The sequence below is a fragment of the Tiliqua scincoides genome, chromosome 3 (genome assembly GCF_035046505.1).
Source record: "Tiliqua scincoides isolate rTilSci1 chromosome 3, rTilSci1.hap2, whole genome shotgun sequence".
NCBI classification, from domain to species: Eukaryota; Metazoa; Chordata; class Lepidosauria; order Squamata; family Scincidae; genus Tiliqua; species Tiliqua scincoides.
Genome location: NC_089823.1, coordinates 87,824,998 through 88,106,599, shown reverse-complemented (window position 1 = coordinate 88,106,599; position 281,602 = coordinate 87,824,998). Strand labels below are relative to the sequence as shown.

At 43.2% G+C, this 281,602-nt stretch overlaps 1 protein-coding gene and 2 pseudogenes across 1 annotated transcript; all 3 read right to left on the bottom strand.

Moving 5' to 3' along the window:
• Positions 1-7,808: 7,808 nt before the first annotated feature.
• On the bottom strand, positions 7,809-7,928 carry LOC136646977 (5S ribosomal RNA; annotated as a pseudogene).
• Positions 7,929-54,278: 46,350 nt separating this feature from the next.
• On the bottom strand, positions 54,279-227,818 carry OCA2 (OCA2 melanosomal transmembrane protein). The gene is made up of 23 exons (XM_066621921.1): positions 227,556-227,818; positions 215,774-215,872; positions 210,261-210,446; positions 202,554-202,611; positions 200,008-200,080; positions 192,464-192,621; positions 190,354-190,436; positions 189,130-189,283; positions 170,978-171,049; positions 169,487-169,552; positions 165,488-165,544; positions 163,763-163,887; positions 159,770-159,908; positions 149,111-149,243; positions 138,818-138,965; positions 133,913-133,970; positions 132,840-132,948; positions 118,447-118,574; positions 105,828-105,887; positions 104,652-104,756; positions 101,775-101,868; positions 88,573-88,666; positions 54,279-54,363 (listed from the first exon to the last, which is right to left on the bottom strand). Exons 1-23 carry the CDS (start codon positions 227,816-227,818, stop codon positions 54,279-54,281), a joined length of 2,547 nt encoding a protein of 848 aa, XP_066478018.1.
• On the bottom strand, positions 62,902-63,016 carry LOC136647173 (5S ribosomal RNA; annotated as a pseudogene).
• Positions 227,819-281,602: the final 53,784 nt, after the last annotated feature.

The window sequence follows — 281,602 nt, the reverse complement described above, 5'->3', positions numbered from 1 at the left end:
AGAATATACATAGGAGTTTGTTAAAGAGTACAGGTCTGTCACATTTCCCCAAATGCAGTCACATACCATGGCAGCATCAAGTCTAACACATTAAAAATAAAATATTGAAATGAATGGGGACCCACATGAAATTGGTTCGCGACCCACCTAGTGGGTCCCAACCCACAGTTTGAGAAACACTGGTCTAGTCCTTCATCAGACTTGATGATTAGTCTAGTCCAGGGGTGCCCAAACCCTGGCCCTGGGGCCACTTGCAGCCTTCGAGGCCTCTCAATGCAGCCCTCAGGGAGCTCCCAGTCTCCAATGAGCCTCTGGCCCACCAGAGATTTGTTGGAGCCCACACTGGCCCGATGCAACTGCTCTCAGTGTGAGGGCGACTGTTTGACCTCTCGGTGAGCTGTGGGATGAGGGGTCCCTCCACTGCTTGCTGTTTCACATCTGTGATGCAGTAGCGGCAGCAAAGGAAAGGCCAGCCTTGCTTTGTGCAAGGCTTTTTATAGGCCTTGAGCTATTGCAAGAACTTCATTCATTCATATAAGTTCATCTTTAATATATTCATTTATGTAAACACATGTAAATTTATTCAAATTTGAAATCTAAATTCTTTTTTCCCCCCTGCCCCTGACACAGTATCAGAGAGACAATGTGGCCCTCCTGCCAAAAACTTTGGACACCCCTGGTCTAGTCAGTGTCTTCTCTCATTCACGCTCCTCCCACACCCTTTGTTCTCTCAGTTACCAGCACTCTAAAAGAAGGGGCAAGTAAGAGAAGGGGGCCTTAAAAACCTGCAAGCCAAACAGGCACTGACTGATGAAATACGACTGCAATTGGGTTAATTCAATATTAACAGTATTTTTAAGACGGGGGGGTGGTGGTGGTAAGAAGCAATGAGGAATGCTTTTCTAACCAGCAATGACCATACACATGAAGCACTGCATAATAAAAATATACGCAACAAAACATCATTGCTAGGCATTGAATAACATCACAAAAAGAAGGCAGAAAAATTTCATTTCTGTCATAGCAAGAAGGAAGGCTGCAATCCGTAGTGAGGTATAATTTTGACATCAGTCATGGGGCCCCAACACACTGTTTTGAAACTAAAAAAACCCTTCCATTGAAAGCCCATAGAAGTTTTTTTATTCTTCTAAAAATAGTGCACCCAAAAGTGAGATCAAAACAGCAACAGGGGAACAAAATTTTCCTCCTCAGCCACTGTTTCACAGCATTTTACATCCCCTCCCTTCTTTCTATTTGTAAAAAGAAATTATCCCTGCATCTGACCATCTTGCACAATTATGTTTTTTTCTTTTATTTTTGTTTAATTTATCGTTTGGCTTGCAAACAATAAAAATTACTCCTAATATGTTTTCATTACATTAGAAGAAAACGCTGTTCTAAAAATAAGATGAAATGTGATAAACAAGCTGTAGTTCGGGGCTAGCATGCCAGGTTTTTAAAAGCTTTTGGCAAACGGACTGAACTTTTGGCGTTTATGATAATTCATGATAATATCCCATCAATATCAAATAAGTGTGTGTGGATATTATGCAAAGCAAGCAGCCAAGCAGGGAAGGTTTTCAACATCCGCTTGCCAACTTTTTTGTACCCAGGACGTTAAGTGAATTATTCAAAGCACTCACACTCCAGTGAGGAGCATTGGTCTCTTTTATTAGCATTTTCATTCCACCTAAATTGATATTCCACACAGCTTTTCTATTGCTCTGCCCCATCATTTATTTTCTTTGCTTTATTCAATATATCAAAGCTAATTTTCATTTACACACTTCACCCTTGTGCAAAGCTCAAGGGCTGTTTATTAGAAGCAGGCAAGTTCTCCCCTCCCCCTGGACCTGCATGTATGCTCACACAGGATTGCCTCAGAAAACAAGCTCACTGCTTCCAATAACTTCATAAAGAATTTGGCTTATTTTCTGACAGTCGTGCTGCATTCTGTGTGTGTTTGTGGGGGGGGGTCATTTGTCCCCTACCCAGGGGTAAGCCTCTATGGTGCTCCGACCCACCTCCCCCACTGACTTACCTTAGTCAGCAGGCCTTCTTCTGGCCATTGAACAGTGTGGAGCCACATTGGCTTGCCATTGTGCTCCCTGCCATTGGAACACATTGGCCTGCCATAGTGCTCCCTGCCATTGGAACATTAGTTCTGGGGGTGAGGTGGGGGATTAAGATTGTACCCTGAGTCAATCAAACACTCAGTCAAACAATCAAACAAACCATATACCCTCCTTCCAACCTTCCAAATCCTACCTTCTTACTTTTCAGCAAATCAGCTATCTGAAGCAGCTGCAGTAGTGCCAGCAGACTGTGGCCATGGTAAGAGGGATGGTGTGATATCTTATATCATTCTCCTTCCTGGAATGCTCAATTCAAGGACACAAAACCTAGGAGCCCTTAGAACTGTGCTTCTCAAACTGTGGGTCGGGACCCATTAGGTGGGTCATGAGCCAATTTCTGGTGGGTCCCCATTCATTTCAATATTTTATTCTTAATATATTAGACTTGATGCTACCATGGTATATGATTGCATCTGGGGAAATGTTTCAGACCTGTACTTTTAACAAGTTACTATGTATATGCTTTTAACAATGATAGTCAATGGGACTTACTCATGGGTAAGTGTGGGTAGGATCGCATCCTAGGACTGTCAAAAAATTTTCTGCTTGATGATGTCACATCCGGTCATGACATCACTTCCGGTGAGTCCTGACAGATTCTCATTCTAAAAAGTGGGTCCTGGAGCAAAATGTGTGAGAACCCACTGCCTTGGAAAATATTTTTTTTCATAGGTCTACTAGAAGGCAAAGAAGAATTCAAGTCAAGATGGGGAACAATTCAAGGTTAAGAGGATCTGAAGTCTGACACCGAGCATTTTCTTGATCCTAGAAGATCCTTAGAAGTAGAGAGTGCAAATCTCTTCAGTAAATAATAAATATAACATACCTTTCAAAAAAGAAAAAGAAAAAAAGGCTTACCCCCAAATCAGATCAGCATCATCCCTATTCTTTTTGCTTTAGTTAAATAAGTTTTGAACATATACTAAATGATTAATTCCTTTAAACTAAGTAGGCTAGAATGATGACTAGTGCTAGGAATGGAACAAATGGCAGCTGGCAAAGTCCCAAAGAGTGTCAGTTGGATCCATCTGACAGGGCTACTAGTTAGGCTTTTGTGACTATTGTTGCTCTCTGTATTTATATGGGAAGAGATACGCAAAGGTCACAAGGGGATTGGTCAATATCTGATAGATTGGTTAATTTCTAAACATACTGTCTGAACTAATTGGTTAACAGTTAATAACCAATTGGCTTTATGTATTATGAATGGTGGCAAGAGCTGATTGAGTTAAGATAGTGGTTCTCAAACTTAAGAGGCCTGAGAGACCACTGCCTCATTTATAAATGCCAAGGGGCTATAATGGTGGTTAGGCAGCAGTACTCTCTCCAGTAGCAGCTGGTTTAACCCTTGATGCACATAACCTAATCTGTCTGATCTGCCCTGTCGGTTTTGCAAACCTCCAAAAATTGGGCCATGACTCACTGGTGGGAGGTGGACCCAGTTTGAGAACAGCTAGATTAAGAGATCAAAACCTAACAGTATTTAAAATTATGCATAGCCTGTTTAGGGGGTTCCCTGCATATGTCAAACTGCTGTGTGGAGTTTATATCTGGGAGTGCACACCAGTGGCATCACTTGGTTTTGCGTCAACCAGTGCGGGAGACCAGTGTGTCACCCTGATGGCCGCTGCTGTGAGCTTGCGTGAATAAAAGGCCCCCTCGCCCCCTCCTGACATGTCACCTGGTAAGGATCACACTCCCTGCACCAGTGACGCCACTGGTGCACACTCCAATAAATTGTTGAAGACCTCGCTGGTGTTGTCTTTCTTGCAGTCAGGCAATGGACAGGAGACAACTTTGATCCCCTGCTGACACTATTTCTATTCTTTCAGTAAGGTGGTTGTAAAATGTTTATGGAGTGTTACAGAAACTCCATGCGTTATCATCACTTGCTTGTTTGGCATTTAAACATCATTTCCCAAATTATATACATACTTGCACAGATATATTCATTAATTAAAGGGTTAAAAATGTAATCTGGAAATATTTTTGCCTTTCATCTATTTGTCCATAAAGGTAGCGCTAGCAATCCCATATGAACAATGTGCTTGCATATTAATGTAGAGTTATAATTTGCCTGAAGAGAAGCTAATGAATAATTCTAAAAATAGTCTCTACATTAAAGCTCCTTTCTCAGAGAAGAATCACATCCCTTCACATACACAACATAATGTTACCACGTCAACACAAAATGAGCTTTTTTATATGCCCCATTAACATAGAAACCCGAGTAGAGCTCATCACACATTCAGAGGACAGATCAGGGTGCTAACAAGAGACTTTTACTACACATCTCCTTCATCTACTTTTTTTGAATGAAAAGACTAACAGCGCAACCCTACATACGTCTACTAAGATGTAAGCACTATTAAATTTATGGCACTTACTCCCAGGTAAGTACATATAGAATTGCAGCCTAAGAAGCATTTTATCCAATTCAAACTGTAGTGTAGACCTGTTCTGACCACATGTCACCATGATGTCTTTGCCACAGTTTGGACCTCACTTCTTCTAATATACGAGGCTGGTTGAAACCCAAGCTAAAGGCAGAGTGAAATGTTCCCTTTTGCAGGCAAAGCAAAAAAAAAAAAATTTCCCAGACAGATATACAATCATTTTCCTTTCCATTCTAAACAATGGCGCATAAGTAACTATCTGCAAAGTCCCATTGCTAATTACAGAAACCCAAAATCTAATTACTGTCCATTTGATTTTGCCTAAAAATATTCAATTCACAGAGCTCAGAGGAAAGCAAGAGCACATCATCAAAGCAATTTCTAATCTAGGGAACAGCAGCAGTAGCAATGGAGGTGGCAGTTGGTGTTCTATATATTTTGCCATTCCATGTTACCATTTGCAGGGCTGCTGGGAATATTAATCGCTCATGAAGTCGCTACCACAAACATGCTAAGTCTAATTTGAAAAAGTATAGCTAGGCAGCCCAATGAGAAGCATTCTGAGTGGTATAGGATACAACAAATGGCTTCATATGCCAGTACAGTGGGTCCTGGGTATTCATGGGGATCCATTGCAGAACCCCTTCCCTTCGCAAACCAAATTCTGTGGATAATAGAATCTATGGGGGCCAGGCAGAAAAACTGGAAGTGCCTTTCAGAAGTCCTACCAGAAGCAATTGGAAGGTACTTCCGGTCACATCCAAGAGGTCTCCAAGACCCTCCAGTCATGGGCTCAGCACCAACATTGAAGAAAATCCATGGATGATGAGCCAATGGATAAAGAGAGACCAACTGTATAACAACAGTTCCACCAGTGAAACTATAGGCCTGCTGGCAGAGATGCCCCACAGTCATCGCCCCAGTTTCACTAGTGGGCATGTCATGGATGCTGGTGCAATGCTATGCCAATCTATCTTAACCACCAGTGCTACCACAGCAGACACAAACCCCAAAACTAGGTGGAGACAGGGGTGGGATGGGGGTTGGATGCAGAGAAACCAATGTACACCATATCCTAAACTCAAACATACCTCAAACATCAGCACAACCCTGCCCAACATCAGAGCTGGCATTGGAGCACAATAGCCTACAGCAAACAATGAAGAAGGGAACACACCCAAAATCTTAATTTTTACCATTGTCCATCCTGTCCACTCTCCCAAGGCAGAGCATAGGATATAGACTACACTCTGCAGGCAATTGCAGTGCACCAAACCCAGTAATAAAGCTTCTGCCAAGAAGACTCAGACACAGATGGAAGGGTGCATGATATGGGGAAAAATTCCCAGACCCCCTTCGTGCTGGATGGGCTTAGAATAGATCATGAAGGCTGTCACTCAGACATTGTTCTGCAAAGCAGAAAAACTCAGGCTATTTGCGCATAGAACTGCACTGCTAGCATATCTGTGGTAATGATTATGGGTTCCAAAATAAACATGTTCAGTCTCCATAGAAAAAGCCACTAGCCATCAGTTTGAAAAATGACTCCTGCTTTCTCTGAGTTAGAACTAGTCTACCAAATCATATGTGGTACAGCCCTTCCTAAAATGTATCATTCCAGGTAGAGCACTGAATGTTTGAATGATTCCTCTATATTAAAAAAAAAAAACCATGGAAAACTAAAATACTATAATGACAGAGTGTAGTTTAGCTATCTCCTTGATCATCTACCACCAAATTAGAACAAACAAGAGCAGAGAAGTGGTAGCAGAGTGGGCTACTCAACCCTTTCTCTTCCAGCTATTTTAGCTGTGTTCCCCCCATACAGAATATTCCTTAAATGGAAAGTTCCCAAGCAGTCTCCCAATCACATAACTTACAAGGAAATACCAGTTTCAATAGCACATTTACATCACGTGTCTTCAGAATATCCAATTTGTCTCATTTGATCTTATTCATTATGTCTAGGTTGCATTCCCACCAGGAAATCTATATCTCCTGGGGAGCTACACAACACACACACACACACACACACACACACACACACACACACACACACACACACACAGAACAATTAAAAAAAATGAGCACATAAAAGTGCTGAAGAGCCGGAAAAGTTATTCCAAACAGCCTATGGAACTCCAGTAAACAAAGCACACACTGGGAAAAGACAAATGGACTTATACCTGTGGTTTGCTGTGAGATTAATCACCATGAAATGCTATGGAGAAGAACAGGGACCAACTGGGTACTCATATCAGAGACAATTCATTTAAAGACAATCGATAATATGCTGTACCCACATCCACAACTTGATTCACTGGAAAGAGACAGCTGTTTTTCATTCTTTGAATGAAGCTAGTGTCAAGGCAAGGGCCTCCAGAGCTTATTATTAAATTGACATTTGTAAATGTCAAGCATTTGTTTCATATATGGGCAACCACATGCAGAACTTATCCATTGAAGAAGAAGAAAAGAATAGCACAAAAGGAAGAAAGCAGAGTAAGATATTTACAATGGCTCATGAAATGGCAGGTCCAAGTTCCAGCCTTCAGTCTTTGAGGCATGGCTAAACCAGTGCTTCCCCCAGGTCTCTAGGTAGTCGAGTTCTAAGGGAAGCATAAACTGTATCCTCCATTATTGGGCCAGCTATAAGCCTGTGGTGTTATATCTCATTCACTTCTATTAATCTTACCTTTGAGTGTTTATTTCTAAGTAAATTATTCAGAGTGTAATTAGGTGCAATCACATGTACAGAAGTAAATCTAACTGAGCACAGTGGAATTTGTTTCTGAGTCAACACGCGCAGGATTGCACCATTAGTGTCTTCACAAGTGCTAGAAAGAATGTTGTCAGTCTTAATGTCTGAATTAGGATCCAGCCACTTAAACAGACTTGTTGGAAGGTCTAACAGGTTTCCTGTACAGGTGTCAAAAGTTAAGAAATCTTAACAAGAGTTTAGCACTACATATGTTGCTACTTTTTACTTCAAAGCCAACATTTATTGATCAACTAAAAAACCTTCCTTAATAAACACATTCAAGTCTTGTCTAGAAACTGGGAGGGAATTCAGTACAGTCTGAGCCCGAATGAGACCTATCGTGCCAGTTGTTGATATAAAATTTATAATTTTATAAAATGTTATAATTTTAATGTTTTTATTTGATGTTTTATTTCTATGTTGTACACTGCTTTGAATATCAGACAAGCAGTATATACTATAAACAAACAAATAATGGTTGGTTGGCAACCTTCAGTCTCGAAAGACTATGGTATAAGCCTACAGCACCTGGTATTCCCAGGCGGTCTCCCATCCAAGTACTAACCAGGCCTGACCCTGCTTAGCTTCCAAGTTCAGATAAGATCAGGCATGTGCAGGGTAACAGTTGCTGTATAAACAAATAATATATCAGTGCTAAACACAAGGTGTGGAACTTGATTCCATGACAATTAATGGTGACTAAGAGTAAGAACCTGTAATAGAAACTGGAACTGTAAAATGACTGTATGCATTGAGTTCATAGACTCAGAGTTGGAAGGTGCCCACAAAGTCATCTAGTCCAACCCCCTGCCTGTAGTAGCAAATCCTCCTAGAGCAGGGGTGTCAAACCCGTTACATACAGAGGGACGAAGTTAGCATTCAGGGCGCCTGCTGAGGCCCAGAAGTGACGTCATTAACCAGAAAGTGACATTAAGCAGCTGATGGTCAGAAATCAGCACTTTGTTCTCATTAACTGCAAATGACAGAAGAGAAAATACACAAATCTTGATCATATTTCAAGATATGGGAAAGCTCAATTATCATGTGGGCTGCTGTTTCAGCAGTAACACCTCAGCACTGCTCAGCAACTGAGAGCCTGAGGGCCAGATAAAAAGCTTCTGGGAGCCACATTCGGCCCCCGGGCCTTATGTTTGACGCTCCTGTCCTAGAGCATCTTGAGCAGGTGACTGTCAAGTCTCTGGTAAAATCCACGAACTCCTTTGGCAATCTGATCCACTGCTCAACCACCCTTATCATCAAGACATCAGGAAATTCTTACATCTCACCTTCCTGTAGGCTAGCTGATCGTCTATGGCAGGGGTGCTCAATAGGTGGATCACGATCTACCAGTAGATCACGAGGCAAAATGAGTAGATCGCGGAGTGCCGACCCCCCCCTTCAGGTGCCTCTGGGAGGAAACGCCTGGAGTAAGGCCCATTGTACTCAATGGGGCTTACTCCCAGGTAAGTGTGGCTAGGATTGCAGCCTCACAGCCTAATCCTAGGCATGTCTACTCAGGAGTAAGTCCTGTTATACTCAGTGGGGCTCAAGGTACACCAACATACATTGTACACATAAATGTTATATGTTATGATGGCGCGAACATTGTAAAAAAAAAACTCTGGTAGATCTCCGGGCCTTGCTGGGTTTCAAAGTAGCTCTCGAGCCAAAAAAGTGTGAGCACCCCTGGTCTATGGTTCTCCTTGAACCCATGCCAGCTATTTTACTGGCCTAAGTCTAAGGAGAAGAAGGGACTGGGGCAGGTTGGAAAATTGGGGATAGGGTCTGGCATGCATTTTTGCCACTACTTAGAGAAGGGTGGAATCCAAATATGATAAATTAAATGAAACTTCAGGAATGACACCACCAACAAAATCCTCAAGATTTCGCCAAATGGCATAATAGGAAAAGACACCAGAGAATTGGGCACAGCCCTAGAAAATAGGTTTTTTAAAACTTAAATAGGGTAGCATCAGAGATGGCCCTTGCCCATCAGAAGGACACTTGGTCAAGTTGACCTCTGAACTGTGCAACTAGTAGCATCCTACATACAATCAGGGAGGGGAAGGTGCCATAGGACTTTGCCCTTGGACCTTCAGAAACCTGGCTCCAGCTCTGTTTCTCATATCAACAGCTGACTCAGCCTGGTAGTGAATTATTCAGCAAACTCACCACTGGCTCTCACTATGTACTACTTGGAAGAAACTCCATGACACTCCTCTCCATATTACCTGCGCTGTCCACCTTATGGCTGCCTTTATTTTCCACATTATGGCTGCGAGGTTTGTGGCTTAGCAAGCTCACAGTTAGGAGTTGCCTGGCCTGAAGACATATGTACACAAATATACAGTTGTTGCTAAGTAGGATGAACTTTGATATGTCTTGTTTCGGCTTCCAAAATATTTATTCCAGTATCTACTAAAGGAAAAAGAAAAAGCTACTCGGAAGGATATTCTAGGGTTCAGGGAGTGCCAGCTGCCTTCCTTATCATCAGTGATAAGTATGTTGCTTTGGACGAAGGGGAATTGGGAAATGGAGGGGAAAGCCTCTGGGCACAATCCTATGCATGTCTACTCAGATGTAAGTCCTATTGTGTTTGATGGAACTTGCTCCCAGGAAAGTGTGGATAGGATTGCAGCCTCTGTTTCCTACCACAGATTACATATGCCATCACCCACCAGCAATGCCATTTACATTGGTCAAATAAGTCAACCCCTAAATATAATTCTAGGGTCTACTACTTCATGAGTACAGGTTGAGTCTCATTATTTATGAGGGTTCCATTCCCAGAACTCAGGTGGATGGCGAAAATAGCACTAAAGCAAATCCATCTAAAAAGTCCCTTTGCTCAGGTGATTTAAAAACAGCCTTGCTGACCTTTGTGATGTTAAGACAGAGTCATTAGGCAGACAATCCATCAATCAGTCTCTCTCCAGGTGAGCCAGCAACCCCTCCCTTCATGCAGAGCAAAGTGATCTTTTTTTTCACATGGGTGTCCTTTAATTTAAAGGGCCCTTCTCATCACAAGATAGAAAAATCTGTGAATAATTAGGTTATACCTGCAATCCCTTGCATGACTCTCTCTACAATAGTAAGAAAAGCTGTTTTAAAAGTGTGATTTGTTTTGTTTTGATTTGGGATGGATTTTTTCCCCCTTCTCCAGGGATCATCACATTCCTTCTCATTTGCAGTGGCCATTCATGTTGAGTCAAAAAAAATCTGTGTATAACAAGGTTGCACCTGTATATGAAACATCAAAATATTTAATTATTACATTATTTATATACTACTTTTCTCAAAGACTCAAGGAGACTTACATAGGTAGCATGACTATAAACCCCATTTTTCAATGGGGTTTTTACATTGTGAAGAAAGCTCATAGAACCCTCCATTTCTCCAAATATGTTCCCTTTGTAGTGCGGTTGTTGTTCTGGCTGCACAGCTGCAATGCACTGTCCAAGCTTCCACAGGTGGCAACAAATCATGCCTGAGACTGGTTATCAAGATACTGTCCATTTCTTGCCAGCAGACTCCTCCTGACTCCTTCACAATCCTCCATGAAGATCTGTCAGTAGTTTCCTGTCACCCATCCAAGGCGAGACCAAAGATGATCCTGTTTAGCTTCATCAGGCAGGCGGCACTTCAACCTCCAGGCCACACCTTCTGCCGTAATCAAATATATGACTTTTGGCAAACTCTAGAAGGCATGCTGTCAAATACTTTAAAAGCAATAGTGATCAGTCAATAAATGTAACACAATTCTGCAGGCATTCTCCTGAATATCAGTTTCTTAATATATAAAATATTTCTACAAATATACAAAAAAAAAAAAATGTCTACACTTTGTTCTACTGCACACAACACCATTATGAGAAAACAAGTGAAAGTCCACAAAGCAAAACGGAAGATGGAAAGAAATGAGATCCCTCCCATTTGCTGCTGCCTCCCTGGAAGTACAAGGCTGAAATCTTGAACTTGTGAATTTTTTTACCACTGTTGGGAAGGCTATGATAGAGGTGGATCTTATAATTGAGTTGAAATGGTCACTTGCTAAGATGTTTCAACAAAATGAGATGGTTATAAAAACTATGCTGCTTAAACAATAATATTTTCTATTTTTGTGTTCATTGTATAAGTGAAGTGTTCTCTTATTAAGTATTAATTAATCAATAAATAATATGCTTGTCATATTTGTAATAAAATATGTAAAAATCACTGCAGGAAATTCTAGGACAAATAACAGCCAGCATCCTAATCTCACATATAACATATAAACTCACTTTACTTGGAGTTTCCTTATCTGAATGGTTTTGTATTCAAAGTCCGAATTATGACCCCTGGTTTATCGGTATGATTAAATTCCCCTTATGCTTTGCCAGTTTGAACATTCTTATTGCAGAAAATTTTTATTGAGTTCCACAGTCCGACATCCCAGTGAAGCAGAGAAAATCACCTTGCAACCTCTATTAAATGCTAAGATTGGAATATAGTATGTTCTATTTTATTCTGGGAATCTCAAGTGAGAATCATAGTTAAATGTTTACAGATTCCAAGATGTATATTAAGTAGGGCTGTCAACCTATTAAGGTCGTTTTAGGCGGCAATCCTATACAAATGTATCTGGGAGTAAGCCCTGCTGAACTCAGAGGGACTTACTTCTGAGTAGATATAGATAGAAGTGCACCATTAAGTTGTCTAATCATCAGCCTGTTAAATCAATTAATACATGAATCAATCCATGAATGAATTACATTTAAATAAGTATCCTTCTTACCAAATCTTCAGTTCAGTTGGCTTTTGGGCTGCTGAAAGAAATATTTGATAGCTGAATTAAAGCTAATACACACCCTATTCCCACTCACTGGTAAATGGAAAACTCACCCATCATATTTTCTCATTTGTACTATTTATAGGTATATTCAGATTCAGAATCAAGTTAGCATAAAAACAAACAAGCTTCATCCCTACAAATTAAAACTGGTCCCCACTGATTAATTAACTAAATCTTTATTAATTACTCCACCAATTAATCTGAGTTAAGCATGGAGTCCCATAAGGAACAATTCAAGTGTTTTCTTTCACATACCCTATCTAGGGCTAAGTGCTACTTTTGTTCTACTCAGTGGTCCTTCTAAGAAGTAGAGCTAGTAAAGGCTTAGAATGAAATGAGGGGGGAGCCCCTTTTGTTCACAGGACACAAACTGATTTTTCCCCTCTGCTATCTAAGATATGCCTTCAAGGAGCAATCTTCTCAAGTAAGTAAATTTATACTGTATCATGCACTCAGTTGTGAATAGCCAAAATTTAAAAAGCACTTTCAGTCATAGCCACTTATACAGTATCTGTGGGCTCAGCACCCATGGATTCCATTATCCATGGATGCTGGGCCCACATCTCAGAGGTGCCCAGGGCAACCGGAAACCACAGGTCTTCTCCAGCCTTAGAACACCTCTCCAACACAACTGCAAACCACTTCTGATTCAAGGATGTGACTTCCAGTTCTGAGATCAAAATTACTGAAGGACTGTCTCTTCCCATACAAATCTGCTTACCTACTCTGTTCTGAATCTAAGGTCTTTCTCCATTTTCTACTTCCTTCTCAAACTTGTATGAAGGAATGCATGACTGAGGGCCCAATCCAATCCAATTTTCCAGTACCGGTGCAGCTGAGCCAATAGGGCACGCATTGCATCCTGTGGTGCGGAGGTAGTCAGAGGCATCCTTAAGGCTGCGGTTTGCAAACTCTCAGGAAGTTTGAGGACCGCAGTAAGTCCTTGCAGGGGAGGGGAGGGAAAGGGCAGCTACAGGGACTGGGATGCACTCACCAGTTCCTGCAGCACCTTCCTGCAGTGCGGGGAACCCTCCACGAGCATCTGCGAGCAGGTTTTGCGGAGGTGGAGCGCGATTGCTCCACTTTCACTTTTAGAAGACTGGGGAGCCCTGCAGACACTCACGTAGGGCTCCCTGCAGCCCAAGAAGGCTGCTGCAGGAACTGGTGAGTGCATCCCAGTCCCTGCAGCCCCCCTTAGCGACGCAATCCTGGGGATCACGTTGCTGCCTTTCTCCTGCCCTGCCCCTTAAGATAACTTTTCTCTATCTGATTTTTCAGCGGGTGGCAGGCGGGACTGTGGGTGAGTGGGAGGCAAACAGGAGGTGGGGCCAGAACCCAGCAGTTATACTGGATCCTAGCTCCATTCCTGGGCAGCATGGAACGGCTTCAGGCTGCTCCGTTCTGCCTGGATCTGCACTACCTCTTTAGGTGGTGCAGATCTGAGTAGACCCATTGGGGCCACTGTGACTCTCCCCCAGGCTAAGGGGAATTTTTTCCCCTTGCCCTGGGCCGAGCCTCAGCCAGCCCCAAACTTGCAAGTTAGGCCCAAATTCTAACCAACTTTCCAGCACTGGCATAGCTATGCCAATGAGACGTGAACTGCATCCCGCAATTGGGTAGCACTCACGGATGCCTCCTTAAAGTAAGGGAATGTTTGTTCCCTTACCTTGGGGTTGCATTGCCCTTATGTTGGTGCTGGAAAGTGGGTTAGGATTGCACCCTTAGTCTTTTAAAAAAAATTGTTATTGTTTAATTGGTTTTAATTATGATTTTCTATTTTTCCCTTGTTGATTTGATTGCTGTCTGGTTTGATGTGATGTGAACTGCCTTGATGACCTATGTGGAGGTGGAAAGGCAAAATAAAAATCTGCAAATAGAAAAATAAGCAGATCCTCCTTCCCTGTGCAGGTGTGTGTGTCCACTTATTGGTGTGAAACCCTTCAGAACTGTCAGTAGGAACATCCAGGCATCTCTCACTTGAGCATGGAGGTCTTGGGCTGGTGGGGATACCAAAATGGAAAGAATAACTCAGGACCACTGGAGCAAACAAAACTATCTTGGTTTTTATTCGTGGGAGAGGAGAAAAAGTGTAAAATTGTTTTTCCTGTATGAGTATCTACTTTCTTTTTTTTTAAATGTAGCTATGACCAAAACAACAACCACCCATGAGTAGCTTACAACAGTAGCTTAGAGTTTTAATAAGAACAATCCCATTAAAGAAGCTGGCCTTTTCAACATTGCCCCTGAAAACGGAGACAACAAATCAACTATCAATTTGCTCACTGTTCATTATCCTATATTTCATAACCGATAATCACAGGGGTTCAGGAAATGTAAAAGAAAGAGAATCTATAACCCTAGATTTTGGAAGACAGAATTCTAAGTGGGTTGGATGGATTAATGAGCCTAATCTTTTTCCCCCTATAAGATATAGGCAGACAGGGACAGCAATTTATGGGGGTGATAATAATGCTGTTTATGGAGTTGCAATTATGTAGCTAAATTAGTTTCACTGTTGTTGTCATTTTGGTCCTGCAAAATGGCCTGGCAAGAGCTGTGCCAGCAAATAAATGCTTAGGAGACATGCTAATTGCTGTTCCAAATATTGCAAGAATGGCACAGCAGCACTGTTAGCAGATGCCACCGTTTCGGAAGAGGGTATCAGAATGCGTTAAACACTTTTCTGGACCAACCGTCCAAACTTCAGAGGTCATCAGGCAATACTGAGCAGCACAAAAGAGAATCTTCATTCACAGTCAGTCATGATAATTAGCAAGTTTTGTGCATGAAACCTGCCCATTTTCCTGGCTGTCTGCTTTTTATTCTCTTCTGCGTATATACATATGTCAGCTTAGGCTGCTTTCAGGAGTAAGAAATGCTACACCTGCCAGAATCTCCTTTCCTAAGCAATTGCTATAGGTACGGTACTATTGTGCTCCATGAAATTTGTTGCACAGTAATATTCCAAAATTATACAAAAAGTTTAGTTCTTGGATCTGAGTCACTGGGTCTGTTATCACAGGGAAGCTAGGAGATGCCATCACAGGGAGGCCACAGAGAGGCAAGAGCGACCTCATAAAGGGGGGGGCCTCTTTCTGTGGCTTCTGCCCAAATGATCCTGGCCATAGTTTGATGGGCCAGATGGTGTGGCTTTTGCTCCCATCTCTCCAGATGCTGGGAGGATGTTCCACGGGTTGGCTACCTCGGGAACTGGAGCTTTCTTCCCTTTCTGCCACTTGTCTGTCCTTTCACTGATCTTTCAATCCCCCTTTAGTCATTTCCCTTCTTTCCTCCTTCCTCCACCTCTGCTTCTCCCGTGCATCTTCCTCTTTCCCTTCACCCACACCTCATTCCCCCCTCCCCTCTGCTCTCCTCTCTCAACTTGAATCTTTCTCACCTAGCTACCCATCTTCCTGAGTAGCTTTTAAAGGCAGCTGTCTGCCCCCCCTGCTCCATCTGCAGCTTAGCTGAGGCTGAGCATCCTGCCTACAGAGCCAGGGGATGGCATCATCACCAGAGCTGTCTTTGACATGCTGCCCAACAATGCTGGCCATGCTTGACTCCCAACTCAGTCGTGGGGAGCTGAGCTATACTACACATGATTCCACCACATTTTGCATGTATTTACAAGAACAAAACCAAAAAGCACACATACACAAGGCCACATTATGCTTTGTTGTAACATGTCAATGGGTCTTAGCATCATTTGATAAAAGTCACTGAAGCTGATATGAATGTGGGCTTATAGGAGCCAAGTACCCCATCACTGCTTACTATAATGCACAGATAGCTATGGGGCAATCTAGTTTGGCTGTGTGGTGAAGACAATATTGGCATAAACCAACACGTCTGCACTATGGAATTCCCTCCCCTTTGAATTGAAGACAGCTTCCTCATTATTAACGTTCTGGTGGGGCCTGAAGTCTTTTTTATTCAGGAAAGCCTTCAAGGCCTTATAAGGACTGCTTCTATATATTATGTCTTTTACTGTGTGCTTTTAATCTGCTGCTGCTATGTATTTTATCTTGTTTTAATTGTTTTTAATTGTTTCTTATTTTTAATGTTTATTTGTATTTCACTTTGTATTTTCAATTTGATTGTTATCTGCCATGGGTGCCCATTGGGGAGAAAGGCGGAATACAAATCTAATAAATAAATAAATGGAACCCATATGGAGAAAAGTTGAACAGCTTTCCAAGTGACTACATGCATATCATGATAAGTGAGCCCAGGGCAATGGCTGTGTAAGGAAGTGTCTCCTTCCCCAGGAGAACAAGAACATAAGAAGAGTGCCGCTGGATCAGGCCAAGGGCTCATCTAGTCCAGCTTCCTGTATCTCAGAGTGGCCCACCAAATGCCCAGGGAGCACACAAGACAACAGACACAACCTGTGCCCTGGTGCCCTACCCCAATCAGAGGCAGCCTGCCTCTAAAACCAAGAGCTTGCACATACCTACTATGACTTGTAAAATGAACTTTTCCTCCAGAAATTTGTCCAATTCTCTCTTAAAGGCATCCAGGCAAGATGCCATCACTACATCCTGTGGTAAGGAGTTCCACAAACTAATTACACGCTGGGTAAAGAAATATTTTCTTCTGTCTGTCCTAACTCTCCCAACACTCAACTTTCATGGATATCCCCTGGTTCTGGTGTTATGTGAGAGGGAAAAGAGTGTCTCTCTATCCACTCTGTCCATTCCCTGCATGATTTTGTATGTCTCAATCATGTCCTCCCACAGGCGCCTCTTTTCTAGACTGAAGAGGCCCAAACGTTGTAGCCTTTCCTCATAAAATATCCATGTAATTTAAGTCCTAACACCCTCAAAACAGAAACCAACCTTTTCCTGGATCCTCAATTTTCTTATCGAGTTTAAGCTGGAAAATACATTTCAGTCTGACTAGCCCAAGCTGTTCTAGCACATATTGAAGCTCAAATAGGATGAACTGAAAATCTTAAGGCTTTGTTATATCAAACCAATACACGACATAATCCTTTCTGGCAAACAAAATGTGGCCACCTTTTGAAATATGAATTTCTGTCAACAGAAGAGACCTGTTTGGAAAAGCTCCACACAACTCACAACACAAATCTCTCTGAGCACAGAAGCACTTTCCGTTGCCACGGCAATCTTTTTCCGTTAAAAGTGGCTTTGCTTTCAGAAGATGCCTGCTAATGCTCTTTTTAATAGCCTGAGCATCTATACTATTTGAAAAGTAGTGGAAGAAAGCTATTTCTGTGATGTCTCTGATGTCTCTTCTGGAAGAAAGCAGACCCTACGTATCAAGAAGGCATTTTGTCTTTTCCTTTCTTGCCAGTAGAAGCCAAGGGCAACAGTCCCTCATGTACATATTTAGAGCATTCACAGAAGTCAAGCAGGCCATGCATTCTCATGGAATTCTGCCACAGTTTTTGTGGATGATGGACACCGATCAAATCATCTCCTAATGAAAGGATGGTCCAGAATGACTTTATCCTACAAAAGACTCTACATCAGTATATGACCAGAAAGAAACACAATAAATGGTCTGGCCATAGATTCCCCGGTGTACATTTCTCATCCCACCCATCCTTGGTGTGTCGGAGATTTGTGCTGCTGGTGCTGCATCATGCACTCTCCTCCCAGCCACCCAGAATTTCCATTACCTAGGAAGGCAACTAGCCTCTTCCTTGTCCTCTTTCCTTGCCCTTCCTCATGCTTCCCTCCTCAAGTCTGGATAAACCATGGCTCGGTGCTCACTGAGCAGCCTCACCAAAGCCATCATTACCTCCCCCACTGGAAAGGTCCTCAGCTTTTATGCCTCACATCCCATTCCTCCCTTTCTCCTCCACTTGAACTCAACTCTTTCCCCTGAATCTCCTCCATGAACCTGTGGTTTTTAGCAATCTAAACCGGTGTTTTTGAATCAGTGTTATAGGTACCACTGGTGGTACTTGAGGTGGTGTATGGTGGTACTCATGGGACTCCCAAACACCTGCTACTTGGGAACAAGACCAGTGACACAATACAACAAACAATAGTAAGAGCCTTGGCTTGGTGAGCAGAGCTCCAAAGCATGCTTTTCACATGCTCAAAAAAGCCCTCCCATCCACCCTGAACCTTTTACTAGTGTTTGTCACGTCATATCTGGCCTCCCAACCCAGAAGTAACTGGCAATGATATCATCAGCAGTTGATGACTGGTACCAAAAGTAACACTTTTGGTGGTACTACCAATAGATGGACAATAAGAAGTGGTACATCAAAGGACAAACATTGAGAAATGCTGATCTAGACTTATGGCTTCTGCATTGCTCTATGCCCAGAACAACAAAGCTGATAAAGGAGAGGTATACTTGGCCTTATTTTACCTTCAAACAATCTGTGGTCCATTGATGAGTTGGTCTAATATTTTTCCTTCCATTTGACTATCATCCTCTGTTTCCTTCAGTCCTCTCTGCAATCTGGGTGCCATGCTCACCAGTATGGGGTGGGAGCTCAGAATCTCTCTTTTAGACTCCCTTTGCTATAAACCTTTTAAATGGAGGGGGGCGTCGGAGATTCTCAGCTGTGCAGATGCAGGGAGTGGGAACTCTGTTGTTTTTTTATCTTTTTATTTTGTTTTCAAGTTCCTGGCATGCTGTTTTCCCTTCCACTACCTTATCAGGTCGTTGGAATGTCTTCTGAACTCTTTTGAACTCATTGCGTCCAATTTTGCCTGTTTACAAGGATTTAAGGAGCATTTTTCGTCTCTTCTTGCCAGCTGGAAAGTTCTTATCTGACGCCATATTGAACTGTGAGTGGGTGCCTCCTGGATAATATTTAGTATTTCTTTTTGCTCGATGGGGAAGAAAAGGATACTCTCTCCGGGGAATCCTGACGCTGGTGTGCTTATACCCAATTCTAAACAATTGAGGCTGGAGGCCTATTTCCTTCCCTCTCAATCCTCACTCCCTGCAGCTCGCTCACTGAGCCCATCCCCCACCTCTCCTGGAGTTGCTTGTTTGGAGTCCAGTGCCTCCTCCAGCATGCGCCAGGAGAGTCAACAATACATTCCTTTGCCTGGTGATGGAGCTTTTGATGATGGTGCCCTCCTGAAACATGGAATTCCAGACTTGATTTCGAAGCACTCGCTTTTGATGGCCAAGACTGTAGGCCAAATATTTATCCAGTTAGATCATGCTATTGATCTCTTAAAGGGACTCTACCAAACTGTTTCCACAATGTACTCCATCCACTCCAACAGTCTTGTTGACCCCAAGTCTGGTGCTCCCCAGCCCTTCTCTAATTTCTCTGCGGAGGCTCCTCACATTCCTACTTCTTCCAAAGTTACCTCCCAGCTCATTTACGAACCTAAATGCGCTGTGATTACAGTATTCTCCTATCAAGGAAGGATTCCTGATTGGTCCCGGACTAAGTTGGCCAAGAGCCACCTGGCCACCTTACTGAAGGTACCTTCATCTTCTATCAACCTCCTAAGGACCGAGAGACTGACATCTTCCTTGTATTCGGATCGCCTTCTGTTATATTTCAATTCCGGTTACATCCCAGGGCTGCTGTTTTCACGCGCCAGAAGTCTGGAAGGGGCTAGTATTTTCTCCCATAGATATTTTAGGAACGCTGCCATTGTGTGCCATTGTGAGCCTTCTCCCATCTAAAGCCACCTTGCAAGATTCCTCCCCGGAGCACTCCCTTCTGCTCGACCTTGCCTCTGCCCCGTTGGCTGTTTCCATTAACCCTGTTGCTTCGATCTTCAACTGGATCCTCCAGACTGCTCGGCTAGCTTACTTCTCAACTTTGGCTCCCCCACTGTGAAGCCTTGCGCCGATTCTGCGACCTCCAGTCGCCCTTTGAGGACTTCACCTGATTGTGGCATCCCAACTGCTCCACCTGCTTCCAGCAAGAGCATTTCTCCTTCCCTCCCCTTTGTTTCCCGACCGAGTATTCCCTTATCTCCTACCTGTATTGTGGACAGGCGCTCCCAAGGTGGTCCTTTTTTCCTCATCGACGCTTCAGCTCAACTTGAACCCCCCCTGAATCATGACTTCTCAGGTCCTAACTCCGTTGAGGGAAGATTGCCCATTCATATGGAGCCCTCTCCATAGCTCCCAGTTCATACTCACCCATCTACCTCTGTCAACTGTTCTCCCTTATTGTCAACTGGATCCTCTATAAGAGTGCCCTCCACCACAACGGGAAGCATCCTATCTGGCCCCACTAAGGGCCCAATTTCGGCCAACTCTATTCGCTGACTATTGGATGCCCCCCAGACTGCTCCGGTCCTGACCTCTGCCCTCAAGCCGGTATCCTGGAACATTGCAGGATGGGAGAAAAAGAAATCTGACCATGACTTTACCAGCTTCTCGGCCCGTTTTGACATTATTTTCTTGCAAAAGACTTGGTCTTTGTCCCCGCCATTCCTCCCTGGGTTTATTTTCTACCACCTCCCAGCTTTTAAATGTAAGCACTTGGGTCACCCTCATGCAGGTCTTTGTTGCTTGTTAAGCCCTTCTGCCCGGTTTTCCTTATCCCCCCTTCCCTCTCAATCTCGCCTCTTGCAAGCCTTTCTATTCCAATGTAACGAGCTTAAGATTATAATGGTCAATATGTATATTCCGCCCTCTGTTCCTTCCCCTCATGTTTATTGAGTGAGGCTAAGATCCTTGTCGGGAAATGTTTGACCTCTATGCCCTCTGCTCTCCCCATGATCATGGGTGACCTTAACACCAGATTAGGACCAAACAACTCCGCATTGGCCCATTCTATGAACTGGGACCTGGATGATCCTCCTTGGTTCCATGGCCCTAGGTCCTCTAAAGATCTTGTCATTAATAGTTATGCCCCCTTCCTTGTAGATTTTTGCTCGGAGCTCAATTTAGTAATGGTTCTATTGAAAGAGACATCCCAAGCCAATTTACTCATTTTGCTCCTAGGGGGTCCAGCGTCTTTGATTATGTTCTTGCCTCCCTGGCCCGTCTTTCCCTGACTTCCTTGTTAGTTCCTGTTTGGACAGTGACCACTTGCCCATCCAATTATCCCTAGCCCTCCCCCTTTCCATGTCTTTGCCTGAGGAACCTGTCTCACAGCCTCCACCCCATATTAGATGGTCTGCTAGGACGGAGGAGGTTTATCGTCGCTGGACCAAATTGGATGAGCCTAATAATCTAAGCCATTTGCTGGCAGAGACTGACTCGCCTTCTACTGCCATCCTAACTTATGATTCTCTCACCAACTCTCTAACCCAACATCTTGGAGCTTCCCTTCCCCCTCACCCTGATAATTGTGTCCCTTCCTGGTTTGACTCAGAGTGTTGGTTGGCTAAGGCTCGAGTCAGGCAGTCTTTCCTCTTAGTGCACAGTAACCCTTCCCCTGATGCTCTAAGGTCTTATTTTCATTCCAGGAAATGCTGCCAGATTCTTTTGGAGGAAAAAAAACCACGTTTTTGCCCAGCATAAATGGCTCCAGCTTCAAGAAGCAATTTTATCCAATGATCACAAATCTTTCTGGCCCCTGGTCACCCACTCTAACTCATTCTGGGAATGTACCTTCCCTTATTTCCCCGCCCGTCTGGGTAGTCCATTTTTCAGAAATCTTCTCTGCTACTGATCCCCAGGAATCTTTAACCCTCACTCCACCAACTCTCCCAGAATGGCCTCCCATTACTCCAGATGAGGTAGTGGGGCTGATTAACATCATGAAACCCGGGAAAGCTCCTGGTCCTGACGACATTCTGAGTGAAATCTTAATTAGTAACACTCTTTGGTGGTTGGAACCTTTTTCTAACTTTTTTACCCTAATTAATCATTCTGGTCTTTTCCCCGCTTCTTGGCTTTCTTCAACCCTAGTCCCTAAGAACGGTGACCCTGCCCATCCAAGGAATTATCGCCCAATTAGCCTCCTTTATTGGGAAGCTTTACGCCAAATATTTACTTACCAGGTTATCATCTTGGGTTCTTACTAAAGGTCTCCTGGGCAGAGAACAAATTGGGTTCCGTCCCGGTGCTTCCACCATTGATTATGCATTTCTGCTCTCTTATCTGGCCGAGAAGTACTCTGTCCGTCATGGCGCTAAACTCTTCGCGGCCTTTATAGATCTTTGCGGAGCCTTTGATTCCATCAACAGAGCCATGTTGTGGACTAAACTGGCCAGCTTTGGAATAGATCCCCGCCTACTTTTTCTAATCCGCCAGCTCCATTCATTTAATTTCTGTAGGGTTTGGCTGGATGGTTGGGGTACTACTTCGGACAAAATTTCCATCGACAAAGGAGTACGCCAAGGCTGCATACTTGCCCCTCTCCTCTTTAATCTTTTTTGGCAGATCTCCCCCCCTCACCTCTCCAGTGGTCAGAATTCCGCTCCCTGTCTCAATGGTGTTCCTATCCCTATTCTCCTTTATGCAGATGACGCAGTCCTATTATCTGTTACAAGATCAGGCCTCCACCACCTGCTGTCTTCCCTTCTCGATTATTGTTTATCCAATGATTTGACAATTAATTCGGAGAAAACTAAAATTTTAGTTTTCGCCAAATCCTGGGCCCCATCCCCCTGGAAGATAGGCTCCCTTTCCTTCCAGCAAGTTCAAACCTTTAAATATTTAGGGATCATTTTCCACTTTCGTCACACCTGGCACTCTCATAGGAAATCTATTATTTCCTTATCATCATTGCACTTAAACGTGATTGCTCGCTTTCATTACTCCAGCGGCAATCAGTATATTCCTGCTGCTCGCCATATATATAAAACCAAAATTCTTTCCCAATTATTGTATGGTGTCCCTATTTGGATAGAAGCTGTGAATCAGGATCTCGACAAAGTTGCTGCCTCTTTCCTTAGGCAAATTCTGGGAGTCCCCAGTTTAATCAGAATATCCTCCCTTGCACTTGTGTTAGGGAGCCACCTCCCTTCCACTATTGCGTGGTCCCTTACTTTTAAATTTTGGCTTCGATTACACTTAAACATCCACTCTGAGTCCCTTCTGGTAGACTTACTAAAGGATTCTTACCTTTCTAAGTGGTTCCATCTTATCGACCTCAAGCTTTCATCACTGAGTTTGTCCCCCGAACACCTTGCCAATATCAATCTCCATAGGGCCCATTCAATTATTAAAGTCAAACTTTGGGAACTTGAATCTACTCAGCTTTTTTCTAATCTCAACCCTACCTGTTCTCCTCAGTTTTTTGGTCTTCTCCCTTCACGTGGTGGTTTTCTTAATTATTTCAGTATGTTGACTGATCCTATTAAGAGGAGAGCGTTTATGTTAGCAAGATTTAACATTTTTCCTTCAGCCGTTCACTCCGGTAGATTTTCCAAGATTCCATATGATTGCAGACTATGCCCTTTTTGCTCTCTCGAGCCGGACACAGTGGCTCACATCCTATTTCGCTGTCCTGCTCACCATTCCCTCCGAGACTCACTCCTGATCCCTACCATATCTTCTTTTTCTGGCTCTTCTGCTGATCCTCTATCTGTCCTATTGAGTGACAGTTCTGCGGCTATCACTAATGTTGTAGCAGATTATCTTTCCGCTGTTTCTAAGTTAAAATTCCCCTCCTGATTTATATAGTCTTTTATTCTCTGCCTGTTTTTTTTTAATCTTTACAGTCATTCGCCGGCTTTGTTACTGTTTGTGTCGTTGACTGTTTCTTTTAATGCCAATAAAGGTTTCAGACTTGAACCTTTTAAATGATCTAGCAATCTAGATCTAGCTGAGGAATAGACAGCTCAGGTCTCTTAAGGCATTATTTGCTTGAACTGGAGCAGCAACCACCTCTCCAGGACAAACCCTTCTAAAGAGGGATTGCTATATCATAGTGTTTCCCAAACTGTGGGTCAGGACCCACCAGTGGATCATGAAAGATTTTTGAAACATTTTTTTAAAAAAACTTTGCAAGCACCCTTGCCTGGTTTGCAGAAGAAAATTGTTTGCTGGAATGCTAACCTGGGGTATGAGGTAATCTTCATACACCCAAATTGGCCCAGAAGTCCATAACTGCACATCTTGCTCTCCACTTCAGCCTTCTGGGTACCCTGGAAAGGTTTGGGGGAACAGTCCTTGAACTCCATTTCTAGGGAGGGTCTAGCTAATGTCTGCACTGTTGTATCAGTAAAGCCATTTCTGCCCAACACTGCATATACACAACAGGGACCAAATGTGTACACCTGGGGGCTGGCGTATATGCAATGTTGGTTAGAAACGGCTTAGGGCCCAAACCTGAACAGTGCGCGCCAGCTTACTGCTGGTGGTAGCCTAGCGGTATTACTGGGCTACCGCCAGGTGGGGAAGAAGGGTGGGGAGGAGGCGTTCTGGCGAGGGGGGAGGAAGGAAGAGGGGCAGGTGGAGGTGTGCTGGGGAGAGGCAGTGGGGGGGAGGGAGGCGGGACTGGTGGAGCAAAGCTCCACTGGGTCCAGAGCCTCAGTATCTAGCTCACTGCCCAACACAGAGGCTCTTGATTCACCACCAACCTTTGGGTTCGCAGTGAATCGAGTAGCGCCATTGCAGGGCTACTGTCTTTACCTGTGGTAATGAAAGTCCCCTTCTCCCAAGGACCCGTTGGTGGTTGCCTGGAGCATGTAAGATGTGGCGGCAGTGATTTTCGGTGACGCTGCAGCCCTGTGCACCGGGCAACTCAGGATTGGGCTGTTAATCTGCCTAGCAACTGAATTATTTACTGCATTTTTCTTTTCATTTCCCTTTCCCCCTTTTATATATTTAACCCCACAATAAATATTACTGCATTGCACCCATATTGTTGTCCACCTCATCCCTGGTTAAATTCCAAGTTCCACTGTGGTGTGTCATGAGTCAGCTGCACAAGGTACTTCCACACATTTTTGTCATCTGTGTGTACATGTTATTACACATGCCTTACTGCATTTAGGTAACACTATTATGAGGCAACCTGTTATGGAATTCTCTTTGCTTTGAAAGTATAAAAAGCATAAAAGAAGGAAAATATTTTAAATGGAGCAATTGACACTCAGAAAAGCATTTGCAAAGGTATGTCAGTTTTTTTCAGTTCTGTGCCTAATTTGGTTTGTGTAGAGTTGCCATTAGATACGGTGTCAAAGTTCTCAATGTTGTCTTGTTTATTAAATTAATTATACCTTTAGTATATTTACATCTAGATTTTGCCCACGCAACTTGACTTCCATCACCCATTCTTCAAATGTGCTTGATTTTATTCTGCAGCCTAAGTGTGAATTCAGGTTCCATAATTTGTATTTTAAAATGCAATGTCCAGATCAGTTGTTTTTAATTTCTGCATTAGTAGCTTCCCGTCTGTCCCTACCACGTACTCCCCATGGTATCCTGTTTCTTAGCTGGTAGTAATTATGGATTAAGGTGTTTGATTTAAGCACAGGAAAAGAAGGCAAATAAAATATCAAAAGGATTAGCTAGAAAAGTGCAGGAGTACAAACTTTCAGAAATGAGTCTCAAAGGGCACCTGTTCTTTGCTATCCATAGATGAAAAAAAATTCCACTTTAATAAGTTGTTACATACTGTAAAGGAGAGACAAAGGAAAATGTCAAATCTACATAACAGAACATTGCTTTCTCAGTTATAGGCCTGATGGAGCTATTAATTTGAACACCAGTATAATGCTGTAAGATAGATAGTTTTACTGAAGTCGCATTAAAAATGGTAGCTTTCCAGGCATCTTTAGTGCTTAGATTAGTTTTAAAATGTGCATGGGTTAATTAACAAACTAACTATAGCACGTAACTACACAACACTGCCGTTTCCAATAGGGTTCCCCACTCTGCAGTACCGATTATGAAGTGTTAGCTGCAGTCTGCCACCACCAGATGGATGCAGGTTTGAACGCTGGTACTTAAGCTACAGGCACTGCCAGGGTTTGGATCGTTCTGATGTTATCCAAGAGGATTATGAGACAAACACAAGTGTAAAGCTTCTCTTCTGCATCGCACAGGCAAAGATGATGTATGTTTAGAGGGGGACCAGCTGTCACTGAACTAATTTGGCCTGTATTTTTGTTTGAGCGTATGCAGCCTCACAGAAGAAGTGCCTTGTCTTTTGAGATGAAAGCAATTTGATGCCTCTGCATCTTGTTTCCAAAGGAAATCCACCCTCTCCTCCTGCTTTCTTTTTCTGGTGTACCTGATTGAGAGATACCCAAAGACACAAACACACACACACCCGCAATAGAACATACACCATGTTGCATATAACCATGTCCAAGAGTAGACGACTTCTTCCATTTCTTCAGCCTGTAATACCTTCCAAGACAACCTGTTAGCTTGTTAATGTCAAGGTAATGTAGTTTTTATTCTGAGAACTCAAGAAGACATGCCCTTTAAACTATGAGAGCAAGAAGGGCATTTTGGTTTTGGCAAATCTCAGATGGTTTGGTACTGGAATTGGGATATACAGAAATGCCCGAATATATCTTATTCATTTGGCTTCCATTGAACATTTTCAGATGCTTCTCCTTAGGAGGAATTCTGAAATACGTTTCACATCTTTTTCTTTCAAAAAAAAAAAAAAATCCAGTCCCCAAAGGCAGGGCAGAGAACTGCCCATCACTTCAGAAGGATGACACATTTTCACCTCTCCAAAGATTTAACAGCCCAAACCTAATGACACCTACTGTGCCATGATGCAGCTGCACCAAAACAGCCACCACATTATCCAGCGCAAGCAATGAGACTGCCCATGAACCCTCTGAAGTAAAAAGACATTTGTCCCCTTGCCCTGGGGAAAGCCCAACAGCAAAATCACTGATGCAGGCATATGCAACCTTGTGTTGGTAGACTGGGCCCAGGAGGGGAGGGGAGGATCCAGTGGGAGCCTCTGCCACCATCCCTGCTCCCTTCTGAGTGCGGTCCACCCACCCCCACCCCATTTTGCCCCCTTCCTGCTCTCCCTCTACCCTGGAATTTCCTCTGCACCGTTCAGCATTGCACTTACCCAGAGCACTTGGTGCCTACTTCCACTTTTCACTGGCTCTAGAGGCCATCACTTGCCCACGCTGGCCTCTGCTGGTGCATGCCTCTGCACCTGCCTTCTGGCACTTTTGCAATAGCCATTGCCAGGGAAGTGTGCCAGAGGCTGGTGCTGTGACCCTAGTGGATTGGTCCATAAGACTCAGTTTTCTGTTCTTAAATATGGGCTGGTTCAGATATCACACAATTCAATTCTGGCTGTGTGCAACTTCCTCTAACCTTGAGGAGGCAAGCTTCCTCCATCCCTACTATGTACGATGGGAAGAATAATGCTACTTTTGACAGTGGCTTAGAAGACACATATATTGGCCATGATGTATGAACCACTGATCCTGGCTTATTCTAACCACAGTTTCTTAATAAAACAGGATCTGAATCCAAGGGGGAGGGCGGGCAGGCAGGGAGCGGGGCTGGGATCTGGCAGTTATGCCAGATCCTAACCCCCGTTTCCAAGGAGGGAGGTTTGAAGCTACTCCTCCCTCCTCGGACTTATGCCACCTCAGGAGGTCCAAGGAACAGTGGCGTCGCTAGGGGTGTGCGGGCCGCACCGGGTGACGCGCATAGGGAGGATGACGCACACTGGGGGGTGTGTGACATGCTAAAATCGCGGTGGTTAGGAGTAATCCCATCATATTATATACCGTTGGATGCGAAATTTCGAGCAGAATGCAATGAAAAAAGCCAGAGTGAAATATCTCCTTTCTATCAAAGATTATGGTCAAAAAACAGAACAAAAAATGCATGGATCCCTATGGAAAGTGAAAGTGAGCTGTATCATACGTTTACTCGTGAGTAGGTGAACTTGCCTTAGTCCATCAGAAAGTGCAGGCTGAGAGGAATCCAACGACATCAGAATGGTCCTGATCCAATGAATGCAGCCCCCAAAAACACCTGAGAAGGAAGTCCCTCCCTCCAAGCAGATGAATGTATTGAGCCCTATGGAAAGTCAAACTAAGCCTCATGGTTGCGGTTACTTACGACTAAGCAAACATGCCTTGGCTGGAGTGGAAGATCAGGTGAAGGAGAGTGCAAGGCTACCAGAATGGTCCTGATCCTATGCACCTGCAGCTAAACAAGTGCTCCAGAAGGCAGTTCCCCCCCCCCACACACACACACACTAAAAAGGATCAAAACAGAGGCATCAGTTGATAAGATGAACCTTTTTGAGACTTGCAAAGCCAGGTGGATCCTGACAGTGATCTGCTTTAAAAAGAAGTTATTAAATTGAACTGGGCACTGGGTAGGGCTGAAAACCTTATTGGTTTTGGAAGGGGGGTGTTATTGCAGGCAGGCTACAGAGGAAATTCACTTGGTGGACCAGGGCTGGCTTCTGCTTATTTAATTATTTGTTTTACTTTAATTATTTTAATTTTCCTGATGATGTCACTTCCACCATGACATCACTTCTGGTGGGTCTTGGACAGATTGTCATTCTAAAAAGTGGGTCCCAGTGCTAAAAGTTTGAGAACTGCTGCAATAAGTTGTTAGTAAGTTGACACCCGGGGGGGGGGGTGACACCACTAGTGACCAAAATCACTAACATCACAGTTTGGAGGAATAATACCAGCATGTGATATACCAATCAATGTGTAATGTCATGCAGAATGTGTTCTATCTTTGTTCTATCAAAAGGTACAGCCAAAAAACCAATGGGGGCAGAGTGATGGTACACCACCACAACCACCACCTGGGGTGTTGCCCCGCCCACTGCACGGGGGGTGACGCACTGGCATCCCGCACTGGGTGACACGAACCCTAGTGACGCCACTGCCAAGGAGACCCATAGGGGCCAGGGCGCCTTACCCAGGGGTAAAGGGAAAAGTTTCCCCTTGCCTCTGGTTGAGCCGATTCTGGCCCCTATCCTAGGCTGGATATAGCGCAAGCCTCTTAGCTTGCCTGTTCCAGCGCAGGATAGGATTGCGCCCTTAGTCATCTGAGGAAAAAATACAGTAAAGTCTAGTATCACACATACTGACAAATTAACAGCACAATCCTAGACATTTCTACTCCCATTGCATCCAGTGGGACTTATTCCCAGATAAGTGTGTATAGGATTGAAGTCCACATCATGAGAACTCATAGGCTAACAGAAAGGGGTGACTGAAGGTCTATTGTGCCACAGAAAGTAAAGGTCTCCAGAAAGGAAACTGTCTTGTACTTTTCACCGCGCATGAAAGAAAATGGATGCACTTAAACCTTTGGAGTGTTCAGACTTATTGTTTCTAGTTCTGCTGTCAAAAATTTCTTTTATACATTAGGATTTAAAATAGTAATGAGACAAGTACAAAAAATGAATATCTTCCCAGAATAGCTCAGAAGTCTGTCCTTTTTAAAAAATCTGAATCTTCCTTTTCTACATGTTTTAAAGCCACTAAAATACATTCTTTTCTTTCTCTTTGTACTCCCAATCAATGTGAAAGTTGCAGAAATTTCTCATTTTTAAGGGCTTTCTTTCTACAGTAACTCATAAAATAGCTGCACTAAAGGAATGTTGATGTGCCTAGTCTTTCTCTGCTCTCCTGGAAAATTAAGGTAGGATGAAACAGCCATTTCCAAGCAGCAAAAAAAAACAACAAAAAAAAACCTGCTAGAGAAAGATGGAAAATAGTTCATTTATAGGAGTGTTGATGAGGGAGAAGGGTGAACATGAAGGAATGGCGAGGTATCCAAATTTGCGGATGACATAAATGTATTCCAGACTGCAGAGTCCAAAACAGACTGTGAAAAGTTCTAGACAGAGCGCTCCAGTGGTACATAAGATTCAATTATAATAAGCAAACAGGTCTGTGACTTACACAGTCAGTGGTTCTGAAGCAGTTGTAAGTGCAGGTTGCCTGGCAAGGTTTTATATGTAGCCTTAATACATGGTGTGGGTTTACACATGCAGTGATACTGGATGCATGAAGAAAGCATGACCCAAGCCGGTTCTTGTAGCATTTCAATTGCTGTGATGGCCAGATCCCACAGCACAAAGGCCACAACAACATCAAAGCCATCACCTGCTCAAGCTGGCTGGCTTAAGAGAAGGTTTGTTGGTTTCCTGAGAAAATTCCTTGAGCTGCCAAACCTTGCTTGCTCAGCAGATTTGAACCTGTAAACAAAAGCCACATCCTAGTAAGTATTTGAGGAGTGCGACTTTAGTTTGAACCATTTTACAGGAGGCCTGAGATCAGCCCTAGATCTCCAGTCATACCAACTCTACCATTAGTCGAGCTACTCAAACCACTGGGGTGACCAGGGTGGGCTGTTCTTGGGTAGTGCAGGTTAGGAAGGTTTGTCCAGTGGGAGGTGCACTCACTGCAAGTTAGTGAAGAGATTTCATGGATGGCTAAAGGGCTCACTAGTTCAGGCTTCAGCCATGCTCTTTCACCACTGCAGTAACGTCAGTATTTCTCCCATTGCTTTCTCTCCTTTCCCTAATTCTTCTCTCCCCCCTCCCCTTCCTCTACTGCAAAAACCCTGGTTTTCCAGGCCCAACTGGGTAATACTCCTGATTACCCTATGTTCTATACCACCTCTCCCCATAAGAACATAAGAACAGCCCTGCTGGATCAGGCCATAGGCCCATCTAGTCCAGCTTCCTGTATCTCACAGCGGCCCCACCAAATGCCCCAGGGAGCACACCAGATAACAAGAGACTTGCATCCTGGTGCCCTCCCTTGCATCTGACATAGCCCATTTCTAAAATCAGGAGATTGCACATACACATCATGGCTTGTAAACCGTAATGGATTTTTCCTCCAGAAACTTGTCCAATCCCCTTTTAAAGGCATCCAGGCCAGATGCCATCACCACATCCTGTGACAAGGAGTTCCACAGACCAACCACACGCTGAGCAAAGAAATATTTTCTTTTGTCTATCCTAACTCTCCCAACACTCAATTTTAGTGGATGTCCCCTGGTTCTGGTGTTATGTAAGAGTGTAAAGAGCATCTCTCTATCCACTATGTCCATCCCCTGCATAATTTTCTATGTCTCAATCATGTCCCCCCTGAGGCGCCTCTTTTCTAGGCTGAAGAGGCCTAGATGGAAGGCCTCTTCAGTGTTGAAAGGCCGTAGCCTTTCCTCTTAAGGAAGGTGCCCCAGCCCAGTAATCATCTTAGTCGCTCTCTTTTGCACCTTTTCCATTTCCACTATGTCTTTTTTGAGCTGCTGCGACCAGAACTGAACACAATACTCCAAGTGTGACCTTACCATAGATATGTACAACGGTATTATAATATTAGCCGTTTTGTTCTCAATACCTTTTCTAATGATCCCAAGCATAGAACTGGCCTTCTTTACTGACACCACACATTGAGTTGACACTTTCATCGACCTGTCCACCACCATCCCAAGATCTCTCTCCTGATCTGTCACAGACAGCTCAGAACCCATCAGCCTGTATGTAAAGTTTTGATTTTTTTGCCCCAATGTGCATGACTTTACACTTACTGACATTGAAACACACCTGCCATTTTGCTACCCATTCTGCCAGTCTGGAGAGATCCTTCTGGAGCTCCTCACAGTCACGTCTGGTCTTCACCACTCTGAAAAGTTTGGTGTTATCTGCAAACTTTGCCACCTCACTACTCATCCCTGTCTCCAGGTCATTTATGAAGAGGTTGAAAAGCACCGGTCCCAGGACAGATCCATTGACACCCACTCTCTGTTTCCTGGCCTTCAACCAGGTCTCAATCCAGGAGAGGACCTGCCCTCTAATTCCCTGACTGTGGAGTTTTTTCAGTAGCCTTTGGTGAGGGACCATGTCGAACGCCTTCTGAAAGTCCAGATATATAATGTCTACAGGTTCTCCCGCATCCACATGCCTGTTGACCTTTTTGAAGAATTCTATAAGGTTCGTGAGGCAAGACTTACCCTTACAGAAGCCATGCTGACTCTCCCTCAGCAAGGCCTGTTCGTCTATGTTCCCCTCTTGCTTGTACCATTGGTGTTGATGTAGAGAAGTGTAGATTGTCTACAGACAATCTACAGCTTTGAGTCAAGGTGGAAACACTCAAGGAGAAATAGCTAGTAGCACGCTGTCTCCCCAAAGAAAGGTGCTTGCACTAAAGAAGAGAGGAGTGATAATAATTGGAACCTGCTGCAGAATTTGCATGTTATCTTGAATTGACCTTGATTCAATAAATGTGGCTCGGTTTAAATCTGATCAGTGCCTTATGTGCTTATTGGGGGCATACTGTAGTTGCCCAATCCTGTCCCCTGCCGGTTTACACTATGCAGCTGTGCTACCAGACAGCATACTACATGCAATGGTGACATAAGTTAAAAAAAACAAATTAAACTTAGCTCTCCATAGGCCGCCTGGCCATCACCAATGGGTCCCCTCAGACCTGAGCCAGTTCTTTTGCTGGCTCTTTAAGTCTGAGGAGAGTCAGGGGCAAGTTCGGGCCAAGAAGGGGGCTTAGGATCTTGGCATGCACTGCTGCCACCAAATCCTCCCCTTCCCATCCTCCACCCTAACTGCTCCAGTGGACATCTGGGATCTGCTGGTAGGCACGCAGAGCCTCCAGCCATTTATGCTGGTGCCTCTGGAGCACATGGTGGCAGAGCAACTTTCGTGTCTCCTAAGTAGGACTTTTGGCAGTGAAATTTGCAATCTGCTGCCATAGGTCCTGCATTAGATCCGGCTATGGATGGCGTTGGAAATGTCATTAAGAGTTATAGTGGGCTTGAACATTGCCCTGAGCTTCCTGGAGAAAGGAGGGGTTAACTAGCAACTTCTCTAGGGATGATTTCAATGGTTTTAAAGCTGCAGGTGTTAAACTGGAATTCCCATGTGCATACTGCTTGATTTTGCCAACTTTGATAAAGATAAATGGAGATATAGTAACATTTTGTTTCCCAATACAGAACTTTCAGGAGTTATTTGATTTTTTTTTTTTAAAGTTCCATCAGTGTAGAAGAGAGGAGAAAAATTAAAGCAGAATCTATAAATCATTCTTAATTGCACAGAGTCCCTGGGACATATATTTAATATGCGCAGTGTTGTCCTTAATTATCCAAACTGGATTTTTAAAAATAAACCAATTTTGTTAAATCTTTTTTTTTTCACTTCAGCAATTTCATTCTGTAAGCACAAATTGGCTTTTCCTGTGTTTCGGGATGAAAATTAACACACTAATGAAGGAGTTTCACCACAATGCCTTTTAAAAACAATTTTTATTAACATAGGAAGGATTTTATAAAGAATCGTGATGCAGTTTGCCAACAAAACAGAGTGCCAAAAATAAACTAGAGTGTCAACTGAAGGTTGATTGAAAATCTAATTAAATCAACCTTCTACGCTCAATAATTCAGATCTTAAAAATGTATTTTTAATGACAAGTATCAAGGAATACCACTGTAGATTTCTGCCATCATGTAGATTCTTAAATGTCGAAGTATTTGGAATATCAGAATGCTATTCCAACAGCGCTATTTCCAAGAATACATGTTTTGTCTACTTTTTTTTGCCAAAAACAAAAACAGCATACCAGAACAAAAGAAGCACCAACAGCCAACAATATAACAGACCACTCATCATTTAAAGGCTAAGTGGGATAAAATGTACTGCTCCCCCTTCAGAGGGTATTTGTCCTACACTGCAATAATTATGGAACAGAAACAATGAGGAGTACTTGATTGCAATCCTGTTAATTTATGCACAAGAAAGTACAATTAAAGAATCATTCTACTCTCCACCAGAAGGGAGTTTCATAAAGTGGGTGCCACAAACAAGAAGGCCCTTATGAGTCTACAACAGGTCTCCCTAGATGTTCTCCCAGGATGGAAGAAGGCAGAGACCAGGGCGGGGAGGGAATGTGTCAAGGCCAGGAAGGGGGCAGTATAGGGAGGAGCAACTCCACCAATATCCTATCGTCACTTCCTGGTCTGTTGATCCACCTTCCTGCGTCCTCAAAATCACTGGTGCTGTTCCAAGTAGACCCATCATAGTAACAGTCTTGCTCCTAGGCAAGGGAACAAACATTACTGTCTCCTACTGGAGATACTAAGGATTGAATGTGGAGCTTTCTGCATACAGATTACGTTCTCTGCCACCAAGCTATTCTGCATCTTAAGTGTTCCTTCAACACCCAGCAACATATATGGCTATGTATTAATCTATGCTCAGATTCCAGACTGGGCTTTTCTCTTACCTGTTGTGACAGATCCACTCCACTTACTGCTTTTAGAAGGCTATGGACCAGTTTGGCTGAAACTGAGGAAGTCAGTGTTGTGGCTTGTTGGTTTCATTAAGGCTCCCCAATCTTTTCTCCCATAGTTCAAGCACTCATATCAACAGACAGTATTTGTCCTACATTGCAATAATTGTGGAGCAGAAACAATGAAGAGCACTAGCTGTATTTGATATGCCTCTGTTCTCAGATGGCAGTCCTGTGAATTTATGCACAGGAAAGTTCAATCATAATAAATGGGACTTTTATGCCCTTGGAATAATGAACAGCACTGCAGGGCAAATGAGCCAAGGAGATGTCAAAAAATACTGTCAGAGACTTTTTAACTTCATGGCAACAGCAAGTCCCATTCAGTAATTAATTCTGTCAGTCAAGCAGAGAATATACATTGACCCAAACAAAGATTTCCCAGATGATGTTTGATTTCTTTCTAGAGCAAAATATGAACACAGAAAGTTGCCTTATACTGATCAGACCAGGGATAGTGCAGGCGATTGTACCACCCAGTACTGCCCTGACCTTACATCTTTACCTTCCTCCATTGCACAGTGTGGGACTTCTTGGTTTATTTAACCCATTTTTGCCCTGTCCACAGATGTATACATTTGGTTCCTGTTGCATATATGCAACATTGGGCAGAAATGGCTTAAAGCAATCATGTAAAGAAAGAGTGGGATCTCTTTCAATAAACCAGGAAGACGCATACTTCCTGGTCTGAGAAAAGAACTCTGTATTGGAGGAGGATAAGAAATCAGAACAATGTAGCTTGCGTCCACAGGGAGCTGGAGGGGAGATAGCAGTAGCAGACTTGGGGTGATACACTCCTCCCACCACTTGCTTTGCATCATTCGTTGCATGGCTAGGTTAGGCCTGAGCAAAACTATTGGTTCATGTAACTCAGAATTCTCTAGCAGTTGCTCCAAGGTCTGAGGGTATCAGGCAGAGTTTTTCCTAATCATACCTGGAGGTGCTAGCTGAATTCTGGGGCGACCCTGGGAGGAGCCATTTGACCCCAGAGGTGGGTCTTTCAAGCCTCAAACTAGCACTGGAGACTGGGAAATGGCACTGTTTGACCATGCAAAGGTAAGAAAAACAATTTTGGCACTTTTTGTTATTTTTAAAATGCTTTTAAAGTGGACCCTGGTATCTGTGGTAGACTGCAGAATTTGCAGATTTTGGTATCTGCAGGGGATTCTGGAATGGAGCCCCCTTAAATACAGAGCTCACACTGTATATATAAAGTGTGTGTGTGAATTATCTCTATAGATTGTGTGTGTGTGTGTGTGTGTGTGTGTGTGTGTGTGTACTCAGTAGGAACAAATTATTTCTACAGTTCACAAGTGGTGTTACTGTTTGCAATGCCCTTATAGTTACAAATCCATTCTAAAGTTATCAAACTGCACAACTTGAACATAAGAGCAGCCCCACTGGATCAGGCCATAGGCCCATCTAGTCCAGCTTCCTGTATCTCACAGTGGCCCCACCAAATGCCCCAGGGAGCACACCAGATAACAAGAGACTTGCATCCTGGTGCCCTCCCTTGCATCTGACATAGCCCATTTCTAAAATCAGGAGACTGCACATACACATCATGGCTTGTAACCCGTAATGGATTTTTCCTCCAGAAACTTGTCCAATCCCCTTTTAAAGGCATCCAGGCCAGATGCCATCACCACATCCTGTGACAAGGAGTTCCACAGACCAACCACACGCTGAGCAAAGAAATATTTTCCTTTGTCTGTCCTAACTCTCCCAACACTCAATTTTATGATACAATTTTATGACACATAACACTCTGGTGTTATGTGAGAGTGTAAAGAGCATCTCTCTATCCACTTTATCCTTCCCATGCATAATTTTGTATGTCTCAATCTTGTCCCCCCTCAGGCGTCTCTTTTCTAGGCTGAAGAGGCCCAAACGCCGTAGCCCTTCCTCATAACGAAGGTGCCCCAGCCCCGCAATCATCTTAGTCGCTCTCTTTTGCACTTTTTTCATTTCCACTATGTCCTTTTTGAGATGTGGCAACCAGAACCGGACACAATACTCTGCTAATGCTTGAGCATCTTTAGCCCCATGTAAATTGCTTGAGGCTTGAAAAGATTCCAAACCTCACAGAGGTAACTTTTAACCATGTTTAAAATTGCTTTTATGGCATGTCCACTTTGCAACCCAACTTCAACACAGGTATTTCTATATGCTAATGGGAGCAGCTGTAAGGAATATGCTTCAGGCTTTTTCTAGGAATGTAAGATAGATAATGAAATAGATAATGAAAATAGATAGATAATGAATAGCTATTTCATAGATAGATAATGAAAATCTATTTAGCTAATGGATAGATTATGAATATCTATTTCAGTCATTCTTCACACTCATTCCCACTAGACTCATTCCCACTAGACTTAGTTTTTTTTTTTTTTTACATAAACTGGATTTTTTTTTCTTTTTAATGCTTGTAAAACTCATGGGAGGTAAATGCTCTATAACACAAGGTCAACTTCAAGTTGCACATTATCAGAGCCCTTGTACAGAAGATGTGCACCACACAAAACTAATGAATTAAATTCAACACATAGTCAAGGTGGCAAGCAGGTTATAAGAGTTATCCAGCCATTTGCACACCGAGGTGGAACCTAGAAGCAAGAAGGAGATCTTGCCAGGAAGAGAATAGGGCCCCAAAGTGCAAACAAAATTCAGCCAGCACACTTAAAATTACTTTGTGTTTGCACCATTTGTGGGTCGGTGGAATTTGATGAATGGCATCTGCTCTCTTCTTGTAACAACCCAACTGAGTCATGCAGAAATTCCAGAGATTTTAACCTCTGAACATAACCTGTCTCTAAAAGTAGCAGGAAGTTATGAATCTCAGCCCTGCTTATCCAAAATGGGCCAACTTTAAGCCAGTTGGAGCAATTGCTCCCAACTGGGCCAGGTACCTAAGAATCTCCCCATGCTCAGATAATCCATTCTTGCATGCAGTTTTATATTTTAAAAAAGCTTAGATCAGTTTGGTCCATTAACTCACATGCACTTTTTAAGCGCACATTTGGATTGCTTTCTATTCTATCATAAAGATATAAAGTCTTTAATCAATTTTATTTATATCTCTAAGATTCTACAGACCTTGGTTGTGAACCTGGCCCCTGCAAAAATTGTTTCCAATTAGACCCTGCAGCTCTTTTCAGATTACATTCAGATCCAAAGGTGTGAATCTTCTTGAAATTCTTTTTTCTTTTGATCATGTACCTCAGCTCTGAAGTGTGATCTCAAACAAGACAGAGCTTCTAAGTCACTATAACAGTGGTTCTCAAACTGGGGCGTTGTGAAGCCCCAGCCTGAGAGCCCTGGACTCTGCCCTCTTAAGGGGTGGGGAGGGGGGAGGCAGAGACGCAATCCCCCGGATCACACCTCTAATCAGGGCACAGGGGCATGCTTCCACTCACCCCTGCTTGCAGCAGCCTCCTGGGGATCAGAGGAGTCTGATACCAACCTCAGCAAGGACTCTCCACACAGCGCAGACCCCTGCAGAACGCAATTGTGACCACTTCTGGTTTTGCGATAGCGATTTTTTTTGCTGGGCATTGAGTTGCCACCTTCCCCCTACCCCTGCTGCCTTCCTCCCGTCTGCACAAGGACTTAGAGGTCCTTGTGGTCTGCACCACGTATCCGCGGCGCGAACCACAGTTGCAGACATGCCGTAAGGCACGTTTGCAGGGCTCACCCTGGCTCAGCTCCAGCCGGTGCTGAGCCAGCTTGCGGCAGACGCCCAGGTTCTGCAGCTCAGCGGTCTCCATGACTGCCAGGCTGCGGAACGGGAGTTGGAGGCGTGGTCGGGGGCATGGGGGAGGCGTTCCAGGGAGGGGGAGGCATGGCCAGGGGCGTGGGGGAGACGCGTTGGGGGCGGGGGAAAGGCAGATCCATGGAGCCAAGCTCCACAGGATCCAGGGCGCTTGGGCAGGGCTGATCACCCTACACGAGCCCCTTCACTTTAGCGGCGACCAAACAGTCGGCGCTAAAGTGCGTAGCCCCATTGCAGGGCTGCTTCCCTTACTCGGGGGAAGGGGACGAACACTCCCTTCTCCTGAGGAGCCTCCCATGGTAGGTGCTGGATCCCGCAGGAGCCCTCCGTGGAGCCACCGGCTCCCGCAGCTCTGCGCAGCTCAGGATTGGACTGTTACAGGCTCCCAAACTCTACCAGAGAGTTTGGGAACCACTACACTAGAAGATGAACTTAGTAGCAAAAGAGTTACCTAGCTCTCATATGGGGGATATTCTGGGGGTTAATGAGGCACACTGATGTGGAATCCCTTGGCATAGTTCAGTATTATATGAATGATAATGAGTAAATAGTAGTAAATGGTAAATAGCATTGTGGATTGTCTCACCTAAATCCTCAGCTGTGAAATTCTGCAGGAAATGTTCAAGGGTGTAAACAACTGAAAGCATAATTTGTATTAGGGATCATTGGAATGCAGGGAGGCAATGGAGCAACTGCTCTAAAAGAGAATGTGATGCAAATTCAAATCTCAAGATGCAGCAAGCAAGCTTCCTGAGAGGCAGTGATTACTCTGAAGTAGCTGCACTGAGGTAAACAGAACTGACAGGACAAACACACTTCATCAGATCAAGAATATTCATAAAGACTTACTCATCTAACTTTATTTATGTGCCATCGATGCCATTTCCAGCACCATTTTAAAAAGAACGAGTATGTAAATCACTGTCGTTCTGGAGTTAATATTTATTTCCTCTCAATTACTGAATATTTGTATACAAATACTGTACTATGAAAACATGTGGTACATTTTTAATAACCCCAGGGCACAATCCTATCCAACTTTCCAGCTCTGATGCAGCCACAGTGCAGCCCCGAGGTAAGGGAACAAATGTTCCCTTACCCTGAGAAGGCTTCAGTAACTGTCCTCCTCCCTCTACCGCAGGATGCAGCACATGCCCTATTAGCATAGCTGCATCTGTGCTGAGGATTGGGCCCCAAATCTCAGAATTCAGGGGGACACCTATATTTCATATCTCCACATTTCAATATATCCATATTTCAACATTAATTGGGAGATACCTGAAGAAGAATTTCATTTCTTAACTAAAAAAAAGTGTTCTGCGAGAGGCAGTACAGACTTAGTGTTAATGACTCAGTTCTAATGATTTCAGTGTGAGCCATTTTTCTTTTCTCAATTTTTGTTTCAAGTATACTGACATTCTCATCCCAACCAAACCACCACCATATCTCTTATAATGACAACTAACTCTAAAATCAGCTCTCCCGTTGTCTCTTTTAAGAACAGGAAAATCCTGGGAATTTGTGATCATTCTGTTTAATTTTATAACATTTTCAAACTCCACTGTGGTCAGTTTTGAAATCAGAGGAAGTCACTGACACATATAACTCATACAATTACATTGTTAAGGCCAAATAAAGGTACAACTCGCCTTAAATTCTACCAGTCAATGTCCTGGCTGAATCAGGATGCAATTTACTTCTGTACTGGCAAACAGCATAGGAGATTGCTCTTCAGGTTGGATTTTCCCCTAAAAGATAAACAGAGGAGAGTGTAAACAAATCCATGCATATGATTTTCCAAGCTAAACAGCATCATATCATATTACTGGCTTTGTCTGTTGATGCGGGTAAGGTGTTTGATAGACTGGAGTGGCATTTTTTCTAACTCCTGTTGTTGAACATGGAGCTAATTTATTACAAAGCATTACTTCTCTATCTTCAGATCTTTCTCAGGTTCCATAATTGGTATAACGATATACCACCTGGTATTCACTAAGGGAACAAATGAAACACATTACCCACAATCTCCTCTGCTTCGATAGTGGCACGATTAGCAAAAACTATCAGAAAAAACATAATGGAATTGCAGCAAATCATGAATACACAATTGGACCGCGTTTACTGGCAGCATTATAAGACATCAAAGAATACAGGTTTTACTACAAATTATTAAAAATCTGAAGTAATGCCAATCATTATTTAATGAACATTTAGTACCACCTGAAACTTTTATTTCAATCTGACAGCTTTATACAACTCAGTACAACTTTAACAGCCCAATCCTATCTGCTGACTTCTGCCAATGGAATGTACCTTCCATCAGCAGAAGCACCAGGTGTCTTGCCAGATTCCTGGTCCAAGCCTTCACTTAGAGAATTATGCCCACTTTAAGCTAATTAGCTCCCCTTCTTTCCCCAACAACGACCCTAGTTCTGCACTACTGGACCCCACCACCAAGGTAGATCAACCTGCAGAGGTCCTCCTTCCTCCTCTCTCATACCAGCAGCTTCTCCAGCCACTGCAGCAACTCCTTGATCCTCAGAAGGTCTCTGGCATGGCACCTCCGCTCACCAATTTCCAGTGTCTCCAGTGGTCTCTGTTCCAGCAGTCTTCAAAGTCCATTCACTCATCTGTCCTTTAGTCAATTAGTCCCAGCAGTTCCAGTAGTCCATCAACCATTAGTTCCTCAGTCCATTAATTAATCAGTTCAGTTCAGCAACCAATTTGCTTGGTTTCAACTGCAGCAGTTAGCACGCATCAGGAGAAAATGTTGATCAACTTCATCCCTTATCTGGACATAGCATGCTCTGTACGTATCTGTTTGCAGGGTTTTTCAGGGTTTCTGCTTGCATTTTTCAGGGTTATTTTTACTCCTTCCTGCAATGCACACAGAAATCAGCATCACTTTTCTTTAAAGAGGGGGACTTGAGTGGGCAGGAAATGATGGCAGAACTTGTCACCTTCCCATCCCAGCACTGAGAACATAATCACCTTCGTTTATTGCCCCACTTCCTCTCCCCCAGTTCTGCTAAACTCATTCCATTTAGTTTCATTGAGAAACCAGCAGTTTCCATTTAGTTTCAACATCTATGAATAAAAAGGTTCATTGGAATTTTCCGGGCAATGACATGTTACTTAATACAGAAATAATTGTAGTAACAGGTGTCAATCGGATCAGCAGTGACATTGTCAGCACGGAAACCATCCTTTCATTGAGACTACTGTGCTTTGTGTCCCTTCTTTTATTCTCTTGTTTATGACTGTGATGATTCCCGATGCCTGCAAATTATGTTTCCAAAGACCTTGCTTTAGTTTTGCCTGCCAATTTCCATAAATCACCAAACACCCTCAAAATGTATGCAGACATTTTGTTTTCCATTTGCCTAAGTGAGTTATGTCTTCAGCTGGGGAACTTACTATTAGAAGCTTCCGCTTCGGGTAGGATATTAGTTCATATTGATGGATGGACTCTATAAACATAGCTTTATCCAACGCATGGGCAAAGTTTCTAGAAGCTGCCTGGGTAAAAGATGGAATCTTCCTGATAAAAGGTTTTTAAGAAACATCTGACATATTACTCACACTTCAAGATAGATGTGGTGACATAGCACATCAGCCTGCACATCAGCTGATAACTCTGAAGGCTTGGATTTGTGTATACTGTATCAGGCTCTCTGGGACGGGAGTCTCACAACAGAGTTGCTGGTATGTGGTCACCGAGTCACCTGTAAAACATCTGAGCCACTAAGGGCACAATCCTAACCCCTTATGGCTGCTTTCCAGCACTGACATAAGGGCAATGCTGCTCTGAGGTAAGGGAACAAACATTCCCTTACTTTGAGGAGGCCTCTGTGAGTGACACCCAACTGCAGGATGCAGCACACGGCCCATTGGCAGCGCTATGCCAGTGCTGGAAAGCACTAGCATAAGGGGTTAGGACTGCGCCCTAAGTCAGTTCAGTTCTTAAAATTGTTGTATGGTTATGACCTAATTTTACTGAAAATAATCTAGGAAGAATCTTGCTGGATAAGACCAAAGATCCTTGTCTTTAAACATTAAGGCCCTCCCCCTGATAACCCAATAGTACAAGGAACAGGCCAAATGAAAAAGCAAAGCTTTCAAACCTTGACAGAAACTCATCAAGGAGGACACAGATCTCAATTCGAAACAGGCAGAGTTCCATTTTTGTGGTGCTGTCGTGAAGAAGGCTGTACCTTTTGTGGCTGCTTGCCTGATCTCATTCAACAGTGGCACATGTAGGAGGGCCCCCTCAGATTATGTCAGGGGGTGAGCCAGAATAAATGACAGAAGGCAGCCCCTCAGATTCCCTGCTCTCAAGTACAAAACTGGCACCTTGAATTGTGCCTCTGGAGCAGCAGCCCTACAGAATTGATCAACAGAGTTCCCATGACCACCACATTCTGCACTTTCCAGACAAACTTTCATGGCACATAGAGCGCATTGCAGTAATCAGGTCCTTCTGTCACCAGGGCATGAACCACTATGGTTAGGTCCGAATGACTCAGGTGTGGATGCAGCTGCCAAATCCCCTATGGCCACCACCAATTAGAGACAAGAATAGTCCAGAGCTTTAAAGATAACTGTCACACAGGTAGTAATCAAATTGCTAATGTTTTCATTTTATAAATAGCTAAAGAAAGAAAAATTGTTGTTTGCGGCTCTGCCACTGGAAAGCTTCTTGTCGCTTTAGAAATTCAATTTGGTGGCTGTAGCTCTTAGCACTCTTTGCTCAATGGTAAACAGAAGAATAAAAATAACACCCCAAGGCCTTAACACACCACTCCAGAAGAAACTTCTGCATTCAATTGACACTTGCAAGCAGTCATCTCCAGACTTGCCATGTACTTCAAGTATTTGTATTGCAACAGTGCCTCTGCAATATGAAATGATAGACTGGAAGACCAAGGAGAGGAATGATTGCTGGCTTGGCTGGGTGCGTCGGCCTGACTCCTGCTGCTGAAAATTCCACGACATATTTGTATTCTCACTGCCTGCAAAAGTTGTTCCAGACTAGTGCAAGACTAGACCATTTCAGTTCCACAATAGGCAATGGCAGGGCATAATGTTCCCAGTGGAAGACACTGGTGACAGCTCAAATAAGAAAAAAAAGGAAGGTAAATTAAAAAGGAATACTGGGCTGACTCATTTGGGAAGGGCTAGAATAAACAACAAAACTTGGCAGATAATTGATGGTCAAATTGATGGTCGCGTAGAGCGACAGCATGTAAGTTAACAGGGAGATGGAATGTTTGGAAGCAAGGCTAAGGATGGAGCAACCAAATGGTAAGATAATACATTTTACAGATTTTTGTATAAATTCCATGGCGGACAAAATCTTAGATGCAAAGAGGTAGTTACAGATGATGTGCAATGACACAGTTACACCTGATACATGGTAAAAATTCTCCATATCACTTGGCAGGCTGAAAAAAATGAACAGGCTGCCCCAGATAACCTGATGAACAGGCTGTTTACCTGATGCTACTTTGGTCACCTATATGAGTTTTGTCTCCAGGTCAGAGTCTGATTCCATTTGCTCTTCTGTGCAGCAGAGAGTAGGACTCAGCATAGGCCTCCCAGGCTGCAACAAGAGACTCCTTGGCTCATATGTTCCAGAGCACCACCCCCTGTGCTAGTGCAGGGGCTTTCAAACTCCTGCCTACTGGCCAGATCCAATATACCTGCATAATGATCTAGGGCACGGTGCAGCGGTAGTGAAGTCTTGCCGTTCCGTCCTGCTGGCCGCTGCCTCTCGTCTTTGCACCTGATCTTTGCAGAAACCTGAGCCGGGCAAGTGCTTCCCCTGGGAAATCAAGGTGCAGAGCCTTCTGGGGCAATGTGCATTGGAAGCAGCTGCCCGGCACAAGTTTCTGCAAAGATCAGTTGTGAAGATTTGGGACAGTGGTGCGCTGCTGACTGTAGTTTGGATAATGTAGTGCAACATTATCAGCATTGGTACATTGTGCTTGAGAAAATTTTCTGTGTGGTACAGGAATGCCATTCAAGGTATTTCCTTCATTTAGGGAGTTCAAAAAAAGACTCACGCTCCTTCAATCACGATACTGAGAAATGTCAAAAGATTCTGAGAGTCACACAACTAGTAGCAACAAAACCAGTGTAGGTATCATGGCGGGGGTGGGAAATCTAAGGGGTTTGAGAAACCAGGGACACTGAGTGTCTTTGCCCACAGGAGAGGGACTATAGCTCAGTGTTAAGAGCCCATGATTTGTAGGATTCCTGCCAATACCAGATCAGGCTGGGGAAGACCCTTGTTTGAAACCCCAAAGAGCTGATGCCAATTAGTGAAGACAGTGCGCAGCTAAATTGACCAACCATCTGACTCAGAATAAGGCACCTTATGTTCATCTTCCACAGTTAAATGCCACTCCAGTGTTGTCAGGACTCAAGCCCTCAGCGAGCCTGAACCACCAGACCAAACAAGGGAAAGACAGCAAAACAAACCAGGAAGATCAACAAGTAAGTATTGCAATAATCGGAGGCCAAAATAAGTTGTGTGCTATTTCCTGACCCCCGAGAAAAGGTTCCAGATTAGGTCTGATGCCCAATTCCAACCATAAGAGAAGAACTGGCTGCAGGGTTCTCTTTCCAATCCCACCCCCCAACCCCACTTGACAGGAACTGGGTGTGCCAAGGACAAGCTACGGCAGCTAAAGTTGGATGACCATACCAGCCTGCTCCCCAAAACTGTAATTTTGATTTGCTGAAGCAGTGAACCAAAGATCTTTCTTTCTTAACCAAAGTCCGTTAAGAAAGAAAAAAACAAACAAGCAGACATTCAAGATTTGAAATGCTGATGCCCAATCTAGCTCCTGCATTCATAATCCTTTCTTTTTTTCTGCTTGTTTTGTTTCTGAAGCACTGCTGCACATTTCTCTGCCTGAAAAATGACCGTGATAAAATCCACCTAATATGTAGGTATGTGCTTAACAACCCAAGATACCATCTCAGTTGGGTATGGTGAGGAGAAGATATCAAGCCTGGCATTGTGTTTTTCATCAGTCCTGCTTCTTTGTTTTTCCCCCTACTTTTCTAGCAAATAGAGTTGGCCTGCATGCCACCAAAGGATGAAATGTAACCATTTTCTAGAGAAATTAGCCGGAGGTCTGCCTCTCTGGCTGTGAAAATGGGCTGGACGACCAGGAGCAAGCACAGATCAGAATGCCTTCCCATTACTGAGTCATCAGGTAAACTGACTGAACGTTTGGCAGCTAAATTGCTGCTGCCCGTCAGAGCCATAATAGCAACCTGTGGACTCATAATCAACTTCAAGCTTGCCAAATGCCAGCACTTTTCCCTTTATACCTACACAATGCACAATGAATACTTGCCAAGCCTTCACTATTATCCTCGCTCTATGAAAGAGGACGGTCTCCTCCTTGCCTTCAGTGTGGAAAGTGGCAGAAAAAATGTTTGCCTCTGTTTGATAAATATCAGCCATGTGCACTTGGAAGGACCTTCAGGTCATGCCTGCACCTTCCAGGGTGGAAGGAAAGCATGCAACACAAGGCAATGCAAAAGGAAACAGACCCACCCTTTAGTATTCTCTCTCCTGGGAATGTGCTTGTACTGATCTGCTGCGTAGAACCTCCAGCTGCATCCTGCAATTCGGCACAGCTCCCAAGCAGCACAGGTCAGCATGATGTCACAGCGCAAGCAATCCAGAAAAAAAGAAGCACTCCTGTGACCATTTGCACAGTTTGATTTCAGTCAGGATAGCAAAGGCCACCATTGTCTCTTCTGGTTGGCAAATGTTTTTCACTGAAAACTCATTTCAGAGATATTAATTTACCGCTACCGTACTTTTATTATCTCCTGAACTTTCTCTCCTTTGCATATAGTTTGAATACCCATCATCATCCATGCTCCAGAATTTCCATCGCTTTCAATGTATTTCCTTTGACAGAGCTTCTTTCAACTGGCGATCAGGCAATCGAACCACATTTTACCATATTAGGAAGAAGCTGCCCAAGATTTTGTACACTGTGTATTTAGAATTTCGCTTTTGTTTAGAATTTAGCTGCTGCAGTTGCCATGGTAAGGCGTGACTGTTACAGTTGTAAAATGCAAATAGTCCTCTAAAGTGGACACGGCACAGTGGCTAAGAGAACAAGGAATGAATTGGTACTTCAATTTCTCAAGGCTCACCTCTAGCATAAGCTCACTGGGTAGCCTTGAGGAAACCTGGTCCCTCCGTTGCTATATGGATCCCCTCAGTTGCTGAGGGAGCCTGGTCCCTCAGTTGCTATATGGATATAAAAATACATATCTATCATACAGGGGTGTTGTAAGAATCCCATCAAGATAATGCGCATGAAGAGTTTTGCACACTCAAAAAGAATCCCAGTGTCTTATTAGATTAGTATTAAAGGCTGTATATTGGTTACACTTCCTCAAATACACAGATGCCCCAGTAGCATGGGTGTACAATGATGCTCACAGCCCTAGCCCTGAGTTGTGCAACAAATTGTACCAGCACAACAACTCAACTCAAAGGATTCAATTATTTGGTGCATGCCACCAAGTTCAACTTATAGCTAGATATAAATCTACATCTTTGATTTATTTGTTCTACAGAAAATTTTAGTTTCTATCACATTTCTCTCTCTGTGGAATTCTTCTGGTCTACCTAAATTTTGATGATTATTTGGTTTGACTTTTTGTAATTAAAGAGAGAAACATTTATTGCAACATATTATAAAGCTGACAATAAAAAATGGAAATTCAAACACAATTTGTGTTGTAAAACTATCTTCCATGAAGATAGTTTTACCCATTGTAGATAGTTCCATGAAGATAGTTCTACCCATTGTAGAACATGAGGTACTATTAAATGTCACTTATGTATAAAGCTCATTTTTAAAAAAAAGATATTTGAAAGATAACATTAAAAATGTGTATGTTAACTAGAGTGAGAAAGTCTTGCCTTTAGGTGCCCCCCCCTACCCCGTTCTGGCTAAAAATGACATAAATCATGTAACACTTTAGATAAGAAAAAGGACATTCTTCCTGAAATACGAAGATGACTTTTTAAGTATTTCTTAAAACTCTGAGAAGCTTACAGTCATCCTTATGAGCTGATCTGCCTTCAAATCCATGATTAGCAATTGAATATAAAGATGTGAGAGAGCTTCCTAAGCAATTCTACTAGGCTTTACCCACCCCTTTTGGTATCCCTCAAAATTTCTAAGGACTTCCAAGTATGTCTCAAAACACTGCTTCCAGAAAATGTTTTTTCCTAATCTCTAGATCCAAGATGTTGCACCAGAACAGCAACAAACAACCCAAAATAGATACATGACACAAAAAGGGGTGTAGAAAGTGTGTGTGATTGGGACACTGCTGTGAACAGCTATTCCAAGGTATTGTTTCAATCCTGCACCTTTGCTAAAAATAATACTCCCAAGATAGCACTGACAGTCATATTACATAGGCTTCAACAATAAATTAAAACCCATTATAGAACAATCACAACCACAAAAATGTCAGCAGCATCAGAAGAATACAACCAAAACAGATCCATCCATATTTATGAAGGCCAAACAAAATAATAATGGTCTTTCCTGGTATCAGGAAGACATAACAGAAGTTGCCAAGGGAGCCTCCCTCGGACTAGAGGGAGGTGACATTTCCTCAGTCACTGGATCCAAGTCATAGGCCTCCAGTTACCCATCCTTACCCTGGGACACTGAGGAGTGCTAAAATCTGAGACAGGTTGTATGGAGTTTCACCTCAATAAATTAACACTTGGAAAGACTCGGGACAGCCTTATACACTGCTGCCCTAGTGTCAGTACTGTGACTGCACTGCTGGTGCTGTGTAAGGCATGTTTGAACCACGAAGGGAGTAAACAACACCAGTGAGGAGGCCTGCACTATGCCATTGATGCCGCAATCAGAAATGGCTATCAGTGAAATAGCTGGCACAGGCTCAAGGAGCCCCATTGAGCAAGCTGGGGCTTTACTTGGGATAAGAGGACAAATGTACACGTACTCCAAGGAGACCTCCAGCCTGCTCAATTCCAGCATAGGATGCAGCGGAGTAGATGCATAGGATGCAGTGGAGTGGAGTGGATGCTCCATTTGGAGCCCCTGCTCTTGTGCTGGATAGGACTGGGCCATAAATCAGAACTGAGAAGAAAATCAGTCTCCTGATCAGTGGTTCCTCTGGCCATTTGCAATGGAGTTTTGGGTTGCATTTAGTACATTTGTTATATCCTTTCTTCTCTTTCTGCTATTTGTATGTGTGTGTGCACATATGTACATGTGTGTGTACGCACTGATGTGCTTATGTTGGCATTTATATTCAAGGTTCACTTCCTATTGACTAACAAAAAAGTTAATGCATTAGTATTTTACTATTGATTTTTAAGACAATACAGATTGTGGCAATGAACACTGGCTGTGTTTATCACTGTTTCGTCTAATGACCATATTACTATCTTATTTACAACAGGTTGCAATTGAATGTACTGCTTTATCTTGAGTTGTTGGGAAGTGTGTAGTCCATCTTAAATTTGGTGTATTGCAAGAAATAACCAGCTCAGATGGGGAAAGGGAGGAAGGAGATCACATTTATCCATCCTTTTGCTTCCTCCGGTTACTGAACATTAGATTACAATTGAGGAAAAAACCCTGTGTAAATAAACAACATTACCTTATAGTTCAATTTATTTGATATTTATGCTTCCAATAATCCAATTTTCACAGCACATATAAAGTCGCAAGATCGCTTCAGGAAACATATTTGTATATTTTCAAGGGAAACAGACCAAAATTATTGTCAAGAGTTTGTGTCTGAACAGGAGGGTTTGTTCCTTGTCATATTTCAATTGTGATGTGAAAAACACCAGAAAATTTTCTAACTACTAACGGAACATCCCTACCACAGATATGAACAACTGCTGCAGTAGTGATGGCTGCAGTCATTTTCATCCGGTGGCAGTTTTTAAAAATCAGAATCGCATTCCTGAGTCAAGCACTGCCAGCACATAGCACTGTTTTGTATGCACAAAACCTATTCTATAATGTGCACATAAATTTGAGCATGTGTGGATTGCCCTTTCTGGATCTTGCAAATTTTCATTTGCTACCTAAATAACAGTGCACTTGGTAAATTTGCAGGCTACAATTTACATGCTAGTTTGAACCGCGCAGTTCTTAAATTTTGAATACACCGTGGTAGCTGTAACATGGCTAAAATTATCATGCTAAGTTATTACATGCAGTGGTTTAACTAGCCCAGAAAAAGATGTCTTGAGAGAAGTCCTATGATTTACAAAAGCAGTTGTGTAATTACTTGAATTCACTGTGATTAGCAAGAGGTGAAAAACGTTGCCTGTTAAATGCTGTGCCTGTTTCACATACCAGCCAACCAGATAGTGCTTTTCCCACTATTAAAGTTTTGCATGAATTGACTAACTAAGAATGAGAACCATCAATTCAGGTCCCTTTTTTATTTGACAAGTGCTTTTCCCCCAGATGAATTCCATGAACAAACTTCTAGTTAGGGGCATGTAAGAGTGCATTTTCTCAGAGTTTGTCTGAAATGGAATTACAAAAATTTATTTTTGTGGAATAGAGTCATACAGTAGAGTGGAACCATTGTTTGTGTGAGTACTCTGCCTTCTTTTCATAAGTTATGTTTGTTAGAGACACATTTAAATAGACCATTTAATTTTCAGGATGACTTGTTACTTTTCTTATCATCTCGGCAAAAACATGTCGGAGGTAGCAGTAAGACAGAAATAAAAGGCACACACACCTGGAGATAGACACCATGTATATTTTTATGGAACAGTTTAAATCTATACTGATGAAGGACATTACTGTGATAGCTACATGGATGTCAATGAAAAATACTGTGCAATTTCTTAAAAAATACATTGGTAGAAAAATTACATGGATAATAGCAAGAATCAATCCTAATGCATTTACTCAGCACGTGTGTCCCCTCAAGCTAGTCAAATTAACACTTGCTAGACTATTAAGCCCTCAATAAGAAAGATACGTTTTGTGTTTGCTTCACATTACTGCTTATAATGGTATAACATAAACAACAGCATATTTCCCCATTTTCTATTGACGCTGAGTCCTATCCACAGACCAAGAAGTAAATAAGGTAATATTGATGCATTGACCATTAAACAGAAATGGTTGGATCCAAAGCCATTGTTACCTTCCCCCAAGGGAAAACCTCTTCCACTTACAGAAATAATGGTGTGAAAGATCATTGTACAAGAAACATGAAGTGAAATCCAGATGTTGTTCTGTTTTATACAACTCATGACACAGCATATGCTATTTGCTCCTCTGGATTCCATAATGTTCTTTGCAGAGCAAGTCTGATGGCTGGAGCACACTCACAGCCCAATCCTGATCTCCTGTGGCACACAGCTGCAGCAGCACCGAAAACGGCCGCTGCTGCATCCTGCGCACCAAGGGCAGGCGCAGGCTTTTGTCTGTGGCTTTACTTTTGTCCCCTTCTCCCGGATAAGGGAAGTAACTCTGCAATGAGGCTACTTGATTCACTGCCGAAGTAAGAGCATTTGTGTTGGGTGCCAAGCCCCACACAAACACTCTGGATCCAGAGGAGTGGAACTCCACTGGTCCCGCCTCCCTCCCTCCCCCTGGCACACCTCCCAACCGCCCTCTCCCTGCCTTCCCAACACGCCTTCTCTCTGCCTCCCCCCTCCCTGGAACACCTCTCCCCCACCTCCCCCCTGCCCCCACTTTCCTCTCCGCAGCTTGGCAGTCCGTGCGACCGCCAAGCGCCCACCTTGGCGCTAGCCCAGCGCCTGCCAGCTAGGCTAGCATGGGTGTTTGTCCGGCGGTAAGCCTCGCAAATGTGCCTTATGGCTACACAACCCATTTATGTGGCCAACATGTGTGTTGCAGAACCTGATAGTAAAAGATACCAAAGCACATGCAAATTATAATCTCATTCTTGAGGTAGTATCTCACTTATTAGATGGTTTAATAACCTAGAAATTGAATTACAGGAGAACCTTCCTTAGAGTTACTAGCTTCTTATTTTCAACAAGCAGAATTTTTCTTCTTGTGGTGGTGTCGTAATGGCTGACATTGCAAACTTTGGATTTACTGTTAAGAACTTCTGAGTACAGTCCAAACAAGGACTCTGTACACATGCAAAGGGAGAACCATGCAAACAGCCCACAAGCTTTATTATGGAGGTGCCAACCTTACTGCCGCCAGGCTGTATGTTAAATGGAGCAATGAGCTGTTTCATTGGTAGTGTTAGGAACCGCTAAAGCATCAATTATTTATTTGGATAATGCCAGCCAGGAAAGAAGGCAGATTTTTCCGTACCCTGCAAAGTATTCACAAGAGCACATTCTTTCATTCCAGATGCATTCATTTTCTATAGCTGTCACTTCCACATTTGCAATCACTACTAAGGACTGCAATGTACCCATACAAATGCATTCAAGTAGTGAAAAAATGATTTATCCTTATGCCATTCTTGAATGGCCCTGAGTAAAAAAAAAAAATATGAAAGGTAAATATGCATGTATTCTTGGCTATCTAAAATATTAAAATCTTCCCCCAGGTAGATAGCCCTGATATTTATCTGACATGCTAATTGACCAAAATGTTTAGGGATGTTCCTCAGTTAATTTTTTATTAACCTCTTTAAGTGCAGAATAATCGCATTTCCAGTAGAAATACATATTTGCAGAAAACCACTGGACAGATTATAAGGGATAATTGTTTCCATTTCAAATCCTCCTTTGAACGTGTTTATTTAAAACACGGACAATGCTGTATCTTTCATTATGTCCAGTTTGCCTATTTACATATCTACTCCTACATGCAGAGGGTGAATATCCAATACTAGCAGCTAAATATATTGACAATGACAAAAGGAGTCCTAATGAGAAACTGCTGAATATCTGCCATTGCGAGACAGATTCTCACCTGTGACTAGACACTCAGAATACATATATGATTTCTGGAGAAAATATAGTCCCTTGTGATATTATGTCTCTGTTAGTATTCATCTGCATATGAATCAGGTTTGAGCGAAAAAGGAGGGCCTATGTTTCAGAAAATCTTTGTTAGAAGGAAATCAGGGTCAGAGGGAAAAATCATGAGAAATGGGATGTGGAAATGCTTGTTTTGTTGATGAGATCCCTGATTAGTTTGGACTGCCCATGTGACGGGTGCAGGAATCACTACCTTCACTCCAATTGGGCTTAAATTGGCTGGGCAGAACAATCCTAACCTGTGCTGGAACAGGCAGGCTGACTGTCCTGCGCTGCATCCATAGCAGGTTAGGAAGTGGCTGTTGAGCAACTTGGAGTAAGGGGATATTTATCCCCTTACCCCATGTTGCATCCCAGCCATCCCTATGTGGCTACTCAGATATGCACCAGCTAAATCCAATGATTTAGCAAATCCAAGCAGCCTGGTGTAATGTTGGGCTGGCTGGGAGGGAGTTAGGACCCGGCCTAAGTTGCCGAGGCTGGTTCCAACCCCTTCCTAGGCCCAGTTCACCCACTGGCCATACCTCCCCCTGACCTCCCCCTGCCCCAAAGCACTCCTGTTCCACTCTCTACCACCCTCTCCAACCCTTGCAATGACCTGCCAACCTCTGGCTGACCTGTTTACTTACTGGCCTGGGTCTGGATATGGTGCAGGATGGCAAACACGCATTCTTACCACACGTTCATGACACTCCTGGGACAGTACAAGAGACTTGCACCAGCTGAAGCCAAGGTAAGGATTGCTCCCTTTGGGTCCAATTCTATGCACCACACCACTGGTGCTCCTTGCCATCCTGGGGCATCATAAACGTGCCATAAGGTGAGCCCGCTGTGCTAGCATTGAGGCCAGTGCCAGGAGGACCCATCACTGGAGGGTTGGGTGGTGAGGAGGCTTTTTGGGGTGGGGAGAGGGCAGGGGAAAGCACGGAGGGCAGAAGTGGGAGGAGGAAGGGCAGGTTGAAGAGAGGATCGGCTGGGGAGGGGGGCAGAGACTGCAGCAGAGGTTGTCGTTGAATCCTATGCCCCTTCCTGAACCACGGAGCCCTACGCAGTCCTCCTTAGTTCTGCAGCACAGCTCCAAGGAGATCCATTGTTGCTGCCACAATTCTACATTAGGCAAAGGAACACTTGTTCTGGCAATTAGCCCCAGACCCACAGGATACAGTGGCGAACATTTCAGCACCACTGTTCCTTGCAGCAGCCCCAGGGTTTAGGATTGGGCTGCCCATGACATTAGCAAATAGCCAAATCTGACTGGGGCGCACACAAGGAAGAATGAAACAAGTAAAAGATGGCTACTAAGCTGGCAAAAAGTAGCTGCAAATAGTAGTGAATGACATTTTAAAATAAAGAATTAAAGGGCTGAGGGGTCACTCCCCCATATCATTGCTTTTGAGCCTAAATTTGAACCTAGAGAACATTAAGCTAGGTTCTGAATTCTTAATATCTCAACAAGGCAGTTTGGGAGCTTTAATCACAATACTCAATTCTGTAAAGTGACTGGGTAACATGGGATATGCCATTGACTGAAACACAGTATTTGAACAATCGCATGGCCCAGCTTTGCTTGGTTATGCCGTTTGAGACTGTAGGAGAAAGGATTGTGTTTGAATGGTTCACCCTTATTGTAAAAAAAAAAAAAAAAGTCTCCCTGTACACACAAAACCATCATGTGAAGGGAAAGAGTTCTAGTCTTGACATGTTAGTTTTTGTATTGTAGAGCATTAAAATCACAATTCCCCACCTGCAGATTGAAATGATACAGCCCATCAAAAAAAATATCCCATGTGATTATTTTGATCATGAATCTCAGCAGTTTGGTTCCCAGTCATTAAACTCAACTGATCTTCATGTGCACTCAGATATGAACACATATTTCTTGTATTCACAGGGGTCCCTATTCATTTCAGGAAAGGAAACAATCCCCTGACAAGCAATATGTACACAGGTTGGCTTTCTCCACTGAAATGAATGAGAACATCTTTTCCATGGCGAGAAAGCCTGGCAGGCATCCCAGTTCCTATGTTTGAAGCAGAAAGCTGGACTGGGGTAACAGTGTGTTTGTGTGTTTCAAACTGTTTTTTGTGTTGATACAGCTTTCTAAAAACTACTCTGAAAAAGATGGAAGTGTCTTTTGGTCTTTTGTATATACACCTTGTTTGTTGTGTGTGTAAAATTCATGTAAACATCATTAGGTCCAACCCAGTACAACGTGAGCAACAAGGAGATAGCACATTCCAATGATACAGGACATGATCATCATGGGGAAACCCAACCTGAAAATAAAAACACGGAGAGATCAGTGAGGACACAACATTTGCTTGCTGAAATTTTAAACTAAGCCAAACCCAAAATATTAGTGCATTCACATAACTTCAGAATATAAAGGTGTGCCCAGCCTGGTATTGTAGCTAAGGAACTGATGAATACATTCCACTTTTACAGAGTTTACCTTGTGCAATTGCACCACACCAACCCACCCTGATAGGAAAAAAAATGGGCAAAATCCAGCAAAAGTTCGTCATGACTAATTTTTGCTAAAAACAATAATTTATTTTAATGGGACTGGTCTTGACTAAGGGTCCAATCCTATAGAGGGCCTGCACAGGCAGAACGCCTATGCCTGTTGCCGAAAAAGCATTGTATAGTGCTTTGTGATGGCACAAGGCCCTTCCTGCTAGCACCAGAGGAGTGGCAAGTGCCTGGCAGAGCAGATATGTCCAGCAGAAGGGTGGAGGAGGCAGGGAGGGGATGATGGGGGAGAGGGCAGAACAGGGAGGAGATGGGGTGGGAGTGGGCACATCGGGCCCAGAAGGGGACAGGATGGGCAGCACTAGCACGTATCGAATCCCAAGGCCCTTTCTGCCTGATCTGCCTGCACTGACTTGTCCCAGTGATTTAGCTGGTACAGGTCCAAGTTGTCCCATTGTGGCTGCTGGGGATTACCCTTGGACAAAGAGACAAATTTCTCCTTATCCAAAGGAGACCTCCAGCAGACAGAAATCTCTTGCAGAACGCAGCGCTTCCTGTGCTGGCGCTACTGTTTTCACACATGGGGATTTAGGTTGGATTTGGCTGCCTGATCTTTTCTTTGCTCAATTGTGCAAATAATTTTTGTGATACTCTGACTAGACACACATAGGAGTGTGCTATGAGATACTAGTGCATTTGCCCAACCTCAGTCATGAATTATCTCTAATTTTAAGAGTGATGTCATTTTAGCGGTATTTGAAAAGTCTTATACATTTTTGTTATAGAGTTCATTGTACATTAAAATCATGATTCCCACTTATTCTAAGGAGAACAACATCAATTTGTGCCATTGTCCCAAAGAATCAGAGAGAAAGCAGATATCTGTTAAAAGAAAAATCGCAACCTATCCTGAGTTCTGCCTTGATCAGAAAAGAGGGCCCCTGTGTGTGTGGCAGAAGAACACTCACTTGGGAGGTTGGTGTTCATAAAAATTAGGGGACCATGGCAGCACTGAAATGCCTGACACTACGTGCCTTGATTGTGCCTTTCATGCTTTGCACAACATTGTAGATACGCTTAGAAAGGTGAATGACATAGTCCTGCAGGTACCTACCAGTTTCTATTTATACCCACCCCACAGGTGTACATCCTATTGAGTACATGCAACATTGGGCAGAAACAGTTTAATAAGAAAATCCCAAAGCTTAGCCTGAGAAGCATTCAGAGATTCAAATCCTTAAAAAAATCAGTGTTTGCACACTAGTGTTTTAGAGGGAGCAATTACCAAAGTAACTTTTAAAGCTTCCTCAGACATCAGGTCCAATTCAGAAAAAAAGCTGCGATACAGAGGTAAAATGCATATACAGTATTACGTTTCATCAGATTCTGCTGAAGTTTGAAGACTCCCAACAGCTTCAGACTTAAAAAAAAAGATTTTTAAAAACTGTTAAAAAAAGGATTAATTCATTGCATTCCATGACAGGGAAACAGCATTTTTGTGAACATATCTGCTGCTCACAAATACTGTTTATGTATTATGTAATTGGCATAACCACGCATTACATAAACAAAATATTTCACTGTTTAGAGTAGGGGTGGGCAAACTTTCAACTTTAGGGATCCTGGACCTTTAACAATTGTGTAGGAGAGAGAATTTCAGCAGGTGCAGCTTATCATCTGGGAGATGACAAGCTGCACCTGCTGAAATTCCCTCTTCTATACATTTGTTAAAGGTCCAGGATCCCTAAAGTTGAAAGTTTTCCCACAACTGGTTTAGAGTACAGACTTTGTGTATTCCACACATTCCTGGGGCTGCTGTACAACATGCATGCGTCAAATTTGATCTCTGATGCAGAAATTTGACATTCTGGGAATGTGAGCTTTGTTGGATTTCAAAGTAGGTTGATAATCCCTAAGAAGAGTGCAACCCCTCTACCACTTTATCAAGGCAGGGGCTCTCCTTGCCCAGTCCTGTCCTACATAAGACAAACCAGGGAAAACAGGAACCTGCTTGGTGCCTGGACCTGCTGGGAGAGGTGCTAAGGCAGTGTTTGCAGTGTGCAGGCTCTGAACACTTCTGGCAGGCTTTGCACCCCAGCCCACCCACACAGCAAAGGGTTTTCTTAAAAAAGTTAAATGTGTATTCATATATAAATACTGTTAATAATACACATCAGCTCACTGGAATGGAACTGATAAAAAGGATGTAGCAATGTCTGCCTGGCACACAAATGCACCAAAGCAACAGAAGACAGGAGGAACAACAGCTGAAAATGGATGCAAAACACTGTTGATCAATAGGAAAGCAGAGGAGTTCTCAGGAATTCACACCCTTCAAAAACAGCAGTTTATGCATCAAGAATCTGATATAATGAAATTATAAACCAGACATTTTCATTCCCTGGGAGCTGACCTGAGACTGCATTAGGCTTAATCCCCCTTTGATCAGCACCAATTGTTCCCTCTCCTGAGAAAAATCACCTTTCCCAAGGGCCAATGCTCCCCTAATTTCCATTACATTAGCATTTGCTAGGTGTAGCCTGGTGCAGCCCAGAAGCTGTCACATTATCTTCCTTTAAAGGAGGATTTCCTATTGCTGGTCTCTAAATTCTTAGTCTCAGTGTCCTCTAAGTGCACCTAGTTTATCTGCTATGCTTACTACTGATAATGTTTCGTACCTTATTTTATTGTACTAATTTTTGTTTTCACATTACTCTGTGTCTATCTATGTTCTCCCTTGTAACTGGCTGTTGCCATATGTATTATTATATGTATGCCAATAAAGGTTATTGGCTTGGACTTCCTATTTTGCCCTGCTGATCTATAAGCAAAGTGTTGCAGGAACTGCAAAGCTAAACTGCCCTGATTCTTTAAGCTCCCAGAGAAGGATTGGGGAAGGAATTCAAGCGAATAAAGCAATTCGCTTTATTATAATAAAAGGATTCATTTATTCCCTTGGGAGCTAAGGGGAGCTAAGGCACCTTCCCCTGAGGAAAGCAATCAGTAGTTTCGTAAGGCTGCTTAGAAGGCACTGAACTGCAGTTTGTTACAGTTCCATAAGGGAGTCACAGGTTGGAAGGAGGTAGAGAAAGAGAACTGGAAGAGGTTAATTATCTTCCTAGTTTCCAGAGCCCTGTGCCGCAGCATAGGTCTCAGAAGTTCTTGAGGGGAACCAAGGGGCAGGAGTATTCTCTTTTATTACCTAGTACTGGGGCAGTTTAAAATGGCATTTGTGAAATAACACCACCATAAATATGAAGTTGGGCTTATAAAATGACAAAACACGACATCCTGCTCAATTAAGGAAGTAACACCGCCATGTACCTATTAAAGTGGCTGTGGAACAACTGTGGATCGTCCCAAGTGCTTCTGACTGTGTTTCTAAGCCCCTGACTCCCTCAGAGCTCTGCTGCTTTAACTGACTATAGAGTCTTTCAAGCATGCTCAGAAGCTGTCAAGGAAAATGCCTGCAGCCCTATGGAAAGTGTAACTGAAACTGAGCCACAGTGCGCATATCTTCGTGAGTAGGCAACCGTGCCTTGGTCCGTTGCAAAGGGCAGGCCAAAAGGAATGCAACACTACCAGAATGATCCCAATCCGATGAACCCACCCTTTTTCTCCCTCTCCTCATACCCATCCCATGAGTTCTGGCAACTCAAGTTCCAGATAGGGATCTGGCCATTAGACCATAAAGGTGATTGTATGTGATTTGTCTCTTAGAGCGTAATCCTAAAGGAGTGCTTGGCTGGCGCGAGTTCCTTACATTGACCTGGGAGGGTTGAAAATGTGCTGTAAAGCACATTTGCACCTCCTCATGCGTCGGCTGGGCCAGCACAGGGTCACATACTGGCCTGCGGAGGCTGCAACCAGCCTCCGTGCCAATGAGGTCAGTTAGGTCCGCACTGGCTGAGCTTGGTCGCTGCAGGGGTCTGGGGGTGTGTGGGGAGGGCAGGGAGGAGGCTTCTGGGGTGGGGAAGGACAGGTATTGGGCAGGCCTGTGGGTGGGAGGGTGGGGAACTGGAGTCAGGGCAGGATCTGGCAGTTATGCCAAATTCTAGCCCTGTTCCAGGGCAATGCAGAGCAGCGTGGAGCAGTTCCAGGCTGCTCCGTTCTGCTCGGATCTGCACCACGTCTTCAGGTGGTGCAGATCCAAGTAGACCCATTGAGGCTGCTGTGGCTCTTCCTGAGATAAGGGGAATTTTTTCCCTGTGCCTCGTCCGAGCCTCAGCCAGCCACAAATATGCACTGGATGCAGCGCAGGCCCGCCAGCCTGCCTGTTCCAGCGCAAGTTAGGATTGTACTGCCCATGACAAAAGCCAAGTCTCTGTCTCTTTTAAGAGCAGAGAAATGTTTCTGAACAATTTGTTCATGTGATTAAGGCTACATTAATATGTCACAGGTCAGTTCCCCCAGAGAAGTTCAAATTGGACTTGAAAATTATTTCATAATTACAATTAATTTCAAAAACTTCAGATTCTAAAAGGAGAATGCAGTTGCTTGTCACTTAATCATTAATCAACTTTATCTTTTATTTCTTTTTTATTGCTAAGTACAGCTTCTTTGTTCTTTTTAACTCAGTTAAAACATGGATTGACTTTTAAATAGAAGGCTATTCCATTTCCTTATCTCACATGTCAGTTCCCGCCTTCTGACTGGCAATGTGCTTTACCTTCTCACAAAATTACAACTCAAATAATCTAATTACTAAGCAGTATTTGAATTTTCGAGTGATGATGGTGGTAGTATGAAACAAATGTACAATGTACAAATGTACTGCTGGCCAGATTCGATTCTATCATGAAGTCTTTCACAAGCACTTTTATTATTTCACCATACGTATATTTTTATTTATTTAAACTGGTATTTATTTATACCACACCTTTCCCCCAAGGCAGAGGGACCCAAGGCACCTATCACTATGTAAAAAAATAAATAAAACATAAAATCAATAATAAAATAACACTGAGTAATAACATATTCCACCCTTGTGCTCCAAGAGCACTCAGAATAACTTAAGCAATAAAAATACAACATGATAATGGCAAAACTCAGATATTAAAATAAGATTAATTAGAAACAATGAGCTAACACATCATTAATATAAAGTCCGTTTTAAAATGCGTAATTACACATTGTTGTCTTTTACACAAAGTTTAGAATGCTTTTTTATTTCAAAAATCTTCACTGGGAAGGTATTCCAGAATTGAGAGACCACTATTCGAAACAAGAATTCTTTCTCATTCTCGCTTACGTGTACCCACAGAACCTCAAACTATTCTCAAATGTATAATCTGAGAATAGGAAAGAGCAGGTTTGGAGCTGCAAACCTGCATGTGGGACTAGTGTGGGAAATGTCAGATAAAGGATTAAAAAACAATGAAAGCCACAATTGGTCCACTTCATTACCAGCTTTTCATATACTAACGACAAAAAATTTTACCGTTTGTGAACTGACCTGAAACAAAATATGGGAGGTCCACTCTTTGGCATCTTAATTTTCTTATCTAATACAAACATCTGAGTGTACATGTCAGATTATAAGAATCCCAACATGTTCACCTCAAGCATCCCCTTTCCTTCTCATTTCCCCCTGGCAGACCAATTTGTTCCTGCCTTTAGGGGGTTGTCCTGAACGCCTTGTAACTTTGAACACCTGTTGTGCCAGATACTGCAGGTGGCAAAAGCTCTATCTGATTCTGAATGTATTTGTAACATCAAAATTGCTATGGGTTTCCAAATAGCTTAGATTTGCATAAGAATGACTGTGTGCTTACACACTAGTTACCATACATGGTAGTTACTATGGAATTGAAATCACTGAACAAAACCTATAATCCCATTTTGTTCTGATTGCTAAAATTACAAGAATTACTTCTGGTTTTCAGTCTCTTGAGCCTTTGCCCAGATTTTCCATGCAGCTGCTGTCAGCAATAACCCCCACATTGAGGGTGGGGGAGGGGGGAGAAGAAAGAATTGATCTCAAGAGAGAAAAATTAAAAGCCAGGTTTTGCTCTGCACATTTGGAAAATCCTGCTGACTTCATTTTGTTGAAATTTGTACTCTTTTTCTAAACAGAACAGGCACTAAATATTGTAGTAACCTTGTAAGAAAGGCACAAATAGCATAGCAATCTCCCACTACTTCAGCCCACTACTTTACATTGCTTTTTGGCCTCCAAACTCTGTAAGCATGTTCTTTGAACAGGGAAGTAACCATCCCTTGCACATTTCCAGATATATCTTTACTCATTCACACAATAGGATTTTCCATGTCATCCTGTCACATCCCATAGGACTTGAACCAGGGCTCGTCTAGAACTGCCACCATTTCCCAACTTCAGGTCCTGACAAGACAAAAAGTGAGGGAGATGGTTTCAACCAGACTTATCGAATGTGAAGATGACAACTTTCTTTAGATCCAGGGAGCTGGCAATAGTTTTCCATGATGCTCCTGTAACCAATAGGATTAATTATTGAAATGCATTCTGTCTGAGGATGCCCTAATATAGGGGTGAACAAAGTTTTTGGCTGGAGGGCTACATCATCTCTCTGACACTGTGTCGGGGGCCAGGGGGAAAAAAGAATTAATTTACATTTAAAATTTGAATAAATTTGCATAAGTTTACATAAATGAATTTATTAAAGATGAACTTATATGAATGAATGAAGGTCTTGCAATAGCTCAAGGCCTATAAAAGGCCTTGCACAAAGCAAGGCTGGCCTTCCTTTGCTGCCTCTGCTGCATCACAGACATGAAACAGCAAGCAGTGGAGGGAGCCCTCATCCCACAGCTCACATGAGAGGTCAAACAGTCACCCTCACGCTGAGAGCAGTTGCATCGGGCCAGTGCGGGCTTCAACAAATCTCTGGAAGGCCAGAGGCTCATTGGAGACTGGGGGCTCCCTGAGGGCCACATTGAGAAGCCTTGAGGGCCGCATGTGGCCCCAGGGCCGGGGTTTGGGCACCCCTGCCCTAATACAATGATTCTCAAACATTTCAGAGGTCCTAAAGGTGGCTGCCTTATTTATAAATGCCAAAGGATGTGGCTATGATTGGGCAGCAGTGTTCTCCCTAGAAGCATCTTGTTTAACCCTTGATGCACATAACCTACACTGCCCTGTCAGTTTCATAGACCACCAAAATTGGGTTGTTGCCTTTGACTTGTCTAAAGGCAGTGTGAGGTTTGTGTCCCTGAGTGCTACTACTTTGGCCAGAGTCTAGTGACAGCTCTTGGCTCACGGCATCAGGGTCATGATCCACTGGTGGGTCCCAGACCCACAACTTGAGAACCACTGCCCTAGTACAAGACTGGAACACCCTTGCTGATGAGAATACAGAAACAAAAAGTTATTTGACCTGCTCTAGCTGAGCTGTAATAACTTCTAGTTAGCTTCAGACCCAGTTTAAAGTGTTGGTTTTTACCTTTAAGGCTCTACACAGCCTGGATCAAGGACTCTTCATATCAGCATTTAAGAATTTCTTCAAATTCCTTTGACTACAGTAATTACATCTGTTGTGGCATGAGCTTAAAAAGAGCCTTGCTAGATCAGACCAAAGGCCCATCTAGTCCAGTATGCTGTTTCTTATGCTGGCCAATCAGATGCCACTGGGAAATCCAGAAGCACAGGATAAAGGCATATAGAAGTCATCAGTTATCACCACATCTTGTGGTTTGCTTATAGTTCTATTTGCTAATGGTCCCAACTCTGCAATATGTTGCCCATTTGGTATAAGCCTTTTAGGAAATATTTTAAGAGTTAGACCTTCCTTTTCATAAGGACTTTGAAAAACTAATTAAAATGAGGATGTATAAAAATTATTATGATGTTAGGACAGATTTTTTATCTTTTAAAAATACCTTATAACAATGTTTTATGTTACATTTTAAATACCTTTGGTCATAATTTTGTAAGATTCCCAGAATAATATTTTTGTTAGATGGGATTATTATTCCATTCATGGAAAACACAACAGAGAGGGATACAGAAAACATAAAGATGAGTTTAAAATATTCACAAATATTCACTGGAATAGGAATCATGTTGAGCATTTGCTAATGCTAATTCTAGTCTTTGTTTAGCATTTCAAATTAAACATGAGCATGTTTAATTAATGAGCATGTCAGACTTCAGATAAATTCAGAATTATTCAGAAGCTATTCAAAAGTTGAAAAGACGACAAGTATAAGGGCTAGAGCAGGGGTGTCAAACTTATTTCATACAGTGGGCTGAACAGCGTTTATGTACCTGTTGGGGGCAGAAAGTGACACCATTAAGAAGGAAGTGATGTCATTAAGCTGCATGGTATGGTTGGCAACCTTCAGTCTCGAAAGACTATGGTATAAGCCTACAGCACCCGGTATTCCCAGGCGGTCTCCCATCCAAGTACTAACCAGGCCTGACCCTGCTTAGCTTCCGAGATCAGAAGAGATCGGGCATGTGCAGGGTCAGAAATAAGCACTTTTTTCTCACATTGAAACTTATTAGCTGCAAATGACAAAGAGAAAATGTGTAAATCTTATTCATATTTTTAAGCTATGGGAGAGCCCAAATGTCACGTAGGCGACCCTTTCAGCTGTGCTGCTTTGCTGAGGGATCACTTTGCAGCTCAGCAGCAGAGAGATGGTCTGTGAAGTGATGCCTCAGCAGAAGTGGCGCTGCTGATAGGATGGCCGGCATGATAATTCTGCTCTCCTAGTGCCTCACCAGCATCTCGCTCTCTCATGTCTCTTGGTCTGCCCCTCCCCCACAGTGATCCTTGCATTCTGAGGACTCCTTCCATCTCTCCGTCCCAGAGCTTCTGCAAAAGCAGTGCTGCTAAAAGGGCAATACTGGGAGAGCCCAATTATCATGTGGCCCAGATAAAGAGATTCCACGGGCCGCCACTGGCCTGTGGGCCTCATGTTTGATACCCCTAGGTTATTGTATAGTTCCCTATGAGACAGGAATCCAAAAGGAGCATATATACAGTAACCAAATGAAAGAAATGGATTGTATGGTTGACTTGAAACCAAAAAGCAAAAAACCAAAAAAATGATGAGAAAATGGAAATAACAGCTGGTGAATCCAATGACTTTGCTAGTGAAATTAAAATCTGCATTTCCTATACAATATGAATAAATCTAGCTGATACCTATGAAGCAGCAAATTAAAGCACAGAAAACTGTAATGCAGACATGTGCACCGAACAACAAGAATGTGATAACACAGCATACTATCAGATTGCTTGTTATTTTTGGTCATCTGAATTTAATTTTGTCATACCTTATCAAGACTCGAGTATCTAAAATAGAATTTTGTACATTCCTGAATACTATGATGGGGGCAAATTCACACTATAAGCTTGTCATAATAAGGGGTAGTTTCATTCATCCAACTTTCAGTGCTGAACGTGGCACAATCTAGACATAGTCTCAACACCTTATCTGTTTACCAGGCTGGCATACCTGCACGTAATTTGTTCAGGCCACACTGAAGTTCAGGTCACATTGAAGGGCTCATATTAAACACAAACAAATTCTGACAGTATGAACTATAGGCCACAGAAAAAAGTACAAAGGTGGAGTATACTCATGTAACTGTAACCAACATATAAATCACACACACAGAAATATAGTGAAAATCAGGTCTCAAGGCCACGATCCGCTGTAGTGAGGCTCTTAGGAAACAAACAGTAGAACAACAGGTAAAACAGATCAAATCAATAGCATAGAACTCTAAAATACATTTAATGTTAAATATGCAATTTATCATTCTTCAAAAAAGCTGTAAGCAATTTTGAACTTGGATGGTGGAATTAACAAATTTGTTTATGCCACAACATTAAAAGCATTTGAAACTATTATGGAAGAAAGGCCTAGAGTCCATAAGGACCTTTTAAAAATGATTTTCAAAAATTGATTCTCATTGAAATTTGCATTGAACTATTAATCAAATCACAGAATCACTTCAAAGAAAAAAAATTTTCTTCAAAACATAAGGATTTGCCCATGAATTTAGTAAAATGGGGTTGTTGTGGGGGGTTTTTTTGGAAAGGGAAGTTTCACCTATCTCCCCAAGAAGAAAATGGTCCAATACAACTTAATATCAATAAACAATCAGGTCTTTAGCACAAGACTAGCCAGTTCCAGGAGAATTAGTAAAACGGGGGAACTACATCCAACCTGCCAATTCGATCACTAGAATAAGTTCTTCCCTCTAGTACAACTTCTTGCATTGATATTTAATAAGAAAGTGGCAGCACGGCAATGATGTGCAGTCAAGGGAGGCAGAGCCTCACCAGGCCCAACAAGTGAAAAAAACAAAGCCCAAGGATGAAACAAATACAAAGAGTTCCTTGCCGTTTTGCTCTGCTCTTGTCTTCTTGAGCAGAGTTTGTGAGTTAAGCACTACACACACATACATTACAACACACAGGAAAGCTGCCAGCAGTTGATTCACTACAATCATGGCTGGCTTCCAATAAAAAACCAACTGGATGTCTGCGTCAGCAATCTCTGGACAGGCAGAAGGAAGATTTGCCTCAGCAGGTTAGGCTACAATCATAGCTGGCATCCAATTAAAAAGAAAAAAGAAAAACAACAGGTCAACTGGTTTCCAATAAAAAAAAAAAAAAGCAGGATGCATGCATCAGCAAGCTCTGTGGAGGCAGCAGGAAGAGTTACCTCTGTTTTGTTCAATAAAAGCCATGAAAAAAGCAGGGAGTCTATGCAACAGACTGGTCCTCTCTAAAGCACCAGGGGAGGCAATTTTCTAGTTGCTTTAGGGCAGTGGTTCCAAACCTTTAGGAGCCTGTGGACCACTGAGGCAAAATCTGAAAATTTCATGGACCACATGCAGCTGTCGTTGATCCGGTCACTGCCCTCTCTGGGGAGCCATCTCTCAAATACTCACACATGGACTATCAAAGAGGATGGGGAATGGACTGTCCACAGCTACAGCTAACACTTCAGTGGCTATGGCTGCAGGGGGTCCATTCTCCACCCACTCTGGTGGCCCATGGGAGATTTCTTGCTTGGCAAGACACTAGAGGTGATTGAAGGCAATTTTTTTTCCCCTGAGACCTTGCAGACCACTTCTCTTACAGACCACTCTATGGTTCACGGACCACAGGATAGGAACCACTGCTTTAGGGGGTGTGTTGCTGAGATCTCCTTTGCTCTGAGTGGGAGAAGATGAGGTGGGGTTTTTCCATTTTCAGTTGGGGGAGAGAGAGTGAAAGTGTGTGGTTTCTTTCAAGGAAAGTACTGATGGAGACTGAGCTTAAGTGGGAGGAAGAGGAGAGAGTGAGTGTCTATGTGGCTTTACCTCCCTGGGCCTGGACCTCACCACGTGTCACTGCAGTACAACTGGTGCAATGTTAGCTGCTCTTTCTCCACCCCACATTTGTGATGTTTCTTTAGCTCTGCTGCTGTCTTGGAACTTATGCTATTACAGAATTGGGACTTCTGACCAGTACAGATATTTCCTGTACTGTTTCCTGGAGGCAGACTGAAATGGCACAGAGTTCTCCTGATAACCTTTAAAGTACATTGTAACTCAAGTAAAAGTAGCAGGAAAAAGCTTGGCCCATTCAGTGTATATCATCTCTGCATTCACTGTTTACGTTTCCCAGCTCACACAGTCTTATTCGCTAGCTTTGAGGATTCTTCGTGCCATTTTCTTATGCTGATCTGCCATAAGCTGCTTTTCCTGAGTTTTAATACTGCTAAAATCTACAGAGTCCTCTAAAACTTAAATTGCTGCATATCTACTTGTATCCAGCACTTCATTCAGCTGAGTACACTTGGAAGCCTATGTTTTCTCTCTGCACAAACACATACACACACACAAAGCTCTAAGAAAAAGACATTACTGCTGGAACATGTTATGCCTTGAAAATGAGCTGCCAGAAGCCTGAGCATTTATAGTCAGGGCAGACACCCAATACATAAACTGTCAATTGTGTATGCCTTGCGATGCTGCAGGTGCCCAGCAGTGGTTTTATATGCCATATGGAGGCATATCAGCACAGGTCAAAGGCTACTTTAGTTAGACCTAGATTTCCCAGCTGTCTTTTCAAGGCAAAAGGCACTCAAGAAGTTTATATCACCTTCTTTTGGTGCATTTTGAAGGATATTTCCCTTTTCCCCCCAAAAAACATAGAGTCTTATGCAAAGTGATTCTTGTATGCAATGAAATTAACACAATATAAGAGTTGGAGTCATACTTAAATATCTTCAAATACACAAGGCTGTGAATAAGCTGCATAGTGCCTGTGTCAGGTTTGGGAGGCAGGGATGGAGCACAGTCCTGCATTTAATGGTAAACAGGAAGGAGGGAACACAGGCAGGTGACAGGAACTTGAACCTCTCTCCCTCCCATCTTCTGAAGGAGGAGAGGACCTGTTGCTACCATGTCCTTCAGTGGTAGCTTCTTCCCCTCCCACAGACTATTGAGCTTTCCTCCCATCATCCCAGGGCCCTTTGAGAGAAAGAGGAGCCAATATGTAAATTAAAAGCGAACATGTTGGCTAACGTGTAAGTTAAATGCTCACATTGAATGCCATTTGGCATTTCTTGCACAGTCATAAATATTAGCACAGACCTTTTAGCGTTAACTGAGCCTTCTTTTTAGTTTAGTTTCTAAACCAAGAAGTTTAACTCTCTGCTTTTAGACTGCTTTTATGATTAGGATAATAGTCTCTGGCTTTCAGACTGATAGTTCAGTTGCTTTTTTAAAACTCTGATTATTCATCATATGACAAATGATATTAAAAGATTTAACAATGAAGCTTTATGCCATCATGCTAATGTCACAGACTTAAAACATGGATTATGGTTTATTGGCTGGAATGATCTGTTTAGAGTTTTCTAAAGGAAAGACTAACAGATAGAGTTTTAACTCATTTAGATGTTGCTGAATCTTGAAGCTTAAATTGCCCTGCAGGTTTCAGATAATGTTCAAATATTGATGACAAAAATCATGCGCAATATTCCTTTAAGACATACCAAAGAGGAAATAGTCTAGCCATTAATTCAGGAAAATACATATTTTGCTTGCTCCCAATTATTTCACCCATTATGGATCACTCCCGGATTGGCCTTTTCAGCCACACTAGACGCTGTGCCAGAACCATCTTTCAGAGCGCGATACCATAGTCTTTCGAGACTGAAGGTTGCCAATATATGGATCACAAGCAACTATGTTAAAAATGCATTTGCAAACTTTCCCAAACTACTGTATTTTTCTTTTCTTTTTTGCACTCCATTTTATTTTTTCCCCACAGCAAACTAACTGCCCTGCCTTGTTCCCCTGAAGATATGAATTGATGGAATTTCCAAAATAAACAACATTGTTTATTAAGCATGGTTTTTAAAAAGTGCTGCGGCGTGAAGCAGGGCTGTGTTCTTGTACCAACCTTGTTTGGGATCTTCTTTGCTGTCCTGCTGAAGCAGGCCTTTGGAACTACAACAGAAGGCATCTATCATAAGAACATAAGAACATAAGAACAGCCCCACTGGATCAGGCCATAGGCCCATCTAGTCCAGCTTCCTGTATCTCACAGCGGCCCACCAAATGCCCCAGGGAGCACACCAGATAACAAGAGACCTCATCCTGGTGCTCTCCCCTACATCTGGCATTCTGACTTAACCCATTCCTAAAATCAGGAGGTTGCGCATACACATCATGGCTTGTACCCCATAATGGATTTTTCCTCCAGAAACTCGTCCAATCCACTTTTAAAGGCGTCTAGGCTAGACGCCAGCACCACATCCTGTGGCAAGGAGTTCCACAGACTGACCACGCGCTGAGTAAAGAAATATTTTCTTTTGTCTGTCCTAACCCGCCCAACACTCAATTTTAGTGGATGTCCCCTGGTTCTGGTATTATGTGAGAGTGTAAAGAGCATCTCCCTATCCACTCTGTCCATCCCCTGCATAATTTTGTATGTCTCAATCATGTCCCCCCTCAAGCGTCTCTTTTCTAGGCTGAAGAGGCCCAAACGCCGTAGCCTTTCCTCATAAGGAAGGTGCCCCAGCCCCGTAATCAGCTTAGTCGCTCTCTTTTGCACCTTCTCCATTTCCACTATGTCTTTTTTGAGATGCGGCGACCAGAACTGGACACAATACTCCAGGTGTGGCCTTACCATCGATTTGTACAACGGCATTATAATATTAGCCGTTTTGTTCTCAATACCCTTCCTAATGATCCCAAGCATAGAATTGGCCTTCTTCACTGCCGCCGCACATTGGGTCGACACTTTCATCGACCTGTCCACCACCACCCCAAGATCTCTCTCCTGATCTGTCACAGACAGCTCAGAACCCATCAGCCTATATCTAAAGTTTTGATTTTTTGCCCCAATGTGCATGACTTTACACTTACTGACATTGAAGCGCATCTGCCATTTTGCTGCCCATTCTGCCAGTCTGGAGAGATCCTTCTGGAGCTCCTCACAATCACTTCTGGTCTTTACCACTCGGAAAAGTTTGGTGTCGTCTGCAAACTTAGCCACTTCACTGCTCAACCCTGTCTCCAGGTCATTTATGAAGAGGTTGAAAAGCACCGGTCCCAGGACAGATCCTTGGGGCACACCGCTTTTCACCTCTCTCCATTGTGAAAATTGCCCATTGACACCCACTCTCTGCTTCCTGGCCTCCAACCAGTTCTCAATCCACGAGAGGACCTGTCCTCTAATTCCCTGACTGTGGAGTTTTTTCAGTAGCCTTTGGTGAGGGACCGTGTCAAACGCCTTCTGAAAGTCCAGATATATAATGTCCACGGGTTCTCCCGCATCCACATGCCTGTTGACCTTTTCAAAGAATTCTATAAGGTTTGTGAGGCAAGACTTACCCTTACAGAAGCCATGCTGACTCTCCCTCAGCAAGGCCTGTTCGTCTATGTGTTTTGAGATCCTATCTTTGATGAGGCATTCCACCATCTTACCCGGTATGGATGTTAGGCTGACCGGCCTATAGTTTCCCGGGTCCCCCCTCTTTCCCTTTTTAAAAATAGGCGTGACATTTGCTATCCTCCAATCTTCTGGTACCGTGGCTGTTTTGAGGGACAAGTTGCATACCTTAATCAAGAGATCTGCAACTTCATTCTTCAATTCCTTAATAACCCTTGGGTGTATGCCATCAGGGCCCGGTGACTTATTGATCTTTAATTTATCAATGAGGTCTGAAACATCTTCTCTTTTAACCTCTATCTGACTTAACTCCTCGGTCAGGACGGGCCGTTCGGGCAGCGGTATCTGCCCGAGGTCTTCTGCCGTGAAGACAGATGCAAAGAACTCATTTAATTTCTCTGCCATCTCTAAGTCTCCTTTTATCTCCCCTTTCCCTCCCTCACCATCCAGAGGGCCAACCGCTTCTCTGGCGGGTTTCCTGCTTCTAACATATTTGAAGAAGCTTTTATTATTCCCCTTAATGTTGCCGGCCATGCGTTCCTCATAGTCTCGCTTGGCCTCCCCTATCACCTTCTTACATTTCTTTTGCCACAGTTTATGTTCCTTTTTATTCTCTTCATTAGGGCAAGACTTCCATTTACGGAAGGAAGCTTCCTTGCCCTTCACAGCCTCTCTAACTTGGCTGGTTAGCCATGCGGGCACTCTCCTGGATTTAGTGGAACCCTTCTTTCTTTGCGGTATACACCTCTGCTGGGCCTCTATTACTGTTGTTTTAAGCAGCCTCCATGCACTCTGGAGAGACTGGACTCTTTTTACCCTCCCTTTCAACCTCCTTCTAACCAGCCTCCTCATTTGAGGGAAGTCCGCCCGTCGGAAGTCAAGGGTTTTTGTTAGAGATTTGCCTGGTATTCTTCCCCCAACGTGCACATCAAAACGGATCGCAGCATGATCACTGTTCCCCAATGGCTCAGTAACGTTTACATCTCTAACCAGGTCCTGCGTACCGCACAAAATTAAATCCAGAGTCACCTGTCCTCTGGTGGGCTCCTTGACTAGCTGATCTAAGCCACAGTCATTTAGCACGTCAAGAAATCCGGTTTCCTTATCGTGACCAGAACACAAATTGACCCAGTCAATATGAGGATAATTGAAGTCCCCCATGATTACAACCCTGTCCTTCCTTGTCACCTCCCTGATCTGTTTCCTCATTTCAAGGTCCCCATCAGATTTCTGGTCTGGAGGACGATAGCACGCCCCCAGTATTACATCGCTGCACAAGCCTGGTAATTTAACCCACAGAGATTCTACGGTGGAGTCGGACCCACCTTCAATCTCTACTTTGCTGGATTCTATCCCTTCCTTAACATAAAGGGCCACCCCACCTCCAACACGCCCCTGCCTGTCCCTCCTGTAGAGTTTATAGCCCGGGATTGCAGTATCCCACTGATTCTCCGCATTCCACCAGGTTTCCGTTATGCCCACTATGTCAATGTTTTCCCTTGTCACCAGACATTCCAGTTCTCCCACCTTTGCTCGTAGACTTCGGGCATTTGCATAAAAGCATTTATACACGGAATGCCCCAGGATGGGCTGCTTATTTGCTCCTTTGTCCCCGCATCCTCTCATTGTGCCAAACCGTCTATCACATCCCATCACCCTACCTTTCCCAATTTCTTCTCCTACCCTGCCTTTGTCTTGTTGTTCTCTAACCTCCCCATCCTCATCCCATAGGGATGAGGAGTCCCGAACCGGATGCCCCTCGGCTCCTGTCGGCCTTCCCCCAGGGATCAGTTTAAAAGCTGCTCTGCCACCTTTTTAATGTTATGCGCCAGCAGTCTGGTTCCATTCTGGTTCAAATGGAGCCCGTCCCTCTTGTACAGGCCCCGCTTGTCCCAAAACGTTCCCCAGTGCCTAACGAATCTAAACCCCTCCTCCCTACACCACCGTCTCATCCACGCATTGAGACCCCTGATCTCCGCCTGCCTAGCTGGCCCTGCGCGTGGAACAGGTAGCACTTCAGAGAACGCTACCTTTGAGGTCCTGGCTTTCAGCTTCCTGCCTAAAAGCCTAAATTTGGCCTCCAGGACCTCCCAGCTACACTTGCCCACGTCGTTGGTGCCGACATGCACCACAGCCGCTACCTCTCCCCCAGCACTGTCTACTAGCCTGTCTAGACGAGAAGTGATGTCCGCAACTTTCGCACCAGGCAGGCAAGTCACCATGCGGTCCTCACATCCGTCGCAAACCCCCCTCTCTATGTTTCTAATAATCGAATCCCCCACTACAAGAAGCCCCCGGACCAGATCAGTCTCCGGACCAGATCAGATGGAAAGCTCTTCAACCTCTCCAGACTGAGAGCAAAGTCCAAAGTCCAGCTGAAATGTCTGCGTGACTTCCTCTTTGCCGACAATGCAGCTATCACTACCCACTCTGCCAAAAATCTCCAGCAGCTCATGGATCGTTTTAGCAAGGCCTGCCAAGATTTTGGACTGACAATCAGCCTGAAGAAAACACAGGTCATGGTTCAGGATGTGGACTCACCTCCCTGCATTACAATCTCTGCACATGAACTGGAGGTTGTCCATGACTCTGTGTACCTTGGCTCAACGATCTCCGACATTCTTTCTCTCTATACCGAGCTAAACAAACACATCGGTAAAGCAGCTACCACGTTTTCCAGACTCACAAAGAGAGTCTGGTCCAACAAGAAGCTGACGGAACATACCAAGATCCAGGTCTACAGAGCTTGTGTCCTGAGTACACTTCTGTACTGCAGCGAGTCATGGACTCTTCACTCACAACAGGAGAGGAAACTGAATGCTTTCCACATGCGCTGCCTCCGACGTATTCTCGGCATCACCTGGCAGGACAAAGTTCCAAACAACACAGTCCTGGAACGTGCTGGAATCCCTAGCATGTATGCACTACTGAAACAGAGACTTCTGCGTTGGCTCGGTCATGTCGTGAGAATGGATGATGGCCGGATCCCAAAGGATCTCCTCTATGGAGAACTCGTGCAAGGAAAGCGCCCTACAGGTAGACCACAGCTGCGATACAAGGACATCTGCAAGAGGGATCTGAAGGCCTTAGGAGTGGACCTCAACAAGTGGGAAACCCTGGCCTCTGAGCGGCCCGCTTGGAGGCAGGCTGTGCAACATGACCTTTCCCAGTTTGAAGAGACACTTGGCCAACAGTCTGAGGCAAAGAGGCAAAGAAGGAAGGCCCATAGCCAGGGAGACAGACCAGGGACAGACTGCACTTGCTCCCAGTGTGGAAGGGATTGTCACTCCCGAATCGGCCTTTTCAGCCACACTAGACGCTGTTCCAGAACCACCTTTCAGAGTGCGATACCATAGTCTTTCAAGACTGAAGGTTGCCAACTACTGTCCTAATAATGACTTATTCTACACGCTTGGCCCAAGATTGGTGTGATTATGTAATTATAATTCTGACACATGGCAGCTATTATAACTATGTTTGAAGCTTCATCTGTGGAAGGGGTTTCTAGAGTCAATGGTAAACAAATCATTGAACAGGATATTATTACATAAGTGCTTTATATGTCTTTAAAGCTTTGCAAATTCACAACATGCCCTATCCAGAGCATGGCAGAAAAGTCCTTACAATGCCATCTAAATTAAAATCTTTCTTTAATAGTAGCAATAGTTGGCAGCTACTATAATACGATTTTGCAGAGACTGAATTTCAGGTTGAAGTGGTTGCTTTGAAGAAACTGATGTCTTTCACTAAGGACATCTAAAACCAAAAAAAGGATTGAACTTCAGCACGATTTGGGGTTTATTGTTGCTTTGTAACAGACCAGACAACCTCATGGATATACTGGCCCTGGCACTACAAATAATAAACAAAAGACTAAGCAGATTCCATCAATTTGATAGCGCAGGTGCTGAGAAGAGAAGATCTTTTTAATCAGCCCAGAAGGCTTGCAGTTGTGCCCTAAAGTGCAAGGTTCACTGAAGTCAGATGGCCTCCTGTGCAAGTCGTTGTAGATCTACACCCCAAATGAATTCTGTCTGCCTAATTAGTAGTTAGTAAAAACAAGAAAATAAATGATTTGGAGGATGAGACAGGCCAAGACAACTTGAGTAGTCAAGGCTCTGAGCTTTTTTCTTAGCCCAGCAGCAAATATTTGCCAGTGGAAAGAGTGCTTTGAAGGAATTGCAGTTGCGCCGACAGGCTGAAAGCTCTCCTGCTGTGATTCGTCATGGAACAAGAGACACACAGTAAGTTACAAGCTGCATCCTGATCTTTGAACATTAATAGAAATTATGTTGCAAAGGATGACTCCTGATTCTGAAGAAACTCTGCCTATGCTCCAAATTGTGCAGCTGCCAATCACAATAGTATGTTAACTCAGAAGCCATAAGCTCGAACAACTCAGCATGTAACTTCTGAGAACATAAGAAGAGCCCCGCTGGATCAGGCCAAAGGCCCATCTAGTCCAGCTTCCTGTATCTCACAGTGGCCCACCAGATGCCTCAGGGAGCACACAAAACCACGAGAAACCTGCATGCCGGTGCCATCCCTTCCATCTGGCATTCTGAAGCAGCCTAAAATCAGAGGTTGCACACACAATCATGGCTTGTAAACTATGATGGACTTTTCCTCCAGAAATTTGTCCAATCCCCTTTTAAAGGTACCCGGACCAGATGCCAACACCACATCCTATGGCAAGGAGTTCCACAGACTAACTACATGCTGGATAAAGAGTATTTTCTTTTGTCTGTCCTAACTGTCCCAACACTCAATTTTAGTGAGTGTCCCCTGGCTCTGGTGTTGTGTGAGAGGGAAAAGAACATTCCCCATACCACTTGATCCATCCCTGCCAATCTTTGTATGTCTCAGTCATGTCTCTCCTCAGGCACCTTTTTTCTAGAGGAGTCTCCAAACCTTTTGGCCAGAGGGCCGCATCAAATATCTGGTATGGTGTTGAGGGCTGGGAAAAAAATTTAAATATGAAGTTTTAATTAAAAAAATTAGAGATGGAACTTAGAAGAGTGACTAAATGAATGAATGGGCTCATTCATTCAACCTCTCTGGTCCTCAGAACACCCTCCAGATGCAGCCTCCAGATACTCTCCAGATGCAACCAGAGCACAGTTCTGGTCATGTTCAGTTGAGTGGCCCAGAGGCTTTCAGGGGACAAGAGAGTGGCTGCAGGCCGGATAGAGGCTCGCCACGGGCCGCATCTGGCCCCTGGGCCAGGGTTGGAGACCCCTGTTCTAGACTGAAGTGCCCCAAACACTGTAGCCTTTCCTTGTAAGGGAGGTGCACCAGCTCACAAATCATTTTGGTTGCTCTTTTCTGCACCTTTTCCATTTTTACTATATCCTTTTTGAGATGTGGAGACCAGAACTGAAGACAATACTTCAAGTGTGGCCTTACCATCGATTTGTATAAGGGCATTAGAATATTAGCTGTTTTATACTCTATGCCTTTTTCTAATGATCCCAAGCATAGAATTACCCTTCTTCACCATTGCTGCACATTGGGTCAACACTGTCATCAAGCTGCCCACCAGCACCCAAAAATCCTTCTCTTGATCCCTCACAGCCAGCTCAGAACCCATTAGCCTATATGTGAAGTTTTGATTTTTTTTTTTTGTCCCAAAATGCATTACTTTACGCTTACCTACATTGAAACACTTCTGCCATTTTGCTGCCCATTCTCCCAGTTTGGAGAGATCCTTCTGGAGCTCCTCACAATCTCTTTTGGTCTTCACCTCTGAAAAATGCTTGGTGTCATCCACAAACATGGCCGCCTCACTGCTTAACCCTGTCTCCAGGTCATTTATGAAGAGGTTGAAAAGCACTGGTCCCAGGACAGATCCTTGGGGAACACTGCTTTTCACCTTCCTTCATTTTGAAAACTGCCCAGTGACACCCACTCTCTGTTTCCTGGTCCTCAACTAGTTCCTAATCTATGAGAGGACCTGTCCTCTAATTCCCTGACTGTGGAGTTTTTTCAGCAGCCTTTGGTGAGGGACCGTGTCAAACACCTTCTGAAAATCTGAAGATCTATAATATCCACAGGTTCTCCTGCATTCACATGCCTGTTGACCTTTTCAAAGAATTCTAAAAGGTTCATGAGGCAAGACTTACCCTTACCATGCTGATTCTCTCTCAGTAAGACTTGTTCGTCTATGTGTTTTAAAATTTCATCTTTGATGAGGCATTCCACCATCTTACCTGGAACAGACATTAAGCTAACTGGCTTATAGTTTCCTGGGTCCCCTCTCCTTCCCTTTTTTGGTGATTGATGTGACATTTGCTATCCTCAGTCCTCTGGTACTATGGCCGTTTTAAGGGACAAGTTGCATATTTTAGTCAGGAGATCAGCAACTTCATTCTTCAGTTCCTTAATAACTCTAGGGTGGATGCCATCAGGGCCCGGTAACTTATTGATCTTTAATTTGTCAATTTTTAAAAAGATCAATAAAGACTAATATTAAATAATAAACAGCTAGCATTAAAATGCTGTGTATAACATCTAAAAGTTAGTTTTTTTTCTGCCAAGATTCTCTCTTTCAGCCCATCTGCCAAACCCCATCAACCTCTTATATGGTGTGCACTCATTCTGAAGCTCTTGGTACTACAAAATCTAAAATTGTGGGAACAGCGGAAAAAGCAGAATTGAATATAACATCCAACAGGCAGCACAGAAAAGCTTCTGTACTGAGTTATTGATTTCTTAGGGTGCAATCCTAACCAGCAGTTATGCCAGCATAGGACGCCCTGGAGTGTCACAAACGTGCCATAAGGCACGTTTGCGCCTCTGTGGGCGGGAGCTGTGGTGGCAGGCAGAAGCCTCCACGGCAGCTCCCACGCCACCACTTGTGTCGGCGTGCTCACGCCAGCACAAGCAGCAAAAGTAGGCGTGGGGAGGAGGGGGCGGGAGAGGGCGTTTCTGGGCAGGGGGAGGGCGGGCGATGGGTGGCCCAGGGATGGCCGTGCGGGGAGCCAGGGGTGGGGCTGGGACCAAGTGGTTATGCCGGATCCCAACCCCCGTCCCCGGAGAGAACGGAGCAGCTTCCAGCTGCTCTGCTGTTCTCGGACTTGCGCCACCTCCAGAGGAGGCAGCGCAAGCCTCCTGGTTTGCCTACTCCAGCACAGGTTAGGATTGCGCCCTTATTTATTTAAAACTTCGGTGGTTTTTATATCTAAACTGACTTCCTCGCAAAGATGAGCTGCAGCATTTAGACTGAAGGTAGAGTAGCCAGATCAAAGTTTAGCAGGTGCAGCTTGTCATGACCTTACTGGTCTAGGGCAGGTGTGGGGAAACCCCAGCCTGGGGGAGATTTGCGACCCTTGGGGTCCCTCAATTCAGTCCACAGGGAACCCCTAGTCTCCAATGAGCCTCTGGCCCATTGGCGAATGCAAAACCAGAAATGGTCGCGATTGCAATTTTGAGGGTCTACGCAGTGTGAGGAATCCTGCGGAGGCTGGCAAGGAGGTGCACTGTACCCCCAGGAGACTGCTGTACGCTCTGGTAAGTAGCAGCAAGCCCCTGTGCCCCTCCAAAGCAGCACAATCCAGCAGGTCACATCGCTGCCTTCCTCCGCCCCCCCCCACACTCACTATGGTTCAAACTCTCCCTGAGAGTTTGAGAACCACTGCCCTAACCTGAGTCAACCAGAAGAGCCCCCTCAGATGATCTAAGAGGAAGGGCCATAATGTACAGGAGAAGATGGTCCTTCAGGTAACCTGGTCCGAAACCATAAAGGACTTCAAAGGTCAATACCAACAACTTGAATTGGTTCTAGAATTGAATGAACAGCCAGTGTGGCCACCATAGAAGCGGTCCAACAGCAATCAAACCTTTGAGCTCCGGTAACCAGAAGAGCTCTGGTGTGCACTTCTGGATTGTCTTCAATGGTAATCCCATGAATGGCCCAATACAATAATCCAGAGATTTTCAAACGAGGGTGTCATGATTCTCCAGCCAGGGAAGCTCTGTAGCTGCCATCTTAAGGACTCAGGTGACGATGCTCCCACAATTCCACTGCCACCAAGGACAAAAAGGCTCTTTCAGAAACTTACTGGGGATTGCCATGGCCTCCCAGAGAGTGTGGGGAGCCTGCAGACCACTCTGCAAGCCTCCCCATGCCTCCAAACTGCTTAAAAATGTGATCATGACCCAATTGCAATTGTCCGAAAACCAGAAGTGGGTCACAAGCACATTTTTGAGCAGTTTGGAAAGAGGGAAGGCCCGCAGAAGGGGCCGTGGTCTCCCTGCACTTTCCAGAGGACCATGGCACCCCCTGGTAAATTTTAAAAAGAGTCCTTTGTACCCAGCAGTGGCCCAATCAGAGAAGCACCATTGTCACCCCTTCCCCTGCAAGCACTTACAGTTGCCCAAACTCCCAGAGAGTTTGAGAACTGCTGCAGTAATCCAGTTGTGATGTCACTAAGGCATGGGCCATCATGGTCAGAACTGATTGTATAAGTAGTGTCTATGAGAATAGCATAAAAGGAAGAAAAAAACTTCACCAAAAGAATCAGACAAGAAGCACAAGCTGTCAACACGCAGGACAACCTTTTGGGTAAGGAATAACTAACTGCTGGGTAAACAGAAATTCTGATACATTTGATAAGATACAGTAAATAAGAAGGCCTACAAAGTAACACATTATCAATGTGAATTGTGATAAATTGCAATATAGGCTACCCCTATAGGCAGCATGCACAAATAAATTTCTAAAGCAACTATTTGGCTCAAGAAATCCGCAAACAAATAGTGACACCACAGTAGTGCTGAGCTAAACTATTATTCTTGGACATCTGCCCAGGACAACCGCATGCTGCATTACAAGCAGCCCAGGCCATTTGCAACTAACACGTTCTGTTTCCTCTGGCAGAGAAGAATCTCTTCTCTTACAGTTGCTGCATCCCCTCCTGTGTTACATCATTCTACTAAACCAGGGGGCTCCAAACCCCGGCCCAGGGGCCAGATGCAGCCCGCAGCAAGCCTCTTTCCAGCCTGCAGCCAACCTCTTGTCCCCTGAAAGCCTCTGATCCACTCAACTGAACATGACCATAACTGTGCTCTAATTGTGTCTGGAGGGTGTTCTGAGGGCCAGAGATAAGGAATGAACGAGCCTATTCATTCATTTATTCACTCATCTAAGTTGCATCTCTAATTTATTTATTTAAATTTTATATTTAAATTCTTTTTCCGGCCCTCCACAATACACCAGATATTTGATGCAGCCCTCTTGCCAAAAAGTTTGGAGACCCCTGTACTAAACCAAAATAGACTCTGAATGCAAACCTCCAGTGGATGCAGAGACAGAACCACATACTAACTACCAGTAGTAAAAGCGAAAGTAACCTCTTTCTCAAGAAGTTCTTGGAAAGCACAGAAGCACTAGGTTGGCAGGTAGAGTTGTAGGTTTAGCTCTGGTGATTGAGTTAGAACTTTTGAAGAATAGTATATAAACTTTTCAAAAGTTCTTGCATGGCTACTTATATTCTCAATGAAATATCTTAAGCTGATGGACAGCTGAGCAAGTAAGGTCAACTCAGAAGTAAGTCTTATTTTGTTCAATGGGGGTTACTCTCAGGAAAGTGTGGTTAGGATTGCAGCCTCAGTTGCAAGGCTGTAGCTCAGTGGTAGAGCATCTGCATGCAGCAGGTCCCAGGTTTCTTAGCATCTCCCAGTAGGGCAGAAAAACATTCTTATCTGAAACTCCAAAGTGTAGCTCCCTTGATACAAGGCAATTTCCTTAATAACGTCTCCCATTATTTAAAAACTCAACTATGATCTCATTTGGAGACCTACAGTGGCTTTGTTTTTTGGTTCAATAAATGATGTGTGGGGGGAGGGTTCACCTTCTTACTAACATTTCTTTATTTCATTTTTCAGATGATCTCATGTCCCTTTCTGAAATGTGGAAACTGATTATCTTCAAAAAGGAAAAAGCATTCTGTGCATGCTCAGAGTCACTTTGCCAATAGCTCCTTTGGAAGGGGAGAGGAATCTTTGTTTCTTCAGGAAACTTTGTACTTGGCGCCAGAGCTTTTTACATCAAAAACCTGCAACCTCTAGAGGTGGTTATCTTAATCCCCTCTTAGTCATGAAACTTCCTGGATGACCTTGGGCCAGTCACTTTCTCAACCTCACCTACCTTACAGGATCATTGTGAGGACAAAAAGAGGGGAAGAACTATGCACACCACCCTGAGCAACTTGGAGGAAGGGTGGGATAACAAAGTAAATAAATATTCAACAAGGAACAGTTATCCACTGTAAATGAACAAATGTTCATTCCAACATAGCATTCTTTTCCCAATGGCTCTCTCTCTCTCTCTCTCTCTCTCTCTCTCTCTCTCTCTTTAATTGCAAGCCATTGGGGACAGCTAACCAATTCATTTATTTTGCTAAACCACCTTGCAAACTTCTTTGTTGAAAAGCAGTGTACAAATATTTTAAATATCCGCAGCCACCCTATTAGCTTTTATCCTGAGTAGACATTAAGGCTTGTAGGTTGCCCATACCTCCAAAACCTAGAGAAGGAAATCCAATGGAGACATAGTTAGGCTTTAAATAAGGTTATTTTCACTATAATCCAAAATTTCTCTTGAATGACACAGATGTCCGTTTATATAGGTTGGAAATAATATATATTAAGATACAGGATGGCAAGTTAAAGTAAGCAAATCACATTTGATTTGCAGAAACAGTAATCACTCTATTAAAACTCTCTGGAGTGTACTTCCTTTCAAAGCCAAATTCATAAACAAGATAAATCATCACTGTCAACAAATTCAGAAATAAGAGTGCTTTCGCTTCTAACCTACCAGTTTTTTTTAAAGATACATTAGATAATTTGGCATCCCAATATCAACTGAGCAAAAAAGCCATTTCAAAATTTGCACTTCCTAACACCAATCTTAATAAGTGTTTGTAGGTGGAACAGATATGAAAGAGGCAATGAGAGAGAACATCTGTTATTTTGGCTGACACTTTTATTTTCATTTTCAGGTCCATGCCTGTCTTGTCACAAGCTCTTCACTGAACTCTTGACAACATTAGAATTAGTATATTCAAGGGGAGAAACAAACAAACAAACCTTAACACTATTTCACATATTTGCTATATTTGGTGGAACGCATGTACCTTCAGATGCTGGCATGTCTGTTGTCACCTCAAGAGATACATGAAAATGACACCTGCCACACACTCACAAACCCGGAAAGTGCTACGCAAATCAGCCACATCCCTCCCATATCACAAGGCTCTAGGCTTCCTGTTCACCATGCAGAAGCCTATGGGAAAAGTCCTGGAAGACTTGGAGAAGAGCAGCACATTCCGCCTTGCAACAAGCAAACTTCACAGCTACATTCATTTGGAGACTCACAAGGCTTGGAGGAAGAGGTGGGGGAAAAGTGTATAATAGGCCTGTTCCCTGCCCAACTCCACAAAAATATCACCCACATAGAACAGGTAAGCAGTTTGAGCGAAGCACTTCAGGCACAGGAAAGAGCAAAGACATAAGGAAGACTGTGCCTTGGTTCTCTCTTCAGTGGGGTGCACTGCTGCAGCCACATTGGTGTGAAGCTATACAATGTGAAACCATACAGTGGTTATAAGATTTCCAAACTGCATAATCGGACATCCACGTCATTCAAGAGAAATTCTAGGATGTCAGTGCTGAAGGACTTGCTTTGTCAGTGCATACCATAATTTCACAAACATCCACATGTCTTCTCCTGTTTGGTCCCCCACCTGGCTCTTCCTATTCCAGGACTCCCAGTGAATCTGATCCTGGAGTGCCATTAGGCTGGTACAACATACCCATCCTTGCCTCACTCTGCACCTTACCGCAACCCAAAGAAAGTTACAGCACAATCTAATTGTAGGCAAGCGCTGGCGCAATGGCTGCAGCACCAGCACTGGGTGTTGTAAAAGTACTGTAAACTGCTTTTTGACACCCAGAAAGTAAACAGTGCCAGTGGGAAGACCTGCACCATCCTGTGGATGCTGCATGCTGCCTGACAGCTGCTGGGGCAGGTAAGTGCTGCACCAGGTGGTGGAGGGACAGGGGCGATTGGAACAGAAGTGAGGAGGGGGTGTTTTGGGGGGTGGACATTTCTACTGTATCCTAACACACGTCCTGGGCTTGAAAGCCCTACACAGGGCTACTCAGTTCTGTGCCAGCGATTTAGCTGGCACAGATTCGAGTAACCCCATTGAGCAGCCTGGAGCTCTACACAGGATAAGGGAAAAATGTTTTGTGACACTCCTGGGCTGGCGCAAGGGACTTGTGCCAGCCAAAGGGTGCGTTAGGATCGCGCCCTTAGTAGCACATCTTGTGTATTTGTATGACTTCTGAAGAAGCAAGAAACTGTTGACTGATGGTGCAACAAGGGTGCTTGGACACAGACTCAGTTTTGAATTTCTAAAATCAGAATAATGCAAAACACGTCATTGTGGGTCTGTGAATGGCAGCCAAAACCCAAGGATCTTCCAACTGTGCAACTATGTTGAGGTCAACCCAAGACTTTTTTAGCACAAAGCTGGGATGTAATACTTTAATGCAGCAGTGTCAAAGTCACTTCACACAGAGGGCCAAAGTTAGCATTCATAGTGCCTGCTGAGGGCTGGATGTGACATCATTAAGCAGGAAGTGACCACTTTGTTCTCATCTAGGAACTCATTAGCTGCAAATCCAGCCTACAGACCTTATGTTTAGCACATCTGCTCTAATGAGTGAGAGAGAGCATCTTCATTTAGCATCCAGTATTCTTATTTTGGCTTTTAACACCAAAAAGTGGGAGAGCAAAAACTTGTCCCTCAAGGAACAGAACTAAATGCCATGGGAGAACCTTACAAGGGCTTCATTTCTCAACCTTGCAGCCTGGACTCCGAGAACATTGTGATAATGTATTAGCCGCCTTGAGTGCTACTTTCTGGAGTGGAAAGGCGGGATATAAGTTCTACAAATAAATAAATAAATAAATAAATAAATAAATAATGTTATTAATTATAATTAATTATAAATAATATTTATATTCTTTATTATAATTAATTAATTATGTGCCCACCTCATTTCCATAGCAAAGATGGCTAGAGGTAAGTACAGTCCAATGCACATCAAAAGAACATAAGAAGAGCCCTGCTAGATGAGGCCAAAGGCCCATCTAGTCCAGCTTCCTGTATCTCACAGCGGCCCACCAAATGCCCAGGGAGCACACCAGATAACAAGAGACCTGCATCCTGGTGCCCTCCCTTGCACTGGCATTCTGAAATAGCCAATTTCTAAAATCAGGAGGTTGCACAGACACATCATGGCTTGTAACCCTTAATGGATTTTTCCTCCAGATACTTGTCCAATCCCCCTTTAAAGGCATCCAGGCCAGATGCCGTCACCACATCCTGTGGCAAGGAGTTCCACAGACCAACCACACGCTGAGTAAAGAAATATTTTCTTTTGTCTGTTCTAACCCTCCCAACACTCAATTTTAGTGGATGTCCCCTGGTTCTGGTGTTATGTGAGAGTGTAAAGAGCATCTCTCTATCCACTCTATCCTTCCCATGCATAATTTTGTAAGTCATGTCCCCCCTCAGGCATCTCTTTTCTAGGCTGAAGAGGCCCAAACGCCATAGCCCTTCCTCATAACGAAGGTGCCCCAGCCCAGTAATCATCTTAGTCGCTGTCTTTTGCACCTTTTCCATTTCCGCTATGTTTGAGATGTGGCGACCAGAACTGGACACAATACTCCAGGTGTGGCCTTACCATCGATTTGTACAACACATTATAATATTAGCCGTTTTGTTCTCAATACCTTTTTTGTTCTCAATACCTCATCCAAACACAGGAGAATAAGTGAAGCCGAGGGCCTGGGCAAATGTATCTTTCAAGCTATACTGAATACCAATATATGGGGTAGAAAAATAATGAGTGCAGAGTTGGTTGGAAAGGTGCTTTGCAAAGGAAAACTTGTCATTAGGGTTTCATCATGCTCAGTTACAGTATAATGTGCAATTTGAGACCCCAGCTGTATTACTTTGCAGAATATAACTTACCTGGTAGTACCAATGAACTACTGCCTAGTTAGCAACCCCACTTCAATTTACAGTTCTCAGCTCATTGGAGAACTTAGAATGGTCAATGTACAGTTCTGAATTACATTGCACACTAAAAAGTCTGAGATATACAAAGAATTTTTTTTTAAATCACATATTGCTATCTTGTCAAAAGACTGGTCTAGGTGACCTCTGGACTGGAAAATATTATAAAAAATTTTCCTTTGTTTTTACTCTTCCTTGTATAACAAGTTATTCCTATTTTCGTTTCCAGGAAATTGCATTGAGATTCAGCTCTGACAGTCCATCTTTGTTGCGAGTCACATAAAGTGATCTCAAGTAAATTCAGCCAATATTACAATAGCAGCCAGGTAGCTGGTCACAGAAGTGGACCTTTCATTCTCTTGGTCTTCTGTCTAATGAAAGCTATTTCCCCCTTTGATCTCAATTTAAGTTCCTAGCATTCTTTCTTGAAACACTTGTACCAAACTTAGGTAATAGCATACCTAAAGAAAAAAGGCTACAACTCACAGCAGGAGGGCCTTTCAGCAAAAACTCTGTCTGAAGCATTATTCCCAGGCACCAAGAGGATTTCTGACATCTCTAATATTGAATGGCCATGCGATTAATCAGACTTGTTGACAGATTTGCAATACATGCACACAGCTGAATGTGTGTAAAGTCAGTTATTCTCATTTCTCTAGGCTTCTATGTGCCATGTTGCTTCAGACAAGTATTAGCATATTTACAGTAAAAATATTTCCCTATACAATGCTTTCATTCATATTCAGAAACAAATTATTTCTGTCACACACACACACACACACACACACACACACACACACACACACACACAAACTTTCAATTGTTTATAATCAGATGCTGCTACATGTTAGACTACTGTACTTAAAAAGTAGACACCCAAAAAACAGCCCTATATCATCCTGCAAAAGTGATCAAGTACTCATTTCCCAAAGTAATAACAAAAAAAATTTACCCCCAGAGCCTACAATATCTGCATAACATAGGAAACATTGTGCCACTTATATGAGCTGATATGGATTAATATTTTTAGATACCCATTAAAGAAGAACAACCATCACATCTTGACTTATCTCACATAATATGTGACTGCCAATTATCTTTAAATATTTTATAACATGAGTTTCATATCTAAGCTGTTCTAAGATATATGTGAGCTCGATTGGCATGCTGACAAAGTAATTAAAACTCTGTTTTTAATTAACGATAGCACAATCATTTATAACAACTTCTTTTATATACAACTCCCTTGTCTTTTGCATGTGTGGGAGAGACACATTTTGTTTTTTAAAAAAATGACTTTGTTCAAGGTGTTTTGTTTCAAGGGCATATCTGCACTGGGTTTTTCCTTCAACCAAAATGAAGAAAAGCCATTTTGATGCCACCTATCTCTCTAACACTGTAATTACAGTGCATTTTATCTCCACAATACTATAAGTTCCAAGAAGACTATCTCATATTTTGACAATACAGTACACTGATCAAATATTTAATTTGAAATATTTAAGAAAAGATCTTTCCAACTTCTTAGGCTTTTACCGGGCAAGTCACAGTAACCTCATTAAAGAGCCAGAAATATTAAACCAAGATATTAGCATAAACCAAGAATACAAACTAAGGCAGCGGTGGCCAACCTTTCAACTTTAGGGCTCCTGGTCCTTTAGCAATTGTGTAGAAGAGGGAATTTCAGCAGGTGCATCTTGTCATGTCAGCCGCAGACCTCCACAGCCCCGCACCTGGGGCAAAGCTCTATGATGGTGCACCCCCCCACACAGACTATCACCGTCCCCGCACAGATATCCGCCCCCCTACTCATCAGAGGCTCACAGAGCCTCTCACAACCACAGCCCACGTCAGAGAAACCTCTGTGAGGTTCCCTGGTGCTATAAACTGTGCTTCCGGCAAACCAGAAGCACAGTTTCCGCCCCCATCAGGAGCCTCAGAGAGTGGTGATTTCGCTGGCACAGTTTGAGTAAACCCAGAACAGTGGATCGAGACCAAGGAGAGGGACAAGATATCAGTGGCAACATTGCCACCAATATCACCCCCTCCCCAGCTTTGAGACACACACCTCCCTATCCCATTCTGCCCCTCTATGCCTAGTTACACCTGCCCACTGCCCACACACAACACTATCTTACACACATCACGGCGTTTCCTGGGGCAACTAGCATGTGGCTGTGGCTGCTCACAATGGTGTTGCCTTTTACAACAGTAGATGAACATGCTATGCCACCAGAACACTAATTCCAAAGGCACAGCTGGCCCATATACACTCTTACCTGAGTAAGTCCCATTGAAATCAGTGGGGCTTACTTCTGAGTAGACATGCATAGGTTTGCACTAATCCTATGCTTATTACAACCTAATTCTATTGAAGATTGCACTGGCACACACAGCCTTTAGTGTCTCAGGAAGTGAGTTTCACTGTGGCAAAATGGCTAGCGATGGAGTGTGCAGTATTCCATTGGTGGCCATTTGGGGAGCACTGTCACACGAGGTCCACCAGCAGATCACCAGCCACCCACTGAAGCAGGTAAGGGATGGAGAAGGGCAAAACTGGGCCAGGAAGGGGGAGGAACAGGGGTGAGGTAGCTGAGGGAGGGGGGATCCAGAGGTGATGAAGCATGTTGGATCCTATTCTCCTTTCCTGCAGCCTCACTGCCCCCTTTCTCCCTTCAGACTTGCACTAGCAATTTCACTGTGCCAGCGATTCCCCCTCCAAATACAGTGTACCCCTTTTTGGCATAACTATGCCGGGGGGGGAGATAGGATTGGGCAGAAGTGGAGTGGGGCTGGCCAGTACCTGGGGTTTAGTAACTCGATGCTGCTGCAATGTTATTCCCCTTGAATCACTGCTTCACCCCCTGGGCCTGCGTGATCTGGGGGCTGTGGGCCTTCACCCCAGCCCCCAGATTACAAAATGGCTCTGATTTTTCGACAGAAATAAGAGGCAAGTAGGAGGGCTATTCTTAGCTGTGCTCACCGCTCCGAGCACTTAGGTGGTGAACACAGTTCACGTTCCCCTTCCCTCCCAGAGAGTCAGTAAAATCCCCACAGCACTTCAGGGAGCAGGCCGCACCAACCGCTTCTCTCAAGCTTCACCACTGAGATTGGTCTCTTAGTCACTATGCTAAACCAGCTCTGTAGTCAGTATTAAAGAACTATCATATCATATCATTAAAGAACTAAGAAAAAATGGTATTTTTGCCTGTTGGATTGCATAGTATCATTATCTGACAAATCCTCTAATAATTTGTCCCAAATCAGATTCCCATGTGTATGTGACAAAAAGCAGACAGAGCTTCTGAACTTCAGAGAGCATTCCCACATCTACAGAGCCACCCTTCCCATGAAAGATCAGAAAAACAGTAAAATTAGTTTTGTGATCCCAAAAGAGATTTTAAATGTCATGTTCTCTAAAACACACACACACACACACACACACACACACACCCCCTCGGCAACATGGCAAACAGCCAAGAGTTTCAACAATATATTTATGATATGGCATGAGGGTCATTTATTCAAAGAATAAGGGCGCAATCCTAACCTTGTGTTATACTGGCACAAGTCCCTTTTGCCGGCCTAGGAGGTTCGTAAACATACCACAAAGCACGTTTGCGCCTCCTTGGGAGCAAGCCACATCAGCACACAGAGGTGCACTGGAACATGGAGGCTGCATCCAACCTCCATGGCGGCTTGTGCCAGGAAGGCTACGTCAGTCGAGCTTGGTCACTGCCTGGGTCCGGGGAGGAGGTGGGAGGGAGGCGTTCTAGGACATGGGGAGGGCAAGAGAAGGGCGTTCCAGGGGGCAGTCATGCCTGATCCCAACCCCATTCCCAGAGCAGTGTGGAGTGGCTTGAAGCCGCTCCATTCTCCTCAGATTTGTGCCACCTCCTGAGGTGGTGCAGGTCCAAGGAGACCCATTGGGGCTGTGGTGGCTAACCCGGGGATAAGGAGAAGAGTTTCCCCTTGCCTCTGGCTGATTTGATTCTGGCCCCAATCTTGCGCTAGATACAGTGTAGGTCTCCTGTCCTGCCTGCTTCAGCGCAAGATAGGATTGCACTGCATGTCAGAAATTCCATCAGGCCCTTGTATACAAGACTTTTAAAATCAATCATCTCACTCTTTAGCTAGATTGAAGCAGGGACCTGTCTTTTCATTCTGTGTACAGAACCATGTACATTGATGGCACAATATAAATACATCATCATTATCATAGTTAGAATTCAGGCTCTGTTGCTAAGCAGCACCATCAAGGGCAATTTAGAGGAAATATGCACTGCTGATTTAACTGGATTGAACTTGTGTAACTATCACGACTTTCTCACAAAGAATTTGGAGACATGCAGTTCAAGTTAAAGCTGCTGAGAATTCTTTAGTAAGCATTTGTGTTTGCTATAACAGGACAGCACAAATACCCTCTGCAATTTGCCTTAACAAAACTGTAATTCCTACAATCAAATGACTGACTCGGAGCCATGGCAGTTAAAATATGTTAGAATCTGGTTCAAATATGTAATACAGGCCTGCCTTTACACAGCTTAAGTTTGTCAATTGTTTTAGTCATTAACCCGTCATCTATTCCAAGCACTGTACATTTGAAAACATTTCAGTTTGGTGCAGTGGTTTGAGAGGTGGACTTATACCTGGAAGATCTAGATTCCAATCTTCCCTCAGCCATGAAGCTTCCTGGGTGACCTTGCACCAGTCACTTTCATTCAGCCTCACCTACCTCACAGGGTTGTTGTGAGGACAAAAGGAGGGGAGCAGCTGTGTACACCGCCCTAAGCTCTTTAAAGCAATGGCGGTATAAAAATGTGAAAAACAAAAATAATAAATTTTTGTTGAGCATACTCAGCATTAAAGGCACTATTTTTGCCACTGAAGTGGAGTTATGTCTCATTGGTCTTCTTTCCATTTTAAAAATGAACAGGCTGCTTAATTCATTTTGGTCTGGTTTGTATTGCAAATGAGCTTCTATTTACCTGGAGAATATTTTAAAACCGATCTGAAGTCTAAAATGTACCTGAAAAACTCCATGAACGAGAAGCCATAGCCATGCTGCTCTGCAATACCTGCACAAACAACATTTGCAGACGCTCCAATCAATGTCCCATTACCTGAAATTCAAAAAAACAAATTCCAGCTGATATTTAGGCTCTGTATCTTTTTTTTTTTTTTTTTTTTGCTTTGCCAAACAATTAGATAAGCTTGCAGACCCGATGCAATGGGAGAAAAATCAATCATTTCATATGCACCTGAAAGAAAATCACCTGAACAATCACCTTCCTTTCTACAAATAGCAAAACATTTCCAAAAGGCAGACAAGCAGTACAAACCCCACTGACACAGTAGCACCAGCACTGGAAAATTGGATAGGATTGGGCCCTTAGTCTCTGTCCTCTTATTTTCAATGGGGGGGGGGGAAGACTGAGGAGAAATATAGCACTGTGATGTTGAAATGACACCTTCAGAAAAAAAAAAACTTGCGGGTTATTTGTTTCATAAGCAAGAAGGTTACACTAGACAAAATGAAATCAAGAGTATAGGAGGAGAACCACATCTTCACTGACAGCTTGTTGGGCTATTGATTGATGGAACAATGAAAATGGGTGCAATTTTTGTCCCCTGATACACACCTAAGTCCAGTAATAGCAATCACTTAACATTTTAAATGTATCCTTGACTAATCTGTATGACATGATCCCACCAAAGGAATAAAGACCAGCAGGTGAGATATTCAAAGCAGAACTATCTACACACGATACAATTTTGAAATACTGTGATTTTCAGTGGGATCCTTACAAGTGGTGGAATGCATGTTCTGCCAACCCCTGCTGTTGCAAAAATCACTGTAAAGCACTTTGTTTTAAGCATTAGTAGCTGGCATTTCAGTGGGAAGGCCAGAGTCTTCCCCCGTTTGCTGGAGGCCATCAGCATTCCCAGCACAGGGGTGGGGGAGAGCGGGGAGGAGGAGGAAATGGAGTGCGGGTGGGAAGATTGGGACAAGGAGGGGGGCGGGATTGGTGGTGGAGGCCGTATCCTAACCCCCTTCTTGGACCTGATTCACCTGCAGGGATCAATATGGATATGCCACAGCTATAGAGCTGGCACAGGTCTGAGTTGAGCTGTTGCAGCTATAGGGGCTTGCAAATGTCCCCTTACCCCGAGGAGACCTCCAGCAGCCAAAGCACCCCAACAGGATACAGCAGAAGCCGTGCTGGCACTGCTGCACCACTACACAGGAAGTTAGGATTGAGCCATAAGTTTCATAAGATCTTACTTTGCATTTCCTGTATAAAGGGATACATATATATTGCTCCAGCAAATTATTTCCAGTTGTGCATTTTAAGCATTTGCTATACATCCTTATCATATTGGTGAAAGAACACCACCACCCATCTCTGAGCTTTAAGATGAGTTCTGTTTCATTTGTTCATTGTGTTTGTGATACACTGCTTTTAATTTGGGTGAGAGGAACTCGGGAGAGTAAAGGAATGAAATCAGTGGTAAAGGGCATGTCATGATCTCGACAGGCGTTGGGAAAACTTGGACCCAAAATTTGCAATTTATGGCATGAAAGGAAAGACCTAGAAAGTCAGGGAGCTACAGCATCTCAGCTTGCAAAGAAAGCATGATTGGAACATTGAGACTAGCAAAAGGTTAGCCATGGCAGCCTATATTTGTGAAAATGTGACAGTTTCAGAACAGCACTCATCCCACTAGTAACTGAAAATCTATTACATCCAATTTGGTTTTCCTTCTCTGTAACCTTCAGAGAATCTGAACATGATACCTTTGCAAACTGAAAAGTTAGAGCATTCTGCCCATTGTTCCCCCAGGAAGCTGAGACGCCCTTTACAGAAACATTTGCTAGGTGATGTGGCCGGGGGCGAGGGGGCTGGACACCTGACCTATGTACAAGGAAATTGAAACCTGAAATCTAGGCCATTTTAAAAAATTCAAACCATGCTGGTGCTAGAAATTAAGCTGAAAGATCCCTGGACAGGGGTTTACAATGGGGACTTTAAAAAAGATGGGATGTGAGTAAACCTGGATGAATTTTCATTAAATCAATGACTAGCAGCCAAATCCTAACTTGGCTTTACACCAGTGGAATAGCAGTTCTGCTGTTGTAAATGGACATTTGACGACGCACTGCACTTGTTGCTGCTAGCCATTCCAGAACCACCACTGCAAACAGCAACAGTGTCAGAGGCCCACTGCTGCAGTTGGTTCCATGAAGAACAGCAGACAAGCTAGTGTAGGGGGCTGGCAATGGAACAGGGCAGGGAGGGGGAGGAACAGGGAGTGTCAGAGAGAAGAGGGAGCAGGTGGCAGAACAGGGGAGGAAGGGATAGATTCTGGTGGCACCAGCATACACCAGGATCCTATCCCTGTTTCTCTCCCCTTCCCTCTCTTCAGTTCTGTACCAGCAAAATGGCAGGTGCAGATCCCATTGAGGCAGTGGAGCCGAGCCCCAAGGTAAGTTTCCTTACCTCAAGGAGGCCTGCGGAACTGCCTACCATGATGCAGTGCACACTCTGTTGGATGGCTACATCATTGGGGGGAGGGGTTAGTTAGGTTTGAGCTATAAGATTGCCACCTCTGACTGAAGTTATTCCTATATTTTTTTTCCCCCAATATGATATAATGTCATTAAGCAAATATGGTCCTGTAAAATGTCCAGGATTGCTTGCAGTAGTCACATGGAGATTAGTGCTGATTCCTGAAAACTCCAGGTCAAATTTGGAGGGGTGGCAAACCTACCCATGGCTATGTTGCTCCAAAGTAATGCTAGACATGCTGTACATCTTATCCATTTCTTAAAATATCTTTCTACTTAACATACAGAACTGAGTTTGTGTAACTTGGTTCATTTCTCTCACAACTTTCAGAGAGATCATTCCGATATGCTGTTCATGAGCAAATTTCATTAGGGCATATAACCACCAAGCAGTCAAAGGTCCCTGAAGAAAACAACATGAAGGCTAAAGCCTTAAACAAGGATTTTCTATAAACAAGAAAGGGCCCGATCCTGTCCAACTTTCCAGCACCGGTGCAGCCACAATGCAGCCCCAAGGTAAGGGAACAAATGTTATGATACCTTGAGGAGGCCTCTGTGACTGCCTCCCCACCACAGGATGCAGTGTGCACCCCACTGGCACAGCAGCACCAGCACTGGAAAATTGGATAGGGTTTGGCCCAAAGTTGGGTGTCTATGCTCAGTAAAGTTTCTTCACCTCTTAGTTCTGGGATTCTATTCCACACATTTCCCTGAACCTCCTTCTTCCTTGAATTGATCACTCTGTTCTTTGAAAAGTTAGTCATATTTTTGTCCCCTTGCTATGCATTTGCATAATTTTTAACAAAGGTACAAAGATTCTATGTTGCAAATATTTTCATGCTGATAACACTGAATATGAACAAGTGCAGTGGATGCTAAGGAACTGTGTTTATTTCAGCTGAAGATGTGGAGAGAACCCTTGAACATGGTCCAGGCAATTGCATTCTTTCTCAATTCTTCCTGAGTGGTTACAGCTAGTAAGGCAAAGTTGGCAGTTTGATCAATTGTGTGATCAATGGCTTTAGGAGTGGGTCATTCCTACTCAGGACCAAGGCAAGAAGTCCTGAGGCCTGTATGCCAAATACTGCCCTCGATGATGTGCCGGCCTCTGCTCATTACACTCAGCATGCTCCTCCCCTCCACATGTCTTCTTCCTCTCGATTCCCCTCTTCCTTTTCCAATCCAGGAAGTAGAAGGAGGAAGGAAGAGCAGTAGAGGCAACCAGGAAGTCAGAAATGAGCACCCCTTATGACTCTGCCTCCTGAGGTGACTGCTTCAGTTGGCCTTATGCATGACCCAGCCCTGTTCCTACCCTGTATCAATTTTTAGATTCCCTGAACCTGAATAATTACATCAATTTCTTATCTAACATTTGGGAGTTCTGAATGAAACTTATAAACTTGATCTAGATCATCAGTTTCAGTCAGAAGTCCATTCTTATCTAATTTCTTGTTCTACCAGGCCGGCTTATGTTTGGGGACAGAAATTGCCTTGGTCAACCTAGTGGACGACCTATGCTCCAAGATAGACAAAGCACAATACTGTTGATTTCTTTAAAACTCTCAGCATCTTTTAATCATCATCATCTATGGAATGTAAGTTTTGTGGTCAGGTTGGGATTTGAAGGCCCTGCATTACAATTATTCTGCTCCTTCTTAAGCTTTTACTGCTAAGACTTATGCAGCTGATAGGAAGGGCAAAAGGGATCACTTTGCAAGTGAAGGGAGATGGTGGGAATGAGTGTAGGAGTCAGTTATATCTGAAAGCTTTAAAAACTAAACAGTATCAAAGAAGGATTTCAAAAGATTTCAAAATAAATACAAGATGTGCTTGAGAAGATATCATCAAGAAAGTAGATTACAACTCATGTACGTGAACACACAAGTGCATATCTGTTTTACTTTGTTTTTTTGTCTTTTTGAGGGGAAGGAACAAACTGTTCATTTCATTACAGTTAGGCAACTCATTCTGAAACACTTATAAAAATTGCCCCTTTACACTCAAAACATTTTTAAAGCCTCTGATGCAAATAAACTTGCCTTTAAAATTACAGAAGGTTTTTTTCACGGGCTGGAAAGACTGCAGTGGAGGAGGGTAGTAACAGAGGACTCTTCAAGGTAAGGGAGCATTTTTTTCCTCTTACCTATGGGCTACACTGGTTCTGGAAAGTTGGATAGGATTGGGACTGGGCAGCCCAATCTTGAGCTGCCTGGCATGCGAGGCTGCTGTGGCGCTGAAAATGGCTGCTGCGGCATCTTGAGGACAACCGGGCAGCCATTCATCTCCTTCCCCCGGGCAAGGAAAGTAGTCCCACAATGGGGGGCCCACACGATTCTGCAGAAGCTGTGGAGCTGTCGCAAAATCAAAAAGTTCTGTGTTAGGCCACAAGACCAGACACAGAGTTCAGGATCCAGTGGAGCTGGGCTCCAAAGGTTCCGCCCTCCTCCCGTCCCTCTCCCTCCCGTGGAATGCCTCCTCCTCATCCTCTCCTTGCCCTTCCCCCACCTCCTCCCGCCCCAGAATGCCTCTTCCCTACTGACCCCACCTATCTCTCCTCCGCTCAGCGGTTTGGACAACTGCAGAGTGGCAGAACACTGGCTATCCACTGGCGCTAGTCCAGCGCCAGCTGGCCTGGGCTAGCTCCAGCGCTCAGCCAGCACTAAGGGCTCACAAACATGCTTTACAACACTTTTGCGACAGTGTGAGATGACGAACACTGTTTAGGTTTAGGCCCTAAGTTTTGAGATGGAAACTGAGAATCAAGGTCCCACTGCCCCCCACTCCCTTCAGCTTCCCCTCAACTATACTCCTTTCTAGGGGTAGGACAGGTTTGCATGGGAGCTGGAGAGAAGGATTGCCAACCATTCAGGATTGGCCCAGAGTCTCCAAGAATCAGCAGCAATCTCCAGGAGGCTACTGAAAGCAATCCTGCAATCCTGGAGATTTTAACATGGCCTCCTTCACTACATGACACTATATCAAGCTGGAGAAAAAAATAATAATCTCCAGAAATACCTTCTGTCAGAGCTGACAACTAGAGACGGCACAGGAGGAGGACTGCTGGTACTTCCTGAATCATGGCTAACATTTGGTTAACACTCAAGGATGGGTTCTGTTCTAAGATTTGGCTTTTTCTTTCCACTTTTGGAGGAAAATGATGGTTGGTTATGAGTGATAGCCCACCTCACCCCAGCACTGTCTGTTCTAGTGGCTGTCTGCTGGTATTCATTTGCATCTTTTTAGATTGTGAGCCCTTTTGGGACAGGGAGCCATTTAGTTATTTGATTTTTCTCTGTAAACCGCTTTGTGAACTTTTAGTTGAAAAGCGGTATATAAATACTGTTAATGTTAATGTTAATTATGGTGGTTGGGTGATATTGTGGTTTTGTTGGGGACTGAGGTTATCAAGGTTGTGTTGTGTTCTGCTTTATTTTTATTTTTATTAATTAATTGTAAAACACTTTGAGTTGGCAAGAAAGATGGGGTATAAATATTTTAAATAAATAAACATGATCCCCAGACCATGTGCTATGTTGTGCTTAGTGTAATATTTGCAGAACCCTGGAGGAAATCGTGTATCTCCTGGAAGTTGTCCTAGTATCCTGCACACAGCCCAGTACGAGACAGTAGTAGAACCTCTGTCTAACTTTGGAAACCACACAAATGAAACAAAACCAAGACTCATACCATTCCATTGACAATGAGCTGGCCCCACTTTTGAAATAAGCAGAATCATACCTTAATTAGGCAAGCAAGTTTCCTCACCATGTTTGGTAAATAGGCATTTTCAGTTTCATGAAATGGAATCACCCTTTGATTTCATTAAGTGGGCAGGAGATTTATTTCATGGGAACACTGTTGCCTAATTTATAAATGGGGCACTATTTTGCAGTGGCATCACTAGAATTCACATCACCTGGTGCGGGAGGCCTGCGTATCACCCCATGCAGTGGGTGGGGCAACGCCCCAGGTGAGCGTGGTGATGTACCATCGCCCCGCCCCCACCGGTTTTTTGGCTGTACCTTTTGTCAGAACACAGATACGTCAATGTGGATTGTTTCATTGCATTCTGCATGAAATTACACATTGATTGATGTGATGGTATTATTCCTCCAAATTCTGATTTTAGTGATTTTGAAATTGTAGAGTCTCTCTCTCACACACACACACACACACACACACACACACACACACACACACACACACACACACACGTCAACTTACTAACAACTTATTGCAGCAGTTCTCATGCTTTTAGCACTGGGACCCACTTTTTAGAATGACAGTCTGTCCAGGACCCATTGGAAGTGATGTCATGGCCAGAAGTGACATCATCAAGCAAATTAAAATAAATAATTATAAATAATTAAATTAAAATAAAATAATTAAATAAGGGGGAGCCAGTCCTGTTCCACCAAGTGAATCTACTCTGGAGTAAGTCCTATTGTGGTCAATGGGGCTTACTCTCAGGAAAGTGTGGGTAGGATTGCAGACTGTGAGACCAAGCCTATGCATATCTACTCTGAAGTAAGTCCCATAGTGGTCAATGGGCTTACTCTGTAGTCTGCCTGCAATAACAACACCCCAAAAAGAATCAGTGAGATTTCCAGTCCTCCCCAGTGCCCAGTTTAAAGTTCTTCTATTTCAGGCATATCAGAATAAAGACCCACCTGGCTTTGCAAGTGCAAAATAGAAAACTTTCCCCTTACCATTCGAGCCTCTTTTTTGTTCTTTTTAGGGGGGGGGGGGAGGCTGCCTTCTGTTGCACTCCAGCTCCATTGGATCAGAACCCATCTGGTGTCCTCACATTCCCCTTTGCCTGGCCTGACCACCAGCCAAGGCACGTCTGCCTACTCACAAGTAAATGTGACTGTGAGGCTGCTTTGCTTTCTATAGGGCTCCATAGACTGGGAGGGAGGAACTTCCTTCTCCGGTGTTTTTGGAGGCTGCACTCATTGGATGAGGACCATTCTGACATCCTTGGAGCCTCTCAGCCTGTCTTGACTAAGGCAAGTCCGCCTACTCGTGAGTAAACGCGGCCACGTGGCTTCGTTTCGGGCTCAGACTCGCAGCTGGGAGGGAAGAGCTTCTCAGGTGTTTTTGAGGGGCTGCATACGTTGGATCGGGACCATTCTGGTGTCATTAGATTCCTCTCAGCCTGCCCTTTCCAATGGACAATGGCAAGTGCGCCTACTCACGAGTAAACATGTGATACGGCTCACTTTCACTTTTGATAGGTCTCCATGCATTTTTTCCTTCCGGTTTTTTGGCCATAACTTTTGAACGAAAGGAGCTATTTCAATTCTGTTTTTTTGCACTGTACTCCACTGGCTATTCCGCATCCAACGGTTTATGGAATGATGCAGTAGCTCCTAGCCCTGTGATGTTAGCGCATCACCCCCCTGGAGCATCACCTAGTGTGGCCCACACACCCCTAGCGATGCCAGTGCTATTTTGCTTATTTCACAAAGGAAAAAATTTCACACATTTAAATGTATGCCTCCCTTGGGAATAAATGATTTCTGGATTTCAGCTGTCTCTTTGGCACAAGCAACAGAGAAGGAAATCCAATGAGAATCCATTTTTCTCTCTGCATCTCTAGTAAGTAAGATTAGGCACTGAAAAAATAATAAAGGAACTATCAGGTGCCAAGCCTCCTGATATGACAATGCACAAATTCTGACTGAGGTGGCAGCAAAAGGAAGCTGTGGGAACACTGTTAAGAGGAGCTGAGCGAACAGAGCTTAGAGGGACTGGCTGCCTCTTTTTGTGCCTAGACTTCCTTGCTTATCTATGGAGAAACAGCAATGCGGGCAAAGAAGTTATGGGGGCAGAGGTTATAACTTAAGCACAAAGAATATACATACTTATCCCACTAAAACTACTAGATAATACTTCAAAATACTTCACAGCCTGATCCTTCATCCAGGCAACACTGCCTGAGCAACACCTGTCACAAACATGTTAATGGCACAAAGCTTCTATCTGTGACCAAACTGAACATTTATATGATGCCAATTGAAATACATAGAATCTGAGTAATGAAAGTTGTAAATGTTGTATTTAACATTTTTGCCCAACCCACAGGTGTACACATCTGGTCCTTGTTGCAAATATGCAACATTAGGCAGAAATGGCTTAAAATCTAATCCTTTTGAAAGTTTTAATCTGTTTGGTTTGGTGGATCTCAGTGCAGCCACAATGAGGAAACTCCTTTGTCTAATATATGATTCTGCTTATTTCACAAATGAGCTGGTATTTTAGATTAAATGGATTTATATTCTGCCAACTTTTATTATTCAAGTAATCCTACAAAGGAGTGTTGTGGGCTTGGTTTTATTTGTAATTTATAAGAACAATACAGAGCAGCCATCTGGTTGCTCTTCAGTTCATTTTCATGCTGATTATTCTGTTTTATATTCCACAAATATTGGTTATGAACAAGATACAATAAGCAATGCTTGCTGGGGGAAAACAAAGACATTAGTTTTTTACCCAAGTTAAAAGTAAAAGTGAGCCAAGGCCCACTAGGCAACTAGAAAATTTGATCTGGTCTTCTTTAAGCTCCTTATTATACTAGCAACCTTCCTTCCATCCTTGGGGAAGAAAAGTGTATTTTCCAATGTACCAGTGATTTTTTAAAAATGGGAAAACAAGCCTAGCCAAAGCAGAAATTTGGCAGATTTGTACTTAGTTATTTTGAAGTCCCCCAATTACTCAGTATGAGTTTTGGTGAAAAATCATTGGAAACAACAATTTCTCCCCAAGTCTAGAGACGCTATTTGTCACCATTTTTGGAAAAGACAAAATCTTCTCCCAGGCAGTCATGTACTTCCCCCATTTCCTTCCAAGGGAAGGTTTTCATAGGCTAGTGACAATGTCATTTTTTACTAATACAGGCATTTATGTGTTGAAAGTGGGCATCCATGCCAGATCTACTAAACACAGGGTGAAAAAGAAGACGAAGGTGGCTGTTACCCTGAAAAATGACTTTTAATGTCATTATGAATCTCACAGGTCACTCCATGGCATGGGTTAGGCTACTTTTCATGGCTCAGAAAATAATGAGCCAATAAGAACATATTAAGCACAAAAATGAAGGTAAGGAGCTGGGCAACAAAACATAATCTGGCAGCAGAGCTTCATCTTTGCTGGGAGAATTGCTGGAAGGGATCAAGCAACAAAACATCCAGCAATTACGAGCAGGGGCCAGGCCTTTTCCCCCACAAGTAGGACCATATAAAAGCACACCAAGATTAGATTTTTCAATATACCCAAATTCAACCCAAGAAAGATCGGCCAGGTTCAGGCAATTCACCCACATAGGCAGAAGAACCACAGTTCAAGAATATGAAAGAAGTGCCAAGGAAATCAGTTCATGCTGTAGTCAGGACAGGACTAAGATGGGCAGGGCCAGGGAACCCAAGTAAGCCTGGGTTATAACAGGCAGCGGGATAGAAACCCACACACAGATGCATCTGAAAATGAGTCTGAGAAGCAACAGACAGTGAAGTTTGTTGCACATGTATGTGTGGGAAGATATTACCGTATTTTTCGCTCTATAAGATGCACTTTTTCCCCCCAAAAAAGTGGGGGGAAAAGTGTGTGCGTCTTATGGAGCGAATACTGCAAAAAAAAAAAAAAAAAAAAACTCTGCCCCTGGCCCCGCCCCCTGCCCGCTCTGCTCGGCTCCACTTCCCAGGAAAGCGTGGGTGGGGTGGCAGTCTTGCTGAGCAAGCCCACGTGTCTACTCAGAAGTAAGTCTCAGAGTCACTGGGACTCACTCCCAGGAAAGCGGGGGTGGGGTGGCAGGCTCGCTTGGCAAGCCCAGGTGTCTACTCAGAAGTAAGTCTCAGACTCATTGGGGCTCACTCCCAGGAAAGCAGGGGGGGGGGTGAGTGGGTGGGATGGCAGGCTCGCTGGGAAAGCCCATGTGTCTACTCAGAAGTAAGTCTCAGAGTCACTGGGACTCACTCCCAGGAAAGGGGGGGGATGGCAGTCTTGCTGAGCAAGCCCCTAGAGCAGGGGTGCTCATTATGTCGGTCCTCAAGCTACCAGTCATGCATCCCTAGGAGTGAGCCCCTGGCAGGCTTGTGAGCCCAGGGAGCGAGCCTAGGGAGTGAGTCCAGGGAGCCCAGGGGCTGAGACGGGCTCCTCCCTGGGAGAGGAGGCGCTCATCCACTCATCCCGTCCACTCATCCCTGGGAGTGAGCCCCATTGGCTCTACTGGGGCTGACTTACCTTTCCCCTGCTTTTGCACTGGTATGTATGGAGATCTGCACCCCCTCCCCCACTTCCATCTGTTGGTTCTGTGTGCAAGGGGTTTTGCAATGGTCTTGCTGTGATGCCTATACAGAGATCTTACCTGCCCCACACTTTTCCCCTGCTTTTGCACTGGTATGTATGGAGATCTGCGCCCCCCCCCACTTCCATCTGTTGGTTCTGTGTGCAAGGGGTTTTGCAATGGTCTTGCTGTGATGTCTATACAGAGATCTTACCTGCCCCACACTTTTACCCTGCTTTTGCACTGGTATGTATGGAGATCTGCACCCCCCCCCTTGTATTGGAATCCAGGAAGATCTGGTGAGGAGGTAGATGTGGTGTCAGCAGTGGCCCCTTTAAGGGTAAGGCCTGGGCATCCAGCAGAGTGTGCTGCACAGCTGCAGCCACTGGAAGGCAATAGGGCCCTCAGGGATATAAGGAGTACCAGAGGCAGAAAGGGTTTGTGGGTTTTAAAGGAGTGCAGGTTGGAGGTAGGGGAGGAGACTGACTGGGTTTATTGAATTTGGAATCTGACTGTGGATTGTGACTGGACTTGGATACCCTGATGGATTTAACTGACCTACCTGGAACCTGACCTTGGACTGTAATTTGGCTTATTGGCTCTGGACTCTGATTTGGTAACTCTGAATGATGGGACTGATTTACTTGGCATCTGTGGACTGGAACTGGACTCATTTTTGCTTGCTGCACTGGTGAGTTGCACAAGGGGGACTGATCAGCCTTAAGCGGGCACGAGGCCCAGTGGATTGGGATTTGGCAGAACATCATTGTAGCAGAAAGATAATGTGATCCCCTATTTGTGTGCACCTGCTTTTGTGAGCTTCATAAATTCTGACTCTAGCGATGATGAGTTCTTGGTGTTTCCAGAAAACTAGAGTGCTCAAACCTTTAAGTCTCTCCATTTGTTAATGACAGTGATAATGGTTCTTAATGCCACTGTTGACTGCTGTTCACTTTACATGGTTCAAATGTTATTCTGTTATAGTTTATTAAATATTTTATTACACTATTTGGTTCAGAATATTTTTTCCTTGTTTTTCTCCTCTAAAAACTAGGTGCGTCTTATGGTCAGGTGCGTCTTATGGAGCGAAAAATACGGTATATAGTTGACTGAGACTGAAAGAGAGGGGTGTGCTGGATGCCACCTAGTGTGTTTATGGTGGAGGTGAGATTTAAACCAAGGACTTTCCTGTTCATAACTCACAGCCCAATCCTGAGCTGCCCGGCGCATGGGGGTGCCATGGCACCGAAAATGGTTGCTGCAGCATCCTAAGTGCAACCAAGCAGCTGCTGGCAGCTCCTTAAGTAAAGGGGACTTTTGTCCCCTTCTGCTGGGTAAAGGAAGTAGCCCTGCAATAGGCTTATTTGATTCTGCAGCAGCTCTTTAGCCTGTGCAGAATCAAGGAGTCCCATGTCAGGCCACGTGGCCCGACATGGGGCTCTGGATCCGGCAGAGCTAAGCTCCACCGGCTCCCAGCCCCTCCTGTCCCACTCCCTCCCCATGCCATACCTTCTCCCGCCCTCCATGTAGCCCGGAACACCTCTACCCCGCCTTCCCCCATGTCCCCACTTACCTCTCTACCACCAGGCGCTTCACAAGAAGCAACTGGCGGTGGATTGCCAGCTTCCCCCCAGCGCTGGGATCGTGGACGTGCACTGGGCCAGCTCTGGCACTTGACTGGCACTAACCCCCACAAATGTACTTTATTTGCGACAGTGTGCGCCAGCAGTGAGCTGGGGCAAAATCAGACATTTAGACAGCAAACTATCTGGTTGAACAGCTGTAGATCTTATATTCTTATTAATAATTTAATTCTATTGACTTAAATCTGCAAACTAGAGACCACTGTGCAACGTGAAAGGCACCCCGGCATGACCAGCGTTTACCGTTCCGCCGGACAGCTGTCCTTCCCCACTGCCGATCTCCCCCAAACTGAGCTCCAGCCTGCCATACCTGCCCAGAAATCTAGGTGCAGTGGCTGCTGGAGTGACAGAACCCAGAAGCAACTGAGTTGGAGCTCAGTTTGGGGAATATTGGCAGCAGGGAAGGACAGCTCTCCAGTGGAATGGTAAGCACTGTTCATTAAGGGGAAAAGGGGAGGGAAAAGGCAGGTGCTGGATGCAGTCCATGGGACTAGGTCTGGAGAGCCCTGACTTAAATGGAGTCTGAGAGAACTAATTTAAAAGAATGTTATTCCAAAGCACAATTGATCTGCTGTTCAAGAAAGGAATGAAGAAAGAGAACCAAACTGTTCCAACAGTCATAATTTAGGGCATGATTTTAGTTTCAGAAAATAATTTAACATGGCACTTCAACTCTGGCTATTGTAGTCTTCTCAGGAACTGTTGCAGTGCATAAATTCCTTAACAACACTTACCTCCAAGACAGGCACCCATAGCCAATGAAAAGATCAGGGGCTTCACAGGTAAGTTAACATCAGGATCTTGACTCAGGTTGAGAAGTACAGGGATCTGTGAAATTTAAAATGAAATTAAAATAATAATGGGGATAATATCATCATGAACATATACCCTGATTGCTCCTTAATGACTAGTTATGGTGAATACAGCATTGGCAAGCTGTATCAGAATGAATGATTTTTATGTTTATTTCTTTTTAAACTGTAATGGGTCTCTGTTAGAGCTAGTTCAGACTGCAGTCTAGACATTTTCCTGGAAGTAAACCTCACTGGGACTTACTTCTGAATACATGCACATAGGACATGCATGTTAGAAAAAGAACACAGTAATAGTTCTCAGGATTGTTCTGTTGGAATTAAATGCTGAATGCTTTCCCATGTCCAAATGTGGACCATATGTAGAAATGTGGACCAGCGCAAAGGTATACCAAGGCTACGCCAGAATCCCTCTCTGTTGTGCTAATTTTCCACACATGAAGGAACAAGGAGGAACATTCAAACATGAAGGACAAGGATCCTTTTTGTCTCCCAACAAATGTCAGCACAAAGAAGACTGCACTCAAAGGAAACAATGAAGTTCTCCCTTACACACAGTACATTTAAGTTTAACATGTGATCAGAAAGCAAGCAGGGCAGCCCATCATGGTTATGTATATAAGGAATACACACAACTTTAGGGTCTGCATTGGAGATCACAACTACTGTAGGTTTCGAACCTGTCAAGTCTTTTAGAAAACGGAAAGATTAGTTTCTTCACAACCTGAACGGATATTGTAAGATTAGTGTAGTACAGCTGGAATGTCCCATGGAAGCTGCTAACATCAATAATCTAAGGCCCACATATCTATTCTTTTCTTCCATAACAGGCCAAAAATTGAGAGGTCACAGGTATAAAGGGGATGTTTACTGTTAGGCAAAAATAATTTTCAGTGAAACCTCAAGAAATGGCCTAGTAATACCATAAATCTCATGCCTTACACGACGGTTGTACTTTCCTGACCTTCCAAAAACAATAAGGCGGCCACTGAATGAAAGGAATAAAAATGATTAATCAAAAAGAGAACATTTATGTTTTCAAATGGGTTTGAGAAATGCCTTCTTGTTTATAGTTTTCTCTTTGAAGACAAACTCACTTTCTCTAGCAGTTCATCAATTTCTGTTTATCTGACAGATTGATTTTCTCTGAGTCACAGAGCTTCAGGTTCTTAACATGACTGCCCTAACTATGCCACACTGCAATTATATGGCTGCTGTGTCAATGCGATATTAGTTGTGCCTTGCTGTGAGCCTTTAATCCCCTCTAGTTCAGCAGCAACAGGAAAGAACACTGTCTAAATTATGAGACTGTCTTTTAATGCATTTTCTCCATTTAAAAGTAAAAAAAAAATCACAGTCATGCTGACTCTGTGCTACAATTTCTACATATTGGAATACAACCAATTCTATAAGTTTACAATTTTAGACTTTATCTACAAGTCAGCTTATCATGTTGTTTGTATGATTTAGTGCTAAACTGGAAAGAAAGAAAGTAGCAGCAGGAAGAATGAGCAAGCTGTGGTGGAACTGAGTCAAGTACTGAACCTTTGTTTCTACCTTGGTCATTTTCAAATGTTGGCACACAAGGGATTGTGAGAAGTCAGGATTATGGAGTAAGATGTCAATTGGATGTGGAATGCCTAAAGTAATTAAATCTGGTCCTGCTGAATAACAACAAGAAGAAGCAGGACCTTTCCTGTAGTAGCATCTCTGCTACGGAACTCCCTCCACAGAGGATCTTACCACGCAAACATCTTGTTGATTTTCAAAAGGTGGACAATGGCAAGGTCCTTCTTCTTTAGAAGGAGTTACAAGGAGTGATCTTTGTTTGAATTCATGGTAGATTTTTAGTGTGTATCTGTTTGAGTATTCATTTTAACTATAATTATTACTTCTCAATTGATACTGTACTGATTTTATTGTGACTCTATAAAACATAGTATACATTTTAATAGTGATAACATGCCAGAAAGATCTCTAGGGTGAAGCATGAAACAATGATTTATTATAACTCACTTTCTAAGCCACAGTAATAAAAGAAAAAAATATAAACAGCTCAACATATGCTGTCTATAACACTGGTCTATAGTGAAGAATATGTTGCAAATTTTTGTCACCTAACATTCTGAATGCATACATCCTCAATTATTACGCTAACAATAGTTAAAACCCATTATTTAAAATGAGTGCCTACCATATTTATCATAGTTATTAGGGGGCTAAGTCTCATTAAAATCAGCAGACCTCTGTGTAAAGATAGAGGATTATACTGGTAGGTTGTATGGATTTGATGAGAATGTTTTTGTGGCATTTTCACTGTCATGTCTGAGAGTACTGTACTTTCATTTTGCTTTCTCCATTACAAATTATCTTAAGATTGAGTAAAGATGTGCTTTTAATTCTTGGATGATATCCCAAACAATGCAGTGTCACCAACCAAAGAACTAATGAGTTTTAGCCCAAAGCTAAAAAAAATGTGTTTAAGAGAACCAGGAATCTGAAAAAGCAGCAGTGGATTACTGGTATTCTAGGTTGCCAAGGAAAGAAAGGCTCTAAGCTTGTATTCTCAGTGCTTTTATTTTTATTGCACTGAGATAACTGTTACAACTCTCCTCATAGCAATATCAATTCAAAAAGAACAAAGCAACTGTAGACTATATGCAGAAACAGAGTTCTGTCAACTAATATATTGGAGAACTGAAAGAAAACCTTCACTGATTCAGGCATCAAGTAACATTCAAATAATGTGCTGGTTGTGCTAATTATTATCCCTAAAAGAAGGAAGCCAAAGCAACTTACCATTGTAGTAGTGAATGGAATGTTGTCAATTAAAGATGATGCCAGAGCAGAGACCCAGAGTACCAAAATGATAGCAACTGTCAAACGTTGGTCTTCAGGAACCACCTGGCACACACACAAAAAAAACCTAAATAAGAGTCCCGTCTGCCCTGGAAGGTATTATTTTGCAACTAAAACTAATGGATTGATCTTTTTATAACTAGAGCCAAGCTTGCGCCACTTCTCCTCATAAATCAAAGGTTCAAAAAGTAATGTAAAATTCAACTGTATAAAGTAAAAAATGGCTCAAAAAGTGTCTGATGCCATAGAAATACAGAAAAGAGTTGACTCCTAACAGCTAAATTGATCTTCAGTACATTAAAATTAAGGATAGCTATAAATAAATGATTTTTTATCCTGACTATTATTAACAATGTATTACCTCCTCAATTTTTTATTACATTTGTATCAAACTCTTACTCCAAGGAGCTTAGAGAAGTGCCACCAGAGCTTTCCTATTTTGCCCTCACAACAGATCTGTCAAGGAAGGTTTGGTTGACAGAAAGTGACTAGTCTAAGCAAGTTTCATTGCTGAGAAGAGATTTTATCTCAGATCTCCGCAGTCTGAATCCAATATTCTGTTCTCAGTGTTTTCATCATTAAACAAATAGTGCTGATAGGCCATCTACATCCTGTCCAATGCTAAATATGGCAAATACTCAAAACTTCGTGTTCACAAAAACATCCACCAGTTCTACATGAAGTAAATTTTATGAAGAGCATCTCCATCCTAACCAACATCTTTGCCTGTAATTATAGAAGTCCTTAGCAAATGAAAGTAGACATTGTCATTTACACTTCAAATTCTTTGAGGGAAAGGAAGTTGTTCATTTGGCTGGGGGTGATATTGTTCTCACTCTAATGCAAAAGCTAGGCACCTGTGAGGAAAACTAATTGATATATATTTAATAATAAGATTGCTGTATTGCTGTATCAGAATCTAATAACAGGAAAAAAAATAACCCCGTTTCATTTCTGGATATTTGGTTTTATCGTTGAATCCAGAAAAAAAATGTAGTATGTAAAGAAGGTTAAAGCATCCTTCTTGTATCCCTACCAGTAGACTATAATTCTTAATTGAATAAAATATATAGGGCCTCCACCTTCTGAGTGATAACATTTTATTATGAAGCATACCTTTATTAGCAAAGCTGTCTGTTCTCCTATATATTCTACTAAATGAAGATGAGCCAAAGCCTGGTTAAAAAAAAAATCTAATATAAATAAATCAAATACATGAAATATATACCTTAAATGCTTAAGGCCACAATCCTATCCAGGAGGCTTGCGCTGTATCCAGTGCAGGATAGGGGCCATAAGCAGCTTAGGAGGTGGCACAAGTCAAGGAGGGAGGAGCGACTTGAAGCTGCTCCGTTCTCCCCGATAATGGGGGTTGGGATCTGGCATAACTGCCGGATCCCAGACCTGCCTCCCTCTCCCTGCTTGCCTGCCCCCAGGGCTGCCCACCGCCCGGCCTCCCCAGCCCAGGAATGCCTCCCTCCCTCCTCCTCCCCGCCTCCCCAACCCCTGCCTTTCGTCCTTGCGTCAGCTCATCCAAGCCGACGCAAGGCGCTGGGAGGAAGCTGGCGAGGGAGCTTCCATCAGTCTCTTCTCGGCCTGGCTTCCTCCCAAGGAGGCCTTACGACACGTTTGCAACCCTCCCAGGCTGGCCCAAGGGACTTGCGCCGGCCTAAGTACACGTTAGGATTGTGCCTTAAGTAAAATAATCACTTAGTATAGAATTTCACTGGGCAATAACTTCTCTTTTCCAATTTACCGAATTCTTACCAGGAGAATTTGGATCAATGAAAGGATAACTTAACATGGTACTATGAGGAAGCACAAATTTATTCTGTTCTGGAAAGACAGAAATCAGTACACAGCAGATTTTATATGGGAGAAAAACATCTCTCTCTCTCTCTCTCTCTCTCTCTTATATATATATAATTAACTAATAATAACTAATAATTAACTAATATATATATTAGTTTGTCTACATATAAAAAAAATTTTTTTCAACAACAGTAATTCACAAACCAGTGTACATAATAAAATAAATCAATATAATGGTGTGTGTACACCACTTTGAAAAGTGCCTCTTTGCCCAATTAGCAAGAGTTATCTATACTCATTAGACTCAGTTATCAGAAACTGTAATTTTGACTTAGAAAATGCCCAGCAGGATTTCACTCAGTGGGAACATCACAAAGTTAACATAAGAACATAAGAACAGCCCCACTGGATCAGGCCATAGGCCCATCTAGTCCAGCTTCCTGTATCTCACAGCGGCCCACCAAATGCCCCAGGGAGCATACCAGATAACAAGAGACCTCATCCTGGTGCCCTCCCTTGCATCTGGCATTCTGACATAACCCATTTCTAAAATCAGGAGGTTGCGCATACACATCATGGCTTGTACCCCATAATGGATTTTTCCTCCAGAAACTTGTCCAATCCCCTTTTAAAGGTGTCTAGGCTAGACGCCAGCACCACATCCTGTGGCAAGGAGTTCCACAGACCGACCACACAATGAGTAAAGAAATATTTTCTTTTGTCTGTCCTAACCCGCCCAACACTCAATTTTAGTGGATGTCCCCTGGTTCTGGTATTATGTGAGAGTGTAAAGAGCATCTCCCTATCCACTCTGTCCATTCCCTGCATAATTTTGTATGTCTCAATCATGTCCCCCCTCAAGCGTCTCTTTTCTAGGCTGAAGAGGCCCAAACGCCATAGCCTTTCCTCATAAGGAAGGTGCCCCAGCCCCGTAATCATCTTAGTCGCTCTCTTTTGCACCTTTTCCGTTTCCACTATGTCTTTTTTGAGATGCGGCGACCAGAACTGGACACAATACTCCAGGTGTGGCCTTACCATAGATTTGTACAACGGCATTATAATACTAGCCGTTTTGTTCTCAATACCCTTCCTAATGAACCCAAGCATAGAATTGGCCTTCTTCACTGCCGCCGCACATTGGGTCGACACTTTCATCGACCTGTCCACCACCACCCCAAGATCTCTCTCCTGATCTGTCACAGACAGCTCAGAACCCATCAGCCTATATCTAAAGTTTTGATTTTTTGCCCCAATGTGCATGACTTTACACTTACTGACATTGAAGCGCATCTGCCATTTTGCTGCCCATTCTGCCAGTCTGGAGAGATCCTTCTGGAGCTCCTCACAATCACTTCTGGTCTTTACCACTCGGAAAAGTTTGGTGTCATCTGCAAACTTAGCCACTTCACTGCTCAACCCTGTCTCCAGGTCATTTATGAAGAGGTTGAAAAGCACCGGTCCCAGTACAGATCCTTGGGGCACACCGCTTTTCACCTCTCTCCATTGTGAAAATTGCCCATTGACACCCACTCTCTGCTTCCTGGCCTCCAACCAGTTCTCAATCCACGAGAGGACCTGTCCTCTAATTCCCTGACTGTGGAGTTTTTTCAGTAGCCTTTGGTGAGGGACCGTGTCAAACACCTTCTGAAAGTCCAGATATATAATGTCCACGGGTTCTCCCGCATCCACATGCCTGTTGACCTTTTCAAAGAATTCTATAAGGTTCGTGAGGCAAGACTTACCCTTACAGAAGCCATGCTGACTCTCCCTCAGCAAGGCCTGTTCGTCTATGTGTTTTGAGATCCTATCTTTGATGAGGCATTCCACCATCTTACCCGGTATGGATGTTAGGCTGACCGGCCTATAGTTTCCCGGGTCCCCCCTCTTTCCCTTTTTAAAAATAGGCGTGACATTTGCTATCCTCCAATCTTCTGGCACCGTGGCCTTTTTGAGGGACAAGTTGCATACCTTAGTCAAGAGATCTGCAACTTCATTCTTCAATTCCTTAATAACCCTTGGGTGGATGCCATCAGGGCCCGGTGACTTATTGATCTTTAATTTATCAATGAGGTCTGAAACATCTTCTCTTTTAACCTCTATCTGACTTAACTCCTCGGTCAGGAGGGGCCGTTCGGGCAGCGGTATCTGCCCGAGGTCTTCTGCCGTGAAGACAGATGCAAAGAACTCATTTAATTTCTCTGCCATCTCTAAGTCTCCTTTTATCTCCCCTTTCCCTCCCTCACCATCCAGAGGGCCAACCGCTTCTCTGGCGGGTTTCCTGCTTCTAACATATTTGAAGAAGCTTTTATTATTCCCCTTAATGTTGCTGGCCATGCGTTCCTCATAGTCTCTCTTTGGCCTCCCATTTCACCTTCTTACATTTCTTTTGCCACAGTTTATGTTCCTTTTTATTCTCTTCATTAGGGCAAGACTTCCATTTATGGAAGGAAGCTTCCTTGCCCTTCACAGCCTCTCTAACTTGGCTGGTTAGCCATGCGGGCACCCTCCTGGATTTAGTGGAACCCTTCTTTCTTTGCGGTATACACCTCTGCTGGGCCTCTATTACTGTTGTTTTAAGCAGCCTCCATGCACTCTGGAGAGATTGGACTCTTTTTACCCTCCCTTTCAACCTCCTTCTAACCAGCCTCCTCATTTGAGGGAAGTCCGCCTGTCGGAAGTCAAGGGTTTTTGTTAGAGATTTGCCTGGTATTCTTCCCCCAACGTGCATGTCAAAACGGATCGCAGCATGATCACTGTTCCCCAATGGCTCAGTAACGTTTACATCTCTAACCAGGTCCTGCATACCGCACAATATTAAATCCAGAGTCACCTGTCCTCTGGTGGGCTCTGTGACTAGCTGATCTAAGCCACAGTCATTTAGCATGTCAAGAAATCCGGTTTCCTTATCATGACCAGAACACAAATTGACCCAGTCAATATGAGGATAATTGAAGTCCCCCATGATTACAACCCTGCCCCTCCTTGTCACCTCCCTGATCTGTTTCCTCATTTCAAGGTCCCCATCAGATTTCTGGTCTGGAGGACGATAGCACGCCCCCAGTATTACATCGCTGCACAAGCCTGGTAATTTAACCCACAGAGATTCTACGGTGGAGTCGGACCCACCTTCAATCTCTACTTTGCTGGATTCTATCCCTTCCTTAACATAAAGGGCCACCCCACCTCCAACACGCCCCTGCCTGTCCCTCCTGTAGAGTTTATAGCCCGGGATTGCGGTATCCCACTGATTCTCCGCATTCCACCAGGTTTCCATTATGCCCACTATGTCAATGTTTTCCCTTGTCACCAGACATTCCAGTTCTCCCACCTTTGCTCGTAGACTTCGGGCATTCGCATAAAAGCATTTATACACGGAATGCCCCAGGATGGGCTGCTTATTTGCTCCTTTGTCCCCGCATCCTCTCATTGTGCCAAACCGTCTATCACATCCCATCACGCTACCTTTCCCAATTTCTTCTCCTACCCTGCCTTTGTCTTGTTGTTCTCTAACCTCCCCATCCTCATCCCATAGGGATGAGGAGTCCCGAACCGGATGCCCCTCGGCTCCTGTCGGCCTTCCCCCAGGGATCAGTTTAAAAGCTGCTCTGCCACCTTTTTAATGTTATGCGCCAGCAGTCTGGTTCCATTCTGGTTCAAATGGAGCCTGTCCCTCTTGTACAGGCCCCGCTTGTCCCAAAACGTTCCCCAGTGCCTAACGAATCTAAACCCCTCCTCCCTACACCACCGTCTCATCCACGCATTGAGACCCCTGATCTCCGCCTGCCTAGCTGGCCCTGCGCGTGGAACAGGTAGCACTTCGGAGAACGCTACCATTGAGGTCCTGGCTTTCAGCTTCCTGCCTAAAAGCCTAAATTTGGCCTCCAGGACCTCCCAGCTACACTTGCCCACGTCATTGGTGCCGACATGCACCACAGCCGCTACCTCTCCCCCAGCACTGTCTACTAGCCTGTCTAGACGAGAAGTGATGTCCGCAACCTTCGCACCAGGCAGGCAAGTCACCATGCGGTCCTCACATCCGTCACAAATCCCCCTCTCTATGTTTCTAATAATCGAATCCCCCACTACAAGAAGCCCCCGACCCCCCTCCCGCCGAGGATTATCCCGAGTGCGCTCGGATATGGGCCCATCCCCTGGAGAAGGGATCCCCCCTAGGGGATTGTTTCCCTCCTCTCCAGGATGACGTCCTCCAGTCCCGAGACTTCCCACCCGGGCAGCCGATTTAAAGTTTGTGGATTTAAAGAGCTTGGAATCATAACATCTGAAGAAACTGTGAGGAAATCCTGTGAGTAGGCATCTCATGGTATCAACTCCAGGTTATGCACTTCACTTCCCAGGAATTAAGAAAGGAAAATAATTTACAGCCCCTAAGAAAATGTGAGGAATTCTTAAAGGAAAAAGCGAAGAAGAGAGGACAATTTTCTGTTATAAAAGATGACTGCCACCTGGAAACTTAGTAGAGATCCCTATTAAATGCTGTGGACAAGGGACTGAGGTACTGATAAATCAGACAGCTTCTGGAGAAAGATTCATAATGCAATCATACAGTTTTCATTATGTTCCTGTCCAAGACAAGCTCAAAATAAATTGGTGTTGTGGTGCTGTACCATTCCTGTAAGATTAAACAGGATCTTGAAAATTAATATAGTTTAAGTGCTGGAAATGTCAGAGTGATTATACAGATTTTTCCCATATGTAGTGAGTCTCTTCAAAGGCTCAAAGATATTGGGATCACTATTATTGGGATTATTGAGATAACTTTTCAGATTACAGGTAAAAAAATAAAGCTTGAATCCTGTGCTACTGATCATTTTTGAAGATGAATGCTGTTTCTCCAGAATGTGTTTGTCTCTTTAAAAAGTTCTCAGGCCCAGCAGTCTAAAGCTGCAGGTTCCCCAACAACTGAGGAAAGGCTAGTTAAGGCACTGGATATTGCAAAGTAAGCATACTTACAAAATTAAAGATACAACTTGGCTGATCTTGTCTCTCCAAAAATAACCATGGTTATTTTTGTACATTGACATTTTCTTTGCAAAGGGCAAGCTTCCCCTATTGCTGACCTGACATAGCAAGCTATAAGTCATATTTTTTAAAAATATCATGCATTTGTTTACACAGTAAAGGAATTAAAAGCCCAATCCTGAGCTCCCATGGCACGCGGCTGCGTCGGCATCGAAAATGGCTACTGCCGCATCCTGAGTGCCAACGGCAGCTGCAGGCGGCACCTTGGGAGAAGGCGACTTTCTTCCCCTTCTCCCGGGTAAAGGAAGTAGCCCTGCAATGGGGCTACTCAATTCAGCACCGAGCAAAAGGTTGGCGGTGAAGTAAGAGTATTGGCTAGCTCAGCGCTATCATGGGCGCTGGTCCGGCTTTAGGCCTCACAAATATGCCCCACAGTACGTTTGGGACAGTGCATGCTGGCACTAAGCCAGTGCGTCAAGCCCAGGATTGGGCTTTAATTGCCCTCTTCCAGCCAGGAAAAAAGACCATAAGCTAGACCTGATGAAAAGGAATAATCTCCAGTAGAAGTTCTAGCTAACAAACATTGCAAGATCTAGGAGAGCTCTCATTGGTATCTTTCAGGAGGGCAGCAATAAATCCAACAAAACTCCTCTTCAGAAGTTCAGGATTTATGTAACTCTGCATACCCCTTTGACTGCAGTGTTCTTGCCCCACCCATCAATGATGAATTCTCAAAGTCCTATATCCTATTCACCTCCTCATGATCAGCATTTGTCTGCAGTGAGAAAAGCTGAATGTGGGGAGAGAATCTGATCATGATAATCATTTCTTGCTTCAGACAAGAACTGAACATGTGAGGCAGAACTTCAGGCTTATATTATCAGGGGAAGCAGGGCTAGCATAACATGAATCTAGGGGCTCTCAACAAGCTGCTGTACCAAGTCTGAAGAGGACTTGAGTATAGAGCCCTTCTTTTCCATGGCAGAAACTGTTGACAGCCAGACGCTCACCCTCAGAGTGAGTTGCAAGGAATTTAACGTCTCACACTGTAGCACCACAGAATAGCCTCAGACTGCATCTTTCACCTTCTTGCTTGGAAATCTCTTGAAAAGGAAACCACTCGGGTAATGGAGACTCAAATCAGACTCTGAAAGTTCTGAAGTTTGCCTTCCAAGTTTAGAGAGGCTAATAACTCATACTTCCCTACAGAAAGGTTTTCCAGTTCTACCTTAAGACAACTGATGCAGTGAGTTAAAGGCCATAGGACTACAGAGTAAATGCGAATGGTCCTGATTTGGGATTATTAGAGTATGAAGTTTCACAATAAACAGATCTGGAGACCAGGTCATAATGTGAATCACACATGAAGAGAATTACATGTGAATTCAAGAGCCTCTGAATAAAAGAGGACCTCTTGCCTTGCTTCTATTTAAATCACATCTGGCAGGGATATCTGGTCACAGTCTTGGCAATTCAAAATTCACAGTTCACACCAAGAATTTAGGATTTAATTCACACCCTATTTTGGAGGCTAGATAAACATGAGGTGAAGTGGAACATTTGCCATAATCCAGGAAGAAACAAGCAGCTCAATCTTGAGCTACCCATTGTGCCAGGACTGCTGCGGGGCTGAAACGTCTGCCACAGCATCCCATGTGCAACAGGACAGCCTCCGGTAGCTCCTCAGGAGAAGGGAAGTAGCCCCGCAATTGGACTACTTGATTCTGCAGCAGCCCTTAGGCTGCCATAGAATCAAGACTCTCTCTGTCAGGCCGTGCAGCCTGACAAAGAGCTCAGGATCTGGTGGATCCTCCCCCCCCCAACCTCCCTGCCATCCAGTGGTTCAGGTGACCACAGAGTGGTGGACCACTGGTGTTCCACCAGCACTAGCCCAGTGCCAGCTAGGAGAAGTGGCGCTGGGCTAGCTCCAGCACTAGTAAGCGCTAACAGTTCGCAAATGTGCTTTTCGGCATGTTTATGACAGCACGTGCCAGCGGTAAGCCTGCATGCACTGTTTAGGATTGGGTCCAAACTCAGGAAAATGCTTGAGCATCCCTGTTCACATAATTAGGCCAAAAAAAAGTTGTTGCCCACCACTCTCTGCAACAAAATGTAGTATCCAGTCACCAGTTTGGAGACTGCTGATCTAGTCAATCATTCTAACCTGACCAAAACCAATCAATCAATCAATCAAACCTTTATTAGGCATAAAAATTAACACATAATATCTCTAAACAATCCAATATATAAATATATGTTAAAAAGCGAATAAAGATAAAGGTTAAAACACAACAATTTACTTGCGCGGTAACTCCAGGTTGCTTAGGACCAACAGATTAGCCCTCTTCAAGTTACTCAGGTGTAAAAATTTCGCAACTGGAAGGGTGACAAGTTTAGAATCTCCCGCCAACAAAAATTGTAGGCAGACATTCTCAGAGAGACCTTTTTCAGTTCTTAATAATGGGAGAAGGTACTCCTGTCCAAAACCATTTACTTACATATTCAACAGAACCATGAGGAGGTGAATTACTTTTTATTTATAGCCTACTCTGGCCTAGGAACTCCAAGGTATCTGTGTTCTTTTTAGCCATTTGGTTTTCACCCATTCCTCGCTAAAGCTAAAAAGAATATAGGTCTCTGGAATGATATAGGGATTTAAAGGCAACAGCATATACACCCTAGAATCATTTAAATCCCCTTAGTTGGTTTGTAGTTTTCAAGCTACTCTATGGCCTTTTTCTTCTTCAGAATTGTGACTTCATGCTGCGATTTTAGACAACATGGTTATGTCAGATGAGGTGGTGCCACATAATGGCAAAGGGCACAATCCTAACCAACTTTCCAGCACTGGCATAGCTGTGCCTGTGGGGCATGTGCTGCATCCTGCAGTTGGGGGGCAGTCATGAAGACCTCCTCAAGGTAGGGCAATGTTTGTTCCCTTACCTTGGAGTTACATTGCCCTTATGTCAGTGCAGGAAAATTGGTTAGGACTGCAGCCTAAGAGACTGAGCTACACCATCAGGACTTCCTAGATTTGAATTTCCCCCTACCGTGAATTCCCTCAGTTGCCGCAAGCCACTCTCCTCCTGACCTCAGCTCCCCAGCTACAATATGGGGATAATACTATGTACTCATTCTACAGAGTGCTGTAAGAACAACATCAAGATAACACATGTAAAGCACTTTGAACCCTCAAGAAGTACTGTACAAACATTAAGTATTATTATTATTATTATTATTATTATTATTATTATTATTATTATTATCCAAATTTTGCAGCTTAGCAATTCTACTAAAGTCATAGGACCCAATCCTATCCAATTTTCCAGTGCCATGCCAGTAGGCATGCTGCATCCTATGGTGTGCTGCAGCCATGCCAATGGAGCAAGTACTGCATCCTCAAGATAAGGGAATGTTTGTTTCCTTAACTCAGGGTGCATTGCAGATGCAGGTGCTAGAAAGTTGAATAGGATTGGGCCCTTGATCTATTACTAAGGGCCCAATCCTACATAACATTCCAGTGCCAATGCAGCCCCTTGTTAAGGAAACAATCATTCCCTTACCTTGAGAAGGTTTCTATAACTACCTCCCCACTGCAGGATGCAGCACACATGGCTGCATTAGCAATGGAAAGATGGATAAAACTGGGCCCTAAGTTTACTAAAATTTCAATCTATTAAGTAACCAATGCTCTGAAACAAAAACCTGACTAAATATTCCGGTCAACTATTTTGAAAGAGTACTTTCAATTCAACTCTTTACCACATTACATCTGTCCTTGGGTCTTGGGTACATTTTTCACCAGTCAAATGAACTTTCCACTTTCCTCCACTGATTTTCCAGTCTTTCACTGACCCTTCCTCTGGCCCCAGGCAGAATGTTTTTAAACATTAATTCAGTGATCTTGCAGGTGGTCTGACAACACTGTTGCAGACATGGACATCCAGATTTTACTTCATTGTATGTGTACATTGCTAATATTTACCTGTTGTAGCCAGACACATCCTATGTTTTGGGGCTAATCTTAAGGCACTGAATCAGAATGAAACATGGACATTCTTTCCGCATGTCTAACTATGTAAAAGTGACTCCATTTTATGTGGCAGCCTGAGTCCACTGGACATTGTGGAGTGTTTGCCACAGTAGTTCATAGTTGCAAATAGTTGAGATAAGGTGCCAGGGGACCATGATTCTGTGGCGCACATCCACCAAGTAATAATAATAATGATAAGACTTAGCCTTGTATAGCACTTTCTGAGTATTAAAGCACTTCAATGCATTGCCTTGATGTTATCCTGACAACAGTCTAAGGTAAGTACATATAATTATCCCCCTATTCTCTCAGCTAGGAAGTTAATGCTGAGGGGTGGTTTGCCTAAGAACACCTAGGAAGAATTCATAGCAAAGGCATGATTCAAACTGGATAAACCCTGATTTTTTTCAGCTCAGTCTCTTAGCCACCACTCTGCATGTGCATCTCTAATTTATGCTCATATGTTTACTTCAACCAATGCCAGCAGAACATTCATAGTCACAGGCTGCACAATGTAACCTCCACAATAAGTTTCCCAGACAACATTTACGGGTATATTGCTCAAGTCCAACTGTCTCTTTCTCTCAAGTATTAACTGCTTCAGTGCGTGACTGGAAAGAATAAAAAGCAAAGAGCAAATATCATGTCAGTAGTGGCATAAAAGACATGGGAATATGCAACATGGTTGCTGTCTCAGAATAGATGAATAGCAGTCTCAAAATAACCTTAATTCCCCATAGCTTTAACCCTGCGGTTTTCAAACTCTCCGGGAGTTTGAAACCCACAGTAAGTCTTTGCGGGGGCGGGGGGGAGGCAGCAGGGGCAGGAGGAAGGCAGTGACATGATCCCCAGGATTGCATCACTCAGGGGGCTGTAGGGATTGGGATGCACTCACCAGTCCCTGCAGCAGCCATCCCTGTGTGCAGGGAGCCCTGCGCGAGCACCTGCAGGGCACCCCAGGTCAGGGAAAGGGAGAGTGGAGCGATCTGCTCTGCCTCCACAAAAGCAGAAGCGGAGCGCAATCGCCCCACTCTCCCTTACCCTGACCTGGGGAGCCCTGCAGGTGCTCGCGCAGGGCTCCCCGCACACAGGGACGGCTGCTGCAGGGACTGGAGGGTGCACCCCAGTCCCTGCAGCCCCGCCAGAAGGGAAAGCGGAGTGATCATGCCCCGCTTCCAGTTTGGCGGAGCGGGGCACGATCGCTCCGCTTTCACTTTTCCTGACCTGGGGAGCCTGCCGAAGGTTGCGCAAGGCTCCCCACACCCCAGGGAGGATGCAGGAGGCTTGGGCAAGTGCACCTGCAGCCCTCCTGAGCAGCACGATCCTGCGGATCGTGCCACTGCCTTCCCCTATCTCCTGGCTGCCTCCGCCCCTTAAGGGGACAGAGGCCAGGACCCACAGGCTGGGGCGTCACAACGCCCCAGTTTTAATACCACTGCTTTAACCTGTTGAAGTTTCACTTCTGCTTCCCCATTAAGTCAGGAATTGTGAATAGTCCACAAGGCATAGTTTGAGAACACTACAACTGGGAGCCATAAGCAGCCTAGGCAGCAGTCCTGCAGCAATACAACTTAGCCAAAATGCATTTGTGTAGCCCAGCTGGTTATACAGTCTCCAGAGAGGCAGAAGGTTGCCTGGTCACATTCTTAGAACAAAATTAGCCTTGGAGATCAAGGGTGGTTCCAGAAAGGTGGACAGAGTCATTCTACAGAGATTTCTCATGCTGTCATCTCACTGCTATAGCACCTCTGCCATCACAGTTACTGTCAGTTTGATTAATTTGAGTGGATGGACACAAGGATTTCTACCCCAGTGCAGCTGTCTTGCACTAGCATGGCATAATAATTCTCTGTTGTACCCTGATAACCGCCAGTCGCTCTCTTGTTTGTATTGGAAGTTTGTTTCTCTAGATTCTTGCAGCCTGAAGGCCAAATTACATGAAATATTGGAGATCCAGGATCACCATCCCTCCCCCTAAGCTGCTGTTTGACCCACTGTAGAAGAAGCTCTGGCTGTGTAGATCCAAACTGGCCACCAAACCACTGCCATCCTTTGCTGGTCTGGAGCAGGAAAGGGAGTTGAGGAATTTCCTTGGTTGCTGCCTAGCTGTGATGCCTCATGAATAGAGCTGTTTAGAAATTGTGTTATTTATTTTAATCAGAAGTCCATTGTGCACCAGGGGTGTCAAACACAAGGTCCTAGATGCCCCCCCCCCATACACCCATTTACTTGAGAGATTTTCTCCAGCAAAAAAGTCTTGCTTAACAAGATTGATGTTCAGGCTTCCTCCTGAGAACCTGGTTACTTGAAAAAAAAACTAGATCAAGGTTAACAGGAAGCAGTTAACTTCAAGTGACCAGGCTGCCAGGAGGCAGCATAAACGACTCTGTAAGTTTTTGAGCTTTTAGCGACCTTGTCAAGCAAGACATTTTTGCAGGAGTAAGTCTCTAAGGGCGCAATCCTAACCAACTTTCCAGCACTGACCTAACCGCAACGCAGCCTCAACGTAAGGTAACAACCATGCCCTTACCTTGAGGAGGGCCCCTTGACTGTCTCCCCACTGCAGGATGCAGTGCATGCCACATTGGCACAGCTATGTCAGTGCTGGAATGCTGGTTAGGACTGTGCCCTAAAACAAATTATTGGGTGTGTGGGGGGCACGAAGACAGGTGTCCTCCATATCCACTGTTTCCGGTATCCACGGGACAGGGGAATAAACTTATCACCCGCAGATACCAGAGCACACCTGTAACGGCCTTTTACAATTGCAGTTGCTTGAAACCTCTCTCTCTCTCTCTGCGTAAGTGCATGTAAAGATTTCCTAACTTACTCTCATGACTGCTCTTGCTCCTGTGTTAAAAACCATGGAATCAACAAGCAAAAACTATACTTTTTTCCAACCCTTCTTACCTCCATTAGAATAAACAATGCTGCAAAGAACAAGAGCGTTGCCCATTCCACTCTATTCAGAATCATTTCAAAATCATGGATGTTGGCTAAGACTAGAAGCCATATAGCTCCCAACATAGCAATCCATCCTGGGTAAAAGGAGAAAAAATAGTATGTTAGTATAAGTAAATTCTCTTGTTTTAATACTTGTATTACACACACACACCACACACATACACACCCCTTTGCTACACATGCATATTCAAAAAATTACACCATACAGAAATAAATACAGACTTCCTATGGTTTTGTGTTTTTTTTCCCCTAGCAAGGCTCCTATATGTCTTCAATAACTTGCAGTTGTTCAGTTGGTAGAACTTCTCCCATTTCTGTATCTCCATGCTAGGAGAAGTTGCACCTGTAGAATATTTATCTGTCATGCACTGTGTGAGGCATAAGAGCAAAAAAAGAAGCAGCCTCACATTTGTACTCATTTTATATTTAATCCAATATGAAGCACACTGCTATAAATGATAAATCAATATTGAGCATCACAAAGGAAGCAACAGTTTAAGAAAGAGTCTCTGATTTTATAGGTACTATCAACCTCCACCTGCTAGAGCTAGTATGGAAAAGGAAGGCCAGTGGAGCAACTCGGTACATTCAGCATCAAGAAAAAAGTTTTACACAGTAAAGTTTAGTTCATAAATAAAAACTCCAGCTGTGCAGAATTTACATTGAAAGGCCTAGAAAAAGCTCTGAGATGAAACAGCTGATTAATAAACAATGCTAAGTGTCCATGATAATTGCACATCTACACCTAGCTGGATATAGCAAGGGAAGTATCGCTCACATTTTGTGTTGTGCATATATAGTGTTTGCAGAGTTAGAGAATCTTAATTTCAATTTCAAAAGTAAGTTGCAGACCTGTTGCAAAATGATCTGCATCAGAGTCCATCAGATGGTGGATCCTTTCAGACAACCTGTTATCAAATGGATTCCACCATGCGCTAACTCAAACCACAGTAGCGCATGCACTCTGGCCATTGTCCTTATTCATTGCTATGAGACTAGAGTGAAAAATGTCAGTTTGCTCCATGTTTATTCAGAATGAGCATCTGAGAAGAAAAGAGTCTATGAAAAATTATTACATGGTGTTTTCTGTGAATTCTAAAACACCTCCTGTGCAGGAAGTTTTCATACACTGTGTTGTCTCAGAGGAAATATATACATGGAACAGAAATAGCACCTGTACGTTTATGATTTTGCTGCTTTTTTAAAAAACATGTAGTCATTTTCTTACCCAGAAGAAAAGAGAGATTTCTCAAGATACTGTGTAAATTACTCTAGTCTATATCAACACTGAATGTTTCAAGGAAAATAGTCAAATGTTGAGATGCAAAAACAGGAAGGCACTAAATTAAATGAAAAAGGAAACAAAAGATTATGGCAACAGCTGCAGTTGTTCAAAATAGCTAATTAAGAAAAGACACCCTCTTTGAATATATGTATAGTCACTCTTTACTGGCTTACATCCAAACTGAAATGCTAAAAAAAATCAATCTAAATCTGAAATCATTACAACTTGAAATGAATTATTTTAATGAAGATGCTAAAGGCATGCTCATTGCATCATCTATTAAAATCCTTGATAACATTTGAAGCATGAAAGTCAGACTTTCAAAATGTACTTCACATACCACAAGTACAAGCAGACAGAAGAAAATATGAGGCTATTAGGAGGGACAACCTGTCTGGAATAACAGCTCATGTATTCACTTGGGGAAAACAATATTTTAGAAGTGCCAATGAGAGTCGGATCCAAGAATCCATTCCAGTGTGAGAAAAGATACAAAACTCTTTAACCTAACAAACACAAGGTTTTATTCCACCATCAAATCTTTTCAGACGTTCCATCAAACATATGGAAGAAGACTGCGAGATCTCATATTTGCCACCCCTATTCCTGATCCTCTTGTGCTCAATGTAATTTGCATAGGTTCTACACTCATATAGTTGCATATAGTTCACATGATTCAGGGCCCAATCCTAAACTGGCCCAGTACCAGCACTGGGTGCTGTAAACATGCTGTAACTCAGTGAGAAGGGAGCACTGGTGCTGAGTCCATGCTGGTCAGGTGCTGGGCCAAGCAAGGGCAACAAGAGGGACACCACTGGAGGTATGTGCAACCACCAAGCAGTGGCACGGCCTCTGGGGGGTGGGAGAGGGCAGAACCAGGGCAGGAGGAGGAACCAGGGCAGGATTGGAAGGCCCAACACAGAGTCTCTCAAGTCTGTGCCAGCAAAACAGCAGCGCAGATTTGAGAAGCCCCATTGTGGGGCTTCTCCGGAGAGACCTCTTGCTGCTTCCCAGCACCTGCTCCAGTGGGTGCCGGAAAACTCAGGATTGGGCTGCCCGGTTGCAATTCTATACACATTTTCCTGGGAGCAAGTCCTATTAAACACAATGGAACATGCATTCATGCATAAAATTGCACTATAAGAATTGTTCTTTTTGAGGGTTCTCAATAATGCAAAAAAAGCCATAGTCATGTAGGATTTATTCAGACAAGACACTGGAAGTGTGGAGGTTGGGAATGGTGCACACAATCCTGATTTCTTTGCCCGCCCCCCATTCAGTGCTATCCCCTGTGACAAGAAGTGTGTGGCATACCTGCTGGAGTGATGGGGTGGATTCCCATTGAAGGAAACAAGTTGACTGCTATCACATCTATCACATCTAGACTGTGTGTAAATACCTGCTCATATAAATGATCCTTTCACATAAGCAGGGCAACATCTGAGAAGTGGACTTTCACAAGACATTCAGAAGACACAGCCTTTGTTTCCCGGAGCAATGACTTCTGTACCTTCTGTGAGCCTCGCTCATTGAAGCTATCACTGCACTTTCCATAACTTCAACTGCAATCCTATACAGTTAGCTGAGAGTAAGCTGTCTGAATACAGGAGGGCATATCTGGGTACATATGCACTGGCGTGACTAGCGGGGCTGATTGTTTTTGGGGGGTTGCCCATTGACCACTATGGGACTTACTTCAGAGTAGACATGCATAGGATTGGGCTCACAGGCTGCAATTCTACCCACACCTTCCTGAGAGTAAGCCCCATTGACCACTATGGGACTTACTTCAGAGTAGACATGCATAGGATTGGGCTCACAGGCTGCAATTCTACCCACACCTTCCTGAGAGTAAGCCCCAATGACCACTATGGGACTTACTTCAGAGTAGATTCACTTGGTGGAACAGGACTGGCTCACCCTTATTTAATTATTTTATTTTAATTTATTTATTTTAATTTGCTTGATGATGTCACTACTGGCCATGACATCACTTCCAATGGGTCCTGGACAGATTGTCATTCTAAAAAGTGGGTCCCAGTGCTAAAAGTTTGAGAACTGCTGCAATAAGGTGTTAGTAAGTTGACATGGGTGTGTGTGTGTGTGTGTGTGTGTGTGTGAGAGAGAGAGAGAGAGAGAGAGAGAGAGAGACTCTACACGTTTTCAAAATCACTAAAATCAGAATTTGGAGGAATAAGACCATCATGATATACATCAATCAATGCGTACTTTCATGCAGAATGCAATGAAACAAACTGCATTGAAATATCTGTGTTATAACAAAAGGTATAGCCAAAAAACCGGTGGGGGCGGGGTGATGCACAGGCCTCCTGCACCGGGTGACACAAATCCTAGTGATGCCACTGCACCTATGTATAGGACTGCACTGTAAGTTTCTCAGATGTTACTTGATCATGAAAGTGGACTGCTTATTTACAAACACTGGGCCAATTTATAACAGATGAGTTGATTCTTCCTGTCTCAAGACATGAATAATACAAAAGATCTCCAAGACATCCAATAACAACGTGGCTGCATTACATATAACATATTTGGAACTGTGATAGATTTCTTTGAACTGCCCTTTTTAATGAAGCATGAAACTATCTGCCTGAACTGAATATATATCCAGTTTCTGTAGCAGTGTAGTTTTAAACATAACTGTTCTTTCCAAGGTGAGATCTGAAGATGTTTACCATGATTGATCAATAATAAAAAGGTTTATGCCGGCCTGTATTCCCCTCTCCAAAATGTTTGGCATGTTTGAAATAAATTATTTAAATGTGTGAAAGATGATGGCATAGGATGCATCCTCATCAAATATTCTATAAAAGCTTGTAATGATTCTATTTGACATGGGTTAAAGGAGGTTGGGGTTTTTTGCCAAAGAGAAAAATCTCCTAAGTTCATCCAATATTCACATCCTATTTCCATATACAGGGTTATATAAAAAGTGATATACTTTACTCTCTTTAATTTTTACTATGAAACTTTCTTCCATGCCATCCAGGGATATAATAATCATCTGCTCCTATAGAAGGTAATTTATGGGGTTTGAGTGTAAAACAACTTTTCAAAAGGCACTGAATTCTCATTGGTATATGAATTATTAACTGCTAATATTCATTTTGACGTCATCTTCATTGCTAATATATTCCCATGGAACCTGGTAAATTAAGGCAGGAGGTCTGGTCTAGAGGGTAGAGCCTCCGTTAGCCCGAAGATAACATCAGAAGGTCGCCAGTTCGTGGACACCTTCCACTCTGCTGAACTCAGCAGAGTTCAGCAGCTCCCTGAACAGCTGAGAATGGCAAGACCTTGAAGCAGCTGACAAGCCCACCTGAGTGATTCCACCTGCTCTTGGTGTGAGCAAGAAGCATCTTGGCTCCATGTGAGAGATGGAGCTGCTTGTCAGCCTGCGTGGGAGGCCAAACGTGAGACCAAACCAGAAAGATCCATTCTGAAATGTTGTTGGTTCTTGAAAGAGAGAACCTCTATGATTGTAAAAATCCCCTTGAGGGATATAGAAACACCTGCCTATGTAAACCAGCCTATGTAAACTGCTTTGAGTAAAGTCAGAGGAGTAATCCGATGACCAGAAAGGCAGTATATAAATACCTAGTTATTATTATTATTAGTTATTAAAGGACTGGACATAAGCTTATTTAGTAAATATATGTGTTTTTAGACGCTAAACTGAGAACACAGTGTAATGTTATTTATCCCTACTGCAATGCGACTGTCATGTTTGTTTTACAGTGCTTACAATAATGAAGACTTTCCAGTAAATTGTAATTACTTCCATTTGCAAGCATAAAGGCCAGCATCATTTATATTGGGTTAAGGACTAAGCTAACGTTCTTCACAGTTTCTATGGCTCACACTGGTGCACAATATATCTTTTGAGTCAACTCACAAGTGTTCTAGAAAGAACAGAAACTTAGGGTGGAATTACTACCAATTCACATGACCCACTGTGATATTTTGTGTCATATCTGATATTTTGTCAACCTGGACTGACTTCAGCTGTATTTGCCACAGGTTGAGCTGATCACTGCCAATTTCATATGCTGAACTCAACCCAGATCAGAGATTTGCACTCAGTTGCAACAGAACCTGTTTGACCAAGTTAAAAAATTGGATCCCCACAAGTTTGTCTTGAGGAGGCACTATGGGCTCAGCTTGTGGCAGTGCAACAAAAAGTGAGCCTGCATCAGCTCTGAGCGAGAGGGAAATAGGAATGTTCTCTGTCTTTCTTCTTACAGCAGCTCAGGACTGCAGCACAAGGATACAATCCTATGTTCAGGAGAAAGCTCCATTAAATTCAATGGCACTTTAAAAAAATATTAGTATTTGTCTACAGGGAAGAAGGAAGATTTGGCTGTTCCTCTGTTATATAAAGAGGAGATACACAGATACTTGCTCATTCTAGACTCATCTTCCCTTCTCTCAATGACTACAACTGTTAGAGAATCCCAGGAGTCTAAAAGAGGGCAGACTGATGTGGGGGTATCTTATTCTCCCAGTTCAGTGTGTCTGCCTGTCCTGCCCAACACTCCCTTCTCCAGCTGAGGATGGGATGAATAAAGTAAAAATAAAGCACCCCAGGTTTGCAATCCTATCCCCCTTCCACTGCATGCTGCAGAGGAGCAAGAGAGTAACAACAGTCATTTCCATTTGTATAGGTGGCTGCAAAAACAGGACATTCAGCCACTTCCTTATATCCTGGAAGCTATGCATAAAGGAAAGAATCGTTGCAACCCCCCACTTCCTCCTCCATGTCCTATTCTTGGTCTTGCAAGCTAGGCAAGGGAGAGCTCCAGCAATGCCAGAGGCCTGTTAAAAAGAACATGCTTGAACAGCAAGGGAGATACTGGATCCAGCAGAGCCAGCAGAGTTACTGAGAGGCACAACCATTTAGGTCCAAGTGCTGAAGAGCAGGGAAGCTATCCAGGAGGTTGCTAAAGCTTGAAACTGGACCCTAAATTTGTTGTATCAGCAACTTCCAGGCAGAAAATGTTGAGTGATTCTATAGTCAGTCTGGCTGCTCCTCTCTTCCAGGGGAGAGACTGGGGCCCCTGACCATACTGAAGCTAAGGATTCCTCGTCCTGAGTAAGACACAGAAATGGGATGCCTCATGTTATCAGGAAAGAGTTGCGATTCTGAATCAGTGTTGCGATTCTGATTCTGGCTCAGGCAGTCTCTGGCTCTTGAGGATGCAGGGGGACTGCAGGGGTCGAACAAGGGAGGGTGAGTCCAGACAGGATGTATCAGGTTCCCCAGCTGGGCTTCCTAGGTTATGGTTTATCTCAGAGTGCCCCAAGTCCTTCTCATCCCCATTCATGCTGGTCTCTGAAGGTTCTCTTCCAAGAGACCCCAAGAGGTCTAGCAATTTTGCTGCTAAGAATGGATTGATCTTGACACTCTCTGGCATACAAGGAAGCAGCCAAGGTGGCAATCCTGAATATTCTTCCCACTCAGGCGCCATGCGTGAAATGAATGGATAACATTTCTGCAGCAGGATGCTATTTTCATCTTTTCTGATCCAAAGGAGGAGGCACTAGGCAGGGCAGCAGATGGTTGTATATGAGTTGTTTGTGGCCAAGCTTCACAACCACAATCATGTTACAATTTACATTCCAGCCATGAAATAATTCTAACAGAAACACTGCTCCAGCTCAAACTACACTCCATTTTAAAACTTCAAAAGTAATTTCTAGCTGAGCATATAAGACCCCCCCAGAGTAATGTACATATTTTATCATTGCTAGACAGTGCTCTCGGCAAGGGTCACACATGACTAATCAGGACCCAGCCTGTTATGTTCATTCATTCAACTATGGAAATGATTGTTAAAGTAGCAATCTTGCATGACTACCTAAGCATCAATGAACAGGAAAATAAAGAGGAATTACATGTGCAAATCCCACTATTTTCCTAGGTGTCATTCGTTTATGTATTAAGACAAAATATCCCCTGAGCTTTGCATAATGCATTCAATGTCATTTATTTAAGGGCGAGGGAGTATAGCCAAAGGGGTTCTGCTGCTGCCCTCTGCTATTATAGTGTCTAATTTCTCTGGTGAATTTCTTCAGAAATTCTTCCAAATTATGGAAATGAGTCAATAAATATACAAACTGGTTGCCAAAGAAATAACAATAACACCGGGACCTCCTAATCATAGTAGTTCAACACATTCCTAATTGAATGCTCTGGCAATAATACATTTTGCTGAAGAAATTGGATGTCAGATTAAATAAAATAAAGACATCTTAGAGGGCTCTGGGCACCTATTTAAAATTCAGGCTACAAGGGCAAAATCTTGATGCTACTGAAGATTATATGCTGCGGTAAGATTTTATACACACATGAATATTTATATGGTTGATATAAAGCCACATTACTTACCCCAGATTAATAAGCCTCCCCCAGGCCTGTTCTCATCCAAGAAAGAAATTGTTTTTGCTATCTCTGCCACCATCCCTCAAATCACTCCGCCTTCTGGAGTGTCAACTCCATAATTACTAATCTTGCTGCTAATTCTGTCATAGAACTTCCAGCACAATCAAGACAAGAAGTTAAAATGATATCCTTCAGTTTCACTGTGGATCAGTTCACACAAGCATGTTCAAGCCTTCTGTATATATAAACTGAGAGATTTGCATGTGCAAAGCTCACAGAACAAATTACCACAGAGTAAGTAAAACTGTTCATATCACCCAGACAAAACGGAGATGAATCACGCAATAAGTTGCACTTGCAAGCTGTTTGATAAGAAGGCATCTAATAGGATATTGTTACTATAATAGGACATTGTGAATCTGGACTAAACATTACACTGTATTTTTTTGTTTACTTAAAAGATTTATGTACCACTTTTTCAGTGCTCGAAGTAGTTCAACTGGTATATATCCCTTGTTACGGAGGGTGAAGATGCACAGACTCTTAAACAGAGATATGTGTGAATGACTGAACATATATAATTGGAACTGGCTTCCCCTCACACAGAGAGAGTTGTCTGATAGATATTAGATTCCAGACTCCAACATGATCAGTCAACACTCACACTGCATGGAGCTTCAAGAAAAGCGGTACATAAATATTTTAAACAAACAAATGTTCTAAGTGTATGGGTCTTTTTTGGAAGAGAGTATCAATGATAAACCAAAGCCTGTGATAATTTTCCTCCTAGACAACAAATTGTCTTGGGTGTCTCATGCATATATTCTCCTTCCTCTCACCTTCCTCCCTTTCCCCATAGAACCCACTCAGGCAGTTATGCACAGTATGTTCTGAAATCTAAATGATTTGTTGGATCATCTGTATTAAATAAAATCATTGTATAAAACTTTATTATCCCCAATTTCTGTAAAACATACAATTTTTAAAAATCCATTTCACATAAAGGCAAGATGAAGAAGGCATAGTGTAAAACTCAGAAATTAATGAATCTTTCCTTAACAAAATATAACAGTCTTTAACCAAGGTGTCTGGTATTATAGATAATGGAATTAAAGACATTCTTGGCTGGTAGGGAATTTAGTATATTTGTTGTTTTCCTTTAGGATTAGCTACTCTGGTCAAGTGGAATGCTGCTGTTTATGCCGGGTGCACATATTGGGTTGGGAAACATTTAGAGAAGAGACAAACTTAAGCCATTTCTGCCCAAAGCTGCATATAAGCAACAGGAACCAAATGTGTACACCTGCGGGCTGGGCACTATTAAGATAGCTTGCTTGATGATGCATTAACCAGTGAGCAAAGTTGCACAATGAATTACACTGTCTGAGTTAAAGAGTCTGTAACATTTAACAACTCATAAGCTAGGATTTCTGAGACTGGGATATTTCTTCACTAGGAAAAAAATCTTTCTGAATCCATCCTGCCCCATTTCACTTTTTGGATTAAAGCCAGCTTTACAGTTAGTATAGGTCTGAGGAGATTCATAGGCCACCAGGTGACCTACAGAGATATAACAGAAAAATATTTTTCCTTACCTCTCTCAGATCTCCTGACTGCCCCCTCCTGACTGCCCCCATTGGATGCAGCATATGCTGTGTTGGTACAGCAGCAGCATCACAAATGGTGAGGGATAGGATTGGGTTGTTGGGGAGGCAATCCCTGACTATGAGAGCCTGTGAGAGACGGGCCTTTCTTTATATGGAAGTTGACTGATATGATCAATAGCTGTGCATAAACAGGATTTGGGGGGGGGGGAGATTCCGGGGACAAGAATGAAAGGGCTCAGTACAGTAGCTTTAAGCTACCCCCTCTCCTATTACAGTTCCCTTTGCTCTCCCTAAAGCTGCACTCCAAAGTCAGGAGACCTTCCATAAATACCACCAATATGTGTGAGGGCAACTAGTACAAGCCTCTGGACCCCAGCCAGTATGCAGATGGAGTGGAGAAAGAGTTTTCATTGGTAGTTGGAGAAGCACTTTTATCACTGCAAGGGTGCAAGGCTTCAGGCCATCATTTAACCTTCTTCTCATCACTTTAGAGGCTGTGTTTGGAACTTTCATCAGAGCCATATCATAGATACTATGAGTTGTCTGCAGCCTCTTGGGAAATGGTCCTTAGTTCATCATTTCTTGTGTCTAATGCAAGACTGCCAGTTCACACAAACTTCAGGACACTATTCCCTTCTTGCAAGGAAATCACAGGTATATCCATACACATGATAGAACCATTCACACCATCATCTCTTTCTTTTTGAGAGGACAGATCTATGAGAATGAATTGATCACCTGAGGATTCTCATCCCAATGTCTGAACTGTCACCACCTGCAAGGTCTGCATGTGATCATTAATCTGCGATGGCTGATTCACAAGCAGCCTAATCTGACCTAACTCACTCTGCACCAACAGGGCACGTGCTGCATCCTGTGGGGGAGTTTTACACCCTGGAGGTCTCCTCTGGATAAGGAAACATTTGTTCCCTTGCCTGGGGTAAAGCTGCCACCTTCTGCATAGGTCTAATCAGATCTGTACCAGTTACTTTGCTGACGCAAGTCCAAATGGACCCAGGAAGGTGTATCAGGGTCAGAAAGAATGCTTCCCAATACCACTCCCTTCCCAATCTGGCTCCTCCCCACCCCATCTCCTCCCTGTTCCATCCTCCTCTCTTCCGATTCTGCCCACCACCCAACCCAACCACCATTAGACTTACCTTAAACCCATTTTATGACAACAGAACTGTGTACCACTGTCATAAATGCCTCCACATGCTGGCCCAATTCTATCCAGGAATCGAACTGGGCTATCATACAAGACAATTTTTGGTGCTATATGATGGTTAACGAACTTGTATGTATGTATGGCTTAAGATTATGAGAAATCGGAATGGGAATCTGATTACAAGGCTCCGTGTTTAAAGTCTGTCTTATAACGAATAAAACAATGTGTTCCTTTCTTTTGAATGAAATCCTTTGAATGTAATTGAAGCTATTTTTCAAACTACTGACTGCAGGAAGAATATTCTAACATCTGTGAATTTGTTGCAAGAGCACACATAAAATATGAAAGCAGTGAGTTGCATGTATTTCAGGAGCCTAGCACTAAAGACTGTGCCAGTAGAACCCTCAAAACTGAGTGTAACTAATTGGTTGAGTCCAACTGGTCATGCCGAAGTTCTGATCTGTTCCCAACAAAATACCTACAGGACAACTCGTTGTGTATGAGGAGAAGCCAGTTCCAATTACATTTAATCAGTCATTCATTCATATTTGCTCTGTCCCTATCAGGCACAGACACACAGATAGTGGGAAAAAAGCATTTCTGTCTTTCCTTCTGAAAAGCCACTTTTCCTTTTCTGACTACTACTATTTCCATCATGACTCCCTGCAGTGAGTTAGAGAAAACAGCAAAAAATGGTGACCTCTTTGCTTATACCAAATAGTGTTGGAGAATAGTGAAGGAGAAAAAAGCTGCTGCAGCTTCAGATCGCCTCTCTCTGCATACTGGCTGCTTACAAAGCACCAAGTGAGCAGGGAAAAGTGATCTGTATTTTCCAAGTACAGAAAAGCAAGCCAATATGGAATAGATAAAGCAATTAATGTTGGTCTCTTGATTCTTCAGAGAGAGGTGGTTTCAGATTTCACAGCATTCCACTGAGAGAGAAAAAAATTGTGTGTGAATACACACACATATGTATAGATAGACAGATATAAAGCATGTCACACATAACATTAGATGGCTCACTGAGGTCCCAATCCTATCCAGCTTTCCAGTGCCAGTGCAGCCACAATGCAGCCTTGAGGAAAGGGAACAAATGTTTGGTGGGCCACTGTGTTTGGTGGGCCGCTGTGAGATACAGGAAGCTGGACTAGATGGGCCTATGGCCTGATCCAGTGGGGCTGTTCTTATGTTCTTATGGAGGCCTCCATGATTGCCCCCTCACTGCAGGATGCAGCACATGCCCCATTGGTATGGCTGCACTGGTGCTGGAAAATTGGATAGGATTTGGCCCTGAGGCATCTATCTCATTATCAAAACATACATTAGGAAGGACAAACACATTCTCAGATTGCTTCTTTCTACTACCAATCATCGCCTCCAAAGAAAATAGTATTTTGGCAATAATCACCCTCCAACATTGCTGGCAGATATGTACTACAAATTTCGATACCAGTATAAGTCTCACTGCTTCCTTCTAAGTTTCACAGTGATGTCACACTTCCACACTTGGCTCATTTTTGTCACAACTTTGTAGCTTTGTAAAACTGAAAGATCTTTGCAGCTTTGTAAAACTGCTTTGTAAAAGCAGTTTTACAGCTTTGTAAAACTGCAAGGTTCTAAACCATGAACAGATACTGAATTCATTCAGATGCTCTCTGGTTTCTTTGTCTCAGGTATATACAGATGTTCATTTTTTTTAAGAGTCTCAGGACCCAAACACTACTATAATCATGACTAGGCACATCACACTGAATAAGGGAGGAACTATTCAATGAGAAGCCATATGTTTTGTTTGCAGAAAGTTCCAGGTTGAATCCCTGTGCAACTCCAGGTAGGATCAGGAATAACCCTTATCTGAAACTCTGGAGAGCTCCTGCCAATGCAATGATTACTGAGTCAGATGGACTGACTGACTCAGCAACTACACAACCTTCCGTGTGCATTTGTTCATTCCTCAAGCATTGAAGGAAGCACTAATACAGCATAGACACAAGTCACTATGTAGTAGAGTTATTATTTTAGGCTTACTGAGTTAATGAGTGTGAAGCAAGTTAAAGCACTTTATAAATGCATGCAGCCCAAAGCAAACATTTACACTAAAAGTTCCACAGTACTGAATGAAACTGGCTTCCAGGAAAAATGTCCGCAGAATTTCAAACTAAAATATTCTTAAAAATTCACCACTTTTCCTTTTTAACACAGCAATCATGACTCTAGTAGGGATGGGGAAGAGGAACTGCATCGAGCTGGCAGTCTTCAATTGTGGTACGGTTGCTGGGTTTCCAGTAAGAGGAGCAGAGAGCTCTGGAGGGAAGACATCTTGGAACTGAAGAGTTATAAGTTTGCAATCATCCTTCAAATTATCTCAGTCAGTAGCAGGGCCAGGGCAGGCAGAGCTGTAAGTGCTGCATGGCTCTGAAACCCGCCGTGTAAACTGCACCTCCTTGGAGGTGCACTTGGAGTCTATCTGGGGGCCAAAGCAATGTCGATACCTCCACGTTGCTTTCACTCCTCAGATTGGTTCTGAGAGCAAGCAGGAGGGGCAGCTTACACATGAGTTTCAGAGCCCTGTAGGACTTACAGCTCCAGCCCCCTCTGGCTCCACTACTGATCCCAGTTGTTACAGATACCCTCTTTCCCAAACAAGTGCACAATTAAACTGACTCCAACTTGGTTTCAGAGTCAGGCAGGCCTCCCTGATCTGTGAGATTTTGCTGGCTCCCAAGGAAAGGCCCCTATGCGGTGGATCAAATCTGGGTGCTTGAGATCTGACAAAATGATAGCTGGCAAGAACAAGTCCTGCCTGAATGTTAAATTACAATTGTCCAACTGGGTTGTTGCTTTCAGGTTCTGGCTCAAGAAGTCCTGAACCTGAGATAACACATCCTGCCACACTATTGTTCAGCAGTAACTCCCCTATATAGGTCATCAAGCTCTTTTGTGTCCTCCTGAAAACTCAATCACGGCCAGGAAGCTCAAAATACATAGCTAAAAAAGCTCTCCAAACTCCTTTGTCCTGCCAAATATTCCTGTGTTTCCTTTGTGAAAAGTTCTATAACTTCCCAGCTCTGGAAGCAGATTTGGGAGTTTTTCAGGTTCACTTCAGAAGCAAGCAGCTGAGGGCCAGCTCTCTCTCTCTCTCTCTCTCTCTCTCTCTCTCTCTCTCTCTCTCTCTCTCTATTAAGAACCTGGAAACTTTGCAGCCCTGCCTTGCTGCTCAAAAAGAACTTCAAATTCAAGCCATAACCTAGGATATGATTATCTAGGATAGATTATCTCCTCTCTCTCTCTCTCTCTCTCCTCTCTCTCTCTCTCTTCCCCCAAAAGATTCAGTCATCTTTCCAATTAACTCCTGCTGTCCAAGCACAGCTATTTGCAAGTATCTCTCTTCTCTGTAACTGACTTGAAATTAAATGTGCCTTTTACTTGTTATATTTCTTTAATAAACTCTTTAACTTCTTTGAAAAGCTTTGTCTTGTGGTTACTGTCAGCCTAATTTGAGGCACTTGGAGATTGTCTGCACTGCTCATCCATGTCAATGATCCCAAACCTTGTCATGCTGCTAGATTTGACCTCTTGCTTGCTAATTTCCCCAGTTTCAGTTCTTTGTGCATGTGCGCATGACACGTGTAGTACACATAGGTACATGTGAAGGAGTAGTGTTGGCAACAGATTGTGGGCATAACCAATTGGTAGAGCAGTGTTGGCAACACAGTACACAGGCAAATCTACACAGAATCTTACAAATCTTTACCTTCACAGCACATTGTAAAAAGTATACATGCAAGAAGTTAATGGAAATCCTTCACATTCAAATGTGAAGTCTTGTTTCTATTTCTCTAGCCCAAAAAACGAAAGACAACAAATGGAACATACCAAGATCTAGGTGAATTCCTGGAACAAATGAATTGAGAAAGAACATCAGGATAACAAATCCCAAAACAGTCAGACATTTGATGAGAAGCATTTTGTCTGTTATTCTGTGCTGTTGAGGAGAGATCACAGAAATACTGTTAACAAAGGAAAATCCTCATCAGATATACATTTTCATACCAGCTTTTTTTCAACTATTAAAAATGTGTTTACAGACTATACAGATGGTTCCATTCAAAACACCAGAGGAGAAGCATGAGCTGTTAAAGCAATGTTTTAAAATTTGGAAAGAAACTACATTTCAGATCGGGGTGATTTGATTTTACTTTAACACATTTTCCAGTGAAACACTGTTTATAATCAATGCTATTAAAGCAGATGCTTCGGCACTATGGTGCAGCTTTCATTGAACATTGTAATCCTATACACATTTACCTGGAAGTAACTTCCATTAAACTCAGTGGAACTTACTTCCAACATTCACAGGCTTGCACTGTTAGTTAAACCAGTGAAAGAATATCTTATGTCTATCAATTACAAGGGCTGAAAATAAATATGTAGGCAATAAAACTGAGTTACAACATCCACTTTAAAATAGTACTGAGTATAGGGAATTCATGTCTTTCCTGATGGGAATAACATGACCCACATACTCTATTCTTGGTGCCCAAGAATATTCTTTCCCTGTTTCTTTATAGCATCATTTTCAATCATTTCACTCCTAACAATTTTCCTATATGAAAAGCACTTCTTTGACAGGCACTGAAATGGAACCAATCCGATAGAAAATAATGAATAATAATTAAATATAGTAATCAGTTTCTCATTACTACAACTACAACTACAACTACAACTACAACTACAACTAATAATAATAATAATAATAATAATAATAATAATAATAATAATACAGGTATTTATATATCACCTTTCTTGGTCATCAGATTTCTCTTCAGACTTTAATCCAAGTTTACATAGACAGGCTTTTCTAAACCCCCATAGGGATTTTTCCAATAGAAAAGTTCTAAATGTTCTAAATATGGGAATAGTTCTAAATATGGGAGTAATTCAATTACCTTTTTCTGGAGTTCCTGAATATTTGTTTCCCAGTTTTTATCTTCTTGTGAAATTTGTCTAAAACAAAAGCCCACATAGTGATATTATATTGATTAAAAAATATCTCTTTCCAAATTGTCATTGAACTATGGTACTTGTCATTAATTACTGTACCTGCTATTCTGTACCCCACTTCTCTATAGCGAAGTCATATAAAAATCAATTGGACATAACTGTATATAATTACAATTGAATTGCTGCTCCTAAGTTTGCTGAACACTCAAATCTGAACATGCAAGCCACTGCCCTTTCACCATTGTATATACAGATCCAGTCTTGTTATACACGGATTTTTTATACACGGATTTGACTCAAGATGAATGGCCCCTGCAAATGAGAAGGAATGTGCAGATCCCTGGGGAAGGGGAAAAATGCACCCCTTTAAAATCACAGTTTAAAAAACTGCTTTTTACTGTTGCAGAGAGACAGTCATACAAGTGATTACAGGTTCAACCTAAGTATCCACGTATTTTTCTGTCTCAAAGCTGATGAGAAGGGCCCTTTAAATTAAAGGAAAACAGTTGTTTAATAATGCCAGAGGGCAGGTGGCTTACAATTCATCAATCATTCTCTCTGCAGGTTTCACTCCTCCCTTCCCCCTGAGCACATGAAAGAAGGCTCAATGGCAGCTATTATCACCTTCTGCATTCTTTCCCCCTTGCTGGGGCTCCTAGTGAAGGGAGGGATTGCTGCCTCCTAGTGAAGCCTAAGCGCCTGGAGAGAGATTGATTGTGTGCATTTTGAAAGGTCAGCAAGGCTGTTTTTAAATCACCAGAGCAAAGAAACTTTGCTTTTTAAATTGATTTGCTGTAGTGAGTTTTTTGCCATCCACATGAGTTCTTGGAACAGAACCCTCAGAATAATCAGACTCAACCTGTACATACTAACTCACTCAAGTGGCCAAGTACCTATCATTTTGAAAGCTTAATGAGGACATCCAGAAATAATGCAGTGGTCTCCACATACTTGGGCAAAACTACAGAACTTTGTAGCTCACCGGAAAAGTTAAAAAAAAAAAAAACTCCTATTTGTTCCCCCTGCTAATGAAGCAACACCAAAATGGCTACCACTGCATCCTGGGGGGGGGGTCCATAGTTTTCAGAATCTGTGAGGGTTCCAGGAACGAAACCCCTGAAGATGCCGAGGACTGACCTCTAGTAGCTTTGAGAGCAAATAGCAACTTGGGGGAATTTTCAATGGAAAAACAATAAAGAGGAAAGGGTTATTTAAAAAAAAAATCATCCTGCTCCATGGCCCAGATTGGGAAACCTCTTGGCTGTTTTAATAAATAAAAAGCTATATGAGGAAACCCAAGCACAGGACTCCAACATGCTTTTAATGTGGTATATTGTATTATCTTCAATCTCCCTGTAACATCCAAAATTCATTCAATTCTTCCAACTAATTGGAAGAGCTTACACATGTTTTCAAATGGAACGATGGCCACATGATAGTTATTACTTAATGAGAATGTTTAGACAACAGCGTTTTCCATAAATAGAAGGCATGGTCTATTTGCAAGGATCCCTTCCATTTTTGCAACAGTCTCCTGCATGAGCAAAATGCTCCTTCCATTCATGAAGGGAGTTCCCAACAGCAGGCATGCTACTTGAGATGTCACCATAATGTACAGTGTAGAAGTTCTCAGGGATTGCTGCTCATTGCTGGGACTACCTTCTTGTAATAAAAACGGGCACTGGAGATTTTATGGTACCTATGTTAATATCTATGTACAAATATATAAACAAAGTATATTGGAAGCAAGCAGATTCCTAAAGCAGTCCATACAATAGCAAACTGTACATCAGACGCCTGCAGAGCAACTTCCTAAGGAGATTCCCGTCACTTCAAAACCAGTCAAATGCTGCTGAGAATAATACAGTGGTGCCTCGCAAGACGAAATTAATTCGTTCCGCGAGTCGTTTCGTATTGCGAAATTTTCGTCTTGCGAGGCATCACTGCAAACTGCAAAAAAACAAACAAAAAAAAGCAAAAAAATTCGTCTTGCGAAGCAGGGCCATAGAAAAATTCGTCTTGCGAGTCACCAAAAAAAATCGCAAAACGCTTTCGTCTTGCGAGTTTTTCGTTGCATGAGGCATTCGTCTTGCGAGGCACTACTGTATCACTCTTTCTCTTTATGCCCAGTCTAATTGCAAACTAATTCTCTCTCTCTCTCTCTCATGCACACACACACACACAATCTCACATCCCACCCAGTAGATTGCTAATTCAGGAAATAATCTCCTATCCACTAGCTCCCATTGATGAAATATCAATTTACCATCCCAGATTATTTAAAATGAATCAGTTTAACAAAAGATGAGCAACTTTTCCTGGTTACACCAGGAACAGTGTTCTCACTGCAATAATTTAATGCCAGGGCTCAGCCTTAGAATAAAAGTAATTATAGAGCAGAAGTTTCTATGTGGGCACCAACTGTACTATGATTATAAAGTTATGAATAAGATGCCAAGTTACATCTTTCCATATGGTACTTGCAAAGAAAAACTCCAACAAAAATAGAAATATCAACTTCTTCATTTTGAAAAGAAAAGTCCACAGAAACTCAAAAGAAGAACAAAATGCAGGCTAGCTATTAACTAGACTCTCCATAATTGGAGGTCTTTAAGCAGAGGTTGCATAGTTATATTTACAGACAGCTTGCACTGGCAGGGTCTTGGACTCTACCCTCTAGGTCCCTTCCAATTCAATTCTACAAACACCATCAAACTGTCTCTGGAAAAGATGCTGTGCCAGGGTGAATAAGGACAATTGCTCCTCCCGTTAAGCGTAAGAATAGCATCACTTTTAAAAGTTCCTCTATGCCCAGGCTGGGAAGCCTTTGAGGGCATCTCTGTGACTCTGGCCAGATGGTTCACCCTTCACCCACTTGAGACAGCAAGTCACTGAGGTGCAGTAAGAACATAAGAACAGCCCCACTGGATCAGGCCATAGGCCCATCTAGTCCAGCTTCCTGTATCTCACAGCGGCCCACCAAATGCCCCAGGGAGCACACCAGATAACAAGAGACTTCATCCTGGTGCCCTCCCTTGCATCTGGCATTCTGACATAACCCATTTGTAAAATCAGGAGGTTGCACATACACATCATGGCTTGTACCCCATAATGGATTTTTCCTCCAGAAACTTGTCCAATCCCCTTTTAAAGGCGTCCAGGCTAGACGCCATCACCACATCCTGTGGCAAGGAGTTCCACAGACCGACCACACGCTGAGTAAAGAAATATTTTCTTTTGTCTGTTCTAACCCTCCCAACACTCAATTTTAGTGGATGTCCCCTGGTTCTGGTGTTATGTGAGAGTGTAAAGAGCATCTCCCTATCCACTCTGTCCATCCCCTGCATAATTTTGTATGTCTCAATCATGTCCCCCCTCAGGCTTCTCTTTTCTAGGCTGAAGAGGCCCAAACGCCATAGACTTTCCTCATAAGGAAGGTGCCCCAGCCCTGTAATCATTTTAGTCGCTCTCTTTTGCACCTTTTCCATTTCCACTATGTCTTTTTTGAGATGCGGCAACCAGAACTGGACACAATACTCCAGGTGTGGCCTTACCATAGATTTGTACAACGGCATTATAATATTAGCCATTTTGTTTTCAATACCCTTCCTAATGAACCCAAGCATAGAATTGGCCTTCTTCACTGCCGCCGCACATTGGGTCGACACTTTCATCGACCTGTCCACCACCACCCCAAGATCTCTCTCCTGATCTGTCGCAGACAGCTCAGAACCCATCTGCCTATATCTAAAGTTTTGATTTTTTGCCCCAATGTGCATGACTTTACACTTACTGACATTGAAGCGCATCTGCCATTTTGTTGCCCATTCTGCCAGTCTGGAGAGATCCTTCTGGAGCTCCTCACACTCACTTCTGGTCTTCACCACTCGGAAAAGTTTGGTGTCGTCTGCAAACTTTGCAACCTCACTGCTCAACCCTGTCTTCAGGTCATTTATGAAGAGGTTGAAAAGCACCGGTCCCAGGACAGATCCTTGGGGCACACTGCTTTTCACCTCTCTCCATTGTGAAAATTGCCCATTGACACCCACTCTCTGTTTCCTGGTCTTCAACCAGTTCTCAATCCAGGAGAGGACCTGTCCTCTAATCCCCTGACTGTGGAGTTTTTTCAGTAGCCTTTGGTGAGGGACCGTGTCAAACGCCTTCTGAAAGTCCAGATATATAATGTCCATGGGTTCTCCCGCATCCACATGCCTGTTGACCTTTTTTTAAAAGGTTTATGAGGCAAGACTTACCCTTACAGAAGCCATACTGATTCTCCCTCAGCAAGGCCTGTTCATCTATGTGTTTTGAAATTCTATCTTTGATGAGGCATTTCACCATCTTACCCAGTATAGATGTTAGGCTGACCGGCCTATAGTTTCCCGGGTCCCCCCTCTTTCCCTTTTTAAAGATTGGTATGACATTTGCTATCCTCCAATCCTCTGGCACCATGGCCATTTTGAGAGACAAGTTGCATATTTTAGTCAAAAGATCAGCAACTTCATTCTTCAATTCCTTAATAACTCTTGGATGGATGCCATCCGGGCCCGGTGACTTATTGATCTTTAATTTATTAATGAGGTCTGAAACATCTTCTCTTTCAACCTCTATCTGACTTAATTCCTTGACCAGGAGGGGCCAAATGATACCTTTCTCTGACGTTATCAAAACTAACTTCATGATTGTAAAGTCTAACTCCATTTAGGGACACATCATACACTATTCAACAACAAACCCAGGTCATCTAGAGCCAACCTTAACTCCTGTCTCATGCATCTGTATAAAATCTAAGTTTCCATACACACACATTTTTCCTGAACAATATAAATACAGATAAATCCAATCCCTACCGGTGGAAAGTTTTGAGCTTTTTCCTCAGCAGGATCTCCAGAGTAAGAACTTTCTGCATTAAGAGGCACTTTACAGCTGTTTCTTCTCGGCTGGCAGGGTTAATTCGTTGTGCTGTCAGTCTCCAAACATGTATTTCATGTTTCAGTTCTAAAGAAGAAATGCAATTATTTAGCTGAAAGTGAAGATATGACACATTAAATCAACTCCCCCCTGGCCACAACAAAGTAAATGCCAACACACATATGATGTCTTCAGTTGAAAAGTTAAACCACTAAGGCCCAAATTCTAACCAACTTTGCAGTGTTGGCATAGTGGTGCCAATGGGGTGTGTGCTGCATCCTGCAGTTGGGTAGCACTCATGGAGGCCTTCTTAAAGTAAGAGCATGTTTGTTCCCTTATCTTGGAGTTGCATTGCCCTTATGTTGGTGCTGGAAAGTGGGTTAGGATTGTGCCCTAAGGGTTCAATCCTATGGGGCCCTGCTACCAGAAGAACATGCATTCCACTGGCAGCAACTAACACAAAGCAGCTATAAAGGGTGCTCTGGCAATGCACAAAGTACTGCACTGCCCAAACACTATGCGTGTGAGGAATTGCTAGCCATCCACCAGAGAATGTAAGACAGCAGGGGAGGTAGATGGGGGAGGATGAAATGGAGTGGGAAGGGGGCTAAACTGGGTGAGGAGAGGGCCAAGACAGGGGTGGGGTGGCTGAGGGAGGAGGTGGATTTGGCGGCAATGGGGCAAACCAGATCCTATCCCCATTCAACAGCAGCCTCCCTATCCCCTTTCTCTCTTAGGACTTGCACCATTAAAATCGCTGGTGCAGGTCCAAGACATCTTTGGGGGTCCCCTTTCCCATTTAAAGCCTTCCAATTCGCCCCCTCCTGCTGGATACAGTGCACCAGCAGGGAGGAAGGATAGAATTGGGCTGTAAAAAACAGCCAGGTATAAAAGTTAATACTCTTAAGAAACATAAGAAACATAAGAACAGCCCCACTGGATCAGGCCATAGGCCCATCTAGTCCAGCTTCCTGTATCTCACAGCGGCCCACCAAATGCCCCAGGGAGCACACCAGATAACAAGAGACCTGCATCCTGGTGCCCTTCCTTGCATCTGACATAGCCCATTTCTAAAATCAGGAGGTTACACATACACATCATGGCTTGTAACCCATAATGGATTTTTCCTCCAGAAACTGGTCCAATCCCCTTTTAAAGGCATCCAGGCCAGATGCCTTCACCACATCCTGCAGCAAGGAGTTCCACAGTGTTTATGTACCAAAGTAATCTTGCTTTTCTCCACAAAAGATTTAAAAATATGTTTCATATTTAAAAGAAGCATTCACACTTCTTTAAAAAACAGTTTCATGCAGATTTGTACACACCAATATTGACAAACACTGCCTTGTGGATCAGAAGCACACAAAAAAAAAATTTCCCAAAATTGCAAGACATAATCCAATGTTTGGAAAATCCCAAATCATCTCTCAGATTCTTATTTTATTGAAGTTAAAACTATGTTAGCTGGGAAGTTCCTTGTTCAAACCCCAGTTCAGTTACAAACACATTGTATGGCCTGAAATTGTTTTCTCAGCCAAAGCAGTGGAAGAGCATCTGCCTTGCATGCAGAATGTCCCAAGTTCAATCCCTGACACCTCGAGGTTGGGCTGGAAAAGACCTGTCTGAAATTCTGAAGAGCGACTATTAGCCAGGGTACTAAGCTGGAAGAATGAGCAGTCTGCTTCAGTACAGGTGTCCTGTCCCCCATACCTGTGAGTCCATATCAGTGGTTTCACTTATCTGCGGTTCTTAAATTCCCCCCCATCATGCTCATGATTCACCTCTCATTTTTAAACACTTAGCAAACTGGACACTTTTTGGAAAAGGAAGCAGACAGTTGAACGCTAGACTTGTAGCTGCTAGAAGAACGCTAGAGGAGGCACCAGTGACAAAACAGCAAGCGGAATCTAGCGTTCTCACTATCTGTCTGCTTCCTCTGCTTTCCCTTGTTAGCATTCTCTCGGTTGCTTCCTCTAGTGTTCCCCTAGCACCTACGAGTCTATTGTTCAGTTGCAAAGTGTTTACAAACAAAGACAGGTGAGTCATGAGTGCAACAGGTGGGAATTGGAGCAGGGTTTGCCATTATCTGTGGTTTTTGGTATTCACAGCAGCAGCAGCAGGAACATTTACCCCATGGATACGGGGTGGGGGATGCCTGTACAAGGGAGCTGTTTAATTCATAAATACTTTCCTGATATTTTCATAAACCATACAGAATAATCTGCAAATTTCCAGGCACTGTAGTCAGTTTGAATGAGGACACACACAAAAACTCAAAGAATGCTGAAGTTGAAAGAGGTACATTCGGGTGCTGTGCCAGTCATGAGTATTTTTTTTTTTAATCAATAATGTGCAATGATGGGCATTTCCCTCATAGAGATACTTAATTTTAATTTCAGGTTAAATATTCATGGAAACATTTTTCTCAGCTGTGCCAATCTGTCTAATTATGTTACCTTGCAAGCACTGAAAGCCAGAAATCTTATTCAACGTTTAAATGCCTTTCTTCTTCTTGGTACCTGATCATTCTGGTGCATAAAATATTAATGTACAGTTTAGTCTAACATGGATCTGATCTTAATTGAACATCAGCTATAACACCATTGTCAATATAATATGGTAGAAATTGGGTCAGTAATTCAATATTCCTTGTCTATTTGAACTTAAAGGATGTTACTCGCTATCCAGCATCTGAGGCCTACTGCCATGGAGTTCTGAACTCAGATGGGAAATATGCTGTAATATAGATAAAAGCAGCCAGTTTGTAATACCACCTCTGTGTCTGCTGATCACTGATATGCACAAGAGTAGTTTATATTTTGTGTCATTTTACATCATCAGCAGAGGAAGTTCAATACCATAAATTACTGCTCTTCACTCAACTAAAATCTTGACAATGTAATTTGTTGCTGAGCAAATTGCACCAGCTTTGAAATCTATCAAAATAATTTATTCTCCACCTAGAAATTGTAACTCAGAGTGTCATACTTCCAGGTCACAACATTTCCAAAATCAAGTTAACCACAACTTTTCATTAAAGTATAAGCTTATACTTTGGCAACTGCCTAGAGAAAAAGAAATCTCTCTACAGTTCATTATACTCATTTTGGAAACAGAGATCTATTTTTCACTCTGGTAAAAATGTTTGTGCAATTAAATAACCACTGACGTTAAGAAAGGAATGATTGCTGTGACCAGTCATCTGAACCTGATAGATTTCATACTCTATTAAGAAGAATAAGACAAGTGGGGAAAAGGGCTCAAAAATTATTTGAGCAATATAGCCCAATAAATGAATATTTCACAATAAAAATTCTAATGCATCAACAAAGGTTGCAATTACAGGGATCTGTACTGCAATTTAAAAACACCTATATGAGTTTTATCACTATCAGAGAGGATTTTGCATAAGACATGGCATCTTAGGGATCATACCCAAAGTATTCGAACTATGATTCATTCCAATATACCTGAAGATACAAGACAGAAGAAGTTGCCTGATAAAGTGAGCTGGTGCAGATGTTGATACAGCTGGTTTAATCATGAAATACAATAACCACACAAGTGGTCTACTCATGCAAAAAAGATGATGTCTGGAAAAGAAACACACAGAGGGGTCCTTGTCCCCTTCTAGAGGACAGCATTTTATTCAAGATTTCCTTCACAGATGTTATATTGCTCAGAAAAGTAGACCACAGGTGTGATCAGTTATCTGTACAGTTTAAATTCCTGAAGTAAAATTAGTACTGTCTCTCTCTCTCTCTCTCTCATGGTCCGCCAAGCACATAACTGTCTATTCCAAATGGCAGCATCTGTCTAGGATGGTCTCAAGCAAAATTCTTTTCCGAAGATACTACCAAAACATTTTTAACCAGAAATTTTTATTTAATACATTTTTAGCCTAACTTTCTTCTAAGCAGTTCAAAGTGACTTATTTGATGCTTTTCCCATCCATTTTATGTTCACAAAATTCCGGGGGGGGGGGGGCTTAAACAGAGGCAGGGCGCAATCTAAATGTGCCCTTGGACCGACGCACGTCCCTTGCACCAGCCCAGCGATCCGAGAAGCACCGGCCTGCGGAGGCTGAAACAAGCCTCCACGGCAGCTTCCTCTCTTGGACATGCATCGGCATGGCTAGGCTGATGCAAGAGGAAAAGGTAGGCAGGGGGATGCATTCCTTGGCAGGGGAGAGCGGGCAGGCAGGGAGCAGGAGGTGGGGCTGGGATCTAGCGGTTATGCCAGATCCCAACCCCCGTTCCCAAGGAGAATGGAGCGGCTTGAAGCTGCTCTGCTCTCCTCAGACTTGTGCCACTTCAAGAGGTGACACAAGTCCGAGGAGACCCATAAGGGCCAGCGGCCCTTATCCAGGGGTAAGGGGAAAAGCCCTTGCTTCTGGTCCCTATCCTGCACTGGATACAGCACAAGCCTCTTTGCTTGACTGTTCCAGCACAAGTTAGAATTGTGCCCGCAGTGACTGGTCAAGGTCAGTTTCATAACTAAGCAGTGATATGAACTTAGTTCTCTCTTCTCCCAGTTCTAACAAAAATGCTTGATTACACCGTATGTAATTTAACTTAACAGTTTTAAATCTCAGATAATGAAAATATACAAATTGTCTGATTTGATGATTACACATTATAAAATTATTGCTATATTATTTAACTAATAGCAGATTGTTAGCAGATATTAACAGCAATTTTATCTCTTTAGGATAACTTTTCACTTTAAAATATGGTACTAAAAATACAGTAAACTTTTAAAAGCAGTATATAAATAGAAGAAGATGAAGAAGAGCTTAAGGCAAATTATGCTGTGAATTGCTAAAATACAATGTCTATAAATAGTAGAGAAAAATAGGGGTCAAGATAACCCTACCTTTTCTCAAGCCTCCCTCTACTAGGTGGGTAGCAAATAAACACTGCCCTCATGTTGCCTGGGTGGCAACAGGGAGTCCTGAAGGCCCCAACCTCTATCTGGAAGAGACTTAAAGGAGGAAGCTTTGACTGATGAGGAGGATTGTCCCTAAAAGGATCAGGGGAACTGTGCTTGGATGACACTTCTCCTCTGTCCAATTTCACACACATTTACTCAGTGAATGTTCATGTGTCCCAGTTTGTCACAATATTATTTTTATCTGTGACAGAATTAGGATGAAATCTGAAAAGTCCCCAAAGCTGTTTTGTTGTCCTTCTGGCAAGAGACAAGTTGTTATCCTTCAAAAGACGACTATGTATTCCTCAAGGAATTTGAAGACATCATAGAGAAAAAAATGTACAGAAGAGACAAAATCATTATCTGGGTACTAAGGCAGCTAAACAATGCAGGAAGTAAAAAGACATCTGAACTAAGATAGTACCAGTTTCTTATATCGATTTGCAACTCTGCAGACTTCAGTCAAACAAGAACATTTAAGTGGGAAAATCAGAACATTTATTTAAAGTTCATTAATTTTAGCAGGACTTGACATATGTTGTACAGCACAAACCTAAAAGCATTTACTCAGGTCCCATTAAATTTAATGATACTTGTTCCACAATTAGTCTGTTTAGAATTGCTTAGTTCAGCGTTTCTTAAACTGTGGGTTGGGACCCACTAGGTGGGTCATGAGCCAATTTCAGGTGGGTCCCCATTCATTTCAATACTTTATTTTTAATAGATTAGACTTGATGCTACCATGGTATGTGATTGCATCTGGAGAAATGTTTCAGACCAGTACTTTTAACAGGTTACTATGTATATTCTTTTAACAATGATAGTCAATGGAACTTACTCCTGGGTAAGTGTAGGTAGGATTGTAGCCTAGGATTGTTAAAAATTTTCCTGCTTGATGATGTCATTTCTGGTCATGACATCACTTCCGGTGGGTCCTGACAGATTCTCATTCTAAAAAGTGGGTCCCGGAGCTAAATGCATGAGAACCACTGGCTTAGTTCATGCAAAAATTAAGAGTTTGCTTTTAGCTATTTTTCCAATCTGCCTGGTGCATTTACATCAACAAAAGCCCACCCACCCCCCAAAAATACATATACATCTAATGCAAAACACATATACATACATATCCGTATTAAAAAATACATATACGTACATTTACATCAACCCCTGCTTAACTAGGTAAGAGGCACTTTTTCAAGGAGTGCTTCTCTTTTATTTAGCAGGGGAAGAGTAACTGGCCCTCCTCACCCCAGCAGTATCTTTTCTAGTGGCTGTCTGCTGGTGTTCCTTTGCATCTTTTTAGATTGTGAACCCTTTGGGGATAGGGAGCCAAAAAGCGGTATTGTTGAAAAGCGGTATGTAAATACTGTTAACAACAACAACTACTACTACTACTACTACTACTACTAGGTTTTTAGATTTCTTACAGACATCACATGTGACCTTTTAATCCTATTCGTGTAAAATCTGCCTTACCCTGATGGGAAAGCTAAGTGCAGCTTATGGCAGTATAAATTAAGTCACAACATAAAAATAAAATATAATAATTAAATATTCAACATATAGATAAAAAACTAATGCAGCAAGCTATCAAAACAGCACAGAACAGCCGTTTAGCAGCATTACCTCAACAACAGAAAAAGATCATACAACAAACCAAACCAAAGCATTTAAAACATCACCAATAATAAAGTGTCTATCAACTAAAAGTTTGTTGGAGTAAAATAGTCTTTGGATCCTTACAGAATATTAATAGTGTGGGTGCAGTCCTCATTTTACAGGAATGTAATCCCATAAGCTGCATGCCACAACAGAAAAGGCCTTGTCACAAGTCACAGTCAACTGCAGAGATGATGGTACCCATCACAGTTACTTTTTATACAGGTGCTTTTTTATACTTTTACAACAGAGAGAGGTGAAAAGTGGTGTGCCCCAAGGATCTGTCCTGGGACCTGCGCTTTTCAACCTGTTCATAAATGACCTGGAGAAAGAGTTGAGCAGAGAGTTTCAGATGACAGTTTGCAGACGACACCAAACTTTTCTGAGTGGTGAAGACCAGAAGCGATTGTGAGGAGCTCCAGAAGGATCTCCAAACTGGGAGAATGCTTGGGATCATTAGAAAAGGTATTGAGAACAAAACGGCTAATATTGTAATGCCATTGTACCAAACAATGGTAAGGCCACACCTGGAGGATTGTGTCCAGTTCTGGTCACCACATCTCAAAAAGGACAAAGAGGAATGGAAAAGGTGCAAAAGAGAGCGACTAAGATGATTAGGCTGAGGCACCTTCCTTATGAGGAAAGGGTACCGCGTTTGGGCCTCTTCAGCCTAGAAAAGAGGCACCTGAGGGGGGACATGATTGAGACATACAAAATTATGCACAGGAAGGATAGAGTGGATAGAGAGATGCTCTTTAGACTCTCACATAACACCAGAACCAGGGGACATCCACTAAAATTGAGTGTTGGGAGAGTTAGGACAGACAAAAGTAAATATTTCTTTACTCAGCGTGTGGTAGGTCTGTGGAATTCCTTGCCACAGGATGTGGTGATGGCATCTGACCTAGATGCCTTTAAAAGCGGATTGGACCAATTTCTGGAGGAAAAATCCATTACGGGTTACAAGTCATAATGTGTATGTGCAGCCTTCTGATTTTAGAAATGGGCTATGTCAGAATGCCAGTGCAAGGGAGGGCACCAGGATGCAGGTCTCTTGTTATCTGGTGTGCTCCCTGGGGCATTTGGTGGGCCGCTGTGAGATATAGGAAGCTGGACTAGATAGGTCTATGGCCTCATCCAGCAGGACTGTTCTTAGGTTTCCATCACAGGTCCTTTGGGGGGGGGGCAGGTCAAATTCATATGGGAAGAGACTGCCCTTCTGGTGTATGCTATATAGGGCTTTACAACTCCATTGCCTGCCCCTAGTTTTTGGAAGGAGAAGATTCACAATATCATTTTTACGCAATGTCGAGGAAAAAATATTTTAATCACCTCATGATGAATAAACACATTTATCTTGATCTGGTGAATAATTCAATATAGATATAGGAAAAGAATAATTCTGCAGCAATTCCTGATTTAAAAAAAAAAAAGACTGCAGAATAGCAGACTATCATCTGAGCACAATCACAAGTCTGCAACATATGACCAGCAACTTTTAAAAAAATCTAAAAGGAAGAGAACATCTCTCTGAAAGATTACATTATCCTGTGACACAGAAAACTATTCCACCACTATAACATTTGTGGGTCTTCCCTCTTTCTGTTTGTTTAGATATATGCATCATTACAATTATTAAAATTGCTTGATGTAGGAGGGAGGAAGAACGATGAGAGTGTAGCTTGTGTGTGCGATGGGGATTCATTAGGCAACTCGGTAGTAGTTCACAAAAATTTCAATAAACAGTAAATTTTTTGAAAGTGCGTATGAATATCCCCTTTGGACTGCAAGCAGTCTCATTACAATAAAAAGATCAGGTTTGTGAATTCACTCTAATTTATGCAGCTGAACAGCAACACAAGATACTCAAACAGATATGACAAGCAAGGAAATCAAAGACGTGGCGAGCAGTAAACTGGTGCTTTTTATATATGTACAGTGCTTGTTTGATTGGTAATCAGAGGGCAACATGGCAGACACTGCGTTGATTGAAACAGCTGCTTCAAACAATCCACTGAAGGTTATCACATAACCATGGCAATTAGGGATCGAAAAGACCCATTAAGACATCTTGCACACATTCTGTTACTTCTCCAAAGCCAAATTACTTCAGTTCTCTTTTAATGAAATGTTCTTTGATCACCTCTCTCATCCCATTTCACAGAAAATGTTAATAGAACTAGTACTTTAGCATTTGCTTTTTATTGATTAGGTGCTGATTAGCTTCATCATGACATAGCTGCTCTGATTATAGAAAAAAGAACATGGTTTACTAATTATGAGAACTGCTGCATCCAACAATAATAGGCAGGAGAGCACCATAGACAGCAAGTGCAATTGCAAGGCTGAATATGCTTGTTTTATGAAGGGTTGCAAATTTTTGGCTGGTTAAAGTCTACATTTCTATATGGCTGATTACACTGAGGCCTAAATAACAGTGGATTCTACAATTTCTTATTTCAGTAAATACCTCAAGCTACCCCAAGGTTTGGAAAAGTTCAACTTCCCGTTGCTATCAAGAGGGAACATGCTTTCAAGAAGTACATTTAGGATCTAGCCCCTTGCCACATTCCTAAGTAACTGAGGGCGCAATCTTTTCAGCACCAAGGTAAGGGCAGCTCTGAGGTAATGGAACAAACATTCCCTTACTTTGAAAAGGCTTCCATGACTGCTGCATGAAGCAGCACATGCCCCATTGGCACAGCTTATGTCAGTGCTGGAAAGTTGGGCCTGAGAGACGTTTCTTAAAATCTCTGTTGTACATGGGTACAGATAGCTAAATAAAATACACATCTGCACATGAGACATTTCATGAAGAAAGTACTCCCTATCACATCAAAATACAGTTAGCCTACATAAATCTTATCAGTACCACACAGCAGGCAATGTCTTCTGACACTCCAGTTCTTCTAAAATGCAACCCTATATGCATTTTCCTAGGAATAAGCCCTATTGAACACAATGGGAGTACTATTCCTGAATAGGCAGGCATAGGACTGTGTCATAAATGGACTGAAGCACGGAAACTTGGGGCACTGCTTACATGAATGCACTCACACACTCCACATCTCATATAACATCCTCTTTGTGAGAAAGGTGATGTTCAGGCCCATCACCTTCTATGCAAGCATTGTTTCTAACCTGGAGATTGTGCAAATTGGCCCCTAGGAGTAAACCCTTTTTAAAGTTGCCTGTGAAATAGCTGACTATTATATGTCAAACAACAGGCTATTATGCAGTCAGGTGCTGGCTTGTTGTGTGTTTTTATAGTGTTACTAGAAGAGATTGGAAGGCACAGACTGAAAAAAATGTTCACCCCCCCCCCCCCAATTAAAAAAGGCTGTTACAGGAAAATTTGAGAATTGAAGCCAACCTCTTGCAAATATTTTGTGAACACAAGAAATCTGCATAAAGTACTACAGAACATTTCAAAACCTTAATTATAGTCACCTCAATGGGCACATAGTACAGTTTCCCACCAGTGGCTAGGGATGCACAAGCAGGAGAGAAAGAGATACTTTCCTACCATTGATCCCTTGCAAATGGTATTTAGATGCATTGTTCACTTTCATATGACATGTATATTTATTCAGATCTATAACTAATTTATTCAACTCTAGAACTTCCTGCTTTAAACTTACCAACAATTTCACTTGGCTCTTTGTTGTAAAGCTTTTTGTTCCAGTAGAGAAGCCTTAGGAAAGGGAAGGAGACCAGAAGCACAAGACAGATCCCAACAAACATGTGTCCTGTAAATGCCGCAAATTCAATTCCCTAAGAATAAAAATACAGTTGAAGTAAAATCAATGCAACATGGTTAATCAGTAAAAATCAGTTTCCAGCATAGATTGCCATCTACTATTATTGTAGTGTCTTCTTAGCAGCACAATAGTGCAATTGTTTATTTTTCTTTTTGTACTCATGAATTCAGAATATAATCCAGGAAACATTTACACTTTTACGCAGGAATGACCCAAGCAGTCTCTCATTTTTTCCATTCATTCACAGGTGGTAAAAAACGCAGGGGGCTTGTCGGGGGGGGGGGGAGAGGGGTCATAAACCAGCTAGTGAGATGAGTTCTACCACTATCACAGTGGTAGCGAGAAAGATTCCTAAAGAAATGAACAGCTGCCACTGACAACTAATAGTCAGGCATGCACCTCAAAACTTTTGCAGAAATTCTCATCTCATTCAATCTCCTCAGTTCTGCATGCCCTCCGAATTTCTCTCACAGCTGAATTTCAAGCCAAACATTCTGCAGTGCTCAGCACTACTTTAATGCCTCTCGAGTTCAGTGGGAATGCCAAGCACATACTTGGTATTCTCCTATTGAAAACAGTCTGTGCATAGAAATTTTCCAAATGAAATCCGTCGCACTCAATCAAGTCCTCAGTTCTTCTTCCTTGTGTGTAGAACTTTGGTAATCTTTGTTGAATTGTCAACCCAGTTTTGCAGTTTCTCAAGATTGTTTGGGATTTTAATATTGTATCAGCCATCAAGGGATTTCAATCCCTGCTGGGAATAGAACCCAGAGCAATTCCAGAGATTGAAACTAAGTGTAGGGACCATTACTTTGTGATTACTGGTGGATCTGGGTGTGCAGCCCAGTAAAAAACTGTCTAAGACATACAGTTAAAAAATAGCCAAGGAGGAAAACTGTCCTTGTCTCTTAATTTTGTAAAAACTGGCCTAGATAACTTTTTTTCTGGTCAGTTGACAACTGAACAATGTTGTGTGCAATGGCAGGTCGGAGGGGAAGACAGGAATTCTAGAGACTCTGGTCAAGGTACAACTCAACTAAACTTAACCCCCTTTGGCTAGGATACCAAATGGGTCAGATTCAATTTATGAGTGATAGTCCAGTCCTATAGAGGGTCTACAACACTGCATCTATAAATCTGCTGCCATAAATTCTCTAATAGTAGTGCAACTGTCTTGGTGGTGAAACTGTCTTGCCACTCTCATGCATATTGGAGCCACTGGCAGGTAGTGGATGGTTCGGGGGTGGTTCAGGGCAGGAAGCAAGGAAGGCAGTGACAGTCTAGGGCAGAGGTTTTCAAGACTGGGGCGTTGCGACTCCCCAGCCTGAGGGCTGTGGCCTCTTTGCCCTTAAGGGGCAGGGGCAGCCAGGAGGCAAGGAGGAGGCAGCAGCGTGATCCCCAGGATCGCCCCGCTAAGGGGGCTGCAGGGTCTTGGCTGCACTTACCATAGCCTCCTGCAGCCTCCCGGAGGTGTGGAGAGCTCTGCGCAGCTGTACGCAGGGCTCCCCGAGGCTTCCAAAGTGGGGCAATCGCGCCCAACTCCACTAAACTGAAAGCAGAGTGTGATCACTCCACTTTTGCTTCTGATGGGGCTGCAGGGACTGGGGTGCACTCACCAGTCCCTGCAGCAGCACCCTGGGGGTGCGAGGAGCCCTGCGCAAGCCTCTGCAGGGCTCCCCAGGTCAGCAGCAGGGAAAGTGGAGCAATCAACCCAGTCCCTGCAGCCCCCTGAACGGCGCAGTCCTGGGGATCATGTCACTGCCTTCCCCCAGACCCAATGCCTCCCCCCCCCAACCCCGCAAAGACTTACTGCAGGTTTCAAACTCCGGGACAGTTTGAAAACCGCAGGTCTAGGGGCTCAAGGAGATAGATCCTGGCAGTGGCAGTGTGTGCCATGACGCTATCTCTGTTTTTCCAGTCCAATAAACCCCCTGCCTACACTTGGACTTCCACCAGCAAAACAGCAGCATAGGTCCAAGGAGACCCATTGGCAACCTACCAGGAGGTAAGAAAGAAAACTTTTTACCTATCTCTCCCAGGCCACCTGGTCTCTCTCTCTCTCTCTCTCTCTCTCTCTCTCTCTCTCTCTCTCTCTCTCTCATACACACACTTGCATGCACATTTCATGCAGTGTGTGCTTTGTCAGCACAGATACATGGCAGAAGATGGTGGAAGACAGGATTGTGCTCTAAATGTGGCATAAGCCTCAAGTGTAACTTATAGAGGGGTCAAATATAGGAAAACATAGATGTCTACTTTAAAATAACCTAATAAAATAATAATGCTCGTTCATTCATTGGCATCCTTCAGTCTCAGGAGACTATGGTATTGCGCTCTGAAAAGTGGTTCTGGAACAGCGTCTAGTGTGGCTGAAGAGGTCAATTTGGGAGTGACAATTCCTTCCACACTGGGAGCAAAAGTAGTCTGTCCTTGGTGTGTCTCCCTGGCTATGGGCCTTCCTTCTTTGCCTCTTTGCCTCAGTCTGTTGACCAAGTGTCTCTTCAAACTGGGAAAGGCCATGCTGCACAGCCTGCCTCCAAGCGGGCCGCTCAGAGGCCAGGGTTTCCCATTTGTTAAGGTCCATTCCTAAGGCCTTCAGATCCCTCTTGCAGATGTCCTTGTATCGCAGCTGTGGTCTACCTGTAGGGCGCTTTCCCTGCACGAGTTCTCCATAGAGGAGATCCTTTGGGATTCGACCATCGCTCATTCTCACAACATGGCCAAGCCAACGCAGGCGTCTCTGTTTCAGCAGTGCATACATGCTAGGGATTCCAGCTCGTTCCAGGACTGTGTTGTTTGGAACTTTGTCCTGCCAGGTGATGCCGAGGATGCGCCGGAGGCAGCGCATGTGGAAAGCGTTCAGTTTCCTCTCCTGTTGTGAGCGAAGAGTCCATGACTCGCTGCAGTACAGAAGTGTACTCAAGACACAAGCTCTGTAGACCTGGATCTAGGTATGTTCCGTCTGATAATAATGCTAGTTAATTGTGAACCACAATAAATAAATTAATACATACACACTTTAATATATCTGACCATCTTTATCTAACTGTTATCTTAATATATCCTCTATATTTACTGAGAAATCACCATCCCACTGTAAATTTCTCAGGCTGTATATTACAGTCTTTTTGCTTGCTGAAAGTCAGGATAGGTACAGGTGGGCCCTTTTTATTTGCAGGTTCAGAACCCACAGATTTGCTCAGACCCACTTGAACTCACTGACACAACCAGAAGGGCCTTCCAGTTGCATCTGGGAGGCTTTTTGAGGCCTGGAGAAGTCACGCAGAGCCTCTTTGGTCCTCAGAAGACCTCTCAGTATTCCAAAAACTACACCTCTGGTGGCTCTCTGAGGCCTGGAAAGATCATGTGTAGCCTCTTCGGGCCTCAGAATACCTCCAAATGTGACCAGAAGGCGCTTCTGGTCATATGAGGAGGTCAGGTGAGGGTCCAGACCCACGGATTTAGATATCCATGGGTCCTGGGAACTGAACCCTGTGGATGCCAAGGGCTGACTGTATGCATTTTTCCTCAGAGGTGAGTCTTCTTGTTTCACCCTCTTGGGCAAACAGATTATGTCTCTGTGTACTTAAAGACTCCTGTGTACTCTCTAAGTACTCCAGATCCACTTCTCATGAACTCCTCAGCAGTCCTCTTCTCTCTCCATCAAAATCTAAGCTACTACTGCTCAGCAAGCAATGCCACATTGCATGAAGGAAATGGGACCAGGTAGAGACAGAACTGGAATAGGAACCTGAGAGAATGAAAAGAAGGGTAAAGGAAAGCCAAGGGGAATAGGATAGACACAAACAAAATCTCATATGAGCACACACTATTTGGGTGCACAGAAAAGATGCACACTGTCGGCAAGAAGAAAGAAAGAAAGAAAGAAAGAAAGAAAGAAAGAAAGAAAGAAAGAAAGAAAGAAAGAAAGAAAGAAAGAAAGAAAGAAAGAAAGAAAGAAAGAACGAACGAACGAACGAACGAACGAACGAACGAACGAACGAACGAACATGGGAATGCTGTGCTCAACTTATAATAGAAAAGGGTAAGGAAGTTTAATCAAGTCTTCAGCCCCCAAACCCAATTCACTCTAATTTTAGCCAAATCAGGGTCCAGACCTATCCAACTTTCCAGCACCAATGCAGGGAACAAGCATTCCCGTATCTTGATGAAGCCTCTGTGACCACCTTCCACCAGAGTGCGCTTCCCATTGACATAGCTGCATCAGTGCTGGAAAGTTGGATAGGATTGAGCCCTCAACCCCTCCCCTGAAGTGTAATTGGAGCATTGATCTATAGGAGCACAGGATTGCTAGGTCTACAGTCCAAGCACTGACAGGAAGGCTATTTCTTTAAGAGTATTTTGTCAAGGGGAATTTTGTCAATTATGACTTCACCTGCAACAGCAGAATTGTGACCTGATTGCCCAAGTGGGGCAACAAGGGCCAAGAAGCAAGCAGTGGAGCTGAATTTTGTGTACTGATTGAACTAAACAGTCAATTCCTTGGTGGTAGGCTTGAAGTTAAAAAGGATTATGTCTTTGAAATTTTGGTTCTAATAAATGCCAGAAAACGTCTTGTAATTCTGCAGTATTGAGGAGGTGGATACATTCTTAGGAAATTCACAGTGAACATTGCAGGTATTATGCTAATTTGTTTCATGCAGGGCTGACACACATAAGCTGATTGCTACGTGCACATGCTGTCCATGCTGGGCAAAATGTTTGAATAGATTGGAGTGGCCTGAGGTGGTTGTTAACACTAGGAAACAGTTCTTGTTTCCAGTGGAACAGAGTTGGCAATGTACCAGGTAAATGCTTAATTTGGTGAGTGATTAAATCCATTGATATAACCCAGCAATCACTGTCACTTCTTCTGAAAATAGAAATTAAGAATAGCACATATGGCTAACTCCAGCAGGCCAAGAAAGTCAGACTGTTCTAGACAAGCGCGTCAAAAATAAATAAATGGATGTTAAGCTTTTGAAAGTTGCTGACAGCTTTATGAAGTTATCCAAGAAAAATGCTCTGAGGTGACATTTTTACTTTATGGTCTAATGTTTTATGACCCCTCAGGGTTGGTAAAGCCTAAAATGTTAAATTGTTACTATCTCTTAAGCCTCCAAGACACAGAAGTTGAAAATTCATGAGTACACAGTGACACTATTCATCATTGTCTATTTTGGACAATCCTGCATAAAGCAATAAAAACATCTGAATTAAAAAATAGTAATCATCTGGCAACTCTAGGTTTAAATTTCTAGGAAAATGTTGAAAGGTATTATAAAATTAGATTGAGATTCCAGCATTACAGTAACAAATGTGGTATAGGCATCAAGACATACTGGTATTGATGCTAGAATGACAGAAAAAAGAACTCTTCACATATCACAGTTATTGTAATATTGCTACATATTGTAGAGGGGAAAAGGGACTGTGCCCATTACGGGTTCTGTCACTGCCTGCCAGGACTTGTTTAGTACAACATGTGAAAGAAGTTCTGTGGTTCCAAACTATATGTGCATAAGCTCTGTATGTTCAATAGGAAACCCTTAAATACGTAGGATCCCCAATTTCATGAATATAGCCTAAAGATGTACACTTCATACATACATATGCTCTTCCAAAGATTATGCCAAATGCACAAAGGGGACCAGAGCAGGACTACCCCTTCTACACACATCCATTGTATGAGTAGCATATAAAAAGTCCCAAACTAAACTGCACTGAAAAACACTAAAATACTTACGCTATTTAGAAGTAAACCTTTGATGACAACTCAGAATACACTTCAGTGTGATGACCATCCTCTTTACAGCACTGAAGACGTTCAGTTCCAAATCCCAAAACAGTCAACTATTTCCATTAGAATGTTTGCATTAGAACAGTGTTTCTCAAACTGTGGGTCGGGACAATGAGCCAATTTCAGGCGGGTCCCCATTCATTTCACTATTTTATTTCTAATATATTAGACTTGATGCTACCATGGGATGTGACTGCATTTGGGAAAATGTTACAGACCTATACTTTAAACAAGCTACTATATATTCTTTTAACAATGTTACTAAATGGGATTTGCTCCTGGGTAAGTGTGGACAGGATTGTTAAAAATTTTCCAGGTTGATGATGTCACTTCCGGTCATAACATCACTTCCGGTGGGTCCTGACACATTCTCATTCTAAAAAGTGGGTTCCGGCGCTACTTGTGTGAGAACCACTGTATTAGAATAAAAGGTCTCTCAACTGATTTTTTTTGGGTGGGGGGGGGAGAGGGATTGAGCCCATGTATTCAGCAGTGAGGAGCAGGCCAAGGCTGGTGCTTTTGTCCAGCAGCAACAAGAATCTTATCTGCTGGATGTGGAGATATCAGAGATGGACCAGAGCAGGAGGTAGTAGAGATAGGATCTTGCTTCCCTACTCCCTTAAAGTGGTCACCCTTAAGTGACCTTGGAGTTAGAATCTTAAGGGCAGCCCATTCAGGGTTACTGGCTTACTATACCTGCCCTCAGCACATGGGGTTGATTCACCTATACCAGCAGCCCTTCATATTTAGCCAGCCACCCTAGACTAACTCCCAGCAGTCAGACTGGCAGATAATAGTCAGCAGCCAGACTGACAGTCGATTGGGCCTCTGTCCTTAATTATGCCTAAAGCTCTGTGCTTTTGCCTCTAGAAACTGTAATGAGCAATGCTGTGTCCATAACCTATACCGCAGTGTCACTCCTGTGTCACTTCACTTCTTTCTTCAACGCTGGGTCAATCCCAACTGCAGGCACAACAGGCTGAACAATTTGTGACCTAGCCAGACAGATGTAGCCCATTTAAAATGTATTTATGGCTTGCCTAGATCTTGATAACCACCCAATGTTTGCAGACCCAGGAAGGCAGTGCATGAGCACGTGCACACACTGTTGGGCAACAGTGCCATCTCCCCATACTGCTACCGCATTGCATCCTGCGGTAGCTTGGAATGCAACTATAGCATTGTAGTTCTTGCCTCTTAAATCTTAAACATTGTCATCACTGCCCCAAGGGGGTCATTTTATGTTGAGAGAATTCCCAAAAAGTGTAGGCTGCAGCAAAGAGACTAATGCAATAGCATTTATTCACAATTTTAGCAAGATGCAAATGTCCAATACAGTCAAGGGAGGAGAATACTGTATAGTTCTTTTAGCAGGGATGGGAACTCGAGTCAGGTGACTCAAATCAGAGTCATGAAAGTGTTTTTTGCTACTCGTGTACACTGGAGTCAGACGCATGGAAAACACCTGAATGGGCCTTCCTCAAGATCCAAGGAACCCTGACTCAGCACTCAATCCCCACGCAGGCAGACTTCAGTGTGTCTGTGCCTGATGTGTTTGCGTACTGTTTTCGTAGCATGAAAGCCTCGTGGGGCCATCATTCAGACTAAGTGAGCAGCAATGAAGTTCTAGCCAGAAGTCAGGGAAGGGTTAATGTTTTCTTGCCCATCTCTAAAGGAACCAATTGGACGAAGGATGGGCAGTCTGGTTTTTTCCTTTGGATGAGGGAGGGCAGGAGGAGATGACCAAGGGGGTTCTTGCCTTGGAATTGGCTGGAGACCCCCAGTGGGGAAGAGAAAAGTGGGCTCCCTTGCCCGTCTCTGAAGGAACTGATGGTCATTGGACGAAGGATGGGCAGTCTGGTTTTTTTTTCTTTGGATGAGAGAGGACAGAGTGAGGAGGAGTCCAAGAAGGTTCTTGCCTTAGAATTGGTTGGAGAAGCCCAGAGAAAAAGGAGGCAGGGAAGTAGGGAAGAGGTTCATAATGATCATGCTTTCCAGTCGCATGGCTGCTATGAGCTCTGTTGTTACTAGGGAGGAAGCTCCACTGAATGACTGACTACAGTGGGACTACTTCTAAGTACAGCTGCAAAGGATTGGGTCATCCTGGTAAATCTTGCAGTTGCTGTGTGTGACCCTCCTCCCTCTTGCCACTTCTGTCCCTGCTCTCTCACAGTCCATCCCACCTCTTCCCATCTTGTTTACAGATGGATGGGGCAGCAGGGGAGTGTTTAAAGAGAACTCCAACACACACACACCCTGGCAGCAGCCCCGTTTTTTTCCATGGCTGGCTTTTTAAAGGGAACGACTCGTGACTCGAGTCTTTTCAAGTTGCGAAAACGCTTCAGGTGACTCTGAAAGTGTTCCTGTTTGGACTCATTTTCAATTTGAGTTTGGGGCAGACACTTGTGACTTGACTCGAGTCAAACCACGCTGGATTTGCCCATCCCTGTCTTCTAGTTCCTCCTCTTAATACCCATTCGCTTAGCCCCCATTATAGCATGATGTCCAGAGCCCAGAGCCACAGGTGACTAAGATACACCTCACAACTGCCTTGCCATTGGTCCACTCAACTACTTGCAGTCTGTTGAACCCAAAAAGTGTAAGCTGCAGCCTGGGCTCTTCTACAGTCCTTTGCCACGAGCCCCCAAATAAGGGCCTTGTCCTGTTCAGGAGTACTCTCCTCTGGTTAATCTTCATTTCTTCCAGATGCAATCTCTGGCAACCAAGGTCTGGTTGGGTTAACCCCTTGAGGTACATTTGGGGCCTGGTACTGCTTATCTACGTGTTTCTGGCACTGCAGTAGCTTAGAAGATCACGCTGAAAAACTTGTTTTTTAATAGCTGTTCCCAATAAAAGCTATGAACAAACAAAAAAAGGGCATGTCCTCAGTTATGCAGATGGAAGCCTGCAATTTTCATTCCTTCGTGCACTGGTCAGGAGGGTTATTAATCACTGCTGAAACATATTTTTTTTTTCCATTTTAAGTCACTTGCATCCTTATCATCACATTTTAATGAATAAATTGTGGTGAGTCAAAATTTATTCAAATGGTTTTTGAAGAATGTGTTTTCCAACCTAGCATGAGGTGGAGCCCAAGAAAGAGTTCTCTCAAGCACAGTAAATTGATGACTAATATACAAAACAACAGCTTTTGTATTATTTTATTTCAATTTGATACAGTAGGCTACTTCCTACTGGTAGCTTAGATATTGGATTTCATCATCTTAATGATTTTTTTGTTTGTTTTAAATAACCTCTGACATCACTTTAAGAGGTGTCTCTTTGGTTATCATCAGATTGGCCTACAGGAACTATTTATACATTCTGTCACTCACTCACTTACACACACACATGCAAACACATGACTAACCCATAACCAATTTAGGATGTACTCCTAAGATCTTTTAATGCATCTTATGTACTACTTTGCAAAACGTATCCATCTCATTGTTCACACGATCTTGATAGTTAAAATCCACAAAAACTTAGTCATATTAGTCCATTGGGGGGGGGGAATCCAAAGGCTAAAGTAGGGTGAAGTAGGATAAACCTCATTAGGACCAATTAAAACAACATAGTGAAGACGTTTTTGAGTTCTTCAAAACTCTTCTTCCATCCAAGCGTTCTCAAGAAAAGCAAAACCTTGCCTACTATTTTGTAACAGTAAATGGCCTTAATCAGGGTATTCCCCTATCGTGGTTTATAGTCAACATGTCAGTTCACATAGGAAGCAGGCTTATACTGCATCTGACCCTTGATCTGTCTGTCTCAGTATACACAGTGAGACAGGGAGATGCAGGGACTGATGCTGGGACCTACTGCATTGCTCTGTTACTAAGCTTTGGCCCTTCCCCAGCGTATGTACACATGTAGGTCAGTCTCTCAAACAAGCCTATGCAAGAGATCCTACAGAAAAAATATGAGGTAGGATGAACATGATACAATAATTGACCAACAATTATTTCCACAACAATGGCAGCACTTTCCAAAAAGAATAAATGATGCTTACTCAAAATCCTTGGGAAGTCACAGGCCTTGAAAAGGAAATACAGAGCATTCTCAAGCAAATGAAAAATGTTAACATTCCTGGATTTATACAAAGCAATAGCTGGAAAAACAAGAAATGTCCATGATGTGAAAGCTACATGACAAAACATGACAAGGGAAGTATGCATCCATGTAAATGCAATGAATCAGAACTTATAATACCAATGATATACATATGACCTATCATTGGTGTACAAGAGCCAGTTGGTATGTATGCAACTAATTCAGAGCATCTAATGTTAAAAGGAACAGCATTTTAATGAAATTGCCAACATGTCAGTAGTGCATGTAAGGATTAAGGAAAAGTGAAAGAAAGAAAGCAGTCAAACCTCCAATGAAATTAAAAATCCTGCTTAACTAATGGCTAACCCAAAAAAAAGTCACAGGAGGCTACAAAAAAAGAACACGCCAGGAACTCCAAAAATCATGATTTCCATCACTTAATAATAAAGCAGATTAATAAACACCAGAAATAACTGTATGAGCTGGGCTGGGTTGCTTTCGACATTGTATTATCCATTTCAAACAGTGCATGAAAAAAGAACAACTGGTTCTGTGTAATAGTGCCAGAACAGGACATTGTCTTTCATTTTTCAGCACACTGGAAAGAACAGATTAATACTACAGAAGAGAAAAACATCTGTATATTTTGTTCATTAACACAAAGAAATCGCAATGACTGAGGTACATACCGCCTTTCTCAGCTCCTGTTTAGAGACAATAATCACATTTGGAGGATCCCCAATAGCTGTGGACGCCCCTCCAATGTTTGTGAAGATGACTTCTGCAATCAGGACATGCCTGGGATCAAGATTAAGCACCTCACATAACCTGAAGTGATATGTAGGGGGGAAAAATACAAATCTTAACTTTTTAAAACTATAAAAGGGAAGTATATAATATATATATGATTAATCACAGCAAATAATAAGCTCTTTTCAAGGATCCAATAGTTTTAATACATTTATCAGAAGGAAACTATCTACAGAATACCCACTGACTTCTGTTGGGCTATTCCAGAATAACTGCATTCCAGGTATGCAACTTAACAGAACACAGGGTTGCAATCTTAACATAAAGACTTGATTTGCCAAACAGTTCCATCTTGAAGGTCTGTCACAGATGTATGTTGAATGGGAATATTGTAGAAATTATATATGATATAAGCCTGCTTGTACCCTTTGAAGTGGCTTGGTGGTTCAGCCATTTCCTTTGCCCTAGCCCTTCCTGAGCTTCCTGCACTCTTCAACTTGCTAGGTTTATTTGCCTGCTCCCTTTGTCATTGTTTTTCTTGATTTTGACCAAACTTATTTCTATACCTTTCTAATCCAGTTACTCTGCATGTACCCTGGTTTGCTCTACTGAGAAGTAATCCACTGATCATGAGGACCAGTGCCACATCAGCAATTGAGGTTGCCTTTGTAAATCCAAACCAGAGAGCTTGCCATCCAGCCTCACTGAGGCTGTAAGCATCATCTGAATGGTCCTGGCTCACTCTCTGACCTTGCTTACCTCAGGATGGACACTGAACTGCCAACTCCTGCCTCCCTTGCCTGCAAAACACCTGCCTAAAGTGACTGAAATGGAAGGTGCAAAGAGAGTCAAAAAGAACAAAATATTAGCCACTAAAAACCCTATGCCAGTCTGGAGTAGGCAAAAAAACCTGCAAGCTCATGGCCAATCTGACTAACAGCAAAAAAAAAAATTCCTATCCAGCCCGAAAGGGCAACCAGCTAATCTCAGACTACGCAAAGGGAGAGGTGGATGGGGCTGCCAAACAGAGGAGGCTGAGAAAAGAATAAAAGAATACTGCAAATAATGGGAGATTGCTCCAGCTGTGCCCCGCCCTGCCCCAGAAACCAATGAGGTGCTGGGATTTTCCCACCTCTGCTCAGTGTGAAGGAGGCAAGAGCGGCTAATGCATGAGAGACTTGGGCCAGAATGATTCTTCCCGTTTCCTTGCTCTGCTGCTCTTTTTCAAAATTGCGTGACAGAACAAAGACAGAACAGGAAAAAGGCATGACGGGATAGTGGGTGAGCTGGAGAGCCTGTCTACAGTGCCACTGCAAAATACTGAGCCACCAAGGCTGGAAGAGGAGATTGCCATCACCAGTGCATAGACACCTGGGATAGGCTGCTCAACGTGAAAGGTAGAGCTGGCCAACTCAAGATTCCAGGGGGGGCCAGGTCTATCAGTTGCTCAGTGGTGTGTTTCTAATGGGTGTACTTAACACCCTGGGCTGACTGCCCCTCGCCCTGCCCTTACGACACTACTGATCACTACCAAGGGTTCTTGTCATTACCACACTATCACATCCTTCTGCTGCTGCAACACCTCCTCCACCACCTTTCCCATAAACCAACCAGACCAGGAGAGAGAGATGGTGACAGCACACACCAATAAACAATAAGAAAAAGGGAGTAGAGTTCAAGTTGTAACATTAGGCATCCATCTGACTCGGGCCAGGCCTGATTAGGTGCTTGGGTACCTTGATCATTCCTCCCACATACATTTGACGCAGTACAACCAATAAGATAATTTCAGTTTGAGTATGGAGAAATTTGCCCCAGTGAGTTAGATCAATATTAAGCTGCATTACAATTCTTCATTTCTGGTGCAGTTCAGTTCTGTTCATCAACACTGGTGCTATGTCACAGCAAAGTGTGACCTGTAAGCCAGAAAGTCCCTGGTTCAAATCTCAGTTCAGCAATGAACTCATTACATAGGCAAGTCAGACTTAGCCCACCATCTGCAATATGCAGATCATAATGCCAACCTACCCTGCTGGATTGTTGTAAGTAGTATTATATATATGAAACAATTTGCATACTTAAGGCTTGTTCTGTAGTTATTCTATATGACTCTTTATTGAATAATTTAATAGTATGGGATAAAACTGAAAATGAAATATAGAATATCTCCAATGATCAGAATTTCTGATCAGGATCAGAAATATGGAACATCCCCACAATGGATCAGAAACAGCTATATTATCATTTTCTTTAAAAATCAAAGACTTCTTGTTGAAACTCAACAGATTCATTCTTTAGGAAGCTTAATCCTACCTTCATAAAATTAGTGTTATGTGGATGAGAAAATTGTGTCTGTGAAATGATACCATAGGACTTGATTATGGATACACTGAAGACAAGATTTACATGTTTTCCATATGAAAGAGCAATTTTGGATAGCATTGTCACAAAATGTAGGTTGGAGGGAATTCTTTTAGCAATAATAGTTTAAAATATAAGAACAGAATTGGTTTAAAAAAAAAAAAGTTCACCACAAAATGTGACAAGAAAATAAGATCATATTTCATGCACTACTGGTAAAAGGCTAAAGCTTTATTGTCAAGGAATCAGGAGAATTTTCTACTGAGCTTCATCACCATGGTAATAGCAGCTTACAACACCATTTTAAAATTGGACTGAGGAAGCTTGAGGAAGACAAGATAAAGTGAATGGATTAACACAACTGTGTGAGAAAGGAAAAAAAATACTGCTTGTTTAAAAATTTTGGAAATAAAAATACCATTTTTAAGCAGCACAATGTCCTGAAAGAAACATGTAGAAGTAATATCATAGTAACATCTACATACAACAGATATCTATGGATTTAGATAATTCCCAATTAAATTGTTACAGAATATCTGGAACAGTTGTTTTAAAGTTATATATTTCATTCAGGGGAAGTTCTGCCATCAAAGGCTGAAGGGTAGTATCCCTTGTCCTACAAGGAGGGGAAATCAATTAAAGGGAGGGAAAATCAATTAAAGATCTCTGTATGAATTTATTTTGGTTCTAACCTAACCTTCAGCCCATACATACATCAGCAGTCAGATAAGGGTGGAACCAGCTTCAGCTGCAGTTCAAAACCATTTATATGTTTAGGAACAGGAAGCCAAAACAACTGATTTGCAGGAATTTCATCCACTTTGTTACAACAGCTACACACAGCATCCAAGGTGAGCTGCTGCATTTTGCATTCTGTGAGGATGTATACCCAAATACTGCACCAGTAAGTACTTTATCAGAATCAAAGCAGACAGGAACGTATATAAGTATTCCTATTATGCTCACAAGGACATGTATCTGATATTGGCAGCTCCTGCTATAATTGCTATCCAAACACCCACAGCATTTTTAAACATACTGAAGACCTAGCAAAATACAGTTTAGGAAACAAGCGTGCAAAATATAGTTCTGAGAGACAAAAAGAATCCACAACACAACTGAAAATTACTGAATGCCAATGAAGCTCTCTGCTGACTGTTCAGTTAAGCAGAATTGATAGATGTCAATCCACTTCTGGGTGCACATCATTTCAATCCAAGGCAAAATAAAGAAGCGGGAAATATCTTAAAAACACATTTAGCCTTTGTAAACAGAATAAGGATCACACATTTTCACATATTATCTTCTGTGCAGGCTTCATAACATTGCTTTGTATTGAAAACTCTTTGATCCTCAGGATGGAAGCACATAAAACATTTATAGTCTAATAATGACTTTTAAAAATTTTTACTGTTGGCTGATTAACGGGATTGAATAGTCACTGGAGGTTCTGTATGTACTGTGTTTAGAGTGTGATTATCTTTGAGTTTCCCATCCAGATGGAAAATGCAAACAAAATTAAATAATTCCCATTAAAAAAAATTAAACACTCCATAATATAAAACATGTACCTGATGGTTACTGGAGTAAAGAGGAGCATTGTGGTAACATTGTCCAAAAAAGCAGAGAGTATTGCAGCAATGAGGCAAAGAATAATAATCATGGCCCACACTCTGCCTCGAGACAGTCTGTAAGCCTAATGAAAACAAACAGAAAAAGTAATGCAGTTGTGAAAATGATGAAGAACATATGACTGGCAGTGAATATCTGAAACATGGGGCTATCAGCAATGTGGGCACTATTTGAGGTCAAGAGCCTATTGGATGTTTTGTCCTGTAGCACCCACTTATCTGGCAGGAGATGTGGACTTATGCTGAGCTGCCAATACTGCCTGAAGAGCTAAGCAGGAGAATATGCGGTTGTGTTTTTGGATGGGAGACAGAATACCAGGCTGTGTCAAGCTTCAGAACCCTTTGTGGCAGGACAGAGTCGCTGTTGAACTGATTAGCCATGCAGTGAGAGAAGCACAGGAGTGTGTGGGAAGGCCAACTGGCAAAGAAAGGAGAACAATCTTGAGGACCTATCCAGGTTTGATTTACAATTGCATACTGAAGCTTGATGGCATGCAGTCAGAGGATATAACCACACCATGAAGGCAACACCTGGAGACTGAGGATTCTGTGATTCACAGAATAGTCACATGTTTTTGCCTCTAAGGCTCACTCTGAGCCTGGCAGAGGCCGCAGACAGATGTCCACAGCCTCTGCTGGGTTTTAGACAACCCTCTGGAGGCAAAGGGAGCAGAGGATGCGGGGCATTCGGCCATATCCATGGTTTCACTTAACCACAGGGGGTTTCAGAACAGAACCCTTGCAGACTGCCCCCAGTGTGCTTGCCTCTTACCTACAGGTCTGCTTACCTACAATTCAGTAATTTAACAAAAGTGAGCCATACTTAATGTTACATTTTAGATGTATAATGTTGCAGATGTGTGCTCTACCTATGCACCAGGAAAGCGGAATCAACTGCAGACCATTATACATGCTGTAGCATATATACATTTGCTGCTACTTAGGCTCAATATACACACTTTACACTGGGTGGTTGGAAAAACTGAGCAAAATCATGGCAGGGGGGAAGCACTTCACCACCAGTGCAGTTTCAGTCTTGATCAGAGCCCCCACCCCCACACTATATTAAATAGGAATGAAGTCCCATTGAAAGCCAATGGGAGTACTTTTTCCACTTGATATAGCAAGGGAACCTGCAATCATGATAAGAACTACAGCAGAGGCAAAGTGCTAAGCCCCCAACCCCGGCCATGATTTTGCTGTTTCACAGCCTCCACCGTTACTTTAAAATGTTAAAAAAAATACTACCCTAGTCATGTTACACTTTTCACCTAACACGTAGTTTGGCTCTTAATATGTGAAGAGGTCCTCTAAGTCTTATTGATACTAATGGCATTTAAGTACCATTAATTTCAATAGGACCTAAGGGAATCTGAATGAATGTGGTCAGGGACTTTGAAAATCACTGCTTAGAAAATTTATCTAAAAGCTTCATAAAGTCGTTAAAATCTTTGCAAAATTACAAGATAAGCACTATCATTTTTGCAAAGGCAGTCAGCCATTACCAAAGCACAAAAGGGTTCCTGAAGGAAGTAATTAACCTAAGAATCATACTAAACAGTGCTTTTATTTGTTCAGTGTAATAGGGATTCTAGAGTAGTTTTAACCTTAGATACTAAACTGGATATACTTTCTTACCATAAAATATATACAGTATATACCTACCTTTACAGCACAATAATCAAAAAATCCTGTTTCTGAGAAAATGGCAACTAAAAGCATCTAGAGAAAAAACAAGGTTTAAAATGAACTATGAACATAAGTAACCTTTTCAAAAAAAGAGTGCCTTAATTCCCCCCACCCCCCCAAAAAAAAAACACCTCACAAACTTTAGGTAGGAGAATCTTTCCAGTCAAAATTCAAAGCTTCATTTCTCAGTCTAAATTCTATTAATGTGATGTATTTCACAGTAAACTGTATTTCATTTATGAAGGAAAAATTGCTATTATATTATTGTTTACCATAATTTCAGAAGATCAGGGCCAAGATATTTGGATGAATCCAAAAAGTATGTTTCTAAATCCCTTGCAGAGTCCAAGATAGTCCAACACATATGCATTGGTGGCTCAAGAGAGGTCAATCCACATACCATATGGTGTTACCAAAGATGCTGGACAGAACTTCTTAGGACTTAGGGTTTAATACTATAGTAGCAGGAAGAAGAAGATCAACAATTGTGATGGGTAATTGCACAGAACGCAGAGCTTTTAGAAAGGCAACTCTAAAGTAGCACCACCTTGTCCAAGACGGCACCACCCTAAGCAACTTCTCTAGGAAGTTGTGCAGCATGCATGCCCAAATGGATCTTGAAGGAATTTCTCCTGACTCAAGAGCTAACAGACCCAAGGTCTGTGGTTTGTTCATTTGACATAAAATTGGTCCCAAATTTGCTTACGTTCTGGTGAACTTCCTATCAATGTTTGGAGGTTCCAATATGGAACCACTAAGTCAGTGGTTCCCAAACCATGGGTCACAACCCACATGGATGTTCATGAGGATCACAGGAAGCAGCATTCCTGTACATCAGTGTTTCTCAAATTGTGGGTTAGGACCCACTAGGTGGATTGTGAGCCAATTTCAGGTGTGTCCCCATTCATTTCAATATTTTATTTTTAATATATTAGACTTGGTGCTACCATGGTATGTGACTGAATTTGGGGAAATATTACAGACCTGCACTTTTAACAAACTACTATGTGTATTCTTTTACTTCTATGTATATTCTTTTACTATCAATGGGACTTACTAGTGGGTAAGTGTGATTAGGATTGCAGCCTAGGATTATTAAAAAATTTTCCTGCTTGATGATGTCACTTCCAGTCATGACATCACTTCTGGTGGGTTTGGTTAAATACTCTATCCTTAAAAAACAACTAAGTGTTTTATTGACAGAGAAAAAGAAAAGGTTTGTTTTAACTCAGTGGAACAAGCTGCATCAAGCAATTCAACAAAAAAATAATAAACAATTTTGGGCAGTTGTAGCAGGTTCGTGTAGATCAGAAACATACGACCCTGCTATTATTCCATCATCTACATGGGTTCAACACTTCACAGACATTTTTTACGATAAGAGCAAATCCCCAGACGCCTACCCTGACTTTACCTCTGTGGATCTGCCTATCTGGCCTCCTGTGACCCCTGAGGAAATTAAAGAACTAATTATGCAATTGAAGCCAGGGAAGGCTGCAGGTCCAGATGAAATACCACCTGAGCTTTTAAAAGGCGATCCGGAATGGTGGGCCCAGTTACTTGCCCACGTCTTTACAGTGATTGACAGTTCTGGCCTATTGCCCAATGTCTGGCTTACAGCGACAGTTATTCCTATCCATAAAAAGGGTGACCCTACCACACCAGGAAATTTTCGGCCCGTTAGTTTGCTTTCTGTAATAGGTAAGATTTATGCTAAATATCTATGCAATAAACTTACTCTCTGGGTTACTTCGCAAGGCATCTTAGGCCCCGAGCAATCTGGCTTCTGTCGGGGCAAATCAACTTTGGACAATTGTTTGATCCTATCTCATTTGGCCCATAAGCAGGTTAGGATATGCAAGGCTCGCCTTTATGTAGCCTTCCTTGATCTGAAAGGTGCCTTCGATTCTGTGGATAGGGAGCTTCTTTGGTCCAAGTTGGAAAACATGGGGATTGATAAAAGATTGTTGCTACTGATTAGGTCCCTCCATCTAAATACTTCATGCAGGGTTAGACGCTCCTGGAGTGGGAATCTAACTCATTCCATCGCTACCAACAAAGGGGTCAAACAGGGCTGTGTCTTGGCCCCCATGCTTTTCAATCTGTTTCTAAACGACCTTGCCCCATCCCTGAAGGAAATAGATAGCCATTGCCCGAAGCTTGGCGCAAGCCAAGTGCCGCTACTTCTGTATGCGGATGATGCAGTACTGATATCCCGTACTAGGATTGGCCTAAAACGTCTGCTGAATCGCACTGAAGAGTATCTTCTGTCCAACAAATTGCAAATCAACTATGCTAAATCTAAGATAATGATATTTGCCAATAGATGGAAGGCTTTTAAGTGGTCTTGTAATGGCAATAAAATGGAGCAGGTTAAGCATTTCAAGTACCTGGGAATCAACTTCCATTACAGGCTCACTTGGGCTTTTCATCGTAAGGCAGTGCAGAACGCATCCAAACTGGCGTCCTCAGCTATTTCCCGTTTCTTTTTTACCTGCGGCAATGGTTATGTTCCAGCTGCTCTGGAGGCATTTAAGGGAAAGATTCTTTCCCTGGTCCTTTATGGCTCTCCCATCTGGTATAAGGCTATTACCCAACCATTAGAACGCATTCAAGCCTCCTTTCTGCGGAAGATTTTGGGTTTACCCAGGTGCGTTCCCTACTCGGTTCTGTGTCTTGAGGTGGGGTTAATTCGGCTAAAGACGACTGCTTGGCTTAGATTATTGAAATTTTGGTTTAGGACTTTATTTAACCCTACCCCCTCTGGTCTAATGCTCCAATTATTGTCGGATTCAGTCCTGCCATTAGAGATCACTGATCTTCTAGCCAAGCTCAAGTCAATAGGGCTGGACACTGCAGAGCTAGGCATGATTGGGTGTGATGCTGCTTACAGAATCGTCAAAGAAAGAATTCTTGACATCGAACAACAAGAGCTGTTTAGTGCCGCCAGAACCACATGCTCTCCACTCTATCTCCATGTTCCAATCAGTTTTGGGAAACTGGCCTCCTTCTTTTATCACTTGGAGTGCCCACAGGCTCGGAGAGCATTCACACTTGCAAGATGTAATGCTCTTCCATCAGCCGTGTTATCGGGCAGGTTCAGTGGTATTCCCTACTCGGAGAGGAAATGCAAGTGTGGTAGGGATTGTATTGAGACCATAACACATACCCTTTTCTACTGCCCACTTCATGATGTCTCACGCAAGAAATATCTAGGCCCTTTGCTAACTAGGATGCAGGGCTGGGAGGACTCAATCATGCTTCAGTCTCTCCTTTCCACATCTGACTCTGAGACCCTTGATAGGGTCGCTGCCTTTTTATCTGGGGTAATTGCCAGGCAGAGCTCTGGAACTCTGGGCAGTATGTGAGGAAAAGACTGATGTCTATGTTGTGGTGTCTTTGTATATTTTTGTTTTGTTTTGTTCTTTCTCTGTATTTTATGCCAATAAAGGTCTACTGAACTGAACTGAACTGATGTCACTTCCAGTCATGACATCACTTCTGGTGGGTCCTGACAGATTTTCATTCCAAAAAGTTAAATTCTATTCTAAAAACTGAATCTGAATTTTAAAAGAGGGTCCCGGTGCTATGTGTGAAAACCACTGCTGTAAGCTATGTGGCTGTACAGTTGGAACTGAAGCCCCATCCAGTTTTCTTCTCCAGAGCTCATTGATATGTCATCTCCCAGAGTACCAGAGCATTATTTATAATTGTCATCACCATAATTAACAACACACAAAAACTCCATGGATCATTGGACTGAGAGAAAAAATTGTTTTTAGGATCATGGTAAAAAAAAAAGTTTAGGAAACATTTGGGAAACTTGGTCTAAGTGCATAAATTAAGAGCTTAAAAGAGATATATTATTGTAGCTCCTCTCAATAATAGCAATGTTACTAGAGCAACGAATGTATTTTATACAAAATAATTCCAGAACTCTTAAGGCACAAGGTATACAGAGAGAATTTTAATTACCATTCCAAACAATAGTGCCAGAGTTTCATAATCAATCCATTCCACTACTTTGACCAGGCTCAGCTTCTGCAATGAAAGAGTGCAATTATCATTTAATCCCATGGCTCTCCTAAGTAGTGATTAGCTTTGGAATTGCGAACTCCATTTATTTTTTAAAATTATTTAAATATGCTTTGAAGGAAATTAATTAGTATTTTTGCAAGAAAACCCAAAGGGGACACTTCTCTATAGGTTCTGCAAAATGCTGACACCTTGAAGGTCTCATTTATAAGAGAATATCTTAAGCAATGTTATTATTTTTTCAGGAAGGTATAAAAATAAAATTTGATTGCAAGGCTCAGTTCTATCCTCATAGTATATGCAACAGCCTCTCTGCTGGTCTGTACAGAGCTGCCCCCAGTATGGCAGCCGGAAAGCCGCAAGCCACCAGAAACATGATGCTGTTTCTGACCAGCTGTCAGCAGAAATCCGCTGCCAGAGCAGCTGGGATCAGGGCACGATGGAGCAGATTGGACCAGGATGGGGTGGTACGAGACAGGGCACCATCTGGCATATCCCTCTATCCCAGCCTGTACATGCCCCTGGCAAGCTCTTCAGAGCTATGTCAGCAAAAGAGCTGAATAAAATAACCCCAAATTTGACTACCTGGTAATTCTGAGCAGCTCGAAAGAAGATAGATCAATTTCAATTGTATAAAAACACTCTGACAGTCTAATCCTAATTAACTCCCTGTGAGATGTTGTAGTAAGTCCTGGGACTTATTCCCAGGTAAGTGTATACCTGTAGCCAAATCCACTGTAACTTCCAGTGTGACAATGCAGCAGCACCAACGTGGTGCCCACTGCATCCCATGAGGGAGTTTTGGCCTCCGTAGCTCTCCTTAGGGTAAGGGAACATTTGGTCTTTTGCCCCAGGTTAAGCCTATATCAGGTCTACTTGGACCTGCACCAGATATATACCTGGTACAAGTTCATGTGGACCTGGGTTAAGGATTCAAGGCCAGGAAAGGAGTTATGATTTGGTGGGTGCAACTACCACCAAACCTGCCCCTTCCTGGTCCTGATTCACCCTCCTCCATGCCCCAGTCGCCACCCCATTCCACCCAACCTCTGCTCTATTCCACCCACCACTGCCAACCTCCTGCTACCTCTTCACATTTACCTGTGCTGGCAGGTATTCAGAGGCCACTGGGGCACAGAGCTGACCACTCACTGCTCTAGCATGTCATCTTTGCGCCGATAAGAAAATGTCTACCACCACTGGAACACTTGTACTAGGCACCAGTAGGATTGGGCCATGACAGCTTTTCCCATCATGACCCTAAGAAAAGGAGATTAAAAACTGGCCATACTTCTCAAAACTACACGTGCAGTGGGGAAGGTTACACATTCTGTCACCCTAAAACTGGACAGACCATGGCAAAGGTGTACATCAGTCCAAGAATCTGCATAGGAGGAGTATAAAATAAATGTACAAAATGTTAATACTTACATCACCAATCACAGCTAAGGCAGCCAAGGCAGCCAAGGAACCCAGCATTGCTGCTAATGTTCTATGTACAATCTGCAAGAAACGGCATGGACTTATCCACTGTGGTGAGAATCCTTTTCTCTAAAGACCAACTATTAAATCATCCCTCCTTTTACTACTCTATGATCTCACTCCAGCTATTCTTCAATATGTTGAGGAGATCTTTCCACATCTTCTCTGTTTGGTTCTTGGACTTCTCTTCAATCAGAATAGAATGATGCATGTGACTAGGAAGCATTTGGAGAGGCTTAGCCTAGAGCCCAACTAAAAAAAAAACAGGAGGAGCATGGGTCTTGACCTCAGGGCTTAAATCACACATATATGAATGCATGGAGTATGGGAACGTGGATGAGCTCGGACTCATGGAGGATTAGTTTGAACTTCTAACAAGAGGAAGTAAATTTAACTGGATAGGGATAACTGAAACCTGGTGGGATGACTCTCATGATTGGAATGCACAAATGGAAGGCTATTGGTTGTTCAGGAAGAACAGATGTGGTAAAAAGAGGGCATTATATAGAAAAAGTATACACCTTCTCAGAAATCCAACAAAAGGGTCAAGGTAGCCCTGTGGTGAGCATCTGCATAAGAGTTAAGGGGGAAAGCAACAAACATGGCCACCATGCTGTCACCACCGAACTACTTCTGGGTGCCACACTTTGCGCCTGCATGCCAGGCACTGCTGCCAGTAGCACCCATTGCTTGACACAGTAATGGGGTCAAATAGTAGTGTGTTGTCATTTCTTGCAATGGGAATTTAAAAACAAAACTAGTTTTGTTCAACAACTAGATAATTCTTCTGTAGATGGCGTTGAAACCATTAAAAAGAAATATTGCACATTTATTCGAGTTTAGTTACTTTGCCTCCTTCTGTAAATATTTAAAGGAAAAATAGCAATAAACAGCATGTTTTAGAGGCATCAACACTGAGTTGATTCCGTGGGTCCAGAGGATCTGTTCCACAAGACGGATGAATTATTTTTTACCATTTAATGGGTAATTCACAAAATGAAATTCACTTGTGAAACTTTTACTATCACTGAAAGAATTTACTGACTTGCCTACAAAGGCATTTCCAATGCTTAAAATACTACTCAGAGGAAACTCAGATTTATTTCTAATGGAAATATTTCACTTAAGTTAATTCACTGCTAATCTCATTACAAGGCTCTGAACTAAAAGTAATAAAGGAATCTCTATGATCTCCTCTGTTTATTTCTATCACAATGAGAAGTGGTTTCCACAGAAGTTTAGAATCTAGTTGTTGTTTTTTTGTTTGTTTGTTTGGAACTTCATACTTACTACATTTTAACTTTATATTCCATAAAGGAGGCATAGCAATTAAATGTGTATTCTTTGCACAGACACACTGTACAGTTTCTAGTTCATATGGCTCAGATAGAGACTTCCTCCATCCCTTCACCACCTGGTTGGCCCTTGGCATGTGCATGCTTTAATAACCTCGTCATTGCACAAGAATGAAAGACCAAAGCATACTGCCCTATAGAGAGAGCATATGCAAACCAAATACTAGATGGATTGACTGGGGGGGAAGAAACTCTGCTGCCACCACCCAGAAATGGCCGCCTTGAGTTCCTTCAGGGAGAAAAGTGGGAAATAAATAAATAAATAAATAGTGCTTGTTTAGGGCAGTTAATATATGCACACATATCATAAGACTCCCTGATTAACTGAAGCCTTCTGTGTTTCTCCTTTCCCTTTATGTGGACTTTCCTATGCTTGGAAGTCACATATCTATCCAAGTGGTGGAAGGGCAGATAGATGGAGAGTCAAATGGCAGCAGCACAGATTAGCAACTGCCCTCCCCCTTCCCCCTCTTCGTACAAGTCAGACTGGAATTGACTGGGGGGAAAGAAACTCTGCTGCCACCACCCAGAAATGGGAAATGCAGACAGACATCTTGGGAAAGGTAGAATCCCAGGTTAGTTAAGGGATCTTTCAAATCATTGAGGAATCAGCCATAGTATAACTTAGGCAACCTGGGTAGGCATGGCAAACCCACTCCCTCCCACATGAACTTGGACCAGGCAGATCGATCAATGAAAAAACTAAAAAGTTTATGAAATGGCTGAAAGAATGACATAATGAAAGGAGGAATTTTTCAAATGGGTTACAACAAAGTATGCAGCCTAAAACACCAAGCAGATATATTGAGGGATACGTTGGCAAAGCAAAGAATGAGGAACATCATGCAATGGGAGTTCATAAAAAATCTTGGTGTACGTGCAGAGCTCACACACCACCGTACACAAGGTCCAAATCAGGAGCAATTTTACACATATTTGGCCCAGCATTTCTATAGGTTTTTTGTTGGCACATAGTAGCTACGGAAAGGGAAGCTGGTCAGATCAGGATTGGAGGAGGGGGGATTTAATTCTGCTAAATCCATGGAGGAGAGGGATTTAACCCTGCTAAATCAGGTTTGGAATCTCCCATAGCAGCTGCTCCTATGGAAGGGAAGTTGCCCTTATTGACAGTGGCTGCTTCCCTCCTGAGACAAACTGTAGCTGCAGGGAAAACTGATTCTGGCCAGGAGGGCTTCAATGGGCACAAAGAGCTAAACTAGTGCATGCACTCCTCTTGCATGTTGCAGTCCTGGTCCAGACTGGGGAGGGGCTCCTGCAGTTGCTATTTATCAACACAAAAGTTCCAGTGTTTGCAAGTCTTCTAATTTGGCAATCATTCCCACAATGTTATTTATCTCAGAATTCACCCACAGTTGTACATAAGAAGAGCCCTGCTAGATCAGGCCAAAGGCCCATCTAGTCCAGCTTCCTGTATCTCACAGTGGCCCACCAAATGCTTCAGGGAACACACAAGACAACAGAATGAAAAAACTAAAAAACTAAAACTAACTCAAAACTTAGTTTTTGTACAGCCTGTGGTAACTTACAAGTCATTCATCAGGATTAAATATGATCTTTTAGCCCCTCCTAATTGTGGTTCTCTTATACTTAGCAAGTGGGAAACAGTCATCCCTTTTTAACCTGGTATAACATCTTTTCCAGTGGCTGGTTTTTGGTGTTTTATTTGCATCTTTATTTTTAGACTGTGGATTATCTAGGCCAAAGAACTATTTTTTTAATAGTTATTCAAACCACTTTGTGCATTTTTTTTGTTGAAATGCAGTACATAAATATTATGCAGAATTATTTTTATATTCCTTACAAGAAATCCACTAAGAATAAGAATTTTCTTTCAAAGGTCTCCTGGGGTGAGAACAGGAAGATACAACAGATCCTTAAAATGCTACAAATCACAATTGCAGTGTTTATTGTAGGGTTGGCCTTAGAATTTCTAAAATCTACTCCATCTGCTTTTTACCATCTTTTTATATGCCACCAAAGTGTAAAGTTAGCAGTTTTTGTTTGTTTGCTTTTTTCCTATCAGCAATTAATTTATTCTCTTCTGCTGACCAGTGCCAGACAGTGGCGTAGCTAATGATCGTGTAGTCCGGTGCTAAGCTCAAAATGTTGCCCCGGACGTGATGTCACAACCAGAAGTGACGTCATTCCCGGGCTTTTTAAAAGTGAAAATTGGGAGGAACCCACCTCCTCTTCCCAGCAGCTCGCCACCCACTTGCTCTGCTGCCTCCCACCAGTCAATGGCATAGCTAAGGCATCTATCTGCTAACTGGGGTCAAAGAAGTTTTGTAGCCTCCTCCAGACAAAATCAAATTTAAGTAAATAAATAAAAAGTGTGCCCCTGATTGGTTCGAGACACTGTACTGGGGTGAAGAGGGATGGTTATTCTCCCCCTGCTTAATATAAACAGGGCGCCACATGAAAAAGTACCTTTTTACCCAGTTAGCAGGGGTAAATGTATTATGATACATGGAAATGAGAGCTGACTCATATTAACACCTTATTGGTTTCATGCTGTATCATGATAACATGTCATTGCAGCATGTCAATAACATAATAACATGTCTTTGGCTCTCAGAGCAATCAGTCTCATAGGTCAGTTTTGAGTTAAGAAAATCCACTTTTTGTTCCATAAGGTAGTTGATAGAATGTAGATAGAATGTAGATATTCCAATGTGGTTTGCTTCATTGCATTCAGTATTAAATTACCTTTCTAATGATATATAACTTGATGGTATTACTTATACATACCAAGATTTTCACAATTTTGGTCACTAGTGTCAAGCTCAGCTTGTTGCCCCCCTAAAGCTTTATGCCCGGTGCAGCTGGTACCCCCTGCACCCCTTTAGCTACACCACTGGTGCCAGATAATGTCTGATAACACCGTTCCCAAAAATGGGGCAGACAGAAACAAAAATCTGAAATCAGTTCCCTGACAATCACATTCTTTTGGGATAAGAACTTGAGTGGATTTCATCAAAAACTTCAGTATGCTCTCAGGTATGCTTCTTCTACACTTCACAGAGCAAAGGCCATGCCATTGGGGAGCCCCAGATGGTAAAAGATGATTTAAGGACCAAACTGATAGTTGTTTTGACATTTAAAACAATGAATGCTTTCCCAGCCAGATTCTGGAACAATCTTTTCTCTTAAATGTGCTGTCAACGGATAAATGACAATTGGATCTAACAACATCTATCCAGCTGTCTCTCCTTCTAACCGTGATAAATAGCCATTGAAAAATGACTGTCAGTGACTTTGGTGTAAAGTTTCAGATGTACCTGAAGCCATGTCGGATCATTTTTATCTGCTCAAATATTTCAGCTTAGTGCATTGCCATATTTTCTTGAGGTGGAATTCATTTTTATTAGATATGAGTTGTGGCGCTCCAGTGGTTACGATTTACATCGTACAATCACCTGGCTGTAATTTTCCCTGCCTCTATCAAGTGCTAAAATATATTAGCAGCAGCCAATGGTAATTTGACTTATGATAGGCAAGCAGACAGTCCAATGGTAATTTGAACAGAAATGTTAAGCTGAACTTTGTAGTGCTACAGTTTATATATATATCTGCATTAACTGTGCAGGTGGATTGGCCTGGGAAGGGGGGGGGTCAGGATTCAGCACCCCTCCCAGGCATATATGTGTGTGTGTGTATAACACATATATACATTCAGCATGCATATATATATGCATGGACAATACATATGGACAAATATGTATGGTAAATATATATGTTCTGGGGTAAATTCCAGGACAAGTGGTCAAATGTCCCCTTACACAGAGGAGAACTCCAGCAGTCAAGAATTCCCTGTGGGATGCAGTGGAAATCTCGTTAGCACCAGTGCATTACCACACAGGAATTTAGGTAGGATTGGGCTATGTGAAACTTCACACATGGGTGGCCTATAGTGGACAGATGTGGTTTTAAACAAAAGACAACTGGTGGCTGAACTCAATTGAGGGAAATTTTGTTTCCATGGGATTTCCCCACACCTGTTAATTTGGATGAAGAAGTAATGAACACTGACGTGGCTCTCAGGGTAATTTCAGAGAAATATTATCCACTGTGGACAAGGGATATCATGAAAAAATGTGTACATATGCATGCACATCATATATCTTCACTGTGATCAAAACTCTTATAACAGTCCCCTCCAGGAACAGGTCCAGTCACACTTTGGAATATTTCTGCAAAAGATATGGAGACAAGACCTTTGTATGTTGTTCCTGATCTTTTTGCTAGTACAATACTGGATCAAAAGTTAATATCACAGTTTTGCACTCTTTATCACAGTCCAGTTGGCGTAAATTGTTATGAAATGACCCAACCATATCTATATATTTCACAATCTGAAAGAGTACAGGGAAAGATTAATGCTGGCCTTAAACTATCTCAGCATATTTGGTCTTGACTTTTGATTTTTTTTTTTTTTAAATAAATATAATATCAAAAATCAAGGCCAAATAAGCAGATAGTGGCTGTCAGTCAAGAGGAATCAGGACAAATGCCAGGGAGTTCTTTCCCTTGAAAACAGCTATATCCCCACTTTCACAGTCTACAAAGGGGGCCACAAAACTGGGGCCCCATCTCTAGCATAATTATGTACCATACTATCAGAACAACCCTAATGGGGCAGAGTGTTGCTAGTATGGTCCATAACCACAAGGAGGTCCACTTGGCACCCTTATTGCATTTTTTGAGGTGCCAGGCTGAGACATTTCTGTTCTGAAGGGGTGACTTCTCTGCAGTTTCCCTTGGATCATGCTTGAGATAACCCAAAATGTTCTGAGATTGACATTGTGTCAACACCATCCCAAGCACAGCAATGGTCTTGTTATGCCTAATTGGCATTCAGAATTGATGTTAGTTGGGAAGTTGGAGATGTGCCTTTTTCTGAAGTATGAAAGGATGATTCTACATGTTTCTTTGCAATGTGTCACAGCATGAGCTCTAAAAATGTATTTCCAGATGTGAGCCCATTTTCCCTGCTCTCCAGATGTACCACGTTTATTGCAATACAATGTTTATAGACATTATTGCATCAGTTATCAAACTGAAAAGTAGTGAAGACTTCAATCTAGAAGGCAATTAATAAAGAACATTTTCTTTATGATGAGGATCGTGATTATTAAGGTTCAGAACAACCTTGAATTTTCAAAATTGTTATGATGATACGTTATAAATAAAATAGTTTTAATTTAAATAAAATTATCCTGCTGCAGGTGTATTTTTGCTCTTTCGCAATATGTCAATTTAATTAGGAAGGTAATTAAACAAAGGACATTTTAAAATGGATTTTTAATTAGTTTTTCATCAGTAGAGTATGAATAAATAATAAACTATGTTCTGTTCTGTTCCTTTATTATAGTGGGGCCCTGTATAAAAATGAAATTTTCAAGACATCCTCCTAGATACCAAAATGAACTGGATGACCCCAGACATGCCAAAGGTTTCTCTTAAGAAAGTAGTCATAGAAACAAAGCCTGAGGAGCTCCACTTGTTTTGCTCTGACAAGTACCTTCGACAGAGCCACTGATTCATGCGCTGTATAAAAACAATGTTCCTTTTTAAAAAAAAAATCTGATACGCCACACTTGAAAATTTTAACAAGGTATCGGTTTTTGTTATTGCTGTATTATTCTTAGTTGCACTCCTATAGCACTACTTATTGATTTGAGTAGAGGAGGAGTATCACCAAACTAGTATTTCCGGATTTATTTTAGGGACAGTGGAAAGTGAAACACCTTCCCACCCTTTCCCTGATGTATCTTTCATTCACTTCCTCTGTGCTGTTGCAAACATTGCAGCCACAGAAGAAGCAAGGCTGGAGCACAGCACAAGAACTTGGGAGTGTCCACCAGGCTTTCTAGGCAACATGGGAAACACTTCTCTATCTTTCAGCACTGTGATTCACAAACACAGCATGGCACGGAAAGATAATGGCAGCCACATGGTTACTCAGACTATGCAAGGCCACTTTCCTATCCTATTGTTGTTCTGTTAGGCTGTATCACAGTGTGAGAAAAATCCCCTTGTTGGCTAAGTCAGCAAAGGGATGTGTTGCCCTGGCACAATGGTGGACTTTGCCAGCACAAGAGGTAAATCTTGGTAGGCCCCCATAAGTATGGATGAATATTGATTGGTTCAGGTTCACTGCCCACAACGGATTCTGAGGTGTGGGGCCTGACAAGATTTTTGTTTATACAGTGGTGCCTCGCATAACGAATGCCTCGCGCACCGAAAAACTCGCAGAACGAAAGCGTTTTGCGATTTTTGGTGACTCGCATAACAAATTTTTATGACCCGTGCTTCGCAAGACAAATTTTTTTTGTTTTGTTTTGGTTTGTTTTAAGGGGGGGATCTTCATGCCAGTTTATGCTCACATTCACCCTAGGGAGCGTGGGATCTTCATGCCGGTTTATGATCACATTCACCCTAGGGAGCAGGGGATCTTCATGCCGGTTTATGCTCACATTCACCCTAGGGAGCGGGGGATCTTCATGCCGGTTTATGATCACATTCACCCTAGGGAGCGGGAGATCTTCATGCCGGTTTATGATCACATTCACCCTAGGGAGCAGGGGACCTTCATGCTGATTTATGCTCACATTCACCCTAGGGAGCGGGGGATCTTCATGCCGGTTTATGATCACATTCACCCTAGGGAGCGGGGGATCTTCATGCCAGTTTATGCTCACATTCACCCTAAGGAAGGGGGAGGAAGACAGCGAAGAAAGTGATGTCAGTGATTGTGAGCAAATGAGCTTCATAAATTCTGACTCTAGCGATGATGAGTTCTTGGGGTTTCCAGAAAACTAGAATACTCAAACCTTTAAGTCTCTCCATTTGTTAATGACAGTGATAATGGTTCTAATGCCACTGTTGACTGCTGTTCACTTTACATGGAGCGAAAAATACGGTATGTCTTTAAAGAGCACTTAATAAACACTTTGTAAACCAAATTTGACTTTGTTCTGACTTTTTTTGCCCATAGGCAAATTAATTAAATTTCAATGCATTCCTATGGGAAAACGCGCTTCGCAAAACGAAAAAGTCGCATAACGAAAGGACTCTCGGAACAAATTAATTTCGTTATGCGAGGCACCACTGTACATGTATGTGGCACTGGGTGCATGCCAAGAGAGCATGCCAAGGCCAGTCTCATGCCACTTGAATTGGGCTGATGACAAAAGCACAGCTGAGTTCAGGTTCCACAGGCCTCAAGGAATGCTACAACTTTGGTCCATAAGATGAATCCCCAACACCACGGAATCCCACTTTAGCTGGCTAGCTTGAGTGAAGTCTTGCGTTTCATTTGTTTCCTGGGAAAATTCCATGATTGGCCACACCTTGCATGTGAAACAAATCTGAACCTATAAACAAGTGAGGGAGATTTTAGGGGTTTGCCTGGTTTATAATCTTTCTATGTAACCTATATGTAATCACGTAACTTAAGACATGACCATTGCTCTCTAAATTGGCTTTTGGGCCTTCTATCATGGTTGCAAGCCTGCAAGTCCTCTGCTTACGCAGATAAGTAAGAAAAAAATGTGTTTACCACCAAAGGGCTGTTGGTTGTAAGCCGGGGACTTTTGCTGGAAAACAGATATGTCACGATGTTGAACAAATATGTCAGAATGTTCTGGACACGGTGACCCATGGTTACGGGAAATTCCGTGAACTGAAGCCAATTGCGTCAAGGGTCTTGTTTGTGTAGTGTTATAAAATAAGAATAGTGGGAGGAACTGGGGGGGGGGCTGGTTCATTGTCTGCTGACACTCTTTTCTGTCCTGATACTTGAGAGCAATAAACTGCATGTGAGTGGAACAGCTTCAGATCTCTGTCAATTCTTATTCGGCTGCCTCGCTAAAAGAACCAAAACCAAATTTATCTCTATCACAAGTCACATTCCTGGGAGCTTCTGATTTCTGGGAGCATTCCTGATTTCGAGCAAAGTCATTGGTGACAGTAATGGAAATGCTCAAGATCCCTCAAGGAGATAGGGAGTGGTGTCAACAGTGTCCCTTTGCTCTGGCAGGCAAGCATAGGGTTAACCCCAAGGCTCTAATTAACAGCTGCAGCCACTAGAGGCAACAAGGTTATTAAGGAATAAAAGCAGCACCTGAAGAAGGGAGAGTTTGGTGGGTGTAGGAGTTTGGAGAGATTGAGAGAGCAGAAGGAAGGAGTTTGGAGGAGAGAGAACTAAACTGATGGATTAATGGGTCTGTTAACTGACTGATGGACTAGCTGACTAATGGACGGATGGGCTAATGGACCCGAGGATTACTGGAACAGAGACTGCTGGAGAGATTGGTGTGTGGTTGCCACTTCCAAGATGAGCTGAGGACCAAGTTGTTGCTGTGATAGTGGAGAAGCTGCTGGCAGGAGAGAGGAGGAAGGAAGGCCTCTGCAGGTTGAACAGGCAAGCCACCCTGGTGGTGGGGTCCAGCAGTGCAGAACTAGGGCAATTGCTGGAGAACACAGGGGAGTTAATTAGCTTAAAGTGGGCATAGGTTCTCTAGGCGAAGTTTGGACAGGGAATTTGGCAAAACACCAACTGCCTTCATCTCTAAATCTAATCAAGAGTGGTATATTAACTGAGAACCTGACCTCCACTTCAAGTCATTGGTTCATTGATGGGCAGTAATTCTACTTTTCCCACTAGCTTCTCTAAAATCTAAAACCTCAAATCAGCCCCCTGGGCCCACTCTTGGTGCCATGGTCAGGTGGATGGACTTGATCAATGGACAGATGTAGGTGTTTTCTGCCTAGCACAGTTTTTCTCAACATTTGTCTTCCACCATACCACTTCACATGGTCCACCTATCCAAAGTACCACCAGAAGTAACTGGCAATGACATCATCACCAGTTACTTCTGGGTTGGGAGGCCAGATGTGATGCGACAAACACCAGTAAGAGGCTCGGGATGGATGGGAAAGCTTTTTCAAGTGTGGAAAAGCATGTTTTGAAGCTCTGTCCACTGAGCTAAACCTACTACTGTTTGCTGTGTAGCACCTCAAGTAGCACTGGTGATACCCATTCCACTGGTTAAGAAACACTGGCCTAGCCCATTGTTCTAACAGCCAGCCACAGTGACATTTTCAATCAACATTCAACACTAAGAATGAATGTCTAAGTTACAGCAATTGCAATGGCAGAGCTGTACAACAGTAAGGCAAGCCTGGGCCATGTTACATAAACATTTCCAATTAGGGTAAAGGGGTCCTGCACATCACAAGGTATAAAATAATACCTTGAGGCACAATATTCCAGACAAACAGGATTGGATATGGAAGACATCTGAAAACTTGTTTGGTTAAGATATCACATAAGAACATAAGAACAGCCCCACTGGATCAGGCCATAGGCCCATCTAGTCCAGCTTCCTGTATGTCACAGTGGCCCCACCAAATGCCCCAGGGAGCACACCAGATAACAAGAGACCTGCATCCTGGTGCCCTTCCTTGCATCTGACATAGCTCATTTCTAAAATCAGGAGGTTGCACATACACAACATGGCTTGTAACCTGTAATGGATTTTTCCTCCAGAAACTTGTCCAATCTCCTTTTAAAGGCATCCAGGCCAGATGCCGTCACCACATCCTGTGGCAAGGAGTTCCACAGACCAACCACATGCTGAGTAAAGAAATATTTTATTTTGTCTGTCCTAACTCTCCCAACACTCAATTTTTGTGGATGTCCCCTGGTTCTGGTGTTATGTGAGAGTGTAAAGAGCATCTCTCTATCCACTTTATCCTTCCCATGCATAATTTTGTATGTCTCAATCATGTCCCCCCTCAGGCGTCTCTTTTCTAGGCTGAAGACGCCCAAACGCCATAACCTTTCCTCATAAGGAAGGTGCCCCAGCCCAGTAATCATCTTAGTTGCTCTCTTGCGACTACTTGCGACTAATCATCTTAGTCACTCTCTTGTGACTCGCTCTCTTGCAACTATGCTGCTTCCACAGACTTAAGTCCAGGTATTGCACACATTTCCCTTCTGCTTCCTACTACTTCCTACTTTGGAATGAGGGGAGCAAATGGAGAATCAGTTTAGGGTGAGCTATAATGAGCTATAATGTGAGCTATAATGTGGGAGGTACATTATGGTAAATTAAAAAGCAAAAAAAGTATCACGAATTGACAAAATCACAAAAGCTCCCCACATAACCCGCTTTCATGAGTAAGAATGAAAGCCAAGTCAGAACTAGTCTTTGGCACATGTGGAAAACAAGCACAACTCCTCCTGATTTTTTTTTATCAAGCTGAACTGAACCAGGCAAATGAGGCAACAATATTTAAACCAAGGACAAATCCATCTTGTATTCTAAACATATCATATAGTTCAGTACTATATCATTATATTGGAAAACTCAGGTTGTCTCTTAAGGTTTATTCAGTTTTATGTTGCGGAACGTATTCAGGCAACCTAATTACTGAATCATCGTTAACAAGTCGCAAGATTTTGCAAGAAGAAATAAATTTAGAATGAAATTTAGGGAGCACTTGAAGGCTACCTGATGTATGCCATTTGAACAACATTCATTCTTTCTCAAAAAGTATGCCAATGTATTCAGATTTAAAGTCAATTGGACAAGTTACAATACACAATCTCTGCCTGGAGGAAAATGCACAAAAAGGTATCAATTCTGGCAACCTCCATAAGGCGCTAATCTGATTCCTGTGTATGCTAAAGAAGATGTTCAATAAAACAACAGGTGAAGATAAATAAAGATGATGTATGGCCAGAAGGAAAACTAACTTCGCTGGCTCACATTCTCCTGATTTGATGTGCTCACTCCCTTGCCTATGCAGATACATAATGTTATTCAGTTTTCCTGGCTCCATAGAAAAGTACAAGCAAAAGTAATATTTTAAACATGCTAACTTAGGCTGAGCATGTTTACTTGGAAATAACTACCACTGAATTCAATGGGACTCACTCCCTAGTAAAAGTGCTTATGACTGCAATATTTAATTCTCTACAGTTGTTTGATTTTTTCTCATTTTTTTATTCATAAAGTTGGGACTAGGAATCACTTGCTTATTTATGTTTCAACTCATGACTTTGCCTTCTTCTGTTTCCGACATTGCTCTCCTGAACAAATTAGCTTGCAAACTGATTATGGATCCTACAAGTTCATTTACAACCCCTACATCAATTTCAAATAATTATCACAACCATTTTACCCAGTGCCACATGAAGAACATAACCTCAAACTCTTCCAATGATACACTTCAATAATCCAAAGCAACACAGTAAAGATTCTTTCAGAAAATTTTCATTCCCTACTTCATTGCACATTCAATCACTATTCAAGAGATTGTCATATTATGTACTATGGGAGAAATTAATCTCAAGCATGAAAAGTTACCATTCAATTGATGAGACCATAGGAAAGAATACAAATTTCAAGCATTTAGAAAGCCTTCAGAACTGTTAGAAATGTGTAGAGGCATTTTGGTTCATTCAAAAAAACAAATGAATAGATTGGGGTAGTCACATGTCTTCAAACACTGGTCCAGTGGGACCATTTTTACTGACTTCAGAAAACCATAAGAAAACTGTTAGATATAACTCATAACCCAATAGAAGGCTTAATCCACCAGCATGTCAGCAACCCGCGTAAAAAGACTACATTCCACAAATAGGGTTGTGTAGGAGTGATTGCTTCAGATTGCTCCAAATAAAAGAATCCAATCCACACAGTTCAGGGGAATGGAAGAAGCTTTACTAGCTGTCTGTCTTAGAAAAACCTCAGGCTCATTCAGATCCATGATAATCTGATGTTCAAATTCATTCTGAATGAGGTTGAGAAGCTGGCTTTGCATTCGTATTGTAAGCAAATGCTCCACTCTCAAACATTCAGAAAAAAATGATGCATTTGCTTACAATACGAGTACAAGTGCATACTACTTAAGTTGAACCTACCCACACTGCAATTCTAGGCACATCATTCAATAATTTAACTGAGTTAAACTGAGTTTAATTACTCCCGGGTAAGTATGTATAGCGACTGCATCCTTAACGAACATTTGATGGGGAATTCAATACACAGGACTTACTCAATTTCAGTATCATTATCTTTCAGGTTTGTACAACATGTATGGTTACCCACAAATGGCTTGGAAACTCCATTCTTGCTGTTTGCCTGAGATTCCAAAAACAAGATGCTGGGTGAGGAGAGTTACCTATAACTAAGAAAGCCACAATATCTTGTGAGCTTCATTTGCGGTTACAGACCAGTTCTGCAGGCCTGCCATATTTATTGCTGAGATAGAATAATGCTGCCCTTATAGTGAAGACAACACGAATTGTGAAGCAGTAAACAAGGTTGATTTGCCTTTCAGGGCATTTTTTTTCAAGATGGCATGAGCTACTGATGTACCACTTCCCAGTCAAATCTTATTGGGCTTTAGAACTGGTGGAATGGGAATGCTGCCAGTATTAACTGCTACAAAAATATCATGAAGTACTTTCTGGAAGCATACTATGTAGCATGCTGTCAGGAAGGTTGGTGCCTTCCCACTCGCGTTGCTCTCCCACCATCAGCTGGAGCAGGTAAGTCAGCAAGAGAAGCAGGAGATGTAGGGAAGGGCAGAATGGGGCAAAACTGGGCAGGGAATAGGTGTGACAGAAATGAGGAGGCTGCAGGATCCAGTGGTGAGGGCATGTACCAGATCATATCCCTTTCTCTCAGACTTACACTTGCAAAATCGCTAGCACAGGTTCAAAGAGAACCATTGCAGAGTGGGAGGCTTACACTGCAGGATTTAACTCCCCTCTCACCTCTGAAACCTCCTGATCCACCATCCCCCAGGGCTGGATACATCCATTTTTGGCACAACTGCAATAGCAGGGGTGGGGGAACAATAGAATTGGGCTCTGAAACTGATAATTTTTTTAAAGAAAGAGTTGACAGAAGAGCTCAAATTGACAAAGGTATCCAGACAAAGGTATCCAAAGGTATGACAAATTACAAGGTATCCAGGGAAACACACACAAGTGAAAACCACTTTCCACTAACTATGACCAGTGCACATAGTCACAGGTAGGCTACATTTTCATTGTTTCTATGTTTAAATATATATAAAGCTGAGATGCATGTCTGTTTGTCTTTCGTCATCAAACTAGTGGCAGACCTGCCATTAAGTGAAAGGGGTAAATGTCCCGGGTGTGGAGCACTACGCGCTTCTAGACCTGTGTGGAAGCCTCACTGAGGTTCCCGACACAGTTGCTGGAAGCACAGTTTAAGACCGCAGAAAAGCCCCAGCAGGTTTTCCTGATGCGTCCTGGAGTCGCGCGAGGTTCCATTTCACACCAAGTGGGGGGGGGAGCAAATTTGCACACAGGGGGGCAACGGCATCCTGTGGGGGGAGCCATCGTGGACCTTTGCCCCAGGGTGCAGGGGCTGCAGAGGTCTGCCACTACATAGAACACTCACAGCAGTTTAAAACCAAAACACCTGTGTTCAATTTGCTTCAGTCACTAAAATGTATAATTTTAGTTGTTCCATTGGAATGCTGTGGGCTTTTATGAGCAATAACTGATGTAACAGTATTCCTTTTTTCCTTGAATTCAGCATTGTTTGAAATGCATGCTGCCTGATTTTAATGTCTCACCTTCTGGATTGCAACTATTTTTCCTTATACATTTCAGCTTTATTGTTATTCCTTTTACTATCTCATTTCCTTTGTAGCTATTCTTTTTACTATCATTTATAATTTCTTAAACCGAACTCTGATGCTGCTTAATAAAAGGAGTTTAACGTTTGGGTGCATGAGAAGTGTGTGTACGCATAGGTGGGCATGCGCACATAGAGAGGTGTTCTTGCACACAGTTAAATTTTTAAGGCTTTATGGCTCTCTTTCCCCTTGCATGCCTTAGGCATACTGGAAGCTGTACAGTTGCATTCAATTAACCTAGCTTAATATTCTGCTGCCTGCCTGCCAGCCTCCACCAGAAAAAGAAAACAAAAATATACAATGCAAGATGAGGCCACGTGCACAGCTCGTATCAAAACGTGACACATCTCAACATTAATTTTATGAGGGAGGTGAAAATTTTTTTAAAAATGGGACAATCTTGAAAGTAGCTTTTCTGCTTCGGGTTGAAAAAAAAATGGTACCATGCTGATTGTTGCTAGAAAACAACACTCTTTGTGCAAGAAAGCCAGGCAAAAAGAACACTGCAGTGGAGAGCAGTGCCCAAGCCTTGGAACAGTAAGCAGCACCATCCAGTGGCTGAACACCAAATGCAATCTGAATTTTCAGCCCAAGTTATAGTTAGTTTCCAATGTATTATAGATGAAAAAGAATCCTATATCTACTTACAGAGAAAGAATGAGATAACAAGTTATAGCAAAATATCCAAGCAAACACAGCTATAAAACAAATACAAAATTTGGTGCAGATTGTACCGTAAAAACAAAAGATGATGGAGGGGGAATCCATATTTGGAAGACATAACTGAGGGGAGGGAAACATATAGTTGTGTGGCTAGACGGAAATCACCTACTGCCCTTTGCCTTGCTATTCCTAAACTTCAAACAGCTGTGGGAGTTCAGATCCTACATTCTTTATAATTTCACAGAGTAGTGAGAGCACTTTAATCTTTGAGTCAAAGGTTACCTTGGACCCTGCTTCATCCACTGCTTCTGGGAAACATTTTGGGACTGGGGCAGTGTAGGTGGATCCACACTCGCTGCTGTATGTAAAACAGTCCATCCTGAAGAGACAATTGCTGGTGGAACAACACACCTTCATGCAGCTTCTTAAAAGCCTAAGTGAGCCTTTGCTGGCTGCTAGACACCAAAACCCTATATGTGCAATTACAAGCAGCAAGAGGCATGTCCAGGGCCTGTACACTGAGCAGGGTTCTAACCAGGCTCCTGCAACTTCAGCTCACAAGTAGATCTAAAATGGCTTGAGATGGAGCCCTTGGAGTTGGTGCTGGGGGCCCCAAGATCAACCCCTAGGCAAGGTTAGCCTCAGTTATGGCAAGTGGAGAGGGTTCCAGCACCCATGTCCTCTTCCCTAGAGGCCTTTGGCTCTTCTTGGGGGTTTCTGGGATTTGGCCCTGATGGTTTAGCCTCCTTATCTCTCATAGGCCTCCTTATCAGTCTGCTTATCAGTCTGCTGATTCTGCTTACAGAGGGCTGGTTCCTGGCCTGGCCTGTCCCTTCCTCCTCACTAGTCACTTCAAGTCAAGCTCTTAGGTCACCTCACCCCTTTCGCCGGCCCCCCTCTCAGGCCCCACCTGCAGCTGCCAGAATCAGCTCCCTTCTAGGCCACCTGGCCAGGGTCCTGTCAACTTGGCCCACGGCCAGGGCAGGTGCTACAGGAGTGGAACTTCCAGCTTTTGGGGCCAAAGCTTGTCCTAGAATGCCCAGTGATCTGAAATGATACTGGTGGCTTCCTCTTGGTTAAAGAAATGGCAGATCAGCATGGGATAACTCAGACTTCTTTAGAGAAACCAGAGACCAAATAATGTTTTTAAATTTGTTGCACAGTTGAGATCTCTTTTTATACTTGTCATGAATGAGTACATGTTAGGCCTAGGTTGGCATGTGAAGCCTGAACCAAACTAAGATAGTGTAACTGAGAAGTTGCTAGCAGTTCCCAGTTGCAGGAATGTGAGTAAATAAACAAAAGGATTTGTTGTCTCTCCTTTGCTGACCAGGAAGGACAGATAACAAGAATTACAACCAATTGGAATGTTTAGCACCTTAGGAGACAGAGAGGCGCCTTATCAAGGGTGATGGAGTGCAGCTGTGGATCTCCAGTTGGGCGGGGCAAGAACTATGAGGGGTTAGCAACAAGGCCAACTTCGAAAAGGTTCTGTTCCTCAAGGGTTCTGATCGAACAGTCTAATAAGTATGAAGTCACCTCAGTACTATTAGCATAAGAAGTATAATAATGAGTGCCCAGGGGGTGTGAGCAGGCTTTCTTGAACAGAGTTTTGGGTGCAACATCCTGCACGCGTGTGAGCTCCATTGTCCATCATGGGCACCTGGCCTCATAGGTAGCCTTGTAGCTAAAAGATCTACAAGAGTAACTGACCCAGGTGAGAGATAGGTATTAATAGAGATAGCCAGCTAGCTTTATTATTTTATTGCTGATATGTTTCCTAGATGTTTATGCCTCTAGCATTTGCTGCCTTATTGTAGAGTGTGTAACCTTATGTACTTAATAAACTAAAATATCTTTTACTAAGTTGTTTCATTGTCTGTTGGGGACAAAGATTCAGAATCCTGCCTAGCCGTTCAGCAAGCTACCAAGTGCTCATTGAGGTCTAGTAACTTGAGGACTGAGGTTTTAATTGGAGAAAGAGCTCAGTGCCGGCAAGGAATAGAATTAAGCCTAGAGGGTCTCAGTGTCCCTGGACTGAGGCACTGGCACGTACAGGGTGGTGGTAGTACTACTGGGAATGGGGCCTTGAGGGCTTTAGGGTTCGAAAACCAAGAACCCTGGGCACCCAAACCCCCCTTTGTTTACGACAATACTCCATTTCCAATCCCATAAAATTGGCAAATTCAAAAATAAACAAAAAGTGATCCAGACTGAGGCTCACTGACCATAGTCCATGTACTTGGCAACAATGAGCTGATATCTATCCTAGTTTTGTTTAGTAATTTTGAAATTTATTGTCAGAAACTATCCTGTGCCTATTTCCCTTTAATTAAAAAAAAAAAAAAAAGAAATTGCAAATTCTGTGCTTACCTCAAATATGATCAGCACATAAACACCAGCTAAAATGACTGATGCTATTATTACTTGGGTCTCCACATTGGCATGAAGATATTGATGTGTCATGGAAAGAGGAACAACGTCTGATTCCTGAACAAGAGCTTGAATGCTTATGAAATTTTCTTTGCTGTTGAAAGAGATTTCAAAAAATGATGTTTGGTAGGCTGAAACAGTAATAGCTAAATTTTCTAAGCAATACTATATCTATTAAATGTTAAGACAGCTTTCCTGCAGCTATTATAATGTTCCCAAGCCAGCGATTGCCATGATTAGAATTTTATTAAACATTAAGAATAATATTGATGGCATTTTTACCACTAACACTTATCTGAAATTCCACTTTAGTACAAAATATGGAGCTCCTGAAAGAGTTTAATGTGGATCAGAAAAGAATCCAGGAAATGTTAAAATTAGTTTCAGCATCACTTGTGAAGATCGCCTTCTCATTCTTTTCTGCTATCAGAAGATTTCAGTGCTGTTAGGCTATAGCTGCAATCCTATTTAGGGCCAGCCCAGAGCATGCAGCACTGCCGACATAGCGAGTGCTGCATGCTCCAGACCAGCTGGGACCAGCTTTCTCCTAGCCAAGAAGCCTAGGAGACATAAGTAAAGAACAATTTTACTTAACTCTCCATAGGCTGCCTGGTTCCCGATGGATCTCCTGAGACCTACATCAGGTTCTTTGGCTGACTGTAGACAGGATTGGCCTGGCCCAATCCCACTCAATCCACCTCTGCCACCAATTTACCATTGACGGTGGAGGTTCCACAATTCACCACTGGCAGAGTGTTTACCAGCTGCATGCCGTCGACAGCGAGCTGCAGAATGGCAAAGTAACTACAACTGTGGTGGGCATTAAGCTGGTCAATTGTGAGATCTGCCAGCATAATGTGAGGGTAGAATCAGGCTATAGTTTGATGAGAGGGAAGGGAGGGGGTTGGGCTTCAATCTTCTTCCCAGCAGCAGGGACAATGGATAAAGGGCTCCTGCTAGGTACACAAGCATGAGGACTGAAGTTCCCTCTGAACAATTACTAGATGTGTAAGGTTTATGAACATGCTGTAGTCTCTTACACAGGTGAAGAGTGCTATCCATTAAAAAAAAAATCAGGATTTGAACCATATTGACTATTTGGATATCTACTAAATTTAAATTAAACTATGGCTTCAATGGAGTTCTTTGGTTTCATGAACCAACCTGCTTAACATCTCAAAGGTTCTGGTCACAATAACTTGTTCATTTTTCCTAACATTTAAAGGTAGGGTCCAGTTGTATAAGATCTACAAGAAAAAAAAAATGACATCAATGATTTAAAAGAAGATTCATGCCCTTGCTTGATCTTTCCTCCCTCTGCTTTATCAGTTGAAAATTTGTTGGAAAAGACTTATTGAAAAGACACACAACATAAATACCTTCTTCAACCAATGGTAAAGACAGCCAGGAAATATGACTTCTAGTTGACTACTATCCCTTTGTTAGACTAATAGTTCAGAATAGTTGTTTGATGCTTCATCCATAGGACTCAAAAGTCAGCATATTATAGTATTTCCTAATAAATGGGGAACGTCTCTGTGTCATGGTTTCAATATGGATCAGGCCACAGAAGTGTGGGGTGGGGGCAGTAGGGGAGGCAGAACCACCCCACCGGAGTCCTTCAAAAGTGCACCACTGTTATGTGAGTGTGCAAGTAGTAACAGCCCATGCACGCTGAACAGCTTGCACACTCATAAAGGCAGCAGCAGAGCTTTTTGAAGGACTCTGGTTGGGCAGTTCTGCCTCACCTGCCACCCCCACACTGCATGTCCCCGGATTAGGATCCGCCACAGTTGCTGTTTGCCAAACATTAAAGGAATGGAAATACAACAATGCACATCCATTGTCACATCTAGTTAAGTCCAGACGTGGCAAATTTTGGAAAGCAAAATGAGAGAGGTACAGACATACAGACAGAATAGCTGGAATTAGCTGAAACTGAATCCGCAGTTTCTTTCTTACTGCATCCAAAGATTCTCCCCTGCAAATTGCCCATTATCCCTCCCCCATTTTTACTGTTATTCTTTTATTATGTTGGTCATTTTTAGTTATGCTTTAATCACAATGAATTGTTTTTATATATATTTTGTATGCTCTGTAAGCCACTTTGGGTGCCCATGTGGGATAAAAAAGGAATGAATGAATAAATGAATGAATTTCCCTTTCTGTTCGGCTTACTTTTAGTCTCATACTTTTAGTCTTACTTTTAGTCTCATTTGTGAGGGAGTGAACAATTTGCAATGCATAATCAGGGCCTAGGAGAAGAGGGTAAAGGGGGTAATTTGTATCCGGGCCCAGGATCAGAAAGGTGCCCATGAGCCAAAGGAGGGGGCTCAGAAATTTCCTGGGATCTTATATTTTCCAATTGCACCCAGACTCACTGCCCGTGCAGGCTGCTGGGGGTATTACTGTGGGCACATAGCAGTGACTACTGCCATAAGCCATACACAACAGGCTCAGGAATGCATACATTCCTTAACAGTGTCACATCTGGGAGGAAACTGACCTGCAACAGTAGCTCTTTGGCTTGTAGATCTGCTTACCATGAAGGAGTGTAGAGGAGCTCAGTGACACAGCTGCAGGACTGCAGCTGCTGCAGAAGTCACTTTTGGTCTACACAGGACAATTTCCATTCTAGTGTTAGCCTAAATTCAATGATACTAATCTCCTGCAATGATTTTCTATATTTGAAATATTTTAGAGAGACTTAGGAGTATGTTTGGTTTTCCGTATTACTGTATCTAGCTGCCAACACCAGACAGGTAGGGAGACCTGAGCTCTGCATTGGGAAGACTGGTTCCAAACCTTGGCTCCAAAGACTATTCCAGCTGTTGTCACTTTTCCCCTGACTGTTTTACCTCCATTCTGCCCACCTCCATTGTAACCTGCATTGCCACCCCCCAACTCTGTTACATCCCCTCCCTCTTTGGGAAGGGGCCCAAAAGAAACTTTGAACCCCCTGATAAAATTCCTCTCAGTGGCCGTGGGGATAATATGCAGATTAAGCAAGGCCTACCACACGCTTACGTGCTCCCAAGGACCCCACAATCTAATGGTGTTTTGACGAAACTGCATGGTTAGAAACCTCATTTTGTTGACATTCATTTCCACCCAGAACCAACTTTTGAACTGCGGCTTTATGCAAACCTTCTTGGTACATAGATATACATCCTCACACTCTCCTCACTACATTTAAGATGACTTATGACAGTGAGCATTTCCCAAGTCTTATGAATGTAAAACGGAAGCAGACCGTGGACTTCTAACACCTTACCTGCTGCTGGCGTCTCCTTCTAGGCCCAGAGTCTTCCACATGTCCAATTTGAACTACAACAAATCCTTCTGATTTCTGATCTACCAGATTGGTTACAAAAGGACCTCCCAGTTCTACCTTTAGAAGGGCAGAATCACGAAAATTGGTAACGTTCATCGCTGATATCAAGACAGTCAAGGATCACAATTTTAACAGAAAGGAGAAAACATGAAACACTTTGATTTACCTTATTCATTCTGCCACCACAAAAAGAAGCTTTCTCTGGTTTAGTTTGGCTCCAGCGATCCAAACCAATTCCACATGCTTTAGAACACAACTGTTTCTATAACAACTACCTGGAAATTGGTTCAGAAACAGGCAGGTGTCCTGTTTCAGAGAATTAAATTGAAGAACATTCAAAATGCCTATATAAAAGCACTCCTGTCCTAAATCTTATTGATGAAACTCTGATGAATGTGTTCAAATCTATAAACAGCAACAAAGCAGAACAATAGCCACAGCAGCAAGAAAGGTAAACACACTGGAGAAAAATTCATGGGTTGTATGCTTTTTCCTCTGTCACATTAGAGGAGGAAGGAGTGCTCATTCTCCCTTTATCCCTGTGGCAATTGGCAGGGGTAGGTATTGAGCTCAGTATTATTTCTTAAATTTTTTTGATAGTGTGTGGGGAGGGAGAGTGAATCACAGCAAAACCATTGTAAAGGGGGTACACTTGCTTTCCACTGTACTGCCTGGATTCTATTTGGAACCAAAGCAAGGGACAAATGGCAATGTCCCCCTAACCCAGTGATATTCTCTCTCTCTCTCTTCCAAACATATGCGCACACAGAGCGAGAAAGAGAGAGAGAAACACATTATTTTCAAACATTAAAAGGAAAAAAACACTGAACCAAAATACAAATTACAAGTAATGTATATTTTGGCCCTTACAAAATGCATTTTTGCTACATTGCCTTGGCTGCACTTGTTTTCCAAAATGGACTGATAACAGCATTACCTAATACAACTGACAATCTGAATTCACTGTATAATTGCTACAAATGAAATCACTACCCAGAAAGATTAAGAATACTGCCAGAAAACCACAATAATATCCTTTTGAACAAAACTGTCAGTAGGAGACGTTTAATACTACAGTGTCCGGGGGTGGTGGAAGAGAAATCTGCTACATTTTCCGGGGCCAGATGAACTGGATACTATATGGCTTAAATTCTCTATCTCACTTTTGAATTGCTGTGCCTCAAAAGATTTGCTGACCTGTATTAATTAACCTAATGGCCGTGGGGCATTTTGATGCCGTGTAGGCCATTTTATGAGTATAGCCAATAATTTGTATCTGCAAAAAAGCTTCAGGTGCACATAATTACAGCTGCTTCCTTTTTCACAATTTGACTAAAATATACCCTATAATTATACAAATGGCACATTCAAAAGCCATTACAAAGGAAACTTGAAATTATAGGAAGAAAACAAACTTTATTTTCATGATATCATATCCATAAAGAACAAAGCAGCTAGTATAGCTTTAACTGAAAGCTCCTACCTTGCATCACACGTAAAATGTGGCATCCTCTGCAGGACTAATTTGAAGCACTTAACCAGGAGGCTCATTGGCTATATGTTAATTTTCAGACAATAGCAGCCACCTGACCTACAAAGCAGTTTGATTTCAAAGCCTGTGTGCAATAATTGCAATGAAACAAGTATAAAACTAAGTACTCCGGGTTATTATAAAGAGAAAAAGATGAACTAGCAAACTTAATACATGCCCTACATAGCCAAAGACTACTTCCCGCTACATGCCCAACCATGGCCTTCTAATGAAATGGCACATCTGGGCCTTGGCTGACCTGCATGTCACCTTCCTCTGAAACAAATACTGTATGAGCAAGTGTTGGGTGCAGTCTAAACTGAGAAGCATCACCAGGATTGGGCTAACGGGGGGGGGGGGAGAGAGAGAGGCCAGTGTGGTTGGGATAATAGAGTTAAATCTACAAATGTAGTGGTTTGCAAAAGAATGGTTTTACTTCCTTTCACTTTAGAACAGGAAGCAAATATTAAGAACCTTGACTAGCTGCTATAGGAACACTACAGGAGGCGATAATGAGAACACTAACAGGAAGTCCTCTAACAGCTATGAGTCTAGCTCAGGGTTCTCCAAACTTTTCATTACAAGGGCCACATCATATATTTTGCACATTTTCACAGGCCAAAAAAAAATTGGTTTTATAAACATATGAACGAAATTTAAATGAATAAATAAGATTTACTTGGATCTTTTTTGTAACCAGCATATGATTCAGAACAAAAGAGAAATGTGACTAATAATAATAATAATAATAATAATAATAATAATACTGGTATTTATATACCACCTTTCTGGTCATTGGATTACTCCTCTGACTTTATTCAAGGCTGTTCACATAGGCAGGCTATCTCTAAACCCACAAGGGGATTTTTACAATAACAGAAAGGTTCTATCTTTCAAGAACCGCACAACATTTCAGATGGATCTTTCACGGTCTGGTATCACTTCTGGCCTCCAGTTGCCTCCCACGCAGCTCCTTCATCTCTCACTTGAAGGGCAGCCAAGTCGCTTCTTTGCCCACACCAAAGAGCAGGTAGAATAACTCAGCTCAGCTTGCCAGCTGCTTCAAGGTCTCCCCATTCACAGAGCTGCCAGTGGCCTTGAACTGGTGACCTTCGGATGTTATTTTTGGGCTAATGGAGGCTCTACCCTCTAGACCAGACCTCCACATTGAAGTAAAACTGAGAAATGATCAGTAATCAGTAAAAATGTCAAGTTTTTAAAAAATGCTCTGATAAAAAAAAAGTGTTGCTGCAGACCAGATAAAATCTTGTGGTAGGCCGGATGTAGTCCCCAGGCCATAGTTTAGATATCCCTGGTCTAGGTTATTGCTGTCTGCTTCCTGTTCCAAAGCGAAAGGAAGAAAAAAAATCTCCCTTTTACAAAGTGTTTGCAAAGAAGAGAGGAGATCATTTGCATGACAGGGAGAATTTAAGTAGGATTCAAGGCTATCCGCAGTTTCAGGTATCCGTGGTAGAAGCAGGAACCTATCTTTCATGGATACTGGTGGACACCTATATTCCTATACACACCTAATTGTTCACCCATGCACATTTTTACAAAAGTATTTGTGGAAGGCCTGTGCATCCACATACGGAGAAAGAGAATTTATTGTTGTCCATAGAGTGGGGTCCTCGGTATCCATAGGGGATCCATTCCACAACCCCCTGCAGATACCAAATTCAGTGGATAATGAAATCCATGGGGACCATGCTGGTAAACCGGAAGTGCCTTTCAGAAGCCTCTGGGAGGCCTTCTGAGGCACAGGAAGGTTGTTCACGACCTCACCATGCCTCAGAATACCTCCCAGTCACGACTGGAAGGCACTTCCGGTTGCATCAGGAGGTCTTTGAGGCCCTTCAGCCATGGGCTTGGCATCTGTAGATACTCATATCCAGAGATGCCAAGCCCACAGAAAAGAAGTACATGATCCTCTGGATTATGGCCTTTGCTTTTCTCTTTCAAATCTTCATCACCTAAAATATTTTAGCCACTTTTTTTGGTTTCTTGCATTCATTGAGAAAGGGAACAAGATTATGCATGCTATCCCTATTCTCCCATCTCAATGCATTTAGCTGAAGGTCTTCCTAGAGATGATATGCATATAATGATATATAAGCAGATCTCTCTCCATACAATCAGAAACAGGTGCATGCACATTTTAAGGTGCATGCACAGGGAGGGACAAGCCACCACAAGTCTGGTTGAAGACCAGAACTGACTCAATACATGTACAAACTATTCACACATACATCTATATGTGGGGGTTAGGAAACCTGCAAAAAAGCAGGGTACCCAATCATGCAGACAAGCCTACAATGTACAGTTTGCATACGCTTTTTTATCCTTCAGCTGAATGTGGACAGGCCAAAAGCAGGGCTTACCTCCCCATACTCATTCAATATACATATGTTGAACACCTGAAAAGCAAGGGGGTCTCCCAATTATGTAGAAAGCAATCTCGTAGTACGTGCGTATAGCTGTAGGCCCATAGGAACTATGCTGACCTTCAGGTTTCAAACCTTCAGCCTGCCTGAAGGATCAAGGAAGGGGGCACACAACTGGCTCCCTATATCCATGTATTCAGTAAAACTCTGAAAGGGGCTTTTGGCTCAATCCTATGGGTGTGTGTGACAGTGTATATCCTGATACGCTGTCATAAAAGTGCCAGCGATGGCACAAACACTGCACCACTGCCAGGCCATTTGGGGCCACCACCCCAAAGCAAGGCAGTTCCATCTCTGTTAAGTTGGTGGCGAGGGCATGATGGATCCCCGCAGCAGCAGCTTGCACCAGGATTTAATCCCCTCTTTCCCACTCCATCTTGTCCCTTCTCTCTCCACAGACTGACATCAGCTACATAACTGGTGTAGGTCTCTGAGGAGATTCACAGAAGTCCAGGAAAGCCACCTAGAGGTAAGAATTTGTCTCTGGCTGGCTTTCGGGTCACCCCCCCCCCCACCAGCACAGTACATAGCGCGTGCTCTGCTTGCACAGTTGCAAACTATAACATGGAAGGGTAGGATTGGGTTGTTTGTCTCAGTGATTGTGAGCCCACAATACAAATAAATGAATCTATGGGGCTAAAATGAGAAACAAATCATTTGCTCAACAAACGGTCCATGAGAGATTAGTAATCTAGATATGGTAAATTAATCTTAAATTGTTGGCAACCTTCAGTCTCGAAAGGCTATGGTATCGCGCTCTGAATGGTGGTTCTGGAACAGCAAATAGTGTGGCTGAAAAGGCCGATTCGGGAGTAACAATCCCTTCCACACCGGGAGTAAGTGCAGTCTGTCCCTGGTCTGTCTCCCTGGCTATGGGCCTTCCTTCTTTGCCTCTTTGCCTCAGACTGTTGGCCAAGTGTCTCTTAAATAGTCTTAAATAGTCTTAAATCTTAAATAGTCTTAAATAGTTTTAAATCTTAAATAGTCTTAATGTAAGTGGGGAGAGCAGAAATTATTGCTTGAAAGAAGGAAGTGAGGGGACGTTTGGCTTGACTGATTGATATCATTATCAAATAAGACTACTGATTATCTTATCTCTAAAAGTTTCTTTATATTATGATAATTTGCTATGTTCAAACCCTGCCCTCCATTTCCCTATATAAAGGGTTATAATTTTGGATAGATTAGAGCAGAAGTTATTACGAACACAGCATGAAAGAAGTGCAGTAATGAATGGCAAAGTAGAGCAAGTAATTCAGAACAGGCCAATAAAACTAAAAATTGCTTCCATTATGGGAAAAAGCAGACATATTTCATTGCCATCTCTAATTTGTTTGCCCAGAGCATCTGAAGCACTGTTGGTGATTTTAAATCTACCAGACCTCAGATCATTGAGGATTCTCAATTGACAATAACCTGGTAACCCTAAATGGATAGGGTAAAAATAAATTGATAAATATCAGATCTGGTCTAATTTGGAGATGGGAGGGTGGGAGCTCTTATAACCCCAGTTTTCAGAGATGCCTCTTGTCTCAGCTAGTGATAGCTCACAATCTGCATAGATACTTGGACTAACTGTCCAAAAACATTTTACAAACAACAAGCCAAGCACACAGCACTTCCAATAAAAGAATGCTTGTAGTGTGTGTTGGCACCAAACACCTCCCATTGTAAAAGCTCACATTTAAGCCAATAAGCCACAGATGAAAAGACTTCAATAAGCCGCAACTTCACCATTTTGGAAAATTACACTGAAGCTATGTAATTTGAATCCTTGCCAAAGTGGAAAGCAAGTGCATTTGTGCTAAAAATAGATTTTGAGTAAGTCTTTAGAGACATAGAAAATTCTCATCAATCCAAGGAAGCACATGTGGGCGAGGCTGGACGGACGCATGGTTCACTGCCTTTGCGTCTCATTGCAGCAGCCAAGCCACCTCAGCACCGAGCATCAAGTGTGCATTGGAAACAGGGCAAAGCAAGGAAAATTAATTATGGGAAACAAAGAGAGGAAGCAATCCCATTGTGCCAGGTAACCATGGTGCAACTGGACCATCTCATTGGACTCGTGGCCAGAATAATGACCCTTAATAAATCCTAAGAGGTGATTTAAAATAATTTTAAAATTAATGTTCTGCCAATATCTGTTTTGAAACTGTTCTACCCACTTCCTCATGTAGCGCAAGCGAACAGTCCACTCTCATTCCCAACATATTAAGCTGATATGAATAGCACAAGCCTGCCCACCCATGCTATGTGAGTTATAACTGATTAATAGGACTATAGCAATGGTTCCCAAACTGGTGCTGTGATCCACCAGGGGAACCGAAAACAGGGCATTTCCCCTTAAGGGGAGTGGCCCTGCTCCAATGGCAGCAACAGCGCTGCAGGAATTGCGGCACTGTCCCTTCCAAGGGGCTGTTTTACTTACCTTGGGGGCAGCACTGGCCTCCTGCAGTGTCCTGGAGGCTTGCAGCCCCCTCGGATCTCTTCCATGGCTGTTGTAAACAGCCCTTATCTCTGATCTAAAGCTACTTCCTGTTTTCCAGCAAAAACCAGAAGTAGCTTTAGATCAGAGCTGTTTGCAGTAGCAGTGAAGGCGATCAGAGAGGGCTGTGAGCCTCTAGGACTCTGCAGGAGGCCAGCACTGCCCCCCAGGTAAGTAAAAAATTCCCTTAGAAGTGGTAGTGCTGTGACTGCTGTGGTGCCATCGCTGCCCCCCTCTCCGCCACACAAACACTTACCTGGTTCCCAACTTCCCTGTAGGAGTTGGGAAAACTGGACTATGGCAATGTTTATCTTGTTTCTAGAGTGAGGAAGGGAGCAGACAGCAGCAAGATTCACAGGGTACCTTGTTAGGACAGCAATGCCTTGGGCTGCTGTTGAGTGGCCTGAGAATTGTTAAGAAGTGCCTCACATAGTCATGGTGCAATGATATGAGGTTCTACTTGTGTGCTGTTCTCAAGGGCTGGATGGTTGCTATAGCAGGTACACTAGTGGCTGTGTGGACTCGGCCTCTAATATGCCTGTGCAAAGCATTTCTACCTTGCCCTCTGTGTGCCACTGTCAGCAAATAAAATTGAGGCCATAATGCAAAGAATAACCGAATTTAAGTTTTCTTTCCCTATGAGTTTTGTTGCTCCCATCGAAACTACCACTTACCCTTTCAGCAACTGCATTTCATTTTGCACCAAGTGATTTTCACAGTGATATGCAGAGAGCGTATTAAGAGAGATATAAAAGAAAACCAAAACCTTGCAGTCTTCATTATCTCTTGGATAACAAACTCAGGGGAACAGATTTGCGAAACAATTAATTCACTAGTTTAAAAGCAGTCCCAGGGCACAGCATCGGAGGATCAAAAGAAATAAATCACTGTCAGTATTTAATTTAGCAAGCAACAAGTCAGCCATTTCCTATCAGCCATTTTGAATCAGCCTACTGTCAGCAGCTCAATACCAAACTGCTCAATTGCTGCTGTTTAAAAAAACCACATAATGGATGAAGGATACTGTAGCTGTCCCTAGGCGACACAGCCAGCATCTGCCAGGGAGTTCCATTTTCGGGATGAATGCTGAATAAAATCTGAGATGGTACATAAAAATGGTTATGCCATAAATTGCCAAAGTGATAAATAAACCATAACTAATTATTAAGATCTGCCAAAAAAAAAATTTGGAAAGAGACTGATAGATTTTTAACACTATCTCTAAAGCAGGAATCCTGCCACTAAGCTTTATGTCCCAAATACATACCTATTGAATTGTGGTATACGCTGAGAGCAGTTACACATGACATGGGCAATCCTACCTAATTCCCCAGGCAGCAATACAAGAGCACCAACGGGGTGTGCGCTGCAGATCCCACAGGAGAGTTTCAGGTCCCAGAGGACTCCTTCAGGTAAGAACATTTGTTCCCTTGACCAGGGTAAGCCTCCACTGTCCTGATGGGTCTACTTGGAGCTGCACTGGCTACTTTTGCTGGCACAAGTCCAAGTGGACCCAGGACAGGAAATCAAAGCCAGGAAGGGGGTTAGGATTCCAGTGGGGCTTATGCTGCCAATACTGCCGCCTGGCCTCAACACACCCCCTCCCAGCTCCAATCACTTTGACATTCCCCCTCCCCATTCCCCCACCCAACACCCACCCCACACGCCAATTTATCCATGCCAGGGTTTCTCTGGTGGTTATTGGCACATAGTTACAGCTGCTCACTACTTGCAGTGGCAGCCCAGCTGCACAGAATGATGGGTTCCATGTTGCAACCACCAAAAGCATACTGCACCACCAGAACATGCATTCCAACAGTGCAGTGGTCAAATAGGATTGGGCCCTACAGTTGCACACTACACACTTACCTGGGAGAAGGGCAGCTCAATCCTGAGCTTCCTGGAGCGCGGGGCTGCCACAGTGCCAAAATGGCTACCACAGCATCCAATGCACAACCGGGTAGCTGCGGCAGCTCCTAAGGAGAAGGGGACTTTCGTCTCCCCAAGTAAAAGAAACCCAAAACCTACTTTCCCCCAAGTCCTGCAATGGAAACAGCCCTGCAATGGGGCTACTTGATTCTGTGGTGGCTCTTGAGTCAACGCAGAATCAACGAGTTCCATGTCAGACCACACAGCCTGACATGGGAGTCCTGCCCTCCTCCCATCCGCTTGCTCCCCCGCTACACCTCCCTCCATTTTTAATCTACATGTACATTCTAACCAATTTGGGTTTAGCATTCACATTACAGATTTTTTTATAAAAAGAAAAATGTTGTTTTCCTGTCCTGTTTCAGTAAAAATATTCTTAGGTTCGCCACCCAGACCTCAGTATCTACCTACTTCTACATTCCTGGGTGACAAAATGAGGTGGAATATTCTGACATTTCCTACATGAATGTTTAAAGTAAAAACATTTAGGACACCCCATACTTCAATGTGCTAAAGTTGGGAAGCAGATTTGTCTTTGTAAGTCTAAACTTAATTGACTTTAGCCAACCTGTTGCATCACTTGTTAGAAGAAATCACGTGGTTCAGGGGACTGATGTGATATTTTCCCACCTTATCCCATTTTCAGGGCCAGGCAGTAGGGGAGGAATAATACGGGTTATCCAACCCATTTCCTTCCAAGAAATGCTACCAAAGGGATCTGGGATCCAGCTACATGACAGCAGCATCCTCACCACTATCTCTGACAGCATATGAAACTGTTTCTCAGAGAGCATTTATAAATAATCTATTCAATGTGCTTGTCCAACATAGCCAGTAATCCAAATTATCATGATCAATTTAATGGCCCAATCCTATACTCATCTCATTGTGGCAGAGCACACACTTCACCAGCATGCACGGCTGCAAACATGCCATGAAGCATGTTGTGGCAGCACATCTGTTTGCAGAGCCAGTGGGAAGGCCTATGTACTGCACTATGTACAGCGCAGGGGTGGAGGAAGGCAGGGGTGTAATAGGGCAGAGGGAGGGTGGTAACAGGAGTAGCGGTAGACTGATCAGGCCCAGATAGGGGGCTGGATCAGTGACGCCAGCACACATCATCACCTCTCCCCCTTCTAGGGCTTAATCCACCAACAGATTCACGCAGACCTGTGCCAGTTATAGAGATGACGCAGGCCCAGATTGACTCAAAGTGGCAGCTGGGACTTTCCCAGGGCAAGGAGACAAATGTTCCTTACCTTGAGGAGTCCTTCTTCTTGCTAAACTTCCCTGGGAGATGCAGCGTAGCTGTACAGTTGCATTGGTGCAGAGATGTTTAGGTAGAATTGGGCTGCAAGTCTGGTTTAGAATGACAGAGGTGGTAGTTTGGAGAAAGAAGCTAGAGAATGATTTCAGGTTGCATGTCTGCAGGTGACATTTAATTCTCCAGTCTGCTTCAACTTCTAAGCATCAGTGCACAATGATACAAAACTTGGACAAAAAGGTTTCTGTGTTTTTTAAGGAACACTTCCCTTTTCCTGGTTGAACAGGGAGTGCATAAAGCTGCGGCATAGATACGCTCTCAGAGTGGATCCTATTTAAAATACTATTAGAGGCTGAATTTGAAAATCCAGTACTTACAGAACACACAACTACAAAGATTAAAAGGCCAGAAACTTTTAGGAATCTTAAACAGCACCTGTAAAAATAAAGAAGAAAGGTTTGACAGATAAAAGAACACAAAAAAATACTGTTCCGTTCATTCTCATCACAAATGTTTAAGGTAGTTATCGATGACTCAGTGGATCTATGGCTGACCTTTTACATAACTTTGTGTTGTACGGATAAGGAGATGCCTTGCTTGATGGCGCCAGATTGTATGCAAAGTGGAGTCACCCAAAGACAAGATAGTTGTTTCTACTTATCCAGGGACTCCCATGGTATGAAGACACAGAGAAGTAAATTTGTAAATAAAAGTGAAGTTGGATATTAAATGAAAGCAAAAATAATCCAAAAGTCCACCTGATACAGATTGAACATGCTCAGTGGCTCTACAAGTCACAGGATTCCAAGGCTGAAAAAACGGCAGCAACAAGTTGAACAGGAAGAAAATTGGCCTACTTGGGTCTTTAAAAACGTACCCTGGATGTAGGCAAATAGCATTGGGAAGATGCCAGTCCCACTTATATGCCATAAATAAAATAAAAAAATCCACTAGCATTCTAGTTTCAAATGTTTAATACTAATAGTCTTGCCAGTTGGAAAATGAATCTTAAACACTTTGAAACTGAAAAGACAAATTCAGTGCACCTTCCTTATGAGGAAAGGCTACAGCATTTGGGCCTTTTCAGCCTAGAAAAGAGATGCCTGAGGGGGGACAAGATTGAGACATACAAAATTATGCATGGGATGAACAGAGTGGATAGAAAGATGTTCTTTACACTCTCACATAACACCAGAACCAGGGGACATCCACTAAAATTGAATGTTGGGAGAGTTAGGACAGACAAAATAAAATATTTCTTTACTCAGCGTGTGGCTGGTCTGTGGAACTCTTTGCCACAGGATGTGGTATTGGCGACTGGCCTGGACACCTTTAAAAGGTAATTGGACAAGTTTCTGGAGGAAAAATCCATTACGGGTTACAAGCCATGATGTGTATATGCAACCTCATGATTTTAGAAATCGGCTATGCAAGGGAGGGCACCAGGATGCAGGTCTCTTGTTATCTGGTGTGCTCCCTGGGGCATTTGGTGGGCCGCTGTGAGATACAGGAAGCTGGACTAGATGGGCCAATGGCCTGATCCAGTGGGGCTGTTCTTATGTTCGTGGACAACCAGCAATATCTCAAGACAATTGCCAAAGCAACATGTATGAAAAGCATAGGCTACAATTCTTTATTATAGAACTCTGTCTCTAGTAGTTTATCCCAAGGCTCCCTTTCCTACACTTAAAGATGTACTAGCACTTAATGTACTAGATGTACTTAAATTCTACAGAGGAGTTGGGAACCAGGTAAGTGTTTGCATGGGAGGGAGGGAGGCAAGGAGGGGGACAGTACCAGCAGGGATTGCAGTGCTGCCACTTTCAAGGGCCTTTTTTACTTTCCTCGGGGGCAGCGCTGGCCTTCTGCAGGGTCCTGGAGGCTCTCAGCTCCCTCTGATCGCCCCCATGGCTGCTGTAAACAGCCCTTATCTCTGATCTAAAGCTACTTCCAGTTTTTGTGGGAAAACAGGGAAAATCCCTGCAGCACTGTCATTAGAACAGAGCCACTACCCTTAAGGGGGAATGCCCAGCTTTCAGTTCCCCTGGTGGGTCGCGACCCACCAGTTTGTAAACCACTGCACTAGCATTTTAACAGTAGGACTTTTTACATGTTCTAAATACAGTAGAACCTCTTTAAGTTGGCCACCCAAGGGACTGGAGGAAATTGGTCAACATAGGGAGGTGGTCAACATACAGAAAAAAGGCATTTAAATATTATAGTGTTTAGCTCCCAGGACAACAAATGCAAGGCCAAGTTATTATTTAGATTGGATTTTTTAAAAGTTTTATTGCAAATGAGAATTGATCCTCTTGTGATGCTTACTATTTATATCATCTATATCTATATCAAGAGACAGAGAATAAACAGCCCACAATCAGTGTTTAAAAAAACCTCTGAAAATTCATAAGCTTAAAAAAATTGTAAGTTAAAAAAAAATACTTGGTTTCATAGCAGACAGGCAGACCAATGCTATCCCTTGCCAGCCCATAGCATGTAGCATGTTACATAGCCCCAACAGCTAAAAAAAAAACAAACACTTTTTTCTTAGGCTGCCTGGCCTCCACTGGGTCTCAGATTCACTAAGGGCGCAATCCTAACCCATGCTGAAGCAGGCAAGCCAGGAGGCTTGCGCTGCATCCAATGCGGGATTGCAACGAGCAGCAGCTCAGCCACAGGCAAAGGGAAGCTTTTCCCCTTACCCGTGAGTTACCTGTGCGCCCCTATGGGTCTCCTCGAACCTGCGCCACCTCCGGAGGTGGCGCAAGTCTGAGGAGAGTGGAGTGGCTTGAAGCCTCTCCGCTCTCCCCGGGGACAGGGGTTGGGATCCGGCATAACCGCTGGGTCCCGGGCCCGCCCCTGGGCCCACCCTCTGCCCGCCCAGTAACGCCCCCTCCCGCCCCCTCCCCACGCCCCCCACGCCTACCTTTGTTGCTTATGTTGGCATGCTCGCGCCGACACAAGTGGTGTCGCTGAAGCTGTGGCAGAGGCTTCTGCCTCCATCCGCATGTTGGCGCATCTGAATGCGCTGACGCAGCTCCCACCTAAGGAGGCGCAAACGTGCTTTATGGCACATTTGCAACCCTCCAAGGCCACCTATACCAGCATAACTGCCGGTTAGGATTGCGCCCTAAATGCCAGAAGGTGTTTGATACGGTCCCTAACTAAAAGCTGTTGAGAAAACTCCACAGTCAGGGAATAAGAAGACAAGTCCTCTCATGGATTGGGAACTGGTTGAGGATCAGGAAACAAAGAGTGGGTGTCAATGGGCAATTGACAAAAAAAGTGGAGAGAGGTGGAAAGTGGAGTGCCTCAAGGATCTGTCCTAGGACTGGTGTTTTTCAGCATCTTCATGAGTAATGCACTGATGATGGGAACCAAAGTGAAGGGACAGTGGCTTCACTATGCACAAGCAACCTTATGTCCCTCACAACTTGGTACATGTCCAGGTACAATCGGCAGCCAGCACAGGTCTGTTGGCTATGTGCAGTGTGCCCACCTATAAAAACCCTTTCGCACACGCGCTAGCAGGCATAGAGGAGGGATTGTCGCGTGGCTTCTTGCTTTTCCAAGATGGGACAAACCAGACAAAACACAGGCCCACAGTATCACGTTCAGTAGGCAACATACAGAGGGTAAATTAATACTCTGTGCTATGGTCAAAGAGATCAAGATACAACTTACGGAGGTGGTCAATACAGAGAAGTTGGTCTCCCATAGTGTATATGCAGTGTCTGTCCATACTGTGAAAATTAGGTCAACTTAAGGAGGTTGTCATTATAGAGAGGTGGTCAACTTTGGAGGTTCTACTGTATTTAGAAAACTGTATTTTCTACTCGTATTTTATAAATGTAATAATATACACACTACCACTGCATTCAGTATGTCAAAATAAGCTTAAATTTATGATTATGAAAACTGGCCCCAAAATGGAAAATAAGAATTCATAACCACTAAAAGAACAATTTACAAATTCTTAGTGCTTGTCCCTAAATAACTACAGGTGAAATCCTACTAGTAAGCCCCTATGAACATAATGGGTTTTGGGTCTGAGTAAACATGCATTGGATTGAGCTGTAAGTCATTTTAGTAAATTGCCAAAATACAATATAAAGTTTGAAGGGAAGAGTGGATATAATTTGATTAATAAACTCTAGCACTCAGAGCATTGCTCCATGCAGCCAACATCCTTTGGGCACTTAGACTTATGGAATCCCTGCTTTTAACAGCTTAGCAACCAGATATGATCAGTCTTTGACTCACACATATTTACTCTCTCATGACCTTGCACAGCAATTCTAATCTGACATAGTAATGCAGTTCTGTGCCAAAAGCTATGGGAATTAAAAAAACAAAACAAAAAACCAAATAGCGCATTTCTACTTTACTCCAAGAGCTGCTTCACACACTAAGAGATGTGGGAAAACATTGGATGTGCCAGTGACTCACACTCTCACTTTACGTGCTTTCAGGTAGTGCACAAGATAGGAACTCTCACATCCCCCATAGAAAGAAAGGGTTGAAAAGGGGTTCCCCCCCCCTTTCAAACTCCCACAGGCAGAAAGAGGCAAGTGGGTAGAAACTTCATGTGCTATAAATAAAACCTAGTTATTCAAAATTCACCATTGCAGAGAAAGACATGTTTTCCATGTTTCTGCAATCAGTTTAATACCCTGGTGTAGAATGCACTATATATATATTTATGCTTGCCCTAAACAATCAATTCAAAGAACAATTTTCAAACAAGAAGCAAGCTATCAAGCAAGAAGCCAAACCAATGCTTTCTGCTGACTAGCACCTTTGCAGATGAACTTGAGGAAGTAGTGGGAAAGTCCTCAAGTCTTTAAACTAGGTGAAAGAATAGTTTTAGGGGAAACATCCTGTGTCTCATTCTCTCCCCTCAAATATTCCTTTGATCTGTGCATGACCTAAGCAGAGCTTTTGGGTTCTTCTCAACAGTAGTTTCTTCGAGAACAGCTAAAGTCGTCTCTTTTTAGAAAATGCAGGCCTCAGTTAAAGTACACTTTGATTACACAGAAAATAGGATCTCATGCTTCAAACAATTCTGCTCATCCTGTAAGCCCGTTTCTGGCAAAAGAAAACTAGAAACTTCTGCCTTTAAGTCATATTCAGGAAATTTGAAAGGTTGGAGGTTACATGGTCTTTAGTGTCAAATGTAATATGAATATATGACTTAGGGCACAGTCCTAACCAGGTCTACTCAGAAGTAAGTCCTATTTTGTTCAGTGGGGCTTACTGTCAGGAAAGTGTGGTTAGGGTTGCAGCCAAAGGCTTATAAAATAAATCCAGTTTCACATTCCACACACCCACGTACCAAATGTGTATGGAATTCATATGTCTTACTGCAGGGGAGATGTGTAATTTCTCCATTTGCATATTACACAGAAGCACAAGGTACTCAGACATGGTTGGCGATTTTTTTCCTGGATGTGCAAAGCAGCCTGAAGAGCCAATTGTTATGCTACACTCTGCACTGAACTTACAGATCCAGGAGTTCTCTGCAAACCAGCAAGGTTGTAAAAATCCCAGGTATCTCAGCATTGCATGAAATTTGCTAAGGTACCCAGATTTTTTTTTTTAATTTGTTAAACTAAGTTAAAAACTTAACAGGTTTTGACAGGCAATTGACAAAATTATTCCCACACAATTAGTAGCATATTCAATTTCTTTCCCCACCCACCCAAAAAAAATTGCAACCCAATGCCCATTTCCCTCCTACCAAATATAACCAATTTAACATGCAGACCCAAAAAACATGAGGTACCTAGAAATGTCAAATATTCCATTCTATGCAACATCAGAAAGCATTGTGGGGATTCTGAGAACATTTCTTTTCTGAAAAAAGGTTCCACATTGGGATCATCCTCCAGAGCAGTACAAGAAGCTGTGGCCAGGGGAAAAAAACTGGCAGAAGCCTTGCTATATGCACACAAGCACCTGTACACACCCAAAGGACTCTCTGGATTTTCCAACCCGAGTACACTCAACATAGTCTCATTCACAGTCAGTTCTATCTGCTCCCAAACACATAGGAAAGTTCATTTTAGAATGGTTTGGTCATAGGTGTGAGAGCCAAATGGCACCACTTCACACATTATAGTTGGGTGAACATGTGACTATATATATAAATCAAAGGGTAGCAATTTTATATTTCGTAAGTGTCCATATTCCTCTTTAGCAATTTTTTGGGATAAAAGGGTTCACCTATTCAAAAGTGATGCTAAATTGGCATCATTTACCCTCAGGGACACCTACATATAGCCAAATCTTATTAGCTACATAGCGTTGTGATATCACATTTGCTGCAAGATCCCTGATTGGTTAGGGTCATGTTTGGAATGAGAGCTGGGTCTCAGGAATTTGCTCCGTTCTTTTCCCCTGCATATGATATCTGGTATAATGTTGTCTGTTTGGAAAGAAACAATATAAGAGCTTCTGCCAACTGCTCTACAGTAAGTAAGTAGTGCAATTGCATCTAGCTGTGCTTACACAGCAATGATACAGAACAAGGAAATACCATGCTGTTTTTAATGCATTAATATATCCATAATTAAAACAAAAAAGTGAAGGTTAAAAAGAAAGGCTAAGAAAAAACAAAAACAAATATTGAACATGATACTTTTTTTTTCCACTTGAGTTAATACTATAAACGGATCTTCCCCTAAAAAGTTTGCACTTATGGTCTTCAATATTCAATCCAAGCTCAGATACTGGTTACTTAACAGCTAAAGTTTTAGGAAACTCTAATGGGAAAAAAGGGTGAAGAGAGAATGGAGGAACTTGCTTAGCTCCTGGAAAAAAAGTATGAGAAGGTTCTCTACCAGAAATGCGCTTTACGCATTACAGTTGAACTGCAGAGACCACTTGTTTGGAATGAGAGGTTCTGTAGGTTCATCCCTCCTGGTGAGATATTAACTTAGGAAAAAGCCATGCATTTATGTGCACTCATATCCCCCTCTGAAAAGTTATAATAGTGCCACGCAATATAACCAAAAAAAGCAACTGCCACAGCACTGTTTAATAATGTATAAAGGATACCACAGAAACCTTCTCATGGTGCTCTCATACGTCCCTGACCCGGCACCATAAGTCACCAACGCTGACCCAACTGGTGGTTCTTTCACTGCTACCAATCCCTAGTTTACCAGGACTTACTCTCTGTGAGGTCCTGAGGAAGCAGGGATGCTTCCCTTCTGGGCTCTCCACCCCTGAGTTCAGCTCCCCCTCTGGCACTGCACCAACACTTAAAGCAGAATCAGCACAGCTCTTCCCATGAAACTGGGTAAATTGACAAGGTTACCTCTCAGTTCAATAATGCAATTCAGCCCAATTATTTCCCTCTTAATGATGGCCTCCAACTTCCCACACAGAGTGCCTAGGAAACAAGCCCTTATATACCTTTTAGGACTATTTAGCTCCTCCCACTTTCAGTTAGCGCTTTGGGTCAGAAATTAAATCCCAAACTGCCCTTCCTATCTTTTTTTCAAATGTAAGAATTTTGGAGGGAATCCCATGGCTGGATTTCAAACAATTCTTTAACCTCACTGATGACATCTGTACATTTGAATTTCTCTCAGTTACCAACCTACTAAGATCCTAAAAACTCACCACCATAAATTATTAACCCTTGGTGCAAAATAATGTTACATTTAAAAGCCATGTGTAGAAAACTGTACTGGTTTTACTTAAATAATGTTTGGAAGTCAACCCCATTAACAAAAATTAAATATGGCATTAAAATGATCTCATAGCTTCATATTGAACAAAAGGGCCATGCAAATCAAAAGGATTTCATGCAAAGATAGACTGTTTTCCCTTATCACTTTCAACACTTCAGAGATATGGTTTGCTAAGTCCTATTGTTGCAAAGGGATATAAGTCTAAACAAATTTTATCATCTGTTTCATTGGAGTGTTCTGTTTGAAAATCAATTGCATGATATCACAAAAAACAGGAAGTGTTATTTGTACTCATTTACTGAACGAAAAATCAATTTCATGACTCTTTTCCCCCTTGGCCCTCAACACCTGCAGAAACATTAATGGCAAAATGGAAGCTCTTACCTCATCCTGGATAAATTGAATTTGACATGAAAGTTGTCCAACATTTCAGATTTCTCTGAGGAGGAAGCAGATCTAGACAAACTTGCCATTTCATTTTCCAGCTGAAATCTCTGCTCGAATTCAGCAGAGCTGTTTTCCCAAGAATCATCATCCGTGATGAAATCTGCATTGTGGACAGCCATGCATCTTAACCTGCAACACATCATTGGCAAATATCAACACACTGTGATGAATGCTCTGTTTCTCTTCCCCTGTTTCATGCCTATTTTTCTGGACTTTTGGACACCTTAACAACCCATATGCTTCTGTGCAAGTTCAGCAGACAAAGGCTGCTGGTACATTCCTCTGCAAGCAGGCTTGGTCCTTGTCTGTCAGAAACACCATTCCCAGACAGGCATATGCTAGATGTGAATTTGCCCTGTCTGCAGAAGCTATTCGGCCTAGAGATAGCCTGCATCTGCCAAACCTGTCTACTTAGGTCAGGGCAACCAACCTTTCAACTTTAGAGCTCCTGGACCTTTAACAATTGTGTAGAGGAGGAATTTCTGCAGGAGCAGTTTGTCATTTATTTTGCTTGTCATTTATTTATTAATAATTCTTAAAGGTTCAGGACCCCTAAAGTTGAAAGTTTGGCCGCCCGAAGGGGTAGGATATTGAAGCTAGGTGAGACCTATTCCTCCAATCAAGTAACTTGATGACATCATCAAACCAAGGCTTTTAAAACCCAAAACCCACAGGAGTGGATGCGTCCTACCCAGTCCTGCTATAGATACCTAATGTTGATACATTACAGACAAGTAAGTGGGTGCACTTTAAATGTAAAAGAACAATGCTGCTTAAGTTGCTAGTGCTAGGGATGGTTTCTGCCTAGTTTTCATTCAGGAAATTAATTTTCTTTCATCTGTTTGCCATCCAGCCTGCTTGCAAACTTCACCAGTCAGCAACCTGATGCATGGGGGGAGGGGCTATGTGTGCTGTGTCTTGTGAGTAGCATCCCAGCTCCATCTGCTGGGTATTACTCATTACTGCATCCATTTGATCAGATCTTTTTGTTGTGCTTTCCAACCAAGCTCAAGCATTTTCTATGATGGAGAAGTTGAATTCCATTGGTCAGCCAGAGGCTTTCACTTTCTTCCCATTCATAGAAGGAATGTCACCTCCCTGCTTTTAAAAACAAAATAACTGTTGCACAATCCTCAGAGCACAGTGGTCTGGCCCCTTGCCTTTTCACCAAGCTCCTCCCTCCACCAGGAAAACAACCACTGGCAACCACTTCCATATGATGGTCATTCTAGGAGGTCCTGTAATTCTTGTAAGCTACTTACAATATTATCTGAACCTTCCTTATGGAGTATGAGCATCATATGTTCTGGCACAGACAGCTAGCTCATAGCTCTGGCACAGATAGTCTTCACATGAGGAGACCACAACAAGTGGAAAGAGGCATGCAAATTTTGTAACCTGCACAGAGTGCTACCATGCAAAAGCACTTTAAGAACAGTCTGCACTCTATGAAGTATCCCAAAAAAGAACTGATGTGGGATGAGAACACATATACTCCTCCCTCGAAACATTAGTTGGCAACCTTCAGACTCTGGTATCGCGCTCTGAATGGTGGTTCTGGCACAGCGTCTAGTGTGGCTGAAAAGGCCGATTTGGGAGTGACAATCCCTTCCACACCAGGAGCAAGTGCAGTCTGTCCCTGGTCTGTCTCCCTGGCTATGGGCCTTCCTTCTTTGCCTCTTTGCCTCAGACTGTTGGCCAAGTGTCTCTTCAAACTGGGAAAGGCCATGCTGCACAGCCTGCCTCCAAGCTCAGAGGCCAGGGTTTCCCACTTGTTGAGGTCCACTCCTAAGGCCTTCAGATCCCTCTTGCAGATGTCCTTGTATCGCAGCTGTGGTCTACCTGTAGTGCACTTTCCTTGCACGAGTTCTCCATAGTGGAGATCCTTTGGGATTCGACCTTTGTTGAGTCACTCCGTCACCTTTGTTCTTGTACAGCGTGACAATGTTTGCTTCCCTCATGTCCTGAGGTACTCCACCTTCTCTCCAGCAGAGACAGAGGATTTCATGCAGCTCATTGACAATGATCTCTTTGCAGCACTTTAGGACTTCAGCAGGGATGCTGTCTTTTCCAGGTGCCTTGCCAAAGGCAAGGGAGTCCAGGGCCACGTGAAGTTCTTCTAGGGTTGGTTCACTGTCAAGCTCCTCCAACACAGGCAGGCACTCAATGTTGTTCAGTACTTCTTCAGTGACTACATTTTCTCTGGAATATAGCTCACCCATATAGCACAATATAGTGCTGCACCCAGCGTTCCATCTGCTGCGCCTGGTCCTGGATGACCTTGCCTGCAGCAGACTTCAGAGGGGCAATTTTCTTCTGTGTTGGACCTAGGGCCTGCTTGATACCATCATACATCCCCTTGATGTTGCCCGTGTCAGCTGCTATCTGTATCTGGGAACAGAGCTGGAGCCAGTAGTCATTAGCACATCTCCTGGCAGTCTGCTGGGCTTTGCTGCGAGCAGCTCGGAGGACCTGCAGGTTGCGCTCACTGGGACAGGCCTTGTATGCTGCTTGAGCTTTCCTCTTTTCCTCAATGACTGGTTGTAACTCTTCAGAGTGGGCTTCAAACCATTCTGCCATCTTGTTGGAATTCTTGCCAAATATGGACAAGGCGGTGTTGTAAATGGCATTCTTGGAATGTTCCCATCTGTTGGATGCATCTGCATCAGCCAGGCCTGGAAGAGATTCCTCAAGCGCTCGTGCAAATTCCTCCACTTTTGTCTGATCCTGGGTCTGGCTGGTATCAATGCGAGGTCTTCCTTCCTTTTTCGTGTGATACAGTCGCTTTGTTCGCAGTTTCACTCTGCTGCACACCAGGGAGTGGTCAGTGTCGCAGGCAGCACCCTGATAACTGAGTGTGATCTTGATGCTGGGAAGGTTGGAGTGTCTGGTGAGAATCAGGTCGAGCTGATGCCAGTGCTTTGATCTTGGGTGTCTCCAAGAGACTCTATGTTGGGGCTTTGTGTTGAAGAACGTGTTGCTGACACAGAGACCGTGATGACAGCAAAACTCTAGCAGGCGTTGGCCATTTTCGTTCATCTTCCCAGTGCCAAACTGACCTAAGCAAGTGGGCCACGAACTGTGATCAGCACCAACTCTAGCATTGAAATCGCCAAGGATGAACCATGGCTCTTTTACGGGGATCTTCTTGATAGTGGTGGCCAGGTAATCATAGAATTTGTCTTTGGCTTCTGCTGGAGACGACAGAGTCGGTGCATAAGCACTGATGAGAGTGACAGGTCCTGCTGATGACTGGAGCTGCAGGGACAAAATTCTTTCACTTCCAGCAGTAGGTGGATGATGGATTCCAGCAGGGTATTTCTGATTGCAAAGCCAACGCCATGTTCCCTGGTTTCATTTGGTGGTTTTCCCAGCCAGAAAAATGAGAAATTTCTCTCCTTGACAGATCCGGAATCTGGCAGCCTTGTCTCTTGAAAGAGGACGATGTCCATCTGCAATCTGCTCAGTTCCATGTCAACAACAGCTATTTTGCGTGCGTCATCTATTTCCTGCAGGTCGTCAAAGAAGCCAGGTGTCATTGTCCTTATGTTCCAGGTGCCCAGCTTTAGGGCAGGAGTTTTCTGTTGCATGGTGCAGAGTTGTTGATCCGCTTGTCAGTTTTCACCCTAAACCCCACGGACCGTGGCGAGGCAACACCTTACTGGCTGGGGACTGCCCAGCTTAAGGCAGACGGTAGCTGCCCAATGAGATGCAATTATCTCTCCCACCATCGGAAGCAGCCCCTGGCGTCACACTGTATGCCAATCGAGCAAAGACTTATAACTGGTAAACTGCTGTTTCCTGTGTTGTGCCAATGCCATATGGCGAAGTTGGAATGTCCTCTCCAGTGCGCGAAGCCTGGGTAAAGAAGGTATGGAGGATAGGCTGTTACCCATGCAGCAAATTCCCCCGCTCCACATCACTGGAATGGTCCAATGGAAAGGCAGAAGCCAATACGGTTGGTTCCAGCGGTGTCGCAGGAGTTGCCACAGCGTGACTGTGTACAGCCGCTAACTGCCTCAGGGACTTCGGCTCTGGATTTTACCTCGAGGTTGACTCCTGAAGCCTTTTCCACAACTGGATATAGCCACAAGGCAGTGGAGCTTTGAGGTCAGAGTTTCCTTCTCTTATATGAGCTGCCTTCCCAGGCTGACGAGTCCCATCTACCCAGTGGCTGTTTGGTCAACTCTTATGACAAGTACAGCCAAGCTGATGGCCTGTTCTTATCCCCAGCCCCCAGGGGATGATGCAGGAGTGGAGGGGCAGAAAGGGAGATTGTGGGGGATGAAAAACTGCAAGGGGAGAAAGGGGGGGTTGTGGGTAACGGAGGACTGCAGGGGAGAGAGGGGGTTGTGGGTAATGGAGGACTGCAGAGGGAGAGGGGATGAGGGTAATGGAGAATTGAAAGGGGGAGGGTAAATACAATGTTTCAAAACATTGTATTAATTGAATTACCATCAGAGTAAGGCTATCCACAGGGGTTCTGTTCTGCTCCCCCACACAAATACGGAAACCACAGATACGGGGGAACACTATACAGTGGTGCCTCGCAAGACGAATGCCTCGCACACCGAAAAACTCCCAAGATGAAAGCGTTTTTGCGATTTTTTCTGGTGACTCACAAGACAAATTTTTCTATGCCGTGCTTCGCAAGATGAATTTTTTCTATGGCCGTGCTTCGTAAGACGAATTTTTAAAATTAAAAAGTTGATGTTTTGTGCTTGAAATTTTTGAAATCCTCTGTACAGTATGTATGCCTTTAAAGAGCACTTAATAAACACTTTGTAAACCAAATTTGACTTTGTTCTGACTTTTTTTGCCCATAGGAATGCATTAATTAAATTTCAATGCATTCCTATGGGAAACCGCGCTCGCAAGATGAAATTTTCGCAATACGAAACGACTTGCGGAACGAATTAATTTCGTCTTGCGAGGCACCACTGTATATATAATTAGTAGCACATCCCACATGTGCATTATGGTACCTTTTTATTTCCAGGGCTTGCAGTGCAAGTGTTTCTTGCTTAAACATTCTTGCTGAAGAACCAAAACATGCAGGCAACTAGCCTGAATGCTACAGAGAAACCAGTCCTGCTTCCTGTTAGTCACCCTGTAGCGTACAAGCTGGTTGCCTGCACATTCGGTTCTTCTGTTCAGCAAGAATGTTTAAGCAAGCAAAACTCGCGTTGCAAGCGCTACTACGGAAATTAAAAGGTACCGTAATTGGCACATTGGGAGTTCAGGAGGTTCCCCCAGATTCACAGAGGACAATTCCAGAATATTCTAGTGGCTTCTCTGACAACACATAAATTTTTAATATCTTCAGGCTAAAGTTCAGAGCAGGTCTAAGTAGTTCCAAATTAATAGGGTTTCAACCACTATTAGATTCATGGAATTGTGACAAGCTTTATGTTCTTTATGAGACAAATACAAATCTTCTAGTTTCCTACCCATTTTCCTCAGTCGAAACTTTCAAAAGAGGAGTCTTCTCTGTAAAACAGCCATCTTTGGATCTTGTGTTGAAGAATTTGGGCAAATTGAAGTTATACCTTTTTTTAAAAAAAAGAAAAAATAGTTAATTTTCATTGCAATTACCTCTCTAAAGCTGTATATAGGGTTGAGTGGTTGTGGGGTTTTAGTTTGTTTGTTTTTAAGAGATCATATTAGTTGCCCATGACCTCCCATTTCAGATGTACACGATCTCTATCTTGGTTTCTTAGCAGACATTCCAGAGGGTCAGCCAGAACATTGGCCTGAAGGGGTGAAGTACAGCTGCTCCTTCTAATCAAAATCATACTAAATAAAGTGCCATTGGTCAGAAATGGGCTGCAGCCCTGCAGGACATCAATATGTGTCACTCTTCTCTAAGTCTGGCATGTTCAGATTCCCCATCTTGGCATAATCTCATTTACAAGCACGGCTTCCTGAATAATCAGTGAAGCTTCACTGTTCAGTGACCAGGCTACCTTTTCAAACCTCCTCTCCCAAACATCTCTCCCACCAATGATCCAAGCATGGGGTTTTTTTTTTCAGAATTTTGTTCCTAGAGGGCCTTGAAAGAGAGGAAGAGAGAAAGAGGGGTAGCAGCAAGAATAGAATGAAGGGAAGAGGAAAAGGATAATAGTTGCTAACAGAGTCTGAGACTGAAGAAACAGCATACTGTGTTCAAAGTCTTCCTTGTTAGTCTTCCTTATGAGGGACAAGATACTAAATGTGTGCTTTATTAAAATGGTACAAACCTTTCTGAGAACGATCTTGCATGAGAACCTTGAATTGTTTCCCTTCTGGATCATTGTCCTAGCCTGCCTTGTCAATTATTGAAGGCTTTTTTTATTTTCTTGCCTTATTTTAATGCTGAATCTGCACCACTTCACATGTATGTTTCATTACAGATTCCTTCTGTTCAGCAGTAACAAATCATGGCTACTTCACAATCCCCAAACCCAACCATTTCATTACTGTGTTACAATTCTTACTTTGCTTTGGTACATTGCATTACATTTACTGATGGGCATAAAATAAACTTTTTTAATGAAAAATTTTTAAAACTTCCAATTCCGAAAGGAAAAACCACCAATATACAGCAAATATATAAAAACTAACATCAGGATAGTGTAGAACAAAATTAGAATGAAATCATGAAAAGTGGTTCAATGTACAGTATCACTGGTGACCAATAAACCAACAAATTGACATTTTGCCTCTAAAGTACACTTACAAACAACAGTGCATGAGCAATGAAAGCAATGACAAGATGATTTGACAGGATTCCATTCATTAACTTTACAGACTCAGTAGTACAGAAAGATTTGTCTTCTCTGCAAAAATGGGAAAGCATAGCCTGTTCAAGCAGAACCATAACTGCTGTCAAGGCCTTGTGTTTTTATTCCAGTATTTATTCTGAACACATTTGCAGTGCAGCTGGGTATGTTGCTGATAATTAGGATAATTAGTTTTGCAAAGACACAATGCAGTGTTAACCCCCTTGGCACTGGCTATCCAATACATTACTCTATAGAACTGACCAACCAATTTTCATAAAATGGTTACTGGTCAGAGAGATCATGTTTTCATATCAACATATCAGACTGTCATGTAAACAGCAGCACATCATATCTGGCCATTTCGAACCTAGATGACAAATTACGTTCAAAATGAAAAGGAAGTGTTTTTATTTATAGATGTAATATTACTATCAGATAAGTTACTGTGATATTGTCTTGTTAGGACCAGGCTCACTTGCTTGAGGCCATTTTCTTTTAATCAGTATATCTCAAGACTTCACCTCCAGCATACACTTGGTTCTCTAGCACCATGAGCGAAATCACATCACCACATATTACATTGCTGGTACTTTAAAAATGGTTATGTCAACACTCAAGAAAATTGACCATTCTGTATCACCTGATTTAGGGCCCAATCCTATCCAATTTTCCAGTGCCAGTGCTGCTGTGTCAATGGGGCGTGCGCTGCATCCTGTGCTGGGGAGGAAATCACAAAGGCCTCCTCAAGGTAAGGCAACATTTGTTCCCTTACTTCAGGGCTGCATTGTGGCTGCACCGGTGCTGGAAAGTTGAATCGGATTTGGTAGTGAGTTAACATTTATTGGTTGGCTTTTCGAGTAAGGTGAAGAGAGAGAGAGAGAATTCAAAAATGGTAGTCTGAATCCAGGAAAAGTGTATTATAATAATATGCATTGAGAAACAAGAATTACAAAACACTTCTTGAAACAACTCCAAGCTAAGCAAAGAGATCTCTATCAACACACCTCAACTGATCTACAACAGATGGTCCATCCTTGTTTGCAAATATCTCCCTGACCTGAAACAGCACCAGAACTAAAGTAGACCACTCAAAAGAATGCCAAATTACAGTATGCAACAAAACTCCTGTGCCAGCTATGTCTAGTCTTGTGCTTTGATTATACTTAATAATGCGAATATTAATACTTAATACAAACCATATTATCAAGAGTTCTTTTGCATGCATGTCAGTGGGAGCAAATATGCCATGACATGAGCAAACTGTCATGCCCAATAGTTCACGACAGTCAAGTTGTAAAACTGAAATGTCATTTGCCCCAACATGCTTAACTTTCATTTACTAAATAGCAGCCACAGGACGTCCATTAGAGGAAAAGGAAGAATTTAACTCTTTAATCCCACCATGGTCCACTTTTAGATCATATCCCCCCTCAAGAGCAAATAGCTACTGAGGAGGCATCTGATCAAGATTGCAATGTATTTATTTCCCTTGGAAAAGGGGGGGTGACTTTATTGTTTTATTTCTATTTTTTTCTGTTACACAAGGTGTGTAACACCTTGTGTATGGCTTACCCAAAAGAAAGCTCTTGAATAGAATGTATTGGAGCTCACATTCTTTAATATGCAAAATCACCTGATTGTAAACTGCACATTTGTATTTTCAGTCTTATAAATTAATCCAGCATTCTTGGCATGTCACATGCCAGAGCTGAGGAACTGAACAGGCATGAACAAAACCAAATCTGAACTCCACATAAAACCTACTCCTCACTTTTATAATATTCCTTCTTAAAATACTAATCCAACAAACTGTTTTAATGGTTTTGATAGCACATTAATCATATTCATTCACAACCTTTCTTCCCTAGAAGACAGATTAAGGGCGCAATCCTAACCCCTTATGTCAGTGCTTTCCAGCACTGATTTAAGAGCAATGCAGTTCTGAGGTAAGGGAACAAACATTCCCTTACTTTGAGGAGGCCTCCATGAGTGACACCCAACTGCAGGATGCAGCACATATTCCATTGGTACCGCTATGTCAGTGCTGGAAAGTACTGACATAAGGGGTTAGGACTGCACCCTTAGAGACTTTTTTCCAGAATTCCAAAGTTGGATCTATTGTTAGAGGAAAAGAGAAGGGGGAAACAGAATTCGGTTGGACAGAAACACAACCTTGGATGAAATACATTGACAATGAGCACTGCATTCTGTTAGATTCAAAGACCTCTAGACTAGATCAGATTCTAGAATGAAAAATGCAAAGAAACTTCTGAAGCTCTTTGGGCCACCCCATTCTATGTTCCATATTTATATTATAAATGAATCCAGCAGGAAGCATTGGCTCTTGGTCTCAAGGCTTGGTCTGAGGGCACATCATGAAACCATCTTGCTGAAACTAAACAGGTTGGGGTATGATCAATGCCTGGATGGGAGAATACCTGGGGACCCCCATGTATGCTGTCTTGAGTACCATGTTGGGGGAGGAAAGCGACATATCTGTATAATCCAAATACACCAAACTCATTTCTTAAAACATTGAAATATGAGATTTGTGTTAACTACATCAGTATACAGCATTTTACAGGCTGCAGTCCACTATAACCAATATATTGGCTAGATGTATCTCCCATTTCTCTGAATTGTAGGAAAAGTTTCAGATTTGTCTTTCTCTCTTCTTTCAAAACTCACCTATAAAAACTCTGGCTTGCTGAACATGTTACAGCCCAATCTTGTCCAGGATTGGATTATGCTGTGGAGACCATTACGACAGCAGGCGTAAATTCCACTGTCATAAAATGGCTGCTGATGGAATGAGAGGATTCCATCAACGGCCATTTTGCACATGCTGCTGCAGCCCCACAACTCCACTGCTGGACCCTTTTGCACCCACCAGAACAGGTAAGGTAGCAGTGGGGGTGCACAGGAAGGGGTAAAACTGGATGGGGGGAAATAGGTGAAGAGGCAGCATGAGGGATGGATCAGTGGCACAAGCCAGGTCCTATCCCCTCTTTTTAAAATCTTCCCACCCCTTTCTTCACCCTAGACTTGCACCAGCTAAAGACTTGGTGCAGGCCTGAGGACACCCAGTGTGGACCAGGAAGCTTATGGAGGGGTAGGAAGAAATAATTCCTCGTTCACATCCCAAGCCTCCCCCCCCCCACCCCGCACTGAATACAGTGCGTGCCTTTTTGATACTGCTGCATTGGCAGGTGAGGAGAGACTATAGGATTGGAATCATAATCCTTGTTTGCAACAGAGATGAAATTTGTGTAACTGCATCCACACATATTTTTCCCCTTATATTTTGTGATATGTGCCTTGCTGGTAATAATGTAATACATGGTAATAATATAATGTTATCCTCTGAAATATTGAGTAGTGGAAATGGGTCGTGCTTTTGTGATTTGTTTAATTGTAAATACATAGGCTGAGTGAGGAAAAAGAGGGAGAGAGCAGGCCCATGGGCAGGTAAGGTAAAGAAGCTGTCTTGCACCAAGCTGTCTTGGTCCATTCCCTACAGGATTGCATTCACTGACTGAGAACAGTTCTCCAAGGCTGAAGTCACATCCAGAAGTCAGTTCCTGATTGGCCTAACAGTGATCCAAATTGAACCCAATTTGGTTCCAAGTGCGACTCTACTGATCATGTGGCTATTACATGGCAAATTGGGAAACAGGTGGTGGATGAACGCATGGCAGGCCTGTACCATTTATTATTCATCAGGACAAACAAGCCAACAGCCAAATATAGCACCCCACCCAGATTAATGGTCCTCTCTGCAACAGCAAAATCAGCACCCAGCAGGGATTGTATGTGGCTTGTGGGTGACTTGTTCACAAGTTGTAGAGATCAGGGGTAGGCCTTATCACCTCAGATTTGTATGGAATTCTCTGCCAGCCGAGTGTCAATTATGTGTCTGAGGTGAAGAAAAAAAGCTATATCTTCAGGAACTCGAAAAAGTGAATTAAAAAACTGAGTTAGAGATATGCCTATTTCCTGAATAATTTGATGCTAAAGAAGGTAGGTGCTTCTTTCAAAGGAGGCATGACGAGCTGTTGATCCAAGTCATGTCATTGCTTTCATGTCACATTTCCAGTATCACTGACACAAATCTAATTAATGTCCCTAGAGCTCCCTGCAGAGAGAGCTAAAGAAGCCAAATAGAAAACTGACTAAGCAGCAAACTGACTCAATATGACTGTTGTCCTCAACGTTTGGAATCTATTTATAGAATAACTAGAAAGCTGATAAAGTGGGCCTGCAGTATTACATTAGGCCTCAGTCTGAATGATATGACTACCATATATATATATATATATATATATATATATATATATATATATATATATATATATATATATATATATACACACGCATATATATTTTTAAATGCAATTTAGTCACAGATTGACATGGATTCCTATGGTGGAAGGGAATCACACAAGATAACTCCACTAAATGACCAAAATATTATGTGAATTATCACCTAACCATGAGGGAAGTATACTGTTTAGGCACCGTCTATGTGCAAGCTCTGAAAAGTTCAGAATTCAAAACCCCTTGCTCCCATATTCACCAAACCTGTGCTCTTGGTCTCTCTCACGCATACATACTCAATACACACGACATGACACTGGGATTCCAACAATGCCATTTCCAAGTGTATGTACATTTTCTTGAAGAAAATGTGGTCTGAAAGAGGAAAGTAGATACAAATTAGTATTTTGGTTGATTAGCAAATTGTCATCTCTAAGGCTCTGAGGATTTACTGTCACACTGTTGAAAGGTAATTTGGAATTCTAGCTTTCAAAACCTCCATGAATGGCAGTACTGGCAAAAAAAAAAAAGGTAGTGTCATTTTTAAAAGAATGTCTTCTTATGGCCCAATAATATCTAAAAGTAACACCGGAGGCTGCCACAAAACAGCCATAAAGTGCTTTGTGACTGTGCAAGCTCCCAGCATGTCAGTGGGAAGGTCAGAGCCTTCCCGCACACACTGGCAGATGCAGGGAGGTAAACCCAGCACAGGGAGTGGAATGGGATGGAGGTGGACAGAGAGAGGCTGCAATGGGACAAGGTGGGCAGAATGGGGAGGAGATGGGGCAAGGGAGGGGCGGAGGGGGTGGGTTCATCAGTGGTGGTTCATCAAATCCAAACCCTGTACAAGGCACTAAAATTATTAGGGGACCCCATCAGTTTTTGACAACTGACAAGGCACATCACACTACCAGTGGGGGGCTCACATTCCCCGATGGCATTACTAATGATCCTCCCCCAAACCCCCACAGCACAACTGCAGCACAGGTGCTGCAGCACATTGGTTGAAAATTGCTGCATTAGTGTAACAAGACTAGGGTTAAAGTCCCATCCAAGCCATAAACTCATTGAATGATCCTGAGTGAGCCATTAGCTCTGAAAGAATTGCCAATTAGTTGGTAAAGATCACTTAAACCTCACTGAGCAGTGATTCCCAACCTTTTTAGCACCGGGACCCACTTTTTTGGAATGACAACCTGTCAGGACCCCCCCCCCCAAACCAGAAATCATGTCATTAAAGCAGGAAGTGATTGTGCTGGCAGGACTGGAAGTTATGTCATTATGCAGGAAGTGATGTCATTGTTTTAATAAATCACACGTACTCATGGATGAATCAGTATGTGGAAACACGTTAAAATATTTTCAGTGGCTAAGCTGTGTAATCAGTAAAACCATGTTTGTTTTTAGATTTTCTGGGGTGAGTTCAGTTTTTTGGCATGAGGAATTAATTCTCAGTACCCAGGACAGTGCCTGTAAAAAAAAAAAATGTATGTAGAGTACCATAGATTACCAAATGCAACAGTTGTTTCCAGTTATGTGAGACACCTCAAAAAATTTTCAAAAACATATTTCTCTGTTTGGATGTTCCCTGAAAATTTTGCAAAAATGCAACTTTTTCTAATGTTGCAAAAACGCATCAATGTAGTAAATGGAGTCTCCATGACCCCCTGAAAATCAGCTTGTGATCCCAGATTGGGAACTGCTGTCATAGAAAGTATAATAGTTTTTTTATTAATCCAGATCAAGTTTAATTCCAAAAATGAGAAACCCTGAAACTCAAGCCAGCCTGGAAGTCACACTGTCTGTCCAGGAAATATCTGGAATTTACACCTAGTTCCAGATATTTATTTATTTAAAAGATATCTAACCCACCTTTCCCCAATGGCATTTACAGTGCCTACATGGAGTCTAGTTGTAACGCATGAGAAAAACTGCATTCTGCACATGCTTAGGTACTCTATTATGACCTTACCTGTTCAGCCGCTGTGCTAAATTCTGGATTGAGTGAACTGAAAACATTCCCTTTCTTTTTTCAAATAACTGAAATGGGTTCTCACACAAATTTGAAATGTAATCCTAAAAAATCAGACCTGACTGTTTCAAGTTAACGGAAAGTATGTCTGTAAAGGGGAAAGAGCTATGTATAGATTAAATGTTTAAAAAAATTGGCCATATTTCTTGCTGGATGGATTCTGATGTTCTGTTTTCTAACTAAATAGACTAGAACAATTATTTCTGGCTCTATAATCCTCCTTAATGCGGTTATACAACTATGAACCGATTTGTAATGGCAACCTTCTGGATACATGCTGCAGTTTAACCTGCGATAAAAGCTCCTGAAAAGCACGTTTGCAAGGTTCACCATTCCAAATAGTTGTTTCATGTGAGTTTACCTGCAAGGCACAGCTGTTGCAGCTTTCAACGTACTGAATGGCCATAAGCCAAAGACAATCATTTAAAAAGCAGAAATCAAAATGGTTCTTTTAAAAAGATGCTATTTGCTGTGCTGATCCCAAAGATGAAACAGAAGGGGAAAGGTTTATCTTTTTCATTAGCCCTACTGCTTCTGAAGGAAGAATAGAAGCATTTATAGTCTACAGTTCTTCTATCAACTTCTGTATTATCTCCTCTGCATTCTTTCTTGAACACTGAAGCAAATGCACCACACTCCTGTATCCCAATTTACAAAAGTGATTTTTTTAAAAAGTAATGAATCTGCAAGATCTTTTTTCCTTATAGCTAATAATAATGTGAATCAAAGAGACACCCATTTCCCTTCTTCTCCCCTTCTTCCCACCGCCCCTTTGGCTCTGTTGTTCCTTTTAACAGGCATATTCATTAAAATCAGGTTCATGGTTTTCGCTCTAAGAGGTTTACATGATGAAACAGCTGTCAGTAAAAACCTAAAGAGGATTGGTGCTCACATGTCATTGGCATGACTAAAGAGGTAAAGTTGCTCCTATTGGTCCTAGAAAGATTACAAGCCCTGGTCTATCTGAGGATGCTTATTTAAAAAACAAACACACAAACCGCAAAAAGCGCATTACATAAGTCATCAACAATAGCAGGCAACACAATCAGCCCAAGAAAAGATTTATTAATTCAGGCTTGCACACTCTTCTGCAGGTTTATCTACTGCACAACACACCCTACACAAGAGACCAAGAATAATGCTTCACCTCACTTTATTAAAAAAAAAAAAAAGATACCTGCAGATGTGTTATTGGCACATTTATGTAAGAAGTGCATCGCTGGATCATCTAATCCAGCATTCCTAACACTGACCAACCAGATGTCTGGAGGAAGTTCATAAGCAGGGCATGGTGAGGCTAGCCATTTCCAAAGGTTCGTTCACAGTATTCAGCAATCAAAAGCCTTTGAACAGAGAAGTTCCATCCTTAGCTACTATGGCTAACAGTTATTTGTTCCTGTACATTTGCACAGCATTGAGGTGTAATTTTTTCTGATTGTCCCAAGCCTGCTGCCTAGGACCAGTTCAAGGTTTTGGATAGCCTCAGCAACATGTAATGGATGGGCTCTCCCAATCCTCGTCTTCTGTCCCCCACTCTCTTATCTTTATTTCACCCATGCACCCATAGTGAGCAAGCCATTGACTCCACCACCGCAGAGGAGCAAATACAGGTTGAGCCTCATTATTCATGTGGGTTCCGTTCCAAGCACTCATGCCAAAAAACCCACTATAGCAAATCAATTTAAAAAACAAAATTTCTTTGCTCCAGTGATTTAAAAACAGCCTCGCTGACCTTTGTCATGTAAGATAAGAGTAATTAAGAAGACAATCCATCAATCAGTTCTCCTCCAAGCACTTACAAAGGCATTTCACTCAGTCCCTCCCTTCACCAATGCAAAGTAATCACCTTTCTTTCACCTGCTCAGGGGAAGGGAGGGGTCCGCTGGAGAGAGAAGGATTGATGGATTGTCAGCCAGCTGCCCTCTCTCTCTCTCTCTCTCTCTCTCTCTCTCTCTCTCTCTCTCTCTCTCTCTCATTAAGGAGAGTCAACACTTCCCAAAGGACCAATCTTCAGAGCCAGCGGTGGTGGTGTTTCTTCTGCTCCTCCTCAATGGTTGCTGGTCAGGATTACAACCAGTGGATCCTGCCAAGGTAATGACGCCTAAGTAGTCATCCAATGGTACTGATTCCCCCTACTACTGCCAATTAGTCTTCACCCATGTTCCTGTACTTTGAGAGAGAATATAATTATTCTCTATTTACTCTCTTCACACCATTCATACTTTTCTAAACCTCTTATGTGCCCTTTTAGTCAAAAGAGTTGTCAATTTGAAAAGCTGCTCTAGATTTAGAAAGAGGTTTACATGATGGAACAGCTGTCCAACCTCTGTCTGTCCCAAGAGGATTGAAATCCACATGCCGTTGGCATCTTTCCATAACTGTACTAAGAGGTTCAAGAATCACCATACAGCCACATTTTAAACAAATGAAAAAAACAGAAATAGCACAGCATCTCAGTATTGTTCCTCTGTGGCCAGCTTCGCACACTGCAGCAAATGCATGGTGGCCACAAAAAATGTTTCCATAGGGGAGATATTCTAAGATACATTAATAGTTTCGTTTCCCATATGGATCAGCCTGATCACATGGCAAGTCTTCACTCCAGTGCTGTGCATCCCTTGGCGCGGTTGTTATTGGAATAGACACAGCTATTGATTGGGCAGATCTATATGTGAAAAGCCAGTGTGGACATCTCTTTCATTTGCAGCCATAATGCATGACATTGGCCTGAGAGAGTAGCATAGCCGGGGGTGTGGCGTGGTAAGTGCAGCAGACACCACAATGTGCCATGTAAGCAACCCCTCCCAGTCAGCACCAGAGCCATTTTGGGCAGCAAAGGCAGTGTTGCCTGCTTACACAGTGTGTTGCAATGCCTGCATAGTTAACATGCCACCCCCTCCCTGACTCTGCTACTGGCCTGAGATTTATGCAGAAAAGACCGTAAGGCCTATTTTATCATTTTTCTGCAGTGCTTGGTTATAGATGCTTTATTTTTAGTTTAGCTGCCTATAGCACGAGAAGTCACCCTGTGAAGCACATGGAATGAGGAGGGGTAAAGTGTGTGGTAGGAGCAAAGAGAGAAGAAGTGCATTGAAGACTGGATTGTAAAACAGGCATAGCTGGAAATGGAGAAGGCTGACACAAAGGTGAAGAAGGAGGGATACTGACATTCAAACAAAGAAAACACACACAACAAAGCTATTTGTTCAATATCTGCATTAAGTGATAATCCAGACAAATACTACAAAGCACTATATTACACACAGGAAAAGCACATATTGCAATGTACTACCAACAGTTAAAAATAAACTAATGCAGCACTACACAAAATGTGCCATCATCTCATATTAACAATGAACGGCTATAGCGTTGCACATCGAAGTTCCCACATTTAGTGTCCAGACAAGGCTGGTAAAGACCACTTGCGCCAGCGGAGAGGACATCCACCAGAGCAGGTAAGTCTAGTTCAGAGATGGGGCAGCGTGGTGATGGGCATGGGTGGATTGGAACTAGAGGAGGCAGCATGGTTATGGGGATGAGAGGATCAGGTTCAGGAGGAATGGAATTGGTGGTATCAGCAAGCATTGTATTCTTTCCTCCTTCCCAGGCTTGATCCACTGACACAGATCAACAGGGACTTGCACTAGCGATATTGTCGGTGCAGGTCTGAGTTGACCCCGGGCAAGGGGACAAATGTCCCCTTACCCTGAGACAACCTCCAGCAGCTTAAATTCCCCTGTGGGGTACAGCAGAGCCTGCGCTGGCACCACTAAATCAGCATGCAGGAATTTAGTTAAGATTGGACTGTTTGTTCCCTTGAATTTGTTCAGTAATTTATATATCATTTTATCAAAACAAAGATTTTTCTCTGTGTTCTGTGAGCACTTTAATGAAAAAGACAATAGGAAAAGCCAGATGTTGGAAAAAATTATGTACACAGAGCAGCGATAAAATGTTGTGAAACCTTCTAAGATAATAGCATCCCCCAGGCAATTGGCTATTGTAGCTTCTTAACCAAGCTTTTCCCCACTCCTTAGTTATTAAATAAAACATATATTGATTATTGAGTCCGAGAAGAAAAAGGAACATGCATCGCATTCCATTTGCTCTCAGTCTTACCTCCCTTGCATGGTGAGCGGACTGAAATCTTTCCCCAGGGTAACACAACAGTCTGGTTCAGCTGCACAGTTTGGATAGAATTTTTGTGGTTCCCCCTGAACAGCCATCATTTCCTTCAACAGCTTCAGCTGACTGCAGTTGTGGGAGACGGGTTCCACCACCCCATCTCCAAGGAAGTCTGCATGGTGTTGGACCCCAGAAGGGGCCAACTCCATATCTACTTTTCTAGAAATGGTGCCATCATCTTTGTTGTCCAAGTACATAGCTCTGTTGCCCGATGAATTCCGTTTTCTTCCCTGAAAAGGGATGCAGATAAAAGAGGAGTCTATAAGTACACAAGTCTTATGTCTATAGAAATAATCATACACAGTATAGAAATACATTGTTTCCCAGTCTTTCATGAGGTTGCACAGTTACTGAATTTGATAACTAAACTCACAAAGCTCCCCTGTCTTTCAGAAGCCAAGCATTATGTGTGTTTGAATATCTGTTCTACTCACTGGTTTGGATAAAGTCAAAGTATCGCCCATTGTCACCCACTTCAGTTCCATGACTACTAAAATCATGGGGTGTTTTGCCACCAATTTGTAAGTCATAAAACTAACCAAAATGCATAACAATAAATGCCTATAAATGATACGCGTGCCTGACCCTCTAACAAGTCTGGATGCACCTAGGATGCCATTAGAGAAGATAGTAGAATAAGCCCTGGCAGCCATTCAATTCTTCTTCTCCCCAACCTGCTAGAAAAAAAACATGAAAAGGTGTGGATGAATGCTGCAGTTCATGTGGCCACTGAAAACCCCCCCCCCATTCCCGACTCTCTGTTCAAATGGCAGAGAAGCAGAGGGTGGGGTAGTTCACCCAGGAGAGGAGAGCAGGATCGCAGCCAAGATGGAAGGGAGCAAAGTGGGACTGACTTGGGGGGAGGCCTAGAAATAAAATAGTTGAACAAACCCTAACTGAGAGAGATAGAGAGAGAAATATATGAACTTCAGGGACATGTAGTGTGGGTGCTGTAGGTAAGGCAGAACCACCCATCGTAGTCCATAGAAAAGCATCACAGCTGCCCTGCCTGCTTACACCCAAGGAGGCTCTCCTTACACCTGAGGAGGCTGGTGTAAGGAGAGCCTCCTCACGTGTAAGGAGAGCCTCACCTGCACCACTTGTCCCTGATGAAATGCCTTCTTGCCCTTCTCTCTTCCTCCCCCACAAGAATGGATTGATTAGGAAGGAAAAGGAAAAGTTGTATTTAAGGCTTGCCTTAAATGAGTATGTGAGGCTAGCTGCCTGTATGTCCACATGTGCACAATGCTCCCCAGATATATGCGAGTGAGCAGGGGAAGTGATTGCCACAGCAAAGTAGTATTTTATTAAACTAGTCCATTTTAACAAGGCAACATTAAATACACATTGAAGCAATGATTCACAGTAAGGACCTCTGGGCACAGTAGTATTCTGAAAGGCATGAAATGCTGTATATTTGGAACTTGTCTTCTCTTTCACTCACCTTACAGTGTGTTATTTGTTAATGTCATTCAACACTATAGCAATATGAATTAAAAAAAAAAAAAAAAAAACAGACTGAGCTAGTACACACTGACCTCTTGTGGCAAACACCCAGAAATTTTCAAATGGATACTTTCAGTAGAGGGCTAAAGTACGCACTAGATCAGGGTTCTTAAAACTGGGGCATCACGACACCCCAGACTGTGAGCCCTGGCCACTTTCCCCTTAAGAGGCAGGGGTGGGGGGAAGGCAGCAAAGCAATCCCCAGGAACACACTAAGGGGGTTGCAGGGACTGGCATTTATTTACCAGTCCCTGCAGCAGCCTCCCGGGCGTGGGAGCCCTGTGTGAGGGTCAAGACCTGGGTCAAGACCTGGGGAGCCCTGCAGACACTTGCGCAGGGCTCCCCGCACCCCAGGAAGGCTGCTACAAGGATTGGTGAATGCATCCCAGTCTCTGCAGCCCCCTGAGAGATGTGATCCTGGGGATCGCATTGCTGCCTCCCCCCACCCCCGCAAGGACTTGCTGCGGTTCAAACTCTCCCTGCGAGTTTGAAAAACGCTACACTAGTTGCCTGCAAAATTGGTATAATGATTACATTGACTAGATCAAATCTGTCCATGTTAAGGGTATTAAGCTGCAATCCTAACCTCACTTTCCTGGAAGTAAGATCCACTGAACACAGTAGGACTTACTTCTGAGTAGACCTGCTTAGGATTTATTTATGTAACATCATCCATGACTACAGAACTGTAGTCTGGAGTTTTTTATGGAGTCACATAAAGAAAAAAAAGACAGGTCCTAGTTCAAAGCAGATTGCAGGTGGGGCCTCCATATCCACCAGTTGTGTATCAACAGATCTTGCTCATCGCAGGTCCCCTGGACTTTTGTCGACCCAAATTTGGCCCCACCTGAGCTCTCCAGGGGCGACCATAGCTGTACTCGAGTCACCTCCAGAGGGCTTTCTGAAGCCTACAGCCTCCAGAAAAAAAATGGGCACTTCCAGTTTTTGTGACAAAACAGGAAGTGACTGGTGTTTTGTTTTTTAACTTTTACACATTCGCAGGCATGAGGAGCTCTGCAGAGGGCTCTCCGGGCTCCCCCTCCCCTCAGAACTGCAGCGCTGGCTGCAGACAAGTAGAAAAACCCCCTCTTGTCCTCAGCAGCAGCGTGATCTTGGGGATCGCATTGCTACCTCCCCCTCTCCCGCACCAACTTTCAGTGCTCCTAACTACCTGAAGGAGTTTGGGAAGCACTGCCCTAGGGCCTCTAAAAAGTTTGAGAACCACTGGCCTAAGTCAATATAAAGCAGCTTCATACAGTCTTTTTTTAAAAAAAGAAAACTTTGCAATAAAAGATAAATGTGTATCCACACATATAGGCGTTTTTGAAAAGTAGGATGAAAGCAGTACACTACTCTCTCTCTCTCTCACTGCAATGCACCCGCATTCGAAAGGCTTTTTCTTGTTTCCTTTAGGAATGAACTGTACTAGATGTCAACTGATGTAGTCAATCTCAGTACTCCATTCACTTGTGCCTACAAGTCTCAACAGTCATAAACATCTCAGAAGTGCAGAATGAAGTGGGAGGAGATGGCATAATTTGAAGCGAGCCAATGTGCATGCAGAAGTTCATTCTGCACTGTGAGGACATTTGTAAAGGGTTCACAAGAAGCTGCAGCAATTGGGAATTGACATAGGAATTGGAGGCGGTATAAACATTTCTTTTCTCTTATTTACTAGACCAATTATTGGCATAGAATAAATACATACATATTCATAGCACATACAAAAAATATCACCATATGGGATGCTAAAGCAAATTTCCTTTCTCCCTCATCATGTTTACACATTTATTAAGCTTCCAACACTGGATTTGAGTCTAATATTAAGAAGAAAGAGGCACTTAGGGCCCAATCTTATCCAACTTTCCGGCACCAATGCAGCTGCAATGCAGCCCCAAGGTAAGGGATCAAATGTCCCCTTACCTTGTGAAGGCCTCCATGACTGCCCTCCACCTCAGGATGCAGCACACACCCTGTTGGCCCAGCTGCATCAGCAGTGGAAATTTGGATAGGGTTGGGCCCTTATTGTTCTTCAGAAGTTATTGCTTAGTACAGGGTCATATCTGTTTCATATGTCTACGGCTGCAATCCTAACCACACTTTCCTGGGAGTAAGTCCCATTGAACGTAACAGGACTTACTTCTGAGTAGACCTGCATAGGATTATGCCCTAACTTTCTCAACTATTGGGGGGGGGTTTGTAGTTAACACTCCAAACAAAAACTGGAGAGAAACAATACTAAGGACTACCTGGCGACACATGCAACAGGAGCTCAGGTTCCCACTCAGCCTCCTTCTTACAAGATAATGGTCAAAGGCAGGGCTTCTCAAACTGGGGCATCACGACGCTCCAGACTGTGGGCCCTGGCCTGTTTCCCCTTAAGGGGTGGGGACAGCCTGGCAGCAGAGAGGAGGCAGCGGCATGGTCCCCAAGATCGCGCTGCTCAGGGGGGCTCCAGGGGCTTGAGTTCACTTACCTGAACTTCCTGCAGCCTCCAAGGGGTGCAGGGAGGCCTGCGCAACCTTCTGCAGGGCTCCCTGCAGCTTTGAAAGCAAAAGTGAAGCGAACACGCCCCACCTCCACTAAAGTGGAAATGGAGCGCGATCACTCCACTTTCACTTCTGAAGCTGCAGGGAGCCCTGCAGAAGGTTGTGCAGAACTCCCCGCACCCTGGGAGGCTGCAGGAGGCTTGGGTAAGTGGACTCAAGCCCCTGCAGCCCCCTTGAGTGGCGCGATCCTGGGGATCATGCCACTGCCTTCCCCCCGCCCCCACTGCCTCCCCCCCGCCCCTGCAAGAACTTAGAGCGGCTCAAATTCTCCTTGGGAGTTTGAAAACCGCTGGTCAAAGGAGTTTCCTTGGATGGAGTTTACATATTTATTGCTTGAGCTGCTCAAAGTGTGCACCCTGCTCTGGTTAAGATATTGAAGATTATGTGGGATCAGAGAGACGCAGCCAGCCTGGGCGCAAAAATAATCTCCTTTCCACTGTGACCCAAATGGATAACCAGATTTTGTTCCTATTTTGAAACCTTGAAAGCATTTTACATTATGTAGAAAAAGTAATATTTTGACATTGCCCTGAAAAATGCCTTCACTTGCAGAGATGTCATTTGTCTTATAAAAAGTCGCATCCTCTTCCAAACACTGCTCTTAGTGCATGGTGTGGTACACAATGGCCCAAAAGACAGACATGACGCATTTTCTTCTGACTCCTCAGAGGATTCATTGGTTGGCAACCTTCAGTCTCGAAAGACTATGGTATAAGCCTACAGCACCTAGTATTCCCAAGCAGTCTCCCATCCAAGTACTAACCAGGCCTGACCCTGCTTAGCTTCCAAGATCGGGCATGTGCAAGGTAATTTGGGAAGCAGGTGTGAAAACATTGAACATGTTGAATCAGAGGATTCAACAATCTGAACAGCCACGTTGCAACAATGAATGAACCAGTACAAAACCATTGCAAAACATTGGGCTTCAAAATGGCTGGCACAGCCTACAACTGAATGGGTTCATAGTTAGAAGCAATCATGCTGGCTGTGCTGAGCTGTATTTGGAGACAGAAGGAAACAAGGCTGAAAGAAAAGGACAAAAACTGGAGATAGAGTTGCATGGAAAGGTGTAGACAGAGTAGAGGTAAAAATAATGGAAAAGACTAACAAAAGAAAGTTGCTCACTTTGCAAGTTCAAGGTGGGTCTTGGGTCTACAAAGCTGAAGGTGGGGCTGAGATCCAGAGGGGAGGGGAATAACTGAACTAGAAGCTTGCTCTAAATTTGAAAATTATGAGCTCTACCTGTGGTATAGTAACCTGCCTAAACTTTGCCTATGGTTAAGGAATATCACTGCTTCAGGTAAACTGCTAGTAAATGGGTGGGGGTGTGGGGCAGACAGCATTTTCTAAGAACTGAGCACACCTGTAGGCCATACAACAGAGCTCAACCTAGGGCAGTGGTATTCAAACTGGCCTCTGCCCCCTTAAGGGATGCACTTACCAGTCCCTGCAGTAACCTTCCCAGGGTGCAGGGAGCCCTGTCTGCAGGGCTCCCCAGCCTGCTAAAAATGAAAGCACAGCTATTGCGCTCCACCTCCGCAAAACCGGAAGTGGAGCACGATCGCACCACTTTCACTTTTGGAAACCTGGGGAGCCCTGCACCCCGGGAAGGCTGCTGAAGGGACTGGTGAGTGCAACCCAGTCCCTGCAGCTGCCCTGAGCGATGTGATCCTGAGGATCGCATTGCTGCTTTCCCCCGCCCCCGCTGGCTCCTTCCCTCCCCTTCCGTGCAAGAACTTACTGTGGTTTTCAAACTCCTAGAGAGTTTCAAAACTGCAGGCCTAGGGAAAAGGAGAACTGCCTGCTCTGCCAGTGTATTAATTTTGATTATTTTTTTTAATTTTTGCTTCTGAACATTTTTTTCTGAAAAGAAAAACTGGTAGAAATGCTGGTATGATGTCTCCTGGTTGCCTATGAAACTGAAAAGACAATGTGGGCCATTGTGAGATACAGGAAGCTGGCTAAATAGGCCTATGGTCTGATCCAGTGGAGCTATTCTTATGTAAAAACATCAAGCTGTTTGGTCAACATTAACTTACTTTCTGAGATTTTTTTTTTTAAGTTGGAAATGTCATATCCAGAAATGCAGGAAGGGATGAGAGGTGGGAGAGGATTTGCACCGACTTCCATGTACATAGATGGATTCTAGAACAAATGAAATAACAGATGACAGCACCTCTGAGCAAATCCAGAGTGCCTTTCTCTCCCAACTAAGTTGCTGCAGATCTAATCAGTGGTTCTCAGACTGTGAGCCTGTGGCCCACCAGTGGTCATAACCCAATTTTTGGTGATTCACAAAACTGACCAGGCAGATTAGGCTTTGTGCATCAAGAGGTAAACAACCAACTACTGGGGGGAGCACTGCTATCCAATCACCATTATAGTCACAGAGGCTTGAGCAGTTGATAAAATGAAACTTCTTTAGGTCGGTCCCAATGCTAAAATGTTTATTTATTTATTTCCACCTTTATTGGCATAAAGAATGCTAAAATGTTTGAGAACCACTGGATTAGAGGAAAGGCGTCCAGATCAACAGCTCTGTCTTCCAGCATTACTTTTTTTCTAGAAATTAAGCACTGCAGAAGTATAAAATCAGTGCCAACTTTCTCCTTGCCCAAATTTATTTTGTGTTTCATGCTTATCTAAGAGGACATTAGAAAAGAACAAAGGCTTAAAAATTTGTCCAGAAGCTTTCCCACAGTCTTTCAAGCTGAGAACCAAGGTCTCTAAAATCCATCTCAGAAAAATGTGTTATTGTAGCCAGAGTGACATCTCCAGATTATTGTTATTCAGCAGTGTCAATCTTTCTTATGTCTAACTTGATAAATGGCAGGTGTTTCACGTATGTGGCAGTGGCAGCATACAAATGAATGACAAAAGCTCCTGTAGCACATTGCTAACCCTTCTTAAATTAAATCTCCTTCCAGTGGCATCGCTATGGGGGTGCGGGGGATGTGGGCTGCACCGGGTGACATGCCAGGGGGTGACGCACCCGGGGGATGACGCACCCAGGGGTGATGCGCTGAAACCGCGGCATTAGGAGCTACCATGTCATGCCATACACCGTTGGATGAGGAATTCCCAGCAGAGTGCAATGTAAAAAGCAGAATTGAAATCGCTCATTTTGTTCAAAAGTTATGGCCAAAAAACCAGAATGAAAAAATGCATGGATCCCTATGGAAAGTGAGTGAGCCGTATTGCATGTTTACTCACGAGTAGGTGTACTTGCCATAGTCCATAGGAAAGGGCAGGCTGAGAGGAATCCAACGACACAGAATGGTCCCAATCCAATGAGTGCAGCCCCCAAAAACACAAAAGGGAGAAGGAGGTCCCTGCCTCCCTCCCAGCTGTATCTACTGAGTCCAAAACAAAGCCACCTTGTCGCGTTAACTCACGAGTTGGCGAATTTGCCTTAGCCTGTCAGAAATGGCAGGCAGAGAGGACTCCAAGGACGTCAGAATGGTCCTCATCCAATAAATGCAACCCCCAAAAACGCCCAAGGAGGTTCCTCCCGAGGGAGGATTCAAGATGGCCACCTGGTAGGATCCCTGCTACTGTGCTCCTGCTTTATGCCCTGATATTTCTCTTTAGTTGGATCCTTTGACTCTTTTTCCTCCTTTGGATGCTTCCGGAGTCCTGGTAGAGCAAAGCAACACTACCAGTTGTTTCCAGTCTGCACCCTTGTCTTTGGATTACAGTGGATTTTAAAAAGCTGCTTCGATGGGGAAGAGGAGAAGGCATAAACACTCCCCTGGACAGGGCAACTCTCCTATCAAGTCAGCCAAGCAGCTACGCCTGGAGGATCTCCCAGCATGGTCAGACACAGTAGGTGAGCTCATGAATCTCGCTTCTCCCAACAGATATGAAGCTCTTCATGTTTCCAAATCAGAGGCAGAGAGGAATTACCAGTCTCCCTTCAGTCATACTGGCACGGCGTCAGCCTGCCCTCCCTCACCCACCCTTTCAGCTCCCTCTCCACAGGACAAGCAGTCATTATCTCAGCAGAACGGTCCCAGTAACTGCTTCTTGACCTTGTTGGGCGATTACAACATTATCATTGGAAACACGCTTCTTTTTGTATACAAACAGCTTAATACTATTCTTGCCCAGCTGGACTCACTTCACAAGGCTGTTCAACCACCTTTACCTTCCCTCTCTGCTCAAGCTCTGGGTCTGAACTTTAACAAGCCATGGGAAGCTGAACTGCTGGGGCTGCGTGAGAATCTGGATTGTGGAGAAGCTGCTTACTGTTTGTTGAAAAATCAGATACTGCTGGAATTCCAGGACTCTCCCATTCATAAGGGGCGCTGGGCCAATAAACGGAGGGCAAAAGACTCTCTATGCAGATTATTACACCTTGATCCATCTCAGGCTGACTGTGTTGATCTGCAGGAAATCATAAAACTCCCTTGGATTCCCCAGTCTCCAAACTGGACCCGGCTTCTTTTGAAGTTTGGCACCTCTCGGATCCCAGGCCAGCTGCATGGGAAGAGTTTGTTTCTTCGGTCCTTTGGCATTTTCTTGCGGAGGGTGTTTGCCGACACGATTATTAAACCTCTGCTCCCAAAAATGCAGCCTCCCCCTCCTCTCCTTCCATCCAGTCTTGCACAGGCTGGCTCTGTGCCCAGTCACTGGAGGAGAGATAATTGCACCCAGAGCGTGGGAGTTGCCAGTTGCTTTTCTCCTGATTCAAGCCCCTTGATGCTGCCGAGTGTTAATGAGTTAAAGGCTGCCACTGAATTTTTGGGAAATGCTTTGCTTCACTTGAAATCTTCATCTTCTAATAGCGAATGGCAAGTCCAGCCTTCTGGCGCTGGCACCGAACCTCAAGCACCAGATCAGGCACATTCTTCGTTGATATCTGAGATGGTGGGAGCTCAGTCACCCTCCGTCTGCATACCCCCCCTAACTGGAGCAGCTGAGCCTATGGATAGCTCTCCTTCTGAAGCCTTTAAGCCTGTGCTGATGAATGAATCGGCCAGTGAGGTGGACTATCTCAATGGAGTGGGTTTGCTGTGCCATTCAACTAACTCGGAGGAGGTATTGCATCATGTTGTGGCTATCCAACAATTGCCTAGGGACTCAGCCCAGGTCTTGCCATCTTCCCCAAGTTCATCACAGCCTAATATGAACTCCTTATCTAAAGCCCTGGATGGGGTACCATCAGGGGCAACGTCTGCTGTTCCCTGCGATGAGGAATTGGAATCAGCTCTTGAGTCCTGTAAAGCTTTGCCAGAGATTCCTGGCTCCCACCTACCCTCCAGGTTCCTTGGGGACATAGAAGTGAATGGCCAAAATTCAGGTTCAGCTAACTCAATTACTACTTACCTCCCAGTGCATTTACCTACTGATGACCATTCACTCATTCCAAGGGCACTCCCAGCCCCCAAAGGCCCCTTGTCAATGGAACAAGGCCCTAGGGCAGATCCTCCTGCACTGGTGGCTAAAGATCTGATAATGGAATTACAGCTGGAGGGGGATGACATTGTGGAGGGTGCCATCAGCGCCTTTAAGGAACTCACAAGACCAGAACAATTAAATATTATCAGATCCCTGGACAGAGTTAAAGCAGAACTTCTCAATTATAATACGGAAACTTTGACCTATGAAATACATCCTCTGACTCTTCCAGTGCTAGCATCTGCTCTTCAATCTGCTTCAGAAGTAGCCACTGAGGCAATTCCCGTCCCTTATTCCGGGGATTTTACACCATCTCCTGTGACCAACTTAGCCCTGAGTAGCTGCATGTCTCATCATCCTTCTGGAGCTGAGTGTCCATCGGGAAGCAAAGATTGACTAATTAATGCTTCTCCAGCCCCTGCTACTTCTTCCCAACTAAGAATTCTTTCCTGGAACATTGCAGGGTGGAAGAATAAGAAAAATGACAGCAGTTTCTTAAGCTATCTCAGAACGTTTGATATTATTCTGTTGCAGGAGACATGGGTTGTGGACCATCTGTACATCCCTGGCTACAAGGCTTTTGCAGTACCTGCAACTAAACCCACCTCTAATGGTCGTCCTTCAGTGGGTTTAGCCAGCCTTGTACTGAAGCGGTTTAAGTCATGCCCTTTAGACATCCTTCCAGGTTGTTGTAAGATACAAGCACTGAGGGTGTCTTTTGCAGACATTGACTTAATCTGCGTCAACACCTATATTCCTCCTTTGCTTAGTAGCTTACAAAGGACCCAGCTCTGGAATGATCTATTGACTTGTATGAATGAGCTTAAAAGGGCCCACCCCCATACTGAAATTCTTTTGCTGGGTGATTTAAATTCGAGGGTGGGGAACTCAGCGGAAATCTTCCGCAGAGCCTGGGATGTGGATGATGACAGCTCCCTCCCCCCCATTTGTGCACTAAGCAGGTGGTCCAAAGATGCACACTATAATGCCAACGGTATGGCCCTTGCTAAGTTTTCCATTACCACTAACATGATTTGGCTTAATGGTCTAAAAGAATTCCCCAATGCTGATGAATTTACTTTTGTATCCTCTCGTGGCGCCAGCGTTGTGGATTACATATTGGTATCCACTAAAATGAAGCACCATGTGAAGGATTTTACCATTGGAGATGTAACCTATAGTGATCATTTACCTTTAATCTTGGTCCTTGACCTCCATTCTGGGAGTGTTCCATCACAAGCTGAGGTAGAGCCAAATATAGAGTGCAGGTATAAAATTGTGGCTAACAGTGCTCTTTCTTCAAACTTCCATCGTTTATGTACGGAACCAGCAAGCAGAGATTTTTTATCGGCCATTCGACAGGACTCTGATCCCTTTATTCAAATCAAATCCTTTGAAGGTTTTATTGGATACATTTTTAAGGCCTTGAGTACCAGTGCCATGTCAGTTAAGACATGTAGTGCTTTTGACAAAAAGGATTGGTTTGACAGTGAATGTAGGGATCTTAAGATGTGTATCAGGGCTCCTTATTTAGATTTTAGAAAGTACAACGACCCCAGTTGTTTAGTTAAACTCTCCATTCTCAAAAAACAACTCAGAGTTTTATTGACAGAGAAAAAGAAAAAGTTTGTTTTAACTCAATGGAACAAGCTGCATCAAGCGATTCAACACAAAAATAATAAACAATTTTGGGCAGTTGCAGTGGGTTCATGTAGATCAGAAACATGCGACCCTGCTATTATCCCTTCGTCCACATGGGTTCAACACTTTACAGATCTTTTTTATGATAAGAGCAAATCCCCGGACACCAACCCAGACTTTACCTCTGTGGATCTGCCTATCTGGCCTCCTGTGACCCCTGATGAAATTAAAGAGCTAATTATGCAATTGAAGCCAGGGAAGGCCGCAGGGCCAGATGAAATACCACCCGAGCTTTTAAAAGGTGACACAGAATGGTGGGCCCAGTTACTTGCCCACTTTTTTACAATGATCGACAGCTCTGGCCTATTACCCAATGCCTGGCTTACAGCAACAGTCGTGCCTATTCATAAAAAGGGTGACCCTACCATACCAGGAAACTTTCGGCCTGTTAGTTTGCTTTCTGTACTAGGTAAGATCTATGCTAAATATCTTTGCAATAAACTCACTCTCTGGGTTACTTCGCAAGGCATTTTAGGCCCCGAGCAATCTGGCTTCTGTCGGGGCAAATCAACTTTGGATAATTGCCTGATCCTGTCTCATTTGGCCTATAAGCAGGTCAGGATATGTAAGGCCCGTCTTTATGTAGCCTTCCTTGATTTGAAAGGTGCCTTTGATTCTGTGGATAGGGAGCTTCTTTGGGCCAAGTTGGAAGACATGGGGATTGATAAAAGATTACTGCTGCTGATTAGGTCCCTCCATCTAAATACCTCGTGCAGGGTTAGATGCTCCTGGAGGGGGAATCTAACTCACTCCATCATCACTAACAAAGGGGTCAAACAGGGCTGTGTCTTGGCCCCCATGCTTTTCAATCTATTTCTAAATGATCTTGCCCCTTCCCTGAAGGAAGTAGATGGTCATTGTCCAAAGCTTGGCGCAAGCCAAGTGCCGCTACTTCTGTACGCGGATGATGCAGTACTGATCTCTCGTACTAGGATTGGCCTGAAACGTCTGCTCATTCGTGCCACAGAGTATTTTTTGACCAACAAATTGCAGATCAATTATGCTAAATCTAAGATAATGATATTTGCTAACAGATGGAAAGCTTTTAAGTGGTCTTGTAATGGCAACAAAATGGAACAGGTTAAGCATTTCAAGTACCTGGGTATCAACTTCCATTACAGACTCACTTGGGCTTTTCATCGCAAAGCAGTGCAGAACGCATCCAAACTAGCTTCCTCAGCCATTTCCCGTTTCTTTTTCACCTGCGGAAATGGTTATGTTCCGGCTGCTCTGGAGGCGTTTAAGGGAAAGGTTCTTTCCCAGGTTCTTTATGGTTCTCCTGTCTGGTATAAGGTTATTAACCAAACACTAGAACGCGTCCAAGCCTCCTTTTTACGGAAGATTTTGGGCTTACCCAGGTGCGTTCCCTACTCGGTCCTGTGTCTCGAGGTGGGGTTAATTCGACTAAGGACTACTGTATGGTTAAGACTTCTGAAATTTTGGTTTAGGATTTTATTTAACCCCACCTCTTCTGATCTAATGCAACAATTATTATCGGATCCAGTCCTGCCTATTGAGATCACTGATCTTCTAACTAAAATTAAGTCAATAGGGCTGGACACTGAAGAGTTAGGTATGATTGGTTGTGATGCAGCTTACAGAATTGTCAAAGGAAGAATTCTGGATATTGAACAACAAGAGCTGTTTAGTGCCGCCAGAACCACATGTTCTCCACTCCATCTTCATATTCCAGTCAGTCCTCCTTCTTTTACCACCTGGTGTGCCCACAGGCCCGGAGAGCTTTCACACTGGCAAGGTGTAACGCTCTTCCATCAGCCTTGTTAACGGGCAGGTTCAGCGGTATCCCCTACTTAGAGAGGAAATGCAAGTGTGGTAGGGATTGCGTTGAGACTTTAATGCATACCTTTTTTTACTGCCCGCTACATGTTGTGTCACGCAAGAAATTTCTAGGTCCATTGCTAGCTAGGATGCAGGGCTGGGAGGATTCAACCATGCTTCAGTCTCTCCTTTCCACTCCTGATCCTGAGACTCTGGATAATGTTGCTTCCTTTTTATCTGGGGTAATAGCCAGGCAGAGCCCTGGGACTCTGGCAGTGACTGATGTTTATGCTTATGTTGTGTTGTCTTTGTACATTCCTGCTCTGTTCTGTTCTTTCTCTGTATTTTATGCCAATAAAGGTCTTACTGAACTGAGGTTCCTCCCTCCCAGCTGCGAGTCTACGGAGCCCTATGGTCTACTGAGCAAACTCAGTCACATGGTCACGTTTACTCATGAGTAGGCAGACATGCCTTGGCTGGTGGTCAGGCCAGGCAAAGGGGAATGTGAGGACACCAGAATGGTTCTGATCTGATGGAGCTGGAGTGCAACAAATGCTCCAGACGGCAGCCCCCCCCCCCCACTAAAAAGGACAAAAAAGTGACTTCAACTGGTAAGGGGAATGTTTTCTATTTTGCACTTGCAAAGCCAGGTGAGTCTTTAGCTTGATATGCCTGAAATAGAAGAACTTGAAATTGGGCACTGGGAGGGCTGGAAATCTCACTGATTCTTTGGGGGGGGGGTGTTATTGCAGGCAGACTACAAACTCAATTTGACCACTATTGGACTTACTTCTGAGTAGACATGCATAGGATTGGGCTCACAGGCTGCAATCCTACCCACGCTTTCCTGAGAGTAAACCCCACTGACCACTATGGTACTTACTTCAGGGTAGATTCACTTGGTGGAACAGGACTGGCTCCCCCTTATTTAATTATTTCTTTTATTTTAATTTAATTATTTATAATTATTTATTTTAATTTGCTTGATGATGTCACTTCTGGCCATGACATCACTTCCAATGGGTCCTGGACAGATTGTCATTCAAAAAAGTGGGTCCCATTGCTAAAAGTTTGAGAACTGCTGCAATAAGGTGTTAGTAAGTTGACGTGTGTGTGTGTGTGTGTGTGTGTGTGTGTGTGTGTGTGTGTGTGTGAGAGAGAGAGAGAGAGAGGGAGAGAGAGAGAGAGACTACAAGTTTTCAAAATCACTAAAATCAGAGTTTGGAGGAATGACCATCATATTATATATCAGTCAATGCGCAATTTCATGCAGAATGCAATGAAACAAACCACATTGAAATATCTGTGTTCTAACAAAAGGTACAGCCAAAAAACCAGTGGGGGTGTGGTGATGTACCATCACCCCTCCTACCACCTGGGGCGTTGCCCCGCCCACTGCATGGGGTGACGTGCAGGCCTCCCACACTGGGTGACGTGAATCCTAGTGACGCCACTGTCTCCTTCATAGAAAAGATGGCAAGTAGATTCCTTATCCATTCGCAAATGACTCCACCCACTGAGAATGTGCCACCACTCTAGGGCACTCTGACATACTTCTGGGACCTGTCTGTTGCCATGCTGCTAGTGCAGGAGTGTCATTCTGAATCTCGAAAGAGCCTATTATAGTCCATCGGGTACTATTAATCATGATGGGTCTAGCATTTATTTCTTGCTGTTTATTAAACTATCCAGATCTTATTTTCTACTTCCAGAGGGAGCAATAAAGAACTACCCTCGGGTTTTGTATTATTACTATATGTGGGACAAAATTGGATAATTAGGCAAAGGCTGTAGCATAAGTACTATTCTCTTGCAACCATTTGTGAGTGTTGTTTGTCACTGAAACAAACCTGGCTTCTCCTCAAAGAAGTGAATTTCTTTGTGATTGAAGTTTAGGTCTCAAAGCACTGTACTATTAAAGGAAGTGCATCACATGACAGTTGCACTGGAGTTTCAAAGAAGATTTTTAAGCTATGAACATTTATGTCAGTTGAATGCATGACACACCAAAATGCACAATAATAGGATGGACTTGTGTGTGTCCCCTCTACTAGCAGGGTGAACAACATGCACATACTGTATATTCACATACACACACATACATGCATGTTACACATACGTTACACAGAATGCTTGGTGAAGCTGATGAGAGAAGGCCTTTGACCTCCTTCCACCCTGTCCCCTTATACATAACTAGCTGAAAGATGGAGAACAGGGAGAGAGCAGGCCTTGAAGAGAGGGAGGCAGGGGGGCCAAAAAAAAAAAACTCAGGGTCTGGGCTTCCAGGGGTCTGCACCATGACAAAACAAACTACATTACAAAACAAATTTATTCAAAAATAAATTTGGGTACCTCAATTTCAGCCAATTTCATTTCCGTAGCATGCAAGCGGTCTCTCCCCCTCTGTTTTGCCCCTGCCCAAATGGCTCCAAAGGGGAGGGGAGGAGTCACTTGCACACTGCCGTGAGGCTAAATGAAGGCTAATGGTTCCCAAGGGGAGGGGAAGAGGCCGCTTGCACGCTGCAGGGAGGCCCCCTGCAAAACTTAGTGCCCCGTCCCCCCTCTAGCTACACCAGTAATTGGGGAACACCAAGATTGCATTTACAGTATAATGCCTTAAATACCCTGGACACAGTGCAAGATGAGGAATTGTGTGTTGGCAGGGCTTCTTAAGCTCAGCATATTTTTTCTTCTTAGAAATAAGAAAGGAGTATGGAATTCTCTCTTCATCACTTTTATGTGAGGCAGAAGCAGGAAGACCAATAAGCTGGAAGACGTTTGGGGCCAAGCTACCTAGTTAAGCAGAAATGCACAGTACAGTTGCTTCCTTCCTGAACAGTAGGAACAAGTGCTGGCAGGAAATCATCTCCTTAAGGAACTGGGATGAGAGTCAATAGCTCAGCGTCCCATACAAAGGTGATGAGAAGTTATATGGATGCTCTGTGTTAAAGGGGACTAGGGAAGGACACACACCATTATGCCACAGTGTGTTTCCATTCAGATTGCCCCTCCAGTTATGTCAGAGAACCCAACAGTGGAGTAAATATTGCACATTGCGGACAGATATTAAGAACTAAGAAACATCCTGACTGGATCAGACCAAGTCCATTTGTTCTGCTCCAGCAGAGATCAGTCAGATGCCTCTGACATTCTCGTGTTGGACACCCGCTCTTATTTTCCCAAAACTTCAAGTCATCTTCTGTACACAACTCCATGAATCTAGTTAATAAAATATGAAGTGGTGATAGGCAAGCACAAACATATACACAGAGTTTGGCTAACATTTAGCCAAGCTATTCCCCACTCCCATTGCCCCCAAAAGGGAAATAATTCAACTTATTCCAAGCCAAGTCAAACCAGGCCCTGCTGTACCTCAGAGTTCCAGTGGAATCTAATCCCAAGCCTGATTCCCCTGTGAGCCTCCAAACTCATTCACCTGCCCATCCAACTCCTTTCCTTCTCCATCTGCCTATACCTTGTTATTGATCCACCACAACTATCAGCAGTGGCAGAAGGTAGAAAAGTACAGGGGCCGTATCCATGGATCCCATATCCACTGACTCAGTTATCCATGGATTGGGTCCACTAGGTCCCTGTGCACACCCTCTCCGCATGTTGTGATTTTTTTTAACTGCAAGGCTCAGTCTGAGCCTGGCAGAGGGCAGATATCCACAGCCTCTGCTGGGCTCAGAGGACTCTCTGGAGGTGAGGACAGCAGAGCTCCCCTAGGCTGGTAGGGTAGGGTGGAGGGTAGGGTGGCTGGCCTTTGCCCATATCTGCAGTTTCAGGTAACCCCAGGGGTTTCCGGAATGGAACCGCATGGATCAGGGACATGCCTGTATCTTTTTTTTCCCTTCTCCTGGTATCTGGCATTGCTATGACAGCAAGCCAAGCGTCAGGAGTTCTGGGAAATATAATATTCCCCAGTGCTCCTAGTACCTGGTGATGCCAAGGCAGATACTTGGAGAAGGAGAAAAGATTAGGGCTGCAATCCTATACACCCATATCCAGGATTAAGTTCAATTGAACTACTTCTGAGCAGACATGCATACACATGTAGGAAATTTCCCACCACCTACCAGTAGAGCAGCCACTGCAAGGTAAGCAAGGCTGGTAGATGAGGGGGCCATGGAGACTTGTTGATGGGAAGTAAGAAGAGGGGGATTGCAGGAAGGTGAAAAAAAATAAGTTCTTTGACACATAATGCTTGCGTCTGAAAGAAATCTTTCAAAGTTGAAGTTCCTATTCCAAGCCAAAGAATTACAGAGCATAGCAATGTACATTCAGTAACCTAAGTATTCAATTCAGCATTCAAGAATTTAGACTTGCTTCACACTTTACAGACTCCATGTAAGGTCCAATCCTTTAAGGTTGATCCTCAGGTGGATCCACTTTTGTATGTAGATTCCCATGCGGAATCAGAGAATGTGCATTTTCATTGCATTGTACATCCCCAACCATTGTTCTGGGCATCAATAATATTGTTGCATGTACCCATACAGGGGTCCAAGTCAGATCGTGCACACAATATAGCAGTCATGTTTGAAATGCCTGCACATGTCCAGTTCAAGGCATATAAATACATTATGAGCAGCATCAATAAGCGACAGTGAATCTCAGCTCCATGCAGTCTCTTCCTCCTGATGGCAATAACCGATTCTGAAATGTGTTATGTAGCTCTTGTTAAGGAAACAGACCAGCCACCTGCAGCAAGGTTACACTCTCCAATCCACTTTCTCGAGAAAGAATCTTGAAACACTGGGGCAATGATATAGCTAAGGGGGGAAAGGGATACATTGCCATGGGTACCATGCTAGAGTACACTGCCCTGGGTACCACACCAACCTGAACTCCCGACAGTGGATCGGAGATGAAAAAGGGGCCTTCTGAGGCCTGGGGAGGCCGCACACTTGTTAAAAAAATGTGTGACCCCAGGTGGCAGATGGCTTAGCTATGCCACTGAACTGGGGTGCAAAATGAAAACTGAAGAGTGGGAGCTTTTTGTGATCTGGAGAGATTTCAACTTTGTTTTATAATCAGAATCCAAATCAGCCAAGAGCTCTGAAATGAATGTTAGCTGGAACACAAAGCTTGCCGCGGAGCCTTGAGAGTAGATATAACCTTTTTGGCTGACCGTCTCTGCCTCAGCTGACTATCTTGGGATTAAAAGTTGCCTAAGATTTCATTAGCATTCCTAGTCAGACAAGGGAGTGCTCTGAGAAACAGGGGAATGCTCCAACTGCTTTATAAAAGAAGGCTAGTTAGTCTACCTTCTATTCACATTTCTCGCCATACATTCCACCATCTCTCACTAACATTATGTACTTTCAAAAGATAAAACCATCACATGAAGAGTCACCCTAAAACAGCAAGGCCTGGCAAACTAAGCTCAGACAAAGGGGGATTGTTCATCTCCCTACTCCCTTCAGATTTTTTTTTTCGGCTACTGCTTAACCTTTTAGTTTTAATTTACCATAGAAAAGAATTTGCAGCAGAAAATTGTATTTGCAGTGTTAAGCATATATTAGTTAGCAGGCATGACATTGTAAAGCAAACTAGCTGGGATAAAACAAAATCCAAGAGAATAGGGTGGATTTTTTAAAGAAAAATTTGCTAATGACAGTTTAAACTCCTTTATATGAGATATCCGCTTCCCAAGTATGCAATGGAATACGCAAGATGAAAAAATTAATCTTCAATTTCTTCATTGAACCAAGATCCATAATCTTTCATTTCAAATACAGTAACCAAAGTTTGGGGAAATCACACTTCAAATGCAATTACAGGTATATGGCACTTAACAACAGGGATATGTTCTCTTACCCCTGTTGTTATGCAATTAGGTCATTAAGTGAACATTCAGCCCAATCTTGTGCCTTTGTTGTGTAAACAGACACTCGCTGCCAGAAACTATCTGGCTGCACAGGTTACTGAAGACAGACTGCCTCTTCTTGGCATTAAGAGCCTCTCTGTTGTGTAAACAGACATTCTGCTATAGGCTGTGGGAGACACGATTGCCTCATTAAGAGCATCTTTATTGTGCTTTGACCACCGTCATATATGAAGCCCATTGTTAAGCGAATGGTTGTTAAGCAGCACATATCTGTATTTATATATGAGGAAAGCAAAACTGAGGTTTCCATTAGAATTCATTTAGGGAAATAAGCATGTAGACCTGAACATGAGCACACCTATTTAAGAGTACATCCCAGCTGAATCAATGAAACATACTTTCAAAATCAATGTGTTTAGGTTTGGTGTGCAAGGCCCACAATACACCTAAGATGTACACCTAAAATATAGTGACATATCTGTTGCAAACACTTAATTATTATTATCCAATTTTTGCACACAAGTCGTTTTTGTCTGGATTTTGTATATTTCCACCTATAGAGTCCTTCCCGAGGGTCTAGGATAGGCTGCTATTTTTTGTTTTTATGTTGTTGCATTACAAATATCATCGTAGTATATGTGCTGCTCCTAGTAAGGTGGCCTTTTGTAATTGACTGATGATGCTTGTGCTCATCCCGATGGCATTCAAATGCTTTTCCAAATGTTTTGGGATAGCACACAAGGCCCCTATGACTACTGGTATTACTCTTGCTTTCTTGTGCCACAGACTTTCAATTTCTATTTGTAGGTCTTTATACTTGGTGATTTCCTCCACTTCTTTATCTGCTATTCTACTGTCACCAGGTATTGCAATGCCTACTATCCAGACTTTCTTATCCTTTCTGTCAATGGTGGTTATGTCTGGTGTGTTGCATGGCAGATGTTTGTTGGTTTGTATTCTGAATTTCCAGAGCACTTTGACGTCTTCATTCTCTACTAGCCAGTGCAGCATGCACTATAGCCTGCAGGGGAGTTTCAGGTGCTGGAGGCCTCCTCAGAGTAAAGGAATGTTCCTTTGCCCTGGGATAAGCCCACACCAACCTGCTTGGTCTACTTAGATCTGCACCAGCGATATCACTGGCACAAGTCTGTGGGGACGCAGGTCAGGAAGGTTGGGAAGGGGGGATAGGATATCAGCATGCGCTGCTGCTACCAATGCCGCCCCTTTCCTAGCCCCAATCCACCCTCCTCCCAGCCCCATCCACCACACAGTTCTTCCCCCTTCCTGCCCCGTTCCACCCCCTTCCCACTTGCTTCCCATTTGCTGTGCTGACAACACCAGCAGGCATCCACTGGCATATGGACCCAGCTGCTCATCACTAGCAGTGGTGGCCAGACCGCACTGACTGGCATGTTGCATTTTGTGACAATTGTAAAGGGCCTTATGCCACCAGAATGCATAAAGCGCAAACCAGATTGGGATGAAAATACATCCATTGAGAAGCTGACAAAGATTTATGGCAGCTTGGGGACTCAAGATCTCTTACTTGTAATTTCCCCCAAACACAGGGCCAACAGCAACCTGAAAGTGCAAGGACTGGAACAGTCGCACCGAGGGATGTCTGTACCCAGCAACAGTGCTGGCTGATCGATGAGGCAAGCTGAAACGGTTGCATAGAGCAGTGGATTTATTGGGCAGCCAAGTCCACTGCCGTTTTAACGCTGATCAACCCCATCGCCGTTTCTGGCCTGGCCATCCCTACAGGACCACACAACTGCCCTGGCCCTACTGCACCCAGAGCCGCCCCTGCGTGTCAGCTACTTGCCCTGTGCAAACTCTGGAGTATGGCAACAGCAGCAGGACAGGAGGCCAGCAGCCTCTAGCTGCCTGGTGCTAGGCAGGCCTTGATGGGGAACCTCTTCAGTGTCCTGCTCCCTTTTCCCCCACAACAGATGGCAGGGCAGCAACTGAAGGAGCCTCCAATGCCTCTGCCAATTAGCGTGTGTTGAGTTTCAAAGTGAGTGATGTGGGCAGACAGGAAGGGCAGTTGCTCTCTGCCTCCCTCTCTCTTCTTCATTGCCTGGTCTCAGCTCTCTCGCTTGCCATCTTCTGTCCCATCAAATCTATGCCCTAGAGGGCTTACGTCCCCTTAAGACTAATAAGCCTCCCTTCCATCCCAACATTGGCCCTAGTTCTGCACAGCAGCACTGCTGAACCTCACCACCAGGGTAGCTTGCCTCTTCAAACTGCAGAGGTCCTCCCCTTTCCTGCCAACAGCTTCTCCAGCCACTGCAGAAACACCATGGTTCTCAGCAGCTCTTGAGCATGGCAGCCACACACCAGTCTCCAGCAGTCTCTGATTGGTCGGTCGGTCAGTCAGTCAGTCAGTCAGTCCAGCCTCTTTCCTCCAAGCTCCTTCCTTCTGCTCTCTCAGTCTCTCCAAACTCCTCCTTCTACACCCACAAAACCTCTCCGTCCTCCAGGTGCTGCTTTTATCTCTGAGGACCTTGTTGCCAGTAAGTGGCTGCAGCTGTGCAGCATACTTACTGCAATCTAAGGTCCTGGTGTTAAGCCCCATGCTTCCCAGACCTCTCAGAGCAAGGGGCTACAGTTGAGACCATACCCTATCAACTCAAGGGATGTTGCACGTTTCCATTACGTCTGCTCAGCTCCATTCCCATCAGTGTTGCCTCATCTCTTCTGCTCCCTTCCCCCTACATTATCTTCTCTCTTCTCCACTGCCCATTCTCTCTGCCCCAGTTTGCCTCAATTTTGTCCTCTCCCTGCCTCCATGCCAAATCTCTCCAGTTTTGCTTTCTGGTCCCTGATCTTTTAAAATGTGTTCCAAGTCTGGCCTGAGTAGATCCTATGCACATCTACTCAGTTGTAAACCTCATTGAATTCAGTAGGACTTACTCTCAAGGTAAGAATGCATAGTATTGTAGCTGATGGCCCAGTGACTATTGGGATTATGCACTACCAGAATGCACATTCCTGCAATGCAGCATGCTTACAGCTGTTGCAAATGGCGCTGCGCCATTCAGTACAGCCTCCCCCCCCCCCCCTGCCGCTGTGCTTACAGTATAAACACTAACTCAGTCGCTCAAATAAACCCCAGACCTGCTGGAAAAGGAGTTGGCAAGGAAAGAACTGGCAATGGTCTTTAATTGTAGTCCATTATCTATTGGTTGAGAAAGACTTCCTGGACAAAATGTGTCTCAAGGGGAAAGGAAGAAAACAGACCGGTAAACAGTTTGTTTCTGTCTTGAGTTTACAAATGCTGCAGCCGGAAAATTCTCTAAAAGCATGACAGGATTACAGGGATTTGAAGTAATTCAGAGAAAGAAGCAAAGTCATTAGCAAGCCACTAGACAGCAGAGGTTTTTTTTAAAAAAAAAAAACCACTTTAGCTATGCCCTTGCTCTTCATTCAGCTTTAAGTAATGCCCAGCGCATGTACTCTGCCTCACATTTTACAGCACAAACTCAATTTAGCTAAAGCACAGGAGCGTCATTGCTTCTCAGGGACAAGATGATGCAGAAGATCCCGCAGTAGTCTTGTTTTTTAGTTTTTCTCTGCTGTGTGAAACAGATATTTGTTAAGTCTTCAGGATTAACTCTCTAACTGCTTTCTGCCGTTAACAGGATTTAGCAATAACTTAATTGGAGGTTCCAAGTTAATCCTTTGGGTGGAAAAAAAAAAAAGGAGTGGAAAGGCCTTCCATTTTAAATGTTTTGGGGTGGCTTTTTTGTGCTCTTCTTTCTGTGCACTGAAATTGGCATGGAAAAGCTCCTTGGAAGCAACAGCTCCCAAAGTTCTTCTTAAGGGCAACTGAACAATGGAATTTTGTCTTTCTTCAGTATCCATCTGATGAACTCACCACAGGCCTGATCAATGCATACCACAGAACAAACTAGCAGTACCTATCTATCACTTCAAATTTAAAGTGACAATTTCATTGCTGTTGTTTTTAAGGCTGACCCCATGTAAAATCTCCACGCATATAGAAAACTAGTACATTAGAGACATGACCAAATCACACTCTTTTTCCCTGATTCACTAGTTTTCAACTTTCACTGAGTATTTGTTTTCAAGGAGGATCTTTCAAAAATTGTTGCTTTTGTGCTACAGCAGTGGTTCCAAACCTGTGGGTCGGGACCCATTGGCAGGTTGCAACCTGATTTTTGGTGGGTCACCAAAGAGTGATGGAAAGATCATATGACTAATTGCCTCCAGCCTAGAGTGATCAGATGTCATAACCGCAAAAGAGGATAAGGCATCCCAAAATGTAGGACATCCAATAAAAATGTAGGATATGACAAAATAAAGGTGAAAAACACTCATGTATTCATTTCATGTGGTTAATTTAAGCACAATATCACTGATTATTAAATTTAAATCTATATTACATATAATTTATTATATGCAATTTATTACTTACAAGAAGGCTATGCGCTGCCTGCAGGCACCACTCAGAGGGAAAAGGAGGACATTTAAGTTCCTTTCCAGGACATGAAAGAGGACATGTCCTGGAAAAAGAGGACATCAGGTCACTCTGCTCAAATGCTGAGGCTATTCAAAAATCAGATACTGTAGCTGCTAGTTACCCTGCAAAGAGTTCGGCTCCTGCAGTTTGCAGGCATGTGTAAGTATAGGGAGATAAAAGTGTGAGGGTCTTTTTTCTGGTTATTATTACTTATAAAATATTATTTCTTTCTAGATCTCCTTTTTATCAAGTCTGGTAAACTTAGATGGGTCCTGACAGAGCGTCATTTAAAAAAGTAGATCCCAGTGCAAAAAGTTTTGGGAACCACTGTCAGTCCAATCCTGAGCTGCCACAGCATCCTCTGAGCAACAAGGCAGTCGTTGTCGGCTCCTTGGGGGGAGGAGACTTTCCTTCCCTTCCTCCGGGTAAGACATGTAGCCCCGCAATGGGGCTACTCAATTCTGTAGCACCCCTTGGGTCCACCAATCCCACCCTCCACCTGCCCTCTTCCCTGCCTTCCTTCCACCTCCCCCCACCCTGGAATGTCTCCTTCCTGCCCCCAAGCCCCCACCTACCTCTCCGCCACCTGGCAGTCTGCACAACCACTGAGCAGCAGAGCACTGGCGTTCCACTAATTCCAGCCCTGCGCCAGCTGGCCCTGTCCTGTATTAATAGCAAAATGTTTCCTATCTCACCTTTCACACTCCTTCAGAATATGTCGATACTCTCTCAGTCAAAACTAAGTAGTAGTGGCAAATAAAGGAGATACAAGTTTTTGTGGGAATAAGCCTTGAGCAGGAACCATTGAAAATAAAATATTCATTTGGTGTTGGCTGTGGGTGATATTGCTGTAGTTTTTCCTGTTGTAGATTGGATTTTGGCTGAGCTGCAGTTTGCATTTACTGTTTATGCTTGCTTTGATTACACAGGCCTACAAAAGTGAGGGTCAGAAAAGTTTTTCCCAAACTTTATGGTGGTTTGATATGAATTTGGGGCGCCAATTCCAAAAATGGCATCCGTTTTGCTCTATCACATCTAGTTTTGGAAATATAGTATAGCCTCATTAGTGAATGGTTCAAGCAGCTTCCTCATGAGGAAGCTGCTTGAACCATTCACTAAAGAGGCTATGCCGTGTCTCCAAAACTAAGGCTAAACGAATGCCATTTTTGGAATCAGCACCCCAAATATACCCAGGAATTGGTGTAACGTTTAAGGAAATGTGTGTTGGCCTGTGTTATTGTGTATTTCATTGACTGGGCAGGAGGTCTGGTCTAGAGGGTAGAGCCTCTGTTAGCCTGAAGATAACATCAGAAGATCGCCAGTTCGAGGATACCGGCAGCTCCCTGAACAGCTGAGAATGGTGAGACCTTGAAGCAGCTGACAAGCCGAGCTGAGTGAGTCCACCTTGGTGTGAGCAAGAAGCGTCTTGGCCACCCTCCATATGAGAGATGGAGCTGCTTGTCAGCCTGCGTGGGAGAACTGGAGGCCAGAAGTGAGACCAAACCAGGAAGATCCATTCTGAAATGTTGTTGGTTCTTGAAAGACAGAACCTTTATGATCGTAAAAATCCTCTTGAGGGATTTAGAAATGCCTGCCTATGTAAACCGCCTTGAATAAAGTCAGAGGAGTAATCTGATGACCAGAAAGGCGGTATATAAATACTGAGTTATTATTATTATTTATTAGATGCCCTTGCATTGTCTGTAGGCAATCAAGGCTGGCTATCCTTCTTCTAAAATAAATACATGTATACCACACACAAAAAATGCCATGTGTTTTAGGCATTAGGAGGCAGAATAAAGCATCTTATCCAAGCACAGTTCTAAACCTAGGCATTAACATAGTGCATGGTAACCAGGCTCAGTTACATATTGTCTTATGATTGTCAGGAGGCAATTGCTCAGCACAGTTGCCTTTGGCAGGATATATTGTAAATCCTTAAAATAAATATATAAAATACAATTAGATTTGTTTGCTTTTATGTCAAAGAAAGTAAACTGTCACTAGTCTCCACTGTGCAAGCTTATAGAATGGCTGATTCTAGAGGAGAAATGAATTTATTCCCAGCATTCCCCCTTGTGAACTGGCATGTCAAACGTACTCCTGTCATTTTCTGAATGCTTGAGCATTCTGAAAAAGTCCCTGTTGGTTTGAGATCTGTATCCAACACTCAATTATATTTGATGTCAATATTTGACATTTGATTTTTTTTTTTTTTGCGTTGTTGACGTGTGTGTGGCAGATGTGGAAGATCCATGTTCTGCCAAGGAGCAAGTGGTCTGCACAATTGCAGACTGTGAATTTTCTAAGGCAGTGTTTCTCAAACGGTGGGTCAGGACCCACTAGGTGGGCCGTGGGCCCATTTCAGGTGGATACCCATTCATTTCAATATGAATTTTATCTTTAATATATTAGACTTGATGCTACCATCGTATGTGACTGCATTTGGGGAAAGGTGACAGATCTGTACTTTTAACAGGCTACTACAGGTATTATCTGCTTTCTGACAGTTTGTTTTCCGATGATCTACTCTTTCAACACCTTTCAGTTATCCCTGGAACTCATTCATTCAATGCATGTTCTGTTCTTTGGACCTCTCTCTGCTGTTCTAAAAGCTAAAATTGCCCTCCTCCCTGTTGATTAGCTCTGGGTCTATTCCCATTCCCAAAGGAGTTAATGAGAGTCCATTTACAGAAATCTTTTTGTGACAGCAGGAATTTGCAAGATAAAAAAGACATTTGCAGTTTGCTAGCTAAAATAGCATTGGAAGCAACATTTGTAAACTAGAAAAAGACTGGATTCTACTTTTCAACACTGGTCCGGTCCCTAACCTGTCAAATAAGTGGGGGATGCCTGTATGTGTTTGCTTTTAAAAATGAAAGTCAGTGGGTCTTACTCCTGGGTCAGTGTGGATAGAATTGCAATCCTTGGGTTGTTTGGGGAATTTTTTTTTAACAGATCAGCAACTGCTTGGGAGGGTTAGGAGGGTTCTTCTTTATTTAAATAGTTTACTTGTAAACTTTTAATTTACTTAATTGATTTGATTTTTGTCATGGGGGGATGTCAAAAATTTTCCTGCTTGATTATGTTATTTCCTGCCATGATTTCACTTCCAGGTTAATGAGATCACTTCCGGTGGGTCCTGACAGATTGTCATTCTAAAAAATGGGTCCCAGTGTTTAAAAGTTTGAGTACCACTATTCTAAGGAATTTCCGTGCTGGAAGAACAGGACCTGATCAAAACGATAATTCACATGCTATTGGGATTTGTTTAGCTTAGCTATTATGTGAGATTTCCTCCCTCTTCCACCTCAGGAAACCATCTCAACTCCCCCATGACCTACTCCCATAAAAGAATAATGATGTGGCATTTGTAGTGTTTAGACCAGACCCAGATGACAAAGAATACTGCAGCTGAAGCAGTGAATTGAAGGTTAACTTATTCCACTCAGGCTGCTTCCTTTAGTTTGTTCTTATTTTTGAAGATTCAGCTACACAATATTGTTATAAAGTGCCTTGGGGCCATTTTACAGCAAAAGACTGAATAAGCATATTATAATAAATATGTACCTCTTATATACAATGGTATATAAGAAAAGCCTCAAGGACTATTTCCTTGCTGCCAAACAGTATGGAGAGGGAGCAGTTCGGAATGGAAATGTACAGTGTGTGGGGGAGGGGCTGATCCCTAACCCTGTTCCAACTCACCACTTAATTTGGCATAATTGTCCCATGGTTTGCATGATATGCAAATTAGGATGCAATCCTGTAAACACTTACCTGGGATGAAAGCCCATTGATCTGAATGGGATGCATGTCTGAGTAGATATGTATAGGATAGCATTGTTAGGAGGCTTAACTTGGGTGGAGCCTGAGGGAAACATGCCCTGGGCAGCACACCAGGATTGCATGATTGCCCTGAGTCACCTCCAACCCAGGTTCTCCCCAGAGGACAAGGTGGTCATTGCAGCTACTTCGCACGCTCCATTTTTTCTTCTCCGGAGGCTCCCCACCTTCACAGGAGAAAGAACAGAGCATGCGAAGCAGCTGCAGTGACTGCCCCAGCCTCCGGGGAGAACCCAGAAATGGAATCATGACATCCCTTCCCTGGGCGCCAGGATGGTTCCTTACAGCCCTGTGTAAGACTGTCTGGATTTGAGAAACTGGAATATGGAACTCTATCCAGAAGGACACCATAGAGGATAGTATCTAAAACCACTAAGAGTTCTAGGACAATAAACAGCATCACATGTTCCCTCCGGCTGGAGGTAAGTGTCAGTCTATTGTGGCTGTGCTCTTACACAGAAAGGGGTCAGTTCCTTCCTTCCCTTTCTCCTCTGGAAGCATTCTCTCAATTACAGCAATTTTCAACCTTTTTCATCTCATGGCACACTTATAATACACCATCAGGTTTTTGACAATTGAAAGGCACACCATGCTGCCAGTGGGGGGCTCACACACCCCATTGGCCCTGCTAATAAATGACCTTCCTCCAGATTCCTGTGGCACACTTGTGGGCCACTCATAGCCCACTCACCATGGCACAATGGTTGAAAATAGCTGCTCTATTAGTTTGTTCCATTAATCATGGTACCCCTGCTAGTAGCAAGCACAGGGTATGGGAAAGCTTTATCTTCACCCAATTTAAGTTATGGGAGATAATTGCCCGTATGCTTTACCATACTAGTTTAACCTCTCTCTGATCCTTCTCCTCCACCTCAGAATACTGTTCTACCTGGGTGCTTTGGCAATATTAGCATATTCCTGCTCACTTTAGAGAACAAGTAGCATGGCAGTGGCCATCATGAGCAGAACACCTCCAGGTCAGTGCAACAGACCAAGGCAGATGATGGCTTGCTGGGGGCAAATAAGGATGGGAGCATGGGCCTTTGAACCCCTGTTTTATGTGCTTATGTTCATAATACATTCTTAATATAGTTCTTTCCAACCTTTTTTATAGATTATTGAAAAAATTTAAAAATCCTTTAAAACGAAATCCTACCTTATTAAACCATTGTACAATCATCCTTGGTACAACTTTATAATGCAACTGTCTGCTTCCCTCACTCCTCCCAATAATTCACATACAGAAATACAGCAGCAGGATGAATCAAGCAGCCGAGCACTATAAAGCAGCATTCAGTCCCTCCACTTGTATTAAATTTCACAGTAGTCTCAAGTTCCACAGCGGATCAAAACCCCAAGGGGAAAAATATTGATCACAGTTCCAAATCTGGTGCAACTACAACATTTAATGCAATAAGTCACTCCACTCCACTAATGTGTCATTGTAGTGTATTAAAAAAAAATCTCTCAGAATTGATTAGCCAGATCCAGCGCTAGTCCCTCTTGAGACGGGTACTTCTGTTTAACTAGTCTATGGATGCAGACATGCTTTTGAATGTGGATTTCAGTCCAAGTAAGGCAGCACATATAGTCTGGATCAGTGGTGGGATTCAAATAAATTAACAGGTTCAATGTCCTAATGAGCAACTCAGCTTCAATTGTCTGCCGCAAAGGAAGTTGAAAGACTACGGCTGCACTCCTATACTGTACAGTACACACTTTCCTGGGAGTAAGTCCCATTGAACATAATGGGACTTACTTCTGAGTAGACAGTCATAGGATTGCACTGTAACTTTAACCAAGTTACTGTAACTTTAACCCAATGTCTAAATCCAAATTGCAAGGCTGCAATTCTGTCCTCCATAGTCATACTTACAGGCCTCTGGCCACTAGTTTCCAAGGAGGATAAACATGCAGCTGAAATGCACACTTCAAATGGACATTTTTTCTTGAATTCTCAAGGCAGTTGTATAATGAAATCAGGAAGGCACCAAGAAGAGGAGGTGGGAACTGCCAGGGCTCCAGGTTACCAACCTCTGGAGACACCACAGCAGCATAGCACCTTCACATCTGCACAAACCAACTTGCTGCACTGGGCTTTGAGCTGGGCCACCTTCCTTCTCAGTGGGAACTTGGTGATTTTTACCAGAGCAGTCAATCCTCTCAAGGATCTGGTTCACTTTTAGTGGTGAACATCTGGTCAGCAAAAGTGCACTGAGCACATAGTCTGACACCTCATCATCAACCAAAAGCAACAACAGCATAGTAACATCTTTACATCTCCCCTTCTTTTTTGTTCTATTACAGCATTCCTCAGCATCTGCCTCTCACCCGCTGTACCATTTTGCATGGCCTACCTCTGGGAAGTACAACTGGAAGTAACTGGAATGACTTTATCACCAGTTATTTCCATACTAAGAGGCCAGACATGATGCAACAAACCACGGTAAGAGGCTCAGGCTACAATCCTATCCACTTTTTCCTGGTAGTAAGTCCCATTGACTATATAATGGAACTTACTTCTGAGTAGACATGCATAGGATTGGGCTCCCAGGGTAGATGGGAGGGCTTTTTTGAGTGCAAGAAAAGCAGAACTGAGCCTTCTACCACTGTTTGTTGCATCGTATTGCTGGTCTCACTGCCAGGCAGTGGAGGTCTGGGGGGGGGTCCTGCCATGAGTACCACTGGGCACCAGCTCAAGTACCACTGGTGGTATGAGTACTACTGGTTGAGAAATGCTGCTCTATTGCTTTTGCCACCCAGCCCCAAAAAGAATTCCAGTGAACTCGAAAGCTTCCCCCTCCAACTTCCAACTCTGCAATCCAATGCACGTCTACTCAGAAGCCCAACAAGTTCCAGGGGAATTGTTGACTTCCAGGGTTTGAGAGAGAATGGCAGCCTTGAAGGACAGTTTCACTAATGAGCAAAAAAGTACTATGAGGGGACTGTTCTTCTAGGTTGCTTTCCGACAGGCAACAGCAGATACCCATCACTTTGGTCTACTCTAGTGGCAGTTCTCTCACAAGTTTGAGGGCTGCTACTGACTAGGGAGTGCAAAGCAGGGGCCTGCAGTGGGTGGGGAGGCAGGTGAGGCAGAACCTCCCCACCACAGTCCTTCGAAAGTGTTGCAGCTGTGTAGGTGCCCAAGCACCCACAACCCAGCCTAAAAATGAAAATTAACAGCACATGTAACAAGCCTTGCAGGTTTTGAGGTTCACCCTGATCACAAGTTCTTCCCAGTGCTTCTCCAGTTCTTCTTCATGAGGTGATAAGACCTAAACCCAATTTGCAAACTTGTTCAAAAAATCTTCAATTTCTAGTCAGCCTGCCATTTCACTTGCATGGGGGGAGGGAGAATAACCTAAAGGAAATTTTCTGCTAGAGAAGGAGCAATGCTAACTGTACCATCCTCAGCACACTTACCTGGGAATAGCAGCCCAATCCTATGCAAGCCTACACAGGAGTAAATCACATTATATAGTCAATTGGGCTTGCTTCCCACGTGTGAGTAGGATTGCAGCCTAAGGGCTATCCAACTTTCCAGAGCCAATGCAGCCACATTGCAGTCCCGAGGTAAGGGAACAAACATTCCCTTGTCACAAGGAGACCTCCAGGACTTGGTGCTTCAAAGTTACAGTTAAGAGGATTTAGGACCCAATCCTATCCAATTTTCCAGTGCAGCTGTACCAATAGCGCATGCACTGCATCCTGTGGTGGGGAGCAGGGAACATTTGTTCCCTTACCTCAGGGCTGCATTGTGACTGCACAAGTGCTAGAAGAAAGCCTCACTGAGCACAATAGGACTTACTTCTGAGTAGACATGCATGGGATTGTGCCCTAAGGCTGCAATCCTACTTCCACTTCCTACTTCCAATGGGGCAATGGAATAAGCCCCATTGGCTATAATGAGATTTACTTCTGAGTAGACATGCATGGGATTGTGCCCTAAGGCTGCAATCCTACTTCCACTTTCCTGGGAATAAGCCCCATTGGCTATAATGAGATTTACTTCTGAGTAGATATGCATAGGATTCTGCTCAAAAGCTGCAATCCTATCCACACTTTCCTGGGAGTAACACCCATTGAACACAATAGGACTTACTTCTGAGAAGACCTGCATAGGATTGTACCCTTAATGAAGTAATGTTTTGTGCCACATTCCTGCCTTTTTTTAACTTGAGGAAGTTCAGCTGTGGGAGCATCACCTCTATGTGTCTGATAGTGTATTATACAATCGTTGTGTAACAACACGTTGTATTGCAATGAAAAGATCCCAGGCACAAAACTGCATTCCCAAACCCCAAGGATGAAAACCAACCCCATGATGCAGTCCTGTGCTTGTGGGAAGTAAGGACACAATCCCTATGCCCGTCTACTCAGAAGTAAGTCCCATTATAGTCAACAGAGCTTACTGCAGCATGAGAGCCCAAGCCTATGCATGTCTACTCATTATAGAGTCTCATTATAGCCAAAGGGGCATGTCTACGCAGGAGTAAGTCATTATAGCCAAATAGGGCTTACTTGCAGGAGAGTGTGGCTAGGAGTGCAGCCTTTGAGCACAATCCTATGCATGTCTACTCAGGAGTAAGTCATTATAGCCAAAGGGGCTTACTCCCAGGAAAGTGTGGATAGGATCACAGCCTCAGTGACAAGGATGAGATGCTTCCTTCTTCACCTTCTGATTGACAGTGGCTGCAATCCTAACCATACTTTCCTGAGAGTAAGCCCCATTGAACAAAATAGGAGTTACTTCTGAGTAGACCTGGTTAGGATTGTGCTCAGTGCCTACCCAGAGGTAAGTTCCATTGTGTGGAACTTACACACAATGGGTTCCATTAACCCCTGCTAACTGGTTAAGAGGCACTTTTTCAAGTGGGTGCTCCTCTTTTATTTAGCAGGGGGAGAGTAACTGGCCCACCTCACCCCAGCAGTGTCTGTTCTAGTGGCTGTCTGCTGGTATTCTTTTGCATCTTTTTAGATTGTGAGCCCTTTTGGGACAGGGAGCCATTAGATATTTGATTTTCTCTGTAAACTGCTTTGTGAACTTTTTGTTGAAAAGCGGTATATAAATGCTGTTGTTGTTGTTGTGTGTCCATGGACGTGTGGCGGGGGGGCTCGCCCTCAGGGGCGGTGGGGGCTCTTTGGGCGGGAGCTGCTCTGACGCCCTCCTCTTTGTCCCGCCGGCGCCCCCAACCCACCAGGAGAGCTGAGCCCAAGGAGCCTCCAGGCACAGGCGCAGTCTACTCACCAGTCGGCCAGCTCGGCCGGGGAGGGGAGGTGCAGGGCGGGCAGCTGGGCTGCTTCTCTCGCCCTCGTCAGCAGGGAGCTCACTAGGGCTGGTGAGCGGCAGCTGCGTCATGGGAGACTCCAGTTGGCCTTGTCTGGCTCACCCCTTCAGCCCCAACAGCCTCGGCACCCGCTGGGAGCGACCCCCTTTCCCCCGGGACGGGTTGGCCCCGCACGGCTGCTGCCCCCAGGAGGGTTAGCCCTGACATTTCAAGGCGCGAGCTCCCTGGCCAGCTAACGGTTCTTAGAACCAACAGCTGGATTAGGTAGGGGTTCTATAGAATAGGTGAGAACCTGCTGAATCCCACCACTGGTCTGGATCCACACTCAGGTGTATATTTCTTGTGGGATCAGGACCATAAGTTGAATGCACATATGGAAACCTGATCCAGCAAGTGATATATGCAAAATTAAAACTCACAATTCCACTTGTAATGTACGTTACTGATGATCTAGCAAGTGAAGAAGAAACTGGTCTGTGCATGCAGAACTCTTTTGCTGGATAAGGGTCGTTATAGCTATGGGACAGAAGTTCCTCAGTTGTAAACCATGCCAGTGCATTTAATCAAAATGAATTGAAGACACTGGCTTAAACAATGCGTGTGTGTCATGTCCCCCCCCCCCCCCAAAATGTTACTTCCTGGCCTTTCTCAGATTAAGTTCAAATGTCTATGGGAGAAGAGCAAATCATTTTGTAAGCTTTTAGTGAAGGTAATCAAAGTTGCTTAATCTTTAACACGCCTATTAAAGGATATTTAACAACCAAACAGTAAGCACAGAATACATTTCTGTTGTACTACATCAAGGCAAACTGTACCACTGGATCATTGTCTCCTGGGTTTTTAAACTGCACATTTTAAGGAATCTGTCCTGAGTTTATGAAGAAATCCAGTAATATTCCAAGAATTGTTCTTACCTGCTTCTGTAGTTTTCTTCCAGTCTTCTTAAAAGTCCCAAACTAGAATGGATCGCACATGAACTGAGTTTCCTCAGCTGAGAAAGTAATAGCTTATTAGCATTTTCCTGAACTGAATATCTGTCTGTATCAGTGAATTGGTTGAAAAAGGACTGGGTTCAGCATCTATGAATCTACAAGTGCCCATTACATTCCCTGCACATACATAACTGAAACAAGAATTCCTAGGTCTGCTATCATGTGATACCAACTTAGAAGCCAGCTCTTGTTACGACTGCCATTGGCAGTATTCATTGCATTAGCAAAGCTCTTTTTAATCCTCCCTTAGTTTTTACAAAGGGTAGGAGAAGGGGGAAAAAGTAAATGGATCACTTCTAGGTCCATCAAGGGGAAAAAAAACACACCCAAATTTATTTTAATGATCTGTAATGATAGGAATTCATAAAATGTGCTGAAGGGTACAAATGCAACTGGACTTTTTATTAAAAGATTGTCCAAAAGTAACTATTACAGAAGAGGAAATGAAAACAAATTAGGGGAACCAGTTAATGAGTATCAATCAGAACTGTTGTCCAATCAATATTAGGGACTGCCTGTGTTCAGGTCTTCAGTCAGGCAAGGTTTTTAAGATGTGTTTCTCCTGGAGGATACATCATCTGCCTGCATTATCTCATCCAGAGAAACAGTGCGATTTAGGGTGCAAATGCGCCCTTGGGCCAGCGCAAGACTCTTGCACCAGCCCTGGAGGGTTGCAAACATGTCATAAGGCATGTTTGCACCTCCTCATGAGTTGGCTAGTCCGGCATGCAGATGTGCGTCGGCCTGTGGAGGCTGAATTCAGTCTCCGCACTGACGGAAGAACCAAGTCTTGCGTCCGCCGAGCTTGGCCAACGCAAGGATCTGGGGGGGTGGGGAGAAGGTGGGAGAGAGGCGTTCCGGACGGGGGGTGGGCGGGCAGACAGGAGGTGGGGCTGGGACCTGGCAGTTATGCCAGATCCCAACCCTGTTCCCTGAGCAGTGCAGAGCACCTCAGGAGGTGACACATGTCCGAGGAGACCCATAGGGGCTGCAGTAGTTTACCCAGGGGTAAGGGAAGAGTTTCCCCTTACCTTAGGCTGAGCCGCTTTGCAGTCCTATCTTACACTGGATACAGCACAAGCCTCCTGGCTTGCCTGTTCCAGCGCAAGATAGGATTGTGCTGTTAATTGGTGAAGACCAAACCAGGCCTGAGGTCAGTGTACATTCTAATCTAACCCTGCAGGGTTTTCTCCACCCCAGGCTCCCAGCTGCAAAAGATCCTGGTCCTGGAGGCTGAAGTGCAGCAGAAAAAGGTAATACTACTCTACTACAGTACATTTCAGTACATTTCAATATTACTCTATTGGCCTGTTGCAGTGTTGGCACCAGAAAAACACACATATGGCAGGATGGATGAAGTGCATTTCTGACAAGTTAGATTTCTGATGGGGAAAAATAGTAACATTTTCATCCTAAACAAAGGGAAGTGAGCCCACAGAAAATATTGCTTTATAAATTGTTTGATTATAAAGATTATAAATTATTCAGAGTATGTGAAAAGTATTCAGGGGGGCGCCATATCTGCAGATCCCGTACCCACAGATTCAGTCATCCATGGATCGAGTCTGTCCCCCTGCATATGTCGCCTCTGGAGGGGCTTCTGAGCTCAGCAGAGGCTGTGGACATTAGTTCACAGCCTCTGCTAGGCTCAGACCAAGCTGTAGAGCCTTATAAGGCATTAAAAATGTGACAAGAATTATCTTGTGGGCTCCTCCTTTTCCTGGGAAGAAAAGTACATAAAAGGAGCAGAAGGCCTGGGGCAAATTACTTCAATTCCACCACCCTTCCCCCCCCCCCCGGGTTGTTCTGAGTACAGAATAAGCAACAGAATAATTACAGAATAAGAATAAGTCTGAACACTGAGGTGCTAGTTAAGGCACCCATCTCCCGCCAAGAGCGAGCAAGAACAGGACTGATCTCATGGTATGTTATGTCCAGGTGCAACGCCTGTGCTTAGTACAGTCTGTTCAAATGACTGTACCTGGGTTGATTTTTACAGATCAACAATCAGTGTACACTGTACCTGTGTTGAATAGAACATGAACAACTGCATCCTAGTACAGATTAACAGATTCTGCACAGGTACACAGATATACCCAGATCAGCTTAGCATGCAAGAGAGAACTTATACAGAAAACTCAGACTTGCAGCTTGGGAGAGCTTGGGATCTAGACCTTCCCTTTGAGGTAAGTCTCTGGTCTCCAAAGTGTATAGAAGGGACCACTTGATTTCCTCATCACTGTAGCCTGAACCAAGGGTTACAGGCAAGGTGTGAGCCCCTCAATGGGCTGTGAAGTCACTCCACCCGCTTGCTGTGGGAGAGCTGATCTCTCCCGTCAGATAAGCCCTCCTCACCATCACTGCAGCTGCTCAAATGGGTTCATACACTGGATTTGAGTAACTGCTGTGTTGATCCAGGAAGTCCAATTTGGAGGTCTGAGGCTGGTCCCAGACCATCACAAGGCACTTACACAAAGGAAGAAAGTGGTAGGAGCACAAAGCATGTCATGAGTACTCATGAGACAAGCAAAAAGTAGTGTCAAAGGAGCATTGTCAACCATGCAGAGTTTATATACCTACAATGCCGCATCACCATGTTTGGCTGTACATTCACAGCCAGAAAGGTAGGAGCTTATACCAGGATTTTAAAAAGTCAAGATGCGATAACTCCCATTTTTTAGAACTGTCAAGCCTTTTGGCATGAAGTTTGCAGGTTTGTTCTAGGCCCAGAGAATGTGTGCCAAGGCACTACCAGTGTTCCACGACTGCTGCTGGAAAAATCAATTACAGCAATGTATTCCCCCCACAAACACTGTCATTGCTGCCCTCTGTATTTGTGTGGCCAACCATGGTCAGGGGAACTTGGAGTGAGAGGAAAAAAAGAACACACTGTGAACTGGCCCTGGTTCTGCCAATGTCAAGGATAGTGTTGCTGCTTTATGAGAATCATGTAGAGGGAAAGAAAGGGGGTGGGGAAGAGAAAAGAGCATTGCTTGCCTGCATTCCTGACAGACTTTGCACACTATGTAATGAACCAGAAGGGATAAAGCTGGAGACCAGAGAGGGGAGTGGGAGAAAAAAGAGAGATGTCTGTCATGTCATGTCACATTTGTTCAGTAACACGTTAACAAGAAATAATGACCAATGTTTGCATTACGGAATATAAAAATAAAAACTATTGTATAGGACTGAAACCTGCTAGGTCAACACAATCTGTAGACAAATTGTAGTACTATTCTCAAGGAACCAGCAAAAAGAGCCTTCTGTCAGGCTGTGTTCATCTCCTCCTTCATACCACTAATTTCTGTCTTCATTCAGATCCCCAACAGGACATTAATTAAATATGCTTTTGGTTTACAGTCTGGCTGTCTCCCAAGGCTTCAGGGTTTCATTTCTTTAATAAAGATATATCTTGCCATTCTACCCCTCTCCCCAACAATGTGGCTGGTGAGTGCTGTTTCTCCTCTTAAGAATACATTATGCGCTGTCCCCAAAATTCATGCTTTACAAAAACACAAATCCATGGGCATCAGTCTAATCTAAATTATGGGTGTCCAAACTTGCTTAACGTAAGAGCCACATATGATAAACTTTAGATGTTTGAGAACTGCAATGTTTAAGAAACTTTAAAATTCTTAAATATATTTACTCACCATGAATATTAAACTTATACAGCAACACCCCGTATCTGTGAACCCTGTATAAGCTGTTTCACTTATCCATGGATACAAAACCCCCTTGGCCTCCCTGCATGCACATTAGCACAATTGTAGAATTATCCCTGTTCAAATTCTTCCTTAAATAAGGTTGCTATAAGCTTAGCAGCTCATAGCGACCTTTGGTTAAATTCCGCTTCCTGTTAACCTCTGTCTAGTTTTTTTTTAAGCAAATAGACTGCCAAGAGGCAGCCTGTAGCTCACTATGAGCTGCTAAGCTTATAGCAACATCATTTAACAAATAATTTGAACATTAAAATCACACTAATGGGTGCAAGGGGTGCGAAGAACATCCCTGGTATCTGCAGATCCCTGGTTTCCTTGGGGGGTCCAGAATGGAACCTCTGCGGATACTGGGGCACGCCTGTATTTTAATCCAGTAAGCTCTCAATTTATACCTAGTAAATAATCATAAAGCTTAAACATTTATTTATTTACCTTTAATATTGATTGTGATGCAAAAAGGTTGGCCAACGTATTTCCGCGAGCTGTATATTATATGTCGAAAAGTCACATATGCCTCTTGAGCCATGGTTTGGTCACCCTGGTGTCAACTACTCCTTTCCTTGTTCAGCTGTGGAATGTGTCAAATTGGAACACCCCAATCAGCTTGTACAGCTTGATCTGTATATCAAAAGGCTTAAAGCTATCCTGCTTTCAGATTATTCCTGCTAACTGGGAAAAGAGGTACCTTGTAAAGTCATGTCCTCCTATTTAGCAAGGAGTGAGCAATTGCCCCCCTTCACCCTAGCAAAATGGTTCAAATTTTGTTATACAGTGTCTTCAGAATTTGTTTAGATTTATTCCTCCACTTGTCATATGCGCCTCATTGCTGCTCTTTGCATGCATGTACTATAATTTTTTTATTTAAAGAATGTTTCTATACCATAGTTCATCAAGAGATTCCACAGTAATAAACACACTAAACAGCCCAGGAGCAAACAAGAAACATATCAAAACAAAAAACTATGAAGCTCAGCGCTTGAGAGATACCAATTCAAATTAGAATAGATTTTGCATTTTCTCATCCCCTTTGAAAATAGATGGGGGAAGAGGGGAAAAATCAAACTTGTATTCAAACTTTAAATGTAGAATTATTTTCTGAATGTACAAACCATCTAGACCAGGGGTGCTCAATACGTCGATCGCAAACCACCGGTCAATCGCGAGGCAAAATGAGTCGATCACAGGCTTCTCTCCCGTCCACGCATCCCTGGGAGTGAGCCCCCTTGACTCTACTGGGGCTGACTCGTGAGTAGACCTGGAGAGGAGCCGCTGGCAGGCTTCTCTCCCATCCACGCATCCCTGGGAGTGAGCCCCCTTGACTCTACTGGGGCTGACTCGTGAGTAGACCTGGAGAGGAGCCGCTAGCAGGCTTCTCTCCCATCCACACATCCCTGGGAGTGAGCCCCTTGACTCTACTGGGGCTGACTTACCTTTCCCCTGTTTTTGCACTGGTATGTATGGAGATCTGCCCCCTCCCCAACTTCCATCTGTTGGTTCTGTGTGCAAGGGGTTTTGAACTGGTCTTGCTGTGATGTCTATATAGAGATCTTCCCTCCCCCACACCTTTCCCCTGTTTTTGCACTGGTCTGTATAGAGATCTGCTCCCCCCCCCCACTTGTACTGGAATCGAGGAAGATCTGGTGAGGAGGTAGATGTGGTGTCAGCAGTGGCCCCTTTAAGGGTAAGGCCTGGGCATCCAGCAGAGTGTGCTGCACAGCTGCAGCCACTTGAAGGCAATAGGGCCCTCAGAGATATAAGAGCACCTGAGGCAGGAAGGGCTCCACTTATTTATGTGAGTCAGCCTTTTCCTACACGAAGATCATTAAGTCCAAGTACCATTCCACCATGACTGATGAACATTTGGAAGTGTGCTTGAGGCTGGCTGTCAGCAGCTACTGTCCGGACTATGCATCCTTGGCTGATTCACTTCAGTGCAAGTCATCAAAGTAAACTCAAGTAATTACAAAAAATGTTTATAGTTAATTATGTTGTGTTGTGCAATATTGGCTCATGCGGTTATACAAGGTACACCAACATACATTGTACACATAAATGTTATATGTTATGATGGCGCGAACATTGTAAAAAAACTCTGGTAGATCTCCGGGCCTTGCTGGGTTTCAAAGTAGCTCTCGAGCCAAAAAAGTGTGAGCACCCCTGATCTAGACCATGGGTGTTCAAACATTTGACAGGAGGGCCACATCATCTCTCTGTCACTGTGTCAGGGGCCGGGGAAAAAAGAATTAATTTACATTTTAAATTTGAATAAATTTACATAATGAATATATTAGGGATGGAACTTATATGAATGAATGAAGGTTTTGCAGTAGCTCAAGGCCTATAAAAGGCCTTGCACAAAGCAAGGCCAGGCTTTCCTTCACTGCCACTGTTTCATCACAGAAGTGAAATGGCAAGTAGTGGAGAGAGCCCTCGTCCCACAGCTCAGGTGAGAGATCCAACAGTCGTCCTCACACTGAGAGCAGTTGCATTGGGCCAGCACGGGCTCCAGCAAGTCTCCGGAGAGCCAGAGGATCATTGGAGACTGGGGGCTTCCTGCGGGCTGGATTGGGAGTCCCCAAGGGCCACAAGTGGCCCCTGGGCCAGGGTTTGGGAACCCCTGATCTAGGCAAATAAAAGACTAGTTGCTACAACAGCAATGACTTCCATGTTCAGTGGGAGTACGTCTGCAGTTAGACCAAGCCACAGACAACATCTGCCCACCATGTCCTATATGTGTGCTTTCCAAGGGAATTCTTATTTACCTCTGTTGAGAAGCAGTGCTGGGATAGATGATAGATGAGCAAAGAAATGTTCTTGTAAGTGGCATTCAACATCATGGCCTCCCATTCCCATGTCTGCTGCTCTGTTCTCTCTTCTGCAAGTGACAGTTCTTGTACCACTGTTGATTTTTCAACTAAGTTCAAAAATTAAGACCCAAAAGGTTGCATATCTGTAACTGATCGGTTTTGTTTGTTTGTTTCAATCAGTACATTAGAAAACCAACAAAATTTGCCCTCAGACTGAATGAAGGGGCCTCACATTGCTTGGCCAAATATGAAAGTAAATGAAACAATAATGTAATAATTACAACTATCAATGGAAATCTTACAGGACAAATTTACAGGCTTCAGGCAGCACAGAAATAGGACCCTTTTCCTTGAAACATAATCCTACCTACACAGTTACAAGTCAAAGTGTAGGCACTGATTAGAAAGCTTTCAAGCAATTCTTAGGAAGCAAGTTGTAAAAGTGCCAGAAGTGAACAAGGCAGGCATTATAAAAGCAAAACTGTGGCCAGTGAATCCAAATTAAGGATTAAACTTTTGGAATATAAGGCAAGTTTACTATACAATAAAGGCAAATTCTAACAGAAAGAAGCCTCCTTGAGGCTTCAGCCTCCAATACACTATTCTGCTTTTGAAATAACTGAAGGATTCCTTTTAGTAATTTGATATAAGTTTGTTTTTTGGACATTTTTGGACATAGTTAAATGCTGGTCAGAGTTTATGCCAATCCACTTTTAAAAAGTCTCGTATATTGCAACTTCTCAATACAGTCAGCTCTCACTGCCCACTAGGGTTAGGTTAGGTTCCTGGGAAAACCTAGTGCAGTGGTTCTCAAACTCTCTAGGAAAGTTAGCAAATAGATGTTAGCAAATTGACTGTTCCCGGTGGATCTTTTTCCAAGAGTACTGTCAAAAGCCTTCCAGGCACTAGCACTTAGCACCAACTCGGACCCCACACAGTCATCATTTCTGGCGGCACAAGGCAAATCTAAGCTTTTTTCCTCAGCAGCCAGCTAATCCAGAAGTGGTGCCCTTTCCCGAACCTTTTGAGAGAGCCCTGGACTGAGTGGGAGCAGCCTATACACCCAAGCACAGTTCCAGGATGATTAACAAACTTTATACTTTACCAGATAGGCTTATGAAGTGTCTCAAAGTGCCTACAGCAGATACCCCACTGGCATCTATTTGCTAACCTAGCAAGAAGTTAGTGCTGCTGTCGCGCCACTGCTGGTTTGGCACAATCACAGCATGTGGTCTGGGATTAAACTGCTGATCCAGACTCAGCAGGGAACTCAGTCACCACAGCAGAGTGCCCAAAGCAGGAAATGCTTGTCTACGACGCTTGCTGTGCTGGCTCCTTCTCCCACTTGACTTCTCTCCCCCCCCCCCCCCGCTTGCGCCTCATGGTCTGCCGCACGGACTTTTGTAGACCTCCTGCTCTCGTGAGGCCTGCTGACTCTCTCTCTCTGTGGGGGGGCACCCTGGCTGAGTGGGGGAGAAATTGAGGTGTCAAGGCTGGGGAGAAAAAAGAAAGAGAAATGGGAAGAAGCAGCAAATGGAGATAGGAAGGAGTTGAGCTGCAGAGCTCAGCCAAGTCATGACTGCACTCTGTGCAATGCAGAGCCAGACTGGGAAGGATGGAATGAACTTTCTGGAGGAGGAATCCAAAACAAGTGCGACCCTGCCTTGTGCAGAGGAGGGGCAACCCCTGTCATGACAAATGCCCCCTCCCTCCTGCAGAGAAAGAGGGGGGAAAGCTTATCAACTCACAGATAAAACCCAGACCAGGTTCAGCAATTTGGCCTGACTGCTATGCAAAATCCAATATTGAATTTGGATCTGCCAATAGCATGTGCCTAAGGTAGGCACCTGCTGATACTTTAGAAATGGGGAAGATTTCTTTTTAGCCCTACCAAACTGGGGTGAGAACTTAATGAGGTGTTTCTTGGTTCTCTGTTGATGAATGTAAGGAATACTGATAACTGCATGTTCCAAAAAGTTTTTAATAAACAAAACAGCTAATAAAGTCAACTAAAATATTTATAATGTTTTTCAGTCATTGCACAATAGTTCCAAATCAAAAAGGTGCAAGGAACACTTAATTTGATGGGGGGAAATGCAACCCTACTGCACTCACAATTTAAAATGTTTATTTAAATTTCACACTACTAATATTATATAAAAGTTTACAACACACCAGTAAATACACGTTGCCTCAAATTCATCAGAAGTAGTTTCATTGTCTCAGATGTATATAAGCCTTGGGATAAAATCCTTATCAACCTGTGAAACAAAACACAAATCCAAATAAAGCATTTTTCACAGAACATTTGTATATTGAACATAGAAATTGTAAAATTAAAAAACACACCTATTTTTAAGCCCATCGTAGCTCTTGTCTAATAGTAGGAGAGTGAAAAGACATACAAGCGGCCCACATCACCCACGGATTTGATCATCAGTGAGTTCCAAACCTGTGGAGTGAGTCCAACCTATTAGACAGAAGTGACAATACTGAGCTAGACAAATCACTGGTTTGACTATATACTAAGCCAGGGGTGTCAAACATAAGGCCCGGGGGCCTGTGGAAGCTTTTTATCCGGCCCTCAGTCTCTCAGCTGCTGAGCCATGCTGAGGTGATATTGCTGAAAGGGCAGCCCACTTGAAAATTGAGCTCTCCCATATCTTGAATATGATCAAGATATGTATATTTTCTCTTTGGTCATTTGCAGCTAATGAGTTCCCAAGTGAGAGAAAGTGCTTATTTTTGGTCATGAACTGTTTAATGACATCACTTCCTGCCTAATGACATCACTTTCGGCCCTCAACAGGCATCATTAATGCTATTTGGCCCTCTGTATGAAATGAGTTTGACACCCCTGTGCTAAGCAGTTAATAGCACTTATGCTTTCCTATGCTAAAGGAATAATTTATCTCTATAAGATAGGCTAGTATTATCTGGGCCTCTTTTGGAATTCCACAAGAAGACTATCGTGAAGGACCAAATACTAGTTTCAACTAATGCAGTGACTGCATTTAATACCTCTCTACCCTTGACAGCATATAACCAGAATTTTCCATTCCTGCCTCCTTGTCCCTTCCATAATTTCAAGTCCCCATGCCACAACACATACAGGGACACACAGACACAGGCCCATCTTCAGCAAAGGAGGAATGTGGACTACGGCTGGAGGGCATTATTGAAAGGAAAACCAAAGTAGCATGCATCAGGGTACGATGAAAAGAAGCCAAGCTGCCTTTGTAAACTTTAGTCAATATAACAAAACTTTATACTCAGTCTTTGAAGAAATTTATCTTGAAAAGGCACTTTTGCCTGAGGCTCGACATTAAACTCTTCCACATCAATGAATGGAGAAAAAACTTCTAATCCAAACCACTTCCTTCACCACTTCCATCACCACATGTGATGCCGAAGAATTTACTTTCCTGAACTTTAATTGTACACAAGGCCATTATGAAATACTCCAAGTCAAAGGCAAAGGCAGATCAAAATCATACAAGTGAATGTGAAGGCATGAGATAAAGTGTGGGCTCTTCTATCACATCCCACCAGAAGTAATTAGTCCAGATTAATAAGTCCAGATTAATTATGTTGTACATGCAAGATGTTGTACTATGTTGTGCTAGACAAGGTTCCTGACACCAGAAGTTAACTCAGCCGTAATGATGTAGTGAAAATGGGTTTTATCCTCCATTTCTGAAAGGTGAAACGTCAAGCAGAATGCCTGAGAGAGAAAAACGGATGTAACAAGAAGAAAACAGCTTGACTCTGGTTGTTCTCTAGATAAGTAGGGAATGTCCTGAGAACAATTAAAATTATTTTATCCACATATGTTTTTTTCTTCCTTGTTGTTCATGTTGCTTGTTGTTATAAAGGCATTTTGCACCTACAGCAGCCTCACATCTGAGGTAAGGAATAGCTTTCTTACCTGTATTCTGTTGAGTTCCACAACTGGCCCATGTTGGGGATCTCTCACCATTGTTGTTTGCACAACCTTTCTGAAAGTTGCCTCCTAAAAAAGAAACAAATTCACAGAATGCAAGAATTAGAAGGGACCTTTGAGGTAATCTAGTCCAGCCCCTTGCTCAATGCAGGCAACCATAGTATCCCTGATAGATGACCATCCAGGCTCTGCTTGAAAACATCCAATGAGGCACAACCCATTGCTGTGTGGGGCAATCTGTTGCAGTACTGGACAGCTATTTATAGCATGATCCTATAAGAGCTTAAAGAACTCAATTAGTTCAGACACTTCTCTCTGCTTGCTTTCTAGTTTTTATTATAAGAGATGAATGTTTTGCTTTCAAGTGCCCTTTTCTCATGATATTTTATACTTTGGAACAAGATATGTCAATCATGCAGGTTTTAGATATTTTCAAACACACCCCTTTACTTTTAATTACACTGAAGAGATGATCAGACCTTAAGATGACAGATTAAGAGTTGGGAAAATGAGCTGTCCTTTGACAATCCCGATCGCCCAATTAAAGGGGTGATCGGAGTTTGTTTAGCCTGGCCTGGAACACAAGAGTCTCCTCCCAGTAAGGGAATGGAAGAGGGCTGGAGCTGGCAGCTAGGGAGGGCCTCTTAAAAGGCACAATACCCAGCCCTCGTCCTCCTTTGCACATGGGCGCCGTGGGAACACCTGCCCGCCCGCCCTAAAGGCAGTCTGAGTTTTACTGGTCGCCATTTGGGGCCGGGTAGGAATTTTTTGCTGCCTGCCAAGATTGGCCAAGGGGCAGGCAGTTTTTTCGCCTACACCGGACTGTCATGGGCCAGGGGTTACCCCCCCTTTCAAGCTGCCATTGGTCACTTTAAGAAGGCAGGTGGTGCGGGTTAGGAGGTGTGAAGTGGACTTCGGGCATGCACCTTCAGGCGGCATAGGCAGGGCAGAACCCAGTTTCAGTCCTCAGGGGCTCGGCGGCACAAGGACGTAGACGGGGCCCTGGCCGGGATCGCGGGGTCCACCTCAGTGGCTGCCCACGGTCCGGCTGCCTTCCCCTTAAGGGACAGACATGGATGAGCTGCGCCGCCCAACAACGGGGCGCGACTTGGAGTCGGGTGCATGCCCACCTGGGGGCAGATGTGTTCTGGTACCGCCCAGAGGTCCCACCTCCGCACCACAGGGGGCTTCGCTGCCTCGGATGCTGCAGGTCTCAGCCTCCTCTTCTGTTGTAACTGCTAAATAAAGTGGCCCTTTCTCCCATACCTGTTGTCTCGAGTGTTCATTGGACGGTGCGAAAACAATGAGAATTGCCCTTGACAGTGGAGCTGGTGCCTGTCCTAGCCAGCAGTGCTATTCACAGCAGACCAATCTTGTACTGGAAATAAAACCGCTTCAGTTTGAAGACTGCATTCAGTTTAATCAGTGTGAATTTAGCACAATAAACCTGGGACCTGGGTTACATGCCTATGATGGGACTACATAACCACCAGAGGTTGCCCGAGGGCTTCTACTTTGTGAATGACCTGACACAGCTGCCTGTATCTGTCTGCCAATGTTGCGTCTTGTTTTTAATAATTAAAACAGCCATAAGAGGCTCTGTGGGGGGGGGGGGGGAGAGAAATAGCCTGCAAGAAAATAGTCCCCATATCACATGGCTATATAGTTTCACACTTCCAAATGTAACATGTTTAAAGCCAAGGTCACATTGTGCAATAGAACATTTGACCCAGGAGTAAGTCCCATTAACTCTCATTGTTAAAAGCATTTTCAACCACTGTGTCATGGCACACTGGTGTGCCACGAGTGATCCACAGGTGTGCCACAGGAATTTTGGGGGGAGATCATTAATTAATAGGGCCATTGGGAGATGTGAGCCCCCACTGGCAGCATGGTGTGCCTTGTCAATTGTCAAAAACCTGGTGGTGTGCCTTCACCATTTCAGTACCTTGTCAGTGTGCCGTGAGATGAAAAAGATTGAAAATTACTGATCTACATATTAGCCTGTTAAAAGTAAAGATCTGTAACATTTCCCCAAATACAGTCACATACCATGGTAGCATTAAGTCTAATATATTAAAAATAAAATATTGAAATGAATGGGGACCCACCTGAAATTGGCTCACAACCCACCTAGTGGGTCCTGACCCACAGTTTGAGAAACACTGTACTAGAGCAGTGGTTCTGAAACTTTCCCTGGCAGAGGAAGGGTATTCCTAACTGACTGGTAAAACCCCTCATGCCAGTTCTGAGGTAGGATCAACTATTAATGGCATCTCCTCCAGGCAGCGGCGACCGTTTCTCCAGTTTGGCCCTATCTCACAGAAGGATAGGATGTCAGCTGGTTGGGCTTGCAGCCCGTGGCTAATTACATTTAATTTTCTAGTTCTCCTCCAACTTCTTGCCATGAGCAGATTATGGAGAGCCATGACATTTTTTTCGCTGAGGCTAGGGGGTGTTTTGGAGTCTCCTTGCAGCTTATTTGTTTCAGATTGCTGGAGAAGCCAATGAGGCTTGTTCAACCTCACTATCCCTGGTTTCGCCTTTGCAGGCACACTGTGCTCAGGAGGGCTAAGCTTTAACGCACCCATTTCTGGGGTAGCAAAAGGTTTTTGGGAGTGAATTTCCTCTCTAGGGCTCTGACGCTGCCCCTGTAAATGTGAGCAGGGTGAATAGGAGCGGACCCATGACTAAACAGAATTTGAAGAATGACCATTGGAAGCGGTTGCAATGGTCGTTGGTACAGGCTCCACAGGAAAATTAAGGTAGAAGCCTGTATATTTCCTTTTATTTGATTTGCCTGTGAGGGGTCCTATTGTTATCTAGGATACGTCATCTGATGAGGAATTGTCTCCGGGGGAACATGATTTGTTTTCACCTAAGGTGCAGGCTCAGGTGCAGCAAACGGTGAGGGAGATGTTACAGGAATAGTCTGTAAAGCAGAAGGGGAGTACACAGGGCTGTCGCCTGGATTTGAAAGTCAGAGGCAAAGACCCACATAAGAAGCAGCATGGAGGGAGCAAGGAGACAAGTCCTTTCACATAAGAAACAACATGAAAAGAACAAGGAGACTAGCCCTTTCACTTCTAGAGCTCAGATTCATCTTCTGGGTCTTCTTTTAGAGGTTTTTCTGATGATACTGGTTCTCCTACTAGAATGGATAGAGAGGCCAAACCTGACAAAAGACAGAGTTCTCCAAAGGATAAGGTATTTGCACCAAAGAAGAAAAAGGTGTATAGTAATGCTTGGCTGGTTATATCCTTCTCAGATGATGTTCCTGGTTCTCCTATTAGTGCGGATAGAGAAGCCAGACCTGACAAAAGGCAGAGTTCTCCGAAGGATAGAATTTGTACCAAAGATGTATAGTAATGCTTGGCTGATTACACAGGCCTCATGAGGAAGCTGCTTGAACCATTCACTAATGAGGCTATACTATATCTCCAAAACTAGACGTGATTGGGCAACGGATGCCATTTTTGGAATCGGTACCCCAAATTCATATCAAACCACCATAAAGTTTGGGAAAAACTTTTCTGACCCTCAATTTTGTAGGCCCGTGTTATTTCCTCCTCAGATGAATTGTCAGATAAGGAGAAGGGTGAGCTTTCTGCACAGGAGCAGCTAGAGCCTGAAGACTGAGTGGATAGTTTGTTTCCAAGGGATAGGTTTCAAGTTTTCTTGGCTAAGGCTGTTAAAGATATGAATTTGGGAGCACTTGATCCAGGGGCTAGTGGGAAGGAATCTGAACTAATACCTTCCTCCTTGAAGCTTCTGTTCTCAAGGTCCATCGCAGCCTACTGAGGTTCCCTTTCCTGATCCATTCAAAAGAATCATGATTGAGGAGTGGACTGCTCTTTACCATTCTAGGTGCACACCACATGATGTTAGCAGCTTTTACTCATTTTAAAGGTGATGCTGGATTTATTAAAGGTTCCAGTTGTTCATACTTTTGAGGCTGCAAGCTGTAATTCCCTAAAAATCTGGAGAGAGAAGGCCATGGATCTGATGGAATTAGGAAGGCTGTTATGAATGCTATTGTCTTGCCAAGACCTGGGGGTCTGGGCAAGATTTCACACAAGGCCACTGCAAAGGTTTCTAAGACCATTTGTGATAAATATAGAAAGAAAACAAAACAGACTGGTTCAGATTAAAGGCAGAACTCATGGTTAAGACCAGGTTGGCTGTGAGGTGAGTTTAGAGATTCCCATCAGGCAGGCAGTGACAACGGATGCAAGTATGAAAGGTTGTGTGCTCACATGTAGGGTGCGTTAGTACAAGGAGAGTGGTCTCAATTGGAAAAGAAGAAGAGCAGAAATTTACTGGAACCCAGGGCAGTGAGATTAGCTCTGGGGAAGTTCAACAGCAGACTAAAAGAAAAACAAGTTCTTGTAAGAATGGACAATGTTTCTGCAAAGACTTATATAAATCGTCAAGGGGGACGAGATCAAAGGATCTTGTACAGGAAGCAGATACATTTCTGATATTGGCAGAAGTAAATCTGGCTTTGATAAGAGTAGAGCATTTGGCAGAAAGGATCAACAGTGCAGCAATTGTGATAACTCCAGGATGGCCAAGGAGGCCATGGTATGCGGAGTTGGTTCAAATATCCATTCAGGATCCATGAAAGTTGTCGGATAGAGTATCTCTGTCGACACAAGGCCCTACAGGAGATGCACAGCAGCAGAAATTTTAATGAACAGTGTGGAAACTGAAAGGATTTTCGAATTTAAGTTACACAAGTAGTGTGGTTGATACAATCATGGCATCTAGGAGACTGTCAATCAGGAAAATGTATGCATCAGTGTGGAAGGTGTTTTATAAGTGGTGTGTACTAAGAAAATTTAAACAACATAATCCAAAAATTTCTGAAATTCTTTTATTCCTACATGATGGATTGGACAAAACTCTGAGTACATTACATAGGCAGGTGGCTGCTTTGCAGGCTGAACTGGGTACTGGTGGTAAAGTACCCGTATCTACTCGGCCACATATGAAAAGACTTTTGAAGGGGGTAAGTATGTTAAAACCTCCTCCATAGTTTTCCTATTTGGAATGTATCTACAGGATTAAATTCTATGGTGAGCCTCCTTTCAAGCCTATGGCTATAGTTTCTTTAATGTTGTTATCCTTGAAAACCATATTCTTAGTGGCTGTTACTTCAGCAAGTAGACTTTTAGAATTGAGTGCACTTTCAGTAAATCCAAATTTATGCGTGTGTCATAAGGATAACGTTGTCCTTATGACAGATCGAGCATTTATTCCAAAGGTGAATTCAATTTTCCATAAACAGCAAGAATTAATCTTGCCATTGTTCTGTCTGAATCCATCACATCCAAAGGAAAAGGAGAGGCACATGTTGAACATTAGGAGAGTCCTTAGATTTTATACAGGGAGAACACAGACTTTTTGCAAGATTGAGGCATTGTTTGTAACCATACAAGGAAAAAATTTAGGTTGAAGAGTTTCATCTGTTTCCTCTGCCAATGGGAAAATGGGAACTTTTATAATTGAGAAGTTCTGCTTTAACCCTGTCCAGGGATCTGATGGGAACTTTTACTTACCAGGTGAATTCCTGTTCCTGGTAGAGGAAAGGCATTCCACCCACCGCTATGTTGTAGGCGCTAATGATGGAGCTTCATTGTGCATTATGGTTTGTGGATACTGTAAATTAAAGTTTAAGCTAGGAGGATTTTTTAAAAAGACAGAGAGAATTTAAAATTAATCAATTTATAAGGGAAACTCAATTGAAGATGTAAAGATGTGGAAACAAAAGGGTATCTCTCAGTGGAGGCATGATTGTTGTTTTTTTTAAGCTCAGTGACATGGTCTGAGAAACGGTCAGCCCTGCCTGGAGAAGAAGCCGTTAACAGGGGTTGTTGATACCGAAAGCCCTTGCTTCAGACCTGCTTGAAGTACAGTTCTTCCCAGTGCTGTGTGTTGTCAGCTCTTTCCCAAACGTAATGGCTGTTGCTGGACATTTGCATGTGTATACTTAAGGAATGAAATGACTTGTGGACAATGCCAATTTAGCACTGAAATGTGCTTCCTTTAATGTGCTCACTAAAAAGAAAAAAAACTGACTGACCTCCCCTCCCTAGCAGAGCACTCTGGTTTCATCTTTTGTGTGCTGGCATGCGGCCCTCGGGCTAGAAACCCTTGGACAATGTTTCTGCATTCAATCTGCAGTCCCTCATCAAAAAAGCAATGTGGTGTGTTAATTTCACCTCAGCAATATGGACAGTTCCAGTTCCAGCTCCAGAGCCAGACAGCCATCAATGAACTGTGCACCCAGTTCAGAAGGTGATTTGGGAATGTGGTTTTTGTTTAAACGAACAGGAAAAGAATTGGGGGGGGGGGAGAGAGAGAACAAAACTAACATTTGAAGTTTAGTTGTTCCCTTAGGACCAGCTGGATGTTGCTCAATACCTTGTTCTGCAAGGAAAACTGTATGGGAGGTGGAATGAAACCCCACCACCCTGATATACCTCAAGAGTGGTCCCGATTTATGATCCTTACCGAAGTAGAGCATGTGAAAAAGTGTTTTTCTATTCAGCCCAATGGACATTGGTTGCTCAGGTAGTGGTTGCCCCTGCTTTTCCCAAGGAGACCAACTCTCTGACTGGGAGAGTCATTCAATAGGTCAACATGCAAGGACTTCCCTGTTTCTACCTCGATCGCACCTCTGGGCATCTGCAACGACCCTGATGTTCCCTTCCATGGGAGTGCTACAAGCATATTCTCCATTTCACTGTTATCTCAGGAGATCTAATTAACATCACACTCCCAGAAAACTTCACTGGTGCCCATGAGGCAAAACCAGAATTTAAATATCAGAGTTATGGGGTTTGCAATAACTTAAAATTCACAGCGCCATCTAGAAAATCCCTCACACTCCTCACTGTGTACCTGTCATACCTCAACCACTCAGCTCTGGGTACCTATTTAGTTGATGTAATCAAAAATGATTTTCTATACAACCTTACTGGCTATCACTTTACCCAGCTACAGGACCATTTATTTTCTCAGGCAGGAAAAACCTGTGCTGCATTAAAAGGAAAGTACTGTTTTTATGTAAACCAGTAGTCAGGTAAGGAAGACCCAAGGAAAATCAAAGATGCAGTGGTGGTCTTCCATAAGGTCACTGTGGACCACACCAAATGGTGGGTAGATGACCTGCGTTAAGAGTATGCTGAGTATGCTATTAGAGCTAATTGCTTGTTGCTGCTTTTATATGTGTGTAAATTTAGGCCAAAACTGCATGATGAGAAAACTCAATGGAGACACACTGAGTATTCTTAAAGGAGGGAACTGATGCAGTGAGCCAAGAGCTCTGACTAAACTCTGGACAAAGTAACACCATTTTAACATCAGCTCTTACTCTGCCTCTGGTCCTAAAATGCTTGTTATCAAAAAGCTGTGTGCCACCTCTCACCCAGTGCTTTTGTTATAGCAATAGTACAGCCTCAGAAGCCAGCTTCCAAACCTTTAGTCTTCATGCCATCATTCAGTGCTTTTAGTCCCAGTTCTAAAGTACCTTGGTCCTTGAAGACCAGACAGAACCAGTCTGTGTTATCTTGCAAAAGCAACAATCAACAGGTGGGGTAAAGGGGGTGTTTGACTGAGGCAGGGATGGAAATTTACTGAACTTTCTGTCTGTTGAACATATTGCTTTGAACTCGGTATAAAAGACTGGCTGAGACCAGCAGACACTTGTGCATGATCTGAAGCTGTAGGCCTCCTTGCTGCCTTGCTTTGGTACCAGCAATAAACAAGCTGTTTTCTGTTATACCTTCCCTCAGTGTGTTTAATTGGATCTTGCATGCCAGGTAATGAACCTCATGTTGCCTTTATGGGTTCAAAGGCAACAATAACTTTGATCTTATCCACATTGATTCTTAGGCCATAGGACTGGGCAACATGAGCAATGTGGTAAATGTCGATGGCTTCTACATCTGTGTTGGCAAAGATGATACTATCATCTACGAAACTGCAGCATGCATTCAACTAGTAGCATCTGGACACTTTCTAGGAGGCAGGCACAAAGCCGCCATGTAATTTTAAAACTTTTTAAAATAAGAAAGCACAACAACAGTTTATTATTTGCTTGATTTCTTTGCTACTCCTTACACAGCCTGCCCCCTTCAATGGGTGCATTCAGGGCACTACTCTGCCTTGATTTGCTGTGGTTGGAAAATGGGGAAAAGGCAGGAAAAGAATGGTGGGCAGGAAAGAAAGCCAATAGGGCAGATGTTAGTGACCTACATTCTGCAGGTCACTCACTTACCTGAGAAGGTTGGTATTGGCGGCATGGTGAAGAAGTGAGGGATGGGCTGTCGAACACGATGGAGCAGTGCAGAGATGGCCAATGGGATCAGAAAAAACCCAGCTGGACAGAGATTCCATCTTCAGGAAAATCACCTGCAAAAAGATCCCAGCTTAGATCATCTTTGAGGATGAGAAGATGGGTAAGCAGAAAGGGGCTTAGCTGGGCTGGGCTGGGCTGTGTAGAAGGGCAATGAATGCACCTTATATGGGCCTTTGAATGAGTCCTTCTGGGCTGGACTAAAGGTCCATTCAGGCCATGTTTCTGGCCCCAGCCCAGCAGCCACCCAGGTGTCTTTGAAAAGTTTCAAATGGGCAACAGCACTCCCGTGTTTCTTGCTCTGTACCTTCTGTCACTCAGAGATGCCTTGAACTTGGATGCTTCATCTAGCTGTTGTGGTAGTCACTAAAAGCAACATTAAGGTGGTGTGGCACGTTCAAGATTCTGTATATAAGAAGTGACACATGGCATACTCTGGGTTGACCACTCCTGACCTAACCAATCCCAAAAAAAATGAAGGGAAAATACCCATTTCATTTTATATCACCATGCATGTAAACTTGCAAGTGCTTCAGGAAAGTATGGTAAAGTTTACATCATGAAGAAACAAGAAATAAAAGTGGAACTACATTTGACTTTTGCAGACATCATAGAATATATTTCTACCTCCTTCATTATCAAGAGTGACCTAGAGTTATAAGAAACCAAATAGCAAGTTCCTGTAGGTGAAAAATACTCCTTACACCATCTGAACTGTTACAAAAAATGCATCAAACCCCAATTTTATTTCCGAACATTGAAATAAAGTTAACAAATTCAGAACCACGAACAAACAGCAACTGTTTATTATTTCAGCAACAGGAGGCAACCAGACAACATTAAATCCAGCTCTCCATTTTGCTGGTCTAAAAATGACCAAGAATGCTTAGGATGCCAGCCTTCCGATATCCTTTCAGCTTAAGGGTTTCAAAGAGGGGATGCTCAAGGAATACCTACAATTACTATATTTATAATTTTTTGCTCTTAATCTAGCTTCTAAAAAACAAGAGGTGAACAAATTAGTGAACAGATTAATCTATTTAATCAAGCTACTGGGTCCTGCTTTGTAGCTCCAGTGCAAACATGTTCAACCCAGAGCTCTCTCACCAGAATCATCCTCTGTTTCTGAGTCTTCTCCTACCAGCTGAGAAGCAGGCTGTAGTTCAGCAAGTTTGAGGGCATTCTTTCCTTCTTTTCCCATTCTGTAAGAATTGGTTCCACTAGTGTCCCATTGAACTCTAATCCAGCTATCTTCCCCCAATTCTCCAATCACTCAATCCAAGCCTGTAGACAGCCCATCCTAAAGAAAACCAAAGGAAATCAAATCAATAAGCAGAGTCTGTGAACAGTGGGAGACGTGGTGACTGAATTTTCAACTGTTTTCTACTGATTACAGACAATTTCAAATTTCAAAAATAAAACTTAAGCAGCAAGATTTGAAATGTTTCAGCATGCTGCAAACAGGTGACACAAAGATAAAGATCTTTCAGGAAAGGAACACAGGAAATTTAAAATACATGGCAGGGAAATATGGTTACACTATAGATTGAATGATCTCATTGATGAATTAGGGCACAATCCACCAATTTTCCAGTACTGGCATAGCTGTGCCAGTGGGGCATGTGCTGCATCCTGCAGTTGGGGGGCAGTTACGGAGACCTCCTCAAGGTATGGCAATGTTTGTTCCCTTATCGCAAAGTCGCATTGCCTTTATGTCAGTGCGGGAAAATGGGTTAGGATTGCACCCTTAATTGATTGAATGATTAG

Bases quoted from the DNA above. Each gene is read 5' to 3' on its own strand.
- OCA2 (XM_066621921.1), bottom strand. From the start codon at position 227,818: ATGTACTTGGACAACAAAGATGATGGCACCATTTCTAGAAAAGTAGAT. The intron at 200,081-202,553 runs GTAAGTACTGGA...GTACCATCTCAG, and splicing joins TCTTTGTAGTTGTGTGTTCT to ATTTTATTCAGCATTCATCC. The intron at 169,553-170,977 runs GTAAGTATTAAC...CTTTCATTGCAG, and splicing joins CCTTAGCTGTGATTGGTGAT to AAGCTGAGCCTGGTCAAAGT.